Below are 288358 nucleotides of genomic sequence, written 5' to 3'. Positions count from 1 at the left end.
AGCCCTCCAAATATTGCTGTAAGTTAGGCTAGGTTGAATGGGTCGCCCACCAAAGGTGAGTTCACTCGAAGGCCAGTTTGGCCCATTGTGGTACCCTAGATAGGGAAATGGAAGAAAAAGGAAAATGTGAGACCTCGTACTAGAGGCTAAACAAGAATAAAAAGAAAAAGACAAAAGACAGTAGGAGTGGAGAAAATCCGAGCTGGAGGTGGCGAACCACCTTTCGCTACGCAAGCACGGAGCCACCTACACCGGAGCCTCTGTCACCCCCACTTCGGAACCATCCTGTGCCCTCAACAAATCTCAGGATAGATACCAGAGGTACGCCTGCAAGTTCAGCCAAATAACAGAAGAAATGGCTCTCCAGAAAGGAAAACCTACGTATCTGTAGACCCGGACAAGAACAAAGCAAGTGCTCAATAGTCTCCTCCTCATCCTCATCGAGTTAACTCCTACAGAAATCATTGTGCGGTATCCCCATGGGCTCCGCCATGCGGCCTATGGCACAGCATCTGGTTATGACCCTTGTCAACGTACTCATCGACCTATTATCGAACGCCAACAATTCCCTTGTCCTCCTCCGGCCGATGACCGGCCATAGCGCCTTCGCAGTCCGACAACCATCCACCGTGTTCCACCTCGCCACCGACGCCGCCCTGGCCATTCCCTCTACTGTGTTCAGTAGCTTGACAAATGACACATAGGCAAAACCGATGACTGGTCCGACCGGCGCAGACGAACTCCTACTGGCGCATTCGTCCGCCGTATCATTCCCTGGAATCCCCTCATGCCCAGGAACCCATGTCAGCGTCACTTCGTGGGCCCGGAGCCTATCCAGGGATTCCAAACAGTCCGCCATGCATCTCGACCTCACCATCCTCGACCTCACCATTCTCGACCTCATCATCCTCGACCTCACCATCCTCGATCTCACCATCCTCGACCTCACCATCCTCGACCTCACCATCCTAGACCTCACCATCCTCGACCTCACCATCCTCGACCTCACCATCCTCGACCTCACCATCCTCGACCTCACCATCCTCGACCTCACCATCGACCCAAAGGGCTTGAACGCCGCCATGCTGTCCACATAAATTCTAAGTTTCGAGGGCGGTAGGCTCCTTACCAGAATATCTCTTGCAGCTACTGCAATGACACAGACCTCTGCCTGAAAGACCGTACTCTCGTCCGGCAGTCTCAGAGACATACTGATATTGAGTGCATCAGAGTAGACCCCCTATCCAGTCCCTGACTCCATCTTGAAGCTATCTGTGTAGATCGGGGTCTCATCCTCCACAAGTACACCATCCGCCCTCAATACGTCCCTTTCAGAAAAACGAATCGCGAATGCCCTCATTCCAGTCGGCACTGGTGCCAGGTAGTCGGAGATCCTCTTTAGTGTACCCTCCGTATCCATAACACCCATAATCGAACTGTGGCCGCAACCATCCTCCTTCAGCATGGCGAGCACTCTCAGCCTAAGCGCGACCCTGGCGAGATTATATCTTGCGGCTACTGCAATGGCACAGACCTCTGTCTGAAAGACCGAACACTCGTCCGGCAATCTCAAAGACATACTGATATTGAGTGCATCAGAGTAGACCCCACATCCAGTCCCTGACTCCATCTTGGAGCCATCTGTGTAGATCGGGGTCTCATCCTCCTCAAGTACACCATCCGCCCTCCATTCGTGCCTCTCATGAAAACGAATCGCGAATGCTCACTACCGTCGGCACTGGTGCCAGGTAGTCGGAGATCCTCCTCAGTCTACCCTCCATATCCATTAAACCCAGAATCGAACAGCGGCCACAACCATCCTCCTTCATTATGGCGAGATCTCTCAGCCTAAAGGTGACCCTGGCGTCGTAGTTCTGAATAGAGGCCCCAATGGGCTGCATATCCAGCATCGCCTCCAGGCCTGCATGCAATGCGAATCTCAATGCCCCTGTGATCCCGATGCAGTTCAGTCTCTTGACCTTCTCGAACTCCTTCGAACGCGTCCTCTTCCATATGGCGTCCCACTATACCAGTGCTCCATAGGCCAGTACTGGTCTCACGATGTCCGTATACATCCAATAAATCATCTTGGCAGTCACCCCCCACTTTCTACCGAACATCCTCCTGCAGGAGTAAAAAGCACACAGTGCCTTAGGGCTTCTTTCCTCGGTGTTCCTGTTCCAGGACAGTTTCGAATCGAGAATTATGCCTAGGTACTACGCCTCCTTCGACAGCCGCAGGGTGACCCCGTCCAAGGGCGAGAGTCTGAACTCCGGTATCTTATATCTACGCGTAAAGAGCACCAGCTCCGTCTTCCCTGAGTTGGTCCTCAACCCATTTCTGGTAGCCCATCGCAACAACCTCCTCAGTGACACTTCCATGATCTCGCTGATCGTTGACAGAAACTTGCCTCGGACCAGCAGCGTGACGTCGTCCGCATAAGCGATAATCCTCCTGCCGTCCCCACCGAAATCCATCAGGGTGTCATTAATCTCTAGGTTCCACATCATCGGCGAGAACATCCCACCATGGGGCGTTCCTCTGGTCACTCGCCTTCTGACCACACAATCTCACAAGTTTGCGTTAATAATCCTGTCATAAAGCATATTATTTTTCCATTGGGAGATTAAGGGGTGAATCCCCTTGCGGTCCAGTGCGGCGACTATCGCCCCAATCTCCTTATTATTGAAAGCCCCCTCAATATCCAAGAAGGCCGCCAAAGTGTAATCCTTTTGTCGGAGAGACGTCTCGACCTCCTGTACCACTTCGTGGAGGGCCGTCTCCACCGACCTGCCTTTGAGGTATGCGTTTTGTGCCCCACTGAAGTTCTCCGGCGGCCCCCCTCCAGCTTCAGGTCAATAAGTTTTTTCAGAGTTTTCAGCAAAACCGATGACAGACTAATAGGCCTATAATCCTTCGTCATACTGTGGTTTATTCTTCCCGCCTTGGGGATAAATACCACCATGACCACCTTCCCTTCATGCCCTAGGTATGCAGGACCATGCCAGGCTTGCCCTGAAAATACGCTCAAGCCATGGCAGGGTGACTCCAAGGGACTTCTGCATCAGTGCCGGGATAATTCCGTCAGGACCGGCCGACCGCCCACGCTATCTTCTCCTTGTCTACGATGTCCATGATGAGATCATCCGTTAAGGCCACATGTGTAAGCCTTGCGATGTCCTGATCGCCGACCTCTTCCTGGCCGCCTGGGAAATGAGCCTCCATCAGGGGTTCACCGTCTCCTGCCCACTCTCAATGTAAGTCCCGTCCTCCTTCCTATTATATTGCTGTAAGCCATCATAGATTTTCTAGGTCAATCCAGCGATAATTCGTTCGCTTGGAGAAAGCACCTTAATCCAAAAATCGGAAAAATTCCTTGACGCATGTTAGTTTCCATAGAGCCGTTCTTTTGATTGGAATCATGAGATCCTTTAGGGGCCATTTTGTTTCCAATTTTTGAAACTTGGGTGCTGTAATGTTTTACAACATCTTTGCCGTTGACTCAATACTCTCCCATTGCTCCCAAATGCGCCAATTTTTTTCTTCCTGAGCACCAGAACACGAAATCATCTACGAAACTAGTCACACAAAATTTTCGTTCTCCATTTTCTTTAATTGCTTCTCTGGCTTATAACATCCCACTGTGCTTCATCTTCCTTTTCTAGTGCCATACTAAAAACAGTTACATTTTGTTGTTGTTTTGAGTTCGCACTCTAGTTCGTTTAATTTTTCATTTTGCAGCATTTGAACTGCAATATAGCAGCAGTGTAACATTGCAAAAAAAAAAATCAAATCAACATAAGAGCATAAGGACCATACACAACATATTTACCTTAAATGTCAATAAAGTCCTTTTTGTTGGGGCTTTAAAAGCCCCAACATTTTCTATTCAATTTTGTCTACTTCCAATCATGAAAATGCAGCTTAGCCATGCTAAGCCTTCAAAAGAGAATCTTCATTCTTGGCCATTAGCCATTAAGATAAGTTTTAGACATGCAGATGTTCTATAATACGGCGGGGTAACAAAGTGAGGCGAGCTGTCTGATTTTGTGCCTCAACATCTCCAAGGGATGTTTAAATACTTTTGATGACTTTTTTCTTCGAACGTTTTCTTTTGCTTCCTGACTTGTGGTGGTCTTTGTGCAATGCACACTTCCTTATGCCTAGGGTTGCTATCATATTCTATTAAAGTTTACCTCTAAGATAGAAAGCGGGGGGAGTAAATATTAGCATAAAAAGGTCAGTAGCACCTTGTTCGACAGCCAGAATTCTTGTTTTTTTTTTTTTTTTTTATTTTTCTGTGGCTTTTTGCCATTCAACCATGTAAATATATTTTCTTCTAAGCGTTTATCAAGTACCACACGGACGAACGCGAGATATGTTCTTGGGTTTGTCTATCTTTAATCTTTTGACGAGAATTTTAAAAATTCTTAAACATCAAGTGTAAGGAGCACTATTTTCTTTTTCATAGGAATTTAAAATCAAGAAAAAGTAGGCAAAAGAGTTAGTAACGAAAGAGAATTTGTTTAAGGCAACTATTTCCTACATCTGCATGTTTGTACATTTTTCTTTGTCGACAAAATTATAATGAAATTGTTTTAGATTTCAAGTTAACAAAACGTCCGCTCCACTCAACGGTTCGGGTGGAGCGGACGTTTTGTTATTTCGCTTAGCAAGAATTTTCCCGTAACTCGTAATAGGTCACTAATTTTGGAAGAAAAAGTTAAGTCACTCAAGTATAGCTACGATAGAGGTATCCATTAGGCGGTTGATGATCTGCGTCTGTTTCCAGTGGAGCGGTAGATCTAGAACCCGGGAGTAGGCTTAGAATGGACTCTAAAGACCCAACAGCTGCGGTGGTGGTATTGGGCTGCAGCATGTTGTCTGCTACTGAAACCTCGACTGGGTGAGCAGCTGCTCCAGGCTCCACTAGCCGACAGACGACAGGTCAGCAGGGACTTTTGACGAAGACACCTGGTTCGAGTCTTATGGACATGGCCGAACCTATTCTTTCTTCACATGCCTATAATTTGCCTAGGCCACCGGCTTTCCCCGGCTAACCCACACTTTCTTTTTCCGTAACTCGTAATAGGTCATTAATTTTGGAAGAAAAATTTAAGTCACTCAAGTATAGCTACGATAGAGGTATCCATTAGGCGGTTGATGATCTGCGTCTGTTTCCAGTGGAGCGGCAGATCTAGAACCCGGGAGTAGGCTTAGAATGGACTCTAAAGCCTACTCTAAAGCCTGGACCCAACAGCTGCGGTTGTGGTATCGGGCTGCAGCATGTTGTCTGCTACTGAAACCTCGACTGGGTGAGCGGCTTCTCCAGGCTCCACTAGCCGACAGACGACTGGTCAGCAGGGACTTTTGACGAAGATACCTGGTTCGAGTCTTAAGGACAAGGCCGAACCTATTCTTTCTTCGCATGCCTATAATTTGCCTAGGCCATCGGCCTTCCCCGGCTAACCCACACGCTCTTTATGAGGTTGAAATAATAGAAGACTCCTCGCTCTCAGGTTTTTTGAGAGGCTTGGTGCGAATGATCCCAAGACTCTCACTAATAGGGAGAGAGACTCCCTAAATTGGGCTCGGAGATTGGCTGCACTGGTTAAACCAAAGACTACTAGTCTAGATTTGGAAACTGCATAGCAGTCAGCCAAAAGGCTGTGGTAAGATGAGTCCAACAACCTTTGCTAATGTCGCTAGGGACAGTATGGTGATGGCAGAAGAACGGAGCAGCATACCTAGGAATAATTGGAGTGGGATAGTCAATGGACTGTCATCAGTATAGTCCGACGTCCTTGCGGAATCTCCAGGGTTTCCTCCAGGTTGTGTCGATGCAGGCTGGTATCGGGGTCGATACAGACTAATTGCCTTCGGAGATCAACGCGCAATTACAATGTTTTTCTGTGGGCTAAAAAAGATTAGTGAGATCTGGCCAGGTGCATCACTAGATTTAGTCAAGAAGGAAGATATTCCCTCTCGACCAATGGCGCATGCTTGGATACCAAGGATTCCCCCAGTTTCTGAAACCATACTTGGAAGACTAAGCGAATGTAATCCCAATCTTTCAAACACCAGAAGATTGGTAAATTGAATGAGGCTGATGGTCAGCGCAGACATGCAGTATTCGTACTAAACTCCGGCTGTCTCGCAGACGTCAGCAAGTCCGAAGAGGTTGTATCCTACGGATTCAACAAGTTGAAACTGAAGGTCTATAGAAGCGATGGGGTTTGGGAATCAGGAGACGACTCACCATTTGTTGCTGAATACTTGCCTAAAGAACTATAGACCACATCGCTAAAGTCTGGCGGATTGCAGGAGACTGAAAATTCCCCTGCCACAATCGAGACAAGACCAATCTTTCAAACACCGGAAGATTGGTAAATTGGATCGGGCTGATGGTGACCGGAGACATGCAATATTCGTACTAAACTCCGGCTGTCTCGCAGACCTCAGCAAGTCCGAAGGGGTTGTATCCTACGGATTCAACAAGTTGAAACTGAAGGTCTATAGAAGCGGTGGGGTTGGGGAATCAGGAGACGACTCAGCATTTGTTGCTGAACAATTGCCTGAGGAACTATAGACCACATCGCTAAAGTCTAGCGGATTGCAGGAAACCGAAAATTCCCCTGCCACAATCGAGACAAGAGGGGAAGGCATCGAAACGGGACCCGACAATCCCTGTGTGGGTGGGTCACAAAGTTGGACTGAGCTCAAGGTGTGCGCCAGCGTTGAAGCACGGAACTCAACAAGTACTGCGACAGCAGCAGTAAGTGAAGCATCTAAGGAGAAATCGTCCACACCGCAAGTGCCTAGTGTCCTGAGGAAGAGTGGTTCCACAGCTTTCTCAACTACCCCTGGACGCGTACGGAAGCTCATTATGACAAGATCTAACGAATCTTGTGAGGATGAACACCTGGTAGAATCAGAAGACGATGATAACACAACAGTGGTGGAAGTTGTGAATCCTGACTATGGTCCGGTTTTTACAAATAAATTTCCACCATTGTAAGGCCGCTAAAGGTTCTTCTGATGACAGGGGGATTTGACGTAGTTCTTATCCAGGAACCATGGGTGTGTGGAGGAATGGTTCGCGGGCTAACAATTTCGGGATATAAACTACTCAAGAGTATGGGGAATGGGAAACATAGGACCTGTATTATTGCAAAGAGTAGTCCAAATGTTTTTCTTCTTCTGTCGCTAAGCACTGAAGAATCAGTAACCAACCTTGAAATAAATAAGTCTCATTACTGGTATGCTTCCCTAAATATAGCACACGATTCACAGATGCCGCTTTTGTAGGGAAGAAGAGCCTCATTGTGGGTAGTGATGCTAATGCACATCCCCAGATATGGGGAAATTCAGATGACAACGAAAGGGGTGAGCTGCTTATCGTATTTATTATAAGTCTGACGATTTGTAATAATGGGGATAAACCGGAATTTATTATCAGGAACAGGCAGGATGTACTAGATGTTACCTTTGTATAGGAAGATATAAGCGCAAGAATATGCGACTTCGAAGTGTTGGACGACCATAGCTTCTCTGATCATCGTTATCTTAGTCTCAGCCTTTAAGAAAATACAGTAAAGGCGGTTTGGGATAATTTTCGGCACAAATTCTGCATATCTATCCCTTCTAGACCAGAAAAGGAAGTGGAAACTACGGTTGATATAGATATAGTGGTCAAGCGGATCACGAAGGTCCTGAATGAATCACTTGTGTCAGCATGTCCTAGTGCCAAGTCAAGGGGCAAACAGCGACCGCCCTAGAACTGATTGCTGTAAGGAAGGACTGCAGAAAACTCTTCAATAGAGCGAAAGCCACAAAAGCACCACACAACTGGGACGTCTCAAGGGCTGAGCTTGGAAAATATAAGGCGAACTGAGAAAGGCTCAGAACAAATCTTGGGTTGAATTCTGTAGATCGGTGGAGGATACATATAAGGCCTCTAGGCTGAGGAAGGTTTTGTCCTCGATATATAACAATGTCTAGTGAGTAAACACTAAAACTAATCGTTGATACACATTTGCCGGGAAACTCTCCAACGGACAACGTGACGCCAGAAGTTGTCACTGATATACATTCGTCGGAGGTTATTAGGAAAATTGTGTCTGAGCCGAAAATCCTTTGGGCGATAAAAAGTTTCGACTCTTTAAAGTCGCCAGGCCCTAATGATGTATCACCGGTTAAATTACAAGCTGCGTCTAAAAGACTGGTTCCCTGGCTTAGGGAGATATACTCTGCTTGTATCAAAATGTCATATATACCTGTGGGATGAAGGGACACGAGGGTCATTTTCATTCCGAAAGCAGGAAAACCCTACTACACAAAGGCGAAAGATTTTCGTCCCATTAGCCCGTCATCCTTTACGCTGAAGACTCTTGAGGGGTTGATAGAAAATATCTTAGGGCAAGGATCCCAGGAAACAGCCTGTCTTGCAAACAATATGCATATAGTAAGTATGCATTACCGCTGGCGTGGGATCAAAAGATATAGGTCAGCAGAGGAGCACTCAGAGGAGGTGTACTATCTCCTAAGCTTTGATATATACCCTATATATTGGGTTGCCCAAAAAGTAATTGCGGATTTTTCATATAGTCGGCGTTGACAAATTTTTTCACAGCTTGTGACTCTGTAATTGCATTCTTTCTTCTGTCAGTTATTAGCTGTTACTTTTAGCTTGCGTTAGAAAAAAAGTGTAAAAAAAGTATATTTGATTAAAGTTCATTCTAAGTTTTATTAAAAATGCATTTACTTTCTTTTAAAAAATCCGCAATTACTTTTTGGGCAACCCAATATATATGTCCTTTTTTATAACCAATAGTAAACTGTTTAGTGTGAACATAGGGTATCGACAAGCTCTCTCCGTCGAGTTCTATCGTTGGCTAAAGACTTGGCTTGGTTCCACGATATATGGGTGTTTTCCAAATCCATTTTCGTGCATCGAAGCCATATTTTTTTCGGGCGTTCCCCCTTCGTTGTATTATGTCAGATGCCACTCTATCTCCAAACTTTGTTGAGTTTAAGAAAGGCGCTTCTAACCTTGTTGATTCGTAAGCGTATGTCTGCTTCCGATTCTCCGTCCTTTGTTATTTTGCTGCCAAGATAGATAAAGTTGTCAACATCTTCAATGTCACGGTCGTCTATATTGAGCGGTGTCAGTTTTTATCCCCAGGTTTTGGTAGCATTTTCATTCAATCGTTCTAGTTTCGCCTTTATGTGCTCTAAGCGATGCGCAAAGAGGCATATATCATCCAAGTAGTCGATGTCTTCAAGGACGTCGTTTACGACCCGGCGTATGTCATAGGGTGAATCAGCATTAGCTGCTTCTAATACGGAGTCTAATAAAATTAACAAAGCGTATATACCATCCACCAAGGATCGAAATTGTCGACCGATTTAGAGCATATTTAACACGTATATTTGAGGTTATGAGGGAATCCGTTGCTCAAAGTTTCAGCCAAATCAGATAATAATTGCGACCTCCAGTGGCTCAAAAAGTCAAGATCACAGATCGGTTTATATGGCAGCTATATCAAAACATGGACCGATATGACCCAACTGACTTACACTAATAAGAAGTATTTTTGCACAATTTTAAGCGGCTAGCTTTACTCCTTCGAAAGTTAGCGTGCTTTCGAAAGACAGGCGAGCGGATGGACAGACAGACGGACGGACATGACATGGACCGATATGACCCATTTCCAATCCCAACTGACCTACGCTAGTATGAAGTATTTGTGCAAAATTTCAAGCGGCAAGCTTAACTCCTTCGAAAGTTAGCGTACTTTCGACAGACAGACGAACGGACATGGCTAGATCGACTTATAATGTCATGAGGATTCAAAAAATTTGGAGGAGTTACAAACAGAATGGTGAAGGGTATAAAAATGGTATGACAGTTATATAAAAACTTTTTCCCAAAAAAGGGTGTCGCACTGTGGCATGCCGTTCGGACTCAGCTCTAAAACAAGGTGGCTGCTCGGATCGGATAGCACTCATTCATATGTGAGAAATTTGCCGCTGTTCTTTAATGGAATGTTCATGGGGAAATTTGAAATTTTGTAGCCTTTGAAAGGATCGAAAGGGATTCAGTGAAAATGGGCCAGGCATTAAATGGAAATAAAACAAAAGGATGGTGTTAGCTCCCACAACGTTAAGTTCTGCTGGGCCGAATCTAAGGATGCCACTACCATGGATTCTGAAAGTTTACGGAAAGTATTTGGACTGTACATGCCACGATTGTTGGAAGTCATAATAGAAACCTACATGCAAAATGTCAGGCGCACTTTCTGTCCAATTTAGCCATAATTTGGGACAGTGAGTTGTGTTAGGCTCTTTGACTTCCTTCTTTAATTTAGCCTATATAGCTGCCATATAGACCGATCTCTCGAATTAAGTTTTTGGGCCCATAAATGGCGCATCTAGTGTCCGATTTCGCCGAAGTTTGGGACAGTGAGTTGTGTTAAGCCCTTCGATGTACTTCTTCAATTTAACCCAAGTCGGTCCAGATTTGGATAAAGTTGCCATATAGACCGATCCGCCGATTAAAGGTCCTGCGCCCATAAAAGTCGCACTTATTGTCCTATTTTGCTGAAATTTGGGACAGTGAGTTGTGTTGGGCCCTTCGACATACTTCTTTAATTTGGCTCAGATCGGTTCAGATTTGGATAAAGCTGTCATATAGACCGATCTCTCGATTTAAGGTTTTTGGCCCATAAAAGGCGCATTTATTGTCCGATTTCGCCAAAATTTGGGACAGTGAGTTGCGTTAGACCCCTTGACAAGTTTCTTCAATTTGGCCCAAATCGGTCGAGATGTGAATATAGCTGCTATAAGACCGATCTCTTGATTTAAGGTTTTGGTCCCATAAAAGGCACAATTATTGTCCGATTTCGCTGAAATTTGGGACAGTGAGTTGTGTTAGGGTCTTCGATAACGATATTCTTCTTCAATTTGGCCCAGATCGGTTTAGATTTGGATATAGTTGCTATATAGACCAATCGCTTAATTTAAAGTCTTGGGCCCAAAAAAGACATATTTATAACACGATTTCGCTCAAATTTGACACAGTGACTTATTTTACGCTTTTCGATATCCTTGTCGTATATGGTTCATATCGGTCTATATTTGGATATGGCTACCAAAAAGACCAATATTTTGATCTGCAAAATTGAACTTGCACTTAATTACTCAATATCCGTGTCGAATTTGGTCCAAATCGGACCATATTTCGATAAAGCTGCTATGGGGGCATTTTTCGAAATGCCAAGGTGACCAATTTAAGGGCCTGCCAAGAGGCGCCTGGATAACCAATCGTCTTAAAATTTTGCACACTATCTCGCTAACTGTAACCATTTCAAATTTCAAATAGATATATCTGCCCGTTTTCATATGGCATATTCTTTACTAGTTTTTTTACATTTTTCTCTCACCGTGCAACATCTAATCGTCTTTCTCACATGCCCTACACATGCTATCTATGCTATTCATGCTATACTGACGTCCTGCTTACTTCCTTCCAGTAATAGCCTCGTCTTCCAACGATCCGAATCTCTGCATTGGATTTTCGCTATCCTACCGACCGTTTCGTTATTCCACAGCGTTCGTAGCCCACGTCATTAACTCGGACTGCGTCGTCCCGAAATACTTCGGATTAACCAAGTTTATTGACGGCAGTCCTCTGGCCTCCACTGGCAAATGGTCTGCTTTTTCATTCCCCGCTATGGCCCAAACAATGCGGTTTGTGCCGTCCTCAGACCTAACCTAAATTTTATAGAAAGTTTCTGGAAGTTTTGTTTTTAGAGAAAATTTCATCCAAATCTTGGCCTAAGAAAAATTTTATTGACATGCATTTATTTAAAGAAAATGGAAAAAAATTTTGTTATTAAAAACTTGCCATTTCCACATTTTCCCCCTATTTAATAAACCTTTTGTTGTATTGTGTGAATTGAACAAGTGAGACATTAAGGATGTCAACACATGACATTTATTGCTGTCACCGTTTGACATTTATTAACATTCTTGCTTGTACGTGATTGAGTTTTAATTTCAAGGGTGTCATCACTGTTTTTGCTGTTGTAGCCGTTAAGTGTGGTCGATTTTATCATCGACCACTAAATAGCCAAGAAGACTGCCATTTAGCTTCTAGCTTCCTTGTTACAGGAAGCTCACACCCCTCACTCCCACTCAATGAGAGGACAAACGCCCCAACACCCAACACCCATCACCATACACTAATTTGCGGTCAAATATCAAACGATTAGTGTCAATTGTTTTAACAAATCTATTTATTATGTTGTTGCTGAGTGTGGGTGGTTTTGTGTGGGTGGTTTTGGTTGGGTATGGTATGATTTCGTTGAGCTCTGCTGCTTTATGTTTACCATGTCCGGTATTGGCCGACATGGCTTGAGGACCACGAAGCCTGCTGTCTTCGACCACTGAGTTTAGTTGTTGTTGGCTGCCACAGATATTTGATTTCAGTTACAGAGTCCACTAAATGTTTGATGTTTTGTGGTTACCTTACAATATGCTTGTGTGTGAACAACGTCCTTTATCCTCACTCCCACGACGGTGTACGTTAGTTGCCTCATAATAAGGTGTTTTGCATTTGCCGACATGCCCTATAATGGTGGTTAATTTATGGTGTTTTGTGTGGACACTTCTAATTAGAGTAGAATCAATTTTTTATTTGTTGCGTGGGCAAAAAATATAATATCCCGAGACAATTATAAGGGGTGAACGTGAGAAGAAATGTAAACAATTCTACATGATTTAAATTGCTTACACAACAAGTAAAAAGGCATTAAGTTCGGCCGGGTCGAACTTTGGATACCCACCACCTCGGGTATATGTGTAAACCCCATTTCGTAACAATCCGGTGAAAAATGCATATCTTATGCCCCATAGCAGCTATATCGAAATATGATCCGATTTGGATCAAATACTAATAAGTACAAGTCATTGTTCAATTGTGTATAAAACAAGTAAAAGCGTGCTTTTACCCTCCACCATGGATCGCATTTGTCGAGTTCTTTTCCCGGCTTTTCTTCTTAGGCAAAACAGGATATAAGAAAAGATTTGCTCTGCTATTAGAGCGATATCAAGATATGGTCCGGTTTGGACCACAATTAAATTATATGTTGGAGACCTGTGTAAAATATCAGCCAATTCGAATAATAATTGCGCCCTTTGGGGGCTCAAGAAGTAAAATAGAGAGATCAATTTTTATGGGAGCTGCATCGGGCTATAGACCGATTCAGACCACAATAAACACGTATGTTGATAGTCAAAAGTGAATCCGTACAAAATCGGCAAATCAGGCAAATCGGATAATAATTGCGACCTCTACAGGCTCAAGAAGTCAAGATCCCAGATCGTTTTATATGACAGCTATATCAGGTTACAAACCGATTTGAACCTTATTTGACACAGTAAGAAAGTAAGAATAAAATACGTCATGCAAAATTTCAGCCAAATCGGATAGGAATGGCGTCCCCTAGAAGCTCAAGAAGTCAAGTCCCCATATCTGTTTATATGACAGCTATATCAGGTTATTATCCGATTTGAACCATACTTAGCACAGTTGTTGGATATCATAACAAAACACGTCGTGCAAAACACTACGTGCCAAAATTCATTCAAATCGGATAAGAAATGCGCCCTCTAGAGGCTCAAGAAGTCAAGACCCAAAATCGGTTTATATGACAGCTATATCAGGTTATGGACCGATTTGAACCATACTTGGCACAGTTGTTGGATATCATAACAAAACACGTCGTGCAAAATTTCAGCCAAACCGGATAATAATTGCATCCTCTAATGGCTCAAGAAGTCAAGCCCCCAGATCGGTTTACATAGCAGCTATATCAGGTTATGGACCGATTTCAACCATACTTAGTTCAGTTGTTGGAAGTCATAATAAAACACCTCAAGTAAAATTTCAGCCAAATCGGATAAGAATTGTGCCCTCTAGCGGCTCAATAAAGGTGAAGTTCCTATATCGGTTTATGTGGCAGCTACATCAAAACATGGACCGATCTGGCCCATTTACAATCCCAACCGACCTACACTAATAGTAAATATATGTGCAAAATTTCAAGCGGCTAGCTTTACTTCTTCGAAAGTCGACAGACAGACGGACGGACATGGCTAGTTCGACTTAAAATGCCATGACGTCCAACAAATATATACTTTATGGGGTCTTAGATGAATATTTCGAGGTGTTACAAATTGAATGACGAAATTAGTATACCCCCATCTTATGGTGGAGGGTATAATTCTATTAAAATGAACCAATTTTTCATAAAATTTCACATCATACAGCTCTTAAGACATTTTTATTCGGTTTTAGTTTATGTTGTTGTTATTGATCAAATAAATTTTTTCTTCATTCTATACACTTTGTAAACAATCGTGTAGGATAATTTAAACTCATATCAAATTCATTGTTGGAATAAAATGTTTACAATTTTCATTATAAGTAAATTAAAATGTAAAGGGTGATTTTTTTGAGGTTAGGATTTTCATGCATTAGTATTTGACAGATCACGTGGGATTTCAGACATGATGTCAAAGAGAAAGATGCTCAGTATGCTTTGACATTTCATCATGAATAGACTTACTAACGAGCAACGCTTGCAAATCATTGAATTTTATTACCAAAATCAGTGTTCGGTTCGAAATGTGTTCATTCACCGTAACGTTGCGTCCAACAGCATCTTTGAAAAAATACGGTCCAATGATTCCACCAGCGTACAAACCACACCAAACAGTGCATTTTTCGGGATGCATGGGCAGTTCTTGAACGGCTTCTGGTTGCTCTTCACTCCAAATGCGGCAATTTTGCTTATTTACGTAGCCATTCAACCAGAAATGAGCCTCATCGCTGAACAAAATTTGTCAAAATTTGAACACATTTCGAACCGAACACTGATTTTGGTAATAAAATTCAATGATTTGCAAGCGTTGCTCGTTAGTAAGTCTATTCATGATGAAATATCAAAGCATACTGAGCATCTTTCTCTTTGACACCATGTCTGAAATCCCACGTGATCTGTCAAATACTAATGCATGAAAATCCTAACCTCAAAAAAATCACCCTTTATAACTTTTTACTTTATCACCAGAAATTTTACACTATTTTCAAGATATAACAATTTTAATTATTACCATTTATTTTCAGTTGAGTACAAACTTACCGACAAAACAGGTGTATGTTTGACTTTTAATACTATCGGGACTTTCAATAAGAGCGCTACAAAAGTTTTTTTTTGAATAGAACAAAAACGGTTTCTAATATCAATGAAATTCTTTATTTATGTGAAATTGAATACGATGTCATTATATATGGAACTCGATTTCGTTTGCCTGGACATCACGGGCACGCTTGCCGAAGTCCTGCTCCTGGTGTTTTCAAGCATAAATCGGCCGATACTCCTTCAATTTCGCGTTCGATATTCGTAAGATGTTCATCAATCGTCACCGAATTGTTGGTATAGACCATAGACTTGACGTAGCCCTTCAGGAAATAGTCTAACGGTGTCCAATCACACGACCGAGGCTGCCAATCGACTGGACCATTTCGTGAGATAACACGTTGTCCAAACTTGGTTGCTAATAAATTTACTGTGACATTCGCTGTGTGGTTTGTGGCGCCGTACTGTTGGAACCACATATCCTTCAAGTCCATATTACCCAATTAGGGCCAAAAATGTTCTGTTATCATTGAACGGTAGCGATTCCTATTTGCAGTAAAGGGAAGGTCTTAATCATCACGGAAGAAGTATGGCCCAAAGACGCCGCCGGCTCATAAACAACACCAAACCGTACTATTTTCGAGATGCAATGATGACCCATGGAGTAGCTGTTGATTGCTATCTGACCAATAACGCATATTTTGTTTATTGACGAAGTCATTCAGTCAGAAATGAGCCTCAACGCTGAAAATGATATTTCGATTAAAATCCGAATCATTTTCAAGTTTCAAGCAAATCTTACTGAAGAGAAAGGTCGAAAGAGTGTTTGCTGTCCTTATCGGTCTACTTTTGTAGCGTCTCGGAAATAACCCTGTAGTAGAAAATCCATTGGGCAAGCATCAGAATTCTATCAGTACAGTAAATATCATTTCCCACTTGTTTTTATACTCACCACCAAAAGATAAGGGTATATTCATTTTGTCATTCCGTTTACAACACATCGAAATATCAATTTTCGACCCTATAAAGTACATATATTTCGGATCGTCGCAAAATTCTAAGACGATCTAGCCATGTCCGTCCGTCTGTCCTTCTGTCTGTTGAAATTACGCTACAGTCTTTAAAAATAAAGATATTAAGTTGAAATAGAGATATTAAGCTGAGACATTAGGCTGAAATCCTTTCTTTGTCCATAAGCAGTTTAAGTTCGAAGATGGGCTATATCGGACTATATCTTGATTTAGACCCCATATATACCGATCCGCCGATTTAGGGTCTTAGGCCTATAAAAGGCGTACTTATTGTCCGATTTTGCCAAAATTTGGGACAGTGAGTTGTGTTAGGCCCTTCGACTTTCTTTTTCAATTTGGCCCAGATGGGTCCAGATTTTGGTATAGCTCCCATATAGACCGATCCGCCGATTTAGGGTCTTAGGCCTATAAAAGGTGCATTTATTGTCCGATTTTGCCAAAATTTGTGACAGTGAGTTGTGTTTGGCCCTTTGACACCCTTCTTCAATTTGGCCGAGATCGGTTCAGATTTGGATATCGCTGCCATATAGACCGATCTCTCGTTTTAATGTTTTGGGTCCATAAAAGGCGCATTTATTTTCGGATTTCGCCGAAATTTGGGACAGTGAGTTGTGTTCGGCTCTTCGACATTTATCTGCAACTTGGTTCAAATCGGTGCAAATTTGGATATAGCTGCCACATAGAGCGATATCTCGATTTAAAGTCTTGGCCCAATAAAAGGCGCATTTATAATCCGATTTCACTGAAATTTGACATAGTGACGTATGTTAAGCTTTTCGACATCCGTGTCGTATATGGTTCAGATCGGTTTATTTTTAGATATAGCTAAAGGGTGATTTTTTTGAGGTTAGGATTTTCATGCATTAGTATTTGACAGATCACGTGGGATTTCAGACATGGTGTCAAGGAGAAAGATGCTCAGTATGCTTTGACATTTCATCATGAATAGACTTACTAACGAGCAACGCTTCCAAATCATTGAATTTTATTACCAAAATCAGTGTTCGGTTCGAAATGTGTTCATTCACCGTAACGTTGTGTCCAACAGCATCTTTGAAAAAATACGGTCCAATGATTCCACCAGCGTACAAACCACACCAAACAGTGCATTTTTCGGGATGCATGGGCAGTTCTTGAACGGCTTCTGGTTGCTCTTCACTCCAAATGCGGCAATTTTGCTTATTTACGTAGCCATTCAACCAGAAATGAGCCTCATCGCTGAACAAAATTTGTCAAAATTTGAACACATTTCGAACCGAACACTGATTTTGGTAATAAAATTCAATGATTTGCAAGCGTTGCTCGTTAGTAAGTCTATTCATGATGAAATGTCAAAGCATACTGAGCATCTTTCTCTTTGACACCATGTCTGAAATCCCACGTGATCTGTCAAATACTAATGCATGAAAATCCTAACCTCAAAAAAATCACCCTTTACTAAAAAGATCAAAATTTTGTTTTGGTCCAAATCGGATCATATTTCCATATAGCTGCTGTGGGGCATAAGGTATGCATTTTTCCCCGGGTTTTGACGAAAGGTGGTTTATATATTGGGTGGTTTATAATTGCGGATTTTTTAAAAGAAAGTAAATGCATTTTTAATAAAACTTAGAATGAATTTTAATCAAATATATAATTGCCATTTTGTTCGATAACCTTTTGCCATCTTCCTGGCAAATTTAGTATTCCACGCTCATAGAACTTCTGGCCTTTATCTGCATAAAACTGAACCAAGTGCGATTTTATAGCCTCATCATTGCCGAAAGTTTTACCATTTAAGGAGTTCTGCAAAGATCGAAATTAATGGTAGTCTGATGGTGCAAGGTCAGGGCTATATGGTGGATGCATCAAAAGTTCCCAGCCAAGCTCACTCAGTTTTTGGCGAGTGAATAAAGATGTGTGCGGTCGTAGCGTTGACACCTTTACGATTGACCAATTCTGGTCGCTTCTCCTTGATGGCTGTATTCAATTTGTCCAATTGTTGACAGTAAACATCCGAATTAATCGTTTGGTTCCTTGGAAGCAGCTCAAAATATACCACACCCTTCCAATCCCACCAAACAGACAGCATAACCTTCTTTTGGTGGATATCAGCCTTTGAAGTGGTTTGAGCTGGTTCACCATGCTTGGACCATGACCGCTTTCGACTAACGTTGTTGTAAACAATCCATTTTGCAACTCCAGTTATGATTCGTTTTAAAAACGGATCGAATTCATTGCGTATAAGGTGCATATTGTAAGCGTTGATTCGGTTTGTTAAATGAATTTCTTTGAATACATGTGGTACCCAAATATTAAGCTTTTTCACCAGTCCAAGACTTGTTATGTGATAATTAACGGTTGATTTTGGTATATTTAACTTCTCTCCTATCTCACGCTCAGTTACATGACGATCCAATTCGATTAATGCTTAAAATTTGTCAACGCCGACTATATGAAAAATCAGTAATTAAAATTCGGCAACCCAATATACATACCCGAGGTGGTGGGTATCCAAAGTTCGGCCCGGCCGAACTTAACGCCTTTTTATTTGTTTTGCCAACCGCAAATTTTTGTTATGGAACGTTGGTTTTGTGGTTAACGTCTTGTTTATGTTATTGTTATCATTATTCTTGCTTACCCTCGGATTTTTCTCTGACTCTCTCTATGTATTTATTACCATGTAAAACAATTTTATTTGTCTGTTTGCGCTCTTTTATTTTGATCTTTTCGTGATGTTTCGAACATCTTCCAGCTCGAAATCATTATTCAATACTTTCTACTCAAAGAATAGCAAAGCAAAGAAATTATCAAAATTGATAAAGTGTGTGTTGCTTTTCAAAACCCTTTGACTGGTTTGTATATCACGATTTCGGTTACGCCATGTAACTTCATCAGCACTTTTGTCAAATTGAGTACACCAATTGCAGCTTTAGTGAGCTGATACCCCCACCTAGAGGCTTAAGTTCACCTTAAGTATGATAGGTGCCGAGAGGAAATTCCAGGACATCATTAACGCAGTATCCGCTCGCGTTATACCAGTAGTTAGAATACCCAAGTGCGGCACAATTTCCCGGCGCAGGCAGTGGTACTCGCAGACTAGCGATATAGCTTCGTGGCACTGGGGTTCGTTACACAGACCCCACTACCCCAGAATCAGCGAGCGGAATCTGGAAATTAACACAGTAGTCAACGAACATAAGCGGAATTTATGGCTGAAACACTTGGAGCAATGTAACCTAGGTACCTGTTTAGCCAAGTTGTAGTCTACTGTTAAGTCACCCTCGAATCCCGGCAGAAGATATGGCAGGACCTCAGTTAATTTTGGCGACGTAACTGTGACTGATCCGAAGAGACACGCCAGGTTGTTCAACCGTCAATTTATTGACCATTCTGAGAGTGACAAAGCTAAGGGGAGAGACATTCGTCGTATCCGTGGTCTCCGAGCCGCTAAACAGCCATCACAATTTACCGTGGATGAAGTTATGAATATCATCCGTGGCACCAAGTGAACCAAGGCGTAGGCCCCGATGGAATCTCTACACTGATGCTGAAGAATCTGATTCTTTCTACCATACAACTGTCCTTAACCTGTCTTTGGACATCTTATAGTACCCGATGTCTGGAAGATGGGCAGAGTGATGCCGCATACCGAAGACTGGAAAGGACCTAAGTCAGGTGGAGTCGTACAGACCGATCACCTTTCTCTCACCAGTAATCCAAGACGCTTGAGGGACTACTCCTCTCGAACCTCTTTATAGAATTTTCATGCGCCGAGCACCAGCATGGATTTCGAAGACTGAATTGCCCAAGAACTGCTTTGCATGCCATCACCGTACACATTTGCCCTGGCTTCAATCAGCCCAGGCCCTGTGATGGGACGTTCTTCGTGACACTGGAACTTCCAAATGCATTCAACACACGTTTGCAAACACGTCCCTCCAGCAAGGCCAACTCTTGGTCAACTCTGGTTCAACTCTGGGTCACAAACTCTGGATCACAAATTATCTGTGTGGTCACCAGTCATTTGTGGAATTAAGGGATAAAAAGTAGAAACACCATAGTGTGAAACAAGGAGTTCCCCAAGGCGGGGTGATATCTCAGGCACTGTTTAATTTCCATCTACGTTCCACTCACCCCCTCCAGAAGGCATAGATATCCTATCATATGAAGACGTTTGTAAGATATTGGCATCAGGTAACATCTGCGATAGGTTAAACGTCTACCTCAACAAACTTGCTGCTTATTTTGCTGCAAGAGATTTGAATAAATTTGCCACCAAATCTTCAGCCACATTGTTCTCTACATATACGAATGAGTAGGGCAATTTGACAGCTATTACACATTCTCCCCAAATGACAGCAATTTGCGATAAGGTTAAAAGTGTAAACAAAGTCCTCAAGTAACTTGCCGGCAGCACTTGGGGTGCTGACAAAGAAACCTTGTTGACCACGTACAAAGCAATTGGCTGGTCTGTGATAAGTTATGCATGGTCATAGTGGTATCTGACACGCAGTGGAACAACATTTATATCTGTCAGAATGCCGCTGTTCGAACTGCGACGGGCTTTCTCCTCAGTTCTCATGTGGACCACCTCCATTAGGAGACAAAGATCCTGCCTATGATGAGATACATGCTGTCTAAGCAATACTAAAGGGTGATTTTTTTGAGGTTAGGATTTTCATGCATTAGTATTTGACAGATCACGTGGGATTTCAGACATGGTGTCAAAGAGAAAGATGCTCAGTATGCTTTGACATTTCATCATGAATAGACTTACTAACGAGCAACGCTTGCAAATCATTGAATTTTATTACCAAAATCAGTGTTCGGTTCGAAATGTGTTCATTCACCGTAACGTTGCGTCCAACAGCATCTTTGAAAAAATACGGTCCAATGATTCCACCAGCGTACAAACCACACCAAACAGTGCATTTTTCGGGATGCATGGGCAGTTCTTGAACGGCTTCTGGTTGCTCTTCACTCCAAATGCGGCAATTTTGCTTATTTACGTAGCCATTTAACCAGAAATGAGCCTCATCGCTGAACAAAATTTGTCAAAATTTGAACACATTTCGAACCGAACACTGATTTTGGTAATAAAATTCAATGATTTGCAAGCGTTGCTCGTTAGTAAGTCTATTCATGATGAAATGTCAAAGCATACTGAGCATCTTTCTCTTTGACACCATGTCTGAAATCCCACGTGATCTGTCAAATACTAATGCATGAAAATCCTAACCTCAAAAAAATCACCCTTTACAAATTTTGCCCATGAAAATTCCATTAAGGAACAGGGGCAAACTTTTCACATATCAATGAGTGCAGTCCGATTCAAGTTTTAAGCTCAATGATAAGGGACCTCCTTTTTATAGCCGAGTCCGAACTGCGTGCCACATTGCGACACCTCTTTGAAGAGAAGTTTTACATGGCATAGTACCTCACAAATGTTGCCAGCATTAGGAGGGGAAAACCACCGCTGAAAATTTTTTCTGATGGTCCCACCTGGATTCGAACCCAGGCGTTCAGCGTCATAGGCGGACATGTAAACCTCTGCGCTACGGTGGCCTCCTAAGCAATACTTTCAGGGTTTTCATTGCATGGACCATTCGAAAAATGAAGTTTTTGAAAGGTATTCACCGCCCAGAAGTCTTAAGGTGGATCTAAATAATCTAGAGCGAGAGATTTAGAGCTACTAGAGAGAACTTCTAGATCAAGCGGCATATCATCCGGGTCTAGGCAACATTCATGCAGATATGGTAGCAGATGCGGTGAATAGCTACCGGATGTATGTGATCCATGAAAAACGACCGTCTCCCATTGCACCTGAAGAAATCGTTCTCTCCCCCGTCAAACCAGAGTAGTTCTGGCTCAAATACAATCCGGCAAATGCAGCCGACTCAACTCCTACAGAGCAAGGATTGATGCCAACATGTAGGATGTGTGTCCCGATTGTGACTTGGATCACACTACGTACGTCTCCTGTTTAACTCCCCAATCACACCCAGTCGACTCAGACCCATATCCCTCTGGACTCACCCCACCTTTGTCGCAGAGTTCCTGGATCTAGATATCCAACAAAACCAAGCAAACGAAAGATAGAATAGAACACACTGCTACAACAACAACAACCCTGTACAACAGTAGTGGTGTTGGGTGTAATAATCGGATGCAATTTGCGGTCATGCTTTCTACACAAGTTAAAGAGTCAGAAAATGATTGTAAGTCGATCCGTTTACTTATCAATGGGTCTTTCTTTCTTTCTGTTTTTGTTACAAAAAACTGGACTAAGTTATATACTGTAAAAATTCATGTTCACGTTTACGTTGCAAAATAAATCCATTAAGGTTCTATAGAAACCATAAGGATAAGCTTTATGAACTTCTCGTTGACTTTTACACACATTTTCACAAAATCAAATTGTCTTTGAAAAAAGTTGTTGACATTGTTTGCAAAAAACACAAACAAACGCATAAATGGAATCATAAAATTTACTTGATTTTTATTATCCTTCCCACACTTAGCCAAAAATGAAAGGGGATTAGCAAATGTTTTTAATATTTGGCCCGCCACCAATGAAAAATGCTACAAAACCCATGATTTTTTTTTTTTTTTTTTTGGTACTGAGCTGGGAAAAGTACTTTTTGGACGAAAACATAAAGATTATGCAAATAAAACAAATTCCACGAGTGTTTCCTGTTTTCAAAAGTGAAGTGTTATAACTGCCATTGGGACATATGAACCCTGTGGATTTACATATGCATTTATGATGAATGCATAACCAAATGTATTATTGCCTTAATCCCATGATGGAGTGAACGCACTGCACAAAAAACTCACAACACAAAAAAGGCCCACTTTGTGTGTTGAGTGCAATCTGTTCACGCCTAGTGAAACAAATCACTTGCATATAGCTGGTGAAGTTTTAATCGCTTCCATTTCTTTTTGGCTTTCGTTTGTTTGTTTTGCTCAAAGTATTATGGGTTCAAAGTTTAACGAGTACTTTCAGCCTTTCGAGGAAGATTTGGCCAAGAGTTCATTTAGGCGTGGAAATGACTTTTTTGGTTTTTATCTTCAAGGGGTAAGTTAGTGTTAAGAAATGTGTAGAAAACACATTGGAATGTTAGGAAACCAATAAAACAAAATTTACAAGTAACCAAGGAAGGGCAAAAGTCGGGCGGTGCCGACTGTGCCTTACAACTACCCTATAAGTACAATGTGGGAGCTATTACCAATTCTGAACCAATTTTGATGGACCTCGGCGATCAAATATATGTCAAACAGTAAAAACAACGGTTGACAAATGGCAGCATTTTTGCAATTGACCCAAAATCTGACGAACATATATATGGGAGCTATATCTAATTCTGAACCGATTTCAAGCAAACTTCTCAGATAATGTAATATTCGTCGAGGAAAGCGTGGTGCAAAATTTTGGCAAGATTGGTCAATAAATGCACTTGCAGCGGCTCTTGGGGTGAAAATCTGGCGATATACATATATGACAGCTATATCTAAATCTAAGTCGATTTCTATGAAATTCGCCGGTACTATCGAGAGTCATAGCAAAATGCTTCCTGCCGAATGTCGAGAGAATCGGTTAACAAATGACCATTTTATTGGAGTATTACTGCAAATCCGACCTGCATTAATATGAAGTATCTTTGCAAATTTTCAAGCGAATAACTTTATGCGTTCGACCCCTATCGTAATTTCGTCAGACGGACGGGCGGTCATTGCTAGATCAACTCAGAGCGTCGAGACGATCAAGCATCTTTATGCTTTATAGGGACTTAAAAGAATATTTCGAGGTGTCACAAAGGGAATGACTAGATTAGTATACTTCCATCTTATGGTGGAATAAAGGTATCCAAAAATCAGATAATACAAAAGGTTAGCTGATAGTGGCAATTCGTGATACCACAGTAAGGGCAGAAAAAATTCCCTGGTGGGAATCGAACCCTGCAGTTTTAATTCCTCTTGAAAGTATTGGGAAATGTAAGTTGAAGAAGAGGGCATACTACATATATGCCAGCAATTTGTTTTTTTGGCCGCCCTATATAGAGTGTCCTAAAAAGCCAAAAGTTTTTGAAACGCAAATCCTCCATTTTTTATACCCACCACCGAAGGATGATTCCGTTTGCAACACATCGCATTATCCATTTCCGACCCTATAAAGTATAGATATTTTTGATCAGCGAAAAAATCTAAGACGATCTGGCCATGCCCATCCGTCTGTCCGTCTGTCTGTCCTTCAGTCTGTCTGTCTGTTGAAATCACGCTACAATCTTTAAAAATAGAGATATTGAGCTGAAACTTTGCACAGTTTCTTTTTTTGTTCATAAACAGGTGAAGTTCGAATATGGACTATATCTGGATATAGCCCCCATATTGACCGATCCGCCGGTTTGGGGTCTTAGGCCCATAAAAGCCACATTTATTATCCGATTTTGCTAAAATTTAGGACAGGGAGTTGTGTTAGGCCCTTTGACATCTTTCTTCAATTTTGCCCCGATTGGTCCAAATTTGGGTAAAGCTGCCATATAGACCGATCTTTTCATTTAAGGTTTTGGGCCAATAAAAGACTCATGTATTGTCCGATTGATATCCTTCTTTAATTTAGCCCAGATCGGTCCAGATTTGGATGTAGCTGCCATATCGACGGATCTCTCGATTTAATGTATTGGGCCCATAAAAGGCGCGTTTATTGTCCGATGTCGCCGGAATTTGGGAGTTAAATTAAGCCCCTCGACATACATCTGCAATATAAAACTGATCGGTTCAGATTTGGATATAGCTGCCATATAGACCAATCTCATCATGAAAGGCACATTTATTTTCCGATTTGGCCGAAATTTGGGACAGTGAGTTGTATTGGGCTCTTCGACAACTCACTGAAATTTGATACAGTGACTTATGTTAGGCTTTTCAACATCCGTGTCGTTTATGGTTCAGATCGGTCTATACTTCGATATAGCTACCAAAAAAACCAATATTTTGTTCTACAGAATTGAATAAGGACTTGTGCTTATTAGACCACTCAATGCCCGTGCCGAATTTGGTCCAAATCGGACCATGTTTCGATATAGCTGCTATGGGGGCATAAATTATACATATTTTACCGGATTATGACGAAAGGTGGTTAACATATATACCCGAGGTGATGAATATCCAGTGTTCGGTCCGGCCGAACTTAACGATAGATGGCGCAATTCCTATCCAATTTAGCTGAAATTTTGCATAAGGTGTTTTGTTATGATTTCCAACAACTTTGCTAAATATGGTTTATATATAAAACGGTCTGGGGTCTTGACTTCTTGAGCCTCTAGAGGGCGCTATTCTTATCCGATTTGGCTGAAATTTTGCATGACGTGTTTTGTTATGACTTTCAACAACTGTGCCAAGTATGGTTTGAATCGGTCTATAACCTGATATAGCTGCCATATAAACTGATCTGGGATCTTGACTTCTTGCGCCTCTAGAGGGCGCATTTCTTATCCGATTTGGCTGAAATTTTGTACAACGGCTTCTTTCATGATACGTGTCAAATATGGTCTGAATCGGTCTTTAGCCTGATACATCTTCCCTATAAACCGATCCCCTTATTTAACTTCTTGAGCTCCTAAAAGGCCCAATTCTTATTCGATTTGGGTGAAATTTTACACATACTTCTACTGTGGTCTCCAAAATTAAATTAGCAAAGCAATTTTTTTCTTTCATCCTTGGTTTATCTAAAAAGAGATACCGGGAAAGAACTCGACAAATGCGATTCATGGTGGAGAATATATAAGATTCGGCCCGGCCGAACTTAGCACGATTTTACTTGTTTTGTCTTTTAATATTACTGGTGAATTTCTTAGAAATCTGTTCAGATTTACATATATTGGGTTGCCCAAAAAGTAATTGCGGATTTTTCATATAGCCGGCGTTGACAAATTTTTTCATAGCTTGTGACTCTGTAATTGCATTCTTTCATAAGTCAGTTATCAGCTGTTACTTTTAGCTTGCTTTAGAAAAAAAGTGTAAAAAAGTACATTTGATTAAAGTTCATTCTAAGCTTTATTAAAAATGCATTTACTTTCTTTTAAAAAATCCGCAATTACTTTTTGGGCAACCCAATAGATGCCATATATGTATTTCGCCCTATTTTCACTTCTAGGGTCTCTCTGCAAGCGCATTATTGACAAATTTTGCCAAAATTGTGCACAACTCTTTCCTCGATGCCTACCACAATATCTAAGAAGTTTTGTCAAAATCGGTTGAGATTTGAATGTAGCTCCTATATAGAAATGTTGGTCAGATTTAGGCTAATTTGCTACAATGTTGTCATTTGTCAACCGTATTTATAACAGTTTGAGCATATCTGCTCGAAATTTGTTACGGATTGTTTACTAACCTATCTGAAAACATTCGCCGAGGTCCATTAAAATTTGTTCAGAATTAGATATAGCTTCCTCGTTGTACCTATTGTGTAGTTGTAGGGTATTATAAGGTCGGCACCGCCCGACTTTTGCCTTTCTGGCCTACTGGTTTTCTATACTTTTTCCCAACATCTAAACTGGAAGCACCCCTCATTTCACTATTTGCCTTAAGAATATTAAACTCCTTTCTTCGCTAGTACTTAAACGGATTTTTTATCATTCTTCTTTCGTTTGTATTCGATTCGTTTGTTGGTTTGTCACTTTAGAAAGTTCGCAATGGTTTCTCTTTTTCCTTCATTTTGGCCCTAGTGCTTGTACTCCTACCAAATCTTCTTTCATTCTCTTTGAGTGAGTGTTAAGTTAATCTCAAATGGCGTATGGCAAATGGTGGGGGCTTGAACCGACCAAAGTTTATGTACTTTGTGTACTTAAGGAAACCACTTATGAAGTCCTTAAATAATCAATGAGTTTCCCAACAAAGAGATGCTATGGAAATGAAAACTATGTTAAGAAGTTTGCGACCAATAAAACCAAGTGAACAAACAAAAAGCTAAGATTCTACTATTTTGAAAAGACTTTAGTGGTTCTTAGTCATGCATATTTATATGAAAAGGAATTACAACTTTAGCTGTTTTTACTTATGGAGTGTTGGAGAGGTTTGACTATTAATTTGATACTGGTGTAGGCAAGAGATTTTAATGACAACGTTGAAGTAATACTGAAAAAATATAACTCATTTGAGGATTAGTAACACTAATGCGCATAGAAGTTTATAATGACGATTTTTTGTTTGAAATATGCGGAAATTATATAATATTCAATGTTTGCCCTTCGTTTGCTACTAATTTTTCCCATCTTTCTGTTAGCATAGGGATTTCAGGGTAAAAGAACTTTGCCCTAAAGAACTTTTAGCACAACATACGATGCTACGTACAACATTCGATATGACATCCATGTTAATTGCTTTTAAGACTCCTAATCATATTCTGGCTGTCGACACTGGTCTTAATTTTAAAACAATCAACATAAATTTTATCTGATTTTTCTACTCTTGCTAACATTTTATCCTTTGTGGTTCCACTTTTTCTCTCCTTTTCGAATCAAAAATGAGATTTTTACTGTGACACATAAATACCATCCTCATCATGCGTCGTGTATGCACCAACACACAAGAGATTCAACCAAAGTAAGTAAGAAAAAAAAACTTTACACAGGAATGTTGAAATAAACCTCGCTGAAAACAGAAAAAGTCAATTCCTGTAAGAGTTTTGTTTAACAATAACAATGATGATGCTAAACAAAACGTTTTTCTATCGCTTCATTTGCCATACAATTGTGTGGCACAAGGAGCCTTACACGAAATGACAAGTGCCACACGACATGCAGCCATGGTGACAGGAGCTAGTCGAGTGGTTGGCATAGTGTTACAACTTCTAGATCAAAAAAAGCAGGGAAAATGAAATTTATAATAGTACTGGCTGGTCAAGGCCCGCTCCGCTGCGCCTTCTTTTACATAATATGGAACAAAAGTTTCCTTGGAGTATTTCTTTTCGACAATTAAAGATCTTTTAGTGAAATATCATGCTAACTTGACTAACAGTTTAACAATATAAGTGCCTTTATATGAATCCCCTATGATATTTATTGGTAAACGAATTTAAGTTTGGATGTAAGGTGTACTCCATTCATAAAATACTTCATTGGAGCCCGCTATTCTCATGATGCCTGATTTAGGTGTGTTTTCGGGGGAGAGGTGGTCCCCCAGATACTTGGCCTGAAAAAATATCAGCATCGTGCTCTTCTCTCAAATACCATTTATTCCAACCCCATATTGTCATTGTTTTATGGGGAGTTTACACAATGAACCGTCCCCCAAACACATGGCTACAAAATAGGTTATCAAATTCGTTTTCTAATCTCAAATACCTTTTATTTGAGCCACATATTGGCATGGTCGAAAAATGTTTACCCTTTGGGGGGTGTTTTGGGGAAGGGGTGATGCCCTAAATACATGGTCCTACATACTTTTATTGCGATGGTCAGTAAAAAATTGATGTTTGCGGGGTATTTTGGGAAAAGGGTAGACCCCCAGAGAATTGGTCCCAAAAATGGGTATTAATTCTTGCTATACCCCCCAAGACCTTGTATTTAAGATCCACATTGACATGGTTGGTAAATATGCCTGATTTAGGGGTGTTTTACAGATTGGGGTGGTCCCCCACATTGCAAATGCAAATGTTGCCCATGAACATTCCTCTAAGGAACAGGGGCAAACTTCTTACATATCAATGAGTGCAGTCTGATTCAAGCTTTAAAACTCAATGATAAGGGGTCTCCTTTTTGTAGCCGAGTACGAACCGCGTGCCGCAGTGCGATACCTCTTGGAAGAGAAGTTTTAGATGGCATAGTACCTAACAAATGTTGTCAGCATAAGGAGGGGAAAACCACCGTTGATAATTTTTTCTGATGGCCTCGCCGCCAGGATTCGAACCCAGGCGTTCAGCGTCATAGGCGAACATGCTAAACTCTGCGTTACGGTGGTCTCCAACATTATCCAACATGGTACCCCAACATTAAGCCCTGAAAATATATTGTATCAACAACATGGTCTATTCTCATATATCTATATATCATTTATTTGAACCATATTGCCATTGGCCTCAAAATTGGATACCAAAACCTCTAAAAACCCTCTTATTGGAGCCTCATATTGTAATAGTCAAAAAATATCCGAATATAGATATCAAATTCGTGCTTTACTCCCAAAGACCTTTCATTTGAGCCCCATATTGCTATGGTGGTAAATTTGTCCCCTTTGGTGGATATTTTTGATGAGAAGCGGCCCCCAAACACTTGGTCACCCATTTGGATATCAGATTCGAATTCTACACCCAAATACCTTTTATTTAAGCCCCATATTCACATGGTCAGTAAATAAGTCCTTTTTGGGGGGTGTTTTGGGAAAGGGGTCGGGCCGAATCTTATATACCCTCCACCATGGAGCGCATTTGTCGAGTTCTTTTCCCGACATCTCTTCTTAGGCAAAAAATGATATAAGAAAAGATTTGCTCTGCTATTAGAGCGATATCAAGATATGGTCCGGCTTGGACCACAATTAAATTATATGTTGGAGACCTGTATAAAATAGAATGTCAGCCAATTCGAATAAGAATTGCGCCCTTTGGGGGCTCAAGAAATAAAATAGAGAGATCGATTTATATGGGAGCTGTATCGGGCTATAGACCGATTCAGACCATAATAAACATGTATGTTGATGGTCATTAGACGATCCGTTGTACAAAATTTCATTCCAATCGGATAAGAATTGCGACCTTTAGAGGCTCAAGAAGCCCAGACCCAAGATCGGTTTATATGGCAGCTATATCAGGTTATGAACCGATTTAAACCATACTTGGCACAATTATTGGATATCATAACAAAACACGTCATGCAAAATTTCATTCCAATCGGATAAGAATTGCGCACTCTAGAGGCTCAAGAAGTCAAGACCCGAGATCGGTTTATATGGCAGCTGTATCAGGTTATGGACTGATTTGATCCAGACTTGGCACAGTTGTTGGATATCATAACAAAACACGTCGTGCAAAATTGCATTCTAATCGGATAAGAATTGCACACTCTAGAGGCTCAAGAAGTCAAGACCCATGATCGGTTTATATGGCAGCTATTGGGTTGCCCAAAAAGATTTTTCATATAGTCGGCGTTGACAAATTTTTTCACAGCTTGTGACTCTGTAATTGCATTCTTTCTTCTTCCAGTTATCAGCAGTAACTTTTAGCTTGCTTTAGAAAAAAAGTGTAAAAAAAGTATATTTGATTTAAGTTCATTCTAAGATTTATTAAAAATGCATTTACTTTCTTTAAAAAAATCCGCAATTATTTTTGGGCAACCCAATATATCAATACATGGACCGATATGGCCCATTTACAATACAAACCGACCTACAATAATAAAAAGTATTTGTGCAAAATTTCAAGCAGCTAGCTTTACTCCTTCGGAAGTTAGCGTGCTTTCGACAGACAGACGGACGGACATGGCTAGATCGACTTAAAATTTCACGACGATCAAGAATATATATACTTTATGGGGTCTCAAACGAATATTTCGATTAGTTATTGTACAAACAGAATGACGAAATTAGTATACCCCCCATCCTATGGTGGAGGGTATAAAAACTTTTAATTAATATCGAATTAAGAGGGAATTTTCTATGAAAATAAATTTTTATTATACCAGCTGGACAGGGCCCGCTTCGCTGCGCCTTCTATCATTTTCTTATTTTATCTGAGCCCTATATTGTCACGTCAGGAAAAAAGTCCTGTTTAGGGGTGCTGATACGGACTTTTAGATATTTCGCGCCAATGTGGATATTATATTGGTGTTCTACTCCCAAATACCTTTCATTTGAGACTTATATTGCTATGGTTGGTAAATACGCCGGTATGGGGGTGCTTTTTGGAAGTGGGGCGGATTCCCATATATCAGATTCATGCTCTAGTCTCAAATACCCTTCATTTGAGCCCCATATTGGCATTATTGGTTTATATTTCCATTTGGCTGGTCTTGGAGGTAGGCGGCTCCCTAGATATCCCACGCTAAGTAAGGATACCAATTGTTGTTCTTGAGATACCAAGGAATACTTTTTTATATCAGATTCTTACTCTACTTTTAAATACATTTCATTTGACATCCCTATTATCCCAATCGGTAAATATGCCCTGCTGGGGGTTTTTGAGGTTGGAGAGGCCCCGTAGATACCTTGGACCGAATTCTTATAACAGATGTGTACTCAAATTTCAAACACATTTAATTTGATGCCTATATTGCCCCAATCGGTAAATATATCCTTTTGAGGGTGGGTGGGCACCTCAGACTCCAAGGAATAAATTTTTTTTATCAGATTCTTACTCTACTTTTTATTCATTTAATTTGACTTACGTATTGTCCCAATCGGTAAATATATCCTGCTGGGGGTTTTGAGGGTTGGATAGGCCCCCCGGACACCAAGGAATAACTTTGAATGTCAGATTTGTACTATAATTTTAAATACCTTTCATTTTATACCCTTATTGCCCTTATTGGGGGACCTCCTGACACGTAGGCTGACATTTTTATGCCAAGTTCGCACTATACTTTTAAATACCTTTCATTTGCAAGCAAGCAAGAAAATCGGTAGGCATATCCGTTAGGGAGGGTTTTGGGATGGGGCGTCTCCCCAGGTTATTTGACCCCAAAATTGTATACCAATTACGTGTATTTGAGGTACTATAAGGTGACATACAAAATTTCGCTTAAATCGGTGCACCCACCTCCGAGATCTGGCGTTTTGGAAAATTGGGGTAAGGGGGAGGGTCCGCCCCCTCCCTCCTTCGGGTATCAAAAAACGTAGTGCCGTTATATCACCGGGAGCACAAACTACCATCTGTGAAAATTTCATGAAAATAAGTTCAGCCGTTTTTGAGTCTATACGGAACAGACAAACAAATTAGCAAACAAACAAACAAAGTGCAACAATGAAATGTTTTAATGTAGATCACACAGTTCCACCTAAAGTCTTCTGCGCTGTGGATACCTATCCATGTGTTGATGATTTGGATGGACTCTGCTAAAACAGCCACGAAGGTATTGCCTAGACAGCATGTGTCTTCGCACCGATAGAGTCTTTGTTTCCCAATGAAGGTGTTCCAAGTGAAAACTAAGGAGACGGCCCGTCGCAGTTCGAAGGGCGGGATTCTGACAGGTCTTGCTTTGCACGTTAGGTTAAGTTGTAAAGAGAATGCAAATATTAATCTGCCCCATGCCACTACAGACATGCACCTAAGCCAGTAATCGGCTTCTTGTGCACTCTTAAAACTAAACTAAACTTTGGATAGCCACCACACTGGGTATATATGTAAACCACCTTTCGTCATAATCCGGAGAAAATGCATAATTTAAGGTCCCATAGCAGCTATATCGAAATATGGTCCAATTTGGACCAAATTGAAGAAGGATGTCTAGTGGCCTATCTCAACTCATTAGCCCATTTTCCAACTTAACTTGCTTATATACAAAAAAGTATCTTTGCAAAGTTTCAGCTAAATATCTCTATTTTTAAAACTGTCGCGTAGCGATTTCAACTGACAGATGGACATGGCTAGATCATCTTCGATTTTTACGACGATCAAGAATTTATACACTTTGTAGGGTCGGAAATGGATATTCCGATGTGTAGCAAACGGAATTACAAAATGAATATACCCCCAACCTTCGATGGTGGGTATAAAATGTAACCTCGAGAAAGAAAATCTAAGTTAGGAATTTCGTGTATCGTTTATGTCCATACCTAAGTGCCGGTACCGTTTAAACGCGAAATCCGGGCAAAGGCAAAGGAAATTCTCCAACGTCTCATCATCTTTTCCGCATGCCATACACATGCTGAACCGATTTTGCATACATGGGCTCGTAGTCCTATGTGTCCCGTTATGATACCAATAGCTATACTGACCTCCTTCTTGCTTCCTTTCAGTAATAGCCTGATGTTCTCACGATCTGGATCCCCCCATAGGATTTTCGCCGTCCTACCAATCGTGTCGCTGTTCTACAGTGTTGTAAGCGTATTCGTAGCCCACGACCTTAACTCGGACTGAGTCGACCCGAAAGGCTTCGGGTTAACCATGTTTATTGACAACAGTCCTCTGGCTTTCACTGCCAAATCGTCTGCTTTCTCATTCCCCCTTAATCCGCTATGACCCGGCACCCAAACGATGCGAATCGTGCCATCCTCACGTAAGGCGTCCTTTTTACACTGCAGGACTATTCGTGACCTTACCGTCCTGATTTCTCTTACCCTTATGTCATGTTTACTGTCCTTAAAGGTGTTCATACTCAACGTCCTTGCGTTAACACCACACCATCTCAGCCTGCAGGACCGTATTATGGTCAGGCAGTCTAAAACAGATCTCAGTCCCTGGGTTTTCAATGTAGACCCCCAGGCCTACTCTGACCTCTAGCTTTGATCCATCCATATAAAATGATTTTCCAGTTGGCAATACTATTGTTTCGTTAATCTCATCTATCCGATCGGAAACCTCTTCCATTCCTTCCTGGTTTCCTTTCGTCGCCTCGATTATACCGCGATGGTATGACCTGCTTCTATACTCTATCCATTCTCTCATCGCCTTAAGTCGCATAGTCGCAATAGCTGCCACACACTTAATCTGTATGTCTATGGTCGGATATCTAGAATGGTCTCCATTGCCCTAGTAGGAGTGGTTCTCATCGCTCCGCCTATGACAAGATACCATCTCTTTGAACCTGTTGTATAATCCTAATGTTTCACTTTTTCTCCATCACAGTCTGCCAAGTATGTAAGTATTGGTCTAATCACGCTTCTGTAGAGCTAGTGGACTATTCTCGGCTTCAAGCCTCATTTCGAGCCTACGGCCCGTCTACATGGTGATCAAGTTCTGGGAGCCTTCTCGATACGATCTTGAATTTGACACTTTCAATTCAGTTTTCTATCCAAGATCACACCTAAGTATTAAACCTTGTCAGATATCGAAATCATCTTATTAAGGAAAAGTTGTGCCTTAAGTTGGCCCACCTTCGTCCTTCTCATGAACAGGCATATTTCAGTCTTTTGAGAGACCCCTGAGTCTAGCCCAGTCATGTGCCATATGCAAGACAGTTTCGGCCCTTCTGCATAGCTGGCTCGGATCTTTACCCCTTAGAAGTAGTATAACATCGCCTGCGTAGCAGATAACATCGTCTGCGTAGCAGATAACATCGTCTGTGTATAACATGGTCTGCTACGCAAACGAGTTCAATTACCTCCTCAGTTAGCATCCGTAATAGGTAATTTTTGGTGGTCACCCATAGATATGGGAATTTTCTATCCCTGCTGCTAAAAGCCCTACTAGCTACATTTCTGTCTTAAGCTCTCATCCACCATTATTCAATTTCATTGGTGTTTGCTTTCTTTTCACTTTTTTCGTTTGATCCCACTGTGCAGCCCCATAACAATTGCAAAATGAGTTTAGTACGAAACAATTGCCAATGTAAAAAGTATTAACAGCAACTTCAGTAAACTTCACTTGACTAGAAATATTTTTCATACTTTACGTGATTTTAGAGAAACCAACTGAGCCCCTGAGCTCTCTCAGCCATGATTTGATTGCAAATTGCAAATCAGCGCTGACATTGTGGTCCATACCATCAGCGCTTGGACGAAGAAGCAAACAACTGACCACTAGTCAAATGACGACTGGATGTATGAATGAATGCATAAATGTTTATGTCACGTATCCTTTATTATTCTTCCATTTCATTTTAACATTTTTTTCTCTTTAGTTTTTAAATGCCATGACATCAAATGATTGTGGTTTTAGTTGAAAAGACAGTTAATAAAATTTCCTTTTTTTTCCATCGTTGTATCCTCCCTTTCTGGTTTAGATGTCAAACAAAATCACGTCACAGAGTGTAATTGCCACAAACAAAGGGATTAAAGGTTATTGACAAACAATTCCTAGGGGAGATATTAAAATTGTTGAAAAATCAACAAACAAAAATCGGGGAAAAATAATAAAAAAAATCATAAACGCTTAATCCTATCTCATATAAAAAAGCACGTTTGGAAAGAAATGGAGATGAAACATAAAGGCATAAAAAATACAGACCATAATAAATGTCTGACCATTTGCCAATAAGGTAGTCAAACTCCATATGTGGCTAGAAATAATTCAGGCTGACCAAGAGATTTATGATCTTTTCAGTTATCGATGGGCCATTGAGTTGTTGAGCCGCCATTAAAATTTAATTAAATCCAACTGGAAAAAATGTTAATTAAATTGATATGTTGAGAAGTGGTTATCAAAAGCAAGACATGGCAAAAAACGTATTATAATATTTTTACCTACCGCAAACCCCGAAATTTGTTCTAATGGATTGCATAACAGAAAAAAATGTTTGTCTCCTTCAAAAATGTTTGTTATCTTTATACGAGCCAAAGAAATCTACGATATTTTTATATTAAATTGACAATAGAATCAAAAATTCGTTAAGTTGAGCCTGGCCGTACTTTGGATAAACCATATGCTAAGGCACCGATGGATAACTTGTGTGTCTCATGGCAGAAATACAAGGGAGAAAGTGGCACAGGGCACGCCACAGGGGGGGCATTTTATCGCCACTCTTATGGGTAACCACCATAAATGACCTATTACGGATGCTAACTGAGGAGGGATTTTAACCTGTCGATATTATAATACTTCTAAGTGGTAAGGATTCGAACGAGCTATTCAGAAGGGCCGAAAGGGTCTTGCATATGGCATATGATTGAGCTAGACCCAGAGATCTCAATGTTAACCCAGAGAAGACTGAAATATGCCTATTCACGATTAAGACGAAGGTGGGTCAATTTAACGCACCACGTTTCCTCAATAAGACGATTTCGACAGCTGACAAGGTGAAATACTTGGGTGTGATCTTGGGCAGGAAACTGAATTGGAAGTGTCACATTCAAAGCGTACTGAGAAGGCTCACAGATGTTGGGCACTATCTAGAAGGGCCGTTTGCCTGATATGGGCCTGAATCCGAGGATGGTTTACTGGCTCTACATGAGCATGATTAGCCCAATACTTACTTACGCCTCATAAGTTTGGTGGACTGTTATGGAGAAAAAGTGCAACATAAAGACCATACAACAGGTTCAGAGAACATGTTGTGTTTTCATAGGCGGAGCGATGAGGGTCACGCCCACTAGGGCACTGGAGACTATTGTAGATATCCGATCCATTGACATACAGATTAAGTGTGAGGCAGTAACTACGGCTATGAGACTTAAGGCGATGGGAGAATGGATTGAGGATGGGAACAGCTCATACTATCGCGGTATAATCGAGGCGACGATAGGAAAACTGAAAGGAAGTGGAGAGGTTTCCGATCGGAAACCTGAGATGAACCTTGAAGTCGAGTGCGACGCACTGCTGCCATCAGCACAGTCATGGATTGACGGAACCCTAATATTGCCATCAATATTGTCATCTGGAAGATCATGTTGCACGGATGGATCAAAGCTAGAGGACAGAGTGGGCCTGGGGGTTTACATTGAAAACCCAGGGACTGACATCTGTTGTAGACTGCCTGACCATAATACAGTCCTGCAGGTGGAGATCCGGGCGATCACGGAATGGGTAAAGTGGTGTGGTGTTAACGCGAGGACGTCGAGTGTGAACATCTTTACCGACAGTAAAATTACCATAAGAACAATACCAGCCAGGACGGTAAGGTCACGAACAGTCTTGCAGTGTAAGAAGGAGATTAACGCCTTCTCTGAGGATGGGAAAATTCGCATCGAGTAAGGGGAAATGAAAGGACCGACGATTTGACGGTGAAGGCCAGAGGACTGTAGTCAATAAACTTGGTTAACCCGAAGCCTTTTGGCTCGACGCAGTCCGAGTTAAGGGAGTGGGCGACGAATGCGCATGCAACATTGAGGAACAGCGAAACGGTCGGTAGGACGGCGAAAATCTTATGGGGGATCTAGATCGTGAGAAGACGAGGCTATTACTGAAAGGAAGCAAGAAGGTAAAATTTTCTTTTTATACCCACCACCGAAGGATGGGGGTATATACATTTTGCCATTTCGTTTGCAACACATCGAAATATCCATTTCCGACACTATAAAGTATATATATTCTTGATCAGCGTAAAAATCTAAGATGATCTAGACATGTCCGTCCGTCTTTCTGTCTGTTGAAATCACGCTACAGTCTTCAAAAAAAAAGACATTGAGCTGAAACTTTGCACAGATTCTTTTTTTGTCCATAAGCAGGTTAAGTTCGAAGATATCGGACTATATCTTGATATAGCCCCCATATAGACCGATCCGCCGATTTAGGGTCTTAGGCCCATAAAAGCCACATTTATTATCCGATTTCGCTGAATTTGGTGACAGTGAGTTGTATGAGGCCCCTCTACATCCTTCGTTAGTTTGGCGCAGATCGGTTCAGATTTGGATTTAGCTGCCATATAGATCGATCCTTCGATTTAGGGTCTTAGGCCCATAAAAGCCACATTTACTATCCGATTTTGCTGAAATTTGGGACAGTGAGTTGTGTTAGGCCCCTCGACATGCTTCGTTTGTTTGGCCCATATCGGTGTAGATTTGGATATAGCTGCCATATAGACCGATCCTCCGATTTAGGGTAAATCGGTCCAGATGTGGATATAGCTGTCATATAGACGGATCCTCCGATTTAGGGTCTTAAGCCCATTAAAGCCACATTTATTATCCGATTTTGCTGAATTTTGGGACAGTGAGTTGTGTTAGACCCCTCGACATGCTTCGTTAGTTTGGCCCATATCGGTCCAGATTTGGATATAGCTGCCATATAGACCGATCCTCCGATTTAGGGTTTTAGGGGTCATAATAGGCGCATTTATTTCCCGATTTTGCGGAAATTTGAGACAGTGAGTTGCGTTAGGCTCTTCGACGTCCTTCGTCAATTTGGCTCAAATCGGTCCAGATTTGAATATAGCTGCCATATAGACCGATCTCTCGATTTAAAGTTTTGGCCCCATAAAAGGCGCATTTATAATCCGATTTCGCCGAGATTTGGGACAGTTCGTTGTGTTAGGCTTCTCGACATCCGCGTTGCGGATTGACCAATGACTTGTACCGATTACTGCTATGGGACATAAGGTATGCAACTTACGGATTTTGATGAAAGGTGGTTTACATATATACCCGAGGTGGTGGGTATCCAAAGTTCGGCCCGGCCGAACTTAACGCCTTTTTACTTGTTAGAGGTTGCTTTTTAGTTTTGAGAGCGCACAACAAGCCGATTACTGGCTTAGGTGTATTTCCATAGTGGCATGGGGCGGATTAATATTTGCACCCTCTTTTAAACCTAACCTAAATGTCTGTCAACATTTTTAGATTCGTAATTATCGATTTATTGGCAGAAAAGGGCTATAAATTTTAAATTCATTTGGATAACTTATTGCACCATATTTGCTAGTGCGATTAAGGAGGAGGGTTTCAATCTCTATTTTTCATCTAGACTTTAAAATTTACAAAATTTACAAATTTGGCTACAACAATTCATTTCATTCCCCTTGGCATATATTCTGAAGCTTATATTTAAGTTGTAAATATGAACTAAGACTACCCCTATTACTCAACAATCTATGAAAATACCCTTTTGGAAAAGTTAATTTCCATTGTCTGCTCCAACAAATGATATTCTGCATGTTTTCTCACCTTTAACTATAAATTAAAAATGCATAAAAGCCAAGTCATAAACTTATAAACCCTCGAACTAGAATCCCATCTGAAGACAAGCACAGAACAAATACCCAACTGCACCCGTACCCGGTTTTGGGCTGACTGACAAAGAATACTCGCGTTCGGGGAACAATTGCAATGTTTTATGAATGAGGTTAAAAGTTAGAGCGTCACCTCCCCACTCATGTCAGCTGTCGCAACACACATATGTGCTCTGCAGATGAGGTCTGCTTTACAAGGATTTATCCCATACAAAAGTGCGCGTTCAAATCCACATCCCATATATGCCAACGACAATAGAAGGAGTGCACCGTCAGTTGCTCCTTCTGCTGTGCTGCTGTCTTTGCAGTTCATTTTCATTATGCTTTTTATGAAAAACAAAACAGACAATGGCATGAAGGTGGAGCTGCTGTGCATGTGTGTGAAGCGGAGGCGGATGTTATTATTGTGCAAGGTCTTGCCACTTTTTTTTAGTCATACTTGTAATGTCCTCTTGCCTAAGTAAAGCATAGATCTTCAGCTTTGCTATTGTGGTGGTATAACGTATTATTTTTTTTTTTATATAAGGCTAGCACAATTAACAAAAGTTTCAAGTAACCAAGCGAAATTGCTTGGTGTGCAATACCCTAAAATGGCGAATGATTAAAGACGTTCTTGGCTGGTGCGGGATAGTAACTTTGAACAAATCATAACATTTTTTAGCAAAATATTGCTCAAAGTGCGTTCTTGAGATCGGTCTACAATATATGGCAGCTATATCCATATAGTCTGATCTGGATCATATTTGTTTACACCAATACCTACTAACGCCTTAGTAGTTTGGAGAAAAAGTGAAACATAAAGACCATACAACAGGTTCAGAGAATATGTTGTCTTGGCATAAGCGGAGCAATAAGGACCACGCACACTAGGGTACTGGAGACTATTCTAGATATCCTAAGTTGACAAACAGACTAAGTGTGAGGCAGCCACAATGGCTATGAGACTTAAGGCGATGGGAGAATGGATTGAGGATGGGAGCAGCTCATAGCATAGCAGTATAATCGAAGCGACGATAGAAAACCCGGAAGGAAAGGAAAACGTTTACGATCGGTTACCTGAGGCGACACTTGACGTCGACTGCGACGGTGGCAGCAATGCCAGTTTTGGACTGACTCAACCCTCTTATTGCTCTTATTGCCTTCTGGAAGATCATGTTACACGGTTGAATCAAAGCTAAAGGAGAGAGTGTGTCTGGGGGTCTACATTGAGAACCCAAGGACTGAGATCTGTTTCAGTCTGTCTAACCATAATACGGTCCTGCAGGCGGAGATCCGGGCGATCACAGAATTAGTGAGGTGGTGTGGTGCTAACACGAGGACGTCGAGTGTATGCATCTTTAATGTGGCCATAAGGGGAATAAAAACCAGGACGGTAAGGTCAAGAACAGTCTTGGAGGGTACAAAGGAGATTAACGCCTCTGAGGATGGCATACTCCCCATCGTTTGATGCCGGCCCATAACGGAGAAAGGGGGAATAATTGGGCAGACGATTTGGCAGTGAAGGCCAGAGGACTGCCGTCAAAAATCTTGGGTAACCCGAAACCTTTCGGGTCGACGCAGGGCGTGGGGGCCGAACAATGTAACACTGTGAAACACCGAATCGGTTGGTAGGGTGGCGAAAATCCTATAGGGTGATCCGGTTTGTGAGAGAACAAGGCTATTACTGAAAGGAAGTAAGAAGGAGGTCAATATAGCATTTTGTATCATAATGGGACACATAGGACTATGAGCTCTCGTAGCACAGAATTCCTAACTTTAAATTTTCTTTTTATACCCTCCACCATAGGATGGGGGGTATACTATTGGGTTGCCCAAAAAGTAATTGCTGATTTTTTAAAAGAAAGTAAATGCATTTTTAATAAAACTTAGAATGAACTTTAATAAAATATACTTTTTTTACTATTTTTTTCTAAAGCAAGCTAAAAGTCACAGCTGATAACTGACAGAAGAAAGAATGCAATTACAGAGTCACAAGCTGTGAAAAAATTTGTCAACGCCGACTATATGAAAAATCCGCAATTACTTTTTTGACAACCCAATAATTTCGCCATTCTGTTTGTAACTACTCGAAATATTCGTCTGAGACCCTATAAAGTATGAATATTCTTGATCGTTGAGACATTTTATTTCGATCTAGCTATGTCCGTCCATCTGTCCGACCGTCCGTCGGTCTGTCTGTCGAATGCACGCTAACTTCCGCAGGAGTAAAGCTAGCCGCTTGAAATTTTGCACAAATACTTCTTATTAGTGTAGGTCAGTTGGTGTTGTAAATGGGCCATATCGGTCCATGGTTTGATATAGCTGCCATATAAACCGATCTTGGGTCTTGAATTCTTGAGCCTCTGGAGTGCGCAATTTTTATCCAATTAGAATGAAATTTTTCCCGACATATTTTGTTATGACATCCAACAACTGTGCCAAGTGTGGTTCAAATCGGTCCATAACCTGATATAGCTGTCATATAAACCAATCTTGGGTCTTGACTTCTTGAGCCTCTAGAGGGCGCAATTCTTATCCGATTTGAATGAATTTTGCACGAAGTATTTTAAACATTAAAAAGATCTGGGGACTTGACTTCTTGAGCTTCTAGAGGTCGCAATTGTTATCCGATTTGTCTGAAATTTTGTACGATGGATCCTCTCATGACCATCAACATATAAATCAATCTCTCTATTTTACTTCTCTTCTCGAATTGGCTGACATTTTACACAGGTCTCCAACATATAATTTAATTGTGGTCCAAACCGGACCATATCTTGATATCGTTCTAATAGCAGAGCAAATCTTTTCCTATATCCTTTTTTTGCCTAAGAAGAGATGTCGGGAAATGAACTCGACAAATGCGATCCATGGTGGAGGGTATATAAGATTACAAATTTCAGCGAATAAATGCGGTTTTAATGGGTTTAGACCCTAAATCGACAGATCGGACTATATATAGTCCGATCTGAGCTTTATTTGGGTCGGATGTCGACCTGTTCAAGAACTGCTTGCAACGAAAAGACGTACCTGTTCCAAATTTCAGATCAATATCTCACTTTTTGAAAACTATAGATAGATTACAACAGCCGGACAGAAAGACACAAGGACATCGTAAAATCGCCTTAGAATTTTACGACGAGCCGAAATATATGTACTTTGTAGGATCGGAAATGGGTATTTCGACGATTGCAAACGGGATGACGAAATGAATAAACGACCTATCCTATGGAGGTGGGCATAAAAAAAGTCTAATTGGGTGTAATAAGAATCTCACCGGGTTGAAAACATTTCACTATTTCGGATGTTTACTAATTTTTTCCAACATTTTGTGAAATTGTAAATTTTTTCCACAGATTTTCCTACATACCGCTTAAGGAATTCATTATTCGCACAATTGTTCTAAATGGTGATTCTTTAAGAGCTATAGGAAAGTTTTTTAAAAAAACAAAAAAAAATAAAATTGAGAAAATTGCATGAAATTTTTATTTGAATCGATAGTACGGTCCATATAATTTAATGTTTAAAGATTATTTCATGAAAATATTGACGGTGACTGCGCCTTAAATGGTCCATCCGCTTAGTCCAATTTTGGCATACTCTTTTCAATATTTTGGCCGGTTTCTCACAAATAAGTGCTTCAATGTTGTCTTCCAATGCGTCAATTGAAGCGGGCTTGTCTCTTTAGACATTAACTTTAACATAGCCCCACAATAAACAGTCTTAAGGCGCTAAATCGCACGATCTAGGCGGCCAATTGACCGGTCCCGAACGTGAAATAAAACGTTCACCGAACTCCCCTCTCTAAAATTTCATTGTTACGCGAGCTGTGTGTGGAAACTACATGTCATGTTAGTCAAGCTCTTGCATTTGGGGCAAAAAAAGTTGGATATCATCTCACGGTATCGCTCACCATTCACAGTTACGTTACGATTCGCATCATCTTTGAAGAAGTACGGTCCAATGATGCAGCCAGCCCATAAACCGCATCAAACAGTGTCTTTTTATACCCTCTACCATAGGATGGGGGTATACTAATTTCGTCCTTCTGTTTGTAACTCCTCGAAATATTCATCTTAGACCCCACAAAGTATTTATGTTCTTGATTGTCATGACATTTTAAGTCGATCTAGCCATGTCTGTCCACCCATCCGTCTGTCTGTTGAAAGCACGCTTACTTTCGAAGGAGTAAAGTTAGCCGCTTGAAATTTTGCGTAAATACTTCGTATTAGTGTAGGTCGGTTGGGAGTGTAAATGGGCTATATCGGTCCATGTTTTCATATAGCTGCCATATAAACCGATCTGGGATCTTGACTTCTGGAGCCTCTAGAATGCACATTTCTTCTCCGATTTGGCTGAAATTTTGCGCGATGTGTTATTCTATGATTTCCAACAACTGCTAAGTATTGTTTAAATCGGTCTATAACCTGATGTAGCTGCCATATAAATCAATCTTGAATCTTGACTTCTTGACCCTCCAGAGGGCGTAATTATTATCCGATTTATCTGAAATTTTGTACAACGGCTTTTCCCATAACCTTAAACATACTTGTCAAATAAATAAAGCTGATAAAGCTCCCATATAAACCGATCTTTCTATTTTATTTCTTGACCCCCTAAAGAGCCCCTTAAGAATTAGCATGAATTATTTTTGTGGTGTATGGTATCAAAAAGTTTACTTGTTACATTAAAATAATTTTTTCTTGGACATTTGATATTTGTGAACCGACTGTGTTTGCTGGGTTTAAGAACTTTTTATATAACTTTGCCAAAGAATGTTAGGTTGTGTGGTAATATTAACTTTTGTTAAAGACTTTCAAATGCTTTTAATTTATAAACACGAGCTCATATGCACTGTGCCTAGTTAAGACGTACCACTTTGTGGATAAATGAATGGCGCCAAGATTTTTTGTTCCAAAGCTATAGGTGGGGCACAGTGGAAAGATATTATGATTTCTACTTTGAACTTTAAAATTATTAAAATTCCCATACAATGTTAGGGAATTTATTGCTTATTTTTTGGTTAGATTGCCATTTCTCATCATCGAGTACTTGTAGAGTGCTATTAGTCTGGGGATGTCAACTAAATTGTTTACTCACAAAATTTGGTGCTTTTTAGGTTAGGTTAGGTTGAAAAGAGGGTCCGGATATTTATCCGCCCCAAGCCACTATAGACATACACCTAAGCCGATAATCGGCTTGTTGTGCGCTCTAAATACTAACAAGTAAAAGCGTGCTGAGTTTGGCTGGGCCGAATCTTATATACTTTCCACCATCGATCGCATTTGTCAAGTTCTTTGAATGTCTTTTTCATATATATATGAGCTACATCAAGTCAGTGGTAGGAAAATACCAACTCCAAAATTTTAAGCAAATCGATTAAAAATTTCGCCCTTCAGTGGCTCAGTGTGGAGATCGGTATATATGGCAGCTATATCAGGTTTTCAACTCATTAAGACAATATTTTGGTTGTTGGAACTCATACAAAAACGACATATGTAAAATTTCAACCAAATTGAAAAAAAATTGCTCCCTCTAGAAACTCTAGAAGACTAATCGGGCGATTGGTTTATACGGCCAAGTGTTTTTTTTTTTTGTTTTTTGAGCCCCATATTAAAGATTTTTGTTAAATATTTCGGGTTTAAGAGGTATTTCGGGGATGGTTACTTGGCCATCAAAGTAAATATAAGATTCGTGCTCTACTTTCAGAAACATTTCGTATGGGTCCCATAATGTCATGACCGGTAAATAAGTTGTGTTTGAAGGTGGGGTGGACGCCAGAGTCTTTGCCCCGAAAATGAATATAAATTTCCCGAAAATCAATAAATATCCACCCCAAATACCTTTCATTATAGGGAGGTATTTTGGGGTGGGGCGTCTCCCCAAACACATGGCTCTATATTGTCGTGATTGGTCGATATATCCATTTGGCGGGTTTTGGGCTGTCCCCAAAAATAGAAACCATGTTTTTTTTTGGAGTGCAAAAAATTTCGAACTAATCGCATTACCAATCTCCGAAATCTGGTATTTTTGAAATAAGGGTAATGAGAAGTGCTTTTTAGGGGAGACATTTCGACTCAAATTCGTGTCCACTCCCAAATCCCTTTACGTTGAACCCCATTTTGTCATGATCGGTAAGTTTGGAGGGTGTTTTGGGGCTGGGGAGGTATTTGGGGGAGAGATGACCTTGGACCTTATTTTTTATGACATATTTGTAATCTATTACCGTATACTTTTCATTTATGTCCCATATTGATAGGAACGTCGAATATTTCTGTTTAGAGGAGTTTTTGGGTTGGGGCGGCCCGCTGGGTACTTGGACTCAAAATTTAATGTGATTTTCATTTTATGTTCTCCAATACCTTTCATTTGATATCCATATTGTGCTTATCAGTCCTCTTTTGATTTTGGGTGGGGTTTTTGGTGTAAGGGGGAGGGTCAGCCATTATCCGATATCTAAAAATTATATAGCCTATGTTTCCTTTTGTTGATTCTACAGAACAAACAAACAAACCGAGTCCCATAGAGTCATGATGGGTCATATGTCCATTTGGGGAGTTTATGGGAGGTGGGGTGACCTCCTACACTTCGATTTGATTTTGTATGCCAGATTCGTAATCTACTCACGAATACCTTTCATTTAAGCCCCATACTGATATGGACGACCAATTTGTCTGTTTTTAGACATTTTTGGGTTAGGGCAACTTCCTGGGTACTTGGACCCAATTTGTAATACCATATTCGTATTTTACTCTTCAATACCTTTCATTTGATATCCATATTGTCTTTATCGGTCTACTTGTGATTTTGGGTGGTATTTTTGGGGTAACGGGGAGGGTCCGCCCCCTTCCGATATCAACAAACTATAAAGCATATTTCTTCTTCCTGACCATATTCGTAATCTACTCCCGATACATTTCATTTGAGTCCCACATTGTCGTGATCGTAATATATACCTATTTTAAGGGTTTTAGGGCTGGGGCGGCCCCCAGGTACTTGAACCCAACTTTTATTATGAAATTCGTACTCCACTTTTGAATATCTTTCATTTGAATTCCATATTGTCCCGATCGGTCCACTTTTATTTTTGGGTAATACTTTTGGGATAAGGGGAGTTTCCGCCCCCCTCCCGATATCAAAAATTTATATAGCCTATGTTTCCTTCCAGATCAACCCACATAATCTGTGAAAATTTCAAGGTAATCGGTTCAGCCGTTTTTGAGTCTATACGTAACAAACAAACAAACACAAATTCAATTTTATATATAAGATGGGGTCTTAGACGCATATTTCGAAGTGATACAAACGGAATGACGAAATTAGTATACCTCCATCCTATAGTGGAGGCTATAAAAAGTAACTCCATCCTATGGTGGAGGCTATAAAAAGTAACTTTAAGCCAGAAGTTAGTTCTGTGCTACTCACAAAATCCCCAATTGTTTACCATATCGCGCCCCTAAGTGAAAGACGGGCAATGACATAGGAAATGCTCTAACATCTCATCATGTTATGCCCTACACATGCTTTTTTCAAACGATTTTGCATAAGGGAGCTCGTAGTCCCATGTGTCCCATACTAAACTGACCTTCTTGTAACTTTGTTTCAGTAATAGCCTCGCCCTCTCATGATCCGGATGTCCCCATAGGATTTTCGTCTACCGTTTCGCTGTTCCACAGTGTTACATGCCCGTTCGTCGCCAACGCTTTAACTCGCACTGCGTCGACCCGAAAGGATTGGGATTAACCAAGTTTTTAGAGAGCAATCCTCTGGCACTCACTGCCAAATCGAATGCTCTCTCATTCCCCCTTACTCCGTTATGGCTCGGCAACCCAAAAAATGTGGATTGTGTCATCTTTTTTACACTCCAAGACCGTTCGTGACTTTACCGTCCTGTTTGTTATTGCCTTGATGGTCAGTTCACTGTCCATAAAGATGTTCACACTCAACGTCCACGCGTTAGCACCACACGACCTTACGCATTCCGCGATCGCCCGGATATCGTGACCTTACCGTCCTGGTTGTTATTGTCCTTATGACAATTTTACTGTCGGTGAAGATGTTCACACTCGACGTCCTCGCGATAGCACCACACCACTTCACACATTCCCTGATCGGCCGGATCTCTGTCTGCAGGACCGTATTATGGTCAGGCAGTTTAAAACAGATCTCAGTCCCTGGGTTTTCAATGTAAACCCCCAGGCCCACTCTGTCCTCTAGCTTTGATCCATCCGTGTAACATGATCTTCCACATGGCAAACCTAGGGTTCCGTCAATCCAAGACTGCGCCGATGGCAGCAGTGCGTCGCACTCAACTTCAAAGTTCATCTCAGGTATCCGATCGGAAACCTTTCTTCTTCCTTGCAGTTTCCTTGCATACCATCGCCTCGGTTATACCGCGATGGTATGAGCTGCTCCCATCCTCAATCCATTCTCCCATCGCCTTAAGTCTCATAGCCGCAGTGGCTTCCTCCCACTTAATCTGTATGTCAATGGGTCGCATATCTGGAATAGTCTCCAGTGCCCTAGTGGGCGTGGTCCTCATCGTTCCGCCTTTGCCAAGACAACATGTTCTATGAACCTGTTGTATGGTCCTTATGTTGAACTTTTCCTCCATAGCAGTCCATCAAACTACTGAGTCGTAAGTAAGTATTGGTCTTATCACGCTACTGTAGAACCAGTGGAATATCCTCGGATTCAGGCCCCATTTCGAGCCTATGGCCCTTCTACATAGTGCCCAACAGTACGCTCCTGAATGTGATACTTACAATTCAGTTTCCTATCCAAGATCACACCTATGTATTTGACCTTGTCAGATATCGCAATCGTTTTATTGAGGAAACGTGGTGCCTTAAAATCGCCCACCTTCGTCTTCCTCGTGAACAGCCATATTTCAGCCTTTTCTGGGTTAACATTGAGACCTCTGGGTATAGCCCAGTCATATGTCATATGCAAGACCCTTGCGGCCCTTATGCATAGCTCGTTCGGATCCTTACCCCTTAGAAGTATATAACATCGTCTGCGTAGCAGACGGGTTCAAAACCCTCCTCAGTCAGCATCCGTAATAGGTCATTTATGGTGGTCACCCATAGGAGTGGCGATAAAATGCCCCCTGTGGCGAGCCCTGTGCCACTTTCTCCCTTATATTTCTGCCATTGGACACACATTTTATCCACCTGTTCCTTAGCATATGGTTAATCCAGTCTCTAAGGATCGGGTCCACCCGGTACTGATCTAAGGATTGGATCAGTGTGTCGCTCCGCACATTGTCAAAAGCCCCCTCAGTGTCAATGCATACCGCACACACTGGACATTTTGGCATCGAAGGATTCTTCTATTTTATGCACAACCTCGTACAGGGCAGTTTCCAACGACCTTCCCTTGACATAGGCATGCTGTTTGTATTTGAGCAGTTCACTAGATGTCATACTCTTTATCATGGTGTTCACAATACGTTCCATGGGTTTGAGTATAAAGGACGTAAGGCATATGGGTCTGTAGGCCTTTGGTGTCGCTTAACTTGCCTTGCCTGACTTAGGTATAAACACCACCCTTGCCTCCTTCCAGGCTTTCGGATTGTATGCAAGTCCTACGCACGCTGTGAAAATTTTGGCCAGACGAAGCGCCAGATAGTCTGCCTCTTTCTGTAGTAATGCCGGAAATATCCCATCAGGCCCGGGTAACTTAAATGGTTTGAAGCTTAACAAGGATTTCTACACCATAAATTCCGAAATTATAAATTATCGATCAACATCATTATTCCAAGATTCCGGTGTCTCCGTGAGTCCCGTCGTATCCTTTGGAAAATGGGTTTTCATCAAAAGCCTTGAAAATCTTGGCGGCGTCATTAACGCTATCGACCTGTTTGCAGAAAAGCTTCCAGGAGGCACGTTTTGCCGCTCTGGTAGTCTTATTGTATTCCTTGAGTCGTGTGTAATACACATCCCAATAAACTTCGGCTTTTTTACGACTTGCTCTGTTAAAAAGTCTGCGGACCTCTTTCCCAATATTGCGAATCTCCCCGGTCATCCAGGGTTTTTTTTGGGCTGATTTCCTTTACCGAAGAGGACAACTATCCCACCAGTGCAGTCGTAATCCTGTTGACATTTTCGTCAATCTCTTCGGTGCTTGGACAATCTAAATTATCTTCACCAAGTCTTCTTCTGAGTAGCCTTCCGAATTTTGTCCAGTTGGTTTTCAACTTATTCCGGAAGCTTTTCGGATTCGGCGCTGGCCGTGCTATACTAAACCTAATGTAGGGATGGTCAGAGAAAGAGTGTTCCATGGAGACCCTCCAATCCCGAATCTCATCGATGAGATTTTCGGAACATATCATCACATCTAATACCACCTCCCTAAACCTATTAACAAAAGTAGCTGTGTTACCAATATTAAGTGTTATTAGGTCGTTAGTATTCAAGAACTCTGCCCGGGCTTGGTCCCGCTTATTAGTGTTGGTGCTACCCTACGAAATGTGGAGAGAGTTCGCATCGCACCCTATTAGTACCTCGTGTCCTGTCTGTTTTGCTTTCCTCACCAGCCGTTGCAGCTCCGACGTGGCTGGCGGTGTCGGAGAGTCGAAGGCAGATAAAGTGATACCAGGTATGCTCCACCGTCTCCCTGTCTCACCACTGTAGCGTCCTATTCAGTGATACAGATTTATCGTTTTTTGAGGAATTAAATGTAGATACATCCCCTCTACCCATTGGTTACTTTATTTACGTAAAACTCCAAGACCTACACCATTTTATCAAAATCAAATCAAAATTTTTAGCAAACAATCCCTCCATATGAATTTTGGCAAAATCATCCAAATTTGACAAATAAAAATCAGTTAAGGGCTAAGGTCTAACCCTTATCTGATTTCTCTGTTGCCTTCTTAAATTTTACAGCAACCTCATGGACTTTAATCTCACTGTGCTATTGTAATGCACAAATTCCCCTTTTAACCCAAAGTACAAGGATTCGTAAAACATTGCAGTTGGTCCATGTTCATATGAAGACGTCAATGAATAATTTATAATTCATGCCAAACTTTAATCAGAAATTCTATTTATTCTTTTCTAAGGTGCTAAGAAAAGCATTCGCAAAAAATTGGAAAAACATAGAACCCATACCGAACCCAAACAACTGTGTTAAAGACAAGTATTTTTGGGATCCATTTACGTGGTTGAACCTAAAGAAGATATATGATGCACCATAGCCTTATATATGTTATAATAAGAAAAAGTTTCTTTTGTAATCAAAATACACGTAATAAACGTTAAATATGTGAAATGCATTGTTTTTCATAGGATATTCAAATAATTTGTTATTGGCATGACGATGAGAAAAGTAACTATGGGATTAACTTTATACTGTGAGCTTTGAGCATGGTGCAACGTAATGTAACAAAACTTTAGATTACCGTAAGACTTAAACAAAATGATGCAAATACTCGAACTATGGCCACAATACATGTAAGCTATGACTAAATCATTACCAAAATCAGTACATATCATGGGATTCAAACGATTCATATTGGAAATAGTTGTGTCGAATCAGACACAAACACCACAGTAATGTTGGTATAAAAATATTAACAATTTGCCCCTTTTTTTCACCCACGATTATGGGGTAGGGGGTATATTCATTTAATCATTCCGTTTGTAACACATCGAAATATCCATTTCCGACCCGACAAAGTAAATTTATTTCGGTTCGTCGAAGAAATCGAAGGCGATTTAATGATGTCCGTATGTCCGTCAGTTGTAATCACGCTACAGTCTTTAAAACTTGAGATATTGAGTTGGGACTTTGCACTGATTCGAATTTCTTCTATACGCAGGTTTATGTGGCCAAATAGGATTATATTTAGATACTAGCCGAACCGGGCCCCCTTCGCTGCGCCTTCTTTAACTTTCTAATATTTTTTTAGGGTGGAGACACTTCGCCCTGGATGAGTATATCGAATTCGTGCCACTGTAGCCTATGTCCTCCTATAACGCTGAACGCCTGCGTTCAAATCCAGGCGATAACATCGGACAAAATTTAAAGCGGTGGTGATCCCCTCTTAATGCTAGCGACATTTGTCATGCATGGTCATGTAAAAATTCTCCCTAAAGAGGTGTCACACTGCAGTACGCCATTCGGACTCAGCTATAAACAAGTAAGGAAGGGCAAAAGCCTGCCCTATAAGTACAAAAATATGCTCAAACTGTAATAACTACGGTTGACAAATGACGACATTATAGAGAATTTATCAAAATCTGGCGCACATATATATGGGAGCTTTAACTAATGCTGAACCGATTTCCATGAAATTCATTAGTAATGTCGACAGTCATTAGAAAATCCTTCCTGCCAAATTTCGGGAGAATCGGGTAACAAATGACCATTTAATTGCTGTATTACTGCAAATCGAGCGAACATATATATGGGAGCTATATCCAAATCTGAACCGATTTCTATGAAATTCATCTATAATATCGGGAGTCATAAAAAACAAATTTCGAGAAAATCGGTTTACAAATGACCATTTAATTGCTGTATTACTGAAAATCGAGCGAACATATATATGGGAGCTATATCCAAATCTGAACCGATTTTTTCCAATTTTAATTGGCTTTGTCTCAAGGTCGAAAAACACGCCCACACCAAATTTTGAGAAAATCGGTTTACAAATGACCATTTTATTGCGGTATGACTGCAAATCGGACGAACATATGTATGGGAGCTATATCCAAATCTGAACCGATTTTTTTCAATTTCAATAGGCTTCGTCTCTAGGCCGTTAAACATACCCATACCAAATTTGAAGACGATCGGATGAAAATTGCGACCTGTAGTTTGTACACAAATTAATATGGACAGACGGATAGACAGACAGACAGACGGACAGACAGACAAATATATTTGACGGGTTCTGGACAGATGTTTTGTTTTGACTGTGAGAGTGCAAAATGATTTCGAACGAATCGCATTACCAATCTCCGAGATCTGGTGTTTTTGAAAATTAGGGTAATGAGAAGTGCTTTCATTTTAGGAGAGGGATGGCACTCAGACATTTCGACTCATATATGCATATCAGATTCGTGCTGCACTTCCAAATCCATTTAATATCTGTCCCATAGCGCCGGTAAATATGAACTTTTTGGAGAGTGTTTTGGGGCTGGGGCGGCCACCGGCCTTCGCACTGAAAATAGATATCAAATTTCGTTCGTTCGTTCGTTGCTCCCAAATACCGTTGATCGGAAATTAAGTTCAGTTTAGGAGGTGCTTTAGGGCGTACCCCCAAACACTTTCCTCTAAAATTGAATATCAAATTCGCTTTCTACTCTCAAATACCTTTCATTTGAGTCCCATTTTGTCACAATGGGTCAATCAACCTATTTGACTTATTTTAGGAAGGATAAGCGCCACCTAGACTTGAACACAATTTTTAATATCATATTCGTAATGTACTCACAAATACCTGTCATTTGAGTCACATATAGACATGGTCGGCTAATATGACTATTTGGGGGTACTTAGGGTTGGGCGACCTCCCATTACTTGGATTTAATTTTTTATGCCATATTTGTAATCTACTGCCGAATAATTTTCATTTGAGGCCCATATTAATATGAACGTCGAATATATCAGTTTAGAGAAATTTTTGGGGGAGGCCCACTGGGTACTTGGACCCAAATTTTAATACGATATTCCTTTTCTAGTCTCAAATACCTTTCATTTAATACCCATATTGTGCCTATCGGTCCAATTTTGGTTTTGGATGTCGTAGTTGGGGTAAGGGAGAGGGATGGGGATCCGATATGTAAAAATTATATAGCCTATGTTTCCTTCCAGACAAACTTACACAATGTTTTTTTTTTTTTGGATTCTACGGAACAAACAAAAAAAACCGAGTCCCATATAGTCATGATGGGTCATATGCCCAGTTAAGGTGTTTTTGGGGAGTAGGGTGACCTCCTATACTTCGATCTGATTTTGTATGCCAGATTCGTAATCTATTCCCGAATACCTTTCATTTGAGGGCCATATTGACATGAACGTCCAATATGTCTGTTTGGTCCAAGTTTGGGGTTGGGGCAGCCCGATGGGAACCTATGCCCATATTCGTATTCTATTTTCCAATACCTTTCATTTGATACCCATATTGTCCCGATCGGCCCACTTTTGATTTTGGGTGATGTTTTTGGCTAACGGGGGATGGTCCGCCCCTTTACGAAATCAACAAATTATAAAGCCTTCCTGACCATATTCGCAATCTACTCCCGAATACCTTTCATTTGAGTCCCATATTCTCATGATGGTCCAAATAACCTATTTTATGTGATTTTGGGGTTGGAGTGGCTCCCCAGTTACTTGGACCCACCTTTTAATATGAATACTCCTGAATACCTGAATACTACTCCTGAATACCTTTGAGTCCCATATTGTCCCAATCGGTCCACTTTTATTTTTGGTTGGTACTTTTGGGGTAACGGAAACTGAAACACCTTGTCTTCAGTTTTACTCCGGTGGATGAACTATTTAAGACCGGAGGCAACACGCTGATAAGGCGTATGGATCAGCTCATCTGCGCAATCTGGCTAGAAGAACGCATACCCGATGATTGGAACCTCAGCATACTATGTCCCGTACACAAGAAAGGAGACAAGACGGAATGTGCCAACTACAGAGGAATAAGTCTCCTCCTCATCGCATATAAGATACCCTCGAGCGTACTGTGTGAAAGATTTAAACCTAAAGTCAATGAGATAATTGGGCCCTTGATAGGGCCCTTGATGAACTGAAATATTACACAATGACTTCTACAATGTTGAGCATTCACTTATATTCCGAATCGGACTATAACTTGATATAGCTCCAATAGCATAACAGTTCTTATTCAATATTCTTTATTTGCCTTAAAGGAGATACCGTGCATAGAACTCAACAAATGCGATCCATGGTGGAGGCGTATATAAGATTCGGCCCTGCCGAACTTATCACGCTCGTTCTTGTTTACTATCTCTTATTGTTGCCTCGAAAACCAAGGCTTCTATTATTTCTTCGATGAAATTTGCCTAACAATAAGAGTAATTTATCTGGCCACCTTTTTTATTTCAGATGCACGTGTTTGCACCAAAATCACCCTCACGAAGCAAAACAATAACAAACTGTTGATGGGGGTAGAAAATGCCACGTGTTAGACCACAATGCCAACAGCCAGTAGTAATGGGGCAAAAACAAACAGACATCGAATACAAAAAATGTAAACAAAACACTCGTAAGAGAGAGAGAGAGAGAGAGAATACGCACGAGAGAAAATGAGAATCAGATTAACGATGTGTCGCCTCAAACACTCAAAAGGCGCCAATAGCCGAAGTCAAAAAGCTTTCCTTACTTATGCAGAGACGAGGGCAATTAAAAGTGAAGAAGGCTAAGCTGCAAAGAGAAGCGAGGAGATACGAGTACAAACTTGAGTGAAAATAAGCGATATGTTGTAGTCGTTCGTGCGGAAGAAAAACTGAAGAAAATTTTGGCAAATGCCAAATGACGAAGCCTTTAGTATTGAATGAAACGTGTGCGTGTACGGTTGATTTTTCGTTTATTTGCTTCGACTTATGGTCAATTTCAAGTGAACGGACAAAGCGACAGTCCGCAGACTGATCGTTAAGTTTATCTATTAAAGCAAAACAAAAAACGTTTTTCTTTTTTTTGTTTTTGGAATGGAATCCAAATTCGTTGAAATAACTTTGTATGACTACCAATTTTGCTTTGAAAACTTGTGAATTCATTTTAAATTCTGTGGAATAAAATTGCTTTGCTGGATTATGATCGGACAAGAGAGGATTTTAAGAAAAGTGTAGCCTTTGAAAAAATAGTGATATCACCCTCATCACACCACATCAATGCTTTGCATACCAATTGACCATTTGCCTCTAAAATTCCATTGTCATCTTCGTGTATTTTAAGTGGTGAAAGCCCATCAGTTAGGCTAAAATTTGCACCATGACAATAGTGATAGTGCCGCATGAATTTGTCCCAGCTAAATGATTACATGCTACATACCACTACCAATGTATGAATGAATGCCTGGTTGTATGAATGAACAGAACTGGACTGAACGAATTCTGGCAAATGGAAGTTTTTTTTTTTAAATTTTTGTGAATATATGCGAAATATCTTAATGCAGTGATTGTTGGCTGCATTAAAAGAAGCCCAACAGAACAGAATAAACAGATGCCACAAGGCTGCATCATCCTCTGATATTCATTGTTATGTGGCTCAAATTTATTACCACAACAGGCCACAGACTCTGGTAGCCTTTCATGGGCATATTTTCCAAAAGTGCAATTGATTGGAAAATCGCTTAATTTGATGGCACACAAAAATTACAAAGAATGCGCGCACAATTGAATGAACGAAAGCTCTGATAAAGCGAATCAAATCAATTCAGCCAAAAAAGGGGAGAGGAAATCCCATTTTGCCAAGTCCCACTCTTGCAAAATTATAAGGCAATATAATTACATTACTTTTATTTTATCAATTGTGATCGTATTGATGATGAGCAGTTCACAGTGGTGTTAAAAATAGTCTTTTTCCTTACCAACACAAGAAGCTTCCCAGATCAGTTAAATAAATGAAAACTTTTTTAATGTCTATTGACACTAAACTCATGCCATGTTGAATGATATCTCCGGCGATTCCTCAAGCAATTTCAATTTTCATTTATCATCATCTTTGTCACAAAACAAATTGAAATCTTTGCTAAATTCAAAATCGAATGACAGTGCGAATGATTCTCAGCCTTTAACATCAGTGCGTGAGTGTGGTGATGATAAGTGTTTAGATTCCAAAAGTCTGTTAATCTCCGTTTCAACCAATGGTGCTGATAATCTAAGCTGGAAATTTTTCGAACACGTTGATACGCTCGATCATCAGTTGAGGAATGATGAGGTGAGTTTTTGTGGAAATATTTTTATTTTATTAAATTGCGAAAATTCCAAGTTCAAGCAACTTCTTGAATGCGAAAAATTTCAAATTGATAATAAACTTAAAATTAAGGATTAAAGAAGCAGTATCTGTATATAGATCGCGCTCTATTCGTTTAAGAAGAACATAAGACAAGTATTATGAGCTGTTAAAAGTGACAGCTCATAGGACATGTTTTTTCTGATAAAAGAAGCTTAAATTCCATTGGGCCGAACCTTTTTATATCCACCACTGTAGGATAGGGGGTATATTCATTTAGTCATTCCGTTTGCAACACATCGAAATATCCATTTCCGACCTTACAAAGTATATATATTTCGGATCGTCGTAAAATTCTAAAACGATTTAACGATGTCCGTGTGTCTGTCCGTCCGTCTGTTGTAATCACTCTACAGGCTTAAAAAAATTGAGATATTGAGCTGAAAGTTGGCACAGATACGTCTTTTTGATGCACGCTGGTTAAGTTCTTGCACGGCCCAAATCGGACCATATTTGGATATAGCTACTATATAGACTGATTTTCCGATAAAGGGTCTAATGCCCATAAAAACTTTATTTTTCATCCGATTTTAGTGAAATTTGAAACAATGAGTAGTTTAAGGCTTTCCGACATCTGACCCAAATGTGGTTGGGATCGTCCTATATTTAGATATACAGGGTGGCTGATGAAAGCCGCTACCAAAAAAAAATGTAATAACTTTTTTTCTATTTAATAATAATAATTTAATAATTAATTTAATTAATTAATTAATTAATTTAATTAATAATAATTTAATAATTAATTTAATAATTTAATTTAACATGAATAAAAGAAAAATGTATTCCATACACCGAAAAAAAAATGTAGCAATATTCATCATTGTAGCAATATTCATCAGCCACCCTGTAGTTGCCATATAGACCGATCTGCCGATGAAGGGTCTAAGCCCATAAAAGCTTTATTTATTGCCCAATTTCATTGAAACTAGACACAGTGGGTTTTTTTAAGCCTCCCGACATCTGACCTAAGTATGGTTCAGATCAAACTATATTTAGATATAGCTGCCATATAGACCGATCTCCCGGCTATGGGTCTGAAGCCCATAAAAGCTTTATTTTTTATCCGATTTCGCTGAAATTTGAAACAGTGAATAGTTTTTGGCCTCTTAACATTGGACCCAAATATGGTTCAGGTGGAACTATATTTAGATATACCTGCCCTATAGACCGATCTCCCGATTAAGGGTCTAAAGCCCATAAAAGATTTATTTTTTATCCGATTTCGCTGAAATTTGGAATAGTGCGCAGTTTTAAGTCTCCCGACATCTGACCTAAGTATGGTTCAGATCGGACTATATTTAGATATAGCTGCCATATAAAACGATCTGCCGATGAAGGGTCTGAAGCCCATAAAAACTTTATTTATTGCCCAATTTCGTTGAAGCTAGACACAGTGGGTTATTTTAAGCCTCCCGACATCTGTCCTAAGTATGGTTCAGATCGGACTATATTTAGATATAGCTGCCATATGGACCGATCTTCCCATAAAGGGTCTGAAGCCCATTAAAGCTTTATTTTTTATCTGATTTGTTGAAATTTGAAGTAGTGAGTAGTTTCAGAACTCTCAACATCCGACCCAAATGTGGTACAGATCGGACCATATTTAGATATAGCTGTCATATAGACTGATCTTCAGATAAAGGGTCTGAAGCCCATAAAAGTTTTATTTTTTAACCGATTTCGCTGAAATTTGAAACAGTGGGTAGTTTTACGACTAACAAAATAGGACTCAAATATGGTTCAGATCGGACTATATTCAGATATAGCTGCGACATTGACCGATCTGCTGATAAAGGGTCTGAAGCCCATAAAAGCTCTATTTATTACCCGATTTCGTTGAAATTTGAAACAGTGGGTAGTTTTAGGTCTCCCGCGGTCCGTCCCGAATATGGATTGTATCGGACTATATTTAGATATAGCTTCCATACAGAGCGATCTGCCGATGAAGGGTCTGAAGCCCGTAAAAGCTTTATATTTTATCCGATTTCGCTGAAATTTGAAATACTAAATTTAACAGTGACCACTAGACCACTTAGACCACTCAATGTCCGTATCGAATTTGGGCGCATAAATTATCCAATATTCACCAGATTGTGGCGAAAGATGGCTTACATATACACCCGATGTGGTGGGTATCCAAAGTTCGGCCCGGACTTAATGCCTGTTTACATGTTAGGCAATCAAAGAATAATGAATTAGAACTGTTATACTATTGGAGCTATATCAAGTTGTAGACCGATTCGGACCATAAATGAACTGAATATTGGAGGCCATAGTGAAAGTTATTGTGTATAATTTCAACCAATTCGAGTAAGAATTGCGCCCTTTAGAGGCTCAAGAAGCAAAATTTGATTATATGGGGGCTGTATGAAGCTAAAGATCGATTCAGACCATATTGCACATGTATGTTGGAGGTAATAGAGGAAGCCGTTGTACAGAATTTCAGCTACATTGGACAATAACTGCGCTATCTAGAGACTCAAGAAGTCAAGATCCCAATTCAGTTTATATGGCAGCTATATCAGGCCATGTACCGATTTGCGCCATACTTGGCACAGTTATTGAAAGACATAACAAAACAAATCGGATGGGAATTGCTCCCTCCAGATGCTCAAGAAGTCATGTTCCAAGATCGGTTTATATGGCAGTTATACCAGGTTATGAACCGATTTGAATCATATCTAGCACAGTTGTTGATAATGGTACCAAAACACCATGTGGAAATTTCAGTCGAATCGCCTTATAGAGGCTCAAGAAGTCAAGACCTACGATCGGTTTATATGCCAGCTATATCAAACCATGAACCGATTTGGCCCATTTACAATCCCAACCGACCTACACTAATAAAAAGCATTCGTGCAAAATTTCAACCGGCTAGCTTTACTCCTTCGAAAGTTATCGTGCTTTTGACAGGCAGACGGACGGACGGACATTGCTAGTTCGACTTAAAATGTCATGACGATCAAGAATATATGGGGTCTTAGACGAATATTTCGAGGAGTAACAAACAGAATGATGAAATTAGTACACCCCTACATCCTATGGCGGAGGGTATAAAAAGAAGTTATAAATGTTGTTAAAAAAGTTTACAAACATGTTTAGTGTTGCTTGTGTATTGTTTGTTTTGCCTTTTGTGTTTTGTTATACCCACTACCGTAGGATGGGGGTATACTTATCTAGACATTCCGTTTGTAACACCTCGAAATATTCCTCTTCGACCCCATAAGTATATATACTCTTGATCGTCTCGGTGTTCTGAATTGATCTAACCATTTCCTTCCGTCTGTCGATATCACGATATAGGTCGAACGCGTTAAGCTAGCCGGTTGAATTTTTACAGATACTTAGCATCGATATAAGTCATTGGGGATTGCAAATGGGCCCTATCGGTTCAGATTTAGATGTAGCTCCCATATAAACCGATCTCCCGATTTGACTTCTTGAGCCCCTGGAAGCCGCAATTTTTGTCCGATTTGAGGATAGTGTTTTATTATTACTTTCAACAACTGTGCCAAGTTCGGTCCAAATCAGTCTATAACCTGATATAGTTTTCCAGATTAGACTTCTTGAGCTCACAAAAGCCGAAACTTATATCCGATTTGGGTGAAATTTTGCATATGGTGTTTTGCTATCTCTTCCAACAACTGTGCTAAGAACGCCCAATATCAGTCTCTAACCAGATAAAGCTCCCATGTAAATCGGTCTCTCTATCATCCTTGCTCGGTTCCTAGAAGTTTGACAGAAGTTTGGAATATTGAATAAAATTATGCCGTACAACAAAATTTATTTTGTATACATTTTTAGCAGAATCCATAGTGGTGGGTTCCCAAGATTCGGCACGGCCGAACTTAGCACGCTTTTATTTCTTATACTAACCACCGAAGGATGGAGGTATAATCATTTTGTCATTCCGTTTGCTACACATCGAAATATCCATTTCCGACCCTATAAAGTGCATATATTCGTGATCAGTGTAAAAATCTAGCCATGTCGGCCCGTACGTCTGTCTGTCCGCCTGTCTGTTGAAATCACGCTACAGTCTTTAAAAATAGATATATTGAGCTGAAATTTTGCACAGATTCTTTTTTATACCCTCCACCATGGGGTATACTAATTTCGTCATTCTGTTTGTAACACCTCGAAATATGCGTCTGAGACCACATAATGATATAATCGTCATATCATTTTAAGTCGGTGTAGCCATGTCCGTCCGTCCGTCTGTCTGTCGAAAGCATGCTAACTTTCGAAGGAGTAAAACTAGCCGCTTGAAATTTTGGACGAATACTTTTTATTAGTGTAGGTCAGTTGGGATTGTAAATCGGTTCATGGTTTGATATAGCTGCCATATAAACCGATCGTGGGTCTTGACTTCTTGAGCCTCTAGAAAGCGCAATTCTTGTCTGATTTGATTGAAATTTTGCACGTGGTGTTTTGGAATCATTTCCAACAACTGCGCTAATTATGGTTCAAATTGGTACATGTTTTGATATACCTGCCATATAAACCGATATTGAGTCTTGACTTCTTGAGCCTCTGGAGGGCACAATTCTTGTCCTATTTGACTGAAATTTTGCACGTAGAATTTTGGTATCACTTCCAATAATTGTGTTAAGGATGATTTAAATTGGTTCATAATCTGGTATAGCTGCCATATAAACCGATCTGGGATATTGACTTTTTGAGCCAATAGAGAGCGCAATTCTCATCCGCCTTGGCTGAAATTTTGCTTGAGGTTATGACTTCAAATAACTATGCTAAGAGTGGCGCAAATCGGTACATAACCCGATATAGCTGCCATATAAACCGATCTGGGATCTTGACTTCTTGAGCCTCTGCAGGGCGCAATTCTCATCCGATTTGGCAGAAATTTTGTTCTACCGCTTCCCTCATGACCTTCAACATACTTGTCTAATATGGTCTGAATCGATCAATAGCTTGATACAGCTACCATATAAACCTATCTCCTGATTTTGCTTTTTGAGCCCCTACATGGCTCAATTAATATCCGAATGAACTGAAATATTACACGATGACTTATACAATGTTCAGCATCCATTTACCGCCCGAATCGGACTTAAACTTGATATAGCTCCAATTGCATAACAGTTATTATTCAATATTATTTGTTTGCCTAAAAAGAGATCTTGGCCCCATGAAAGGCGCATTTATAATCCGATTTCACTGAAATTTAACACAGTGACTTTTGTTAGGCTTTTCGAAATCGTCGTATATGGTTCAGATCGTTTTATTCTTAAATATAAGACTATTTAAAAGGCCAATATTCTGTTAAACACAATTGAACAATGACTTGTACTTATTAGTATTTGGTCCAAATCGGAACATATTTCGATATAGCTGCTATGGGGCATAAGGTATGACTTTGTCACCAGATTTTGCGAAAGGCGGTTTACATATATACCCGGGGTGGTGGGTATCCAAAGTTCGGCCCGGCCGAACTTAACGCGTTTTTACTTGTTTTGATAATACAATAGTTTCAGGGCGAGTAAGGATATCGGCCTATATGATTTGGTTTTATTTGGATTCTTCACTGGTTTCTGCAACATAATTAGCTCCGCAACTATCCAGCAGTTGGGAACATGTTTGAATGTCAAAACGGAGTTCACAATTTTCTGTAATATTGCAATGCCTTGGTATGGAAGTTGGTTAAGAACGTCGGCTGTTATTAAATAGATATAACCGCCTTACAGGAAGTGCGATGGACTGGGAATGGCGTCACTACAACACCAAACGGTGACGAACTATACTATAGCTGCCATAACACGAGGCATGAATTTGGCTGCGGGTTTGTGGTTAGTCGAAGACTGAAACACCTTGTCTCCAGCTTTACTCCGGTTGATGAGGCTGGGGTTTTTTTTACAGTCAAGATATATTGTTGCATGCCACATTTCATTAAAAGATATAATTTCAAACTCTACTGCTGTATTAATATCGGGAATGTTGAATTGTCAGTCGTTTGTGCTAGCCATTAACTTACTTTGAGAATAAGATAGTATTTGTCTTAAGTATGCAGCGAAAGTATTTGTCTTTTTTGTATTGCTTTTTGCCCATTGGCCGTTTTCTTGTAGGATAGGCGCTTTTTGAAGAATAGTTTTGTTGTTATGTTTGGTTGCTTTCCAAAGTGAGTGGTTTGTTTCACCATCGTATGTAAAATTAGAAAAGAAACGGCGAAGATTCTACTGGTCAAACTTTTTGATTTTTTCTACAATTTCCATCATTGACTTACTAGCTCCCTTATATGATTCGGGTATGTAGGATTGGTCGGTGGTAGTTTTAGTGGAAGCGTGCTATTCATCAACATCCTCTGTGGTCACTATTGATGTGTATGTTATTGATTACATGGTTAAAGTTATCCCAATCAGTTCCCTTGTGGGTTAATCTTGCTTGGGGATAAAGCAAGGCAGGCTGATTTTTATATTTTAAGTAAATAGGGTAGTGATCAGAACTAAGTCCATATCCATAGTCCATATCTGCGTTAAGATATCCACTTTCCGTCCTTATGCAACAATCGTTGGCCAAAATGAGATTCTTCCATATTGGTCTGGTGGACAGATAAATAAATTGTGTCGTGTTATACCTGGTTGCAGGCGGGGCACACATCCTGGGGTGACTCAATCGATCGTATCATTCTTAGGCAGAAATATTTTAGTGAGTAGTATAAAGTTTTGCTTCTACTTCGTCGTTATGAATGCTGTGGTGGTCTGCCTGATTTACTTTTTTTTAAAAGCCTACTTTTACGGAGCTAAAACTTGAAGCGGCGGTCGCTTTTCGTGGTGGTTGGGGCGGCTGCTGGACATAGTGCTGCCCAAAAGCGTCTTTTGGACTTATTCCTAATTCTCCGGAGTAAATGTTGCCAAATGGGACAACAAGTTTTTTTTTTTAATATTTGATGGTCTGAAGTGCAATGTTACAAAAATGCCCACAAACATTCCAATAAGGAATTGGCAGAAGACTTCTTGCATATCAATGAGTGCGGCCCAATTCTACTTTTTACAATTTTTCCAAGTTCCATGGTCCTCCCTTTTATTTCGATTCAGAATACCTACCTTTTTCCTTGCGAGATATTTCTATTTTTCAAAGTTTGTTTAGAATAAAAGAAAAGGGAGTAGGGAAGAACTCTCAGGAAATTATTATTCAGAATAAGAAATAAACTCCCAGGGGTGTTATTCAGATGTTATTCAGAATAGGGCTGATATTGCAGTGTATGTAGAAAGATGTCGAGGGGCCTAACAGAACTCATTGTATACGAATAATAAATGTGAATTTCATGGGTCTGAGACCCTAAATCGGCGACTCGGTCTGTATGGGGGCTATATCAAGATGTAATCCGATAGCCCCCATTTTCGAACAAACAAGTAAAAAGGCAACAAGCCAACAAATTTCAGCTCAATATGAGATATTGTATTGGACAATATTTAGATATAGTTTTCATACAGAGCGATATGCCGAAAAAGGGTCTGAAGCCCATAAGAGCTTTATTTTTTATCCGATTTCGCTGAAATTATTAGACCACTCAATGTCCGTGCCGAATTTGGGTGCAAGTTATCCAATTTTCATCAGATTGTGCGATAGGGGGGTTTTCCATATGTACCCGAGGTAGTGGGTATCCAAAGTTCGGCCCGGCCGAACTTGTTGCCTTTTTACTTGTTTGTTCCAAGATGGGCTCTATCGGATTATATCTTGATATACCCCCATACAGACCGATCAGCCGATTTAGGGTCTCAGTCCCATAAAAGCCACATTTATTATTCGTATACAATGAGTTCCGTTGGGCCTACTCACCGTTTCAAATTTCAGAAGGCTCTAGAGTGATAACAACAACCGGACGGACAGACACACGGACATAGTAAAATCGTCTTAGAATTTTACGACGATCCGACATATATATACTTTGTAGGGTCGGAAATTGATATTTCGATGTGTTGCAAACGGAATGACTAAATGAATATACCCCCTATACTACGGTGGTGGGTATAATAAAGCTTTTATGGGCTTCAGACCCTCTATCGGGAGATCGTTCTATGTGGCAGCTATATCTAAATATAGTCCGATCTGAACCATATTAAGGTCAGATGTCGGGAGGCTTAAAATAACTCACTACTTTCATTTTCAGCGAAATCGAGTAATAAATAAAGTTTTTATGGGCTTCAGGCCCTTTATCGGGAGATTGGTCTATATGACAGCTATATCTAAATATGGACCTATCTAATCCATATTTAGGTCAGATATTGGAAGGCTTAAAATAACCCACCGTTGCAAATTTCTGCGAGATCGGATAATAAATAAGGCTTTTTTGGTCTTCAGACCCTTTGTCGGGAGATCGGTCTATATGGTACCTATATCTAAATTTAGTCCGATATAACCATATTTAGTTCAGTCGTCGGGAATCTTTAAACTACTCACTGTTTCAAATTTCAACAAAATCGGACGAAAAATAAAGTTTTTATGGGCATAAGACCCTTTATCAGAAAATCGGTTTATATAGCAGCTATATCCAAATATGGTCCGATTTGGTCCGTTCACGAACTTAACCAGCGTGCATCAAAAAGACGTATCCTTGCCAAATTTCAGGTCAATATCTCAATTTTTTAAGGCTCTAGAGTGATTACAAAAGACGGACGGACAGACGGAAAGACGGACAGACCCACGGGCATCGTTAAATCGTCTTAGAATTTTACTACGATTCGAAATATATATACTTTGCAGGGTCGGAAATTGATATTTCGATCTATTGCAAACGAAATGACTAAATGAATATACACCCTGGTGGGTATAAAAATTTGCTCAAAATGCCGAAATAAAAATTTTAAAATCCTTTTTTGTGTGAGGTTTTTTATCGAATCACCTCAAACATAAGATTTTATGGGAAATTTGCTGTAGCTGCTCCTATATAGGCTCTATCTGATTCCTAGATTATCGAAAAGTCCTTAAAGGCAATAGGAGGCCACCGTAGCGCAGAGGTTATCATATCCGCCTATGACGCTGAACGCCTGGGTTCGAATCCTGATAAGGATATCAGAATATTGCCTTATGCTGGCAACATTTGTGAGGTACTATGGCATGTAAAGCTTCTCTCCAAAGAGGTGTCACACTGCGGCACGCCGTTCGGATTCGGCTATAAAAGAAGGCCCCTTATCATTGAGCTTAAACTTGAATCGGATATATGAGAAGTTTGCCCCTGTTCCTTAGTGGAATGTTCATGGGCAAAAATTTGAAAAATTTTAAAGGCAATTCGAAGTTGAAAGCTTTTGTATCTTCTCCCTTCGTCTATGTTCATTTTCCACTATTTCCTGTGTGTCGGAGCCCATTCATTTTCATTTTTATATAGTCGGCACTACATAATCGTACCTTAGTTCTTTGTCAATACTGTAATGGCTTTGCCAAAGACCAATTCCATTGTACAAGTTTCAATTCTCAACCAAAAAAAAAAAAAAAAATTCCCATATTACCACTCCGAAAGTTAAAATTCCCGGTATAAAATTAATCCAATTGTTCTTGAGCAAAATGTCGAAAGCATTCAACTTTAAGGCCAAAATCACTGTTCAAATTTCCGCCTGTTGACTTTATTGTTCTACGCTTCAGAAATTAAATTAAGCAACAACAAATAAGTGAATTAAATTTCATTCCGATATGCATGTTGGTGGATATTAGAGTGTCCAAGTGCAAGTAAAAAGCAAAAGTGTGATGTTGTAAAGGCATTTGTTATGCCTCATAGATAGCGATTCATGGAATGCTCATTTATTCTCACCAAATGGACTATTATTTTATTTTTTATTATTATTTATTAATAGATTGGACTATAGTTCTCCACATATCTGCGATAAATCTATAGAATGTGGAGTATAGTTTTAAGTTTGAAATATTGATTCTGAAGTTCTACTTCTCTTCTGTAAAGGCAAATCAGCAAAAGCACGCAAACTGCAAAACCTATTCTCTTGTATACGGCAATTATCGAATACCACAGCAAGTTTATTAAGTTACGCGTTAAACCACTTAAACCTAATGTAACCTAACCTACGTGTTATATCTTAGAACTCAAAGCCGCATTTATAATGAATTAAAAGCTTCGCGCGCAATAATAGTCCATATAAAACCCATTTCGTTACTTTAAATGAATAATTTATAAGTTCTTTGAATAGAAAGCATTGAATATGATCTCTAGCTAGATGTTCGAAAAATCACGAATTAATATTTTACCAGCATTTTGTTTAATTTTCCTCCTTTTCGAAATCTCAGACCTTTATTTACATTTTATAAAGTTTTTTCAACTCTGATCTTACTTTACATCAATTGGCTATGACAGAATATTTGTTCCACTAGCCGAACGTAGGCTGGCGTTCCAAGCCCCCCGATCTTCTGCGCTCATTTTAAAATCTCTGACACCAAGTTTCAAGTTGTCTCCCACAACTTAATCTTTCCATCGGGCTTTTGGTCTTCCCGTTTTGGGTGTACCACCGTGTTTGCCTTCAACAGACTTCTTTGCTGGAGCTTCTTCATCCATTCTGACAACATGACCTAGCCAACGCAGCCGTTGTATTTTGATGCGTTTAACTATGCTATCGTCGTTATACAGCTTATGGTTCATACGTCGCCTATATTCTCCATTAACGCAAACTGGTCCATACTGGTCAAATACTCCAAGAACTACCTCATCTGCTTTCACAAGTACCCATGTTTCAGAACCATATAACAGCACGGGTAGTATCAGTGTCCCGTGTAGTGTAATCTTCGTCTGTCGAGAGGTGGCTTTGTTGTATCCTCCACCATAGGATGAGGGTATACTAATTTCGTCATTCTGTTTGTTACTTCTCGAAATGTTGGTCTGAGACCCTAAAAGGTATATATATTCTTGATCGTCATGATATTTTACGTCGATCAAGCCATGTCCGTCCGTCTCTCCGTCCGTTCGTCCGTATGTCTGTCGAAAGCACACTAACTTTCGATGGAGTAAAGCTAGACGCTTGAAATTTTGCTCAAATACTTCTTATTAATGTAGGTTGGTTGGGATTGTAAATGGGCCATATCGGTCTATGTTTTGATACAGCTGCCATATTAACCGATCTTGGGTCTTGACTTCTTGAGCCTCTAGATGGCCCAATTCTCATCCGATTGGAATGAAATTTTGCACGACGTGTTTAGCTATAACTTCCAAAATTTGTGCTTAGTTAGGTTCAAATTGGTCAATAACCTAATATACAGCGCACAGTGGGCCAAATGGCAAAAAAATTGGAAATAAGTCTACAACTTTTTATCTGTTGATTTTAGCCATACAAAATGTTCTAGACATTTGTAGAGGAGGACATAGGCTTTCAGAAAAGTGCTGTTGTTGGTCCATATCTTTAATACAGGGTGAGCTACAGGGTGTGAAAGTTGACCACTTTTGACTTCTCCAAGCTTCTGGGGGCCATAACTTTTGATCTACTCAACCGATTTACATGATTTAGGACTCTAGAGAAAGAGCTTGACAAGATCTAAAAAACTTATGCATAAAGTACCATGCCATCGTGTACTGTTAAGGAGTTATGAATTGTTTAATTTTAAAATATGAAAATTTGGCCTTGGTTTTTTTCAGTGTTTTTTAAATAACTCCGTCAATTTTAAAGCTATAAACTTCATACTTCACACAAATTATGCCAGCATATGTGTGCATAAAATACAAAAGGAATCACGTGAATATCTTTGGCGGTTTAAAAATGGCATCGTTTTCAATATGAAAAATATTTTTTTTGTCAAAAAATTGCAAAATTTTTCAAAAAAGATACTCCCATTTCCTTTAAGTTTTCGCAAACTTTGGCCATCAAAGCATTATCATTTCTTTCCATTTTCACAAAGTCGAGGTATTAAGAAAAGTTTTAAGTGCTAATTTGGCTAATTTCGATATCAAACAACACCGTTATCTTAAGACCAAAATGGCCAATTTTTTTACTAAACTTCAAAAGTTTCTCACTGGAAAAAAAGTTCCACGGGGATTTTTTTCGCTTTTTTTGAACTTAAATGAAAGCTTAAAATGTTCCCAACATTTTAAGGTATGTCTCGCCATATCCTAGCCATAAATGAGATCGTAGCGATCAAAATACTGAAAAAAGTCAATTTTCAAGTAGTGCTATATTCATTGCTAAAAAACAAGTATTACGTCACATTTTATTGCAAAGATGTTAAATAAACTTTTATTTGGTAACACTTCTTCTACAAAACACAAAAAGAATCATGGAAATATCTCTATTCTATTCCATTTTATGGAACCGGCAATAAAAAAGTCAATTTTTCAAAAAAGTCGAATTTCCCAAATTTTGTTTTTGTTGTCCTAATTGCACATGACACACTATAGCCATATTTACGCAACATACCTTATCGTAAAGGAAATTTTCATACCTTTCCAACGATGTATAAAACATTTCTCAACTCGGATTCTATCTACTCTAAAATTCATTTACACTTCATTAAACTCTATATAAAAATGTCTATTTGTGAAATGGAACCTTATATGGGGCCTACACTAAAACATTGATAGATTTGCCCAGGGTTTACAATACAAATGTGTTAGAATAAAAAAAGGTCTCCTGCCAAAGTTTAAAAAAATTGGAATAAAAATATGTGTTTTAGAGCGAAAACACTTCGCATCGGCGTGCGTTTATATGTATATTAGCTACTCCCAAAATAAAAAAGCATTTTAGTTTTGTATTATTTGATTTTATTCTCTACCAAATAATCTAAGGTATCAAAATTTAAAAGCTCTTTAATTTGAATGGCATCGGGATCGTCCTTATCTATATCGTCACATATTTTTGGTAGCCATTTAGTTCTGATGCTGTATAGTACCGGATCAGACGATAACAATAAATATTGAAGTAAATCATAATTTTGGTTAAATTTGGTGCTCTTTCGGGTATTGAAAAGCCGGAACTGTTTAACATCTCTATTACTATTACTACTATCTATTACTATTACTACTATCTATTATTATTATCCAGATGATCCATCACAACCCCATTTGCTGATCAAAACCACTTCGGAATTATTACATGTGTTCAACTGTTCTTCAGTAAAATTAGAAATAATTCTAACAGCTGTATTTTCAACAAGATCAGCAAGTTTCACTCTTGCTTTTAATTCGTCCACGTATATATTTGATGGCACCATTTTCGTCCTGGTGTTGTACAATTTATGTTTTGAGGGTAAACAACCCCATCCTTTTTCACGAAGAGCCTTCCTCATTGTTGAGTATTTGTTTCTTGAGAGGCCTAGGTTCAAAATCAGGGCCAGTGCATCTTCCTCCGTGAATTCTGTAGTCGATTTTGGAGTTGGAATACTTTCTACCATTCTCTTTACCCTTTTCGGAGATGCTAATGGTAAAACATCGACAATTCGTCCAACATTTTTTGGTTGTGTTTTTAACAATGCTGTTTTGAACGTATCTTTTATTAAATTTGGCGGATGTGCCGCCAATAGTTCCTCTTGTTTTTTCTTTTTGGTTTTCTCCGTAACTTCGTCGTATGCTTTGCTAGGCCGGCCGGGAATCAGCGGTTTAATTTCAATAAGTAGATCCGATTTCAGCCACTTCTCATACATTTTGAAAAACTTGATTTTTGCGAATGAACATTCTGGCAACCTTCTCTCAAATGATTTGTAGAATTTTTCAAGTTTGTCTAAAGCGTCTTTATTTAGCCTTATTCCATATATGTGGTCCAAAGTGTAAACAAGTTCCTTAAATGACTCCGTGTATGATTTGGAATCATTTTTGATGTCCCATACAATTTTCGAAAGAGTGGAATACTTCAGTATGACTTCCATAACTTATAAATGTCCTTTACGCCTCTACAAAATATAATGAAGAAAATTTGGATTTTGTTCAAATATTTATGCAATATATTCACAATTAATGACCCATTTCAGGTATCAGACGCAATCGTAAAAAGGGGTCCAAAGTGCCTCTTTTTACTTACTCTTCTATAATTATTTACCTGGACTCGAATTTGGTTAAAAAAAATGACAATGAATTTTTTATGGGTAGGTTTTTTCACATTCATTGATACGGTGGATTTCCTGGGAATTCGACATAGCGAAACAGGTAACATTTGTCTGCATCAAATCTTAACACAAATATATATATATATGCAGGTATATTTCTAGGTTACTTTTTATTCAAAAATCATCAGCTTACATTAAAAATAGATGTAGGTACTATACAAACGCACGCCGATGCGAAGTGTTTTCGCTCTAAAACACATATTTTTATTCCAATTTTTTTAAACTTTGGCAGGAGACCTTTTTTTATTCTAACACATTTGTATTGTAAACCCTGGGCAAATCTATCAATGTTTTAGTGTAGGCCCCATATAAGGTTCCATTTCACAAATAGACATTTTTATATAGAGTTTAATGAAGTGTAAATGAATTTTAGAGTAGATAGAATCCGAGTTGAGAAATGTTTTATACATCGTTGGAAAGGTATGAAAATTTCCTTTACGATAAGGTATGTTGCGTAAATATGGCTATAGTGTGTCATGTGCAATTAGGACAACAAAAACAAAATTTGGGAAATTCGACTTTTTTGAAAAATTGACTTTTTTATTGCCGGTTCCATAAAATGGAATAGAATAGAGATATTTCCATGATTCTTTTTGTGTTTTGTAGAAGAAGTGTTACCAAATAAAAGTTTATTTAACATCTTTGCAATAAAATGTGACGTAATACTTGTTTTTTAGCAATGAATATAGCACTACTTGAAAATTGACTTTTTTCAGTATTTTGATCGCTACGATCTCATTTATGGCTAGGATATGGCGAGACATACCTTAAAATGTTGGGAACATTTTAAGCTTTCATTTAAGTTCAAAAAAAGCGAAAAAATCCCCGTGGAACTTTTTTTCCAGTGAGAAACTTTTGAAGTTTAGTAAAAAAATTGGCCATTTTGGTCTTAAGATAACGGTGTTGTTTGATATCGAAATTAGCCAAATTAGCACTTAAAACTTTTCTTAATACCTCGACTTTGTGAAAATGGAAAGAAATGATAATGCTTTGATGGCCAAAGTTTGCGAAAACTTAAAGGAAATGGGAGTATCTTTTTTGAAAAATTTTGCAATTTTTTGACAAAAAAAATATTTTTCATATTGAAAACGATGCCATTTTTAAACCGCCAAAGATATTCACGTGATTCCTTTTGTATTTTATGCACACATATGCTGGCATAATTTGTGTGAAGTATGAAGTTTATAGCTTTAAAATTGACGGAGTTATTTAAAAAACACTGAAAAAAACCAAGGCCAAATTTTCATATTTTAAAATTAAACAATTCATAACTCCTTAACAGTACACGATGGCATGGTACTTTATGCATAAGTTTTTTAGATCTTGTCAAGCTCTTTCTCTAGAGTCCTAAATCATGTAAATCGGTTGAGTAGATCAAAAGTTATGGCCCCCAGAAGCTTGGAGAAGTCAAAAGTGGTCAACTTTCACACCCTGTAGCTCACCCTGTATTAAAGATATGGACCAACAACAGCACTTTTCTGAAAGCCTATGTCCTCCTCTACAAATGTCTAGAACATTTTGTATGGCTAAAATCAACAGATAAAAAGTTGTAGACTTATTTCCAATTTTTTTGCCATTTGGCCCACTGTGCAGCGGTCAAAAAAAGTATTCATCATTAGCAAAATTGATAATAAATTCACTTATTTTGGGTAATTGAAGAAAATTTAAAGTAAACAAATAATGCAGTTTTATGCAATAGTTTATTTTTCGTAATATGTTTTAAAATAAATTCAAAAAATAAATTTAATTAGCGCAAAAAATGCAATTTTATATAATAACACCAAAAACAGAACAAAAAAAGTATTCATCATTGATGTGCTATCATCAAAGTCAAATTCAAATATTATTTGGGAATCCCCCTTTTCTGTTTTATTTAGTAAAGGAGGCTTTGCCCTTGACAGCAAATATTTAATTTCATTGAAAATATAGTTTTTGTCAAAATGGGTCGTAAGCAAAACGAGGTTTCTGATGAGGTAAAAGTTTTGATAATAAAACACCACAGGAATGGTTTAACTCAAAAAACTATCAGTGAAATATTAAATAGACCACGATCTACTATACGATCCATCATCAGAAAGTGGACAGAAACGAAAACTGTTGACAATAAACCAAGATCTGGTCGACCAAAAGCACTTTCAGTTGGAGATGTGCGTTGGCTAGTGCGGCAAGTTGAGAAAACTCCGAAGACAAATGCGACCATTCTTCGTAAAAACACTATGGAATATTTAGGGAAGGAAGTTACTACACAAACAATTCGAAATACACTCAAAAGGCATAGTTACAGAGGAAGAACTGCACGTAAGAAGCCCTTTATAAATAAAATAAACCGAGTGAAAAGGCTAAACTTCGCAAAAATGTATGTAAAACAGCCCGAATCATTTTGGAAAACAGTCATTTTTGCAGACGAGAGCAAGTTTAATCTTTTTGGGTGCGATGGAAAGGTCATAGTGTACAGAAAACCAAATACAGAGCTTGAAGAACGAAACACAGTTGCTACTGTAAAACATGGTGGAGGTGGTTTAATGGTTTGGGGGTGTATGGCGGCTTCAGGAGCGGGAAATCCTGAAATTATTAATGGAGTAATGGATCATAAGTATTACATTGACATTTTAAAGAGGAATTTAAAAGATAGTGCTGTAAAACTTGGGCTTGGTAATAACTTTCAATATTATCAAGATAATGACCCCAAACATTCTGCTTTAAATACCAAGATGTGGATGCTGTATAACTGCCCCAAAGTCATTAAAACTCCTCCTCAAAGTCCCGACTTGAACCCAATTGAACATCTTTGGGAACATCTCGAACGCAAATTGAGAACGCGCAATTTTTCGAGCAAGAGTCAAATGCAACAGGTGATAATGGAGGAATGGACTAATATAGACCAAAATATAACCGCTAAATTAGTCCAATCGATGTCAAACCGTTTAAAAGAAGTTATAAGGCGCGGTGGTCGAATAACAAAGTATTAATTTTTTTAAATTATGTTATTTATTTTTTTGTTTTTTTGCAATGATGAATACTTTTTTTGTTTAATTTTTTGTGTTCAGCTGTAAAATGGCCCTTTTTGTTCCAATAAATACTATTTTTTTCTTTAAAAACAATGAAATTGTGTATATATATATCACACAAGCACTACTGCATCATTAGTTTAATATGTTTTTATTCCAATTGTCTTTTGTAGACTTATTAAAAAAAAAACATTGAATGATGAATACTTTTTTTGACCGCTGTAGCTACCATATTAACCGATCGTGGGTCTTGACTTCTTATCCCTCTAGAGGGCGCACTTCTTATCCGATTGGAATGAAATTTTGCACGACGTGTTTTGATATAACTTCCAACAACTGCACTAAATAAGGTTGAAATCGGTCAATAACCTAATATAGCTCCCATATAAACCGATCTTGAATCTTGACTTCTTGAGCCAGTTATTATCTGATTTGAATGAATTTTCGCATGATGTATTTTTCTATGATATCCAATAACTGTGCTAAAAAGGGTTCAAATTGGGCTATAACCTAATATAGCTACCATATAAACCGATCTTGTGTCTTGACTTCTTTAGCCTCTAGAGGGCGCAATTATTATCCGATTTGAATGAAATTTTGCATGAAGTATTTTGTTATGATATTCAATAACTGTGCCAAGTGTGGCTCAAATCGGTCTATAACCTAATATAGCTACCATATAAACCGATCTTGGGTCTTGACTTCTTGAGCCTCTAGAGGGCGCAATTATTATCCGATTTGAATGAAATTTTGCACGTAGAGTTTCGTTATCATATCCAACAACTGTGCCAAGTATGATTCAAATCGTTCCATAATCTGATACAGCTGCCATATAAACCGATCTTGGGTCTTGACTTCTTTAGCCTCTAGAGGGCGCAATTATTATCCGATTTGAATGAAATTTTGCATGAAGTATTTTGTTATTATATTCAATAACTGTGCCAAGTGTGGCTCAAATCGGTCCATAACCTGATATAGCTGCCATATCAACTGATCTTGGGTCTTGACTTCTTGAGCCTCTAGAGGTCGCAATTATTATCCGATTTGGCTGAAATTTTGTACGACGGATCCTCTCATGACCATCAATATACGTGTTTATTATGGTCTTAATCGGTCTATAGCCTGATACAGCTCCCATATAAATCGATCTCTCTATTTTACTTCTTGAGCACCCAAAGGGCGCAATTCTTATTCGAAATGACTGGCATTTTACACAGGTCTCCAACATATAATTATTTAATTGTGGTCCGAATCGGACAATGTTTTGACATCGCTCCAATAGCAGAACAAATCTTTTCTTGTATCCTTTTTTTGCCTAAGAATAGTACCGGGAAAAGAACTCGACAACTGCAATCCATGGTGAAGGGTATATAAGATTCGGCCCGGCCGAACTTAGCTTGCTTTTATTTATTTCTAAACTGCTTACCTAGTCCAAAGTAGCATCTGTTTGCCAATATTATCATTCGCTTAATCTCCAAACTGGTGCCATTCGTTTCGGTTACGGCGGTGCCGAGGTGGATAAATTTACTGACTATCTCAAAGTCGTGGTACCCAACTTTCTCCATTTTCTTTATCTGCTCGGTTGTACACTGACTCTCTTTCGCTGCTTTCAAAAGCTGCAGTTACTACTTCCGGTGACCGATCAATGATATCGATGTCATCGGCATAGGCGAGTAGCATGTGTTCTCTTGTGATGAGTGTGCCATATCTATTCACATCTGCATCTCGTATAATCTTCTATTATATTAGAGAGATCACACGATAGGTTGATATTAGAGAGATCACACGATAGGTTGTCTCCTTGTCTGAAACCTCGTTTGGTATTAAATGGTTGGAAGACATTCTTTCCTATTCTTACTGAGGAACGTGTATCAGCCAGCGTCATCCTGCAGAAACTTATTAATTTTGCAGGCATACCAAACTCGGACATGTCTTGAAATACCTTTGAACGTAAAGGAGTATCGAAGGCGGCTTTGTAGTCAACAAAGAGATGGTAGGTATTGATTTTCCCTTCTCGAGTTTTTTCCAGAACTTGGCGCAGTGTAAATATTTGGTCCAGGGTGAATTTAGCAGGTCTAAAGCCGCATTCATAGGGCCCAATTATCTCATTGACTTTAGGTTTTAATCTTTCACATAGTACGCTCGAGAGTATCTTGTATGCGATGGGGAGGAGACTTATTCCTCTGTAGTTGGCATATTCCGTCTTGTCTCCTTTCTTGTGTACGAGACATAGTATGCTGAGGTTCCAATCATCGGGTATGCGTTCTTCTAGCCAGATTACGCCTTATTAGCGTATCGCCTCCGGTCTTAAATAGTTCAGAGGGTAACCCGTCGGCTCCTGCTGCCTTGTTGTTCTTTAGTCGGGTCACTGCTATTTGGACCTCATTCAACAACATCAACTCTGATGATCCTCATATACAAAAATGCACAGTGAATTTCAACTTAACTCCAGTTTTGACTTTATCCTTACGTTTGAGTCATAGCGCAAAAGGAAATATACATAAAATGTCACTTTATGACTTCCACACCAGCATAGCCCCAAACACAGACACAGTTTTTTTACAATACTCCAAAAATTAAAGTTAGTCGAAAATTGGAGAAACAAAATTTTAATACACTTATCAACACTACTGTAGTCACTTTGTTGTTCAGATTTCCACATAACTCGAATAGAAAGTGCATTTTCCCCGTTTAACATTGTCTGTGGTTGTAGATCTGTGCTGTGCATTGTACTTCACTTCAAGGTTTGCTTATGTGGATATGGAGCTTATTCAAATGAAAGCGTTGAATATGTTCTTAAATAAAAAATATTTACACAGCATTTAAGGATTAAATGGATTATATTAAATCAAGGAAGCAAAGACAACAACAAAAAAGCTTTACATAGATTCAATGTAAAGGTAAATGTAGTGGTAATAAATACAATCAAGCGTTAAACCGCATAAAAGTTGTGAATTTTCAAGCAAGGCGGGATATGTGAGTTGTTGATGTTGGCATGGTGGGGAAAATCATTACGAGCAGTGATTATCCTTGATACAATACCAGTTAAGGGAAGTTTAAATAATCACCCATGTTGATGTCGCATCATCAATGGTGTGTTTCATTCATATGAAACTAGTGGTGATTTAATATTTAATTGAACGAAACAACAGAGATCTCCTTAAAGTTTCCTATCAGAAAATGACGAACACAAACGACAGAATAGCGGTAGACCTCCACAACTTTTGATTCTTTCACAAAACTTTTTTTGTGATTGTATCCCACACTTTCAGGGCAAATCTCGAGAATTTGCTTAGAACTTAAGGTATACTCTTCTGATATGGATTTAACCAGCCGATAAATGTTTAGATTTATTGAAAATTCAAAATAAATTGTAAGAATTGTATTCATATACTCAACTGGTCGCATGACTCTAACTTTTTATACCCACCACCGAAAGATGGGGGTATATTCATTTTGTCATTCCGTTTGCAACACATCGAAATATCCATTTCCGACTATATAAAGTATATATATTCTTGATCAGCGTAAAAATCTAAGGCGATCTATGTCCGTCCTTCCATATATAGTCTTTAACAAGTAAAAGCGTGCTAAGTTCGTCCGGGCCGAATCTTATATAACCTCCACCATGGATCGCATTTGTCGAGCTCTTGCCACGGTATCTCCTTTTAGGCAAACAAAGGACAAAACAAAAGAATTGCTATGTTATTGGAACAATATCAAGTAATGGTTCATTTCGAACCATAACTGAACCGAATATTGGAGATCATAGTAGAAGTCATTGTGTAAAATTTCAGCCACATCTAGTAAGAATTGCGCACTTTAGGGTCTGAAAATAGGGAGATCGGTTAATAGAGGGAGCTGTATTAGGCTATAAACCCTTTCACGCCATATTCGACACGTATGTTATGAGAGAAGCCGTTGTACAAAATTTCAGCCAAATATGGTAATACTTGCACCATTTAGAGGCTCAAGAAGTAAAGACCCCAGATCGGTTTATATGGCAGCTATATCAGGTTATGGACCGATTTGAACCATTTTTAATACAGTTGTTGGAAATTGTAACAAAACACGTCGTGCAAAATTTTAGCAAAATCGGTTAAAAATTCCTCCTTGTAGAAGCTCCAGAAGTCAAGACCCCAGATCGGTTTATATAACAGCTATATCAGGTTATGTTCCGATTTGAACTATTCTTATCACAGTTGTTGAAAGTCGTAACAAAACACGTCGTTCAAAATTTCAGCAAAATCGGCTAAGAATTTCTCCCTGTAGAGGCTTATATGGCAGCTACATCAGGTTATGAACCGATTTGAACTATTCTTAGCATAGTTGTTGAAAGTCATAACAAAACACCTCATGCAAAATTTCTGGCAAATCAGATATTAATTGCTTCCTCTGGTGGCTCAAGAAGTCAAGACCCCAGATCGGTTTATATGGCAGCTATATCAAGTTATAGACCGATTTGAACTATTCTTAACACAGTTGTTGAAAGTCGTAACAAAACACGTCGTGCAAAATTTCAGCCATAACGGACAAGAATTTCTCCCTGTAGAGGCTCAAGAAGTCATGACCCCAGATAGGTTTGTATGACAGCTTTATCAGGTTATGACCGATTTCAATCGGATAAGAATTGTGTCCTCTTGCGGCTCAAGAAGTCAAGACCCCAGATCGGTTTATATGGCAGCTTTATCAAAACGTGGACCGATTTAGCCCATTTACAATCCCAACCGACCTAAACTAATTAGAAATATATTTGCAAAATTTCAAGCGGCGAGCTTTACCCTTCGAAAGTTAGCGTGCTTTCGACAGACAGAGGGAAGGACGGATAGACGGACGGACATGGCTAGTTCGACTTTAAATGTCATGGTGATCAAGAGTATATATACTTTATGGGGTCTTAAACGAATATTTCTAGGAGTAACAAACAGAATGACGAAATTAGTATACCCCCATCCAATGGTGGAGGGTATAAAAATGGAAATATTCAGCTGAAACTTTGCACAGATTTTTTTTTTGTCCACAAGCAGGTTAAGTTCGAAGATAGGCTATATCAGACTATATCTTCACATAGCCCCCATTTAGACCGATCCGCCGAATTACGGTCATAAGCCCATAAAAGCCACATTTATTACCCGATTTTGCTGAAATTTGGGACAGTGAGTTGTGTTAGGCCCTTCGACATCTTTCGTTAATTTGGCCCGGATCGGTTCAGATTTAGATATAGCTGCCATATAGACGGACCCTCTGATTTTAGGTCTTAGGTCCATGAAAGTCACATTTATCATCCGATTTTGCTGAAATTTGGGACAGTGAGTTGTGCAAGGCCTTTCGACATTTTTCTTCTCTAATTTGGCCCAGATCGGTCTAGATTTGGATATAGCTGCCATATAGACCGATCCTACGATTTAGGGTATTAGGCCCATAAAAGGCGCATTTATTGTCCGATGTCGCCGAGATTTGGGAGAGTTAGTTGTGTTAGGCTCTTCGACATCCTTCTTCAATTTCACTCAGATCGGTCCAGATTTGGATATAGCTGCCATATATACAGATCCTCCGATTTAGGGTCTTAGGCCCATAAAAGCCACAATTATTATCTGATTTTGCTGAAATTTGGGAAAGTGAGTTGTGTTAGGCCTTTCGATATCCTTCTTCAATTTGGCTCAGATCGTTCTAGATTTGGATATAGCTGCCATATAGACCGACCCTCTGATTTAGGGTCTTTGGTCCATAAAAGCCACATTTATTATCCAATTGTTGAAATTTAGGACAGTGAGTTGTTCTAGACCCTTCGACATCCTTCGTTAATTTGGCCCGGATCGGTTTAGATTTGGTTATAGCTGCCACATAGACCGATCTTCCGATTTAGGGTCTTAGGCCCATAAACGCCACATATATTTTCTGATTTTGCTGAAATTTGGGACAGTGAGTTGTGTTAGGCCTATCGAAATTCTTCTTCAATTTGGCCCACATCGGTCTAGATTTGGATATAGCTGCCATATAGACCGATCCCTCGATCAAAGGCGCATTTATTGTCCGATTTTGCCGAAATTTGGGACAGTGAGTTGTAATAGGCTAGTCGATATTCCTCTTCAATTTTGCCTATATCGGTCCAGATTTGATTATAGCTGCCATATAGAACGATCTCTCGATTTAAGGTTTTTGGTCCTTAAAGGCGTATTTATTGTCCGCTTTTGCCGAAATTTGGGACAGTGAGTTGTGTTAGACCCCTCGACATCCCTCTTCAATTTGGCCCAGATCGGTTCAGATTGGGATATAGCTGCCATATAGACCAATCTCCCGATTTAAATTCTTGGCCCCATAAAAGTCACATATATAATCCGATTTCGCTGAAATTTGACACAGTGGCTTGTGTTAGGCTTTTCGACATCCGTGTCGTATATGCTTCACGTCGGTCTATATTTGGATATGGCTACCAAAAAGCCCAATATTTTTATCTACAAAATTGAACAATGACTGGTACTTATAAGACCACTCCATATCCGTGTCGAATTTGGTCCAAATCGGACCATATTTCGATAAAGCTGCTATGGGGCATAAATTATTCATTTTTTCCCGGATTATGAAAAATGCTGGTTTACATATATACACGAGGTGGTGGGTATCCAAAGTTCGGCCCGGCCGAACTTAATGCCCTTTTACTTGTTTTAATGTTCTTTAGTGCTACACTAGAATCGCACCAATGCCAATACCCATTCCACTGCCAACAATTTTTTACATCTGCTAATTTAGTTACTCTATCTAGGACATATAAAGACATGCATGCAAATTAATATGTATTTGTTGTCACATTCTCCTCACTTCTTAGCGTCCTATGCTCTGAGACACGTTGCAACTATTAAAGGATAATATTAACCATTCACCTTCATTGGAGTGTAGCAAAGAGCTATAGCTTTAAGTAACTGTTGAAAATTCATTCGGAATAACAAGAATCCTGCATGGCTTTTGGTATTCCATACGAATTCAACAAAACTTCGCACCGTAATGTTTTACATATTGTCTGTGGATGTTGGAACTACCTGTACAAAGTGTGTTGGTGGGTGTTGGTTGGTAGGTAGTGGCGCTGTAAAATATGTTACGAAATATTTTTAAAAGCATGCAACGGCTATGTTTGGCATGTGGCAAAATGACTGAAACATACATACGGCACCCGGTTCATGGCACCACCCGGAATCCATCCAACCCATAGACAGATAAAATATAAGTGTCATACAGCAATTGCTGATGCCGACACGGTACACTGAGAAAATTTGTAAAAATGATTTAAGAAACTGAATTTTTTCGTAATTATCACAACAAACTTGGGTAAATTTGTAGCTCTTAAAAAAAATGGCCGCATCCGATGAGCTTCCAAAATTCGGAAGACTACTCAGAGGAAGACTTGGGCAAGAACTTTAGACTGTCCAAACATTAAAGACATTGGCTACAATGTCAATAGGATAACGACTGCATTGGTGGAGTCATTAGAAGGCAGTTGTCCGTTTCGAGAAAGGAAATAAGCCGATGACCGGGGATATTCGCAGCGAGGTAAAAGAGAAGCAGTTTATTGGAATGTGTATTACATACGGCTCAATTAAAGTTTTGTTTTTAAGACACTTTTATATACGATAAAATGGCTCCCTATGGCTTGCCATATGCTCCTTTCTCCCTTATATTTATGTCATGGGACCCGCAATTTATCCGCCTGTTCCTTAGCATATCCCGTTTATCCCGTATCTAAGGACCCGGTCCCGATCTCTCAAAAATCCATGTCCAAACTGAAACGTTAGTAAACGATATGCCAGTGAGAGCAGAGACAACGGAGGACATGTTGAGGCTTTTGATGACAATGCATTTTTCATCGGATATGTCGGGACACACGAAGACAAGGGAATCTAGTAACAATGAAGTTGATTGAACGCTCCTCATTACGGAGCGTTGAGGAGCATCAAACCATTTAAGTAACTCAGACTTGATGGATTATTACCGACATTACCACAGAAGGAGGAGGGAAAGTGGCTAATCATTCGGCACCTATATTCACAGAGCGACTAGGACTAGCACACACTACGAAAGCCTGTCAGGAAGCACGTGTGATGATGCGAAATCAAAGACCTACAGACCTATAAGCCTTGCGTTCTTTTTACTCAACACCATGGAACGTATTGTGGATACCACGAAAAGGAGTAGGACACCCAGCCAACTGCTCAATTACAAATAGCATGCCTATATCAAGGGAAGGTCGATGGAGACTGCCCTGCACAAGGTTGTGCATAAAATAGAAAAATCCTTCCATGCCGAAACTTTGACATTGGCGGTATGCATTAAGATCGAGGGGGCTTTTAACAATTTGATGATCGACAAATTGTGGAGAGAAATTGAAACAGGTCTCGCCACAGGGAGGAATTTTATCTCGATGATGCAAATGCAAAATTTCTCATGAACATCCCATTAAAGAACTGGGACAAACTTCTTACATATAAATGAGTGATGTTCGAAACAAGCTCAATGATAATGGGCCTCCTTTTTACAGCCGAGTCAGAACGGCATGCCGCAGTGCGTCAGGTTTTTCATGGCACAGTAGCTGCCATATGTCGCCATCATTAGGAGAGGATAACCACCGCTGACAATTTTTTCTGATGTTAATGCTGGGATTCGAGCACAGGCGTTGAGCGTCACATACGGATATGCTAACCTCCGGGCTACGGTGGCCTTCTATGGGTGAAATTCATTGTTAGAATACTAAGAAATTTAAGGGCGGAAATTGTACTGATAGCGATCCTAATTAGCTATGCAGAAAGGCCGAAAGGGTCTTGTGATGGCATACGACTGGGATCTAAATGAAAACTCAGTGAAGAGAAGATCTGCTTGTTTATGAGGAAGACGAAGCTGGGCTAATTTGCAATTTCGCTTTCGATAGTCGTTCGATGTTCATCAAACGTCACTGGTTTATTGGCATAGACAATAGACTTGACGTAGCCCCACAGGAAGTAGTCTAAAGGCGTCAAATCACACGACCGAGGCGGCCAATCGACTGGACTATTTCGTGATATAATACGTTCTCCAAACTTGGTTTCCAATACACTGATTTTGACATTTGCTGAGTGGATTGTGGCGCCTTCTTGTTGAAACCACATGTCCTCCAAATCCATATCATCCACCCTGTACATATATGTTTGTCCAATTTGAACTAATAATGCAATAACATCTTCATTTGTTAACCGATTATCACGAAATTTTTAACGAGGCATTCTCTATGATTATCGATATTGATGGTAAATTTTATAGAAATCGTTTCCGATTTAGATATAAAATATTGCACACAGATTTCCTATCGAATTTCCTGTCGAAATCTGCTCAGATTTGGATATAGCTCCCATAGTTCGTCCGATTCGGATTAATATTGCAATAAAGCGGTCAGTCGGGCACAAAGGATTCTCTTATGAGTTCTGGCGCTGCTGTTGAGTTTCATTCATTGGTTCAGTTTTTGGTACAGCTGTCATGTATAGGTATCACACGATTTTTATATTTAGAAAAACGCTGACAATTCCTTAACAGTTTCTCTCAAAATTTTAGCCCTACACCCAAAGGTTTTTTTTGCTTATGGCTGACATAAAGGTCGATCTGCCGATTTCGGGTCTGAAGGCCGTAAAAGCCGTAAGTATTATCGAAAATAAGTCTATCACTACAAAGAAAATTCATGAGCTGTTATTGTGGTGCTTACATCAGTACGACCTAGCAATGTATGGCCCTTGAAGCCTTCACACCCAGTATGGCCGATTAGTTAATCTAACCAAATAACGAAACGCGTTCCCTAGTGGTTGGTGTGTGTTGTGATCTCTGGCTTTTCTTCCCCCTTGCAAAAATTTCCGATCAGTGAGAGAAACAAACGAAAAATTACAAATTTTTACTGAAACTTGAAACAACTCACTGTTTTCAAGCCTCTTGTCATCCCAACTCAATTTAGTTTACATCGGACCATATATATATATATATATATATATATATATATATATATATATATATATATAGCTACCAGATAGACCGATCTGTCGTCTAAATCCCGTACAGGATGCATTTTGCTGGAATTTGACGCAGTGACTTGTGTGAAGCCTTCCGTCATTCGACAAGCTAGCTGAACCGGGCCCGCTCCGCTGCGCCTTCTTCTCTCTAATATCTTTTCAGAGTGAGGAATGTATCTTTTCAGAGTCCTGAATGCGGATATCGAATTCGTGCCATTGTAGCCTATGACGCTGAACGCTTTCGAATCCAGGCGAGAAAATCGGACAAAGCGGTGTTCATCCCCTCTAAAAATTTTCCCCAAAGAGGTCTCGCACTGCGGGACGCCGTTCGGACTCGGCTATAAGAAAAGGACCCTTATCATTGAGTTTAAACTTGAATCGGAAAGCACTCAATGTAATGTTCTTCCTTAGGATAATGTTTCCATTAGGGCAGTCATTTCGACTCAAAAATGGATATCAAATTTGTGCAGCACTTCCAAATCCCTTTACTTTTTTAGCCCCATGGCTGGTAAATATGAACCGTTTGGAAGGTGTTTTGGGGATGGGCCGGCCACCGGCACTTTGCACTGAAAATAGATATCAAATTCGTTCTTTATTCCCAACGGAAATGAAGTTCAGTTTAGAGGGTACTTTAGGGCGTACCCCATAACACTTGGCTCCAAAATTGGACATCAAATTCGTTTTCCACTCTCAAATATCTTTCATTTGAGTCCCATATTGTCATAATGGGTCAAATATTTAAAGTATCTTTAGAAGGAAAAGCTCCACCTAGACTTGAACGCAAATTGTAATATCATATTCGTAATCTACTTCTTCATACCTTTCATTTGAGTCCCATATAGCCATGGTCGGCTAATATGCCCATTTGGGGGTATTTGGGGCTGGGAGACCTCCCATTAGTTTGGCCTAATGTTTTATTTAATATTTGCAATCTACTGCATGCACCTCGAGTATATTGTTTAAAGAAGTTTTGGGGTTGGGGTCCCGCTGGGTACTTGATATCTAAAAAGTATATAGCCTATGTTTCCTTCTAGACAAACGTACACAATCTGTGAACATTTTAAGAAAATTGGTTCAGCCAGTCATAATGGGTCTAATAGCGTTTTTGAGGGATGGCGTGACCCCCCTGTACTTCGATCTGAATTTGTATGCCAGATTCGAAATCTACTCCCGAATACTTTTCATTTGAGCCCCATATTGAAATGAACGTCCAATATGTCTGTTTGGGGGAGTTTTGGGGTTGGGGCGGCCCGATGGGTACTTAGACTCGAATTTTGATACCATATTCGGATTCTATTCTACAATGCCTTTCATTTTATATCTATATTGCCGCTATCGGTCCATTTTGATTTTGGGCTGTGTTTTTGGCATAAGGGGGAGGGTCCGTCCCCCGTCCGATACGGAAAAAGTATATAGCCTACGTTTCCTTCCAGACCAACCTTCACAATGTGCTAAAATTTCGAGAAAATCGGTTCCGTCGTTTTTCAGTCTATATGGAACAAACAAACCGAATCCCATATATCCGTGATTGGCTAATGTACCCATTTTGGGCGTTTTTGTGGGGGTGGGGTGACCTCCTATACTTCGACATGTATTTGTATGCCAGATTCGTTATCTACTCCCGCATACTTTTCATTTTATGCCCATATTGTCCTTATCGGTCCACTTTAGATTTTGGGTGATGTTTTTGGGGTAACGGTGGAGGGGCGGACCCTCCACTTCAGTTATCAATAGATAATAAAGTCTATTCCTACTTCCTGCCCATATTCGTAATCTACTCCCGAATACCATTCATTTGAGTGCCATATTGTCATGATAGTCAAATAAACCTATTTTAAGGGGTTTTGTGGCTGGGGTGACCGCCCAGGTACTTGGACCCAACTTTACTCTTGAATACCTTTCATTTGAATCCAATATTGTACCGATCGGTCCACTTTAATTTTTTGGTAGTACTATGCCTATGTTTCCTTCCAGACCAACCTACACAATCCGTGAAAATTTCAAGGTAATCGATTCAGCCGTTTTTAAGTCTATACGGAACAAACAAACACAAATTGAATTTTATATAAAAGATGGGTGGCAAGCAGACCGATCTGCCAATCTAGAGTCTTTATCCCGTAAAAACGGATTTTTTGCCCGATTTTTCTAAAACTGTGACTTGTATAAGAGTTCTCTGGACCTGAATTAAAAATGATCCAGACCAGGCCTTACTTGGATTTAACTATGGATATGGTAGTGGAATTATAATAAAATAAGATTATTAATATATCCATGGTGGTGGGTGTCCAAAGTTCGGCACGACTGAACGGTTCAGACGAATCCCCGAATCGGTTCAGGCGAATCCCCCTTTTTTCAACCTTTAATCAAACGAGCTTCTCAAATTTTTGCACAATAATTCCCTTTATGACTACTGCAATATTTTAAAATTTGAATAAATTTTAATTCCGACGACTTAGCCTGCATACCCAATTTGGTGTAGGGTATTAACTAAAGGTCGGCTTTGCCCAACTTCAGGCCATTTTTAATTGTTTTTCTATAGGAAATTTCTGCGACTATTTTCGTCCAACTTTTCTTCCATAGAAAATCAGTTTCTATAGAAAATTTGGTCGATTTTATTTCTATAGAAAACTTGCTCCAAACTTTAGTTTTGTGAAAATTTTTTCCAAATTTTTATTGAAAATTTAATTCTGTAAAGCATTACATGGAACATTTGTCTTAAAAATTCTTTTGCACTGTGTGCTACTTTTGCCTGATCTTAAAAGGTAGAAATGAAAACATTTACAGTTGTGCCAACATTCAAGGATATTGCAGTACGTCTGCATTGCAGCATCAGCAGAGAAGGATGCGAGGCAGCAAAGTTTGGGAATACTTTTGTGTATAAATCCCCACCCCTCCCCACCAAAAAAAAAAATTATTGTACTTACGTGTTGGAGAAGGATGTTCGTTTTTTCAACATACTATAGAAAATTGCGTTTCCTTTCTTTTTGGAAAAAAAAAAGAAAATGCGAACCATAATCCGGTGAGGTATGTTCTTGTAGTCATGATGCTCTTCTCACAACAACCATGAATGTGAAAATATTTTAATATTGTTGTAGACCTTATGCGACAGCAGCTTATAATAGCAAAGGCAACAAAGAGAACAACAACAACCACTTCGTTACAATGACTATGAGACACCATTTGTCCATTGACAAGGATATCCACAAACACAAACGAGAGTGCTGCTCTGGATGGGGCAAATAGTACAAAATGCGTAAACGCGTTGCATATGCTGGCTCGTATGTGCCCCTCCCATGCCACACTTGTAATGTAATGAAATGAATGCAAATACGTTTAAGTTGATTTACAATCTGTAGACAAAACCATTGACGTCCGTTCATTTACCACACCACCATTCCATTAACCTTTGCATTGCCATTTTTCCTCTTAGTTTTCCTTTTTTTCATCCACTCGAAAATCAAATAGGGAATGCTGTTCATGGTGTCCAAATGCATGCCGAGAGAGGGTTTGTTCACGAAGGCTTAATCAACTTTTTTTTATCGACTAAATGGAAACTACTTAATGTTGTTTTAACTCATTAAAGAGAATTCAAAGGGAAGCCTCAAAGGAGGGGCATGGAATTGATGTTAAAATTCTGATTTTCTCGCCCTTGTATACAAGAATACAATTAAAGACTTTTAAATAAACTATAAACCGAATCTTATATACCCTCCACCATGGATCACATATGTCGAGCTCTTGCCTCGGTATCTCTTTTTAGGCAAACAAAGGATAAAAGAAAAGAGTTGCTATGTTTTGGGAACAATATCAAGTTATGGTTCATTTCGGACCATAATTGTACTGAATATTGGAGACCATAGTAGAAGTGATTGTGTAAAATTTTTGCCAAATCTAGTAAGAATTGCGCACTTTGGGGGCTGAGGAAGTAAAATAGGGAGATCGGTTTATAAGGAAGCTGCATTAGGCTGTAAACCGATTCATGCCATTTTCGACACGTATTTTGAAGGTCATGAGAGAAGTCGTTGAACAAAATTTCAGCTAAATCGGATAATATCGGATAATTGCGCCCTCTAGATGCTCAAGAAGTCAATACCCCAGATTGGTTTATATGGCAGCTATATCAGGTTAAGGACCGATTTGAAGTATTCTTAGCACAGTTGTTGAAGCCATAATAAAACACCTCATGCAAAATTTCATCCAAATCGAATAATAATTGCGTCATCTAGTGGCTCAAGAAGTCAAGATCCCAGATCGATTTATATGGCAGCTATATCAAAACGTGGACCGATATAGCCCATTTACAATCCCAAACGACATACACTACTAAGAAGTATTTGTGCAAAATGTCAAGCGGCTAGTTGTATTCCTTCGAAAGTTTACGTGCTTTCGACAGACGGATCGACCGACGGACGGACAAACGGACGGACATGGCTAATTCGACTTATAATGTCATGACGATCACAAATATATATTTTTTATGCGGTCTTAGACTAATATTTCAAAGAGTTACAAACAGAATAACGAAATTAGTATACCTCCATCCTAGTTACATAACTAATATACCCCATAATAGTTACAAAGGAAAAAAACGACAAGTAAAAAGGCGTTAAGTTCGGACATGCCGAACTTTGGATACCCACCACCTCGGGTATATATGTAAACCACGTTTCGTCAAAATCCGGTGAAAAATGAATACATTATGCCCCATAGCAGCTATATCGAAATATGTTCCGATATGGAACAAATACTAATAATTACAAGTCATTGTTCAATTGTGTATAACAAAATATTGGTCTCTTTAGCAGCTATGTATAAAAATAAACCTATATGAACCATAAACGATACGGATGGCGAAAAGCCTAACCTAAGTCCCTGTGTAAAATTTAAGTGAAATCGGATTATAAATGCGCCTTTTATGGGGCCAAAACTTTAAATCGAGAGATCGGTCTATATGGCAGTTATATTCAAATTTGGACCTATCTAAGCCAAATTGAAGAAGGACGTCGGAGATCCTAACAAAACTCGCTGCCCTAAATTTCGACGATATCGGACAATAAATGCGCCTTTTATGGGCCCAAAACCTTAAATCGAGAGATCGGTCTATATGGCAGCTATATTCAAATTTGGACCTATCTAAGCTAAATTGAAGAAGGATGTCGAAGGGCTTAACACAACTCACTGTCCCAAATTTTGGCATAATCGGACAATCAATGCGCCTTTTATGGGCTCAAAACCTTAAATCGAGAGATCGGTCTATATTGCAGCTATATTCAAATTTGAATCTATCGAAGCCAAATTGAAGAAGGACGTCGAAGGTCCTAGCAAAACTCACAGCCCTAAATTTCGGCGATATCGGACAATAAATGTGCCTTTAATGGGCTCAAAACCTATAATCGAGAGATCGATCTATATGACAGCTATATCCAAATCAGGACCGATCTGAGCCAAATTGAAGAAGGATGTCGAAGGGCCCTACACAACTCACTGTCCCAAATTTTGGCAAAATCGGACAATAAATGCGCCTTTTATGGGCTCAAAACCTTAAATCGAGAGATCGGTCTATATGGCAGCTATATCCAAATCTTGACTGATCTGAGGCAAATTGAAGAAGGATGTCGAAGGGCCCTACACAACTCACTATGCCAAATTTTGGCAAAATCGGACAATATATGCGCCTTTTGCGGGCGCAAGGCCTTAAATTGAGAGATGGGTCTATATTGCAGCTATATTCAAATTTGAATCTATCGAAGCCAAATTGAAGAAGGACGTCGAAGGTCCTAGCAAAACTCACAGCCCTAAATTTCGGCGATATCGGACAATAAATGTGCCTTTAATGGGCTCAAAACCTATAATCGAGAGATCGGTCTATATGACAGCTATATCCAAATCAGGACCGATCTGAGCCAAATTGAAGAAGGATGTCGAAGGGCCGTACACAACTCACTGTCCCAAATTTTGGCAAAATCGGACAATAAATGCGCCTTTTATGGGCTCAAAACCTTAAATCGAGAGATCGGTCTATATGACAGCTATATTCAAGTCAGGACTGATCTGAGCCAAATTGAAGGAGGATGTCGAAGCGATGTAAAAGCGTGCTAAGTTCGGCCGGGCTGAATCTTAAGAACCCACCATGGATTCTGCTAAAATATGGGAGCTATATCTAGTTATAGACTGATTTGGACCGTACATGGTACATTTGTTGGAAGTCACAACGAAATCGGACACAAATTGTGGCTTCCAGGGGCTCAATAAGTCAAATCGGGATATCGGTTTATATAGGAGCTATATCAGGTTTTTGGCTGATTTGTACCGTCATAACAGAACACTATATGCAAAATTTCAGCTAAATCGGATAAAAATCACTGCTTTTAAGGGCTCAAGAAGACAAATCGGGAGATCGGTTTAAATGGGACCTATATCATATTCTACACCGATTTAGGCCGCACTTGGCAAAGTTCTTGGAAGTCATATTAGAAAACCGCATGCAAAATTTCAGCCAAATCCGACAAAAATTGAGTCTTCTATGGACTCAAGAAGTCAAATCGAGAGATCGGTTTATATATGAACTATATCAAGTTATATACCGATTTGGACTTTACGTGCAAAATTTCAGCCATATCGGACAAAAATTGCGGCTTCCACGGGCTCAAGAAGTCAAATCGGGGTATCGGTGTAAATGAGAGCTATAGGGGTTATAGACCGATTTCAACCGTACTGAGCACAGTTGTTGAAAGTCATAACAAAATACAAATTGCATCTTGTAAGGGCTTAGGAAGTTAAATCGGGAGAACGGTTTATGGAGCTATATCAATTTATACACCGATTCAAACCGGAATTGGCACAGTTGTCGCAACATGTCAGCCAAATCGGACAAAAATCATGGCTTTCAGGGGATCAAAAAATCAAATCAGGATTGCGGTTTATATGGGTGCTTTATCTAAATCTGAAGCGTTGTGGCCCATTTATAATCCCCATTGACTTGCATCAATATTAAGTATCTGTGCAAAATTTCAAGCTGCTAGCTTTACATGTGCGACCGCTATCCTAATTTCGACAGACGGACGGACATAGCAAAAATTTTAGCTTTCAGGAACTCAAAAAGTCATACCGGGAGAACGGTTTATATGGAGGCTATGTCTTAATCTGAAGTGAATCCCTAACGACTTACCTCAATATTAAGTATCTGTGAAAAAAATTTCGAGTGGCTAGCTCAACGCGTTCGACAGCTATCGTGATTTCGACTTTATGGGGTCTTAGATGGATATTTCGAGATGTTACAAACAGAATGACTCCTATGGTGTTGGGTATAAAAACATAAAATAAAACATAATAAAATAAAATAGAATTGAATTAAATAGATTAATAGAGACTCGATTGATTTTTCACTGAATATTTTATTGACATTTTAATATGGTTATAAAATTTTGCAAAATTTGATTTATTGACAATTTTTAAAAATGGATTTAAATATAATTTATTGAGTTTGCCATTCCTTACATAAAAAGAAAAACATTTTGGAAAAATCTTTTCCATCACTCTTTTGTTTCCAAGCAGCTGTTTTTGTGCCAAAGTATTGCCCAAAATTACTTGCCTCATTCGTATATTAAGCCATCAGGCCAAATGTTGCCACTCAGCGAGCGAGAGTCTAGGTCAATTTGCATGGGCATAAAACAAGAATATGCTGAGTATTTTACTTTTCCCCCTTGTTATGTGTTCCTGAGTGCATGTGTGTGCGTGTGTAAGCAAATTCACCCAACCATCTAAAAGAGAAAGGACACTTTAAAATAAATGTTCTGTGTAAGTTGTTTTTTCGGCAGTGTCATTGCAATAGCAACAACATATGTTTCAGACAGTAGACATTGTGTTGTACGAATTGCATGTGTAGGCTTGCAGCAAATATTCATACATACTCGTGCAATGGCAGTCTAGATAGAGAGGTCAAAATAGTCGAAGTAGACTCTAAAATACCAAAACATTACAGAGTAGCCGGTTTTTTTTTTAAGAAATATTCCCAGATTTCGAAGATGTCAAAGAGTCCAATAAAAGGTATTCAATACTCTTTTTATATACCAAAAATGCAAATTTTGCCCATGAACATTCCACTAAGAAACAAGGGCAAACATCTCACATATCAATGAGTGCTGTCCGATTCAAGTTTAAGCTTAATGATAAGGGGCCTCCTTTTTACAGGTGAGTCCGAACGGCGTGCCGCAGTGCGATACCTCTTTGGAGAGAAGTTTTACATGTCATAGTACCTCACAAATGTTGCCAGCATTAGGAGGGGAAAACCACCGCTGAAGATTTTTCTGATGGTCTCGCCAGGATTCGAACCCAGGCGTTCAGCGTCATAGGCGGACATGCTAACCTCTGCGCTACGGTGGCCTCCATTTTATATGCCTAAAACCTTAAATCGAGAAAAAAGGTCTATACGGCAAATATTCTCCGATTAAGACAAGTATTGGGTTGCCCAAAAAGTAATTGCGGATTTTTCGCAATTAATATATTCGCAAAGTAATATAGTCGGCGTTGACAAATTTTTTCACAGCTTGTTACACTGTAATTGCATTCTTTCTTCTGTCAGTTATCAGCTGTTACTTTTAGCTTGCTTTAGAAAAAAAGTGTAAAAAAAGTTTATTTGATTAAAGTTCATTCTAAATTTTATTAAAAATGCATTTACTTTCTTTTAAAAAATCCGCATTTACTTTTTGGGCAACCCAATATATTGCGTGGCTAAATTAACTTAATGATAACATTTCCCCGGACTCAAATGATCGGCAGATCTAAACCATTCACTCGTAATCGGGCAATAAATGCGCCTGTTATGGGTTCATGACTTTAAACCGGCATACCGGTCTATTTGACTGCAATAGCGAAATATAATCCTTTTTGTGCTGTTCAAGAAATCAATAAGCGTATGGAAAAAGAGTTAAGACAGCAAATATCACCGACATAATTACTATGATAATTTTTTAAGGTTTTCCTGCCAAAAAATTTTGAATATCGTAAACGACATACAGTTGTATAAAACGTATATGAAGTAGAAACGTCATGTACCTCGAGAATGCTTTGCTACCTGCTTACTTTCGATGGCACATTATTTTTATACCCTCCCATCATAGTATGCTCCCATTACTAATTTCGTCATTCTGTTTGTAACACCTCGAAATATGCGTCTGAGACTCCATAAAGTATATATATTCTTCATCGTCGTGACATTTTATGTCGATCTAGCCATGTCCGTCCGTCTGTCTGTCGAATACACGCTAACTTTTGAAGGAGTAAAGCTAGCCCCTTGAAATTTGGCACGAATACTTTATATTAATGCAGTTCGGTTGGAATTGCAAATGGGCTATATCGGTGCATGTTTTGATATAGCTGCCATATAAATCGATCTTGGGTCCTGACTTCTTGAGCCTCTAGAGGGCGCAATTCTTATCCGATTGGAATGAAATTTTCCACGACGTGTTTTGCTAGGACTTCCAACAACTGTGCTGAATTAGGTTCAAATCGGTTAATATACTGATATGGCTGCCATATAAACCGGTCTTGAATATAGACTTTTTGAGCCACTAGAGGGCGCAATTCTCATCCGATTTGAATGAAAATTTGGGCGAAGTATTTCGTTGTGATACCCAACAACTTGGCCAAGTATGGTTCAAATCGGCTTATAACCTGATATAGCTATTATATAAACCGATCAGGGGACCATACTTCTTTAGCTTGTAGAGGGCGCAATTCCTATCCGGTTTGGCTGAAACTTTCCGTGACGTATTTTATTATGACTTTCAACAACTGTGCCAAATGAGGTTCAAATCGGTTCATAACCTGATAGCTGCCATATAAACCGATCTGGGATCTTGACTTCTTGAGCCTCTATAGGTCGCAATTATTAACAGATTTTCCTCAAATTTTTATGTCGATCTAGACATGTCCGTCCGTCTGTCCGTCCGTCTGTCTGTCGAAAGCACGCTGACTTTCGAAGGAGTAAAGCTAGCCGCTTGAAATTTTGCACAAATACTTCTTATTAGTGTAGGTCGGTTGGGATGGTAAATGGGCTATATTGGTCCATGTTTTGATATAGCTGCCATGTTTTGCTATCACTTCCAACAACTGTGCTGAATTAGGTTAAAATCGGTAAATATACTGATATAGCTGCCTTATAAACCGATCTTGGGTTTTGACTTCTTGAGCCTCTGGAGGGCGCAATGCTCGTCCGATTTGACTAAAATTTTGCACGTAGGGTTTGGGTATCACTTTCAACAACTGTGCTATGTATGGTTCAAATCGCTTTATGTTTTGATATAACTGCCATATAAACCGATCTTGGGTCTTGACTCCTTGAGCCTCTAGAGGGCGCAATTCTCCTCCGAGTTGACTGAAATTTTGCAAGTGGTGTTTTGGTGTCATTTCCAATACCTGTGCTAAGTATGATTTAAATCAGTTCATAATCTGGTATATCTGTCATATAAATCGATCTTGGATCTTGACCTCTGGAGCCTCTAGAGGGCGCACTTCTCGTCCGATGTGACTGAAATTGTGCACGTAGGGTTTGAGTATTACTTTCAACAACTGTGCTAAGTATGGTTCAAATCGGTCAATGTTTTGATATGTCATATAAACCGATCTTAGATTTTGACTGCAATTCTCATCCGATTTGGCAGAAATTTTGTACAACGGCTCCACCCATGACTATCAACATACGTTTCTTATATGGTCTGAATCGACCTATAGCTTGATACCGCTCCTATATAAATCGATCTCTCTATTTTATTTCTTCAGAACCCAAAGGGCGCAATTCTTATTCGAATTGGCTGACATTTTTCACAGGTCTCCAACATATAATTTAATTGTGGTCCTAACCGGACCATATCTTGATATCGCTCTAATAGCAGAGCAAATCTTGTCTTTTATCCTTTTTTTTGCCAAAAAAAGAGACACCGCGCATAGAACTCGAAGAATGCGATCCATGGTGGAGGGTATATAAGATTCGGCCCGGCCGAACTTAGCACGCTCTTACTTTTTTTTTTTCATTATACCCTACACGACCACTGTGATACAAGGTATTATAAGTTTGTGCATTTATTTGCAACGCTAAGGAGAAGAGCTAGACCCATTGATAAGTCTACCGATCGACTCAGAATCACCTTCTGATTCGATTTAGCCATGTCCGTCTGTCCGTTTGTGAGTCCATGTATTCTTGAAATCAAAGTGCAGGTTGTATTTGATGTCCAATCATCACGGAATTTTGCACATATCACTTTTTGGCCCACGGACGGACGCTATTGATTTTGGTAAAAATCGGTTCTAAATTTAGATATAGCTCCTATAGATATGTATCGCCCGGTTTGCACTTAAATTGCCGTAGAAGCTACTATTTTCAACCGATCTCCACAAAATTTAGCATGAATTGTTTTGCTGCTGATCTTAACACATCTGCGAGATTTCATCAAAATCGGTTCAAATTTGGATGAAGCACCGATACATATTTATCGCCGGATATGCATTTTTATGGCCGTAGCAACAACAATTTACAAACGATCTGTTTAAAAGTCGGTTCAGATTTAGATATAGCTCTTATGTACATATATATTTATATATTGCCCGCATTTACAATTGTAGGGTAAGTATAGGGTATTATATAGTCGGCTCCGCCCGACTTTTGCCTTTATTTACTGATTTACCATGTGTTTTCCAACGAAATTTCGCTTGATGTGCTTACTAGCCCTCAAAAATAAATTTTCTTTATGGAAATCTGGCATCCCTTCTAAATAGCCAAAGGAGGATAAAAGAAAACATCCAGCCGAGTACTGTGGCATACACACAAAGAATGTTAAATGGTAATTTAATGTTGCCATTCTCTCGTAATTTTACCTCTTATTTGAATGTTTAACTACACTTATGGCATTGTATGGCCCGGCATATGCTACTTGCCATGATGACAGCAATAACATAGCAACAGAAAAGGCTATAACAGCAGCAGTAGTAGCAGCAACAACAACAACAACCCCTCCACTTTACAACTGTAGAGTATGAATGTGTGGTGAAGAATTGGGAAGGAGGCAGATCAGCACCAAACAGAGAAGTAAAGAAATTAGAATGTGTTACCCGACCCTGAGAGTCAATAAGAGCCTGCGTGGAGGTGTGTGTGTGTGTGCATGTGAATATGAAAGGAGATAAAGAAGTATGCCTATGTAGATTGGGTATTATTATTGCTGTTGTTGTTGTTGTTTGAGTTGCTGCTAATATTTAAATTTTTATTCAAATCATGCGTAAGTGTGTGTGCTTAATAATGTACTATGTCTGTACTCGCAACATACTGCCATAAGGTCTACTCCCAAATTGATGACAACTTATGCCCCCACTGTGACTAGTCGTTTCCCCTTAAGAATCGAGTTAGGCAGCAGTAGCCAATATAAGTATAGTGCTACCGAATGTCTTTTTGGGTAACAACTTCATAATCACCAATACCGGCCGGACGGACAGACAAACAAGACTTCGTCATTATTATTATCAGCAACATCATTTATTTATAGAATGTTGATTCCCAACATTATTGCTGCTGATGTTGTTGTTTAGTCTTGTTGTTGCCTTTGCTGCTGCCTCTGCCGTCTGTCTGTTATTATTTTAAGGTAGGCTACAACAAGAGTCATATTGCCCTTCATTGCTGGTGTGGCGTGGTGTGGTTGTTCCTTATCTTTATCTGGCTGGTTATAATACAAGCTTGTGAACATCTGTGCATGTTGATGTGTGTTTCTGTGTGCGTAGATGTTTTCGTGTCACTTGTAAATATTTGAATTTGTTGCTCTTAAATGGCACTAATTCGGTAAAGATATTAAATTCTGTTTACAAAATTTTTGTTTGTTGCTGTACGCCAGTGCGTGTCTGTGTGCATAATTTATGGGATTAATAATTAATTTGCATAAAGGCTTTAAATGGAGCAATAATGTCTCCACTTTGTTTTTTTTTTTTTGCTAGATTAATTTTTGATTGCCTAGCCTTTGTAGGGGCTATGAACGAAATCGATTTGAAATAAATTTTGAATACATATTGACTGTGATTTTGATGTAGGCAGGAAATAACTTAATTATGTTTCAAATTTAGCACTTCACTTTAATGGAGTTTACAATATGTTTCAGGGTAAAATCTAACCAAATAGTAAATATTATCATTTTCACCAAACAAAAGTCTTTAACAGTTTATCAATTATTTGATAATTTTCTAAGAAACCAGTAATATTAAAAAATATTTAAATATATAAGAACTTTATTTCTAAGAAACATTTAAGGTTTATTTAAAAATATTTTTTTATACCTCCACCATAGGATGGGGGTATACTAATCTAGTCATTTCGTTTGTATCACCTCGAAATATTCGTCTAAAATCCCACAAAGTATGTTCATTCATGTCGTCTAGACGTTCTGAGTCTATCTAGCCGTGTCCGTCTGTCCGTCAGTCGAAATCACGGTAGGGGTCGAACGCGTAAAGCTAGTCGCTTGAAATTCTGCACAGATACTTAATATCGATGTAGGTCGTTGGGGATTGCAAATGGGCCAATTCGGTCCAGTTTTAGGCATAGCTGTCATATCAACGGATTTCCCGATTTGAGTTTTGAGCCCCTAGAAGCCTCACTTTTTGTCCGATTTGGCTGAAATTTTGCAAGTAGTGTTTCATTACGATTTCCAACAACTGTATTAAGTACGGTCCAAATCGGTCTATAACCAGATATAGCTCCCATACAAACCGATCTTCCGATTTGACCTCTCTAGCCCTTGGAAGCCGCAATTTTTGTTTGATTTGACCGAAATTTTGCATGTAGTATTCTTTTTGATTTCCCATAACTGTAACAAGTACGGTCCAAAGAGGTCTATAACCTGATGTAGCCCCCATATAAACCGATCGCCCGATTTGACTTCTTGAGTCCTTACAAGCCGCAATTTTTGACCGATTTGACTGAAATTTTGCATGTGGTGTTCTGTTATGGCTTCCAAAAATTATGCCTAGTACTGTTCAATTAGGTCTATAGCCTGCTATAGCTCCCATAAAAACCGATCTGCCGATTTGGCTTCTTGAGTACTTTCAAACCGCAATTTTTGTCCGATTTGGTTGAAATTTTGCATGTAGTGTTTCGTTATGACTTCCAAGAACTGTGCCAAATAAGGTCCAAATCAGTCTTTAACCTGACATATTTCCCATGTAAGATGGCCCTCCACCATCCTATTTCGGTTTCTAGAAGCTTTAATTTTTGCTGGTTTGACAAAAGTTTGGTATGTAGAATAAAATTATGTCCTACAAGAAAATAAATTTTGTATAAATTTTTAGCAGAATCCATGGTGGTGGGTTCCCAAGATGCAGCCCGGCCGAAATTATCAAGCTTTTACTTATTTTGTTTTTATAATTTTAAATAGCCTGCTCCGCTGCACCTTCTTTCACACTCTTATATTATCTAAACCTTATACAGGCACGACCTGGAAATAAGTTCCGTTTGGGGGTGCTGGTACGGGTTTTCAGATATTTCGCCTTATTTTAGATCCCAAACACCTTTCATTTGAGCCTAATATTGCTATGGTCGGTAAATATGTCCTGTATGGGGGTATTTTTTGGGGTGAGGCGGACCCCGATATATCAGCTTCGTGGTAGTCTGAAATATCTTTCATTTGAGCCCCATATTGTCATTATTGGTCAAAATTTCCATGTGGGGGGCTTAGGAGGTGGGGCAGCCCCCCAGATATCCTCCTTAAATACGGATACCAAATTTCTGGTTTTCAGTTATTATAAACAAACTAAATTTCGCGTAAATCGCCTAACCCATTTCTAAGATCTGTCATTTTGGAAAATTGGGTAAAGGGAAAGTCCGATCATTGAAGTTTGGATGTTAGATGTGAGTTTCGTTAGGCCCTTCGACATCCTTCGTTAATTTTGCCCGGATCGGTCCAGAGAGATAGTAGGACAGATAGTTAAGTTAAGACCCTTGACATAGTTCTGCAATATGGCACAGATCAGTCCAGATTTGGATATAGCTGCCATATAGACCGATCTCTCGGTTTTAGGTTTTAGGACCATAAAAGGCGCATTATTGCCCGATGTCGCCGAAATTTTGGCGACATATATCCAGATTTGGATATAACTGCCATATAGATAAAAGGCGCATTTATTGTCCAATGTCGCCGAAATTTGGGACAGTGAGTTAGGTTGTGCCCCTTGACATACTTCTGCATTATGGCACAGATTGGTCCAGATTTGGATATAGCTGTCATATAGACCGATCTCTCGGTTTTAGGTTTTGGAGCCATTAAAAGCGCATTTATTGTCCGATGTTGCCGCAATTTGGGACAGTGAGTTGTGTTAGGCCCTTCGACAACCTCTACAATTTCACTCAGATCGGTCCCGATTTGGATTTAGCTGCCATACCAATCTCTCGATTTAATGTTTTGGGCCCATAAGAGACGCATTTATTTTCCGATGTTGCAGAAATTTGGGACAGAGAGTTAAGTTAAGCCCCTCTACATCTTTCTGCAATTTGGTCTAGATCGATCAAGATTTACATATAGCTGCCATATAGTCTTGGCCCCAAAAAATGCGCATTTATAATAATGCATATCGTTCAGATCGGTTTATTTTTAGATATGGCTACTTAAAGAAAACAATATTTCGTTATACACAAGTGAACAGTGACTTATACTTATTTGCATTTGGTCCAAATCGGATCATATTTCGATATAACGGCTATGGGACATAAGTTATGCAATTTTCACCGGATTTTGGTGAAAGGTGGTTTACATATATACCCGAGGTGGTGGGTATCCAAAGTTCGGCCCGGCCGAACTTAACGCCTTTTTACTTGTTACATATCAAATGTTTTGTATTCAAAACAAAACATTAGCATTAGCAATTCTCTTTGTAAGTAGTCACTATGGTGCCGCAGAGCGTATGATCAATTCATACTACGTATACGCATGGAAGTCAAGTAGATAACAAGAAACCACTTGTACCATAGGTTACAAATCCAATATCCAAAACAAAAACATACTTTGCGAAAAACAGAATGGTGAATGAATGGCAAAATAAGAAAGCACCCCTTTTTCTAGCGCTTTTACGAGGAAAAAATCAATTTTATGACTTTCCATACCTTCACTAAAGTTTTTCTTGGACGGGTGCGTAAAACTGAGGAATGCACCTTGTTTTTGCCCAGCAAAAAACACTAGTGTGAAAAATGCTATATTTGCATCCGCAGTGAGGGAAAAAATTTAATATACGTACATATGTCAACATATGCATGACTTGTACTGGGTAGTGCAATTTCAAAGACCATGCTTGTACAACATAACCATCAATGAAGAATCACATGCAATGTTGGTCTGATTTTGTTCAAAGATAAAATATGTTTTGTTAAGGTATTTCGTTAAGGTAGGAGTTTATGTAGCGGCACCATCATCACATTGAGCTTCTATTGAAAATTTTTAAAGTTATGTCATAAAAGAAAGCTGCATGCAATAATATGGCTGATAAGTAATTGCAACCAAATTACGAAACGCGTCCCATAGTGGTTAGTGTGTGTTGCAATCTCTGGCTTTCCCATTCCGCACAAGCGGAATTTTGGTCAAATCGTGATAAAAAAGTTGACATTTCTTTTCCTTAAGATTTAATGCACATGACTTTTATATAACTATGAATAAATATATTGATTTTTCTTTTTCAAACAATAACACAGCTGTTCAAATATTGAAGTTATATCGAAATCTTAAACGATTTCTATGAAACTCACTAGCAATGTCAATATTCATAAGATTATCCTTAGTACCAAATTGCGTGAGGATAGGTTCGGACAAGTAACCACTGTATTGAAATTTTAGTCCAAATTGGACGAACATATTAATGGGAGCTATATCTGAATTCGAAGAAAAAAACGCATTCCACCCATGTTGACGGCCTCCGCAAACGTTTTAAGAACCATGATTTGCATATCTGCCTGGAATGTCCGCACTCTTTATAGAGAGGGTGCAGTGTACACGGTGACGGACGTATTGAAGAAGAAAAAGGCAGACATTACTGCCAAACAGGAAGCGCTATGGACCGGGAAGGGTTCCACGACCACACCTAGTGGTGACGCCCATGTAGCTGCCATAAGACGAGGCATGCATTTGGCTGGGGATTTGTGGTTAGTCTAAGAATGAAACATCTTGTCTTCAGGTTTACTACGGTGGATGAAAGCTAGCCACAATTCGCATAAAGGCCGAATTCTTACACATCAGCCTTATTTGTGCCCATGCTCCGACGGAAAACAAAGACGAGTTGATCAAGGATATATTCTACGAACGCATAGAAAGGGAAAATGACCGCTCTCCCGCACATGACATTAAAATCGTTCCGGGAGATTTAAATGCAAAAATAGAGAAGGAAAATATCCTTGGCCAAACAGTCGGAAAATTTAATCTAGGAAGAAAATTCCGTTAATGGATTGAGGCTTATAGATTTCGCTGCGGAAAAGAACATTGTAGTTAGCAGCACCAGATTCCAAGATCGAAGAATTCACATGGCCACATGACTGTCACCCGATCAAAACACGAGAAACCATATAGATAATGTGATAGAAGGAACGCTTTCAACCAGCATGTTAGATGTACGATCGATCTGACGGGTGAACATCGATTCGCAGCATTCGATACCTTGTTGCAGTTAAGGTTCGTACCCGTTTTAGTGGGGCGAGAAACGAAAGCTATAGTATTCCGTTGCCATCCGTTGCAAACACACACCTGCATAATACACTTGACTGACCCAACTGTTTTATGAAAACACTCCTACTTCAGATAATATAACGGCGCAGTGACAATCCATTGCCCACTCCATGGAAAATGCCGCGAAATCCGTACTTGGGTAGCGGATGCCTCCTAAAGAACCCATGATACGACCTGCAATCAGTAGCAACGTGCCAGATGAAGGAGAGGTATCGGGAGAAGAGGAGAGTGGAGAAACTTCTATTCCACAGAAAGAAAAAGCAAATGGAAAGATGTGAGTGTCAGCGAATTGAGATGTACAGGTGTCAGAATGAAGTCCAGAAATTCTACCAAAGAATTAAACGTCAATCCGATGGATTTAGTACTGGCACATCCTTCTACAGAGACAAAGAAGGAAATCTGGCAACTGACACAGATAGTGTGCTGGGGATATGGATAACACTTTTACCTAACTGCTGATGGAGGATACGAGGATACCGCAGAACCAATCTCTGATGATGGTATAGAATGTTTATCTCCTAGTCAGAATGAAATCCAGGTATCTGTGACCCGACTGAGGAAGGCAGCAGGAACAGACGGGTTACACGCTGAACCGGAAACGACACGATGATAAGTCGTTTGCATCAGCTTGCCTGCACGATCTGGCTAAAATACAAGAAAGGAGACAAGACGGATGTGCCTATTTCAACTACTCTCCTCCCCATCGCATACAATATACTCTCTAGTGTATTGTGTGAAACATTTAAACTTAAAGGTAATGAGATAACTGGGCCCTATAAAATTCCTCTATCAAATTTTGAGCAAAGCAAATATGTTCAAAATGTAATAACTACGGTTGACAAATGAGAACAAATTACCCAAAATCTGACGAACATATTCATGGGAACTATATCTAAATCAGAATCGATTTCGACCAAACTTTATGGATATTGTGGAGTTCGCCGAGGAAAGCGTTGTACAAAATTTTTGGAAGATTGGTCAACATATGCGCTTGCAGTGGGTCTAGGAGTGAAAATCGGGCCATATTTATATATATTTGAGAGCTATATCTAAATCTGAAACGATTTTTATGAAATTAACTAGTAACATCGAGAGTTATAAGACAATCCTTCCTGCCAAAATTCGAGAGAATCGGTTCACAAATGACCATTTTATTGCTGTATTACTGCAAATCGGACGAACATATATGAAGGCTACATCCAAATCTGATCCGATTTCTATGAAATTCACCAGTTATATCGGAAGTCATAAGAAAATCAATTCTGCCAAATTTCGAGAGAATCGGCCTGCCAATGACCATTTTATTGCTGTATTACTGGAAATCGGACGAACATATATATTGGAGCTATTTCCAAACCTGAACCGATTTCTATAAAATTTAACAGTAATATCGAGACTCATAAGAAAATCTTTCCTCCCTAATTTCAAGAGAATCGGACAACGATTAACCATTTTATTGCTGTATTACTGCAAATCGGACGAACATATATATGGAAGCTATATCCAAATCTAAACCGATTTTTTCCAATTTAAATAGACTTCATCTCTAGGCCGAAACCCATACCAAATTTGAAGATAATCGGATGAAAATTGTTGCCCGTAGTTTATACACAAATTAACATGGACAGACGGGCAGACAGGCGCACATAGCTAAATCGAATCAGAAAGTGATTCTGAGTCAATCGGTATACTTATCAATGGGTATTTCTCTCTTACTTATGGGTGTTATAAACAAATGCACTAAGTTATAATACCCGGTACCACAGTAGTGGTGTAGGGTAAAATAAGTATATGCGGAAAATTTCAAGCGGCTTATTTTATGCGTTCGACCGCTACAGTGATTTCGACAGATGGACGAAATTGGCTAAATCGAATCAGAAAAGCGAGACGATCCAGAATATATATACTTTATGGGGTCACAGATCAATATTTCGAGTTGTTACAAACGGAATGACTTGGTTAGTATACCCCCATCCTATGGTAGTGGGTATAAAAAGCAGTGCTATATTCTGTCTTAAACATTTCCAAATATAATTTCTTCAATTATAAATTGTTGGGGTTTTTCTTTATATTTCCTGGAATTAATTGCAAATTTTCCTTTTAAAATGCTAAACTACTAAATTTGTATACCCTCCACCATTGGATGGGGGTATACTAACTTCGTCATTCTGTTTGTAACACCTCGAAATATACGTCTGAGACCCCATAAAGTATATATATTCTTGATCGTCATTCATTTAAGTCGATCTAGCCATGTCCGTCCGTTTGTTCGTCCGTCCGTGCATAAATACTTTTTATTAATGTAGTTCAGTTGTGGTTGTAAATGGGCCATATCGGTCCATGTATTGATATAGCTGCCATAAAAACCGATCTTGGGTCTTGACTTCTTGAGCCTCTGGAGGGCCCAATTCTAACAACTGTGTTTAGTATGATTCAAATCGGTTCATAATTTGGTATAGCTGTCATATAAACCGATCTGGGATCTTGACTTCTTGAGCCTCTAGAGGGCTCAATTCCCATCCGATTTGGCTGAAATTTTGTGCAACGGCTTCACTCATGACCTGCAACATACGTGGTTTGAATCGATCAATAGCTTGATACAGCTCCCATATAAACCTATCTCCCGATTTTGCTGTTTGAGCCCCTACAAGGCGCAATTCTTACCCGAATGAACTGAAATATTACACAATGGCTTCTACAATGTTCAGCATTCATTTATGATACGAATCGGACTATAGCTCCATTAGCATAACAGTTCGTATTCAATATTCTTTGTTTGCCTAAAAAAAGATACCGCGTATAGCACTCCCTCCACCATGCGGTCCATGGTGGAGGGTATATAAGTTTCGGCCCGGCCGAACTTTGCACGCTCTTAAGTATTATTAAGAATGTAGACGCGGTGGTGTAGGGTATTATATAGTCGGCACCATCTGACTTTTGCATTTTCTTACCGGCCAAAATGTACTTTTAAAATTTATACATACGTAGCAAGCATTTATGTACGTGTGAACAGAAATAAATTGCAATCTAATGTCTAAACATTTTTTAAATAAAACAATCCAAAAATCGTAGGTTGTTCTTTTGGAAGACCCCCTTAAACAACCGCAGAAGTTGATGTGTTTTTAAGTTATGCAAAACACCGCGCCAGACAATTGGGGGAAAACTGTGTGGGAATTTTTGTGGAAATTTACGATAATTTCGTACATCTATGTGTATGGCAATCTGTGTGTGAAACGAAGAAATCTTCAAGCAATATGAAATCTAGGTGAGGTGAAACAGAACCTTGAATAGTGGGTTGAAGAATCATTAAATAATATTTCAATGACAGAGCTGAAATGGGGGGAAACAGTGGGCCTGTAGAAACATTTCGTTTACTCGTCTTATTACTCGTCTAATATGAATTAAAAAAATTCATATTATTTGCTATTAAATCATAGTTAAAAACACTTCGATCGCCTCCTTTGAGGTAGTTTTAAATTGGCAAAAATAATACAAATGTTGTTGTGATTAGTGAACATTTCTGACATAATGTATTATGCGAATGTCATATGGTAATGGCGCCTCCCAGAAAACATAAAAGACGAGTTATTTCACATTAACATTTTCAATTGTTGCCAAAACAATGTCACAACACTCTTGTTTGTCTCGTGAGTCAGTTTTCGTAGTGAAGACCAAAAACAAAACTGTGAAGGAAAATCTCAAAAAATTATTTGTGGCCAATGAAATGTGTCAAAAATATCGAACTGCGAATTTGGCATGACAAAAAAAAAAACGCTACACAAAGTCAATTCTATTTAAAGACTCATCATCTTGGATGGAACGTTGGAAACAACAAAATAGTTTATTCAACGTGACAAAGCACATAATTGGTAAAGCGAGTGAATGAATATACACTCGTATTCTTTAGATCACTGAGTGAATTCTTAATCCAGCGTCAGCAATCATTTTTTTTATTTGAATATAAAACTATTGGCTTCGTTGCCAAATTCTTTTAAAGAAAAATTTGTTTGATGATATATCTAAAACAAATTTACCAGACGAAAAAAAAATTGAAAATCTAAAGTAAAACAAGTAAAAAGGCATTAAGTTCGGCCGGGCCGAACTTGGGATACCCACCACCTCGGGTATATATGTGAACCCCCTTTCGTCACAATCTGGTGAAAAATGGATAACTTAAGCATCAAAATTCGGCACGGACATTGAGTGGTCTAATACATATGTCACTATTCAATTTTGTACAACAAAATATTGTTCTCCTTAAAAGATATATCCAATTATAAACCGATTTGAATCATATTAAGGTCGGATATCGTGAGGCTCAGAAAAACTAACTGTTTCAAATTTCAGCGAAATCGGGTATTAAATAAAGCTTTTATGGGCTTTAGTCCTCTTATCGGCAGATCGGTCTATATGGCAGCTATATCTAACTTTTTTCCGATCAGAACAATATTAAGGTCGGGTATCAGGAGGCCAAAAATAACTCACTGTTGCAAATTTCAGCGAAATCGGATAAAAAATAAAGCTTTTATGGGCTTCAGACCCCTTATTGGCAGATTGGTCTATATGGCAGCCATATCTAACCATAGTCCGATTTGATCCATATTTAGGTCGAGTATCAGCAGGTCAAAAATAACTCACTGTTTATAATTTTAGCGAAATCGGTTAAAAAATAAAGCTTTTATGGGCTTCAGACCCTTTATCGGCAGATCGGCCTATATGACAGCTATGCCTAAATATAGTCTGATCTGTATCAAATTTGGGTCGGATGTTGGTAGGCTTTAAGTGGCGCACTATTCCAAATTTCAGAGAAATCGTATAAAAAATAAACCTTTTATGGCCCTCAGACCCTCTATCGGTAGATCGATCTATATGGCAGCTATATCTAAATATAGTTCGATATGAACTATAATTAGATAAGACGTCGGGAGACTTAAAATAACCCACAATTTTAAATTTCAGCGAAATCGGGTAATAAATAAAGCTTTTATGGGCTTCAGACCCTTTATCGGGAGATCGGTCTATACAACAGCTATATCTAAATATAGTCCGATCTAAACCATATTTACGTCAGATATCGGGAGGCCTAAAATAACCCACTGCTTTAAATTTTAGCGATCTTGGGTAATAAATAAAACTTTTATGGCCTTCAGACCCTTTATCGGGAGATCGGTCTATATAACAGCTATATCTAAATATAGTCCGATCTGAACTACATTTACGTCAAATATCAGGAGGCCTAAAATAACCTACTGTTGCAAATTTCAGCGATATCGGGTAATAAATAAAATGTTTATGGTCTTCAGACCCTTTATCAGGAGATCGGTCTATATGACAGCTGTATCTAAATATAGTCCGATTTGAACCATATTTAGGTCAGTTGTCGGGAAGCCTTAAACTACTCACTGTTTTAAATTTCAGCAAAAACGGATGAAAAATAAAGTTTTTATGGGTATTAGACCCTTTATCGGCAGATCGGTCTTTATAGCAGCTATATTCAAATACGATCCGATTTGGCCCGTTCAAGAACTAAACCAGCGTGCATGAAAAAAACGTATCTATGTCAAATTTCTGCTCAATATCTCAATTTTTGAAGGCTCTAGAGTGATTACAACAGACGGACGGACAGAAGGACAGGCACACAGCTTTAATGGGTTTCAGACCCTTTATCGGCCCATCGGTCTATATGGTAGCTATATTTAAATATAGTCCGATTTGACCCATACTTAGGTCAGATGTCGGGAGGCCTAAAATAACCTACTGTTGCAAATTTCAGCGATATCGGGTAATAAATAAAATGTTTATGGTCTTCAGACCCTTTATCGGGAGATCGGTCTATATGGCAGCTGTATCTAAATATAGTCCGATCTGAACCATATTTAGGTGAGTTGTCGGGAAGCCTTAAACTACTCACTGTTTTAAATTTTAGCAAAAACGGATGAAAAATAAAGTTTTTATGGGTATTAGACCCTTTATCGGCAGAGCGGTCCTTATGACAGCTATATTCAAATACGATCCGATTTGGCCCGTTCAAGAACTAAACCAGCGTGCATGAAAAAAACGTATCTATGTCAAATTTCTGCTCAATGTCTCAATTTTTGAAGGCTCTAGAGTGATTACAACAGACGGACGGACAGAAGAATAGGCACACAGCTTTAATGGGTTTCAGACCCTTTATCGGCCCATCGGTCTATATGGTAGCTATATTTAAATATAGTCCGATTTGACCCATATTTAGGTCGGATTTTGGGAGGCCTTAACCTACTCACTGTTTCAAATTTCAGCGAAATCGGTTAAAAAATAAAGCTTTTATTGGCTTCAGAGTCTTGATCTGGAGATCGGTCTATATGTCAGCTATATCCAAATGTAATCCATTCTGAACCATATTGAGGTCAGATGTCGGGAGGCCTCAAACCACTAACTTTTAGCGAAATCGGATTAAAAATAAAGCATTTATGGGCATTAGACCCTTTTTAGTCAGATCGGTGTATATAGCAGCTATATGCAAATATGGTCCGATTTGGCCTGTTCAAGAACTCAGCCAGCGTGCATCAAAAAAATATATCTGTGCCAAATTTCAGCTAAATATCTCAATCTTTGGAGGAGACCGCCGTAGGTCAGAGTTTACCATGTCCGCCTATGACGCTGAAGGCCTGGGTTCTAATCCTGGCAAGGCCATCAGAAAAAAGTTTTTAGCGGTAGTTTTCCCCTCCTAATGCTGGCAACATTTGTGAGGTACTATGCCATGTAAAACTTCTCTCCAAAGAGATGTCTTACTGCGGCACGCCGTTCGGACTCGGCTATAATAAGGAGGCCCCTAATCATTGAGCTTAAACTTGAATCGGACTGCAATCATTGATAGGGGAGAAGTTTGCCCCTGTTCCTTAGTGGAATGTTCATGGGCAGAAATTCCAATTTGCATTTGTAGAGTGATTGCAACAGACGAAAGGACAGACACAATGAAATGGTTAAATCGTCTTACAATTTTACGCCGATCCAAAAATATATATACTTTGTAGGGTTGGAAATGGATATTTCGATGTGTTGCAAACCACCTACGGTGGTGGGTATAAAAAAATCTATAGACATAATTCTTCCCAAAATGTTCACAACAAGTTTATGCTTTACTTCAAGGTCATGTTTTGTTAAATAAAAGTCTTATCTTACCTGACAATGGCCATATTACTTTATTTTTTAACCCACCACCTAAGGATGGGAGTATATTCATTTTATCATTGCATTTGCAACACATCGAAATATCCATTTCCAACCCTATAAACTATGTATATTCTTGACCAGCGTAAAAATCTAAGACGATCTAGCCATGTCCGTCCGTCTGTCTGTTGAAATCAAGCTACAGTCTTTAATGCATGGAGGGACACGAAGGATATTTTCATACCGAAAGCAGGAAAACCCTTCCACACGAAGGCGAAAGTTTTTCGTTCTATTAATCTGTCATCCTTTATGCTGAAGACTCTTTAGAGGTTGATAGAAATACATCTTAGGGCAAAGATCCCTGGAGATCGCCTGTCGTGGAAGCAGAAGGCATATAGTAAAGGCGAATCCACTAACACAGCCCTTCACGACCTGGTCGGCTACATAGAGTTTTCTCTCGCTGTCAAGGAATATACAATGGTGACATTTCTTGACATTGTAGGTGCTTTCAACAATGCAAAACCGACATCAATCATGAAAGAGTAGGAGTTTCTAGGCATCAACTCTACCGTATGAAAGTTTATTACTAACTTACTTACAAAAGATGCATTACGGTGGGCTTGAGATCTAAGGAGATGGGGCAACAGAGGAACACCTCACGGCGGTGTACTGTCACCTTAACAATATATTATTGTCTCTGGAAGAAAAAGGTGTAGTTTAGGTTGAAAATAGTGTGCAGATATTAATCCGCCCCATGCCACTATGGACATATACCTAAGCCAGTAATCGGCTTATTGCGCGCTCTAAAAACTATAAAGAAAAAGGTGTAAAAATTGTCCCGTATGCTGATGACGTGACAACTGCGGTTAGGGGAAAGCTTACCAGCACTCTAAGAGATATACTTCAGGAAGCTCTACGTGCAACAGCAAAGTGGGCTCCCGAAAGTGGTCTAGGTATAAATCCATGCAAGACAGAAGTATTATTTTTCAGCAGGAAATACCATTTGCCTACAGTGGAACCTGTCTCCTTGGGTGGAGAGAATGTTCCATTTACAGAAAGCGCAAAATACCTGAGTGTTTTGCTGGAAAGAAAATTGAACTTCAAATCCAACATTTTTGGAAAGGGCAAGAAAGGCTACACTTGCCCTATACACTTGCCCTATACACGTGCAAGAGTGCCACTGGCAAAAGTTGCGGTTTGGATCGCATATCATGCATTGGGTATATACTGCAGTTGTCAGACCCATAATGCAATATGGTGTTGTGGTCTGGTGGGCGGCGCTTCAAAAGTCCACTTACTGCTCAGAACTTAGCCGGATCCAAAGGGTGGCTTGTTTGTACATCACAGCCGCATTGAGAACGACACCGCACTGAGGGCGATACCACTGAATTTAATGTTACATCTTATGCCTCTGGACATTGTGGCTAAACAAATTACAGCGACCACTGCTTTGAGATTAAGGTAGCTTTCTCATTGGTCATGTGGCGGCTACGGACACTGTGTTATCCTCGATACAAAATCCGATGTTCCAGACAGTGTGGATTACATCCTAACAGAGCCGTTTTTTGATAGAAAGTACTGTACCACTATTCCTGATAGAACCGATTGGAACTACGATATCCCTGGTAACAGAAGTTAGATAGACTTCTACACGGATGGTTCCAAACTAAACGACCAGATTGGCATTTGTGTGTTTTCTAAAGATCTAGAACTGGTCATATCGAAAGGTTACGCGACCACTGCAATGTGTATCAAGCAGAGAACCTTGCAATTAAGAAAGTGGTGGAAAAGATAAGATATAATATCTAAACGACGAAGAACAACGAATAATAGATGGTCACAAAGAGGGGCTGTGAGCATTCCAAAGCTTTGTGGCCTAATCTAGATTAGAAGAGGTTTACTGCTTTGCTGTCATCGGCTAGAACAGACGTCTCAGTCATTGTGTCCGTCATGACAGGTCACTGTCTAATCGGAAAACATGCTGACAGACTGAAGGTTGCCAGCAACGACTTTTGCAGAAGCCTGTCCTCACATTGAAGAAGAAGAGACCACAGAACTCCCTCTGTCCAGTGAGTTGTGTTAGGCCCCTCGACTTCTTTCTGCAATTTTGCAGAGATCGGTCCAGATTTGGATAAAGCTGCCATATAGACCGATCCCTCGATTTAACGTCTTGGGATCATAAAAGGCGCATTTATTGTCCTATGTAGCCGAAAGTTGGGACCGTGAGTTGTGTTAAGGTGTGTTGAATATAGCTGCCATAAATACCGATCTCTCGATTTAAGGTCTTAAGCTTATAAAAAGCGCATTTATTATCCGATTTTGATCAAATTTGGAACAGTGAGTTGTACAATATTAAGCCAGTCGACTTCCTTTCGCAACTTGGCTCCGATCGGTCCAGATGTGGATATTGCTGCCATATAGACCGACCTCTCGATTTAAGGTTTTGGGTTCATAGAAGGCACATTTATTGTCCGATCTGAGCCATATCCGAGGCGTATATGGTTCAGATCTATCTATGATATATCTACCAAAAAGATCAATATTTTGTTCTACAAAATTGAACAAAGACTTGTATTTGGTGGTCCACTCAGTGTCGAATTTGGACCAAATCCTACCATATTTCGATATTTTTCACCAGTTTATGACGGAAAGTGTTTCCATATACACCCGAGGTGGTGGGTATCCAAAGTTCGACCCGGCCGAACTTAAGACCTCTTACTTGTTTTGAAAAGTAATGAGAATCTTTCTCAAAGACTCTTTCAACAGCCATGTTAAGCGAAAATATTTCAAGTAATGTTTTTATTTCTGACATCAGGCAAATCAATACAATAAGGTTTGTTTATTTTCTCTAGCGGAATAAAAAAAAATACCGAAAAAAGTATTTATTGAAATTATAAATAAATTGCTTTTAATTGATTATTTACTTTATTTTCTTTTTAAAAACAAAAGAGATTTTTATAGCTCTCGATATTGTGCTTTATTTCCTTGACATCGATTTATTTAAGTTTTTTTGGTGATTGAAAATAAATTTATGGCTTGCGCAATGGCAGGAAATAGTAATAGCTTTAATCGAAAAACAAGTAAAAACATGCAGTAAAAGCCGACTATATAACACCCTACACCACCGAGCTCCGACAAATATGTTGGCGACTACAGCCATCAAAGGCCATATCGGATAAAACAAGTAAGAGCGTGCTAAGTTCGACCGGGCCGAATCTTATGTACCCTCCACCATAGATCGCATTTGTCGAGTTCTATGCGCGGTATCTCTTTTTGGGTAAATAAACAATGTTGAATAAGAACTGTTATGCTATTGGTGCTATATCAAGTTATAGTCCGATTCGGACCATAAATGAATGCTGAACATTGTAGAAGTCATTGTGTAATATTTCAGTTCATTCGGATAAGAATTGCGCCCTCTAGGGGCTCATGAAGCAAAATTGGGAGATCGGTTTATATGGGAGCTGTATCAAGCTATTGATCGATTCAGTCCATATTAGACACGTATGTTTAAGGTCACGAGAGAAGCCATTGTACAAAATTTCTGCCAAATCGGATGAGAATTGCGCCCTATAGAGGGTAAAGAAGTCAAGATCCCAGATCGGTTTATATGGCAGCTATATCAGGTTATGTACCGATACTGCGCCATACATAGCACAGTTATTGGAAGTCATAACGAAGCAAATCATGCTAAATTTCAAACAAATCGGATGAGAATTGTGCCCTCTATTGGCTCAAGAAGTCGAGATCCAAGATCGGTTTATATGACAGCTATACCAGATTATGAACCGATTTAAATCATACTTAACACAGTTGTTGAAAGTGATACCAAAACACCTCATGAAAAATTTCAGTCAAATCGGACGAGAATTACGCCCTCTAGAGGCTCTAAAAATCAAGACCCAAGGTCGGTTTATATGGCAGCTATATCAGGTTATGGACCGATTTGAACCTTATTTGACGTAGTTGTTTAAAGTTATAATAAAATACGTCTTGCAAAATTTCAGCCATATCGGATAGGAATTGCGCCCTCTAGAAGCTCAAGAAGTGAAGTCCCCAGATCTGTTTATATGACAGCTATATCAGGTTATGGCACGATTTCAACCATACTTAGCACAGTCATTGAAAGTCATAACAAAAACATCATGCAAAATTTTAGCCAAATCGGATGAGAATTGCGCGCTCTATTGGCTCAAAAAGTAAAGATGCAAGATCGGTTTGTATGACAGCTATATCAAAAAATGGACCGATTTAAACCATACTTTGCGCCTTTGTTGGAAGTGATACCAAAACACCACATGCCAAATTTCAGTCAAATCGAACGAGAATTGCGCCCTATAGAGGCTCAAGAAGTCAAGACCCAAGATCGGTTTATATTGCGACCTCTCAAGAAGTCAAGATCCCAGATCGGTTTATATGGTAGCTATATCAGGTTATGAACCGATTTGAACCTTATTTGACACAGTTGTTGGAAGTAAGAAAAAAATACGTCATGCAAAATTTCAGCCATATCGGATAGGAATTGCGCCCTCTAGAAGCTCAAGAAGTCAAGTCCCCAGATCTGTTTATATGACAGCTATATCAGGTTATGAACCGATTTACGTCATACTTAGCACAGTTGTTGAATATCATAACAAAATACTTCGTGCAAAATTTCATTCCAAGCGGATAAGAATTGCGCTCTCTAGAGGCTCAAGAAGTCAAGACCCAAGATCGGTTTATATGGCAGCTATATCAAAACATGGACCGATATGGCCCTTTTACTATCCCAACCGACCTACTTTTATAAGAAGTATTTGTGCAAAATTTCAAGCGGATAGCTTTACTTCCTCGAAAGTTAGCGTGCTTTCGACTGACAGACGGAAGGACGGACGGATAGACGGACGGACAGACGGACATGGCTAGATCGGCATAAAATGTCACGACGATCAAGAATGTAAATACTTTATGGGGTCTCAGGCGAATATTTCGAAAAGTTACAAACAGGATGACGAAATAAGTATACCCCCATCCTATGGTGGAGGGTATAAAAAGAGACTTGTGCAAAAAAATAAATGGGCTTAGGCATCCTTTTAACACTTTCCTCAAATGTTTCATTTATTTGAAAATTTTCGCTGAGATTCACTGCAGAATAAATCATTACACCATTTCTATTTAATTGATTATCTTCCTATGCAAATTTTTTACAAAATTTTGCCCATGAACATTCCACTAAGGAACAGGGGCAAACTGCTCACATATCAATGAGTGAAGTTCGATTCAAATTTAAGCTCAATGATAAGGGGCCTCCTTTTTATAGCCGAGCCCGAATGACGTGCCGCGGTATGACACCTCTTTGGAGAGAAGTTTTACATGGCATAATACCTCACAAATGTTGCCAGCATTAGGAGGGGAAAAGCACCGCTTAAAATTTTTTCTGATGGTCTCGCCAGGATTCGAACCCAGGCGTTCAGCGTAATAGGCGGACATGCTAACATCTCCCTCTTCCTACTGCAGTGATATTGTTCTATAGCGCCATGAAAATGTTGCTTTAAAAATTTTGAAAATTTGCTTCAAATGATGCTGCTTTGAATATGCAACAATCTTCAAACTCAAACTGACTATAGAAAAGTCTATTTATAAAATTTTACGATTGAATTTTCACAACCAGGGTCACTAGAACAATTTATTTGTAATATATACGGCACAACACTCACTTCAACGCCAAGAATAATTCAAAACTTTAACACTTGAAAATTCCATTTATTGGCTATGTGCGTGAACATAAACTACCGCAGGTGGCATGTACTTGAGTCATTTGTTTCCATTAGGTTTATTTCAATTTTATTTTAGAGGGCTATTTCAGCACATTCTCTTATGAGGGAAAAACAAAAATGAAAAAAAAAATATATTAAACTAAAAGAATCTCCATTACCCCCCAACCATGGCAATATCAACCACTCTGTGATGGTGGAGGTAAAAGTTTGTTTAAATTATGAGCAGATGTTTTGATTAAAGCACAACCAGTTGTATAAAATTTTTGATTTTATTTTGTATTGATGGGATATTGTGTGCAATGGTGAACATAAAAATCATTTCTCATTAACCGACAATTAAAATAAACCACATTAAGCAAATTTCGATATTAAGAGAAAACTACGCAGAACACTACTCATCCAATATGAAGTTTTTATTTTAATTACAGTATTATTCGCTGAGAAGGGGCCTGAAAATATTAATCTTTTAACAAAAGCTCTTTTGACATGATATCTGCATAATTTTCTATGAGCAAAACTATCATTGTCTCTGAAGAAAATTTAATTCCAGTTTTGTAGTTAAAACCAGTAAGGAAAGGCAAAAGTCGCCGACTATATTATACCCTACACCACCGAGTATACGTAAGACATTTAATAGATAGCACTTATATCCAAATTTAGTCAGACCTTAGTTTTGCATACCTATTGAAATATCGAATAGAACCTTATACCTTATATGGGAGTTTTATCTAAAACGATTTTGATGAAATTTTGCACACGTATTAGGATGTGAACTAAACCATCTTATGGAAATTTTTTAGAGATCGGACCAAAATTGAGGATTCTACAGCCTTAAAAGGCCATATCAAATGAAATATATATATATATATATATATATATATATATATATATATATATATATATATATATATATATATATATATATATATATATATATATATATATATATATATATATATATATATATATATATATATATATATATATATATATATATATATGGGAGCTATATCTACATCTGGACCGATTGTTATGGAACTTCGCACACATAAGAGGATGTTGAATAAGACGCTCCATGCCAAATTTTATAAAGATCGGACCAAAATTGTGCCTGCTACAGCCTTAATAGGTCAAATCGGACGAAAATTATATAGGGGAGCTATATATAAATCTCATCCGAATATGATGAAATTTTGCACACATATTGGGACATAACAAAAAGCACTTCGTGCCAAATTTTGTAAAGATCTGACCAAAATTGTACTTCTACAGCCTTAATAGGTCAAATCGGACGAAATCGGACGAAAATTATATATGGGAGCTATATCTAAATCTGAACCGATTTAGTAAAAATTCTGCACACATATTGGGACGTCACAAAAAGCACTTCGTGTCAAATTTGGTAGAGATCGCATTAAAATTGTGGCTCCTACAGCTATAAAAGGGCATATCGGATGAAATATATATATGGGAGACATATATAAGTCTGGCCCGATTTCAAAAAAATTTTGCAAGCATTTTGGGTCGTTAAAAAAAACACTTTGTATGAAATTTTATAAGGATCGGATCAAAAATGTGGCTTCTACAGCTTTAAAAGGGCACATCGGATGAAAGATATATATGGCAGCCATATCATAATCTGGACCGATTTTGTTCAAAATCAATAGCGTTCGTCTTTTATCGGACAACAAATGCAACCTGTACCTTGATTACAAGAATTCATGGACAGACAGACAGACAGGGGGACATGGCTAAATCGAATCAGGAAGTAATTCTAAGCCGATCCGTATACTTATCGATGGGTCTAGCTCTCCTCCTTCTTAGCGTTGCAAACAAATGCACAAATCTATAATACCCTGTACCACAGTGGTGGTGAAGGATATAAAAATTCTATTAAAATTTGGTTGTATGAGGATTTTTTCATTCATATTTTTTTCGTCAGTAAACATTTTATGGAATTTTTTTTTCTTGGACAAAACTCCATTAAAAATTTTTTTTATGCAACATTTTCTTGGACAAAGCTCTATAAAAATGTTTTCTTCTTGTAATTATACCATCCACCATAAGATGGGGGGTATACTAATTTCGTCATTCTGATTGTAACTACTCGAAATATTCGTCTGAGACCCCATAAAGTATATATATTTTTGATCGTCGTGAAATTTTATATCGATCTAGCCATGTCCGTCCGTCTGTCCGTCCGTCAGTCTGTCCGTCCGTCCGTCCGTCTGTCCGTCCGTCCGTCCGTCCATCCGTCCGTCTGTCTGTCGAAAGCACGCTAACTTCCGAAGGAGTAAAGCTAGCCGCTTGAAATTTTGCACAAATACTTCTTATTAGTGTAGGTCGGTTGGTATTGTAAATGGGCCATATCGGTCCATGTTTTGACATAGCTGCCATATAAACCGATCTTGGGTCTTGACTTCTTGAGCCTCTAGAGTGCGCAATTCTTATCCGATTGGAATGAAATTTTGCACGACGTGTTTTGTTATGATATCCAATATATGTGCCAAGTATGGTTCAAATCGGTCCATAACCTGATATAGCTGCCATATAAACCGATCTTTGGTCTTGACTTCTTGAGCCTCTAGCGTGCGCAATTCTTATCCGATCAGAATGAAATTGTGCACCACGTGTTTTGTTATGATATCCAACAACTGTGCTAAGTATGGTTCAAATCGGTCCATAACCTGATATAGCTGCCATATAAACCGATCTTGGGTCTTGACTTCTTGAGCCTCTAGAGGGCGCAATTCTTATCCGAATGGAATGGAATTTCGCACGACGTGTTTTGTTATGATACCCAACAACTGTGCCAAGTATGGTTTAAATAGGTCCATAACCTGATATAGCTGCCATATAAATCGATCTTGGGTCTTGACTTCTTGAGCCTCTAGAGGGCACAATTCTTATCCGATTTGAATGAATTTTTTGCACGAAGTCTTTCGTTATGATATCCAACAACTGTGCCAAGTATGGTTGAAATCGGTCAATAACCTGATATAGCTGTCATCTAAACAGATCTGGGGATTTGACTTCTTGAGCTTTTAGAGGGCGCAATTCCTATCCGATTTGGCTGAAATTTTGCATGACGTATTTTATTTTTACTTTCAACAACTCTGTCAAATAAGGTTCAAATCGGTTCATAACCTGATATAGCTGCCATATAAACCGATCTGGGATGTTGACTTCTTGACCCCTAGAGGTCGTAATTATTATCCGATATGTCTGAAATTTTGTACGACGGATCCTCTCATGACCATCAACAAGCGTGTTTATTATGGTCTGAATCGTTCTATAGCCCGATACAGATCCCATATAAATCGTTCTCTCTATTTTACTTCGTGAGCCCCAATGGGCGCAATTCTTATACGAATTGGCTGAAATTTTACACAGGTCTCCAACATATAATTTAATTGTGGTCCGAACCGGACCATATCTTGTTTTTTTTTAATTTTATCCTTAGCACTTTGCCTACGATGCGCTTAACATCGTTGTTCGTTTCTTGTGTTGTTGACTACTTTGTATGAGAATTCCGCTGCTGATGAAGGGTGTGGTAGCCCGGAAACTTTAGTCCACCGAACGATTTTTTGAAAACATTTTGATTTAGAACCAAATGGTGATTTTATTTTTTAATAAAATCAACATTTGGTATACTTTTAGATGATTTTTTACCCACCAGTGTAGGATAGGGGATATTTTTATTTAGTCATTCCGTTTGCAACACATCGAAATATCAATTTGCGACCGTACAAGATGTATATATTTCGGATCGTTGTAAAATTCTAAGACGATTTAACGATGTCCGTGTGTCTGTCCATCTGTCCGTCCGTCTGTTGTAAACACTCTAGAGCCTTCAAAAATTGAGATATTGAGATTAAATTTGGCACAGATACGTCTTTTTGATGCACGCTGGTGAGGTTCTTGAACGGGGCAGATCGGACCATATTTGGATATAGCAGCTATATAGACCGATTTTCCGATAAAGGGTCTAATGCCCATGAAAACTTTATTTTACATCCGATTTTGCTGAAATTTGAAACAGTGAATAGTTTAAGGTCTCCCGACATCTGACCTCAATATAGTTTAGATCAGACTATATTTAGATACAGTTGTCATATAGACCGATCTGCCGATAAGGGGTCTGAAGACCATAAAAGCTTTATTTTTATCCGATTTCGCTGAAATTTGGAATAGTGCGCAGTTTTAAGCCTCTTAACATCCGACCCAAATATGGTACATATCGGACTATATTTAGATATAGCTGCCGTATAGACCGATCTGCCGATAAAGGGTCTAAAGCCCATAAAAGCTTTATTTTTTAACCGATTTCGCTAAAATTTGAAACAGTGAGTTATTTTTAGCCTCCTGATACCCGACCTAAGTATGGTTCAGATCGGACAATATTTAGATATAGCTGCTATATAGACCAATCTGCCGATAAGGGGACTGAAACCCATAAAACATTTATTTATTACCCGATTTCGCTGAAATTTGAATCAGTGAGTAGGTTAAAACCTCCCAACATTCGACCTTAATATAGTTCAGATCGGTTTATAATTGGATATATCTGCAAAAAAGACCAATATTTTGTTTTCTACAAAATTGAATAGTGACGTATATTCCGAATTTGGGTGCTTAAGTTTTACCGGATTGTGACGAAATGGGGTTTACATATATACCCGGGGTGGTGGGTATTCAAAGTTCGGCCCGGCCGAACTTAATGCCTTTTTACTTGTTTTCATTCATATACTTTTTGTCAGTAAAAATTTTATCAATTTTTTTTTTTTGGACAAAACGCCATTAAAATTTTTTCTTTGGCAAAAATTTAAAGGATTTGTTTTTTTGTTGTAAATTTTTTAAATTTTATCCTTAGTTGTTCGCCTGCGCTGCGCTTAAATCGTTGTTCATTTCTTGTTTTGTTGGGTACATTGTCTGGGTATTTTGTCGAAATCCGCCGCTGAAGAAAGTAGGGTATGATAGCCCAGAAACTCCAGCGAACTATTCGACCATTTTTACACCCTCTACCATAGGATGGGGAAATAATAATTTCGTCATTCTGTTTGTAACATCTCGAAATATGCGTCAAAGACCCCATAAAGTATATATATTCTTCATCGTCATGACATTTTAAGTCAATCTAGCCATGTTCGTCTGTACGTCCGTCCATCTGTCTGTCGAAAGCACGCTAACTTCCGAAGGAGTAAAGCTAGCCGCTTGAAATTTTGCATAAATACTTTTTATTAGTATAGGCCGGTTGGGATTGTAAATGGGCCAAATAGGTCCATGTTTTGATATAGTTGCCATATAAACCGTTCTTGGGTGTTGATTTTTTGAGCCTCTAGAGGGCGCAATTCTTCTCAGAATTGATCGAATTTTAGTATTGTCAAAATCGGTGCATAACCTGATAAACCGATCATGGGTCTTGACTTCATCAGTTTTAGAGGGTGCAATTCTTATCCGATTTGGTTGTAATTTTGCCCGATGTGTTTTGTTATGACTTTAAGCAACTGTGCTAAGAATGGTGTAAATCGGTTCATAACCTGGTATAGCTGCCATTTAAACTGATCTTGGATCTTGAATTCTTGAGCCGCTAAAGGGCGCAACTCTCATCCGAATTGGTTGAAATTTTGCATGAGGTTTTTTGTTATGTTTCCCAAGAACGGTGTTTAGTATGACACAAATCGGTACTTAACCTGTTATAGCTGCCATATAAACCGATCTGGGATCTTGATTTCTTCAGCCTCTAAAAGGCGCAATTCTCATCAGATTTGGCAGAAACTATGCACGACGACTTCTTCCATGATCTTCAATATACGTATGCAAAATGGTATGAATAGATCAATAGCTTGATACAGCTCCCATATAAACCTATCTCCCGATTTTGCTTCTTGACCCCCTTAAAGGCGCAATTCTTATCCGAATGAACTGAAATATTACACAATGACTTCTACAATGTCCAGCATTCATTTATGGTCCGAATCGGACTGTAACTTGATATAGCTCCAATAGCATAACAGTTCTTATTCAATATTCTTTGTTTGCCTAAAAAGATATACTGCGCATAGAACTCGACAAATTCGACACATGGCGGAGGGTATATGAGATTCGGTCCTGCCGAACTTAGCACTCTCTTACTTGTTTTCTGTAATCCATTGTTGGCCTGAAAGGAGATACCAGGAAAAGAAGTCGAGAAATGAGATCCACGGTGGAGGGTATATAAGATTCGGCCCGGCCGAACTTAGCACTCTTTTACTTGTTTGAAAAAAGTTTAGTTTTAAACCAAATGGTGGTTTTATTTATTAATAAAATCACTTTGGTTCACTTTTAAGTGTTTTTATACCCTATACCACTACTGTGGTACAGGGTATTATAAGTTAGTGAATTTGTTTGTAACACCCAAAGAGAAGAGTGATAGACCCATTGATAAGTATACCGATCGACTTCAGAATCACTTTCTAATTCGATTTAGCTATGACCGTCTATCTGCCGGTCAGTCCATATTAATTTGCTAACAAAGTACATGTTGCAGTTTTCATCCGATGGTCTTTAAATGTAGTACGGGCATGTTTTTCGGTCTAGAGACGAAGCCTATTGAAATTGGAAAAAATCGGTGCAGATTTGGATATAGCTCCCATATATTTGTTCGTCCGATTTTCAGTAATAATGCAATAAACTGTTTATTTGCTAACCGATTTTCTCGAAATTTGGCAGGGAGGACGTTTTTATGACTCTCGATGAATTTCATGGAAATAGGATCAGATTTAGATATAGCTCTCATATATATATTTATATCGCCCGATTTTCCCTCTAGAGCCACTGCAAGAGCATTTACTGACCAATCTTCCCAAAACTTGGTACAACGATTTCCTCGATGACTTCCACAATGTCTATAAAGTTTGTTTGAAATCGGTTCAGATCTGGATATGGCTCCCATATATATGTTCGTCCGATTTGCATTAACATTGCAATAAAATGGTCTTTTATTAATCGATTTTCTCGAAATATGGCAGGAAGGATTTTCTCTTGACTCTCGACATTACTGGTGAATTTCATGGAAATCGGTTCAGATTTAGATATTGCTCTCATATATATATATCGCCTGATTTTAACTTCTAAAGTCACAGCAAGCGCATTTATAGACCCACCCTGCCAACATTTTGCAAAACGTTTTTCTCGACGACTGCCACAGTATCTGAGAAGTTTGCTTGAAATCGGTTCAGATTTAGGTATAGCTCCCATATATATATGTTCGTCCGATTTTGCGAAATATTGCAAGAAAGTGTTCATTTTTTAACCAATTCTCCCGAAATTTTGCAGGAAGGATTTTCTCTTGACTCTCGATATTACTGGTGAATTTTATAGAAATCGGTTGAGATTTAGATATAGCTCTCATATATATATATATCGCCAGATTTTCACCCCAAGAGCCACTGCAAGCGCATTGTTCGAATCTTGTCAAAATTTTGCAAAACACTTTCCTCTATAACTGCCACATTATCTGAGAAGTTTGCTCGAAATTGGTTAAGATTTAGATATAGCTCCCATATATATGTTCGTCAGATTTTGGGTAATTTGCCATAATGTTGTCGTTTGTCAAGCGCAGTTTTTATAGTTTGAACATATTTGCTAGCCGAGGTCTATCAAAATTGGTTCAGAATTGGATATAGCTCCCACATGGTATTTATAGGGTAGGTGTTTATAATACTCTATATACAGTCGCCCGACTTTTGCCCTTCCTTACTGGTTCATTGTTTAAAATGCTTGTCAATTTCATATTCATTTCATTGTTAAATTACATCTGCAGTATTTCCATTTCTTCTATTCTATTAGTCATGGAAAACTCACTCATAAATTCTAATTATTTTCTTTATTATTATTAACAGCTATAAAATAACAAATTGAATAATAAAGTGTTTGGCCAAATAAACGCTTCTAAATCAACAAAACTGCACAAACTGCAGGGGAATATGAAATCTCACAAACATCTGACACAGGTCACAACAAACTAGAAATTGTAATTTTTGGACATTAAATTCCCACAACAATCCATCCATCTGTTCAACGTCATTAATTTCATATTCAAATTCATACAAAATGGCTTTACCTTGAATACGGAAATCTAAAAACAAATAACCAAATACATACACCTAAAATAAAAACGAATCCAAAATGCTCTAAAAAAGAGAATTAGCAGAGATTCACTTATGGCCACAAAATTCAACATATATGTATGTGTACATACAGTGGCAATCATAAATATGTATGCAAATGCCAATTTTGTTAAAACTAAATTTTATTATAGACCTATCCAAGCCGTAGTTCGAGCTGGCGTTGGGGTTTATAGTTATCCAGCTCATCAGAGATTTCTAGAGGCTCAAAAAGTCCAAATGTTATAAAGAAAATAGTTTTGAAAATATATGTGCATATAAATGCTCCCCACTGCACCAAACATAGCCACTAATACACCTACAATGGAGAAGCAGACAGATTTATATTTTATTTATTCTTACTCTATGGATGAAATGTATTTAAATTTGGCTCTTGTCCATGGATCATTTGATGGTGTTGTTGTCCAACTGTCTGTTCATGCCCCACTCACAGTTGTGTGGAACTTGTGCGAGCGAATGATGGGCAGGCATCTGAACATCATGTCTTTCCCCATACACTTTCATTAGTTTTGTTTTAAGTCTCATGTACCAAATGACTATTTGTTTATCATCAACATGAATATGTTTGAATGGATATGTTAACAAAAAAACACAACAAAATCGACATAAGCTGCCACATACTTTGCCATGCAAGTTCAACAACAACAAAAACAAAAACATGAATAAGAAAAAACTATGAAAATAATTATTTCTATAATTGAGTGTGAACAAATAATCGGAAGTGTCACTAGAATGTCGAGGATAACAGAGTATCTCGACATTTACCATCTGCTAAAAAAATGGAAATGCTATGGCACAAAAAAATTTCAATACCTACAAAAACTCCTGCGTACATACAACTCAGGTGTGAGTTCAAAACTAGCTTTCCAATTTTATTTAAAATACAAAACGCAATTAATCTACTGGTCCAATTAGTTGAGCTTATCACCATATGAAGTTTGTAAGAGTTTTCTTTCAGTGATCTTAATTGCCCCTTAATTGGTATAAATCGGTTAATCTCTCCAAAGTGGCCTTTCACTGAGATATGTATATTCATTGTTAAGGTTTTTGGTGGAAAAACTTTGAAAGTTGAAAGCTATTGTCTTTGAATGCATTATTTTGGAACAAGTAAGAGCGTGCTAAGTTCGGCCGGGACGAATCTTATATACCCTCCACCATGGTCGCTTTTGTCCAGTTCTTTGCGCAGTATAAATTCTTAGGCAAAAAGGGATACGGAGGAGGAATTATATCAAGTTATAGTCCGATTCGGGGCTTAAGATGCAAAATCGGCAGATCGGTTTATATGGGAAATGTTTCAAGCTATAGATCGATTCTGACCATATTGCACACCTATGGTGAAGGCCATGGGAGGATCCGTTGTACAACATTTGTGCCAAATCGGAAGAGAATTGCGCCCTCTAGAGGCTCAAGAAATCAAGATCCCAGATGGGTTCATATGGCAGCTATATCAGGTTAAGAACCGATATGAACCATACTATTCACAGTTGTTGGAAGTGATATCAAACCACTATGTGAAAAATTTCAGTCAAATCGGATAAGAATTGCGCCTTCTAAAAGCTCAAGAAGTCAAGACCCAAGATAGGTTTATATAGCAGCTATATCAGTTTATGAACCGCTTTGAACCATACTAAGCACAGTTGTTGGAAGTGATATCAGAACATTATGTGCAAAATTTAAGTCAAATCGGACGAGAATTGCCCCCTGTAGAGGCTCAAGAATTCAAGACCCAAAATCGGTTTATATGGCAGCTATATTAAAACATGGACCGATTTGGCCCATTTACAATGCCAACCGACCAAAACTAATAACAAGTATTTGTGCAAAATTTCAAGCGTCTGGCTTTACTATTTCAAAAGATAGCGGACTTTCGACAGACAGACGGACGGACTGACGAACGGACGGACGGGCGGACGCACGGATATGGTATGGATATGGCTAGTTCGACTTAAAATTTCACCACGATCAAGAAAATATATAGTTAATGGGGTCTTAGACCCATATTTCGAGGTGTTACAAACAGATTGACGAACTTAGTACACCCCCGTCCTAGGGTGGAGGGTATAAAAACGTTTTTTTTGTTTGCCCACCACTGAAGGATGGGGGTATATTCATTTTGTCATTCCGTTTGCAACACATCGAAATATTAATTTCCGACCTTATAAAGTACAAATATTCTTGATCAGCGATCGACGATCTAGCCATGGCCGTCCGTCTGTCTGTTGAAATCATGCTACAGTCCTTAAAAATAGAGATGTTGAGCTGCAACTTTGCACAGATTTTTTTTCCGTAAGCAAATTAAGTTCGAATATGGGCTATATCTCGTTATAGTCCCATATAGACCGATCCGCCGATTTAGACCGGTCTTAGACCCATAAAAGCCACATTTATTATCCGATTTTGCTGAAATTTGGAATAGTGAGTTATGTTAGGCCTTTTGACATCCTTCTTCAATTTGGCCCAGATCGTTCCAGATTTAAATATAGCTGTCATATAGACCCATCCACCGATTTAAGGTTTTGGGCCCATAAAAGCCACATTTATTATCCGATTTTGCTGAAATTTAGGACGGTGAGTTGCGTTATGCCACTCGATATCTTTCTTTAATTTGGCCCAAAGCGGTCCATATTTGGAAATAGCTGCCATATAGACCCATCTCTCGATTTAAGGTTATTTTCCCATAAATGGCGCATTTGTAGTCCGATAACACCGAAATTTGGGATATAGTCCGATTTAAAGTTTCGAGCCCATAAAAGTCGCATTTATTGTCCGATGTCGCCGAAATTTGGGACACCGGGTTGTTTTAGGACCTTTACCTTCATTCGTCAATTTGGTCCAGATCGATGCAGATTTGAACATAGCTGCCATATAGACCAACCTCTCGATTTAAAAGGCGCATTTATTGTCCGATGTCGCCGAAATTTGGGACAGTGAGTTAAGATAAGCCCCTCGATATGTATCTGCAATTTGGCCTAGATCGATCGAGATTTGCATATAGCTGTCATATAGACCGATCTCTTGATTTAAGGTTTTGGGCCCATAAAAAGCACATTTATTGTCCGATGTTGCCGAAATTTGGGACAGTGAGTATTGGGCTCTTCGACATTTTTCTGCAACTCAGCCCAAATCGGTCCAGATTTGCATAAAGCTGCCATATAGACCGATATCTCAATTTAAAGTCTTTATCCCATAAAAAACGCATTTATAATTCGATTTCACTGAAATTCGACACGGTGACTTATATTGGGCTTTTCGACATCCGTGTCGTATATGGTTCAGATCGGTTTATTTTTAGACATAGCTACTAAAAAGAACAATAATTTGTTATTCACAATTGAACAATGACTTGTACTTAATAGTATTTGGTCCATATCGGAACATATTTCGATATAGCTTCTATGGGGCATAAGGTATGCAATGTTCACCGGATTTTGATGAAAGGTGGTTTACATATATACCCGAGGTGGTGGGTATCCAAAGTTCGGCCTGGCTGAACCTAATGCCTTTTTTGTTCTTATTAAAATATTTACCGTTTCGGGACAGGAGAGGAAGCAGTACGAAGTGCTGAATGCAATGCAGTAATCGGAGTTACGAAGAGGAATATTAACTGCATACTTTTCATGGTGTTAAGTTAAGAAAAGGTTAACAGTATTAATGTGGTGCCCTTGGAGACAAGCAATATGTGTCAGTTCGTTCACTTGCTGCGCCAAGCCATTGGGCGCAGCGTAATCCTCAATGCATTGACCCTCAGTAGTCGTATGGCTCAAATGGGGGAGGAGTTGTGCACATTGAAATCCCAAGCGATTTCACTGTCCGGAAGATCCTCCATAACATTTATGATGGGATCAGAAAGGGCGTTAAAGCCATTCATGGAAATCTCCCTTTCCGAGTTTTGGACTTCTATATAGAAATACGAAGTGCAGTAAATGTGGTCGATTCCCTGCAGTTCAGTAAATGCAGGGATCGATCAATTCTTTAAAAAAAAACCTGTGCACAATACATTGGCAGAATGTGAACGCCTGTGGACTTTTAATTCACAAAAAATTTTGCTGATTTATGAACATTTGTGTTTGGTCACATAACGCCTGTGTGTTGATTCACTGTTATGAGCAAATGTGCTCAATTTGTCAACACCCTCCTTTGTTTCTATGGGTGTTGTCTTGCAGATAGTATAAGCTTTCAATTGTGTACCCACCACTTCTTTAAGGTATATATATTTGTGGTCGTCATAAAATTCTAGCCATGTTCATCCAACCGTTGGTCTAGTAGAATCATCCACCCGTCGTTTTAGTTAATCAAATTTAGATAACAAAGCACTTATACACGTGAAAGTTTCATATATATTTCGATTTTGCTGAAGTTTGTTACAGTAAGCTGTGTTTCATCCCATGACACACATGCCGTATTCGGACCAGAAGATATCATATTTGGATACACCGATTTCCCGATGGAGGATCTTTCGCCAATAAATGTTCCTTTTATTAACCCATTTGGCTGTCATTTGGTGCATTGGACTGTATTTGAGCATATCATCCCATAAATACTGCATTCCATTAAGGAACAGGGGCAAACTTCTCACATATCAATGAGTGCTGCCAATTCATTATTTAAGCTCAATGCTAAGTGGCCTGTTTTATATAGCCAAGTCCGAACGGGGTGCCGCAGTGCAATACCTCTTTGGGGAGTTTTCTCATGGCATGGTACTTCACCAATGTCGCCAGCATTTTCTGATGTTCTCACTAGGTTTCGAACACAAACGTCCAGCTTCATAGGCAAACATGCTAACCTTAGCGTTTCGATGGTTAGGATTTGATTTTCACAAAATTTGGATTTTATATATTCGAGGGGAGGGGTAGTCAAAATTTCGGCCCGGCTAAACTGTTATATCATGTTGTTATACCCTTCACCATAGGATGGGGGTATACTAATTTCGTCATTCTGTTTGTAACACCTCGAAATATGCGTCTAGGACCCCATCAAGTATATATATTCTTGATCGTATGTTATTTTAAGTCGATCTACCCATGTCCGTCTGTCCATCCGTCCGTCCGTCTGTCTGTCGAAAGCACGCTAACTTCCGAAGGAGTAAAGCTAGCCGCTTGAAATTTTGCACAAATACTTCTTATTAGTGTAGGTCGTTTGGGATTGTAAATGGGCCATATCGGTCCATGTTTTGATATAGCTGGCATATAAACCGATCTTGGGTCTTGACTTCTTGAGCCTCTAGAGGGCGCATTTCTCATCCGATTTATCTGAAATTTTGCACGTAGTGTTTTAGTATCACTGCCAACTACTGTGCTAAGTATGGCGTAAATCAGTATAGAACCTGATGTAGCTGCCATATAAACCGATCTGGGATTTTGACTTCTTGAGCCTCTAGAGGGCGGAATTCTCACTCGATTTGGCAGTACAACGGCTTCTCTCATGACTTTCAACATACTTGTCTAATATGGTCGGAATTAATCACTAGCTTGATACAGCTCCCATATAAACCGATCTCTCGATTTTGCTTCTTGAGCCCCTACAAGGCGCAAATCTTATCCGAATGAACTGAAATATTGCACAATGACTTCTACAATGTTCAGCATTCATTTATGGTCCGAATCGGACTATAACTTGATATAGCTCCAATAGCATAGCAGTTCTTATTCAATCTTCTTTGTTTGCCAAAAAACAGACACCGCGCATAGAACTCGACAAATGCGATCAATGGTGAAGGGTATATAAGATTCGGCCCGGCCGAACTTAGCACGCTCTTACTTGTTTTTCTCCTGCAAAAAATTACTTCAATTTTGTTAACAATTTGCCATTATTTAGTGCTCATATTAAACCTTGATCGGTTACATTTCTTTCCGCAACACATGCAACAAAGAATTTATAATATTTCATTATTTCAATGCATTAAATTACGCTCATCAATTTATGGTAATTTAATGACTTGTTTGTACTCCGATGTCAGTGCGCTAAGTGTTGCAGCTGCCCAATTACATTGTCCCAGACCACGATATACGAAGGAATATTTGTTTGAAGAGCAGGAAAGCCTCTTAAATGAGATTGATGCGGTTGGAGCAACAGCCACATCATGCCAACGAACAAGACTGTACTGCCTGTAAACACACTCGACATTCGACATCTTATAGATGTTGCTGGAATTGGCGTATATGTATCAAGTGATGGACGGACAAAACCCAATCACTTGTCAGCTCTTGACTGATGTCAGTTAAACGAATTCTCATTTTGTGTTATGTTTTATTGGCGTCTTTTTTTTTTGACGTGGAAAAAAGTGCGAAGCGATAAAGAAATAATTCTTCTTTCCTCAGAACACACGAATGCGTGTTCTTGAAAAGCCATAATAATAATTGTTGGACCACGTCCAGTATTTTAATTGGTTAAGAATTTATATGTGCTGGCCAAAAGAAGAAAAAAGCGGATGCAGTTTTTTTTTATTTTGCTCAATTTACATAAGTATGTGTAAATTATATTTAAATAAAATGTCTCCTTTCTTGCTTCTCTTCTCCTTTTTCAGTCATCTCCACCAGCGGCACTTTTGAATGGCACAGCATTATCATCGTCCAATGCCACATCTTCGTCATCATCAACATCGGTGCAGCCTGCAGTAGAGACCAATGACGTCGGCAAGTCTGTCAATACGACAATGAGTAGTGCACTAGGTATGCAAGTCAGCCATAATTATAATTCCTCAATTCCACCACCAACTCAGCCCCCATTGCCACATGGCAATAATCGGTAAGTCGTTGTCTGCTTTTCCAAACAGAAATGAATTAATTTTTCTTATATGGGGTAGAGTTTTTTGTTTTGTATTCTTGCATTTACTAACTTTTCGTTTCAATTCACTTAAACCCAAGACAGAAAATTACATGACCCAGTAGCATATTTGGTGATAAAAAAAACTTTTGCAAAGACTGATAAAATCCTCATCAATAGAGATCATTAGATTTGTGAAGATTATTTCGGCACAATTTTCGTTGATACCACAGGAACAGGAGAAGAAAGAAGGCTTCTAGTTTCTACCGTTGATCTATCCAGATCGCCTTGTAAAGCCTGCGTCAGCTACTTGAAACAAGTCCTCAAACAAATGAGAACCTAGAGTGGAGCTCATCTGTTTGCCAGTGCAGGACACACATAAAGCAGATGAAGGATAGTCTGTAAAACCTCCTCAAAATCTCCCAATCTACCTTTGAAAGTAAAAAGGCATTAAGTTCGGCCGGGCCAAACTTTGGATACCCACCACCTCGGATATATCTCCTTCTTATATATAAAATTCAATTTGTGTTTGTTTGTTTGTTTGTTCCGTATAGACTCAAAAACGGCTGAACCGATTACCTTGAAATTTTCACAGATTGTGTACGTTGGTCCGGAATCATAGGCTATATAATTCTTTGATAATGGGAGGGGAGCGGACCCTCCCCCTTACCCCAAAAGTACTACCCAAAAATAAAAGTGGGCCGATCGGGACAATATGGAGTTCAAATGAAAGGTATTCAAGAGTAGATTACTAATTTCATAATAAAAGTTGGATCCAAGTACCTGGGGGGCCGCCCCAGCCCCAAAACCCCTTAAAATTAGGTGTGTTTGACAATAATGACAATATAGGACTCAAATGAAAGATATTCGGGAGTAGATTACGAAAATGATCAGGAAGTAGGAATAGGCTTTATTATTTATTGAAAACGAAAGGGGCGGACCGTTACCCCAAAACACCACCCAAAATCCACAGTGGACCGATAAGGACAATATGGATATCAAATGAAAAATATGCGGTAGTAGATAACGAATCTGGCATGCAAATTCGTGTCGAAGTATAGGGGGTCACCCCACCCCCACAAAAACGCCCGAAATGGACACATTAGCCTACCACGGATATATGGGACTGGGTTTTTTTGTTCCGTATAGACTGAAAAAAGACAGAACCGATTTTCTCGAAATTTTCGTATATTGTGTAGGTTCGACTGGAAGTAAACATAGGCTATATAATTTTTCGGTATCGGAAGGGGAACGGACCCTCTCCCTTATGTTAAAAACACAACCCAAAATCAAAAGTGGACCGATCGGGACAATATAGGTATTAAATGAAAGGTTATGAAGAGTAAAATACGAATATTGTATTAAAATTTGAGTTTAAGTACCCATCGGGCCGCCCTAACCCCAAAACTCCCTTAAAAAACATATTGGACGCTCACTTCATTATAAGGATTAAAATGGGAGGTATTCGAGAGTAGATTTCCAAACTGGCATACAAAATCAGATCGAAATGTATGGAATTACGCCACCCCTCAAAAACGCCTTTAGACCCATTATGACTATATGATACTTGGATGAACCGATTTTCTTAATATTTTCATAGATTGTGTACGTTTGTCTGGAAGGAAACATAGGCTATATAATTTTTAGAAATCGGGTGGAGGCGGACCCTCCTCCTTACCCCAAAATCGCCACCCATATTCCAAAGTGATCCGAAAGGCACAATAAGGGTATCAACTGAAAGGTATTGGAGACCAGAAAACGAATATGATATTAAAATGTTGGTCCAAGTACCCAGCGTGCACCGAAGAGCCTAACTGCACTCATGGAAATCGGTTAAAAAATTCACTTTTTATAGGCCTAAACCCTTGAGACGTGAGATCGGTATATATGCCAGTTTTTTCCAAATCTGAACCGATATAAAATTTTAGCGAAATCGGACAATAAATACGCCTGTTATGGGCCCAAGACCTTTAATTGGGAGATTGATCTATATGACAGTTATATTCAAATAAAGCCTGATCTTGACCATATTCGGTACGAATGTCGAAGGGCCTAACGGAACTCATTGTGCTTAATTTCAGCTAAATCCGTTAATATATTCACTTTTTATGGGAATAAAACCTTAAATCGGGAGATCGGTATATATGTCACCTATATCAAAATCTGGATCGATCTAAGCCGAATTGAAAAGAGATGCCGGGGATCCTAGCACAACTCGCTGCGAAGTCGGACAATAAATGGGAATTTTATGGACCCAAGGCCTGAAATCATGAGAACGGTATTTTTGGCAGCTATTTCCAAATATGAACCGATCTGGAAATTGAGGGCAGAACATAATCTACAGTCGCCAACTGCAGCGGAATCGGACAGTAAATGTGCCTTTTATGCGTCCAAGAAATTAAATCGAGTGCTCGGTCTATGTGACAGATATATTGAACAAGGATGTCGAAAGCTCTAGCACAACTTACTTCATAATAAATGTGGATTTAATGGGCTTAAGACCTTAAGTCGATAGATCGGTCGATATGGGTGCTTTATCAAGATATAGTCCAATATAGCCCATCTTCGCCCTGTAGAGGTTTAAGATGTCAAGATCCCAGATCAGTTTATATGGCAGCTATATCAAGTTATGTACCTATTGCGTCAGTCATATCAAAACACCTCATACAAAATTTTAGCCAAATTGGATGCGCCCTCTAGCGGCTCAATAAGTTAAAATCCAAGATCGGTCTATATGACACCTATACCAGGTTATGGACCGATTTGAACCATGCTTCGCATAGTTGTCTGAAGTGATATCAAAACACTACGTGCAAATTTTAGACAAATTGGACGAGAATTGCGCCCTCTAGAGGCTCAAGAAGTCAAGACCCAAGATCGGTTTATATGGCAGGTATATCACAATCCCAACCGAGCTACACTAATAAGAAGTAATTGTGCAAAATTTCAAGCGGCTAACTTTACTCCTTCGAAAGTTAGCGTGCTTTCGATAGACGGACGGACATGGCTAGTTTGACTTAAAATGTCACGACGATCGAGATGTTACAAATAGAATGACTAAATGAATATACCCCCTATCCTACGGTTGTGGGTATAACAAGTAAAAGGGTGCTAAGTTCGGCCAGGCCGAATCTTATATATCCTCCACCATTTCTCGCATATGTCAAGTTCTTTGGCCGACATCCCTATAGACAAACAAAGGAAATGGATAAAAATTGTTATGCTATATCCGGTATACCATGTTATGAACAGATTGGGGCCTTACTAGGTTTGGCTGTTGGAGACCAAAGTGGAATTCATTGTGCAAAATCAATCGGATAAGAACTTCGACCGATAGTGGCTTAAAAATATAAAATTGGAAGACCTTTTTATATAGGAGCTATATCAGTTATGTACTGGTTTATCAAGGTTTATATTGGAGCTACAATATATCAGGCTGTGAACCGATTTGGGCCATAGTTGGCGCAGCTGTTGATGGTCAAACCAAAACACATCATGCAAAAATTTCAGCTAATTAGGATAATAATTGCGCCCTCTACATGCTCAAGAAGTCAAGATCCAATATCGGGTTACAGGATAGCTATACCAAAACGTGGACCGATTTGGCCTATTTACCCCTATCATATGGTGGAGGGTATAAAAAACGACAGCACTGAAAGAATGAAAAGGGACTCCGGAGTCGAGCTACACATTTTATCGCAGTTGTAGTAGTGGTGCAGGGTACAGTTTGTGGTTTTGTAATAATTTCCACATAAATGTGTACTTAATTTACTAATTTCATGCTAGGACCGTAAATACTCAACTGGATTGCTTAGAAAGAACTACATCCATTTTTGGATATCGTGGCGGCACGGGTTATTGTTAACGAATCGTCATAATATTTCGTATTTTGCTTATTGTGGCCAAAAGGAAAAAATATAGAGGGCATGTGTTGTAAAATTTTTTTGTTTGTTTTTTAGGACACTTTAACGTACAAACTTGTTTTGTTCATCGTCTGATATTTATCACAAGCATGTATATTTTGTATTGCTTATCAAAAGTTTTCCTGGGATATATTAATGTTGATTGACATGCATTTATTGCTTAATGTCATAATTAAATACAGACATTTCATTATATAGCACTACAACTGTCCTTTATTACGAAATATCATAGCAAGGTTTAATTTATTGATTAACTGAATTATATGGACCGCAATGAGTACTCCGGTCTATTGTGTGGGAAAAAGATAATTTAAACATTTGTTACACGCAAAAAAAATAATTCGTTCCACATAAAACAAATTTTCGCCAGGTTAAGTTCTTTTCTGAAAAATGTTGGATTTTTTTATGATAAAAGTACACGTGTAAAAAGTTTTTTTTACCCATTACCATAGGGTGGGGGTATATTAATTTAGTCATTCCGTTTGTAACACCTCGAAATATGCGTTTATGACCTCATAAAGTATATATATGGTCATGATGATCACCATGACAGTTTAAGTCGATCTAGCAATGTCCGTCCATCTGTCCATCTGTCCGTGCGTCCGTCTGTCTGCCGAAAGCACACTAACTTTCGACGGAGTAAAGCTTGTAATTTTGCACAAATACTTCTTAATAGCGAAGGTCGGTTGGGATTGTTAATGGGCCAAATAGGTGCATGTACTAATATAGCTGTCATATAAACTGATCCTGGATTTTGACTTCTTGAACTTCTAGAGGGCGCAATTCTTATCCGATTTGTCTGATATTTTTATACCCTCCACCATAGGATGGTGGTATACTAATTTCGTCATTATGTTTGTAACTCCTCGAAATTTCGTCTAGGACCCCATAAAGTATATATACTCTTGATCGTCCTGACATTTTTTGTCGAACTAGCCATGGCCGTCCGTCTGTCCGTCCGTACGTCTGTCTGTCGAAAACACGCTAACTTTCGAAAGAGTAAAGCTAGCGGCTTGAAATTTTGCACAAATACTTCTTATTAGTGTAGGTCGGTTGGGATTGTAAATGGGCTATATCGGTCCACGTTTCGATATAGCTGTCATATAAACCGATCTGGGATCTTGATTTCTTAAACCAGCTAGAGGGCATAATTATTATCCGATTTGGCTGAAATTTTGCATGTGGTGTTTTATTATGACTTCCAAAAACTGTGCTGAGTATGGTTGAAATCGGTCCATAACCTGATATAGCTGCCATTTAAACCGATCTGGGGTCTTGACTTCTTGAGCCACTAGAGGACGCAATTATTATCCGATTTGGCTGAAATTTTGCATGAGGTGTTTTGTTATGACATTCAACAACTGTGCTAAGAAAAGCTCAAATAGATCCATAACCTGATATATAAACCGATCTGAGGTCTTGAGTTCTTGAGCCTCTACAGGGAGCAATTCCTATCCGATTTGGCTGAAATTTGCACGACGTGTTTTGTTACGACTTCCAATAACTATATTAAAAAATGGTTCAAATCGGTCCATAACCTGATATAGCTGCCATATAAACCGATCTGGGGTCTTGACTTCTTGAGCCACTAGAGGGCGCAATTATTATCCGATTTGGCTGAAATTTTGCATGAGGTGTTGTGTTATGACATTCAACAACTGTGCTAAGAATAGTTCAAATCGGTCCTTAACCTGATATAGCTGCCATATAAACCGATGTGGGATCTTGTTCACGATATGTTTTGGTGCTCAGTATGGCTAAAATCTTTTGAATAGCAATAAAATTAGCTAATTTTGGCGAAAACTATGAAATTATTAAAATTCTGAGGAAGACTAAAACTTTTCTGGGGAGTGCTTAGCCCACTCCCAGTGGCTTTTCAACACTTAAGACTAGCATATATACCGATCTGTAATATTAACCGATTCGCAGAATTTTTGATACACTTAGTTTTATAATAACCCTACACATCCTCAATGTGATACAGATCGCCTCGGCCGACCGAACTTAATGCGTTCTTACTTCTTTTTACTTGAGATTGCTAGAGGCCCATTCATTCATTCAAAGTCTTCTTTCCCGTAGTAATTCGAAGTAGTTTGATTTTAAATTTCGTCTAAATTTTAAAATGCAAGAAAATTTTTCAAAACCCAAAAATATCTCCTTTTTGGGAAAAGTAACGTAAATATTGATATTTTGTTAGTTTTTTCAATATTTTATATTTGAAGTAGGGGTTTTAGCAGAGAAATTACAGATAATTTAAAAAACAGGAAACCTATTTTTATACCCACCACCGTAGGATAGGGGGTATATTCATTTAGTCATTCCGTTTGCAACACATCGAAATATCAATTTCCGACCCTACAAAGTATATATGTTTCGGATCGTCGTAAAATTCTAAGACGATTATGCGATGTCCGTATGTCTTTCCGTCTGTTGTAATCACTCTACAGCCATCAAGAATTGAGATATTGAGCTGGTATCAAATCCAAATCGGATCATAATTGGATATAGCTGCTATAGCTGATAGTCTGCCATCAGACTCACTAAGACGTTTTCGTCCATTGTAATACCACAGGAATAGAAGAAGGAAGTTGCCTTCTAGTGCCTACCGTTGAACCATCCAGATGTTCATATCTTCTAAATCAGACATATTCTCAAAGAAATGAGAACCCAAAGTGGAACTCCTTCTGACTGCTAGTGCGGGGCACATACACAGAAGGTATTCTATAGTCTCTTCTACTTCGATGTACTCACAGCTTCTGCAAAGTCGTTGCTGGCAATTACAGTCTGCAAGCATGTTTTCCGATTACGCAGTGACCTGTCATGACGGACAGAATGACTGAGACGTCTGTTCTAGCCAGTGACAGCAAAGCGGTTGAATAAGCTACATAGTTTTGGAATGTTCACAGCCCCCTTATTGTGAACATCTATCAAATGTTGTCTTTGGGCCTGCTCCTGAAAACTTAGTTTAAATATCCTACTTTCGCTTTACAATTCCCTGCGATATATCTGTGGCTCGGCACCCGGAACAGGTGAATTTTGAACTGTTCCTCCATCTCATTGAGAGATCTGCGACAGCCGAGTACAGTTTTTGCGTTCAGAAATACATTACCCAGTGATTAAATGGCTGCCTGGCTATCTAAGAAGATATTAATGCCAATCGTCGTTATGACATTATAACTTAGCCATTCCACCACTTCGTTAATTGCAAGAATCTCCGCTTGATACACACTGCAGTAGTCGGGTAAACTTTTCGATATGACCAGTTCTAGATCTTTAAAGTATAGCCCAAAGCCCACCTGCTCGTATAGTTTGGAATCATCCATATAGAAGTCTATGTAACTTCTAAAACCAGGGATATCTTAGTTCCAATCGGTTCTATCTGGAATAGTGGTACAATACTTTTTATCAAAAAGCGGCTCAGATAGGGTGTAATCCACACTGCCTGTAACTTCGGACATGACATGACTAAAGAAAAAGCTCCCTTAACCTCACGGCAGTGATCGCAACAATTTGTCTAGACACAATGTCCAGAGGCACTAGATGTAGCATAAAGTTCAGTGAATCAGATGGTGTCGTCCTCAATGCGGCTGTGATGCACAAACAAGCCATCCTTTGGATCCGGTTAAGTATTGAGCAGTAAGTGGACTTTTGAAGCGCCGTCCACCAGATTACAACACCATATTATTCTGACAACTGCAGTATATACCCAATGCATGATACGCGGCCTAAACTCCCAACTTTTGCCTATGGCTCTCTTGCAGGTGTATAGGGCAAGAGTCTCCTTTCTTGCCCTTTCCAAAACATACTGCAGTGGTCAGGTAACCTTTTCCATATGACTAGTTCTAGATCTTTACAGCACACCCCAAAACCCACCTGGTCGTTTAGTTTGGAACCATCGGTATAGAAGTCTATGTATCTTCTATTACCAGGGATATCGTAGTTCCAATCGGTTCGACCCGGAATAGTGGTACAGTACTTTTTATCCAAAAGCGTCTCACGTAGGGTGTAATCCACACTGCCTGAAACATCGGACATTGTGTCAAGGATAATACATTGTCCGTAGCCGCCACATGACCAAAGAAAAAGCTCCCTTAAACTCACGGCAGTGGTCGCAGCAATATGTCTAGCCACAAAGGTCCGAAGCACATAAAAGCTTTATTTATTTCCCTATTTCTCTGAAATGTGAAAAAAATTAATTGTTTTAAGCTTCAGGACCCAAAAATCGGTTCAGATCTATATTTAGATACAGCTGCTGTATAGACCAATCTCTCGGTTAAGGGTCTGTAGCCCATTAAAGCGGCATATCTAATACGATTTCGCTGAATTTAAAAATCAAATCAATATTTTTATAACCTCCACCATAGGATGGGGGTATACTAATTTCGTCATTCTGTTTGTAACATCTTGAAATATGCGTCTGAGACCCCATAAAGTACTGTATATACATTCTTGATCAGCATTAAAATCTAAGACGATCTAGCCATGTCCGTCCGTGTGTCCGTCTGTCTGTTGAAATCACGCTACAGTCTTTAAAACTAGAGATATTGAACTGAAACTTTGCACAGATCTTTTTTTTGTCCATAAGCAGGTAAAGTTCGAAGATGGGCTATGTCGGACTATATCTTGATATAGCCCCAATACAGACCGATTCGCCGATTTAGGGTCTTAGGCCAATACAAGCCACATTTATTATCCGATATTGCTAAAATTTTTAACAGTGAGTTGTGTTAGGCCCTCCGACATCCTTAGTCAATTTGGCGCAGATCGGTTCAGATTTAGATATAGCTGCCATATAAACCGATCCTCCGATTTAAGGTCTTAGGCCCATAAAAGATACATTTATTATTCGATTTTGCTAAAATTTGGGACAGTGAGTGGTCTTAGGTCCTTTGGCATCTTTCTTCAATTTGGCCCTGATAAGTCCAGATTTGGATATAGCTGCCAAATAGACCGATCTCTCGATTTAAAGCTTTGGGCCCATAGAGGCGCATTTATTATCCGATTTTGCTGAAATTTAGAATAGTGAGTTGTGTTAGGCCCTCCGACATCCTTGGTCAATTTGGCTCGGATCGGTTCAGATTTGGATATAGTTGCCATATAAACCGATCCTCCGATTTAGGGTATTAGTCCCATAAAAGCCACATTTGTTATCCGATTTTGCTGAAATTTGGGACAAAGAGTTGGCTTAGGACCTTTGAAATCTTTCTTCAGTTTGGCTCTTATCGGTCCAGATTTGGATATAGCTGCCATATAGACCGATCTCGCGATTCAGGTGTTGCGCCCATAAATGGCGCACTTATTGTCCCATGTCGCCGAAATTTGGGAAAGTGAGTTAAGTTAAGGGTCTTAACATACTTCTGCAAAATGGCACAGATCGGTCCAGATTTGGCTATAGCTGCTATAGAGACCGATCTCTCGGTTTTAGGTTTTGAGGTCATGAAAGGCGCATTTATTGTCCGATGTCTCTGAAATTTGAGACAGTGAGTCGTGTTAGGCCCTTCGACGTCCTTCTTCAATTTGGCCCAGATCAGTCCAGATTTGAATACGGCTGCCATATAGACCGATCTCTCGATTTAAGGTTTTGGGGCCATGAAAGACGTATTTATTGTCCGATGTCTCTGAAATTTGAGACAATGAGTTGTGTTCGGCAATTCGACGTCCTTCTTCAATTTGGCCCAGATCGGTACAGATGTGAATACAGCTGCCATATAGACCGATCTCTCGATTTAAGGTTTTGGGCCCATTAAAGGCGCATTTATTGTCCGATTTCGCCGAAATTTGGGAAAGTGAGTTAAGTTGAGGCACTTGACTTATTTCTGTAATGTGGCACAAATCGGTCCAGATTTGGCTATAGCTGCCATATAGACCGATCCCTCGGTTTTAGGTTTTGGGCTATGAAAGGCGCATTTATTGTCCGATGTCGCTGAAATTTGGTACAGTGAGTTGTGTCCTTCGACGTCCTTCTTCAATTTGGCCCAGATTGGTCCAGATGTGAATACAGCTGCCATATAGACCGATCTCTCGATTTAAGGTTTTGGGCCCATTAAAGGGTCATTTATTGTCCGATTTCGCCGAAATTGGGTACAGTACTTGGTTTTAGGCTCTTCGACATTTTTTTATGGTAGGCTTGTCGACATCCGTGTCGTATATAGCTACTAAAAAGACCAATATTGTGTTATACACAATTGAACAATGACTTGTACTAATTAGTAGTTGGTCCAAATCGGAACATATTTCGATATAACTGCTATGGGACATAAGGTATGTAATTTTCACCGGATTTTGATGAAAGGTGGTTTACATGTATACCCGAGGTGGTGGGTATCCAAAATTCGGCCCGGCCGAACTTAACGCCTTTTTACTTGTGTTTTTTTTTTTCAAGCTTCCCCAAATCCGACTCAAATATAACCGATCTTCAAGCTTTTTGACATCGCACTCAAATATGGTTTAGATCGAACTATAGTTAGATATTGCTGACATATAGACCGATCTGCCGATTAAGAGTCTGTATACCATAAAAACCTTATTTTGTTATCCGATTTTGATGAAATTAGAAATGGTGTGTTAGTTTAATCCTCCCAACATCCGACCAAAATATGGATCAGATCGCATGATATTTAGTTGTAACTGCCATGTAGACCGACCTGTCGCAATAGTGTCTAAATGTCCTTAAAGATGCATTTATTATATGATTTCGCTGGAATTTGACACATTGGCTTGTATTAGGCCTTCCGTTGTCCGACCAGAATTGGATCCAGATCGCACAATATTTGATTATAGCTGCCATATAGACCGATCTTTCAAATTTAGGATCTTAATCAAATAAAAAGACTTCGCTGACACCGTGATTTATAATAGAGCTCTCGGGACCTGAATCAAATGTGATCCAGACCAGCCCATGTTAAGATATAAATTGGGTTATTAATATATCCATGGTGGTGGGAGACCCAAGATCGCCACGGCCTAACTTGAAACGTTTTTACTTGCTTTTAACAATATATCTATGGAGTTGCAAAGCCATTCCTTGTTTATTTTGCATGCTATACTTTGTTCTCTGTAGTAACCCCATATATATGTATATTTAAAATGTTCCAATGTTAACCCAGTTAATGATATATTCATATTTTTGTTATTTGCATATAACCTCAACTCGTTTCTAACCCTCCTCCATGCATTAAAAAAAACATTTGCATCATGCCACAACCACCAACCAACCACCACAACCAAACAATCAAAAATAATAATAATAAAAAAAATCGATTAATATCCCCATCATATTACCAACAATAACCACCACTATCAACTTACCTCCATCTAAACTCGTCTTACAAAAAATAATATCCAACAAAAAATAACCAATCCCCGTAGTAAAAGTAATGGTTATGCGATCAATGGCACTTTACTACAACCTCCCGAAATTCTTTCACAGACTTCTAGTGCAACAGCGGTCACAGCTACCACCTCAAACTCTGCTGCGGTATTGGCAAATGATTTGAATAAAACAGAGATACGCGATACGAGAGTTCAAAGCCAACAGCAACACCAACAACAGCCATTACAACATTCCGAAGGAGGCTCAACTTTTGTATTCACCTCACCCACATCGACATTTAAGCGCAAGAAGCAACAACAACTGCTGAAAGAGGAAGAACTGCAAAACAAGAGCCGGCAATACGAGCAGTTGCAGAACAACAACAATAACAATACTCAGGCAAACAATGGCTATGGTCTTAGCTCGGCCACAAAAAGGCCACCATTAGGATCGAATGAAAGTGCAACAACCTTAAGTGAAGATTACAGTAATTCAACGACCAAAGGAAGTCCCAACAACTTGGCCCTCATAAGACACCATTGGGGTCAGCTACAACCGGCACAGCAGCATAATAGCCATTACCAGCATCAGCCTCAGGAGCAGCCAGCACGTCCGTATTATCAGCAACATCGTTCCAACAACGGCACCACCGCCAATGATACAAAGACGGTGATAAACAGCAACACAGGTGTGATTATCACAGACACCTCCATTCTTAACTACGCCTCAACATCGTCCACATCCTCACTAATCGCCAGCGGAAAAGGAACTGCTCCAACGGAAAACGGTAACGGAACGACCGCAAATCGTTCGACACGACGTACACACACCCTGCCTCTGGCGGCTGGCAAAGCAGCTACAGCGGCTGCCATCACAAAACTGCATCAGCCATCTTCCTCCTCATTCATTGCCGATGGGGTGGTGGATTTAGTGCATGACACTAAATGTGCACCATCTGCATCGACATCATCGTCACCGCCTCACCTGAAATCAAATTTTAAAACGAAAAGCTCCACCGCCACAACGTCAACGAAGCGCCACCTCAACACCTCCACAACGGCCACAGTCAATAATTCAAGGCAACAGCATTTGACGGCTAAAATGCAAGCGAGTAGCAGTGGGGGCAGTGGGACCACAACAACGGCCAAGGGTTTTAGCAACACTTCGAGTCTAGTCGATGACATTGAAATGAATTTGGGCCTAATTGGATGGCGCAAGAAGTGCCTATATACCCTGTTGGTACTTCTAATGCTGTTGATAATCATTAATTTGGGTCTGACACTTTGGATACTGAAGGTCATGGAATTCTCAACGGTAGGTAAAGATCATTGTAATGTAGAAAAAAAACGAAATGAATTCATAGCAAAATGTATTTTTGAACAATCAAATAGACAGAAGGGAGAAGAAATTTCATTGGCAATCAATAGCAATGACGTGAGCATCCTCACTCGAATAATTCCACTCCATATGATGGGGTTTGCATTAATAGGGACCCTAAGTCAATGAAAAATTTAGATTGCAAATTGCAAACTTTGCCCATGAATATTCCACTAAGGAACAGGGACAAACTTCTCACCTATCAATGAGTGCAGTCCGATTCAAGTTTAAGCTCTTTTATAGCCGAGTCCGAACGGCGTGCCGCAGTGCAACACCTCTTTGAAGAGAAGTTTGACATGGCATATTACCTCAGCATTAGGAGGGGAAAGCCACCGCTGAAAATTTTTTCTGATGGTCTCGCCAGGATTCGAACCCAGGCGTTCAGCGTCACATGCTTACCTCTTCGCTACGGTGGCCTCCATACTTTAGGTGAGGGTTACGTTGATTTGAAACGACAATGCGGATTCTAATTTGCTCCATGCCACTACGAACAATCACCACAGCCAGTTATCGGCTTATTTTTATACCCACCACCATAGGATAGGGGTATACTAATCTAGTCATTCCGTTTGTAACACCTCCAAAATTTGATCTAGGACTCCATAAAGTATAAATATTATTGATCGTCTCGAAATTCTGCGCCGAGAGAATCATGTCCGTCCGTCCGTCTGTCGAAATCACGATAGTGGTCGAACGCGTAAAGCTACCCGCTTGAAATTTGACACAGATACATAATATCGACGTAGGTCGTTGGGGTTTGCAAATGGGCCATATTGATTCAGATTTGGATATAGCTTCCATATAAACCGATCTCCCAATTTGACTTCTAGAGCCCCTGGAAGCCGCAATTTTCATCCGATTTGGCTGAAATTGAGCACATAGTGTTCTTTTTTGACTTCCAACAACTGTGGCAAGTAGTCGGTCTAAAATATGATATAACTCCCATACAAACCGAACTCCCGATTTGACTTCTTGGACCCCAGGAAGACTCAATTTTCATTCGATCTGGCTGAAATTTTGCAAAATTTAAATTTAAATTTTGTGTTCTCTTATGACTTCTAACAACTGAGCCATGTACGGTCCGAATCTGTCTAGAACCTGATATAGCTCCCATATAAACCGGTCTCTCGATTATTCTTGTTCGGTTCCTAGAGCTAAAATCAGCGTAAAAGTCTAAGTCGATCTAGCCAAGTCCATCCGTCTGAAAACTTTAAACTTTGCACAGATTTTTTTTTTGTCCATAAGCAGGTTAAGTTTCAAGATGGGCTATATCGGACTATATCTTGATATGGACCCCATATAGACCGATCCGCCGATTTAGGGTATTAGGCCCAAAAAGCCACATTTATTATCTGATTTTGTTGAAATTTGGGCCAGCGAGTTGTGTTAGGCCAGTCGACATCCGTCTTATTTGGCCCACATCGGTCCAGATTTGGACGAAGCTGCCATATAGACCGATCCGCCGATTTTGGGTCTTGGGCCCATAAAAGCCCCTTGATATCTTTCCGCAATATCGCTCAGATCGGTTTAGATTTGGATATAACTGCTATATTGACCGATCTCTCAATTTAAGGTTTTGGGCCCACAAAAGGCACATTTATTGTCCAATATCGCCGAAATTTGGGAGATTGAGTTGTGTGGGCCTTTCACCAACCTTCTTTAATTTGGCCCACATCAGTTCAGATTTGGATATAGCTGCCATATAGATTGATCTCTAAATATAAGGTTTTCGGCCCATAAACGGCGTATTTATTGTCCGATGTCGCCGAAATTTGGGACAGTGAGTTATGTTAAGCCCCTCGACATATTTCTGCAATGTGGCATAGATCGATCAAGATTTGCATATAGCTGCTATATAGCGATATCCCGATTTAAGGATTTGGCACAAGCCGATTATTGGCTTATGGTGTGCCAAATGTCCATAGCGGCATGGGGCGGATTAATATCTGCACCCTCTTTTCAACCTAACCTTACCTAACCTAAGGATTTGATCCCATAAAAAGCACATTTATTGTCTGATTTTGCCAAAATTTGGGACGATGGGTTGTATTAGGCTCTTCGATATCCTTCTTTAATTTGGCTCAGATCGGTCCAGATTTGGATACAGCTCTCATATAGACCGATCGCTCGATTTAAGGTTTTCGGCCCATAAAAGGTACAATTATTGTCCGATGTCGCCGAAATTTGGGACAGTGGGTAAAAATAAGCCGCTCGACATCTTTCTGCAATATGGCCCAGATCGGTTAAGATTTGGATATAGCTGCCATAGAGACCGAACTCTCGATTGAGGTCTTTACCCCATAAAAGGCGCACTTGTTGTCTAAAGTCACTTTAATTTGGGACAGTGAGTTAAGTTAGGCATCTTTCTGCAATATGGCACAGATTGATCCAGATTTAAATATACAGCTGCCATATAGACCGATCTCTCGATTTTAGTTTTTCGGCCCATAAAAAGTGCATTTATTGTCCGATGTCGCCAAAATTTGGGACAGTGAGTTAGGTTAAGCCCCTCGACATCTTTCTGCAGTGTGGCACAGATCGGTCCAGATTTGGTTATAACTGCCATATAGGCCGAACTCTCGGTTTGTGGTTGTGGGTCCATAAAAGGAGCATTTATTGTCCAATTTCAACGAAATTTTGGACAGTGAGTTATGTTAGGGGCTTTGATATCCCTCTCCAATTTGGTCCAGATCGGTTCAGATTTAGATTTAGCTGCCACATATCATCATATATCTTGGCCCCATAAAAACCACACTTATAATCTGATTACGCTAAAATTTGATATAGTGACTTATGTTAGGCTTTTCGACATCCGTGTCGTATATGGTTCAGATCGGTCTATATTTGGATATGACTACCAAAATGACTTATCAATAACCGTGTCAAATTTGGTCCAAATCGGAACATATTTGGATATAGCTGCTATGGGGCCATAAATTGTGCACTTTTCACCGGATTATGACGAAAGGTAGTCTACATTAATACCCGAGGCAGTGGGTAAGTAACGCCTTTTTACTTTTTTTATACCCTCCACCATTTCGTCATTCTGTTTGTAACTATTCGAAATATTCGTCTGAGACCCTATAAAGTATATATATTCTTGATCGTCGCGACATTTTATGTCGATCTAGCCATGTTCGTCCGTCCGTCCGTCCGTCTGTCAGTCGAAAGCACGCTAACTTCCGAAGGAGTAAAGCTAGCCGCTTGAAATTTTGCACAAATACTTCTTATTAGTGTAGGTCGTTTGGGATTGTAAATGGGCCATATCGGTCCATGTTTTGATATAGCTGGCATATAAACCGATCTTGGGTCTTGACTTCTTGAGCCTCTAGAGTGCGCAATTCTTATCCGATTGGGATGAAATTTTGCACGCAGTATTTCGCTATGATATCCAATAACTGTGCCGAGTATGGTTCGAATCGGTCCATAACCTGATATAGCTGTCATATAAACCGATCTTGGGCCTTGACTTCTTGAGCCTCTAGAGGGTCCAATTCTTATCCGATTTGAATGAATTTTTGCACGAAGTATTTCGCTATGATATCCAACAACTGTGCAGAGTATGGTTCGAATCGGTCCTTAACCTGATATAGCTGTCATATAAACCGATCTTGAGTCTTGACTTCTCGAGAACTCGACAAATGCGCTCCATGGTAGAGGGTATATAAGATTCGGCCCGGCCGAACTTAGCACGCTTTTACTTGTTTTTGACTACTTCAATATAAGTTATGAATATATGAAATTTCATCCGAATTGGACAAGGGAATCGAGGGTCAAGCGTAATGGTTAAAATTTTGTCATTAGGAATATTAATTGAAAATTGTCTATAGAAAAAATTTTTGGAAAATGCTTTTGATCAACAACAAAATGCTTTTAAAATGTTATCTTTACATAAAAAAAAAATTCGGATCATCGTAAAATTCTAAGACGATTTAACGATGCCCGTGTGTCTGTCAGTCTATCCGTCCGTCTGTTGTAATCACTCTAGAGCCTCAAAAAAATGCACGCTGTTCTTGTTCTTGAACGGGCCAAATCTGACCATATTTAAATATAGCTGCTATATAGACCGATTTTCCGATAAAGGGTCTAATGCCCATAAAAAATTCATAATACATTCGATTTTGGTGAAATTTGAAACAGTGAAAAGTTTAAGGTTTCCCGACAATAAACCCAAATGTGGTTCAGATCGGGCTGTATTTAGATATAGCTACCATATAGACCGATCTCCCGATGAATGGTCTGAAAGCCATAAAAGCGCTATTTATTACCCTATTTCGCTGAAATTTGAAACAGAGGGTTATCTTAGGCCCTCCGAAATTCGTCTCAAATATGGTTCTGATCGGACTATATTTAGATATAGCTGCCATACACCCCGATATCCCGATAAAGCGTCTGAAGCGAATAAAAGCTTTATTCTTTATCCGATATCGCTGAAATTTGAAACATTGAGTAGTTTTACGCCTTCTAACAGAGAACCTAATTGTGGTTCAGATCGGGCTGTATTTAGATATAGCTGCCATATAGACCGATCTGCCGATAAAGAGTCTGAAACCCATAAAAGCGCTATTTATTAGCCTATTTCGATGAAATTTAGAACAGTGGGTAGTCTTAGTTTTCCGAACATCCGTCCCAAAAATGGTTCGGATCGGACTATATTTAGATATAGCTGCTATACAGACCGATATCCCGATAAAGGGTCTGAAGTGAAAAAAAGCTTAATTTTTTATCCGATTTTGCTGAAATTTGAAACCGTGAGTTATTTTAAGCCTCCCGACATCTTACGGAAATGTGGTTCAGATCGGACTATATTTAGATATAGCTGCCATATAGACGATCTTCCGATAAAGGGTCTGCGAATAAAAGCTTTATTTTTTATCCGATTTCGCTGAAATTTGGAACAGTGGGTAAGTTAGGGCCTCTTAACATCCGACCTAAATATAGTTCAGATCGAACTATATATAGATATAGCTGCCATATAAACCGATCTCCCGATAAAGGGTCTGCAGCCCATAAGCCTCCCGACATCTTACGGAAATGTGGTTCAGATCGGACTATATTTAGATATAGCTGCCATATAGACGATCTCCCGATAAAGGGTCTGCGAATAAAAGCTTTATTTTTTATCCGATTTCGCTGAAATTTGGAACAGTGGGTAAGTTAGGGCCTCTTAACATCCGACCTAAATATAGTTCAGATCGAACTATATATAGATATAGCTGCCATATAAACCGATCTCCCGATAAAGGGTCTGCAGCCCATAAAAGCTTCATTTTTTAGCTGATTTCGCTGAAATTTGAAACAGTGAGTAAGTTAAGACCTCCTAACATCCGACCTAAATATGATTTGGTTCGGACTATATTTAGATATAGCTGCCATATAAACCGATCTGCCGATAAGGGGACTGAAGCCTGAAAACAGGCCTCCGAGTTGGCTTATCCAATCCTTTGTATTAAACCTTAATCATCCATACTTACAACAATATTCCAAAGTGTAACGCATAGCAGAAATTATAAAATTTGACATATTTTTTGCCAAAGGCATTTTACTACATGCATTAATCCTAAGCCGCATTCAAGCCATTGTTGCAAAGCATATTTAACATAAATTATGACTATCCTCATTAGCAAAAACTAAAAAAAAATTAACATTTTATCTTTTTCATATTTTTCCATAGGAAGGCATGGGCCCACTTAAAATTGTTCCTGGAGGCATACAACTTTCTGGGCAAGCGTTGATTATGGATATGTTAAGAGCCTCATCAATACGCTCCAGGCACGGTCAGCCAATATCGATAGGTAAGTGGAAATGACAAAACAGGCAACACACTCATCATGACTGTCTTTTTTGCATCTCATTAATTTGTTTGCACAAAAAGGTATGAATAAATCATCCACATTTGTGTTGCCCCTCATTTCGAATATTTTGATAGTTAATCATTGGGTCTTGTGTGCTTAATTAGCATTCAAAATATCCTTTTTACAAGCTGTTGCTACAAGCAGTTCTCCTTGTGCTCTTGCATCCTGCCTAAATGGCAATCAACAACACCCAACCAAGGCATTGGCCAAAGTAAATATTTAATAGTTTATTTATTTATTCATTTTATGTTTATCTATCACACAGATGCTGATTAGTCATTTGCATTGGGGCATTTTTGCATAAATTACACAGCATTTGTTGTCATGTGTGAATGTTGGGAAGTATGCAAAGGGTGGCGTTTTAGAGTGATAGGATACTATGAGCGGGATAGTTAGATATCCCTGGAACATTGAGGCCCATTTTGTGTTGTGTTCATTGCTGTCATGAAAAGCTTAGCTGCGAGCAACCGGGCGCGCTCACAGTTTGCGGATAGTGGAATGCTCCATACGAAGTAGCTGCAACGGCAGTCGCGGACAATCAGCGGTATCGAACGGAGAGTCTCAGTGAGAGGACGGGTGGCACCGGCTCTTGCACAAATACTGAGTGCTTATGATGCTCGCTATGGCAAGGCGAGTTATTGGCGCCTTTAAATAACCAATGACCACCCTGTTCCCGCGGCGATCGGTTCTTTGGATCGGAACGAGCTTGCTCACCTACAGGAGCTTGACGAGGATCGCCACCTCCACATGTAAATGTGACTACAACAACAACTAATATTGCCGATATAGAATGCTTTTACAATGTGCTGCGGACGAATCGCATACGAAGTGGAGCTGGAGTTGACTTTCTTAATGCAACGTTACACCACTTTCGTTTAAAATTCTTTCACTCCAAACAAACACCCGACATTTATGTGGCAGATGAATTGTAAGATAGTTTGTGTATGACACTATCCTAATACCTTATCTCTACATTTCTATTTCCTGTTTATCACTTTGCTGTAAATGTGTGTGCATGTTTAAAAATTCTTAAACAATGCCAGTGTGTCTTGATTTCGGAAATGATGTTTGTTGCCTAGAATCCTTGTGATTTGTTCCAAGGAAATTGTTACAAGTCATTGTTAACACACGATACATTCCGGCCTAAGGCTAAACGTTACTCTATTTTAAACCCCAACTAACTACAGTCTTCAAATGTATTTATGTGGAAGATATTTGAATACCAATGAACCACTGGCCAAAACTGTATTTACCTTTGGATAATAATTTTGTTAAATCATGACATGAGTGTAAGAAATCTTGTTTTATCCCCATTATGGCCAAAATTAATGAACTAAAACTATTGTGTTACAAGCGATGCAATCAAAGATTCAATTCAATATTAAATAGAAATAAAGACGGCAATTTCTATTGCAATAAAATATTTAAATTTGCTAAATAACACATGCCAAATGCTGCATAATCTATTATGAAATCTGAAATGTAAATTGAAAATTGTTGTTGAAATTTGAAATAGATTTACGATTCAGATTCCAGAGAAAGCATTTCCCCTGCCCAAGATGAAAGGTATAACAAACAAAATTTTTTGATTTTCTTTGACGTACATACATCAAATGCAACTGTCTCTAATTGTCATTAGATAAAATTGTTTATTATAAGGGATGCTCGAAAGTTATGAATTGAGAATTATTATCAAAGGGCCTAAGGCAACTCACTGTCCCAAATGTCAGCAAAATCGGATAATAAATGTGGCTTTTATGGCCCTTAGACCCTAATTCGGAGGATAGGTCTATATGGCAGCTATATCCAAATCTGAACCGATTTGGGCCAAATTGGCGAAGAATGTCGAAGGGCCTAGCACAACTCACTGTCCCAAATTTCAGCAAAATTGGATAATAAATGCGGCTTTTATGGGCCTAAGACCCATAATCGAGAGATTGGTTTATATGGCAGCTATATCCAAATCTGAACCGATCTGGGCCGAATTGACGAATATGACGAAGGGCCTAGCACAACTCACTGTCCCAAATTTCAGCAAAATTGGATAATAAATGCGGCTTTTATGGACCTAAGACCCTAAATCGGAGGATCGGTCTATATGACAGCTATATCCAAATCTGAACCGATCTGGGCCAAATTGGCGAAGAATGTCGAAGGGCCTAGCACAACTCACTGTCCCAAATTTCAGCAAAATTGGATAATAAATGCGGCTTTTATGGACCTAAGACCCTAAATCGGAGGATCGGTCTATATGACAGCTATATCCAAATCTGAACCGATCTGGGCCAAATTGGCGAAGAATGTCGAAGGGCCTAGCACAACTCACTGTCCCAAATTTCAGCAAAATTGGATAATAAATGTGGCTTTTATGGGCCTAAGACCCTAAATCGGAGAATCGGTCTATATGGCAACTATCCAAATCTGAACCGTTCTGGGCCAAATTGACGAAGAATATCGAAGGGTCTAACACGACTCACTGTCCCAAATTTTAGCATAATCGGATAATAAATGTGGCTTTTATGGGCCTAAGACCTTAAATCGGAGGATCGGTCTATATGGGGACTATGTCAAGATATAGTCCGATATAGCCCATCTTCGGACTTAACCTGCTTATGGACAAAAAAAGAATCTGTGCAAAGTTTCAGCTCAATATCTCTATTTTTAAAGACTGTAGCGTGATTTCGACAGACAGACGGACAGACGGATGGACATGGCTAGATCGTCTTAGATATTACGCTGATCAAGAATATATTGGGTTGCCCAAAAAATAATTGCGGATTTTTCATATAGTCGGCGTTGACAAATTTTTTCACAGCTTGTGACTCTGTAATTGCATTCTTTCTTCTGTCAGTTATCAGCTGTTACTTTTAGCTTGCTTTAGAAAAAAAGTGTAAAAAATGTATATTTGATTAAAGTTCATTCTAAGTTTTATTAAAAATGCATTTACTTTCTTTTAAAAAATCCGCAATTACTTTTTGGGCAACCCAAACATTCTTTACAGGGTCTGAAATGGATATTTCGATGTGCTGCAAACGGAATGACAAAATAAATAAACCCCCATCCGTCGGTGGTTGGTATAACAAGTAAAAGCGTTCTTTGTTCAGCCTGGCCGACTCTTATATACCCTCCACCATGGGTAGCGTTTGTCAAGTTCTTTGAATCACTTTTTCAAATATATATGAGCTACTAGCCGAACCCGGCCCGCTCCGCTGCGCCTTCTTTGACCCCGGAGTATGAATATCGAATTCGTGCCATTACAGCATATGTCCGCCAATGACGCTGAATTGTCGTGATTGGTCTATATATCCATTTGGCTGGGTTTGGACGGCCCCAGAGCCACCAGACTACAAGAATAGAAACCATGTTTTTTTTTGGTGACAGTAGGTTACGTTAGGTTAGGTTGAAAAGTGGGTCCAAATATTAATCTGCCCCATGCCACTAAAGACATACACCTAAGCCAGTAATCAGCTGGTTCTGCGCTCTAAAAGCTAAAATGTCACCTCGAAGAAGAAAATTTAAATTTTTAGGAAATGCTCCAACGTCTCATCATCTTCCCCACATTCCCTACACATGCTATCACTTGCAGCACCGATTTTGCATAAGTGAGCTCGTAGTCTTATGTGTCCCGTTATGACACCAAAAGCGTCGACCCGAAAGGCCTCGGGTTAACCAAGTTTATCGACGGCAGTCCTTTGGCCTTCACTGCCAAATCGTCTGTTCTTTCTTTTCCCCTTACTCCGTTATGGCACGGCACCCAAACGATGCAGATTGTGTCATCCTCAGAGAAGGCTTTAATCTCCTTTTTACACTCCTTAGTGACTGTAAGAGTGCAAACAAAAAATTCTAACGAATCGCATGACCAATCTCCGGGATCTACAGTTTTTAAAAATTAGGGCAATTAGAAGGGCTTTTTAGGGGAGCGATGGCTGCTTAGACAATCGACTCAAATATGGATATCAAATACGTGCAACACTCCCAAATCCCTTTAATTTGAGCCCCATAATGCCATGGTCAGTAAATATGAACCGTTGGGTGGGTGTTTTGGGGCTGGGCGGCCACCGGTACTTTGCCCTGAAAATAGATTTCAAATTCGTTCTTTACCCCTAAATACCGTTGATTTGAGCGCCAATTTGCCATAGTCGGATATGAAGTTCAGTTTAGGGCACCTCCTAAACTGGACATTATATCGCCCCAAACACTTTGCTCCAAAAATGGATATCGAATTTGTTTTCTACTCTCAAATACCATACGTTTGAGTCCCATATTGTCATAATGGGTCAAATAACCCATTTGATGTATCTTTAGGAGGAAAAGCACCACCTAGACTTGAATGCAAATATTAATGTCACATTCGTTATCTACTCCCAAATACCTTGCATTTGAGTCTCATAAAGCCATGGTCGGCTAATATCCCCATTTGGGGGTATTTGGGGTTGGGGCAACCTCCCATTACTTGGATCTAATTTTTTATACCCTTTTTGTAATCTACCGAATCTATGTTTGCTCCTTGGATCGATCGTACATCTAACACGCTGGATGAATGCTTTCCATCTACCATATCGTGATCAAATTGGTTTTTTATCAGCAGTAACATTTTGATTTTTTACATATAAATTTTAAATGATTTGATTACCACCTAAGGCAAGACTTTGGCAAGGCTTAACCATTTAATAAAATCCACAAAGAATTGAAGATATTATTATGAAAATAATTTAAAACCTTTTAATTTGGATATAAAAAGACTTCAACAAAATCAAATTGCCATAAACAAATGTTCCACATCACTCATCAACTCCAACACTCCTGCAATCATAGCAACCACTTCACACTCACTTCGGGTAATAAATCACTGCAGAAAAATATAGCGCATCCATCCACCTTATTCACCGATTTGCGTGGCCATGAACCACAATTTCCACTGAATACGAATCCGAATCACATGCTGGGGGAGATGAGATTGGGAAGTGTGAAAGATGGAAAAGTGTGAGTGTGTGCTAGATGCACAATTTCAGATAAAGTTCAATGATAGATGAAATTCGTACATGAGAGTTTTCCGAGTGAAAATGACACCGGAATGGAAACGAGAAAAAGTGGAGAGGATAAAGAAAAACACATACACCACCACATAGATAAGATGACAAAACCACAAAACAGAAACCAGACTATGGCACATAAATAAGTCGGTGAATAAGGTGGAGAAGGACACGCTTTAATATAGACAACAACGGAAAGTCCAAATGGGGAGTGGGGGGAGGGAGGACGTTAGACGTCGCATTATATGCAATGATGTATAGGACAGCAAATTCTATTTCCGTTGTTAACGCTCTTATCAAAAATTACTAATCTTAAATTATTACCCTACGGGCAATGTCTAGAAAGGCAACAGCAGCAGCATGGGGTATGTCTAAGATAGGGCGAAGACAATTCATGGTGTAGCCACGTACAACGAGAACTAAATAGCGGGCACAACCACAGGTGACATGACATCCTTGAACAAGTGCAAATACCCTTTTGAATGAAATTCAAAATGAACTATGTGAGAAAGTTGACACAGCTCACATAATTTTCTAAGGATACATCGGGAGATCGGTTTATATGGAAGCTACATCAGGTTTTAGACCCAGTTGGACCGTACTAGGCACAGTTATTTTAAGTCATAACAGAACACCACATGCTAAATTTCAGCCAAATCGGACAAAAATTGGGGCTTATAAGGGCTCATGAAGTCAAATCGGGAAATCTGTTTATATGGGAGCTATATCAGATTATAGACCGATTCGGACCGTACTAAGCACAGTTATCGGAAGCTGTAACAGAACACTATGTGTACAGAACACATTTCAACACATTCGGGTAAAAATTGCGGCTTGTAAGGGCTCAATAAGTCAAATCGGGAGATCGGCTGATATGGGAGCTATATCAGGTTTAGACCGATTTGAACCGTACTTAGGACATTTGTTGAAAGTCATAACAGAACACAAAGTGAAAATTTTCAGCCAAATCGGACAAAAATTGTGGCTTCCAGGGGCTCAAGAAGTCAAATCGGGAGACCGGTTTATATGGGAGCTATATCAGGATATAGAGAGATTTGAACCGTACTTGGCATATTTGATGGAAGTCAAAATAGAACGCAACGTGAAAAATTTCAGCAAAATTGCGGCTTCCAGGGGCTCAAGAAGTCAAATGTGAAGATCGGTTTTTGTGTGAGCTATATCTAAATCTCAACCGATATGGCCCCCATTTGCAATCCCCAACGACGTACATCAATATTAAGTATCTGTGGAAATTTTCAAGCGGCTAGCTTTACGCGTTCGACCGCTATCGTGATTTCTAATGACGGACGGACGGATGGACGAACGTACATGGCTAGATCGACCCAGGACGTCGAGACAATCAAGAATATACATACTTTATTGGGTCTTAGACGAACATTTCGAGGAGTTACAAACGGAATGACTAGATTAGTGTACCCCCATCCTATGGTGGTGGGTATAAAAAGTAACCTCGAAAAAGAAATTCGAAGCCTGAAATTACTACTTACAAAATCATTAATTGTTCTCCATACCACGCCCCTTAGTTGGTTTAAGCCTTGCATTGGGTCCCCACCTATGTGCCGATGTCTGTTATCCGCGAAAGCCAGCCAAATAACATAGGAAATGGTCTAACATCTCACCACATGCCCTTTACATGCTATCACTTGCCGCACCGATTTGCCTAAGCGAGTTCGTTGTCCTCAAGCATACTACATGGCATGGCATGGCATCCAAAGATGTGGATCGTGCCATCCTCAGAGAAGGCGTTAGTCTCCCTCTTACCCTTCAAGACTGTTCATGACTATCGATCTGGTTGTTATTGCCCTGATTTTATAGATGTTCACACTCGACGTCCTCGCGTTAACACCACACCGCCTCACGCATTTCGTGATCGCCCGGTTCTCTGCGTGTAGTACCACATTATGGTCAGGCAGTCAAAAACAGATCTCAGTCAATGTAGACCACCAGGCCCTCCCCGTCCACTAGCTTTGATCCATCTGTGTAGTATGAACTTCCAGATGGTTGAGTTCTGTCAATGCAAGATTTTGCCGCTGGTAGTAGTGCTTTGCACTAACGCTCAGGCGTCGTCTCAGATCCGATCAGAAACCTCTTCAATTTCTTCCAGCGTTACTATCGTCACCTTGACTATAATGCGATGATGTGACTTGCTCCTATACTCTATCCATTCTCCCATCGCCTTAAGTCTTATCTCAGCACTGGGTGATTCACATTTAATCTGTTTGTCTATGGGTCGGTAATCTAGAATAGTCTTCAGTACTCTAGTGGGCGTGATCCTCATCGTTCCGCCCATTTCAAGACAACATGTTCTCTGAACCTGTTGTATTATCTTTACGTTCCACCTTCTCTTCATCGCATTCCAACAAACTACCGAGGCGTAAGTAAGTATTGGTCTGATCAGCTCGTGTAGAGCCAGTGGACTTTCAACGAATTCAGGCCCCAAACCGAACCGACGACCTGCCACATAGTGCCTTCTTGGTACGCTCCTGAATGTGATACTTTAAATTCCCTCCAATTTCGACCACATAAATTATATATATTCTTGATCCTAGTAAAATTCTAAAACCATCTAGCCATGACCGTCCATCTAAGTTCGACGGGGCCGAATATTGGAAACACACCACAATGGATTCTGCTAAAAATTTTATACAAAATAAATTTAGTAGAAGGGCATAATTTTATTCTACATACCAAACCATCAAAAAATAAAGCTCTAGGAACCAAACAAGGATGATCGAGAGACCGGTTTACATGGGAGCTATATCAGGTTATAGACTGATTTGGACCGTATTTGGCGCAGGTGTTGGAAGTTGCACGCAAACTTTCATCCAAATCGAACAAAAATTGCCGCTCGTAAGAACTCAAGGAGTCAAATCGGGAGATCGGTTTCTATGGGAGCCGTATCAGGTTATGGACCGATTTGGTCCGTACTTGACACAGTTGTTGAAAGTAATAACAAATTTCAGCCAAATCGGACAAAAATTGAGGCTTGTAAGGACTGAAGAAGTCAAATCGGAAGATCGGTTTATATTGTTTATCAAAATCCATGGTGGTGGGTTCCCAAGTTTCGCCCGGTCGAATTTAGCATGGTTTTATATAGGAAGACGGATCTTCCAATCCAGGGTCTTGAGCCCATAAAAAGCGTATTCATCACCAGATTTTTCTGAAGCTTAGAACGAGGACATTTTTGTTGAGTATGGTCCAAATCGGCCCACATTTGGGTATAGCTGCAATATATACCGATTTCCCGGCTTAGCGTCTTGGTTCACAAAAACTCGCATTTGTTAACGGATTTCGCTGTAATTTGATACAAAACTTTACGTTTAAGAAAATTTTTCTCTAAAGACAAAATTTCCTCGAAATTCACTGTTAAGACCAGATTTCTCTATGAAGACAAAATTTTTTCCTTAGAAATGTTTTTTAAACGAAAAAAAAAGCAAAAGCCTCAAGAGCACTACACGATTGGGACATCTATAAGGCTGAGCTAAGAAAATATAAGGGCGAGCTGAGAAAGGCTCAGAACAAATCCTGGGTAGGATTCTGTAGTTTCGTGGAGGATACATCTGAGGCCTCTAGGCTAAGGGAAATTCTGTCCTCGAGACCTATTGCGGTGGGGTACATCCAGAATTCAGACAATATGGACAATGTCTAGTGAGAAAACACTAGTACTACTCGTTGATACACATTTCCCGGGAAATTCTCCAGTGGACAACGTGGCGCCAGAAGAGGTTGTCATTCATATGCACTCTTCGGAGGCCGTTAAGGAAATTGTGTCTGAGCCGAAAATCCTTTGGGCGATAAGAAGTTTCCACTTATTTAAGTCGCCAGACCCCGATGATATATCACCTGGTTCCCTGCCTTAGGGAGATATACTCTGCTTGTATCAGAATGTCATATATACCTGTGGGATGGAGGGACACGAAGTTCATTTTCATTCCGAAAGCAGGAAAACCCTACCACACAAAGGGGAACGATTTTCGTCCTATTAGTCTTTCATCCTTTATGCTGAAGACTCTTGAGGGGTTAATAGAAACATATCTTTGGGCAAAGATCCCTGGAGATCGTTTGTCGTGTTGCCTACAGTGGAACCTGTCTCCTTGGGTGAAGAGAATGTTCCATTTACAGAAAGCGCAAAATACCTGGGTGTTTTGCTGGACAGGAAACTGAACTTCAAACCCAACATTTTGGAAAGCTTAAGAAAGGCTACTCTTGCCATATACACCTGCAAGAGAACCATTGGCAAATTTTGGGGATTCAGACCGCGTGTCATGCATTGGGTATATACTGCCGTTGTCAGACCTATTATGCTCTATGGTGTTGTAGGCTGGTGGACGATGGAGCGAAATATCGAAATAAATAAAGCTTTTATGAGCTTCGGAGCTTTAATCGACACATCGGTCCATATGGGAGCTATGGATTTGAACTTCAAATCCAACATTTTGGAAAGGGCAAGACAGGCACCTCTTGCCCTATACATTTGCAAGGAATCCATTGGCAAAATTTGGGGGTTTAGACCGCGTGTCATGCATTGGGTATATACTGCAGTTGTCAGACCAATAATGCTATATGGTGTTGTGGTCTGGTGGACGGCGCTTCAAAAGTCCACTTACTGCACAAAACTCAACCGAATTCAAAGAATGGCTTGTGCAACACAGCCGCATTGAGGACGACACCATCTGATTCACTAAATTTAAAGCTACATCTAGTGCCTCTGGACAATGTGGCTAGACAAATTACTGCGACCACTACCGTGAGGTTAAGGGAGCTTTTTCTTTGGTCATGGGGCGGTTACGGGCACTAAATTAACCTTGATACAATGTCCGATGTCCCGATTATACCCTATCTGAGCCGCTTTTTGATAAAAAGTGGCGTACCACTATTCCGGATAAAACCGATTGGAACTACGATATCCCTGGTAACAGAAGTTAAATAGACTTCTTAAACGACCAGGTGGGCTTTGGGGTGTACTCTAAAGATCTAGAACTGGTCATATCGAAAAGGTTACTCGACCACTGCAGAATGTTTTGGAAAATGTTAAGAAAGGAGACTCTTACCCTATACACCTGCAAGAGGGCCATTGGCAAAAGTTGGGAGTTTAAATCCCTGAAGAACGTATTTCTGAACACAAAAAGCGCCATCGACTGTAGCAGATCTCTCAATGAGATGGCTGAACAGTTCAAAATTCACCTGTTCTGGGTGCCGGGCCACAGAGATATTCCAGGGAATTCTAAAGCAGGTGAGCTTGCGAGACTAGGAACTACTCTACACATTCCAGAGCTACTGGAATCCGTGGGTATGCCTCTAGCGACATGTAAGCTAAGTTTTCAGGACCAGTCCCGAAGGGCAACGAATGATAGATGGTCACAAAGAGGGGGCTGTGAGCATTCCAAAACTATGTGGCGTCATCTAGACTGGAAGAGGCCAACTGCTTTGCTGTAATCGGCTAGAAGAGACATCTTAGTCATTGTGTCTGTCATGACAGGTCACTGTCTAACCGGAAAACATGCTGACAGACTGAAGGTTGCCAGCAACGACTTTGCAGAGGCTGTGAGGGCATCGAAGAAGAAGAGACTATAGAAAACCTTCTGTTTGTATGTCGCGCTCTAGCAGTTAGAAAGAGTTCCACTTTAGGTTCTCATTTTTTTGAGAACATGTCTAATTTAGCGGATGTGAACATTCGGAGGCCACAGGCAAAATTTTCTCAAAACTTTCCTGAAGATAAAATGTTCACAAAATTTTCTCTAAAGAATTTTCACAACTGAAAAAATTTCTAAGAATCCCTTCGATATATGTCGTTTTGCACTCTATCAAGACCACCAAAAATTTCCCACTGAATATCCAAATGCCTTAGGAATATACACAACTTTTATTTGCTGGTATTTATTTTAGTGTTAACTTGACTTTGAATATTCTCAAAATTCCACGTCTTTTTATGTAATTTTCATAGTATTTTTGTTGTTCTTATCTTTTGTCCGTCTTTTTTTGCTTATCCGCAGAATCATCACGTAATTTTTCAATCAATACACGTGGCCCGGATGGTCTGCTGGAAAATCATTTATTTCTGGGCCACGATAAGCTCGAATGCTTGGCGACATCATTTCGCATCAATGATACAAACGGAAGGAATTTATTTTCCGTAAATCGAGATGAAGTCACCATTGGTGCTCACGCTTTGCGTGTAGAAGGCGAAGGTGGTGCCATATTTCGTGAGTCCATACAGACACCGCATGTACGTGCTGAGCCAGGACGCGAATTAAGGTAAGTCAATACCAATACCATGGTGTTTATGTGTTTCATTCAATTTGGGTCTTTCTTATTTTTATTTGGTCTTCTTTAAAAAGAACGAAAAAAAAGAAGAGAATACGGTTTTCGGACATTTAAGGTCAGGGTTTGAAATAGAACAATGTCCTGGGAACTAATTCATGAAAAAAGCAAGTAAAATCGTGCTAAATTCGGCCGGACCTAACTGTGGGTACCAACCACAATAGATTCTACGAACAATTTCTTCTAAACCAGCCAAAAATTATAGATTCTTAGGGCCGTAGAAGACTAATCGGGAAATCGGTATATATGTGAGTATATCAAGATATTAAAGTAACCGTTGAGTGAAGCGAACGTGTTTGTGAAAAAATAAATATCCGTATCTCGGAAGAGGTATCTATAACGAAAAATTTTAAAGCAGGAGTGGTGGCATCAGACCTTAGTATATTGTACACCCATTAGTATGCTGGAAGGGATATAACTGACATTCCAGGCACTTTTACGAAAACTGGAAAGGAAAATTAGATCTCCCGAAATCGATAACACTGGTAAAACGCTGAAGAAGCAAAAATAACAACCCGCTTTCTGATGGAGAAAATCTACAAGGGCAAGATTCATATTGTCTTTATTCAGGAGCCATGCATGACCCAGAACAAAGATTCTTGACTGAACCATGTCAACTACCATCTATTCTATGCTAACACTGGTACATTTGTGAGGTACTATGCCATGTAAAACTTCTTTCCAAAGAGGTGTCGCACGCCGTTCGGACTCGGCTATAAAAAGGAGGCCCCTTATCATTGAGCTTAAAAACTTGAATCCGACTGCACTCATTGATATGTGAGAAGTATGCCCCTGTTCCTCAGTAGAATGTTCATGGGGAAAATTTACAATTTGCAACACTGGTACTCGGCCGAGGACCTGAGTTATTTCTCATAAAAATTAAAATTATACTCGTTTATTTTCCTCAGAGTTGCCAACGTCAGATGCAACAGTAGTCAGACAAGGAGACGGTGGAGCATATCTGCTATCACTGCCGATCGACTCTTCGACACCGCAACCCACGTCGGAGCTGAGACGGACGTCCATTCGTCCGTCCGTCCTTCTGTCTATCGAAAGCACGTTAACTTTTGAAGGAGTAAAGCTAGCTGCTTGACATTTTGCACAAATTCTTCTTATAAGTATAGGTCGATAGGGATTGTAAATGGGCAATATCGGTCCATGTTTTGATATAGCTGCCATATAAACCGATCTTGGGTCTTGACTTCTTGAACCTCTAGAGGGCGCAATTCTTATCCGATTTTGCACAACGTGTTTCGCTATGACTTCCAACAACTGTGCTAAGTATGGTTCGAATCGGTCCATAACCTGATATAGCTGCCATATAAACCGATCTTGGGTCTTGACTTCTTGAGCCACTAGAGGGCGCAATTCTTATCCGATTTAGCTGAAATTTTGGACGACGTGTTTCGCTATGACTTAAAACAACTGTGCTAAGTATGGTTCAAATCGGTTCATAACCCGATATAGCTGCCACGTAAGCCAATCTGGGGACTGGATTTCTTGAGCTTCTAGAGGGCGCAATTTCCATCCGATTTGGCTAAAATTTAGCATGACGTATTTTATTCTTACTTTCAACTACTGTGTCAAATAAGGTTCAAATCGGTTCATAATCTGATATAGCTGCCATATAAACCGATCTGGGATCTAGACTTCTCGAGCCTCAAGAGGTCGCAATTATTATCCGATTTACCTGAAATTTTGTACGACGGATTCTCTCATGACCATCAACATACGTGTTTATTATGGTCTGAATCGGTCTATAGCCCAATACAACTCCCATATAAATCGATCTCTCTATTTTACTTCTTGAGCCCCCAAAGGGCGCAATTCTTATTCGAATTGGCTGACATTTTACACAGGTCTCCAATTAAATTGTGGTCCAAACCGGACCATATCTTGATAACGCTCTAATAGCAGAGCAAATATTTTCTTATATCCTGTTTTGTCTAAGAAGAGATGCCGGGAAAAGAACTCGACAAATGCGATCAATGGTGGAGGGTATATAAGATGCGGCCCGGCCGAACTTAGCACGCTTTTACTTGTTACTTGTTAATATTAATTATTTTCCAAAGTTTAATTTCAATAAAAATTTCATATTTCAAAGTAAAATGTCGCTGAAAATGTCAAACATTTTGTGAGACCAAATGTTGAAAATTATTGTATGCTATAGTCATCCTACTACACTTCCAATAAAATTCATAATGTTTGCATTTCCGTACCCTGACGAAATTCTACAGTTTGTTCATCTGTACCACAACAAGCAACAGCCAGCTACAACGAGCAATATGCATTAAATAAACACTTATTAATTCATGTTGTGAGAATTGTGTTTATGGTACATATATGGAGTAAGCGACGAATGGCAACAAACAAATCTGGCTGCAAGCATGTCTACCTACCATCTCTAATGGACTTTCTCAGAACAAGCCTTCCTCCCCCTGACGCTGCTGCTGCTGCTTCAATACAGATCTATACCCCACTTCACATTCAGTTTCCTTTCCGACCGGCAGGTTGTTAGTGTGTCTATAAGTCAGACATTTCTGATGTTTGTTTTGGTTTACAGCAGTTACACAGTCACTCAGGCAGGCAGGCATCGAGGCCTGCATTGTGAGTGTGTGTTTGGTTATGTGTCTGTCAACCAACAGCATACGGCTGACTTGGATATTAATGGCCTTTCAATAGGACTCTTACATATAAACAAGAGAGAACCATATCAATCTGTGTGTGAGCGGGTGTGTGTGTAAGCATGTGTGAGAGCATGAAATATAGAGTTTATTAAAAAATGCTCAAAGGGTTTAAGTGACAAATATGGATTGTATTTGTTTACATGTTCATCTCAACGAACGAGACCACACAGCACAATGACTTCTCCCCACCTTTACCACCCCTCTGTGACACATTCTATGGCATTCTTCCGCAGTTCCACTACTGAATGAATGAACTTTTCAAAAATGCATATGTGTATGTATTTGAATGAGTTTGATAAAAAGTGACAAACATCTGCCAATCGTGTTGGAGGATGCAGCTACATTTTTCGGGCTATACAAAGGAAGAGTGAAAAGTTTCCTTTCTATTGAAAAATAACTTTAACTGAAAATATACCCGAAATTTTATTTTTATAAAAAAAGAAAACTTTTTTTACATTTTTGAACCCTCCACCATAGGATAAGGGTATACTAATTTCATCATTCTGTTTGTAACTCTTCGAAATATTGGTCTAAAATCCCATAAAGCATATATACTCGATCGTTATGACATTCTAAGTCGATCTAGCCATGTCCGTCCGTTTGTCCGTCCGTCCGTCCATCCCACATTCGTCCGTCTGTCTGTCGAAAGCACGCCAACTTTCGAAGGAGTATAGCTAGCCGCTTAAAATTTTGCAAAAATACTTCTTATTAGTGTAGGTCGGTTGGGTTTGTAAATGGGCAATATCGATCCACGTTTTGATATAGCTGCCATATAAACCGATCTGGGATCTTGACTTCTTGAGCCGCTAGAGGCCACAATTCTTATCCGATTTGGCTGAAATTTTGCATGAGGTGTTTTATTTTAACTTCCAACAACTGTGCTCAGTATGGTTCAAATCAGTCCATAACCTCATATAGCTGCCATATAAACCGATCTGGGGTCTTGACTTCTTGAGCGTCTAGAGTGCGAAATTACTATCCGATTTGTCTGAAATTAAGCACGATGTGTTTTGTGACGACTTCCAACAACTGTGCTAAGTATGGTTCAAATCGGTCCATAACCTGATATAGCTGCCACATAAATCGATCTGGGGCCTTGACTTCTTGAGTCACTAGAGTGCGAAATTATTATCCGATCGGTTTATATTTCAGCTATATCAGGTTATGAAACGATTTGAACCTTATTTGGCACAGTTGTTAGGTATCCTAAAAAAACACTCCGTGCAAAATTTCATTCCAATCGGATAAGAATTGCGCCCTCTAGAGGCTCAAGAAGTCAAGACTCAAGATCGGTTTACATGACAGCTATATCAGGTTATTAACCGATTTGAACCATACTTGGCACAGTTATTGGATATCATAAGAAAACACGTCGTGCAAAATTTCATTCCAATCGGATAAGAATTCCGCACTCTAGAGGCTCAAGAAGTCAAGACCCAAGATCGGTTTATATGGCAGCTATATCAGGTTATGGACCGATTTTAACCATGCCTTGCACAGCTGTTGGATATCATAACAAAACACATTGCTGAAAATTTCATTCTAATCGGATAACAATTGCGCCCTCTAGACCCTCAAGACCCAAGATCGGTTTACTTGGCAGCTATATCAAAACATGGACCAATATGGCCCATTTACAATCCCAACCGACCTACACTAATAAGAAGTATTCGTGCAAAATTTCAAAAGGCTAGCTTTACTTCTTCGAAAGTTAGCGTGCTTTCGACAGACAGACGGACGGACATACGGACGGCCGGAAATGGCTAGATCGACATAAAATGTCGCGACGATCAAGAATATATATACTTTATGGGGTCTCAGACGAATATTTCGAGTAGTTACAAACAGAATGACGAAATTAGTATACCCTCATCCTATGGTGGAGGGTATAAAAAATTTTAAATTGGAATTTGCAAACTCGAGCAAATTCAAGATTCCCCATTTAGGATGAGGTTATACTAATTCTGCGTTCCGTTTGTAACACATCGAAATATTGGTCTCCACATTGTAAGTCGACCTAGACATGTCTGTCGTCCGTCCGTCTACCCGTCTGTCAAAATCGCGATAGCGGTCAAACGCATAGAACTAACTAGCCGTTTGAAATTTTGCGCAGATACTTAATATTGACGTTGGTCTCTGTGAATTGCAAATGGGCCATAACGGTTCAGATTTTGATATAGCTCCCATATTAACCGATCTCCCGTTTTGGCTTGTTGAGCCCTTAGCCGATTTGACTGAAATTTTTCCAACAACTGTGCCAAGTACCATCTGAAACGGTCTATAAGCTGATAAGCCTATCTCCCGATTTTACATCTTTAGCCCCTGGAAGTCGCAATTTTTGTCCGATTCGAATGAAATTTTGCATTTAGTGTTCTGTTATGACTTCCAATAACTGAGTCTGGTACGGTCCAAATCGGTCTATAATCTGATATAGCTCCTTTATAAACCGATATCCCAATGTGACTTCTTGAACCTTGTATTAGTATTCTTACCATTGATTTAAAACTTCGACATTTAACAAAATAATTTCTTTACACTAAGGCCAAATTTGCTTACCCTGCCTAGTGGCGCAATACATGTGTGTTATATAACCTAAATTTAGAATTTAGACAAGATGTTTTTGACATAAACTTAAAATTTTTAAAATTTATATTATACAACGTTTTTGTGATTTCATTCCACAACTTTTCGAGTTCTTTTTTTATTCACAAGGCAAACTAACCAATTTTTGTTTGTTTCTGGTTTTGTCTTTAATAGGCTAGAATCGCCCACACGTCAATTGGAAATGAAAGCTGCACAGGAAATAAATCTACAATCACGTGCTGGAGGCATTGAAATAACAGCACTGGAGGATATTAAACTGACAACGCTGGAAGGCAGTGTAAGTACGATGATGTCGTTGACATCTATGGTAGACGAATTTATTAGTTTGAATGATGAATAGCTTTGCAAGCCGAATTGATTTCTCTGAAATGAAAAGGTTTTGTAGGTTCTAAAGATAACAAAGAAAAAAATGAGATTTAAGTCAATTTTGATAAATTTAGAATTGTGTTCCTTATTTTGTTAGAATTAAATTTTTACAAAAACTGGAAAAGTTCGACGAAGAAAATTATGTGAGAATTTTTAATGGAATTTTATGTTCCTACTATTGTAAAATTCCCATGAACATTATATAAAGGATCTGAGGAAACTTCTTTTACTCGCAAATATTTCTAAATTTTATTTTTGTTCTTAAGAACAGAGCTGTTTGGTCTAAGAAAGGCCAACAAAACGTTAGCCACAAGGACATAGAACTGGAAAAACCCCAACGGCCCTATTCATAAAAAAAAATTTATTATGGGTTCAAGATGTCTTTTAACTATTAGACACTTTTTGCTTAATAAACTGCATTTAAAACTTGGTATGCGGATTTTAACCCGTCTTATGCCACTATGGACATATATCTAAGCCACTCATCGGCTTGCTGTTCGCTCTAAATCATGAAAACACAACATATACAAGGACTTCCCTCGTCGTATTCCTATTTATGCCCTAAGTGGATTTCAAAACACGTCTCCCACGCCCATTAATCTTGATAGCTTTGAAAAGCTTCACAAAATTACTGAAAGCAGTCCTCTGACTCCTACAGTCAAAACGTCTACCCTTTCGTTCCCATTTACTCCGCTATTGCCCGGCACCAAATCGATGACGATTTCGTTACGCTCAGGGAAGCCGAGACCTCCAAGGCAGTGCGTGACTTCATCATCTTGGTTGTTAGTTCACTATTGGACAACTTTCTGTCCATAAAGATGTTCACCCTCGATGTGCTTGCGTTTATACTGCACCATCTCAAGTTATTGGTGCTGGTCTGTAAGACTTTTTAAAATATTACGATAATGTCATGTTCAGAGAAGACAATGATTGTCTCCTTACACTCGAAGACCTACTGCCTTGGTTTTTATCGCCCTAAAAGCCGTTTACTATCTGAGAAGATGTTCATACCCGACCATTTCGCATTAAAACTATACCACCTGGGGCAGTCCATCTATGGTCAGCAAGAAGAAACCGAATCCGGCTTTCGGGATTATAGGCGCCTACACCAGTTCTCTCTCCTAGCTTTGATCCGCCCGAGTAGCATGAACTATTAGATTTCCGTCAATAGAAGAAGTGTTTAGCATTCTATCCCGGATGTTGTCGTTGTTGTAGCTACATTTGTTTCTGGTCCTTGTCAAGCTTCGTAGGTAAACAAGCTTGTACGACCTATCGTCGCGAGAACGTTATATCCTCTGGTTATTTAAAGCGCCAATAACTAGCCTTGTCATACCGAGTATCACTGAGAGTCAGTATTTAAGCATGAACCGGTGTCGGCCGGCCTTTCACTGAGAATCTCCACCTGATACCGTTGTCTGTCCGCGACTGCAGTTGCAAATATCACAAATCGGAGCTCAGAGTTCTAAACCGTTTGTTGTTAAAAGCCACCCCGTCGAGCTGAATCGCCTCGCCTAGCCAAGATAACACATTCTCTGAACCTGTGTAATCTTCCTGCTCGAGAGGTGATGTCATCATTATTTCATTTTTAGCATCACAAGCCAAATTTAATTTAAATTGATAGTCCGGGCTCAAAAATGGGTCGCGAATTTGAGCCTGAGTGAGTTATCATTTTGAAAATTGGCGATTGAGCTGAAATCTGAAAGGCATTGTACACTTCAGCTCTTACACGACCACATCAAGCATTGTACAGATATAACACAAACAAGTAAGAAGGCGTTAAGTTCGGCCGGGCCGAACTTTGGATACCCACCACCTCGGGTATATATGTGAACCACATTTCGTCAAAATCCAGTGAAAAATGCATACCTTAAGCCCCATAGCAGCTCTATAGATATCAACCGATTTAGACCAAATGCTTATAAGTACAAGTCATTGTTCAACCGAGAGATCGGTCTATATGGCAGCTATATCCAAATCTGGAACGATCTGAGCCAAATTGAAGACAAATATCGAAGGGCCCAACACAAGTCATTGTCCCAAATTTCGGCGACATCGGACAATAAATGCGCTTTTTATGAGCCCAAAACTTTAAATCGAGAGATCGGTCTATATGGCAGCTATATCCAAATCTGAACCGATCAGGGCCAAATGGAAGAAAAATATCGAAGGGCCTAAGGCAAATCACTGTCCCAAATTTCAGCAAAATCGGATAATAAATGTGGCTTTTATGGGCCTAAGACCATAAATCAGAGGATCGGTCTATATGGCAGCTATAAACAAATTTAGAACGATCTGGGCCAAATTGACGAAGGATGTCGAAGGGCTCAACGCAACTCACTGTCCCAAATTTCAGCAAAATCGGATAATAAATGTGGCTTTTATGGGCCTAAGACCATAAATCGGAGGATCGGTCTATATGGCAGCTATATCCAAATTAGGACCGATATGGACCAAATTGACGAAGGATGTCGAAAGGCTCAACGCAACTCACTGTCCCAAATTTCAGCAAAATCGGATAATAAATGTGGCTTTTATGGGCCTAAGACCATAAATCGGAGGATCGGTCTATATGGCAGCTATATCCAAATCTGGACCGATCTGGGCCAAATTGACGAAGAATGTTGAAGGGCCTAACACAACTCACCGTGCCAAATTTCAGCAAAATCGGATAATAAATGTGGCTTTTATGGGCCTAAGACCCTAAATCGGAGGATCGGTCTATATGGCAGCTATATCCAAATTTGGACCGATATGGACCAAATTGACGAAGGATGTCGAAGGGCTCAACGCAACTCACTGTCCCAAATTTCAGCAAAATCGGATAATAAATGTGGCTTTTATGGGCCTAAGACCATAAATCGGAGGATCGGTCTATATGGCAGCTATATCCAAATCTGGACCGATCTGGGCCAAATTGACGAAGAATGTTGAAGGGCCTAACACAACTCACCGTGCCAAATTTCAGCAAAATCGGATAATAAATGTGGCTTTTATGGGCCTAAGACCCTAAATCGGCGGATCGGTCTATATGGGGGCTATATCAAGATATAGTCCGATATAGCCCATCTTCGAACTTAACCTGCTTATGGACAAAAAAAGAATCTGTGGAAAATTTCAGCTCCATATCTCAATTTTTAAAGACTGTAGCGTGATTTCAACAGACAGACGGACAGACGGACGGACATGTCTAGATCGTCTTAGATTTTCACGCTGATCAAGAATATATATACTTTATAGGGTCGGAAATGGATATTTCGGTGGTGGGTATAAAAAAAAGCGCTTTGCCTTTTTGATTAGAAGCCGATTTTGTGGAAATGGCACCTAAATAGATCCAACAACTAAACGCGTGCTAAGTTCGATCGTCCGAATCTTCTATACCCTCCACCATGGATTGCATTTTTACAGTTCTTTGAATGACAAATCGCAATTGAAAGTCACCAAAATTAATGCACAAAATTTCAACCAAAATGGAGAAGAATTGAGTCTCTAGACACTCAAAAAGTCGAATCGGGATATCGGTTTATATGGCACCTATTTCAGATTATATACTCATTTGAACCACAATTGGAAAATACGTGCCAAATTTCAGCCAAATCGGATAAGATTTGTGCCCACTAGAAGCTCAAAAAGTCAAGACCTAAGATCGATTTATATGGCAGCGATATCTAAACATAGACATAGATTTGGGCTGTTTACAATCCTTACCGATCTACACTAACAAGAGGTATTTGGGGAAAATTTCAATTACCTAGCTTTACTACTTCGAAACTAAGCGTGTTTTCGACAGACAAATGTCATGATGGTCAAGAATATTTATATTTGATTGAGTCTTAGACGAATATTTAAAGTTGCTACAAACGAAGGACGAAATTAGTTTACCCCCATCGTATGGTGGAGGCTATAAAAATAAAAAAAACAGTTGTCATATATACCGATCTCCCAAACTTAAGCTCTTCAATTAAAAACAAGTAAAAGAGTGCTAAGTTCGGCCGGGCTGAATCTTATATACCCTCCACCATGGATCGCATTTGTCGAGCTCTTGCCACAGTATCTCTTTTTATGACAAAAAAGGATACAAGAAAAGAGCAAAATATGGAGCAATATATCAGGTTATGGTTCATTTCGGACCATAATTGAACTGAATATTGGAGATCATAGTAGAAGTCATTGTGTAAAATTTCTGCCAAATCTAGTAAGAATTGCGCACTTTAGGGGCTGAAGAAGTAAAACAGATAGGGGAGCTGTATTAGGCTATAAACCGATTCATGTCATATTCGACACGTTTCCTAATTCCTAATTCAGTTGTTGTAAGTCATAACAAAACACGTCATGCAATATTTCTGCCAAATCGGTTAGGAATTGCTCCCTGTAGAGGCTCAAGAAGTCAAGACCCCAGATCGGTTTATATGGCAGCTATATCAGGTTATGGACCGATTTAAACTATTCTTAACACAGTTGTTAGAAGTCATAACAAAACTCGTCGTGCAAAATTTCAGCCAAATTGGATAGGAATTGCGCACTCTAGACGCTGAAGAAATCAAGACCCCAGATAGGTTTATATGGCAGCTTTATCAGGTTATGGACTGATTTGAACTATTCTTAGCACAGTTGTTGAAAGTCATAACAAAATACCTCATGCAAAATTTCAGCCAAATCAGATTAGAATTGTGCCCCTAGCGGCTCAAGAAGTCAAGATCCCAGATCGGTTTATAAGGCAGCTATATCAAAACGTGGACCGATATAGCCCATTCGCAATCCCAACCGACCTACACTTATAAGAAGTATTTGTGCAAAATGTCAATGTATCTACTATAACCTCCAATATTCGTGCCAAGTTTGGTTTGAATCGGTCTATAATTTGATATAGCTCCCATATAAACCGATCTCCGGAATGTACCTCTTGATCGCCTAGAATGCCAAATTCTTTCCCAATTTGTTTGAAATTTTGCATGTATGTAAATAAACAGAATTGTCGATTTCGGAGTGAAGATCAGTCAAACGCATTGCAATAGCTACCAATTCATCCAGAAAAACTCACAGTTTGATGCGGTTTTTGGGCTGGTGGCATCACTGGACCGTACTTCTTCAAAGATGATGCGAATCGTAACGTAACTGTGAATGGTGAACGGTATTGTGAGATGATATCCAAAATTTTTTTTCCACAATGTGCAAGAGTATGACTTGCCACATGCCACACAGTACGCGTACCAATGGACTTATTGTGATGCAAATGCGGCGAACACCTATTTTCCTTTCGGGACCGGTCAATTGGCCGCCTAGATCGTGCGATTCAACGCATTTAGACAATTTTTTTTTTGGACTATGTTAAAGGTCATGTCTATACAGACGAGCCCGCTTCAATTGACGCATTGGAAGACAACATTGAAGAGTTTATTAGTGAGATACTAGTCCAAATTTTGGAAAGAGTATGCCAAAATTGGACTTAGCGGGTGGACCATTTGAGCCGCAGTCACGATCAACATTTGTATGAAATAATCTTCACACAGCAAATAATATTGACCGCACTATCGATGCAATTAAAGTAAAGATTTCATTAATTTTTCTTAATTTTATTTTGTATTTTTGGTAAAAAAAACCATATATAGCTCTTAAAAATCACCCTTAATTTCTCGACTTGACTTCTTGAGCCTCTTCGGAAAATAAGTATTATCTATTTATTGGGTAACTACCTATTGAGATAAGTCGTGCAAAAAACTTGCCAATGTGATCCATTGAAGGCGACATATAAAATATGGCCCTGCCGAATTTAGACGGTTTTACGTGTTAACCGATTTTGCTTTGCTAAAATTGCAAATTTTGCTCATAAACATTCCACTAAGGATCAGGGGCAAACTTCTCCCCAATCAATGAGTGCAGTCCGATTTAAGTTAAGCTCAATGAAAATGACCTGTATATTCATGTCGGTATATTCATTTTGGGATTCCGTTTGGAACGCATAGAAATATCCTTTCCGACCCCATAAAGTATATATTTTTTTCGTTGTAAATATCTAAAACGATCTAACCATGTCCGTCCGCCCGTTTGTCTTTTGAAATCTCGCTACAATCTTTAAAAATAGAGATATAGAGCTGAACCGTTGATCAGTTTTTTTTTTGTCCTTAGACAGGTTAACTTCAAAGAGGGTTCGAAGATGGGCTATATCGGACTAGGTCTTGATATAGCCTCCATATAGACCGATACGCCGATTTAGGGCCTTAGGCCCGCATAAGCCACATTTATTATCCGATTTTGATGAAATTTGGGACAATGAGTTATGTTAAGCCACTCGACATCCTTCTTCAATTTGTCCCAGATCGGTCTAGATTTGGATATAGCTGCAATATAGACCGGTCCGCCGATTTAGGGTCTTAGGCCTATAAAAGCCATATGTATTACCCGATTTTGCTGACATTTAGGACAGTGAGTTATGTTAAGCCACTCGACATCTTTCTTCAATTTGGCCCAGATCGGTCTAGAGTTGGATATAGCTGCCATATAGACCGATCCGCCGATTTAGGGTCTTAGGCCTATAAAAGCCCATGTATTACCCGATTTTGCTGAAATTTAGACAGTGAGCAGCGTTAGGCCCTTCGACATCTTTCTTCAATTTGGCCCAGATCAGTTCAGATTGGGATATAGCTGTCATATAGATCAACCTCTCGACTTAAGGTTTAGGGTCAATAAAAGTCGCATTTATTGTCCGATGTCGTCAAAATTTAGGACAGTGGGTTAAGTTAGGCCCTTCGCCAAACTTCTTCAATTTGGCTCAGATCGGTCTAGACTTAGATATAGTTGCCATATAGACGGATCTCTCGATTTAGGGTTTTGGGTCCATAAAAGGCGCAGTTATTGTCCAATGTCGCCGAAATTTGAGACAGTGATTTATGTTAGGCCCTTCGACATCCTTCTTCAATTTGGTCTAGATCGGTTCAGATTTGAATAAAACTGTCATAAAGCTCGATCTCTCGATTAAAATTTTGGGCCATATAAAGCTCATTTATTGTCCGATGTCGCCAAAATTTGGGAAAGTGAGTTGTATTAGGCTCTTCGCCAAACTTCTTCAATTTGGCTCAGATCGGGCCAGTTTTGGATATAACTGTCATATAGCCTGATCTCTCGATTTAAGGTTTTGGTCCCATAAAAGGCGCATTTATTGTCCGATTTTGCTGAAATTTAGGATAGTGAGTTAAGTTGGGCCTTTCGCTATATTTCTTCAATTTGGCTCAGATCGGTCCACATTTGGACATAGCTGCCATATAGACCGATCTCCCTTTTAAGGTTTTGGGGCCATTAAAGGCGCATTTATCGTCCGATGTCGCCAAAATTTGGGACAGTGATTTATGTTAGGCCCTTCGACATCCTTCTTCAATTTGGTCAAGATCGGTTCAGATTTGGATATAGCTGCCATATAGCCTGATCTCTCGATTTAAGGTTTTTGGGCCATTAATGGCGCATTTATTGTCCGATGTCCAAACATTATGCATTTTTCACCGGATTTTGACGAAAGATGGTTTACATATATGCCCGAGGTGGTGGATATCCCAAGTTTGGCCCGGCCGAACTTACTTACTTTTTAACTTATTTTTTGAATATTGTGGTAACATTTTTTTCTAATCCTCATTAAACTGTATATTTTTCCTTTTTAATTTTTTTTCAGTTACGCTTTGAATCATCGAAAATATTCATGCCCAACCTAAGAACCGTACCCCCCATACAGGGAGCACCACAAAAGGACCACACACATCGTGTATTTCAATTGTGTGCCTGTTCCAATGGCAAATTGTTTTTGGCCAGCTCACATTCGTCGTGTGCCGGTGATGATAGTACCGTCTGCAGATGATTGAAATCGGATAATGCAAAGGACAATAACTCAAAGAACTATTGAATAAAAAGCAAATCTCAAACAAAAACACACAAATGAATCATAAGAACTGACAATGCGCCTGATGCAGGGGTTTTAGGTAAATAATTCATTTATAAGAACCAAAAACAAGAAAAACCACACAAGCAAACAGAATACTAAAATTAGCAAAAACAAAAAAAAAACTCTGTAGTTTTTCTAAGAAAATCAAAATAAAAAAAAAATAGTAATTATAGTTGAATAGGTACAATTAATAGTATTAAAGCAAAAACTAATAAAAATCGTAACGATAATTATAAGTTTATAAATGAAGTAAAAGCCACATAATATTTTTTTGTTGTGTTACCAGTGAGAGAGACATAATCCAATTAATATTTGATAGGGTATTCATGTGAAATTAAAGATACAATACATGCATATCGACAAAAATTAATATCAATTCAGAAGGAAATGAAGTCATTGATATACTAAATTATAACAACGAAATTCTAGAGTTTCTACTTTTTTACGCAATATTTTAGTAATTTAATAAAATTGATTTTAAGCAGTCAGAACTATTTTTTTAATATACCATACCAATTCATATATTCTTTTGCTACACGCAGAAAAATAACTCGTTTCACATAAAGATAATTTTCGACAAGTAAAGTTCTTTTATGAAAAAAACGTTGGAATTTGATAAAAATTTTTCCATTTTGATAAAATTTTTAAAAACGCCAGATCTCAATTTAAGCGAAATTGTATGCCATCTTATGGTACCCCAAAAACACGAAATTGGTACAACACCTGGGGGACGCCCCATCCCAAAACCCACCCGAACGGACATGTGTATCGATTGGGACAATATGGGTATTAAAGGTACTTAAGAGTATTTTTTTTAATTCATTTTTATTAATGCTTTCTATCTTAGTATAGATATTTACATTATTATCGACATTATTTTGTATATTATAATTACTAATGGTGCCAACCCAGTGGTTGGCCCACGTATAAAATTTATTTATGCATCATTAAAGTGGAGTTAAAAATTTACAGTAGGTCTTGCGGTGCTTTTCTTTTGAGCCGCTTAAATGTTTCAGTGTTCCTCATCAGGTTTGTTGCTAGTGGGTTTGGATGTTGTTGAATTCTCAATTTATAATTTTGGAGTTGTGACAATACTTCTTCCTGGACAGTTTTTATATTTAATTCCTCGTGTAGTCGCTTATTAGTTATGTAGTATGGTGCACCTGCAATTTTGCGTAATGTTTTTGATTGTAGTTGCTGTAGTAGTTTGATTGTTGTATGTGAAGCGGTTCCCCATAGCTGGATACCGTATGTCCAGATTGGTTTTATAATGCATTTGTATATAAGTATCTTATTTTCTAAGGATAACTTGGAATTTGGTCCAATCAGAAAATTCATTTTTTGTAGTTGTATATCACAAGCTTTTCTTTTTATTTTTATGTGCGTTTTCCAAGTTAGTTTCTTGTCCAAGTATAGTCCCAGATATTTCGCCTCATTCGCCTGCGGGAGTTGGACTTCATTCATTTGAACTGGAGGGCAGTTTCCGTGGTTAAGTGTGAATGTTACGTGTATAGACTTAGTTTCATTTGGTTTTATACGCCAGTGTTTCAGCCACTCGCACAAAGTATTTAGGTAGGTTTGAAGCATATTGCTTGCTATTTGTGGATTTTTATTAACAGCTAGCACAGCGGTGTCATCAGCGAATGTACCCACCACTGCGTTCTCTGTCTGTGGTAGATCAGATGTGAACAAGATATATAAGATTGGGCCCATCACACTCCCCTGTGGTACCCCAGCTCTGACAGATTTTAAATCACTCATTTCATCGGCCTCTTGGACGAAGAACATTCTTTTTTGAATATATGATTTAATTAATAGATAGTAATTTATTGGAAGAAGTTTCCTTGCCTTGTAGAGAAGACCCTCATGCCATACCTTGTCAAAGGCTTGCGAGATGTCTAAAAATGCGGAAGTACAGTACTGCTTTGATTCAAATGCAGAATTTATGGTTTCCACTAATCTGTGGATTTGTTCAGTAGTCCCGTGATTCTTTCTAAATCCGAATTGATGATTTGGTATCAAGTTATTTTCCTCAATTATTGGCATTAATCTCTTAAGAAATAGAGATTCGAATACCTTTGAAATTATTGGCAGTAGGCTTATTGGTCGATATGATTTGACTTGATCGGATGGTTTTCCAGGTTTCTGGATCATTGTGACTTGGGCAACTTTCCATTGGGGCGGAATGAAGCAGCGCTTTAAACAGGCATTGAATATGAACGTAATGAAGTCAGTACCTTCTTTAGGGAGTTCTTTGAGTATTTTAGGGGTTATTAAGTCATAGCCAGGAGCCTTACCAGGTTTTAGAATCTTTATTGCATGTGAGACTTCGGCTTTTGAAATTTTCTTTATTGGCAGGTCAAGCTGATGAGGTTCATTTAAGAAAGTTTCCAAGCATTTGGGCGGTTCTTCCGAGCTATTTGGGGTGAAAACATCGTATAAATGATTGGCAAATGTGTAGGCTTTTTCTAAGTTGCTTTTTGTCCACGAGTTACCAGACTTTCGAATTGGGTAATTGATTTTTGGCTCATTTTTGAGTTTTTTCGTGATTTTCCATAGAGAATAGTCTGTTGACTTTGTTGGCCCAAGATTTTGGATTTCTTGTTCAATATGGTTATTATCTACGCATTTTAATAACTTTTGCAAATCTGCAGTTGCTTTATTAAGTTTTCGTTTGTTCTCTGGTGATTTTGTTTTTTGCCAACGTTTTTTCGCCTTGCGCTTTTCTTTAACTTTTCTCTGTATAAAGGCAGGGTATTTGTATGATTCTATGAAACTTTTCTTGGGTGTAGAGTTCCATGAAGCGCTCTGTATAGTTTGCACTAGGTGGTCTACGGCGTAAGAAATGTCTTGATCTGATTTTAAAGGTAAATTTTGATGTAATGTTTTGCTGACTAGGTAACGAAAATAATGCCAGTTAGTCTTATTATTGTGAAGTTTACATTTTTGATCTTGGGGTATATGCTGTGCGTGCAATGATAGAAAGACTGGTGTGTGATCAGAAGACAGATCGTGGCTTGAAAAACATTTTTCGGAGCCAGCCGAAATCCCTTTGGAAACGCAGAAATCTATAAGATCTGGGGTTTTATTCAGATCTGACGGCCAATATGTTGGAGAATATGGTGAAATAACCCGAAGATTAAGTTCTTTTATAGCCCAGTATAACTGTCGGCCTTTCGGCGTATTAAGACGTGATCCCCATATTGTGTGCTTGGCATTGTAGTCTCCACAAGCTATGAATTTGCTTCCTAATGTCTTAAAGAAATTAATATAATTTTCTTTTTTGATGGTATGTTTTGGTGGACTATAGATTGATGACACTGTTAAAGGTCCTTGCATGCTTTCTACTATGATGTTTGTTGCCTGAATTATATCGGAGCTGTAGTGGGTTCCTTGGTGATGCTTAATGGATTGCTTTATCAAGATTCCTGAACCACCACGTGCCATTCCAGATGGGTGCATAACGTGGTAAAAATCGTATTGGGGGATACAAAAGTGATGCTTGCTGGTAAAATGTGTCTCTGACACAAGAAGTATGTCTATTTGATTAGAAGACAAAAAGTTTTTCACTTCTAAGGTATGTTGTGCCAGACCGTTGGCATTCCAGAACACTATATTAAGAAAGTTCATTATTAGATTTGTGTTAATTTTGAAGTTAGACTCATAAGAAGGCTTGTCATCTGCTGCATAAGTGTTCCTAAATTGCTTAACATTTCATGTATTTCGGATACTTGCGGACTTCGATCCGTTTGAAGATTTTGTGGCTGAATTTGGGTGTTTTGTTGTGAGGTTTGCGGAAAATCTGTTCTTCTAGCAGCGCTTGAATATGTGGGGTTCGTCGTCAAAGTTCGGGTTTCAGGCTGTTGACTCTCTCTCGTGTTTCTAAGAGAGGGGTAATGTTGGGAGTAAATTTGCTTATAAATTGAACATCCTTTATAATTTGCTGGGTGATTACCATTACATAAGGCGCACTTTACCTCGTCTGCCCAGTTTTTGCGTTCGCATGATTTTGATTCATGGTGTCCAGCACACTTAATGCAGACTGATTTTTTCTTGCAATATGACTTTGTATGGCCGTATTGTTGACAGTTTGAGCATTGAGGGACTATTTTCTTAGGACGCGGAGGCTCAAATCTAATAACGCATGACATAAGTTTTGTTACGGAATATATATCTTTATTGTTGGGCTTGGTGCTCAATTCGACCTCAAACAGAGGAAGCGGAACCTTTGTATAACGACTTCTTATATTCCATATATTTTTGACTTCATGTCCAAGTTGGGAGAGCTCGTTTTTCAAGTCGTCTATATTTGCTGTTGAGTGCATATTTCGCAAGATTACTTTAAATCCCCTTTCAGATTTTGGTTTGTAAGTAAAGAACTCAGTGTTTTTCTTTTCTAGTTCACCAATAATTTTTTTATAAGTTTCGTGGTCTTTTGGCATTATCTTGACCTGTTCATTTCGCAGGGTTTTTATTTCAAATTGGTTTGGAACAGTTTGTTTTAGCATGGATATTAAAGGTTGTATGTTAGCAACCTTCTCAACAAATATAGGCGGAGGTTTGTAAAGAATTTGAGGCGGATTAGAGTTGGGTTGAGACCCGTCGTCATTATCCAGATCCGCATATTGGTTGGCAGTTTGAGGAGTCTTACTCAACCAATATTTTTGGGTAGTGGCTTGTTTTTTGGTGTTATTATTAATAACATGCTCTGGGCTTTCGTTTGCTCGCTTGTTTCGTCTGACTGTTTGCCATTCGCAGGGCGATGCTACTGCACTGTTGCAGTTTTCGGAAGAATTTGGAGGTTGAGAATCAAAACGACCTATTTCTTGTTGGAGCTCTTCTTCATCTGTCTCAAATGATTCAGTTTGCTTGTTGAGTTTGAACTTTAAAGATTCAACATCTCTTTGGAGTTGACCACAAAGCCTTTCATATCTTTCATTCCTTTCAGACAGTTCGGCGTTTATCTTTTCTAGTTCTTGTAATTTGTTCAAGCGGAAAGAGCCAATGCTGTTGCGGGGGGTTAGTGACCCTGTATTCATAGTGTATTTGATCTAACACCGGGTGACTCACGTCGATAATTCAGTACTAGTGTATAGCAAGGACACACACCATTTATACTACATTATCCAACCGATATAGATCTCGACAACTACTTTCAGATGCAACCCTGTTAAATAAGGTGTTGGGTAAATGCAACTCGTAGCCAGTATTTGGGTAGAAGAGAACAGCTGATACCGTCAAATTTATTGACAAAGTATACTGCTGACAGACCGTGATATTTGTCTCTGTTGTTCCTTCCAGTGGATTTTATATTAATTTATTGCCTTTGGGCTTAATTTAAAACGAAGTTAATTTGTAAATTGCGTGTCACTCACCGCCGTTTACGTCTATAATTGAGTGAAGGGGTGTTCCTGAGGAATCCAGCTCCAATACAACAACCATCCACTTACAACAAAACGCCTCCAACAGTGATGTATGTTTGTTTTTGTCGCAGCAACCAGAAACACGTCCGTCCAGTAAGAAAGGATAAATAGAGCAGTAGAGTACAAATTTGGTATATAAATTTCACTCTTAATTTCCGGGGGGGTCCCCAACGTCCAAAAAAGCCCCAAGAGGACACTTTCACCGCTTTGGGCAATATGGGTAGCAAATGAAAGGTATTTGCGAGTAGAGTACGAACTGGGCATTAAAATGTTATCCAAAGTGTCGGGAGGCCACCACCCCCCAACGAACCTCTCCTCTCAATAACCTCTCCTCTCAATAAATTCAACGCCAAACTGTTGTGTAGGATGACCGAGAATATATTGTTTTCAAATGAAAGGGACGTGTCAGAGGGCAACCCTCCCCCTATCTTACCCAAAAAAGGAATTAAGAATATTATATGAAGATCGATCAGGATTGAATATGACAGAAATAAAAGGTCTTTGGTAGTAGAGTACACTTTTTACCCTCAAATTAGGATGGACACAGGAGCACATGCGGATCTTAAAGAATGTATTGTAGTATCCCAAGAAGTCGCTTTGAACTATGATTTTGAATGTAGATAACCAGTACAAAAAAAAAAAAAAAATAATTACTGTAAATCTGAACGAGACCTCCTAGCCCTGAATATCTTGATAGCCTCCTTCAAAATGCTTGACATTATGGGAGTCAAACATAATAGTGCTCTAGCACGATGCTGATATTTCTTGTGGGTTCGCCTCTAAACTCCCTTGAAACTGGTCATTATTGGCTACTATGGCGATAAGTAATAGGTATTTGATAGTAGAAACGAATTTGATATCGAAGTTTGAGACCAAATGTGTGGGGGTTGTGCCAACCCATAAACTCCCCCTAAACCAATGGCCATTGGGACTCAAATTAAAGAAATTTGAGAGTAGAGCACGATATTTTTGCTGGGCTAAGTACGGGTTAATGCTGGCAACATTTGTTAGATACTATGCCACGTAAAACTTCTCTCCAAAAAAGTGTCGCAATGCGGCACGCCGTTTGGACTCGGCTATAAACAGGAGGCCCCTTATCATTGAGCTTAAAACTTGAATTCGACTGCACTCATTGATATGTGAGAAATTTAACCTTTTCCTTAGTGGAATGTTCATAGGCAAAATTTGTTGATTGTTTTTAAGTACATGGGTGGCCGCCCCAACCTGCATTCCCCTCAAACTTGACATATATGTGGATAATGGTAAAAAGAGGCTCAAATCTGTATCTGCTTCATGGCCAAGTGTTTCAGGGACGCCTCACTTCATAAACTCCCCTTAAACCACTCATATATACCGACTATGCCAATATGTAGCTCCAATGTGATTTTCGGGAGTGGAAGTTAATCTGATATCCACTTTTGGGACAAAGAGTTTGGCTACTCCAGCCCACCAGCAATTCCAAGAGAATGAAGTAGATTTGACATCCAAACTTTAATGGGCGGACCTTCCCCCTACCCCATTTCCAAAAACGCCAGATCTAGGAGATGGTTGGCATATCTATGGGGTCGACTCACCTCCAAAGCCACCAGCCAAATGGAATATAAACCAAAAATGACAATATGGGACTCAAATGAAAGGTATTTGAGACCAGAGCACTAATCTGATATATGGGGATCCGCCTCACCCCAAAAACACCCATATACCGGACATATTTACCGACCATAGCAATATAAGGTTCCAATTAAAGGTATTTATTTGGGGGAAGAGCAAGTTGAAAATTGAAAATTCTTACCTTCATTTCGCTTAGTTTAGATGTTGTGAAACACAATTATATCAAAAGTCTTGAATTTTCGCTCAACTCGATTTTGGTACTATATAATGATCTGCAGTATTCGTCATTCTATAAATACAACCAGTGATTACTTATGGTAGTTGTTGTTTTTGCACATTTAAGATGGATATTCCGGTGTCGCGTAAATATTATCAAACATTCATACTTCGCACTTTAGGAGTTTCTTGTTATGTTTTCTTGTACCTGGCAGCCATTTGTTTATTGCTTTAATGATCTTTGCAATACTCCATATATGTACCTAAAGAAAAACTTTAATTTTTGTTTGTTTCTCTTTCGAGACGAGCTCAATGATCGGAGATTGCAAATGGAAAAGGAAAGCCAAAGATAGCAACACATATCAACCACTATGGGATGCGTTTCGTCTTTGGTTAGAAGACTTTTTAACCATATTAAGTGTGATGGCTTCAAGGGCCGTGCGTTGGTATGTTGTATTTGTCTGCCATAACAGACACGACAAATGTTACCATCTAAGAACATTCATAGTAAAGGCCTGCACAAGACCATTCAATGGTGATTGCTTTTGCTGAATTCGTTAACGCTGAACCCACATGTATTTCAAGTCTATTGAAGATCGAGACATTGAAGACAGAGGAATCCGCACAAGTAGCTATGCGTTTTGAAAAACAACCCCCATTCAGTGCTTGATAATATTTTTATACACACCACCATAGGATAGGGGTATACTAGTGTAGTCATTCCGTTTGTATCACCTCGAAATATTGATCTAGGACCTTATAAAGTATACATATACTTGATCTTCTCGTCGTTCTGAGTCGAACTAGCCATGTCCGTCCGTCTGTCGAATTCACGATAGAGATCGAACGCGTAAGGCTAGCCGCTTCTAATTTTGCACAGTTATTAAGTATTGATGTTAGTCATTGAAAATTGCAAATGGGCCATATCGGTTCAGATTTAGATATAGACCGATCTTTCGATAAAAGATCTTGCGCCCATAAAAGGCGCATTTATTATCTGATGTCGCCGAAATTTTGGAAAATGAGTTAAGTTAAACGCTTCGACATACTCCTGCAATAAGGCACAGATCGGTTTAGATTTGAATATAGCTGCCATATAGACCGATCTCTCGATTTAAGGTTTTGGGCCCATAAAAGGTGCATTTATTGTCCGATGTCGCCGAAATTCGGGGCAGTGAGTTGTATTAGGCCCTTCGACATCCTTCTTCAATTTGGCCCAGATCGGTTTAGATTTGAATATAGTTGCCATATAGACCGATCCTCCGACTTAGGGTCTTAGGCCCATAAAAGGCGAATTTATTATCCAATTTTGCTGAAATTTGGGACTGTGAGTTTTCTTAGGCACTTCGACATCCTTCGTCAATTTGGCTCAGATCGGTCCAAATTTGAATATAGCTGCCATATAGACCGATCCTCCGACTTAGGTTCTTAGGCCCATAAAAGGCGCATTTATTGTCCGATGTCGCCGAAATTTAGGACAGTGAGTTAAGTTAAGCCTCTTGACATTCTTCTACATTGTGGCCCAGATCGGTTTAGATTTGAATATAGGTGCCATATAGACCGATCTCTCGATTTAAGGTTTTGGGGCCATAAAAAAGCGCATTTATGGTCCGATGTCGCCGCAATTTGGTACAGTGAGTTGTGTTAGTCCCTTCGAGATCCTTCTTCAATTTCACTCAGATCGGTCCAGATTTGGATATAGCTACCATATAGACCGATCCCTCGATTTAATGTTTTAGGCCCATAAAAGGCGCATTTATTGTCCGATATTGTCGAAATTTGGGAAAAAGAGTTAAGTTAACCCCTCCAAGTAATTTGCCCTTGATTGATCAAGATTTGCATATAGCTACCATATAGACCGATATCTCGATTTAAAGTCTTGGCCGCAAAAAAGGCGCATTTATAATCCGATTTAACTGAAATTTGACTCATTGACTTATGTTAGGCTTTTCGACATTCATGTTGTATATGGTTCCTATTGGTTTATTTTTAGATATAGCTACTAAAAAGACCAATATTTTGTTATACACAATTGAACAATGACTTGTACTTATTAGTACTTGGTCCAAATCGGATCAAATTTCGATATAACTGTTGTGGGACATAAGGTAGGCAATTTTCACTGGATTTTGATGAAAGGTGGTTTACACATATATCCAAGGTGGTGGGTATCCAAAGTTCGGCCAAGCCGAACTTAACGCCTTTTTACTTGTTTTTATCTCGACTTCATCGCCGCTACAGTGATATGAAAAATAACTCGCTGCACACTGAGTCATATGAAAGCGCCTCACTGTCATTTTCAACTGTGAACTGATCACACAAATCGCTGTTGTGTCTGTTTTATATAAAAAACTACGATTGTGTGTTTACCCACGCTTTTGTCAAATTAACAACGTTGCCTTCGTACTATGAAAGCAGACGACAAGACGTATGTGAGTTCATGTATTCTGGTAATCAAGGTACAGGTCGTAGTTGTTGACCTATCGTCAGTAATTTTTACACATGCCACTTATTTTGCCCAAGGACGAATGCTATTTATTTTGGTAAAAATCGGTTGTAATTTAGATATTCCTGCCATATATATCGCCCGATTTGGACTTTAGTGGCTGTAGTAACTACAATTTTCCACCAATCTGCACAAAATTTGCCATGGATTGTTTTGTTACTGATCTTAATATATCTTCAAGATTTAACCAAAATCGCTTTAGATTTAGGTATAGCTCCTATATATGTGTATAGCCCGATTTGCACTTAAATGACCGTAGTAATTACAATTTTCAACCGATCTGCACAACATTCGGCTTGGATTGTTTTTTTACTGATCTTAACATATCTTCAAAATTTAATCAATATCGGCTCAGACTTGGATATAGCTCCTATATATATTTATCGCCGGATTTGCACTTATGTGGCCGTAGAAACAATAATTTTCAAACGATCTTCACAATATTTGGCAATGATTGTTGTGCAAGATTTCATCGCTTCAGATTTAGATATAGCTCCCATATATATGTGTCGCCCGATTTCTACTTTAGTGGCCGTAGAAACTACAAATTTAAACCGATCTGCACAAAATTTGGAATGGATGGTTTTGTTACTGATCTTAACATTTCTTCAAGATTTCATCAATATCGGCTCAGATTTGTATATAGCTCCCATATATATTTATCACCAGATTGGAACTTATATGGCCGTAGAAACAACAATTTTCAAACGATCTGCTCGAAAAAAGTCGGTTCAGATTTAGATATAGCTCTCATATACATATATTTATTGCCCTAGTTTATAATTGTAGGGTAGGTGCAGAGTAGAATATAGTCGGTCTTCGCCCGACTGTTGCCTTTCCTTAATGGTCATGAAGTTGTGTAGTGTCACAAGGATTTTTAATACATCTAAACTGATGGGAAGGCAACCCATAGTTTTGTAATTACTTTACTTACTTTCATTGGCTATGATAGAATATTTGTTCCATTAGCCGAACGTAGAATAGCGTTCCAAGCGCCTCGATCTTCTGCGCTCGTTCTTAAATCTCTGACACCAAGTTTCGAGGTGTCTCCCACCACTTGATTTTTCATCGGGCTTTAGGTCTTCCCGGTTTATGTGTACCACCGTGTTTGCCTTCAAAAGACTTCTTTGCTGGAGCTTCTTCATCCATTCTGACAACAAAGCCTAGCCAACGCAGCCGTTGTATTTTGATGCGTGTAACTATGCTATCGTCGTCATACAGCTCGTGGTTCATACGTCGCCTATATTCTCCATTAACGCAAACTGGTCCATATATTTTACGAAGAATCTTTCTCTCAAATACTCCAAGCACTGCCTCATCTGCTTTCACAAGTACCCATGGTTCAGAACCATATAACAGCACGGGTTGTATCAGTGTCTTGTATAGTGTAATCTTCGTCTGTCGAGAGGTGACCTTGTTTCTAAACTGCTTGCTTAGTCCAAAGTAGCATCTGTTTGCCAGTATTATTCTTCGCTTAATCTCAAAACTGGTGTCATTCGTTTCGGTTACGGCAGTGCCGTGGTAGATAAACTGTAGACTGTCCCAAAGTTGTGTGTTCCCAACTTTCTCCATTTGCTTTATCTGCTCGGTTGTGCAAGGCTTTTTGGGAGTAGAAATCATCCATTTCGCCTTATCTCCATTTACTGCCAGACCCATTTTCACTGACTCTCTTTCGATTCTTTAAAACGCTGCAGTTACTACTTCCGGTGACCGACCTATGATATCGATGTCGTCGGCAGGTAGCATGTGCTCTCTTGTGATTTGTGTGCCATATCTATTCACATCTGCATCTCGTATATTCTTCTACAGCAGGATATTAAAGAGATCACAGGATAGGCTATCTCCTTGTCTGAAACCTCATTTGGTATTAAATGGTTCGGAGAGATTCTTTCCTAGTCTTACTGAGGAACGCGTATCAGCAAGTGTCATCCAGCAAAGTCTTATTAATTTTGCAGGCATACCAAACTCAGACATGGCTTGAAATACGTTTTGAACGTAAAGAAGTATCGAAGGCGGCTTTGTAGTCAACAAAGAGATGGTAGGTGTTAATTTGTCCTTCACGGGTCTTTTCCAGGATTTGGCGCAGTGTGAATATCTGGTCTAGGTTGGATTTACCAGGTCTAAAGCCGCACTGATAGGGCCCAATTATCTCATTGACTTTAGGTTTTAATCTTTCACACAGTACGCTCGAGAGTATGTTGTTTGTGATGGGGAGGAGACCTTTTCCTCTGTAGTTGGCTCATTCCGTCTTGTGTACGGGACATGGTATGCTGAAGTTCAAATCATCGTTCTTCTAGCCAGATTACGCAGATAAGCTGATTTGTACCCCTTATCAGCGTGTCGCCTCTGGTTTTAAATAGTTTAGCGGTTAACCGGCTCCTGCTGCCTTGTTGTTCTTTAGTCGGGTCACTGCTACTTGGACCTCATTCTGACTAGGAGGTTAACATTCTATACCATCATCAGGGATTGGTTCTGCGGTATCCTCTTCCCGCCAACATCGGACACTAGCAGTTGGGTAAAATGTTCTTTCCATATCTTCGGCATGTTATCTGTTACCAGTTACCAGATTTCCTTCTCTGTCTCTGCAGGAGGATGTGCCTGCACCAAAGTCATCGGTTTCTTTGGTAGAATTTTTGTAATTTCTGGTGTTTATTCACAAGCTTCTTTTCTATTGCACACCAATACATATGCAACAAAACATGTTTAGCTGTTGCTGTTTTTCTGATTTGTTCTTTTTCTTGTAACATTTTAAAAAATAATTATTAAATAGTTCTGACTTAAAATTAATTATAATTCCAAAAAAAAAAGAAAGAAAAACAACACATTTGTTGATTCAGATTGGGATGGGAAACTTCAAATCAATTAACTATATTTTTGTTAACAATAAAAAAAAAAAATAAATAAAACCGTCAATGTGAACGCATAAAATACATCAAATGTATGTAAATATTATTGCAAGTTATATAAATATAATTAGTTGTTGATTTAGCAAACAATTAACCCCACAGAAAATAATTATAACATTAATAATAACAAAACTGGTAAAAACAATATTCACTATACAAGGAAATGGCAATTTATATCAAAATATTACCAAAGTAATGGTTGGTGTACGTGTCTATTATAACAAAATGGCCAACAAGGGTCACAGCCATTTTATAAAAAAAAAAAATGGGAATATATAACTGATTAATCAAGAACACAAACTGAATAAACAATCGATAATCATATGGTGAATGAATGATGAATACAATACCCAAACAACCAATCAATGATGGTATGTATGGCAATGAAAGCAATGGCATTGACGAAAGTGGTCATGCTGATGATGACGATGACGATGATGATGATAAATGTATACTCATGTAAATGATATTTATAGCAGAGATAATGCAAAATTACACTTAACCCATACAAAGTATATACACACATAGAATTGTAGTTGATATGCAAATACTTCTACATACATATAGGCAATACAAATTACAGATATACATATGACATATATTATAAATAGTTGAATATATAAATCGTAATGTTGTAAATCATAGTTATTATGTATAAACAGAGGCCTATTATATAGTCGTTAAGCTTTAAGATGATTACAATTTAAGCACACACACACACACACAAAATCATTGAGTCACAAAATTACAGTGTTGCTGTTGTTGTGATTGTTATCGTGGATAGGATTTTGTAAATAGTAAAGTTTTTTTTTTACAGCAAAAGTGAAATTTAATATTCGTTATATGCAATCAAACTGGCATAAATGAAAAGTTGATTCAGCTCTCCTATTTGCAGAGACGGGAACCAGTCTGTTACCATAAATTGGAGGAGAAGACAAAAATATTCATCTGCATGTAGTTTTGAATCCCATAGGTGGCTTAGCCTTTTTATACTCTCCACCATAGGATGGGGGTATACTAATTTGGTCATTCCGTTTGAAACACATCGAAATATACATCAAAGACCCCTTAAAAGTATACATATTCTTGATCGTCATGACATTTTAAGTCGATCTAGCCATGTACATCCGTCTCTCTGTAGAAAGCACGCTAATAGCATGTTTACATTGAAATTTTAATGATCTGGATTTAACTAAATCCAAAAACAAATCCTGTCCGTTTACACTGCGTTTCTATTAAGATTTAAGTGGCATACACAAGAGTACATGCGTATACATGAATGTTCTTATCACACACATCTATACATAATTTTTGAAAGTAGTTGCATTTTTATACCCTGCACCATGGCATGGGGTATACAAATTTCGTCATTCTGTTTGTAACTTTTCGAAATATGCGTCTGAGACCCCATAAAGTGATCGTCACGTCATTTTAGGTCGATCTATCTCTGTCTGTCCGGCCGTCTGTCTGTCGAAAGCATGTTAAATGTAGAAGAAGTAAAGCTAGGCGCAAATATATCTTATTAGTGTAGGTCAGTTGGGATTGTAAATATCTGCCATATAAACCGATTTGGGGTCTAGACTTCTTGAGCCTCTAGAGGGCGTAATTCTCGTCCGATGTGATAGACATTTTGCACGTGGTGTTTTGGTATCACTTCCAACAACTGCGCTAAGTATGGTTCCAATCAGTCCATGGTTTGGGTCTTGACTTCTTGAGCATCTAGAGGGCGCAGTTCTCGTCCGATTTGAATGAAATTTTGCACATGGTGTTTTATTATCACTTTTAACAACTGTGCTAAGTATGGTGCAAATCGGTACATAACCTGATATAGCTGCCATATCAACCGATCTGGGAGCTTGACTTCTTGAGCCAATAGAGCGCGCAATTCTGGGATCTTGACTTCTTGAGCCCCTAGGGACCGTAATTCTCGTCCGATTTGACTGAAATTTTGCGTGTAATGTTTTGGCATCACTTCTAACAACTGTGCTAAGTATGATTCAAGTCGGTATATATTCTGGCATAGCTGTCATATAAACCGATCTTGGATCTTCACTTCTTGAGCCAATAGAAGGCGTAATTCTCATCCGATTTGGCAGAAATGTTGTACTACGGTTTCTTCCATGACCTCTAACATACATTTCAAATACGGTCTGAATCGGTCTTTAGCCAGCTCCCATATAAACCGATCTCTCTATTTTACTTCTTGATCCCCTAAAAGGTAAAATTCTTATTCGATTTGGATGAAATTTTACACTTAGACTTCTACTGTGGTCTACAAAATTCAATTCAATTAGCACAATTCGTTTCTAGTATTCTTTGTTTGTCTAAAAATAGATACCGGGAAAGAACTCGACAAATGCGATCCATGGTGGAGGGTTTATAAGATTCGGCCCGGCCGAACTTAGCACGCTTTTACTTGTTGAAAATAGTTGCATTTTTTTTTTTGGAAATTTTATCGATTTTCAGCCAATTAAATCGGGTTTATTTGGGATTTAAAACTAAAACCTAGAAAAATTGGATTTAGTTTTGTATGGAAAAGGTCATATTAATTCGCCCCCTTATAATATTGACATACACTTAAAGGCTCTATTACGCGGCATGCAGTTGTCTTATGACATGTCAATTTAGCACATGTTAAGTTGTGATAAAAACGCAACTAAAACATACGAAAATCATCTATAAAATAGCACATGTATTTATACCCTACACCACAACTGTGGTACAGGGTATTATAACTTAGTTTATTTGTTTGTAACACTCAAAGGAAGGGAGATAGACCCATTGATGAGAATACCGATTGACTCAGAATCACTTTCTGATTCGATTTAGCTATGTCTGTCTGTCCGTCCGTCTGTCCATGTTAATTTGTGTACAAACTACAGGTCGCAATTAAATTTCAAGGAAATCGGTTCTGATTTAGATATAGCTACCTTGTATATGTTCGTCAGATTTTTGATAATTTGTTGTCATTTGTCAACCGTAGTTATAATATAATCTAATAATAACCCACCTGAATACATCTGCTGAGGTTCATTAAAATTGGTTCAGAATTAGATATAGCCCCCTTTGGTATTTGTAGGTTAGGTTTAGGGTATAATAAAGTCGGCGCCGCCCGCCTTTTGCTTTTCCTTACTGGTTTTTTTCTATTAGAGCGTGCTCTATTACTTCTGATATAATATAAAGAAATCAGCTAAAAATTTTAACTAAGGAATTTCGTGCTATTTACAAAATCTTTAATTGTGTTCCATGCCACAACCTTAAGTTGGTTCATATCTAGTATGGTGTCCCCACCTGAGTGCCGGTATCTGTTAGCCGCGAAAGCCGGGCAATGACAAAGGAAATGTTCCAACGTCTCATCATCTTCCCCAGAGGCCCTATGCAAGCTATTACTTGTCGCATCGATTTTGCATAAGTGAGTTCGTAGTCCTATGTGTGCCGTTAGGACACCAAAAGCTATACTGACCTCAAGTCTTACTTCGTTTCAGTAATAGCCTCGTCCTCTCACGATTCGAATCACTCCATAAGATTTTCGCCATACTACTGCGTCAACCCGAAAGGCTTTGGGTTAACCAAGTTTATCGACGGCAGTCCTCTGGTCTTCACTGCCAAATCGTCTGCCCTTTCTTTTCCTCTTACTCCGTTATGGCCCGGCACCCAAACGATGCAGATTGTGCCATCCTCAGAGAAGGCTTTAATCTCCTTCTTACACTGCAAGACTGTTCGTGACCTTACCGTCCTGGTTGTTATTGCCCTTATAGCAATTTTACTGTCGGTAAAGATGTTCACACTCGACGTTCTCGCCTTAGCACCATACCACCTCACGCATTCTGTGAGCACCCGGATCTCCGCCTGCAGGACCGTACTAGGGTCAGGCAGTCTAAAATAGATCTCAGTCCCTGGGTTCTCAATGTAGACACCCAGGCCCGCGCTGTCCTCTAGCGTTGATTCATCCATGTAACACGATCTTCCAGATGGCAATACTAGGGTATCGTTAGTCCGAGACTTTGGCGCTGGCAGCAGTGCCGCGCACTCAACCTCAAGTGTCGTCTCATGTATCCGATCGAAAACCCCTTCCCTTCCTTCAAGGTTTCCTATCATCGCTTTAATTATACAGCTGCTCCCATCCTCAATCCATTCTCCATCGCTTTAAGTCTCATAGCCGCAGTGACTGCCTCACATTTAATCTGCGTCTCAATGCGTTGGATATCTAGAATAGTCTCTAGTGCCCGAGTGGGCGTGGTCCTCATCGTCTATGCCAAGACAACATGTTCTCTGAACCTGTTGTATGGTCCTTATGGTGCACTTTTTTTCCATAGCAGTCTACCAATCTACTGAGGCGTATGTAAGTATAAGTCTTATCATGCTCCTGTAGAGCCAGTGGACTACTCTCGGATTCTGACCCTATTTCGAGTCTAAGGCCTGTCTACATTATGTAAAACATCTGTGAGTAAGTATTGATATAATCACGCTTCCCTAGAGCCAGTGGACTATCCTCGGATTCAGGCCCCATTTCGAGCCCACGGGCCGTCTACATAGTGCCCAACATCTGCGAGCCACTACACTCCTGAATATGACACTTCCAATTAATTTTCCTATTCAAGATCACACCAAAGTATTTGATCTTATGAGATATCGAAATCGTCTTATTGAGGAAATGTGGTGCGATAAATTGGCCCAGCTTCGTCTTCCTCGTCAACAGGTATATTTCAGTCTTCTCTGGGTCTAGTCCAGTCATGTCCAGGATTTTTACCCCTAAGAAGTATTAAACATCGTCTGCGTAGTAGACGGGTTCTAATCCCTCCTCAGTCAGCATCCGTTTATTATTATTTTATGGTGGTCACCCAAAGTAGTGGCGATAAAATACCATCCTTCGGCAGGCCCTGTGCTAATTTCTCCCTTATTTTTATGTCCAAATCTTGAGTAAATGGGATTCTTGGGAGTAGGTCACGGTCTCATCGTCTGCTCCCTGTGCGTTAGGAGTCATTGATTTCTCTGTCACTTCACAGCCTGATATTTCAGCATAAGGATCTTCATTCATCCTAGTCTTGCTAATTTCTAGAAAGTCGTTGATGGTTCCGTTGTGGGGTCCCTGTTCGTTAGGCTGTGTCTCTCGCCTTTTTGCTGCCTGATGTTTTAGTATTAAGATCTTTGCTTATCCTTGTCTTCCCAATATTGAGAGAGTCGGTGATTGTTTCGTCGTCGGCCTTCTTTCCGTGAAGCCTTATCGAGTGTCCCACTACTGCACCGCTTGATGGCTCATAATGAGGATATTTGCCTATCCTAGTCTTCTCAATCTTAAAAAAGATGGCCATAGCCAGTAGTACGGCATGCCTTTAGTCTTAGCCAAGCTTACCACGGATACTTGAGCAATTCCCATCACAAGGAGAGTTCCTTCCTCCTTCTCCTTCCTATGGAAAACCTAACATTTCTTCACGACCAAATCTTGAGTTTGCTTGTTTGAGACTTCTATCATGAGTTCCGTCACGATTTCGCCGCCCACATCCTTGATGAAGACCGTCGCCTTTGTGAGATGTGGGATGTTCATCTTTCTCACAAAGTCGACCTTTGCCCCCCAGGAGTGTGGGGAGAACAAGGAAGGAGAGTTCCTTCCTCCTTCTTCTCCCTGTGGAAAACCTACAATTTCCTCACGACCAAATCTTGATTTTGCTTGTTTGAGACTTCTATCATGCGTTCCGTCACGATTTCGCTGCCCACATCCTAGATGAAGACCATCGCCTTTGTGAGCTGTGGGATGTTCATCTTTCCCACTACGTCGCCCTCCCAGGGAACGAGAATGCCTCCAACGAAATGTTTGACAGTATCAATACATTCCGCCGACGGAAAACGCAGCGTAAGACTCGCTGCTCATTATTAGTATGGGACCCTCTACAGATATCCACAAATGTTCGAAAATCCGCTCTTTAACCAGATCCTCAACTTGGGACCGTTGATCTGTTGGAATCCTACCGAATGCACTGTGCTTCCTTGCCACTCTGGCGCAAGAGGGCGGCTCCTTACCTTTCTCAGCGACCATCTTTCTCTTCCGTGATGGCTGTGGCACTCTATTGAAAGCCACAGTCCTCCATGAAGAATCATTAGCAGTGCGCGCTTCCTTCGTTCCTGTTCCGACTTTGTCTATCTCCGCAGGACCCTGCCTGGAGTCTCCATTGCGGGAGGGCTGGCTTGGTTTTTCCCAGAGTACTTGAAAGGAGGCCACTGTAGCGCAGAAATTAACATGTCCGCCTGTGACGCTGAACGCCTGGGTTTGAATCCTGACGAGACCATCAGAAAAATTTTTCAGCTGTGGATTTCCACTCCTAATAAAGAGAGCGGCTCCTTACCTTTCTCAGCGACCATCCTTCTCTTCCGTGATGGCTGTGGCACTCTATTGAAAGTCACAGTCCTTCATGAAGACTAATTAGCAGTGCGCGCTTCCTTCGTTCCTGTTCCGACTTTGTCTATCTCCGCAGGACCCTGTCTGGAGTCTCCATTGCGGGAGGGCTGGCTTGGTTTTTCCCAGAGTACTTGAAAGCGGGATTTTTTTCCCAGAGTACTTGAAAGGAGGCCACTGTAGCGCAGAGGTTAGCATTTCCGCCTATGTCGCTGAACGCCTGGGTTCGAATTCTGACGAGACCATCAGAAAAAATTTTCAGCTGTGGTTTTCCCCCCTTAATGCTGGCAACATTTGTGAGGTACTATGCCATGTAAAACTTCTCTTCAAGGAGGTGTCGCACTGAGATACGCCGTTCGGACTCGGCTATAAAAGGGAGGCCCCTTATCATTGAGCTCAAATTCGAATCCCACTGCACTCATTGATATGTGAGAAGTTTGCCCCTGTTCCTTTGTGGAATGTTCATGGGCAAAATTTGCATTTTTACTTGAAATCAGGGAGCTCTTTTTCTTCTTCAGCATTTTAGCAGTGTTATGCTCTTCGGGAGATCTGATTCTTTTTCCAGCTTCCGTAGAAGTGCTGGGAATGTCAGTTCTATCCCTTCGAGCAACCTGCGCTTTCGCCCGATTGCGCTGCCGGCACTTACTTCTCTGTCTCCTTCGCCTTGCCCCGTAATATCGAGCCTCGAAAATTGCTTCAATTTCAATTAGTTTTCATAGATCATTTATAAAGAATCAAACACGTTTAAGTCTCCCTTCATTGATTAGTTACAACCACCACCAGCAACATTGAAAATTTGTTGAAAAATACCAAAGAGAATCAATTAAATATATATAAATAAATATATATATACAACTATACATATTAACCGATTGTAGGAAAAAATGTTATTTGAATTTAATTATTTATTTTGCCCGGCGAGAAGAAAACAAAAAATAAACAAAACATATTAAACCAAACCAAATAAAAACCATACAGAAGTTATGGGAAAAATTGTAATAGTAACACACAACACACACCAAAATCAAGAGCTTCTTTTATTAGCAAATTAACCGAAGGACGAGAATAGAAAAACTCATATAAGAGAAACAAAAACTAAACTCCAAAAAAACAATCTATTGCATAATTTAATTTAAAGCATAATTAAATAAATCAACACTCAATACGTTGAGGCATGGTACTGCTGTTCACAAACACACAAAAACAATTAACCTCTACAAAAAAACGCGTCTAAATGTTAATGTGTACATTTTGGCGAAAGAAATGCATAACAAAAAAATAATTTATTTTTAGAAAATTTAAATGATTTTAGTTGAAAACTGTTATACGTAATTTGTTTGTTTATTATTAGGTTTTATTTTATACAGTTTATTTAAATTATTAAAATTTTTTTAGTTATGATAACTAAATAATAATATATATATATATATATATTAAAATAAAACAAAATAATTTAATATGTAGCCCATAAAAATGAGTTTGCTAAATAATTTGTCAACTTGTGGAAGCATGGTAAACCATTAAATTTGAAATGCAGGTAAGATTTTTTTTTTTTGTGAAATTAAATTCCACAAGCCAAAGCAATGCACTTCAAGCATTGAAGACATAGCTTGCGTATTGCTTTACTTTACTTTATTTGGTTATGGCAGAATATTTGTTCCACTAGCCGAACGTAGAATAGCGTTCCAAGCGCCTCGATCTTCTGCGCTCATTCTAAAATCTCTGACACCAAGTTTCGAGGTGTCTCCCACCACTTGATCTTTCCATCGGGCTTTTTGTGTTCCCGGTTTGCATGTACCACCGTGTTTGCCTTCAAAAGACTTCTTTGCTGGAGCTTCTTCGTCCATTCTGACAACATGATTTAGCCAACGCAGCCGTTGTATTTTGATGCGTGAAACTATGCTATCGTCGTCATACAGCTCATGGTTCATACGTCGCCTATATTATCCGTTAACGCAAACTGGTCCATATATTTTACGAAGAATCTTTCTCTCAAATACTCCAAGCACTCTCTCTGCTTTCACAAGTACCCATGCTTCAGAACCATTTAACAGCACGGGTTGTATCAGTGCCTTGTATAGTGTAATCTTCGTCTGTCGAGAGGTGGCTTTGTTTATAAACTACTTACTTAAGCCAAAGTAGCATCTGACCCATTTTCCCTGACTCTCTTTCGATTCTTTCAAGGGCTGCAGTTACTACTTCCGGTGACCGACCTATGATATCGATGTCGTCGACTTAGGCGAGTAGTATGTGTTTTCTTGTGATTAGTGTGCCATATCTATTCAGATCTGCATCTCGTATAATCTTCTCCAGCAGGATATTAAAGAGATCACACGATAGGATGTCTCCTTGTCTGAAACCTCGTTTGGTATTAAATGGTTCGGAGGGATGCTTTCCTATTTTTACTGAGGAAGGTGTATCAGCAAGTGTCATCCTGCAAGTCTTATTAATTTTGCAGGGATACCAAACTCAGACATGGCTTGAAATACCTTTGAAAGAGATGGTTGGTGTTAATTTTTCCTTCTCGGGTCTTTTCCAGGATTTGGCGCATTGTGAATATCTGGTCTAAGGTTGATGTACCAGGTCTAAAGCCGCATTGATAGGGCCAAATTATCTCATTGACTTTAGGTTTTAATCTTTCACACAGTACGCTCGAGAGTATCTTGTATGCGATAGTTGGCACATTTCGTCTTGTCTCCTTTCTTGTATACGGGACATAGTATGCTGAGGTTCCAATCATCGGGTATGCGTTCTTCTAGCCAGATTGCGCAGATAAGCTGATGCATACGCCTTATCAGCGTGTCGCCTCCGGTCTTAAATAGATCAGCGGGTAACCCGTCGGCTCCTGCTGCCTTGTTGTTCTTTAGTCGTGTTACTGCTACTTGGACCTCATCACGTCTTTTCATTTCCTTGTTCTTTCTGCGGAAGAGACGTTTCTCCTCTCTCCTTTTCTACCGATACCTATCCTTCATCTGGCGCGTTGCTACTGATAGCAGGGTTGCTCTATATGCCGCATTCTTGGCTTCAGTAGCATCTCGACACTCTTGGTCGTACCATGGGTTTTTTTGGAGGAGGCTTCCGGTACCCAAGTACGGATTTCGCGGCATTTTCCATGGAGTGGGCAATAGTTTGCCACCGCGCCATTATATCATCGGAACAAGGAGTGCTTTCATGAAGCAGTTGGGTCAGTCGAGTGGAGTATGCCGCTGCCATTTGTTGTGTTTGTAGCTTTTCAATGTCCAGCTTCCGTGCAGTGTCAGATCGTACTTTCCTCGCCATGTTCAAAGGGGTGCGAACCTTTGCTGTCCGATTTGGCCCGTTGATAAGCTTAACCAGCGTGCATCAAAAAGACGTACCTTTACCAAATTTCAGCTCAATATCCCAATTTTTGAAGACTCTAGAGTGATTACAATAGACGGACGGACAGACACACGGATATCGTTAAATCGTTTTAGAGTTTTACGAGGTTCCGAAATATATATATATATACTTTACGGGGTCGGAAATTGATATTTCGATGTGTGGCAAACGGAATGACTAAATGATACCCACCACCTCGGGTATTAATGTAAACTTCCTTTCATCATAATCCGTTAAGAAAAATGCGTAATTTATGCCCACATAGCAGCTATATCGAAACATGGTCCGATTTTAACGAAATTCGGCACGAAAATTGAGTGTTCTAATAAGTACAAGTTCATTATTTCGTTCAATTTGTTGAACAAAGTATTGGTCGTTCTGGTAGGTATATCTATATATAGACCTATCTGAACCGTATACGAGACGGATGTCGAAAAGCTTCAAAATGTCACGGTGTCAAATTTCAGCGAAATCGGATTATTAATGCACCTTTTATGGGCCCAAGACTTTAAATAGAGAATTCGGTCTATATGGCATCTATATCCAAATCTGGACCGATATGGGCCAAATTGAAGACGGATTTCGAAGGTCTAACACAACTCACTGTCCCAAATTTCGGCGACATCGAACAATAAACGCCAAAGGGCCCAAGATTTTATATCAAGAGATCGGTCTATATGGCAGCTATATCCAAATGTGAACTGATCTGAGCTAAATTGAACAAGTAAAAGCGTGCTAAGTTCGGCCGGGCCGAATCTTATATACCCTCCACCATGAATCGCATTTGTCGAGTTCCTTTCCCGGCATCTCTTCTTAGGCAAAAAAGGATATTAGAAAAGATTTGATCTGCTATTAGAGCGATATCAAGATATGGTCCGGTTTGGACCACAATTAAATTATATGTTGGAGACCTGTGTAAAATGTCAGCCAATTCAAATAAGAATTGCGCCCTTTGGGGGTTCAAGAAGTAAAATAGAGAGATAGATTTATATGGAAGCTATATCGGGCTATAGACCGATTCAGACCATAATAAATACGTTTGTTGATGGTCATGAGAGGATCCGTCGTACAAAATTTCAGGCAAGTCGGATAATAATTGCGACCTCTAGAGGCTCAAAATCCCAGATCGGTTAATATGGCAGCTATATCAGGTTATTAACCGATTTCAACCATACTAGGCACAGTTGTTGGGTATTATAACAAAATACTACGTGCACAAATTCATTCAAATCGGATAAGAATTGCGCACTCTAGAGGCTCAAGAAATCAAGACCACAGATCGGTTTATATGGCAGCTATATCAAAACATGGACCGATATAGCTCATTTACAATACCAACCGACCTACACTAATAAGAAGTATTTGTGCAAAATTTCAAGCGGCTAGCTAACACAGCTCACTGTCCCAAATTTCTACAAAATCGGATAATAAAGGGTGATTTTTTTGAGGTTAGGATTTTCATGCATTAGTATTTGACAGATCACGTGGGATTTCAGACATGGTGTCAAAGAGAAAGATGCTCAGTATGCTTTGACATTTCATCATGAATAGACTTACTAACGAGCAACGCTTGCAAATCATTGAATTTTATTACCAAAATCAGTGTTCGGTTCGAAATGTGTTCAAATTTTGACAAATTTTGTTCAGCGATGAGGCTCATTTCTGGTTGAATGGCTACGTAAATAAGCAAAATTGCCGCATTTGGAGTGAAGAGCAACCAGAAGCCGTTCAAGAACTGCCCATGCATCCCGAAAAATGCACTGTTTGGTGTGGTTTGTACGCTGGTGGAATCATTGGACCGTATTTTTTCAAAGATGCTGTTGGACGCAACGTTACGGTGAATGAACACATTTCGAACCGAACACTGATTTTGGTAATAAAATTCAATGATTTGCAAGCGTTGCTCGTTAGTAAGTCTATTCATGATGAAATGTCAAAGCATACTGAGCATCTTTCTCTTTGACACCATGTCTGAAATCCCACGTGATCTGTCAAATACTAATGCATGAAAATCCTAACCTCAAAAAAATCACCCTTTATATATGACTTTTATGTATCTAAGACTTTAAATCGCGGATCGGTGGGCTATATCAAGATATAGTCCGAACAGCGCAAAAATCTACGACGATCTAGCAATGTCCGTTCGTCTGTCTGTACTGAGAAGGCTCACAGATGTTTGGCACTATGTAGGCGGACCGTAGGCTCGAAATGGGGCCTGAATCCGAGGATAGTCCACTGGCTTCACTGGAGCGTGATTAGATCAATATTGAGGATGGAAGCAGTTCAAATCATCGCGGTATAATCGAGGCGACAATGGGAAACCTGGAAGGAATGGAAGAAGTTTCCGATTGGATACCTGAGATGAACCTTGAAGTCTGGTGCGAGACACTGCTGCCATCGACACAGTCTTGGATTGATGGAACCCTAGTTTTGCCATCTGGAAGAACATGTTAAACGGATGGATCAAAGCTAGAGGACAGAGTGGACGTTGGGGTTTACATTGAGAACCCAGGGACTGAGATCTGTTTTAGACTGCCTGACCATAATACGGTCTTGCAGGCGGACATCCGGGCGATCACGGAATGCGTGATGTGGCGTGGTGCAAACGCGAGGACGTCGAGTGTGAACATCTTTACCGACAGTTAAATGGCCATAAGGGCAATAACAACCAGGTCGGTAAGGTCATGAACAGTCTTGCAGTGTAAGAAGATGATTAACGCCTTCTCTGAGAATGGCAAAATCCGCATCGTTTGGGTGCCGAGCCATAACGGAGTAAGGGGAAATGAAAGGGCAGACGATTTGGCGGTGAAGGCCAGAGGACTGCCGTCAATATACTTGGTTAACCCGAAACCTTTCGGGTCGCCGCAGTCCGAGTTAAGGGAATGGGCGATGATTGTTCATGCAACCCTTTGGAACAGCGAAACTGTCGTTAGGACGGAGAAAATCCTATGGGGGGATCCAGATCGTGAGAGACAAGGATATTACTGAAGGGAAGTTAGAAGGGGGTCAGTATAGCTATTGGTATCATAACGGGACACATAGGACCACGAGCTCACTTATGTTAAATCGGTGTGGCAAGTGATAGCATGTGCAGGGCATGCGGGGAAGATGATGAGACTTTGGAGCATTTCCTTTGTCATTGTCCGGCTTTGGTTTCCAACAGATACCGGCACTTAGGTGGAGACACAATACCAGACATCAACCAACTTAGGGGAGTGGTATTGAAAACAATTAGGGATTTTTAAAGTGGCACGGAATTCCTAACTTAAAAGTTTCTTTTAAGAGGTTACTTTATAGCCGATTACTGGCTTAGGTGTATGTCCATAGTGGCATGGGGTGGATTAATATCTGCACCCTCTTTTCAACCCAACCTATAGATACTTCGATTTCTATTATCAGTAGACCGCATTTCATCCTTAAAGCATAAATAAAACATTTTAACCAAACTTATTCTTGGAAAAATACCACACTATTTGAATAATTTTTTGGAATTGAAAAATCTTGATTTTGCGCATTTTGCCAAACTTTTTTATCCTTTTTCCTTCTTATGTGATGAGACAGCAGACGGAAACCCCTCTAAATTATAGCCCATAGAAAAACAAAACCAAAACCACTTAACATTATTATGGTTACGGTTCGCCTTGCTCTCCTCCACCTCCACCCTAGACATAAGTGGTGGGTGCGTCTTCACAGATGGGTGTATCTGGGAACCTACAGTTTATGCTGGTTGTCTACGAATGAGTGAGTATGGCTTCATTTCATAAAAGGATAGTACTACTGGAGCTTAACTAGAGAGCATTTGGGGTTATGTTTGTCATGAACATAAGAATGCATTGCTGCCTCAGTGCCATGGAGAAACATGAATTGAGTTATTTTCTCACTCATTTTATAGGAATTTTTTTCTCGCCTGTGTTTGTTTTTTGTTTCTTTGAGCTAAAGCTTTAATGAAACTTTTACTCATTGTCTGAGTTTATGCAGTGATAGTGGTTCGGTCTGCAATGCAGACAACAGTTTAACAAAGAGTTATGGCATTACAATGGTCCAAGAGTTCATGGGTTTTAAAAACTTTGTCTTTTGGAAAAATTGTTGAAGTGAAGTTCTTAATAAATCATAAGTTAATGCACTGCCACCATCTGATGATGCCTACTTTGTGGAGATGGGAAAAAGCAGACAATTGGAAAACTTGTGATTACTTTTCGGCTGATAGGGAAAATGTTGTTGCAGACTACAGTCTATGTAATTATTCGAACCGAACAAAAATTTAAAACTTAAGGTTTGGAAAATTTAAAACCCAAAAGCTAAGTAACTAATATTGGCTCCTGGATTATTTTATGATTACTACTGTATGGTACAATTTATTCGAGTAGTCTTCAAGGCAAATGCCACTGTCGGTTAGAGCTGGTAAACTATCGATGGTACTAGTTTAATTTTTTTTTTTTAAATTTTCGATAGTTTCGAATCAATACCATCTGTAATATTAAATTTTCTGTTGGTATGTGCCCTTTTTCATCTTCACCAATTGTGTGAAATCTAGTTTATTATCTGGCTGTACAACTTGGAGCTTGACACAAGCGACTTCCCGCAAATGCCAAATCTTCCCAAATCGCTGTCTACGACAAATACTTCGTATATTCTGGCCAAACTGTATTTCAAATGAAGAACTCCAAATAAGAACAAACACTCCCCCTGTGGATGTAGAAATTCGGAAAAGAAAATGAACTTCATTGGGTCATATCCTACGCCGACCGCGCAATGATATATTAAAAAATGTCCTACATTGGAACTCGCAAGGGCAGCGAAGGAGGGGACGCCCAAGAAAAACATGGGTCCGCTGTACGAAAAGAGTTCGAGTTCTTTTCCCGGCATCTCCTCTTAGGCAAAAAAAGGACAAAAGAACAGATTTGCTTTGCAATTAGAGCGATATCAAGGTATGGTCCGGTTCGGACCACAATTAAATTATATGTTGGAGATCTGTGTAAAATGTCAGCCGATTCGAATAAGAATTGCGCCCTTTAGGGGCACAAGAAGTAAATAGAGAATCGATTTATATGGGAGCTGTATCAGTCTATAGACCGTTTCAGACCATATTGATGGTCATGAGAGGATCCGTCGTACAAAACTTCAGGCAAATCGGATAATAATTGCGACCTCTAGAGGCTCAAAAAATCAAGATCCCAGATCGGTTTATATGGCAGCTATATCAGGTTATGAACCGATTTGAATGTAATTTAGCAGAGTTCTTGGAAGTCAAAGCAAAACACGTCGTTCAAAATTTCATTTCAATCTGATATGAATTTCGCCCTCTAGAGGCTCAAGAAGTCAAGACCCAAGATCGGTTTATATGGCAGCTACATGAGGTTATGGACCGATTTAATCCATACTTGGCACAGTTGTTGGATATCACAACAAAATACGTCGCGCAAAATTTCATTTCAATCGGAATGAAATACGTCGCCGCTTGAAATTGTGCACAAATACTTCTTATTAGTATAGGTCAGTTGAGATTGTAAATGGGCTAAATCGGTTCATGTTTTGATATGGCTTCCATATAAACCGATCTTGGGTCTTGACTTCTTGAACCTCTAGAGGGCGCAATTCGCATCCGATTTGACTGAAATTTTGCACGTAGTGTCTTGGTATCACTTCCAACGACTGCGCTAAGTAAGATTCCAATCGGTCCATGTTTTGATATAGCTGCCATATAAACCGATCTTGGGTCTTGACTTCTTAAACCTCTAGAGGGCGCAATTCTCATCCGATTTGACTGAAATTTTGCACATAGTGTTTTGGTATCACTTTCAACAACTGTGTTTAGTATGATTCAATTCGTTTCATAATTTGGTATAGCTGCCATATAAACCGATCTTGGATCTTGATTTCTGGAGCCTCTAGAGGGCGCAATTCTCATCCGATTTGGCATAAATTTTGCAACCACTCCCCTCAGTGGAAAAATGTATCTGGCATCATGCCCCAAATATTTTTTCGAATTCGTGGAGTTAAAAGGGTTCCTGAGAATCTAGACGTAAATAAATCCCCGGGCCCGGATGGCTTATCTACACTTGTCTTACGCAAGAGTTCTTCGACGCTCGCTCTTCCATTACGTAACCTTTTCAACCATGCCTACCGTGCGGGAGTCTTTACCGCGCGATGGAAGGTTGCGAACGTTCAGCCAATACCCAAGAAGGGTGAGGCAAACAACCCTGCGAATTGTCGGCCAATTGAGATATGATCCGCTCTCTCCAAGGTAATGGAGAATATGGTTAATCACCATCTTGTGAGGTAACGACCAACAGTATGGGTTCCGCAGAAATGGCTCTGCGGGCGACCTCATGGCACTTCTCTCGGAACGTTGGAGTCGTCCAATCCACCAGTTTGGTGAGAATAAGGTTGTGGCTCTGGATATCTCCAAGCCATTTGACAGGGTCTGGCACGGTGCACCACTATCAAAGCTTGTCGCATTTGGTGTCGGTAATGGATTCGTTCGATTTATTTCGAGCTTTCTCAGAGATCGCACTATTCGAGTCGTTTTAGATGAGTTCTCACCCAATGAGCACAAATTGACCGCAGGTGTACCCCAGGGCTCGGTTCTTTCTCCTTTTATTTTTCTAAATTGACCGCAGGTGTACCCCAGGGCTCTGTTCTTTCTCCTTCTCTTTTTCTAATTTTCATCGACGATCGGTTGGGTCAGGCATCGAATCCGATCTACTCATTTGCGGATGACAGTAATCTCTGTCATTCGTACTCATTCGACCATAGCCCAAGTCTTCGAGAGATTGAGGACAAGAGGCGGGTTATGGACCATACACTCTGCCAGGATTTGCTGGCCATTTCTGAGTGGGGTCGAATGAATCGAGTAGATTTTAAAGCGCGGATGACTCAGTGCTGCTTGTTGTCACACAAACGATTCGCTGACCCATTACGATCATCTTTGTCTATCAACGGTGTGGATGTTGAGCAATCAGAAGCTCTTGATGTTCTGGGCATGAAAATATAAAGTGCTGTCCGTTGTCCTAAACATATATTCGAAGTGTCAAAAAAACCATTCAAGTGTTTAGGCTTCCTTAAACTGTGTAAGAATTACCTCACTCGGTCTGATCTTCTTAACATCTACACCACTTTCATGAGGCCGAAAATGGAGCTTTAAAATCATCCCTGGAGCTACTGGACCGTGTACAGAGGAGAGCGATGGCGTTGATTGGGGACAGTGGGGTATCCAACTCTATTGTGGGTTGTTTGGCGCTGTTTTATCGGTACATTCATGGTGTGTGTTTGTCTGATATTCGTCTTCTTATTCCTGATGTAAGGAGGTATGTCAGTGATACTAGACATTCCAGGAACTCACACCCGTTTGTAATTGATTAGCCAGCCATGCATTATAGAGAGAATTCTTATTTCGCCCGAACCGTTCGTATGTGGAATTGACTTCCGGCTAATGTTTTTCCCACCCACTTTGGCATCCAAAGATTTAAGACAAATGTCAATAAGCACTACATCCTTTTCCCCCCTTCCAATTCCTAATTTCCTCTCGCTGACAGAAAATAAAACAAGTAAAAGCGGGCCAAGTTCGGCCGGGCCGAATCTTATATACCCTCCACCATGGATCGCATTTGTCGAGTTCTTTTCCCGGCAAAAGAGGATATAAGAAAAGATTTGCTCTGCTATTAGAGCGATATCAAGATATGGTCGGGTTTGGACCACAATTGAATAATATGTTGGAGACCTGTGTAAAATGTCAGACAATTCGAATAAGAATTGCGCCCTTTGGGGACTCAAGAAGTAAAATAGAAAGATCGATTTATATGGAAGCTGTATCGGGCTATAGACCGATTCAGACCATAATAAACACGTATATTGACGGTCATGAGAGAATCCGTCGTACAAAATTTCAGGCAAATCGCATAATAATTGCGACCTATAGAGGCTCAAGAAGTCAAAAACCCAGATCTGTTTATATGGCGGCTAAATCAGGTTATGAATCGATTATAACCTTTTTTTTGACACAGTTGTTGAAAGTAAGAATGAAATACGTCATGCAAAAATTTCTGCCAAATCGAATAGAAATTGCGCCCTCCAGAAGCTCAAGAAATCAAGTCTCCAGATCGGTTTATATGACAGCTATATCAGGTAATGAACCGATTTGATCCACACTAGACACAGTTGTTGGGTATCATAACAAAATATTACGTGCAAAAATTCATTCAAATCGGATAAGAATTGCGCCCTCTAGAGACTCAAGAAGTCAAGATCCCAGATCGGTTTATATGGCAGCTATATCAGGTTATAGACCGATTTGAACCATACTTGGCAAAGTTGTTGGTTATCATAACAAAACACATCGTGCAAAATTTCATTCTAATCGGATAAGAATTACGCACTCTAGAGGCTCAAGAAATCAAGACCCAAGATCGGTTTATATAACAGCAATATCAGGTTATGAACCGATTGGAACCATACTTGGCACGGTTGTTGGATATCATAACAAAACATGTCGTGCAAAATTTCATTCAAATCGGATAAGAATTGGACCCTCTAGAGGATCAATAAGTCAAGACCCAAGATCGGTTTATATGGCAGCTATATTAAAACATGGACCGATATGGCCCATTTACAATACAAACCGACCTACACTAATAAGAAGTATTTGTGCAAAATTTCAAGCGGCTAGCTTTACTCCTTCGGAAGTTAGCGTGCTTTCGACAGACAGAGGGATAGACGGACAGACGGACGGACATGGCTAGATCGACATAAAATGTCACGACGATCAAGAATATATATACCTTATGGGGTCTCAGACGAATATTTCGAGTAGTTACAAACAGAATGACGAAATTACTATACCCCCCATCCTATGGTGGAGGGTATAAAAATCGGTCCATAACCTGATATAGCTGCCATATAAACCCATCTAGGATCTGGACTTCTTGAGCCTCTAGGGGGCCCAATTCTCATACTATTTGGAAGAAAATTTGTACAACGTCTTCTCTCATGACTTTCAACATACGTGTCTAATATGGTCTGAATCGATCAATAGCTTGGTACAGCTCCCATATAAACCGAACTCTCGATTTTGCTTCTTGAGCTCCTACAAGGCTCAATTCTTATCCGAATGAACTAAAATATTACACAATGACTTCTACAATGTTCAGCATTCATTTTTGATCCGAATCGGACTATAACTTGATATAGCTCCAATAGCATAACAGTTCTTATTCAATATTTTTTGTTTGCCTAAAGAGTGATACTGCGCATAGAACTTTAAAAATGCGATCCATGGTGGAGGGTATATAAGATTCGGCCCGGCCGAACTTAGCGCGCTCTTACTCTTACGTTTTGTTATAAAAGCATAGTGGATAGAAAAAAAGATTATTTTAAACATTTTTTTTTTTTTTTGAAAACTTCAGTGCTCCGAGTCCCGTCAAAGTTGCTCGACTCCGCAGCCCCTGGTATTTACCCAATTAACCGAGAAAATACCTTTTGGGTATTTACCCATAGCTTGGCTATTTATTCCTTAATTTAAGTTTTTAAATTGTTTTATCATTTGATTTTGTGTGATGAAATTTCCATCGTTTTCATCTGGTTATCTGGTTAAATTGTCACACAACATATAAATATTTGAATAGTTAACTTTTCGAATGCAATCTACTTAATTTTCCTTAAAATATTTATTCGCCATATCAGTTGCAATTTGTTTAAAAGTTTAAATTTTGTATAGAATAAATTTATTTAAAAAATTCATATTCAATTGCATCTTTCACTTTCCGCTCGAAAAGAGAGCAACAATTTAACCAATGACATGTAGCCAATATGCGAAACAGTTGTACCACAATTTACCGAGTCCTTGAGGATATCGCTTTCATGTGAACATATGTTCACACCGATATGCCAAAGGACCTTACATGTCTGGCAAAGAGACACGAACAAAATGAGTGGTGGCAGCAGTGACGGCAAGAACCGAGCCAGCCAAACACTGACATCAACTGTTTCGGTAAAAGTTAACAAGTTTCATTAAGTGTTATTAATACTTTAATTAATTATTTTGCATACAAAGTACTCGTTAAATAACCAATGCCGTCGTCATCGTCGGTGTTGCTATCCGTGTTGGAGCTGTATTGTTGCTGACATGTACACATGTAGTTGTTGCTGTTGTTGTAGTCCCCACTCAGGAAAATGGAAAACAACAACAACCACATATGAAAGACAACGGAAAAGGATACCATTTTAATTCACAATGTCTTGCATATGCATACGAGTGTCCATGTGTTTGTTGGCGAAAGCCATCTCACACAGACACTGACATTAAAGTTTCAAAAGCCTTTTTTACGGTCTTCGTGTAACTTATGATGAGCCTATTATAAAATCTTTTACATGCACCATTCATTACCAGGACTTTCTACCGTACTCGGTGTATGTATGTAAGTGTTTAAGAATGTGAGTGTGTGTGAGCGAGTTTACATTTCAGACCCATACATTTGTGAGTAGTGACATACGTTGTACTTACAAGTAGTTTCGCTGTAATTAGGAAATTTTATGACGCTCTCAACATTCATTGCCATTTTGGAAATGCGTCTGGTGAAGGTTTTCCAGCGCTACGGTTGAAAGTACCGAAAATTTTCAAATAACTATTGCAAAGGGAATACGATGAGAATGATTAAAATTAGTGTAGATAAGAGAGAACTAGTTGGCTGACACGAAGTGCTAGTGCAGGTTTACACTGGTATATCAGCCAAACCAGAAATGACAGTTGCATGATAAGCATTTACTTCTGAGTTTTTTTAATGAAAGTAATTGGTGATGTAGTTCATGCGTTATACTTTAATAGCATTTTATTTAGCTGAAAATCGCAACCGGCTTTTGTTGATAAACTCAAAGTCAATAAAATGTTTGCCAAATGCTACACAGTATTGCCAAATCAAAATATCTTTCAAATAGTTCTGGAACTTTTGAATTATTAGAGATATGGACACGAAACTTTACATAGTCAATGATGTTTAGCAATTAGTATGCACATTTTGAGGACCCTAGTGGGTCCAGATGATGATCCATGGGACTTAAAAGTTGGTCACCTCGAGCATGTCATTTAAAGGCCTATCAACTTCATTCTTACTTGTAAAGTTGGAATTTGTAAAACCCTATAAAAACCTTATCCCTAACGGCTTATGAGATATTGGACTTACAAGATTGCAGTTATTTTTTTAATGGTGTGACTATTTGTAAACAAATTTGAATATACCATTCAAAAGGTTACGAAGTTCTACGAGTGTTAAAAAAAAACATATTGGTACAGATTGTCCCAAACAAAAGTTCTACATAACCATTTCCGAAAAAAAAAATGGTAAAAGCGTGCTAAGTTCGGCCGGGCCGAATCTTATATACCCTCCACCATGCATCGCATTTGTCGAGTTCTTTTCCCGGTGTCTTTTTTTAGGCAAACAAAGTAAAGGAAGGGATAAAAGAAAATAATTGCCATGCTATTGGAGCTATATCAAGTTATGGTCAGATTCGGAACATAATGAAATGAATGTTGGAGACCACAGTAGAAGTCATTGTGTAAAATGTCACCCCAATTGGATAAGAATTGCGCCCTTTGGGGGCTCAAAAAGTATAATAGGGAGTTCGTTTTATAGGGGAGCTGTATTAGGCTATAGACAGATTCAGACCATATTTGACACGTATATTGAATGTCATGTTGTACAAATTTCATCCAAATCAGATAATAATTGCTCCCTAACGAAACACGTCATGCAAAATTTCAGCGAAATCGGATAGAATTTGCGCCCTCTAAAGGCTTAAGAAGGCAAGACCCCAGATCGGATTTTATGACAGCTATATCAGGTTATGCTCCTATTTCACCTATACTTGGCACAGTTGTTGAAAGTCATAACAAAACATCTCGTGCAAAATGTCAGCCAAATCGGATAAAAATTGCGTCCTCTAGTGGTTCAAGAAATCAAGATCGGTCTATATTAATTATGGATCGATTTCCACCATACTTGGCACAGTTGTTGGAAGTTGTGACGAAACACGTCGCGCAAAATTTTAGCCAATTCGGATAAGGATTGCTAGAGGCTCAAGAAGCCAAAACCCCAGATCGGTATATATGACAGCTATATTAGGTTATAGGCCGATTTGAACCATACTTGGCATAGTTATTGGAAGGGATACCAGAATACCACGTGCAAAATTTCAAATCGGACTAAAATTGCGCTCTCTATATCAAAATATGGACCGATATGGCCCATTTACAATCCCAACCGACCTACACCTATATATAGAAGTTAGCGTGCTTTCGACAGCCAGACGGACGGACGGACAGACGGACGGACGAACATGGCTTGATCGACATAAAATGGCGATCAACGATCTAGAATATATATACTTTATGGGGTCTGAGACGAATATTTCGAGTTACAAACAGAATGACGAAGTTAGTATACCTCATACCATAGACCATAGTATGCTATGGTCTAGAGTAAAAAATCGAGCGAAAAATGCGTTCGTAAATTTGTAAAATACGAACCAATCTCAGCCAAGATTTTAAAAATTAAAATTAAAACTCGTATATACCCATATATATTTTAGGGAGTTCTAAGTACTATACAGTAACAAAAGAATTTAGAAAATCGGACCAAAATGAAGATTTGACCACCCGAACAATTTTTCGAAATACCGAGTCACCACCTAGAAGTCTCTTGCACTCCTCATCGAATATGTAGATGTAACCATCATTCTACAAGTCATTCCCGTGGGACCCACGGGCTCCGAATTCAACGCAGACCTTAAAGTACTCATCATATTCGCAAAGGTCGTGACCGAAGTGCCCGGCCTTATAGGAGGTAGAGGAGGGGGAACCGCCACTGGTACTCTAGTTTCCAAACGAACTGCCGTCTGTCTGTTCCCAATCTTCTTCAATAACTCAATCCTCTTCGGACAATCTCTTGAACTCGCCACATGTCCTTCAGCCTTGTAATTGGCGCAGTAGGCAGGCCATCCAACCCTGCACACCATCTGCCCAGTCACGGGATATGTTGTGATGTTCTCTTCGGTATTTGCCTCCTTGTTCGGCACTTTGCATTTCGCGAATCCGTGGGCAAGTCCGCATTGCAATGCCAATTTTGCCCATAAACATACCACTAAGGAACAGGGGCAAACTTCTCACCCATCAATGATTGCAGGCGCCTCCTTTTTATAGCCGAGTCCGAACGGCGTGCCTCAGCGCGACTCCTCTTTGGAGAGAAGTTTTACATGGCATAGTTTCTCACAAATGTTGCCAGCATTAAAAGGAAAAAACCACCGCTGAAAATTTTTTCTGATGGTCTCGCCAGGTTTCAAACCAAGGAGTTCAGCGTTATAGGCGGACATGCTAACCTCTGGGCTACGGTGGTCTGATTATTACACACACCTAATTCTCGCACCAAAAATCGATTCAACATGGCAATACCGTCGCCAGTTACGGCACTGCCCTTATCCTAGAGCTGGCAAACTATCGATTATCGCAACATTCGATAGTTTTAATTATAAATTTCGATAGTATCGATGCTATCGCTAATTTCCCATCACCTTTATTTCAAACGAAAATGAGAAGTAAAAATCAGGAGATCGATTTATATAGAAGCAAATATGAATGCACAGACCAAATAAAACCAAGGTTAATAAAGTCAGTTGGAAATCATGAGGGAAATCATTTTACAAAATGTGAGCCTATATCTTAAGGGATACATTCTGTGTCTGATTGTTTATTTTTGTTTAGATTTATAACAAAATTTAAATTTTGCGATAGTATCCAGCGGAAAATTATCAATCGATATTCAGTCAAACATTAATAATCGATAGTGCCATCGATATTTTGCCAGCTCTAGCTATCCCCTCTCGCTTATACCTCGCTATCCTCACCCTATCGCATCCTGAAAAACCCCTTGGTGTCTGACATCTATCACCCTGCAGTTTAACCATACCCATCACATTCAATGACAAACCACATTTGCTATTAGTCCCTTTGTTGTTGTCATCTTTATTAGCAACTTGTTGCAATGGGATCTGCTGATGTTGTCGTTTTTGCTGCTGTTGATCCGGCTGTTGATGTAGCGGTTGTTGTTGTTTTTCTCTATAGCCCCTGTGCTGCTTGGTAATATCACCGGCGATGCGACGTCTTCCATCATTTAATCCGCAATAGAGTTGACCTCTTTGAATCAGTCGGCGTTTGGCCTGGCTGTCGCATCAACCAATCTTGCCGCAAGTTATTTCTTCTCTTCTTCCAGCTTCTCAATTGTACTCATGAGTTGGCCTAGCTTAAGGTTCAATTTCATTAGCTCGTATTGAGACTCTCCTTCGGAGCAACCACGGACTATCTTGCTCTTTCTTTTCCTCAACTTCTTGCTAGTCACTAGTTGAAAATCATCCGCAGAATCGTCGTTTTCAACAGTCTCCACATTTGCATATTGGCTTCCACTTCATCTCTCTTTTCTGATAGCAACTAGCATTTATCGGTTTTCAATGTCACTAATGATATCTTCACGTCCACCTACAGCTCCATCTACTGGCATCTGCGTCTTGCCACATTCCTTACTCGAGGCCATGTTTGTTGGCATTTATTGCTGTTTTTCAATTTTGTCATAGTAGTTGCCACTGGAAGCAATCTTCGAGGCAATAGTCACGATCATGCTCAAATTTGCGCAAACGGAGCCTTATTTGCGATTCTCATGTCCCAGGGGGACCTTCTGGGAATTAAAGTAAATTTATTTAAGAACCCACTGCCATAGGAGGTCATGCCATCGCTATCGCATTAAGTATCTCGGCATTGTCTTCCAGAAGAGGTTCACCTTTGTCAGACACATTGGTTATCTACTCGACAAACTCAAAAGGGTCTTCTTCTCCTACCTGAGGGTCTTTAGGAGAAGAAGATCTGGGAGAGGAGGATTTTCGTCTCTTGCCTGGGTATTTATATTCTTGATCAGCGTAAAAATCTAAGATGATCTAGACATGTCCGTCTGTCTGTCTGTTGAAATCACGCTGTAAATTTGCAAATTTTGCCCATGAACATTCCACTAAGGAACAGGGGCAAACTTCTCACATATCAATGAGTGCAGTCCGATTCAAGTTTAAGCTCAATGATAAGGGGCCTCCTTTTTATAGCCGAGTCCGAACGGCGTGCCGCAGTGCGACACTTCTTTGGAGAGAAGTTTTATATGGCATAGTACCTCAAATGTTGCCAGCATTAGGAGGGGAAAACCACCGCTGAAATTTTTTTTCTGCTGGTCTCGCCAGGATTCGAACCCAGGCGTTCAGCGTCATAGGCGGACATGCTAAACTCTGCGCTACGGTGGCCTCACGCTGCAGTCTTCAAAAATAGAGATATTGGACTGAAACTATGCACAGAATCTTTTTTTGTCTATAAGCAGGTTAAGTTCGAAGATGAGCTATATCGGACTATATCTCCGATGCTCCGATTTAGAGTCTTAGGCTCATAAAACCCACATTTATTATCCGATTTTGCTGAAATTTGAGACAGTGAGTTCTGTTAGCTCCCTCAACATCCTTCTTTAATTTGGCCAAGATCGGTCTAGATTTGGATACAGCTGCCATATAGACCGATCCTCCGATTTTGGGTCTTAGCCGCAAAAAAGGCGCATTTATTGTCCGATGTTGCCGAAATTTGGGACAGTGAGTTAAGTTAAGTTAAGTCCATTGACATAATTCTGCATTATTGTACAGATCGGTCCATATTTGGATATAGCTGCCATATAGATCGATATCTGGATTTTAGGGTTTGGGGCCATAAAAGGCGCATTTATTGTCTGATGTCGCCGCAATTTGGGACAGTAAGTTGTGTTAGGCCCTTCGACATCTTTCTTCAATTTCACTCAGATCGGTTCAGATTTGGATATAGCCGCCATATAGACCGATCTGTCGAGTTAATATTTTGGACCATAAAAGGCGCATTTATTGTCCGATGTAGCCAAAATTTGGGACAGAGAGTTATGTGAAGCCCCTACACATACTGAAACCAATTCCATGCCGTGTCAGCGAATGAAAATCTCCATCGCGAAAAAAAAAACAAGTAAACATGCTAAGTTCGGTCGGGCCGACTCTTATATACTCTTCGCAATAGACCATATGTTTGAAGTTCTTGCACGAGTTTGTAACAGAAAGTAAAAAATTCTAATGAGAGGTCAAACAGAAATTCCACTAATTTTCTTTTATATATTTGGATGCCAACTGCTTGCTCGGATCATACTTAGCGTGGTGATAAGGGCTTCCTTTTTATAGCCGAGTCCGAACGTTGGGCCATAGAGCGACACCTCTTTGTTGAGAAGTTTAAACACGGCTACCATACCAAATTGAACGGCAACTGACAAATGTCGCCTGCATAAGAAGGGGACAACCACCGTTGAAAAATTTTCTCTAATATTCTTGCAAGGATTCGAACCCAGGAGGTCAGCGTTTCAAGCGAATTGCATTACTTGTTTGGACGCTATCATGATTTCTACAGATGGACAGATAGGAAGACGAACGGACATGGGTACATCGATTTAAAAAGACATGACGATCAAAAGTATACTAACTTTATGGGGTCACAGATAACTATTTCGAGATGTTACAAAAGGGATGACTAGATAAGAATACCCTCTCCTATAGTGGACCGTATAAAAATACTTCAAACAAAATGTATGTAGTTAGACCTTTGTGAATATTAATTGAATTGTAAATATTTTACTAAATGTGTCAAAACATCAGACAAACTCACATACACATATGTATGTATGCGAGTATAGTGAAAAGTTTTTGTATAGATGTCAGAATGTTTAACGCACAATGTTGCCAGCTAACAACAAAAAGGGATTAATTTTCAGGCCTACAATTTAAGGGGTGTGAAAGACAGGCGTTCAGCTGAAAACAACGCAAATGAATTGATGCCATTGTGATATATTTTCATATCCGCTAAGGGCTTTTAAATGGCAGACCTTTTTCATCTAGAATTCATGGCGGGGGACAAATACTAATTTCAAAATTGTATAAAATTCTTTTTAAAAGGAATTTATGGCTGGAACTACAGAGGAATTGGTTAGTATATTTTGTTCAAATGGTCATGTATTATGGCATATTAAGGAGAAGAGAAATGTCTGCCAAATCAATGATAAAATATAAAAAACCAGTAAGGAAAGGCAAAAGTCGGGCGGTGCCGACTTTATAATACCCTACACCTACCCTATAGGTACAAAGTGGGAGCTATGTCTAATTCTGAAACAATTTTGATGGACCTCGCCTCATGTTTTCAGATGGGTTATTAAACTTACTTATTAAATTACCCAAAATTTGACTTACATAAATATATAAGGTAGCTATATTTAATTCTTAACCGATTTCGAGCAAATTTCTCAGATAATGTGGTACTCGTCGAGAAAAGCGTTGTGTAAAATTTTTGTCAAGATTGATCCAAAAATGCGCTTGCAGTGGCTCTAGAAGTAAAAATCGGACGATATACATATATGACAGCTATATCTAAATCTGAACCGATTTCTACGAAATTCACGAGTAATGTCGAGAATCAAAAGAAAATCCTTTATGCCGAAATTCGAGAGAATCGGTTAACAAATGACAATTTTATTGCATTATTGCTGCATATCGGACGAACATATATATGGGAGCAATATCCAAATCTGAACCGATTTCTATAAAATTCATCTGTAATATCAGGAGTCATAAAAAAATCCTTCCTGCCAAATTTCAAGACAATCGGTTAGGTTAGGATAGGTTGAACAAGTAAAAAGGCGTTAAGTTCGGCCGGGCCGAACTTTGGATACCCACCACCTCGGATATATATGTGAACCACCTTTCCTCAAAATCTGGTCGAAAATTCATAATCGGTTTTTATGGCAGCTATATGCAAATCTTGATCGATACAGACTAAATTGCAGAAATATGTGGAGGGGCTTAACAAATTAACGAAGGATGTCGAAGGGCCTTACACAACTCACTGTCCCAAATGTAAGCAAAATCGGGAAATAAATGTAGCTTTTATGGGCCTATGATCCTAAATCGGAGGATCGGTCTATATGGCAGCTATATCCAAATCTGGACCGATCCGAGCCAAATTGACGAAGGAAGTCGAAGGACCTAACACAACTCACTGTCCCGAATTTCAGCAATATCGGATAATAAATGTGGCTTTTATGGGCCTAATACCCTAAATCGGAGGATCGGTCTATAAGGCAGCTATATCCAAATCTGAAACGATCTGAGCCATATTGACGGAAGATGTCGAAGGGCCTAAGACAACTCACTGTCCCGAATTTCAGCAATATCGGATAATAAATGTGGCTTTTATGGGCCTAAGACCCTAAATCGGAGGATCGGTCTATATGGCAGCTATATCCAAATCTAAACCGATCTGGGCCAAATTGACGAAGGATGTCGAAAGGCCTAACACAACTCACTGTCCCGAATTTCAGCAAAATCGGATAATAAATGTGACTTTTATTGGCCTAAGACCCTAAATCGAAGGATCGGTCTATATGGCAGCTATATCCAAATCTGAAACGATCTGAGCCATATTGACGGAAGATGTCGAAGGGCCTAAGACAACTCACTGTCCCGAATTTCAGCAATATCGGATAATAAATGTGGCTTTTATGGGCCTAATACCCTAAATCGGAGGATCGGTCTATAAGGCAGCTATATCCAAATCTGAAACGATCTGAGCCATATTGACGGAAGATGTCGAAAGGCCTAACACAACTCACTGTCCCGAATTTCAGCAATATCGGATAATAAATGTGGCTTTTATGGGCCTAATACCCTAAATCGGAGGATCGGTCTATAAGGCAGCTATATCCAAATCTGAAACGATCTGAGCCATATTGACGGAAGATGTCGAAGGGCCTAAGACAACTCACTGTCCCGAATTTCAGCAATATCGGATAATAAATGTGGCTTTTATGGGCCTAATACCCTAAATCGGAGGATCGGTCTATAAGGCAGCTATATCCAAATCTGAAACGATCTGAGCCATATTGACGGAAGATGTCGAAGGGCCTAAGACAACTCACTGTCCCGAATTTCAGCAATATCGGATAATAAATGTGGCTTTTATGGGCCTAAGACCCTAAATCGGAGGATCGGTCTATATGGCAGCTATATCCAAATCTGGACCGATCTGGGCGAAATTGACGGAGAATGTCGAACGGCCTAACACAACTCACTGTCCTAAATTTCAGCAAAATCGGATAATAAATGTGGCTTTTATTCGGCTAAAACCCTAAATCGGCGGATCGGTCTATATGGGGGCTATATCAAGATATAGTCCGATATAGCCCATCTTCAAACCTTACCTGCTTATGGACAAAAATAGACTCTGTGCCAAGTTTCAGCTCAATACCTCCATTTTTAAAGACTGTAGTGTGATTTCAACAGACAGACGGACAGACGGACGGACATGTCTAGATCGTCTTAGATTTTTATGCTGATCAAGAATATATATACTTTATAGGGTCGGAAATGGATATTTCGATGTGTTGCAAACGGAATGACAAAATGAATATACCCCCATCCGTCGGTGGTGGGTATAAAAAGAGTGCAGATATTAATCCGCCCCATCAAACTATGGGCATACACCTATGCCAGTAATCGGCTTGTTGTGCGCTCTAAAAACTATAATGTAACCTCTAAATAGAAATTTTTAAGTTAGGAGTTCCGTGCTACTTACAAAATCCTTAATTGTTTTCAATGCCACTCCCCTAAGTTGGTTCATGTCTGATATTGTGTCTCCACCTAAGTACCGGTATCTGTTGGAAGCGAAAGCCGGGCAATGACAAAGGAAATGCTCTAACGTCTCATCATCTTCCTCGCATGCCCTACACATGCTACCACTTGCCACATCGATTTTTCATAAGTGAGCTCGTAGTCCTCTGTGTCCCGTTATGATACCAATAGCTATACTGACCTCCTTCTTGCTTCATTTCAGTAATAGCCTCGTCTTCTCACGATCTGGATCCCCCCATAGGATTTTCGCCGTCCTACCGACCGTTTCGCTGCTCTACAATGTTGCATGTGCATTTGTCGCCCACTTCCTTAACTCGGACTGCGTCGACCCGAAGGTTTCGGGTTAACCAAGATTATTGAAGGCCCACCTTCGTCTTCCTCGAAGGTGGGCCTTCGGCATATTTCAGTCTTCTCTGAGTTAACATTGATACCTCTGGGTCTAGCCCAGCCATATGCCATATGCAAGACCCTTTCGGCCTTTCTGCATAGCTCATTCGGATCCTTACCTCTTGGAAGTATTATAACATCGTCTGTGTAGCAGACTGGTTCAAATCCCTCCTCAGTCAACATCCGTAATAAGTTATTTATGGTGGTCACTCATAGGAGTGGCGATAATATGCCCCACTGTGGAGTGCCCTGTGTCACTTTCTCCCTTATATTTATGCCATTGGACACACAATTTATCCACCTGTTCCTTAGCGTATGGTTTATCTAGTCTCTAAGGACCGGGTCCACTGGTCTAAGGATTGCATCAGTTTGTCGGTCCGCACATTGTTAAAAGCCCTCTCGATGTCAATTCATACCGCCAGTGTGTACGTATTGGTCTCCACCGTCCTTCCCTTGACATTGGCATGCTGTTTGTATTTGAGCAGTTAGCTGGATGTTATACTCTTTATCATGGTGTCCACAATACGTTCCATAGTTTTGAGTAGAAAGGACGTAAGGCTTATGGGTCTGAAGGCCTTTGGTGTCGCATAACTTGCCTTGCCGGGCTTACACATGCCAGGCTTTCGGAATATATAAAAGTCCTAGGCACGCTGTGAAATTTTTGGCCAGACGAGGCGCCAGATAGTCTGCCTCTTTCTGTAGTAACGCATGAAATATCCGATCAGGTCCGGGTGACTTAAATGGTTTTAAGCTCCTCAAGGATTCCTTCACCATAAATTCCGTTATTATAAACCTTCGATCAAAGTCATTCCGGTGTCTCCGTGAGTCCCGCAGTATCCTGTGGAAAACGGGTTTTCATCAAAGGCCTCAACATGTCCTCCACATGTCTGCTCTCACTCCCATATCGTCTACTAAAGATTAACGCTATCGACCTGTTCGCAGAAAAGCTTCCTGGAGGCACGATTTGCAGCTCTGGTAATCTTATTGTATTCCTTGAGCCATGTGTAATACACATCCCAATCCCGAAGAGGACAACTATCTTCGAAGGATCCCACCAGTGCAGTCGTAATCTTGTTAACATTCTCGTCAATCTCTTCTATGCTTGTACAATCTAAATTATCTTGCCCAAGTCTGAGGACCAGTTGGTCCTCAACTTCTTCCGGAAGTTTATCGGATTCGGCGCTGGCCGTGCTATTCTAAACCTAATGTAGCGATGGTCGGATAAAGAGTGTTCCATGGAGACCCAATCTCCAATCCTGAACCTCATCGATCTGATTTTCGGAACATATAGTAGCAAAGGTAGCGGTGTTTCCAATATTAAGTGTTATTAGGTCGTTAGTATTCAAGAACTCTGCCAGGGCTTGGCCCCGCTTATTAATGTTAGTGCTACCCCACGAAATGTGGTGAGAGTTCGCATCGCACCCTATTAGCACCTCGTTTCCTGTCTGTTTTGCTTTCCTCACCAGCCGTTGCAGCTCTGACGTTGGTGGCGGTGTCGGAGAGTCGAAAGGGTTCCTGTTTGTTAGGCTGTATTGGGTCTCTCGGCACTGCACTGCCTGATATTTTAGTATTAGGATCATTGCTTCTCCTAGTCTTTCCAATATTGACGATGCCGTGATTGTCTCGTTGTAGGCCCCTGTTTGTTGGGCGGTGTTGAGTCACCTGCCACTGCATAGCCTGGTGTCGCAGAATAAAAATTTCCGCCTATCCTAGTCTTCCCAATCTTGAAAAAGATAGCTTTGCTCCCGTAGTGCGCCATCCCATTAGTCTTAGCCAAACTCGACACGGAGACTCGATCAATGTCAACCACAAAGAGAATTTCTTCCTCCTTCTCCTCCCTGTGGTAGACCTCCCACTTCTCTGCGACCAAACCTTGGTTTTGCTTGCCCAAGAATCCCAACATGCGTTCCATCGCAAATTTACTGCCCCATCCCTTGATGAAGACCGTAGCCTTTGTGAGCTGGGGGATATCCACCGAAAGGTCGAGCTTTGCGCCCTCCCAAGGAGCGTGAATACCTCTGACGAGCTGTTTGACGGTATCAATACATTCCGCCGATGCAAAACGCAGCGTAAAGATGTCGCCTCTAAACACGCAGCTCATCATTTGTATGGGTGGTCCCTCTACAGAGTTCCACACATTTTCAAAAATCCGATCGTTAACCAGATCCTCCACTTGGGACCGATGATCTGGTGGAATCCTACCGGATGCACAGCCGATATTGATGACTGCATAAGTCAGCTCATCTCTGTTGTGCTTCCTTGCTATTCTGGCGTAAGAGGGCGGCTCCTTACCATTCTCAGCGATCATCCCCTTCCGTGATGGCGGTGGCCTTTTGGAAGTCACAGTCCTTCATGAAGACTCTGGGGCCGTGCGCGCTTCCTTCATTCCTGTTCTAACTTTGTCCACCTCTGCAAGACACGGTCTGGAGTCTCCATTGGCTTGGTTTTCCCAGAGTACTTGAAAGCGGGGAGCTCTTTTTCTTCTTCAGTATTTTAGCAGCTTCCGTAGAAGTGCCTGGAATGTCAGTTCTATCCCTTCCAGCATCCTGCACTTTTGCCCGACTATGCTGCCGGTACATACTCCTCTGTCACCTTCGTCGTGCACCGGATCGCTTTCTAGGTCTGCTTGTGAGCTTAGCAAAACCATCGCTCATTTCTGCTGTCATCCCGATGCCCTCATCTCTCGATTCGGCTGCGATGACTGTTTCATTGGCACAGTCGCTGTCTGAAACCGAGTCAGAAACTCCACCTTTACTTAAAGGCTGGGGACGAACTGTACATCCCTCTGGTTTATCCGTCTCTTCCTCATTTATTAGTCTGACTACTAGTTGTGTGCTTGAAGCATTACTCTCGACTACAGGTGCCAAGGCACCTACACCTATAGGAGGGGAGGACAACATGCTGCGGTCTGACGCCACCACCGCAGACGTTGAGTCTTTGGAGTCCATTTCTAGCCTACTCCAAAAGGCTTTAACATTTTTTCGTAATAGGTAGTACCTATTCCGAGATACGAATATATATATATATTTTTTTTTTTGAGGAGCGAAATAAAAGCACGTCCGCTTCATTCAACGGCTACAATACATTGACTCGGTTAACAAATGACCACTCTATTGTAGTATTATTGCAAATCGGTCGAACATATATATGGGAGCTATATCCAAATCTGAACCGATTTTTTTTTCAATTTCAATAGGCTCCGTCTCTATGCCGAAAAACATACCCATACCAAATTTGAAGACGATCGGAAAAAAATTGCGACCTGTGGTTTGTGCACAAATTAACATGGGCAGACGACAGACAGAGAGACAGACGGACAGACAGACGGACATAGCTAAATCGAATCAGAAAGTTATTCTGAGTCGATCGGTATACTTATCAATGGGTCTATCTCTCTTCCTTTTGGGTGTTACAAACTAATTCACTAAGTTATAATACCCTGTACCACTCACAGTAGTGGTGTAGGGTATAAAACAACATAAAAGTGAACAAGTAAAAGCGCTTTTAGTTTGCTCAGACCGTATCTTATATTCCCTACACCATGGATTGGTTTGACACGTTCTTTGAGTGACTTTTGTATCCACCACCATATGATGGGGGTATACTCTTCTAGTCATTCCGTTTGTAACACCTCGAAATATTCGGCTATGACCCCAAAATTTTGATCGTCTCGACGTTCTGAGTCAATCTATCCATGTCCGTCCCTTCGTCTGTCGAAATATCATACCCATAGCGGTCGAACTCGTGAAGCGTGAAATTTTGCACCGATACTTACTATTGATGTAGATCGTTGGGGATTGCAAATGGGCAATATGGCTCCCATATAAACCGATCTCCCGATATGACTTTCAGCCCCTGGATGACACAATGTCCGATTTGGCTGAAATTTTGCAGAAAATGTTCTATTTCGACTACCAAAAACTGTGCCATGTACGGTCTAAATCGATTTATAACCTGATATAACTCCCTTATAAACCGATCTCCCGATTTGACTTCTTGAGCCCTTACAAGCCGCAAATTTTGCCCGATTTGGCTGAAATTTTGCATGTGGTGTTCTGTGTCGACTTACAACAACTTTACTATGTACGGTCTAAATCGGCTTATTACCTGATCTATCACCCATATAAACTGATCTCCCGATTTGACTTTTTGAGCCGCAGGAAGACCCATTGTTTGTCCAATTTGGCTGAAATTTTGCATGCGGTGTTCTGTTACAGCTTTCAACAACTGTGCCAAGTATGGTCAAATTAAGTCTTTAGCCTGATTACCTTTTTTAACTGATGCTGGATGACAGAAGTTTGGTACATAGTATGAAATTATGACCTTCAACGAAATTTATTTTGCAAACATTTTTAGCAGAATACATGGTGGTGAGTTCCCAAGATTCAGCCGGCCGAACTTAGAACGATTTTACTTGTTTAAATAAAGGGTGATTTTTTTGAGGTTAGGATTTTCATGCATTAGTATTTGACAGATCACGTGGGATTTCAGACATGGTGTCAAAGAGAAAGATGCTCAGTATGCTTTGACATTTCATCATGAATAGACTTACTAACGAGCAACGCTTGCAAATCATTGAATTTTATTACCAAAATCAGTGTTCGGTTCGAAATGTGTTCAAATTTTGACAAATTTTGTTCAGCGATGAGGCTCATTTCTGGTTGAATGGCTACGTAAATAAGCAAAATTGCCGCATTTGGAGTGAAGAGCAACCAGAAGCCGTTCAAGAACTGCCCATGCATCCCGAAAAATGCACTGTTTGGTGTGGTTTGTACGCTGGTGGAATCATTGGACCGTATTTTTTCAAAGATGCTGTTGGAAGCAACGTTACGGTGAATGAACACATTTCGAACCGAACACTGATTTTGGTAATAAAATTCAATGATTTGCAAGCGTTGCTCGTTAGTAAGTATATTCATGATGAAATGTCAAAGCATACTGAGCATCTTTCTCTTTGACACCATGTCTGAAATCCCACGTGATCTGTCAAATACTAATGCATGAAAATCCTAACCTCAAAAAAATCACCCTTTATATATAGCAGAAACATGCACAGATGCAGATGGACTATGCTAGTCATGAACATAAGAAATCGTGAAAAATACCACGTTTAAAATTGAAGCCAACTAATTGCTTCCCCAGAGGCTCAAAACGGGAGGTGGACTTATTTGAGAGCAATATGAGGTTATTAATCTATAGGACCATACTTGACACACCTGTTGAAAGTGATTACAAAATATTCACTCCAAGCTTCGGAGGTTCAAGAAGTCAAATCTAAAAATCGTTTTTTTTTTTTGCAGCTTAATCAGGTTATAAACCGAATTCAACACAGTTATTAGAAATAACAAGTAAAAGCGTGCTAAGTTCGGCCGGGCCGAATCTTATATACCCTCCACCATAGATAGCATTTGTCGAGTTTTTTTTCCCGGCATCTCTTCTTAGGCAAAAAGAGGATATAAGAAAAGATTTGCTCTGTTATTAGAACGATATCAATATATGGTCCGGTTTGGACCACAATTAAATTATATGTTGGAGACCTGTGTAAAATGTCAGCCAATTTGAATAACTATTGCGCCCTTTGGGGGCTCAAAAATTAAAATAGAGAGAGTAATTTAGAGATCATCAGAGGATCTGTTGTACAAAATTTCAGGCAAATCGGATAATAATTGGGACCTTTAGAGGCTCAAGAAGTCAAGACCCAAGATCGGTTTATATGGCAGCTATATCAGGTTAAGGACCGATTTGAATCATACTTGGCACAGTACTTGGATATCATAACAAAACACGTCGTGCAAAATTTCATTCCAATCGGATAAGAATTGCGCACTCTAGAGGCTCAAGAAGTCAAGATCCAAGATCGGTTTATATGGCAGCTATATCAGGTTATAGACCGATTTGACCCGTACTCGGCACAGTTGTTGGATATCATAACAGAACACGTCATGCAAAATTTCATCTTAATCGGATAAAAACTGCGCACTCTAGAGGCCCAAGAAGTCAAGACCCTAGATCGGTTTAAATGGCAGCTATATCAAAACATGGACCGATATGACCCATTTACAATACCAACCGACCCACACTAATAAGAAGTATTTGTGCAAAATTTGAAGCGGCTAGCTTTACTCCTTCGGAAGTTAGCGTGCTTTCGACAGCCATGGGGACGCTGGTTTAAACAGCTCACTCACGTTTCATGTTTTGTTTCACCGTTAAACATCTTCAGTTTGATTTCTAATTTAACCATAACAAACAACGCTTGCACATTTTTGAACTTTATTATCAAAATGCGTGCTCTTTAAAGAAAATTTTTGGCCCAATGGGTACGTAAATAATCAAAATTGTCGATTTTGGAGTAAAGATCAGCCAGAAGCATTGCAAGAGCTAGCAATGTATCCAGTATAAACCACAGTTTAGAGAGGCTTATGGCATCATTGGACCGTACTACTTCTAAAATGATGCGAATCGTAAAGTAACTTTGAAAGGTGAGCGCTACCGTGGGATGATATCCAACTTTTTTATAGTCCAAAATGCAATAGCTTGACTTGCATGACATGTGGTTTCAACAAGGCGGTGCAACATACCTCGCAACAAGCGTAACAATGGACGGCACAAGTCAATTGGCCGCTTAGATGGTACAAATTAACGTCTTTAGACTTTTTTTTGGGGGCTGTGCTAAAGGTCATGTCTATTCAGATAAGCCCGCTTCAATGGCACATTGAAAGACAACATTGAAGCATTCATTTTAAAGTTGTAGTTACTACTGCCTTATAAGTGCAAATCGGGCGATACATATATATGGGAGCTACATCTAAATCTGAACCGATTTTGATGATATTTTGCATTAATGTTCAAATTGGTAACAAAATAAGCAAAAAGGCGTTAAGTTCGGCCGGGCCGAACTTTGGATACCCAACACCCCGGTTATATATGTAAACCATGTAAACCATATAAGTATTATTTATGCCCCCATAGCAGTTTAACGAAATATGGTCCGATTTGGACAAAATTCGACACGGATATTGAGTAGTCTATTAAGTAGAAGTCATTGTTCAATTTTGTAGAACGATATATTGGTCTTTTTTGTAGCCATATTCAAATATTGAACTATCTGAACACTATATGATACGGATGTCGAAAGCCTAACATAAATCACTGAGTCAAATTTCAGCGAAATCGGATTACAAATGTGCCTTTTACGGGACCAAGACTTCGAATCGAGAGATCGGATTATATGGCACCTACATCCAAATCTGAACCGATCTGGGCCAAATTGTCGCCCAAATATCGCCGACATCGGACAATAAATGCGTCTTTTATGGTCCCAAAACTTTAAATCGAGACATCGGTCTATATAGCAGCTATATCCAATTCTGGACCGATCTGTGCCATATTGCAGAACGATGTCGAGGGAACTAACACAGCTCATTGTCCCTAATTTCGGCGAAATCGGAGAATAAATGCGCCTTTTATGGGCCTAAGACCCTAAATCGGGGGATCGGTCTATATGGCAGCTATATCCAAATCATGACTGATCTGGCCCAAATTAAAGAAGGATGTCGAAGGATCTTATACAACTCACTGTCCCAAATTTCATCAAAATCGGAAAATAAATTTGGTTTTTAAGGGCCCAAACAAATGCCCAAAGTTATAACACCCTGTACTACAGTGATGGTGCCGGGTATAAAGAAAAAATCAAGAAATAGCATTCAATCGATACCGCTGTTTATGTAGCTTAAATATTTTAAATATTGCCTTATTTGATTGAATTTTGATAATTAATTATCTCCTGCATATGAGTCCAATCGATATTGACATGCCACAAGTAATCAGTAGACTACATGTCGTTAATTTCACAACAAGTTGACATGCACCCAATCTTGTGCTAAGGACATATAAATTTCAAGGCGAGGGGAGAGTTAATGAAATACTTGTGCTAAGGACATATAAATTTCAAGGCGAGGGGAGAGTTAATGAAATACTCACTATGCATTTGCATACTCTAACTATGTACGAACATTGTTAAACACAATCGTTAACATACTAACAAAGTGTCATTTATTAACAATTTAAGTGTATGAATGTTCATAAACAAATAAACATATCTAGATGTCGCACATATATAGTTATGAGTGTAATAGAGTGGGCTAAAATCAAACAGGTAATATAGTATCCTTGTATAAAAAGAAAAATTGTGATAATGCAACACAAGTATGAAGGATTACTAAGACACTCTGAAACTCAAGGTGACACATTATGCAATGACCCATTAACACCCACCATTTTTATTATACCTACCACCGAAGGATGGGGGTATATTCATTTTGTCATTCCGTTTGCAACACATCGAAATATCCATTTCCAACCCTATCAGCGTAAAAATCTAAGACGATCTAGCCATAACCCTCCGTCTGTCTGTTGAAATCACTCTACAGCTGAGCTGAAACTTTGCATAGATCCTTTTTTTTTGTCCATAAGCAGGTTAAATTCAAAGAATTGAAGAAGGATGTCGACTGCCCTAACACAACTCACTGTCTCAAATTTCAGCTAAATCGGATAATAAATGTAGCTTTTATGGGCCTAAGACCCTAAATCGACGGATCGGTCTATATGAGGGCTATATCAAGATATAGTCCGGTATAGCCCTCATATAGACCGATCCGTCGATTTAGGGTCTTAGGCCCATAAAAGCTACATTTATTATCCGATTTAGCTGAAATTTGAGGCAGTGAGTTGTGTTGGGGCAGTCGACATCCTTCTTCAATTTGGCCCAGATCGGCTCAGATTTGGATATAGCTGCCATATAGACCGATCTCTCGATTTCAGGTTTTGGGCCCATAAAAGGCGCATTTATTGTCCTATGTCGCCGAAACTTAGGACAGTGAGTTGTGTTGCGCCCTTCGTAAACCTTCTGTAATTTGTCCCAGATCGGTGCATATTTGGATATAGCTGTCATGTAGACCGATCTCTCGATTTCATGTTTTGGGGTCATAAAAGGCGCATTTAATGTCCGATGGCGCAGAAATTTGGGACAGTGAGTTGTGTTAGGACCTTCGTTAGCAATCTTCAATTTGGCTCAGATCGGTCCAGATGTGGATATAGCTGTCATATGGGCCGATCTCTCGATATAAGGTTTAGGGCCCATAAAAGGCTCATTTATTGTCCGATTTTGCCGAAATTTGGGACTGTGAGTTGCGTTGGGTTCTTCGACAATTTTCTGCAATTTGTCCCAGATCGGTCCAGATGTGGATATACCTGCCATATAGACCAATTTCTCGATTTAGTGTTTTGGACCCATATAAGGCACATTTATTGTCCGATTTCGCCGAAATGTGGGACAGTGAGTTGTGTTAGGCCCTTCGTAAGCCATCTTCAATTTGGCCCAGAACGGTTCGAATTTTGATATAGCTGCCTTATAGACCAATTCTTCTAGTTTTGGGCCTATGAAAGGCGCATTTATTGTCGGATTTCACCGAAATAAGGCACATCGACTTATGTTAAGCTTTTTGACGTCCGTGTCATTTATGGTTCAGATCGGTTTATATATAGATATGGTTACCAAAAAGACCAATATTTTGTTTAGCAAAATTGAAAAATGACTTGTGTTTATTATTGAGCGGTCTACAATATCCGAGACGAATTTAGTCCATATCCGACCATATTTCAATAAAGCTGCTATGGGGGCATAAATTATGAATTTTTCACCGGAAAGGTGGTTTACATATACACCCGAGAACGCCTTTTTACTTGTTTCCTTGTATAACTCTTTTAATCAATTTTTTCGAACATATTTTTTTAGCAGGAGTCACAAACTAACCCGCAAATTTTACTTGGTGATATAAAAACCAAACTATCGGCAATAGTGTCGATGGACACTATCCATAGTGTCTTGGCCGCTATCAATAGTAGCGATATTGCCCAACCATCGTTGGTGCTATCGATAATTCTCCACCTCTATGCCAAATCATCCAAAAATAAAATTTTTGAGGCAGTGAAAACTAATTGGATATCGGTTTACATGAGAGCTACATCAGGTTATTGACCGATTTGGACCATACTTGTTTGAAGTCAGGCCACTGTAGCGCAGTGGTTAGCATGTCCGCCTATGACGCTGAACGCCTGGGTTCGAATCCTGGCGAGACCATCAGAAAAAAACATAAAAAATTCAGAGGTGGTTTCCCCTCCTAATGTTGGCAACATTTGTGAGGTGCTATGCCATGTAAAAACTTCTCTCCAAAGAGGTGTCGCACTGCGGCACGCCGTTCGGACTCGGCTATAAAAAGGAGGCCCCTTATCATTGAGCTTAAACTTGAATCGGACTGCACTCATTGATATGTGGAATGTTCATGGGCAAAATTTGCATTTTTTTGTTGTAAGTTACAACCGAACACTATGTGCAATTAAATCTCTGAGAAAAATATTTTTGAATTCAAAAAATGCCTTCGACTGGTGCAGATCTCTCAACGAGATGGCTGAACAGTTCAAAATTTACCTATTCTGGGTGACGAACCACTGAGATATCCCAAGGAATTGTAGAACAGACGAGCTTGCAAATCTAGGTACTAACTCATTCCAGGAGAACTGGAATCTCTGGTTGTGCCTCTAGCGACATGTAATTCAAGTCTTCAGGGTCAGGCCCGAAGGGTGACGAATGACAGATGGTCACAAAGTAGGGGTTGCGAACATTCCAAAATTATATGGCCTAATTTAGACTTGAAGAGGTCTACTGCTTTATCTCGCTGGATAGAACAAATGCCTCAGTTATTGTGTCCGTCATAGCAGGTCTGATCGGTAAACATGCTGACAGATTGAAGGTTGCAAGTAACGATTTCTGCAGGAGATTTGAGGAAGTCGAAAAAGAAGAGACTATAGAACATCTGCTTTGTGTGTGTCCTGCACTTGCAGTCAGAAGAAATTTTGAAGTTTGACCTCTTCTATCATTTGAGTCCTATATTGTCATTATCGGGCAACATCTCCACTTGAGGATGGGCGGACTCCCAGTCACTCGACTTCATGTTTCAATGTCAGGTTTGTATACTACTCCTCAAACTTTTTCATTTGAGTTCCCCTTTTTATACCCTCCACCATAGTACGGGGGTATACTAGTTTCGTCATTATGTTTGTAACTACTCGAAATATTCGTCTGAGACCCCATAAAGTATATATATTCTTGATCTTCGTGACATTTTATGTCTATAAGCTTGAAATTTTGCACAAATACTTCTTATTAGTGTAATTCGGTTGGGATTGTAAAAGGGCCATATCGGTGCATGTTTTGATATAGCTGCCATATAAACCGATCTTGGGTCTTGACTTCTTGAACCTCTCTAGAATGCGAAATTCTTATCCGATTGGAATGAAATTTTGCACGACGTGTTTTTCTATGACTTCTAACAACTGTATCAAATTAGGTTTAAATCGGTCAATAACCTGATATACAATAGCAGCCATATAAACCGATTTGGGTCTTGACTTCTTTAACCTCTAGATGGCACAATTCTTATCCGTTTGGAATGAAATTTTGCACGACGTGTTTTGTTATAATATCCAACAACTGTGCTAAGTATGGCTCAAATCGGTTCATAACCTGATATAGCTGCCATATAACCTGATCTGGGATCTTGACTTCTTGAGCCTCTATGGGTCACACTTCTTATCCGATTGGAATGAAATTTTGCACGACGTGTTTTGTTGTGACTTCTAACAACTGTACTAAATTAGGTTTAAATCGGTCAATAAGCTGATATACAATAGTAGCCATATAAACCGATTTGGGTCTTGACTTCTTTAACTTCTAGATGGCGCAATTCTTATCCGTTTGGAATGAAATTTTGCACGACGTGTTTTGTTATAATATCCAACAACTGTGCTAAGTACGGTTCAAATTGGTTCATAACCTGATATAGCTGCCATATAAACTGATCTGGGATCTTGACTTCTTGAGCCTCTAGAGGTCACACTTCTTATCCGATTGAAATGAAATTTTGCACGACGTGTTTTGTTGTGACTTCTAACAACTGTACTAAATTAGGTTTAAATCGGTCAATAAACTGATATACAATAGTAGCCATATAAACCGATTTGGGTCTTGACTTCTTTAACTTCTAGATGGCGCAATTCTTATCCGTTTGGAATGAAATTTTACACGATGTGTTTTGTTATAATATCCAACAACTGTGCTAAGTATGGTTCAAATCGGTTCATAACCTGATATAGCTGGCATATAAACTGATCTGGGATCTTGACTTCTTGAGCCTCTAGAGGTCACACTTCTTATCCGATTGGAATGAAATTTTGCACGACGTGTTTTGTTGTGACTTCCAACAACTGTGCTAAATTAGTTTAAAATCGGTCAATAACCTGATATAGCTGCCATATAAACCGATCTTGGGTCTTGACTTCTTGAGCCTCTAGAGGTCGCAATTATTATCCGATTTGCCTGAAATTTTGTACGGCGGATCCTCTCATGACCATCAACATACGTGTTTCTTTTCTTTCTTCCTTTTTTGCTTTTCTCCTTTTTTGCCTAAGAAGAGATGCCGGGAAAAGAACTCAACAAATGCGATCCATGGTGGAGGGTATATAAGATTCGGCCCGGCCGAACTTAGCACGCTTTTACTTGTTCATTATTATTCTACATGCCGTATTGGGAACAATTGACAGAGTGGTGTGTTCTTCAAGACACTTGGCCCAAAATTAAAACATTAAATTAGTTCTAAACTCCCAAATGCCTTCAATTTGAGCCCCATGTTGTCGTAATTAGGTTACACGACCGTTGTAGAATTTTTGGGATAAGATCGGCCCTTATAAACTGGACTCCATATTCCAATGAGATTCGAATTCTAGGAGGCATTGGCAGAAGTTTAAACCTCGCGTTATGCACTGATATATGCTGCAGTTGTGAGACCTATCACACTATATGGTATTGTGGTCTGGTGGACGGCGCTTCAAGAGTCCACCTACAGTTCAACTGTTCAATACTCAGCCAGATCCAAAGGATGGCTTGTTTGTGCATCATAGCCGCATTAAGGACGACACTATCTGATGTACTGAATTTAGTGCTATACCTATGCCTCTGGACATTGTGGCTAGACAAATTGCTGCATCCACTGTTGTGGGGTCTAAGGGAGCTTTCTCTTCGATCATGCGGCGGATACTGTTTTCACCTTGATACAATGCCCGATGTTCCAGGCAGTGTGGATTAAACCCTACCTGAGCCGCTTTTTGATAAAAAGTATTGTACCCACTTGAGGATAAGGCAGACTCCCAGGCACTCGACTACATATTTCAATTTCAGGTTCGTATACTTCTCCTCAAACTTTTTCATTTGAGTTCTACTTTTTCATTATAATTCTACATGCCATATTGGTGACAATTGACAGAGTTTTGGATCTCAAGACACTTGGTCCAAAATTAGAACATTAAATTATTTCTAAACTCCCAAATACCTTTAATATGAGCCCCATGTTGTCGTAATTAGGTTACACGACACTTCTAGAGTTTTTGAGATAAGATCGGCCCTCATAAACTGGACTCCATATTTCAAAGTAGATTCGAACTCTACTTCCAAAATCCTCTCAACTGTGTATCACATCGCCATGATCTCCGATTCGATTTTTGCGAAAATGCTTCTTAAAATTTGACTTCCCCAGAATATTGTATGGAGATTTAATATTTCTGAAAAGTTTTTCGAAGTTTAGACAAATGGAGAGTCGTAATTCTAATGCCTTTCCAAGTTATATTACAGTCCACTTTAATATTCATATCTCACGAATTTCAAGCATCGCTGCCATCGGAGTGACTGTTAAATACAACTGTGTATATATTTAGACGTTGAGTTCTCAACTACCTATTCACATACATAGCCATCCCCATCCCCATCCCCATTCGCCATCGTATGAATGCCCGCGTCGTTAATTGCCCACTTAAAAGCCAAGTTTATAAACATGCGAGAATACTTGTTCACTCTACCATTTTTGCTGATGTTGGAACGTGGGTCTTAAATAACTCACTTTACGAAACTTGCATGTGGAAGTAAAGCAGTTAATGGGGAAAGAGTGAGCGAATTCCTAGACCAGTACACAAATAACGGGCGCAAATAGTTGTGAGGTAAATGGTGATAGCTGCAGTCATATTTTAGTGATAATTTTTATACCCTCCACCATAGGATGGGGGGTATACTTATTTCGTCATTCTGTTTGTAACTACTCGAAATATTCGTCCGTGAACCCATAAAGTATATATATTCTTGATCGTCGCGACATTTTATGTCGATCTAGCCATGTCCGTCCGTCCGTCTGTCCGTCCGTCCGTCCGTCTGTCTGTCCGTCTGTCCGTCCGTCCGTCCGTCCGTCTGTCTTTCGAAAACACACTAACTTCCGAAGGAGTAAAGCTAGCCGCTTGAAATTTGCACAAATACTTCTTATTAGTGTAGGTCGGTTGGTACTGTAAATGGGCCATATCGGTCCATGTTTTGATATAGCTGGCATATAAACCGATCTTGGGTCTTGACTTCTTGAGCCCCTAGAGGTCGGAATAATAATCCGATTTGCCTGAAATTTTGTATGGATCCTCTCATGACCTTCAACAGACGTGTTTATTATGGTCTGAATCGGTCTATAGCCCAATACAGCTTCCATAGAAATCGATCTACCTATTTTACTTCTTGAGCCCCCAAATGGCGCTATTCTTATTCGAATTGGCTGACATTTTACACACGTCTACAACATATAATATAATTGTGGTCCAAACCGTATCATAACTTGATATGGGTCTAATAGCAGAGCAAATTTTTTCTTATATCCTTTTTTGCCTAAGAAGAGATGCCGGGAAAAGAATTCGACAAATGCGCTCCATGGTGGAGGGAATATAAGATTCGGCCCGGCCAAACTTAGCACGCTTTTACTTGGTCATTATTATTCTACATGCCGTATTGGAGACGATTGACAGAGTGGTGGTCCTCAAGATGCTTGGCCCAAAATTAAAACATTAAATTAGTTCTAAACTGCCAAATGCCTTTAATTTGAGCCCCATATTGCCGTAAGTGGGTTACACGACAGTTGTAGAATTTTTGGGATAAGATCGGTCCTCATTAACTGTATCCCATATTCCAATGTAGATTCGAACTCTAGGAGGCATTGGCAAAAGTTTAAACCGCGCGTTATGCGCTGGGTATATGCTGCAGTTGTGAGACCTATCACGCTATATGGAATTGTGGTCTGGTGGACGGCGCTTCAAGAGTCCACCTACAGTTCAACTGTTCGATACTGCGCCAGATCCAAAGGATGGCTTGTTTGTGCATCATAGCTGCATTGAGGACGACGCTATCTGATGTACTGAATTTAGTGCTATACCTAATGCCTCTGGACATTGTGGCTAGACAAATTGCTGCATCCACTGTTGTGGGGTCTAAGGGAGCTTTCTCTTCGATCATGCGGCGGATACTGTTTTCACCTTGATACAATGCCCGATGTTCCAGGCAGTGTGGATTAAACCCTACCTGAGCCGCTTTTTGATAAAAAGTATTGTACCCACTTGGGGATGAGGCAGACTCCCAGGCACTCGACTACATGTTTCAATGTCAGGTTCGTATACTTCTCCTCAAACTTTTTCATTTGAGTTCTACTTTTTCATTATAATTCTACATGCCATATTGGTGACGATTGAAAGAGTTTTGGATCTCAAGACACTTGGTCCAAAATTAGAACATTAAATTAGTTGTAAACTCCCAAATGCCATTAATTTGAGCCTCATGTTGTTGTAATTAGGTTATACGACCCTTCTAGAGTTTTTGAGATAAGATCGTCCCTCATAAACTGGACTCCATATTCCAAAGTAGATTCGTACTCTACTTCCAAAATTCAAAAACTTTGTATCACATCGTCATGATCTTCTATTCGATTTTTACGAAAATGATTCTTAAAATTTGACTTCCACAGAATATTGTATGGAGATTTAATATTTATGACAAGCTTGACGAAGTTAACACAGATGGAGAGTCGTATTTCTTATGCTTTTCCAAGTTATATTGCAGTCCACTTTAATATTCATATCTCACGAATTTCAAGCATCGCTGCCATCGGAGTGACTGTTAAATGCAACTGTGTATATATTTAGATGTTGAGTTCTCAACGACCTATTCACATACATAGAATAGCATGATATAGCCATCCCCATCCTCATTTACCATCATATGAATGCCCGCGTCGTTAATTGCCCACTTAAAAGCCAAGTTTATAAACATGCGAGAATACTTGTTCACTCTACCATTTTTGCTGATGTTGGAACGTGGGTCTTAAATAACTCACTTTACGAAACTTGCATGTGGAAGTAAAGCAGTGAATGGGGAAAGAGTGAGCGAATTCCTAGACCAGTACACAAATAACGGGCGCAAATAGTTGTGAGGTAAATGGTGATAGCTGCAGTCATATTTTAGTGATAATTTTTCAATATAATTGAAGAAATCATAGTAAGATATTCGAACAAATTCAAAAATAAGCAACCGACAGATTGGACGATATGTCTATAGCAACTTTATCCAAATATGGTCCAATCCCAACCGCATTCGCAATAAAATTGCCACCTATGAAAAATGTTCTGATATTTTCGCCATTGCTTGAATCAGGCGTTCAGTGTCATAGGCGGACTTGCCTAGGTATGTGTCTAGGTGCTAGGCATCTATAATGTTATGAAAGTGTTACAACATTCACAACCCATGAATGCCGTCATGGCCGTTTTGTCATATTATGGTACAAAAAGCATGGCATAATTTTATTAGGGAATCGTTGAAGCTGCTTGTTGCGGATGTTTTCATTTACATAGCCAAGCAAAACAATAGCATTGAGTATGTGTAAACAAGCATGTCCTTGACAGGATACTTCATGGCGTGCTCAAAAGCACGTAAATCATGGAAACTGTGTGCATTGTTGCTGCAGCAGCCATCGTGCCGCAATCGTCTGTCTGGCTATGGTGTTTGTTCAGCTCCGCAAATTGAAGTGAAGCCGATGTGCATTTTTGTCACCATTTTGTTGAGGTATTTTGTCGCAAATAACGGCTGTGGCTGATATGAATTAAGTTGGCTGTTCTCAGCTTGCTGCTGAATTAATCTCAGTTTCAAAAATATTGTTGCTATTGTTGTTATTTACACAATTTAGGTATTCATACAATTTTGCAAAAATTTGCAATAGTAGATGAGTCCAGTTTAACACTTTAATGAAAACATGTGTTTTATGATATGAACATGCAATTGTATGAAGGAAAAGTGAAAAACAATGGGTAAAATATAATTAAAACGGACTTTTGCTGAAAAAGAGATACTCCTTTCGACGTCTTGGGACCGCTTCGACGTTTTGGGACCGAATCGACGTCTTGGGACCGAATCGACGTCTTGGACCGCTTTATACCGCAAACGTGTCGAATGAAATTTCATTTCGTATCTACGTATTTACTACTTCATGCGGGAACTTGCCCAAGTGCCCAGGTTTCGCAGGATTTTGAACAAGAAATATAAACACACAAATGTTCTTAAGGTTTATATTTGCAATTGTATACAACTTAACAATTGATTGAAAAGAAGAGAAAAGATGCCTTCTAGTTCCTACCGTTGAATCCAGATCGTTTTAAAAAGCCCAATAACTTGCGAATGTTTACATCCGCTAAATCTGACAGGTTCTCAAAGAAATGAGAACCTAAAGTGGAACTCCTTCTGGCTACTAGTGCGAGGACACACACACAGAAGGTGTTCTATAGTCTCTTCTTCTTCGATGTCCTCACAGCTTCTGCAAAAGTCGTTGCTGGCAACCTTCAGTGTGTCAGCATGTTTTCCGATTAGATAGTGATCTGTCCTAACGGACACAATGACTGAGCAGTCTGTTCTAGCCAATGACAGCAAAGCGGTAGACCCCTTCAAATCTAGATTAGGCCACATAGTTTTGGAGTGCTCACAGTCCCTTCTTTGTGACCATCTATCATTCGTTGTCCTTTGGGCCTGATCCTGAAAACATAGCTTGCACGTGGCAAGATGCATACCCACAGACTCCAATATCCCTGGAATGTGTAGGGTAGTTCCTAGTTTCGCAGGCTTGTACGCTTTACAATTCCCTGGGATATCTCTGTGGCCCGGCACGCAGAACAGGTGAATATTGAACTATTCAGCCATTTTGTTGAAAGATCTGCGACAGTCGAGGGCGGGAAATACGTTCTCCTGGAATTTAATGGCTGTCTCAGAAAATATTTATGCCAATCGTCGCAATGACATTATATCTTAGCCATTCCACCACTTCCTTAATTGCAAGGATCTCCGCTTGATACACACTGCAGTGGGCGGATAACCTTTTCGATATGACCTGTTCTAGATCTTTAGAGTACACCCAAAAGCCTACCTGGTCGTCTATTTTGAACCATCAGTATAGAAGTCTATATAACTTCTGTTACCAAGGATATCGTAGTTCCAATCGGTTCTATAAGGAATAGTGGTATAATAATTTTTATAAAAAAGCGGCTCAGGTAGGAAGTAATCCACACTGCCTGGAACATCGGATATTGTACCAAGGATGGGTTGCCCGCAGCCGCCGCATGATCGAAGAGAAAGCTCCCTTAACCCCACTGCAATTTGGGTAGCCATAATGTCCAGAAGATGTAGCATTAAATTCAGTGCTTCATATGGTGTCGTCCTCAATGAGGTTGAACATTAGGTGGACTCTTGAAGTACCGTCCAACAGACTACAACACCATATAGGATTATAGATTTTACAACATCAGTATATGCCCAATGCATGACACGTGGTCTATATCCCCAACTTTTGCCAATGGCTCTCTTTCAGGTGTATCGGGCAAGAGTGGCCTTTCTTGCCCTTTCCAAAATGTTGGATTTGAAGTTCAATTTCATGTATTTTGCGCTTTCTGTAATTAAAACGATATCTCCTCTCAAGGAGACAGGTGCAACTGTAGGTAACTTGTATCTCCTGCTGAAAGGAACTACTTTTGCTATATACAGATTGACGCCTACACCACTTTCGGTAGCCCACTTCGCTCCTGCGCGTTGATCTACAAATCGCAAGCCTACCGTAATACATCTTTTGCTAAGTAAGTAATTGCGGTAATGTGAATGCCTAGAAACTCCGCCTCTCTCCTGTTTACCCGAGGGACCACTTCTGTAGTATTTTCTCCAAGGCTGAAACTAATATAACGATGAGAAGCTGTGGTCATCCAACAATCCCCACGCACCATTTCCCCACACACCCATGGCTCTTGAATAAGAACCACGTCAAATACTCGTGCCATGAGAAGAACCTTTAGTGCCGCCGAGCGGCCTTACAATGGCAGAGATTTATCTGCAGAAACCGGGCCATAGTCTGGATTCAGAATTTCCACCATTGTTGGGTTGAACTCGTCTTCTGATTCCGCCAGTTGTTCATCCTCACAAGATTCGTTCTATCTTGACAGAATGAGTTTCCTTACGCATCTACGGGCAGTTAATAAAGCTGTGGAACCACTTTTCCTCAAAACACCGGACTTTTGCGGTGTGAACGATTCCTCCGTAGATGTTTCATTAGCTGCTGCTATCGAAGTACCTTTTTATACCCTCCACCATAAGATGGGGGGTATACTAATTTCGTCATTCTGTTTGTAACTACTCGAAATATTCGTCTGAGGCCCCATAAAGTATATATATTCTTGATCGTCGCGACATTTTATGTCGATCTAGCCATGTCCGTCCGTCTGTCCGTCCGTCCGTCTGTCTGTCGAAAGCACGCTAACTTTCGAAGGAGTAGAGCTAGCCGCTTGAAATTTTGCACAAATACTTCTTATAAGTGAAGGTCGGTTGGTATTGTAAATGGGCCATATCGGTCCATGTTTTGATATAGCTGCCATATAAACCGATCCTGGGTCTTGACTTCTTGAGCCTCTAGAGTGCGCAATTCTTTTCCAATTGGAATGAAATTTTGCACGACGTGTTTTTTTATGATATCCAACAATTTTGCCAAGTATGGTTCAAATCGGCCCATAACCTGATATAGCTGCCATATCAACCGATCTTGGGTCTTGACTTCTTGAGCCTCTAGAGTGCGCAATTCTTATTGGAATGAAATTTTGCACGACGTAGTTTGTTATGATATACAACAACTGTGCCAAGTATGGTTCAAATCGGTCCATAACCTGATATAGCTGCCATATAAACCGATCTTGGGTCTTGACTTCTTGAGCCTCTAGAGTGTGCAATTCTTGTCCGATTGGAATGAACTTTTGCACGACGTGCTTTGTTATGATATCCAACAACTGTGCCAAGAATGGTTCAAATCGGTCCATAACCTGATATAGCTGCCATGTAAACCGATCTTGGGTCTTGACTTCTTGAGCCTCCAGAGGGCGCAAATCTTATCCGATTTGAATGAATTTTGGCACGACGTGTTTTGTTATGATATCCAACAACTGCGCCAAGTATTTCATATAAACCGACCATCAACATACGTGTTTATTATGGTCTGACATTTTACGCAGGTCTCCAACATGTTATAATATAATAATGACAGAGCAAATCTTTTCTTATATCCTGTTTTGCCTAAGAAGAGATGCCGGGAAAAGAACTCGGCAAATGCGATCCATGGTGGAGGGTATATAAGATTCGGCCCGGCCGAACTTAGCACGCTTTTACTTGTTATTTCTGTCCTTCCCCGCTGGCGCACACCTTGAGCCCCATCCAACCGCTTGACCCACCCACACATGGCGGGTCCCGTTTCGAACCCTTCCCTTTCTGTCTCGATCGTGGCAGGGCGACTTCCAGTTTCCTGGAATCCTGCAGACTTTAGAGATGTGATTCGTTGTTCCTCAGACAAGTGTTCAGTAGTAACTGCTGAGTCGTCTCCTAATTCCCCAACCCCACAGCTTATATAGACCTTCAGCTTCAACTTGTTGCATCCATAAAACACAACATCATCAAACTTTTTGAGGTCTGCAGGACAGGAGTTTAGTACGAATACTGCATGTTTCTTGGTCATCAGCCTCATCCAATCTATCAATCTTCCAGTCGTTGGTTGAAACATTGTGATTACAGTTCTTTAGTCTCCCAACTATGGATTCAGGATCTGAGAGAATCCTTGGTATCAAATCGTTTGCCATTGGTCGAGAAGGAATATCTTCCATCTTGACTAAATACAGTGTTGCGCCTGGCCAGATCTCGCCAATCTTTTTTAGTGCGCAACGCCAATCTTCTTTAGGACTCAATTGAGCGTTGATCCTTGAACCCAATTAGTTTGTATCGGCCCCGATACCAACCTGCATCGTAGCAGACTGGTGGAGGCCCAAGTAATTCCGCAAGATCATCGGAGTTTGCAGATGACAGTCAATTGACTTTCCCACTCCAATTTTTGCTAGGTATGCAGCCCTGTTCTTCTCATTTGTCGAAAACTACTATCCACCAATCACCAAGCTGTCCTTAAGGTCATTAGCAAATGTGCTTGGACCCATATTACTATTGTTCTCCTTAGTTCTTTTGGGCATGGGATGCCCCCTGGTGACCTCATCCTTTTGGCTGACTGCAGTGACGTTTCCAAATCTAGCCGTGTAGCCTTTCGTGTAGGCCGTTCTTATCGGTGAGAGTGTTAGGATCATTCGCGCAAAGCCTCTCAATAAACCTGAAAGCGATGCGCCTTCTATTATTCAAACCTCTTAAAGAGCGTATTGATTTGCCAAAAGAAGCCGATGGCCTAGGCAAATTATAGGCACGCGAAGATAAAATAGTTTCGGTATAGTCCTTAAGACTCAAACCGGGTGTCTTCATCAAAAGCCCCTGCTGACCAGTCACATGTCGACTAGTGGAGTCTGGCGCAACCGTTCCACCAGTCGAGGTGGAGCGGTTGCTATCGCCTGATACCACCACCGCAGCTGTTGGGTATTTGGAGTTCATTTTAAGCCTACTCCGGGGCCCTAGATTTGCTTTCGTAGCTATTCATAAGTGACCCAAAAATTTCTCCGATAATAACTACCTTTTACGGGACAATAACTTCCTTTTACGAACAGATAGCCAGAAGGGCAGACGGACATAGCTAAATCGAATCAGAATGTAATTCCAGGCCGATTGGTATGCTTCACAATGGGTCTAGCTCGTCTCCTTTTTAGCGTTGCAAACAAATGCACAAAGTTGTAATACCCTGTTCCACATTTGTGGTGTAAGGTATGATAAATTTAAGAAAATCTAGTTGGACGGTGCGTTCAACCCAAAGTTAACATCTACTTCTTCCTGCCTGGTCCTGGTAATAAAGTTCGGTTTATTTCCTATATTACAAATTGCCAGATAGCAATTTAAAATAAATTCGATAAGCAGCTCAACCTTTCCTTGATATCCGAACTTACCATGTGTGCATGAGCATCTTTTCCGACAATGAGGCTCTTTTTCCCATCAGAAGCAGCTTCCATCATCAACTTTAGGCTTGAAGGCGGCATATCGGAATAGTGTGCCATGCTAACACAAGCGAATCATTCAGGGCCTTCCAGAATCGCTTGACCATTATGTCTAGGGTGATTTTTTAGAGGTTAGGATTTTCATGCATTAGTATTTGACAGATCACGTGGGATTTCAGACATGGTGTCAAAGAGAAAGATGCTCAGTATGCTTTGACATTTCATCATGAATAGACTTACTAACGAGCAACGCTTGCAAATCATTTTCAGTGAATGGGCCCTAGAAACGTTGGCAGAAAATCCGTTTTTTTATCGACAAATCTTGTTCAGCGATGAGGCTCATTTCTGGTTGAATGGCTACGTAAATAAGCAAAATTGCCGCATTTGGAGTGAAGACCAACCAGAAGCCGTTCAAGAACTGCCCATGCATCCCGAAAAATGCACTGTTTGGTGTGGTTTGTACGCTGGTGGAATCATTGGACCGTATTTTTTCAAAGATGCTGTTGGACGCAACGTTACGGTGAATGAACACATTTCGAACCGAACACTGATTTTGGTAATAAAATTCAATGCTTTGCAAGCGTTGCTCGTTAGTAAGTCTATTCATGATGAAATGTCAAAGCATACTGAGCATCTTTCTCTTTGACACCATGTCTGAAATCCCACGTGATCTGTCAAATACTAATGCATGAAAATCCTAACCTCAAAAAAATCACCCTTTATATCCTCCGTAGTTTCCATTTTCTTTTCTGGTCTAAAATATATTCGATAAGCAGCTCACACCTGGAGAAGCGGCTTCAACTATCAACTTAAGGCTTGAAGGCGGCATCTCTGAATCGTGTGCTATATATAGGGAAGCCAGCCAATAGGTAAGGTTGAAAAGAGTAAGTAAGAAAGTTAGTATTGGTATAATCACGCTCCTGTAGAGCCAGTGCACTATCCTCGAATTCAGGCCCTATTTCGAGCCCACGGCCCGTCTACATAATGCCCAACATCTGAGAGCCTTCTCAGTACGCTCCTGAATATGACACTTTCAATTAATATTCCTATCTAAGATCATCCCTAGGTATTTTATTATATTTATATTTAATTGAAGAAACGTGGTGCGTCAATTTGGCCAACCTTCGTCTTCCTCGTGAACAGGTAATTTTCCGTCGTGTCTGGGTTAACACTGAGTCCCCTGGGTCTAGCACAATTATATTCCATATGCAAGACCCTTTCGACCCTCCTGCACAGCCGGTTCGGATCCTTACGCCTAAGAAGTATTATAACATCGTCTGCATAGCAGACGGGTTCAAATACCTCCTGAGTCAGCATCCATAGTAGGTTATTTATGATGGTCACCCAAAGTAGTGGCGATCAAATGCGCCCCTGTGCCACTTCCTTATATTAATGTCATGGGACCCACAATTTATTCACTTGTTCCTTAGCATATGGTTTATCCTGTCCCTGACAGGAACCAGTCCATTCTAAAGATTTGATCAATGTGTCGATCCGCATATAATTAAACGGCCCCTAAACTGATAGGAAAAATATGTTGCAAAATCATGCGCTAACGTTGTCATTATTATACACGGGTATTGTTGGAAACATTGTCAACAAGCGTGGATGATTTTGTTAACACACGTTGTTGATTCATGAACCGACCGTTGTGAACATCATCCCCTCGCAATGTATATGTATACCAACCTTATGTTTAAATGACTCTTAAAAGCTTAGATGTGTATATCCGGTCGCGGTCCAATGTGGTAAGGCGTTTGTAAACACACAATGGGATTAATGGAACACCATCCCCTCGCAATGTTTATGTATACCAACCTTATGTTTAAATGACTCTTAAAAGCTTATATGTGTATATCCGGTCGTGGTGCAATGTGGTAAGGCGTTTGTAAACACACAATGGGATTAATGGAACACAGGTTTAATACTCATCGGACACAAAATCTTTTTGTTATATTAAACTGTGCACTAGAGGTTGTCAGAATGTGAACGGCTGTCGACGTGTTGTTCAACATAACTGTTGTTGGTTTATAAATATTTGTTGTTGATCTAATAACATTTGTGTGTTGATTCACTTTTATGAACGAATGTAGCCACTTCTATGGGTGTAGATGTCAATGCATACCGGCAGTGTGTGATTTGCGTTTTGGTATCGAAGTATTATTCTATTTTATGCACAACCTCGTGCATAGCAGTCTTAACTGACTTTCCGTTCGCATGATTTCCTACTCTTAATAATGGTATCCACAATGCGTTCCATGGTTTTAAATAGAAAGGACGTAAGGCTTATAGGCCTGTAGGCCTTTCGTGTCGCATAACTTGCCGGGCTTGGGTATAAACACCACCTTTGCCTTCTGCCAGACTTTCGGTGTATATGCAAGTCTTAGGCACGCTGTAAAAATAGTGGCCAAATGAGGAGTCGGCCTCATTTTGTAGTAACGCCATCAGGTCAGGTGACTTAAATGGTTTAAAACTCCCCAAGGCTTCCTTGACCATAAATTCCGTTATGATAACCATTCGATCAACCTCATTATTCCAAGATTCCGGTGTCTCCGAGAGTTCCATCGTATCCTGTGGAAAATGCGTTTTCATCAAAAGCCTCAACATGCCCTCCGTTCTTTCTGCTCTCACTACCATGTCGGCTGCTAACGTTTTGTACAGTTTTGAGAGATACTTTTTTGATATTGACGGCGTCATTGACACTATTGATCTGGTCGCATAATAGCTTCCAGGAGGCATGTTTTGCTGCTTTGGTGATCTTATTATATTCCTTGAGCCGTGTGTAATACACGTCCCAATAAACTTCCGCATTTTTACGACGTGATCTGTTAAAAAGTCTGCGGACCTCTTTCCCAATGTTGCGAATCTCCCCGGTCATCCAGGGTTTTCTTTGGGCTGATTTCCTTTCTCGAAGAGGACAACTATCTTCGAAAGACTCCACTAGTGCAGTCGCAATCTTGTTGAGATTGTCGTCAATGTCTTCTATGCTTGGACAATCTAAACAATCGTGCGCAAGTCTTCTTCTGAGTAGTGTTTCGAATTTTGGAGAGTTAGTTTTCAACTAATTACGGAATGTTATCGTCTTATTACGGAAGGTTTTAGACTGCCCACATCAGGTATCGATGGTCTGAGAAGGAGTGCTTCTTGGAGACACTCCAATCCTGAACAACATCTATCAGATTTTCCGAACATATCTAAAACTTCCTCCCTAATCTTATTAACAAAGCTAACGGTGTTACCAATATTAAATGTTATTGGGTTGTTAGTATTCAAGAACTCTGCCATGGCTTGGCCCTGGCTCTTACCCCACGAAATTTGGTGAGAGTTCGTATCGCTCCGGTGGCATCTCTCCGACACCGCCACCTACATCGGAGCCAGCTAGAAAGATGACTTATTAATTTCAAGGCTGGCTACTACATCTTCAGCTACTACTCAATCTTCAGTGGTCACCGATGGAAAATCTTTTAGACTACTCTTTGGAAAAATATAGACTCCCATTCCAAGTACCCTTGCAAATGCAAATTTTGCCCATGAACATTCCACTAAGGAACAGGGGCAAACTTCTGACATACCAATGAGTGAAATCCGATTCAAATTTAAGCTCAATGATAAGGGGTCTCCTTTTTATAGCCGAGTCCGAACGGCGTGCCGCAGTGCGACACCTCTTTGGAGAGAAGTTTTAAATGGCATAGTACCTCACAAATGTTGCCAGCATTAGGAGGGGAAAGACAACGCTGAAAATTTTTTTCTGATGGTCTCGCCAAGATTCGAATCCAGGCGTTCAGCGTCATAGGCGGACATGCTAACCTCTGCACTACGGTGGCTTCCAACCCAGTACCTTTGAGTAATTGAAATCAAGGAATTTCCCCACAGATCTAAGGTCCCTGGATATGAGCAACATCAAATCCTTCTGCCATCAGAAGGGTTTTTAGTGCCGCAGAAGCTTTTTTAAAATGGTGGAGATTTTTTGGAACTGGACCATAGTCAGGATTTAAATTTTCCAAAACTCTTTTGTTAGCCTCGTCTTCTGAGTCCGCCTGGAGTTAATCCTAGCGAGATTCATTCGATCTTGTCATTATGAGTTTCCTTACGCATCCAGGAACAGATGAGAAGGTTGTGAAATCACTCCTCCTCAGAACACTGCACATGATTCCTCCACAGATGCTTCACTTTCTGCTGCTGTCGAAGTGCCTTTTGAGTTCTGTCCTTCTCCGCTGGCGCATACTTAAAGCCCAATCCAACTACACAAACAACCCACACAGGGCTTGTCAGATCCTGTCTCGACGCATTTGCCTGCTATTTTTGATCGTGACAGGCTTTAGAGATGGGGTCGATATATCCTCAGCAACAATTGCTAAGTCGTCTCCTGATTCCCCAACCACACCGCTTCAGTCTCAACTTGTTGTATCCGTAGGATACAACTCCTTCAGACTTGTTGATGTCTTGGGATTTTACAATGGCCAAAAATATGTATTGGGTTGCCCAAAAAGTAATTGCGGATTTTTTATATAGTCGGCGTTGACAAATTTTTCACAGCTTGTGACTCTGTAATTGCATTCTTTCTTCCGTCAGTTATCAGCCGTTACTTTTAGCTTGCTTTAGAAAAAAAGTGTAAAAAAGTATATTTGATTAAAGTTCATTCTAAGTTTTATTAAAAATGCATTTACTTTCTTTTAAAAAATCCGCAACTACTTTTTGGGCAACCCAATATAAATAGGAGTGACAAAATCTTCCTATGCTATGGTGGTTGAGATGGAAACATAATTTCTGTGAAGATACCATATGATCCATTTGTAATGTTAAAACTACGAAATATAAGCTTTTAATTCCTATTTCCCGAAAGACCATGACTAATTTCTTAATTTTCTGCTTAATGTTGATACAAATGAAGCAATGGGGAATCCCCCCCAGTGAAGAACTGTACAGCAAGTAAACAAATTACCTAGCAAGCTATTTGTAAGAAAACGGCCAATGACATGTTTTATCAGCATCAAACGAAACGACATCTATTTTGTTCGCCGATGTTGGATGGTGGACGATGACTGTGCTGATGGTCATGGTGATGAGTTTGGCGATAAGGTTAATAAGTTTTGTATGATACACATGCTAGTGTGAGTTCATAAAAATAAATGAAGGAATAAATGTGTGCATGTGTGTGTGTGTAGTTCCATCAACAACAAAAAAACCAAGGCTATATAATAAGATAGCCAAGAAGGAAGTAAGGCAGCCGGGGCAGCATCGAACTATTCGCCTCCAATGTGATGGCAAAGAAAATTGCGAAATTGTTAAGCGAAGCAAAAATAATGCATAAACATTGTCATAAAACGATATCAAGTTGTCATATAAAATAAATAATATACGTAGTTGCTGTATGCATGTATGTATGTGAGTATAAATATGAAGTATGAAGTCCAATGTCCGATATATGAGGTGGCAATGACTGCATATGTTGGCTTACCCCCCTCTCACGAGAGAAATCACGAGGGCAAATGGTTTGAAGCGAAATGTTGATGATGTTTGCATTTAAGCTTATTAACACATTAAAATTTCACCAAAGTTCTTGGAAGGAGAAAAATACCTACTGACTGAACGTAATTCTTTGCTGTTGTTGTGCAGAGTATGGGGAATGTCACTTCTGCTCAAATTGGCAAGAGATAGCAATGGGAACAGAGAAAATCTCTTAATTATCTTCATGTAATGAAATTTTCTGCAATTAACTCGAACACATTTAAGAAAATTGATAAAATTCATTAAAGCAAAAGCATGACATTAATTGGGATTTTTTCCTAGTCCCTTAATTTTCATTCCTTGCTTTTTTGCTGGTTTTATATTTATGATATTTACGAAATGTTCTCACACAAATTTCAGTTAATTAGCGATGCTTTTTTTGTTGTTTTTGTCAAAAGTGTCCTGCTAATGGCAGTTAAATAAACTTTGTGTCCCATTTCGGGTTCCGTACTCTTCCTTGCATTCACTGCTTAGTTTATGTTTTGTGGTCAATGAAATTTATAAAGACATCTCAGGGTGTGCAAATGATTCGCTAAACAATGCGACAAACATGCAATTTAAGTTGTGCCTGCAATTCCAAAAAAAAATGGCAACAATACACTGAAAATAAGCATACATCTGGAAAAATTCCTTATAGATGCTACGCGATTTACAGTGTTTTGCAGATGTACTTCAAGCATGTAAAAAGGTGGAAGTAGGGAGGAGACGACTATATAATATCCTACACCGCGGAGTATGCCATCTACATCTGATCGTTCCACAGAGGGAGAATTCGAAAAAAACAAGCAAAAGCGTGCTAAGTTCGGCCGGGCCGAATCTTGTATACCCTCGAGTTCTTTTCCCGGCATCTCTTCTTAGGTAAAAAAGGATATAAGAAAAAATTCGCTCTGCTATTAGAGCGATATTGAGATATGGCCTGGTTTGGACCACAATTATGTATAAAATGTCAGCCAATTGGAATAAGAATTGCGCCCTTTGGGGGCTCAAGAAGTAAAATAAAGAGATCGATTTATATGGGAGCTGTATCAGGCTGTAGACCGATTCAGACCATCGTCGTACAAAATTTCAGGCAAATCGGATAATAATTGCGACCTCTAGAGACTCAAGAAGTCAAGATCCCAGATCGGTTTATATTGCAGCTATATCAGGTTATGAACCGATTTGAAACGTACTTGACACAGTTGTTGGATATCATAACCAAATACTTCGTGCAAAAATTCATTTAAATCGGATAAGAATTGCGCCCTCTAGAGGCTCAAGAAGTCGAGACCCAAGATCGGTTTATATGGCAGCTATATCAGGTTATGTACCGATTTGAACCATACTTGGCACAATTGTTGGATATCATAAAAAAATACTTCGTGCAAAATTTCATTCTAATCGGATAAGAATTGCGACCTCTAGAGGCTCAAGAAGCCCAGACCCAAGATCGGTTTATATGGGAGCTACATCAGGTTATGGGCCGATTTATGGCACAATTGTTGGATATCATAAAAAAATACTTCGTGCAAAATTTCATTCTAATCGGATAAGAATTGCGGCCTCTAGAGCCTCAAGAAGTCAAGACCCAAGATCGGTTTATATGACAGCTATATATTTAAACATGGACCGAAATGGCCCTTTTACAATCCCAACCGACCTACACTAATAAGAAGTATTTGTGCAAAATTTGAAGCGGCTAGCTTTACTCCTATTGAAGTTAGCATGCTTTCGACAGACAGACGGACGGACACGGCTAGATCGACATAAAATGTCACGACGATCAAGAGTATATATCCTTTATGGGGTCTTAGACGAGTATTTCGAGTAGTTCCAAACAGAATAACGAAATTAGTGGAGGGTATAAAAAATGTGGCTACCAAAAACTAAAAAGGTCATATCGAATGAAAGATATATATAATGGAGCTACATGTAAATCTGATTCGATTTTGATGCAATTTTGCACCCGTATTAAATTTTATAAAGATCGGACCGAAATTGTGTGGTGTATGGTATATAAATATATCAAAATATAATATATTGGGTTGCCCAAAAAATAATTGCGGATTTTTTAAAAGAAAGTAAATGCATTTTTAATAAAACTTAGAATGAACTTTAATCAAATTTATTTTTTTTACACTTTTTTTCTAAAGCAAGCTAAAAGTAACAGCTGATAACTGACAGAAGAAAAAATGCAATTACAGAATCACAAGCTGTGAAAAAAATTTGTCAACGCCGACTATATGAAAAATCCGCAATTACTTTTTGGGCAACCCAATAATATATGTATAATATATCAAAATTTAATGAAAAATTATATTCATTTTATTTTCGAAAAATGGTATTGAAAACACATTGTGCTCCCTGTTCAGCATAACTTCATTGGAAGGAGTAAACTGCTGCGTAAAATTGTATAGAAAACCATTCATTCTTTACCATTTATTTAAATACGCGTTCCTGTGTTTGCATACTTAAGTCGTTTAGTCCTTTTGTTCAAGCGAAGAATACACAAAAAAATTGCGAAAAACTACAAAATCGCTGAAAAAATACCACTCCACCAAATACAAATGCCTTATTTCAGTGATGTTGATGCCTGAAAAAGTCCCACATTGAGTTTGCCTTTTGGTGACACTATTGTTTGTTGTTGAATACTCGTACTTTGGCCCGTATTTTACTGCCGCTCCCAAACGCTAATGGTAAAGTTGGTGCTACTACCTCCCGCTTATTACTCGGTTTGATTTTCCAGAGTTTCCAACAAATGGGGATGCCATATGCACTTCAGCTACGGCAACAATGCATATAACCCGCCCCCACTTGGCCACACTCACTCATTTCATTGTTTAAACTTTAGCGTCTATTGTGGTCTGTTTTTGTGGCCGGCTCACAGAGTGGCAGCAACGGCAACATCAACAGCTCTCCAAACCACAGCCACAACACAACATCAGCAACAGCAACAGCTTCCACCGCCTTCAAATGCAGGGGCAGCAATAAGAACAGCAGTGATTGCCTGCTGTGGTGGCGGTGCCAGAAATGGGGGCATAGAAATAACATCATTATTTGGAAGACCAAATAAAGGAGCACCAACAGCCACTAACTCGGCAAAAGTTGCAAACAAAAATAGGTATTTTTAAGCAAAACTCCAAAAAAAGGTATAAAAGTAGTATTGAATGCAAACAGCATAACTCATAAAACCCTAAATAACAAAAGGCCTGAATTAAGTCAAAAAATAACAAAAGTCCCCAGCAACTTTTGTTAATCCAAAAATAGAAATAGCTAAACTAAGTTTTTGTGGGATAAGCTGAAATGGTGAAAAAAGTAGAAGGTAATTGAAGGCAATAGTTTTGATTAAAACCAGTAAGGAAAGGCAAAAGTCGGGCGGTGCCGACTTTATAATACCCTACACCTACCCTTTAAAACAAAACGGGGCTACATCTAATTCTGAACCATTTTGATGGACCTCGGCGGATGTATCCAGATAGATTATTATGTAGAATTCCTGCATCAAATTTCGAGCAGAGCAAATATGTTCAAAATGTAATAACTACGGTTGACAAATGACAACAAATTACCCAAAATCTGACGAACATATACATGGGAGCTATATCTAAATCTGAACCGATTTCGACCAAACTTTATGGATATTGTGGAAGTCGAGGAAACCATTGTACAAAATTTTGGGAAGATTGGTCAATAAATGCGACTGCAGTGGATCTAGGAGTGAAAATGAAAATATATGAGACCTATATCTAAATCTGAACCCATTACTATGAAATTCACCAGTAACATCGAAAGTCGTAAGGAAATCCTTCCTGCCAAATTTCGAGAGAATCGGTAAACAAATGACCATTTTATTGCATAATTACTGCAAATCGGACGAACATATATATGGAAGCTATATCCAACTCTGAACTGATTTTTATGAAATTCACCAGTAACATTGAGAGTCGTAAGAAAATCCATCCTGTCGAATTTCGAGAAAATCGGTTAACAGATGACCGTTTTATTAATGTATTGCTGCAAATCGGACGAACATATATATGGGAGCTATATCCAAATCTGAACCGATTTCTATGAAACATCGAGAGTCGTATGGAAATCTATCCTGTCGAATTTCGAGAAAATCGGTTAACAAATGACCATTTTATTGCATTATAACTGCAAATCGGACGATCATATATATGGAAGCTATATTCAAATCTGGACCGATTTTTTCCAATTTCAATAGACTTCGTCTCTGGGCCGAAAAACATGCCCATACCAAATTTGAAGACGATCGGATGAAAATTGCGAACTGTACTTTGTACACAAATTAATATGGACAGACGGACAGACAGACAGACGGACATGGGTAAATCGAATCAGAAAGTGATTCTGAGTCGATCGGTATACATATCAATGGATCTATCTCTCTTCCTTTTGGGTGTTACAAACAAATGCACTAAGTTATAATAGCCCATACCACAGTAGTGGTGTAGGGTATAAATATATTGAACTAGTAATAGCTTAACAAGTTCGGCCGGGACGATTCTTATATACCCTCCACCATGGATAGCATTTGACGAGTTCTTTGCTCGGTATATCTTTTTAGGATCATGATTGAACTGAATGTTGGAATCCACAGTAGAAGTATTTGTAAGAAATTTCAGCTGATTCGGATAGAGATGTGATGTGAGACAAAACAAAACACAAAAGTTCAGCCAAATCGGATAATAATATCTCCCTCTAGAGGCTCAAGAAGTCAAGATCCCAGATCGGTTTATATGGCAGCTATGTCAGGTTATGCACCGATTTGAATCATACTTGGCACAGTTGTTGGATATTATAACAAATCACGTCATGCAAATCGGATAAGAATTGCGCACTCTAGAGGCTCAAGAAGTCAAGACCCAAGATCGTTTTATATGGCAGCTATATCAAAACATGGACTGATATGGCCCATTTACAATACCAACCGACCTTCACTAATAAGAAGTATTTGTACAAAATTTCAAGCGGCTAGCTTTACTCCTTCGAAAGTTGGCGTGCTGAACAGACAGAAATATTCGTCTACGACTCTATAAGGTGTATATATTCTGGATCGTCATGTCATTTTAAATTGATATGGCCATGTCCGTCCGCCCATCTATATGTCGAAAGCGCGCTAACTGTTGCAAATGCTTCTTATTTGTGTCGGTCGGGATTGCAAATGGGCCAAATCGGTCCATGCTTTTATATATCTGCCATATTAGTAGATCTGGGTCTTGATTTCCTGAGCTTCTAGAGCGCGCAAATATTATCCCATTGGGCTCACATTTCCCATATGTCGTTTTGGTATGATTTCAAAAATTCTTCTATATATGATCTTAATCGGTCCATAACCTCATATAGCTGCCATATAAACCGATCTCCCAATTAGGCTTCCCGAGCCACTGGAGGGAGCAATTATTACTCGATTTGCCTGAAATTGGACGAAAGTCATTAAAGAAACGTGATAAATACGATCCTTGGTGGAGGGTATATAAAATTCGGCCTGGCCGAACTTACCACGCTTTTACTTGTTGATCATATATTGTTGATATATTTCAAAGGAGCAGGCATCCAGATAAGCTCTACTAAATGCCGAAAAGGTCTTGGATATGGCATACAACTGGGCTAAACATCGGAGTCTGAACATTAACCCGACGTAAACAGAAATTAACATGTCTATGGGGAATGCAAAGACTAACCAATACTGAACGCCATGTCATCTATAATAACAACAAGTAAAAGCGTGCTTAGTTCGGCCGGCCCGAATCTTATATACCCTCCAACATGGATCGCATTTTTCGAGTTCTATGTGCGATATTTCTTTTCAGGCAAACAAAGAATATAGAATAAGAACTGTTATGCTATTGGAGCTATATCAAGTTATTGTCCGATTCGGACCATAAATGAATGCTGAAGATTGCAGAAGTCATTGTGTAATATTTCAGTTCACTCGTAAAAGATTTGAGCCTTGTAGGGGTTCAAGAAGGAAATTCGGGAGATCGGTTTATATGGGAGCTGTACGAAGCTATTGATCGATACAGACCATAATGGACACGTATGTTGAAGGTCCTGATAGAAGCTGTTGTACAAAATTTCAGCCAAATCGGATGAGAATCGCGCCCTCTAGAAGCTCGAGAAGTCAAGATTCCAGATCGGTTTATATGGCAGCTATATCAGGTTCTATACCGATTTACGCCATTCTTATCATAGTTATTAGAAGTCAAATCAAAACACCTTATGCAAAATTTTAGCCAAATCGGATGAGAATTGCGCCCTCCAGCGGCTCAAGAAGTCAAGATCCAAGGTCGGTTTGTGTGACAGCTATATCAAAACATAGACCGATTTGAGCCATACTCAGCGTAGTTGTTGGAAGTGATACCAAAACACCACGTTCAAAATTTCGAGAAGAACTAGAATTGCGCCCTCTAGAGGCTCAAGAAGTCAAGACCCAAGATCGGTTTATATGTCAGCTATATCAACACAAGGACCGAATCCAACTATACTTAGCGTAGTTATTGGAAGTGTTTCTAAAACATTATGTGCAAAATTTCATTCAAATCGGATAAGAATTGGGCCTTCTAGAAGCTCAAGAAGTCAAGACCCAAGATCGGTTTATATGGCAGCTATATCAAAACATGGACCGATTTGGCCCATTTACAATACCAACCGACCTACACTAATAAAAAGTTTTTATGCAAAATTTTAAGCGGCTAGCTTTTCTCTTTCGAAAGTTAGCTCCAATATTCGACAGACGGACGGACGGGCAGACGGACGGACGGACAGACGGACGGACATGGCTAGATCGACTTAAAATGACATGACGATCAAGAATATACAATATATACTTTATGGGGTTTCAGACGCATATTTTGAGGTGTTACAAACGTTATGACGAAATTAGTATACCCCCATCCTATGGTGGAGTGTATAAAAATTATGTTGATGTTAAAAATTGTCCAAATTGGTTTTAATTATAAATTATTCCACATCTGGTTATCATAAAAATTGGAAATGAAATTTTATTGTCATAAAACCTAGCTAAAATTTGAGCTCTGATACAAAATGTTTTGTTAAAATTTGACTTTCATAGAAATCAGAGTTAATATTTGTTTGCTTGCTTGTCAAAATTTAACTGTCAATCAAAATATTGGCATTCTTTATAAACATGAAAAGGAAACTTTACTCAAATTTCCACTTTTAGAAGAATTTCTAAATATTTAGCGCTAGTCCAAGTTTCATCCGTCTAGTAAGGCCACAGATATGCCAAGTATACAAAACTTTATCACTTAGCTAACAAAAGTAGAAAATAAGCTATTATAAAGTTTCTATCCACAACTTCTTTTGGTCCTTTGCAATGCAACATTGAAGCAGATACGAGACACAATCGACAAAAATTCCTTAAGTTGTATTGCAATCAATACAGCAAGCGAAGAGGATTGAAAAAATTGAAAAGGACGATGAGAATAACAAACGAAAATCAATAAATAATTTATAACACTTCAGCAAGCGACTTAAAGCGTATTAAGAAGTAAAAAAGTCCGTCCAAAAGGCGAGCAGACAATAATGCTCAAAAGCCAGCATAAAAGAAAACAACAAAAAACTTTTAAAAAAAGATTCAACAATCATTTGTGTGGTGGTGAAGAGAAGCGGTGTTTTTTTATTTATTTCTGATCAATAGGACATTGGCCACAATCCAGGCTATTTGTATTAATTTGCCTTTATTCCCAACCGCATGTTTTGGTTGATTGGGAACATTTTTTTTGCGATTCTTTTGAACTAAAAGTTTTCGACTTTTGTTGAAACGAGGAGATACGTAGCAATGGGCAAAAGTATTGTTTAATTTGTGAAGAAACCCCTTCACATAAAGTAGAGAGAAAAATTCGAAGAAATATTCGACAACATTTTCTGGGAAATTTGATCCAGCTTACATAGTAGCATAAAGTTCAACATAGAAGAAACAAGTGCTAAGTTCGGACAGGCCGAATCTTATATACCCTCCACCATGGATCGCATGCGATATCTCTTTTTAGACAAACAAAGAACATTGAATAACAACTGTTATGCTATTGGAGCTATATCAAGTTATAGTCCAATTTGGACCATATTATTGTTGAATATTGTAGAAGTCATTGTGAAATATTTTATTGGGTTGCCCAAAAAGAAATTGCTGATTTTTCATATAGTCGGCGTTGACAAAATTTAAGCATTAATCGAATTGGATCGTCATGTAACTGAGCGTGAGATAGGAGAGAAGTTAAATATACCAACATCAACCGTTCATTATCACATAAAAAGGCTTGGACTGGTGAAAAAGCTTGATATTTGGGTACCACATGTATTCAAAGAAATTAATTTAACAAACCGAATCAACGCTTGTGATATGCACCTTAAACGCAATGAATTCGATCCGTTTTTAAAACGAATCATAACTGGAGATGAAAAATTGATTATTTACAATAACGTTAGTCGAAAACGATCATGGTCCAGAACCAGCTCAAACCACTTCAAAGGCTGATATCCACCAAAAGAAGGTTATGCTGTCTGTTTGGTGGGATTGGAAGGATGTGGTATATTTTGAGCTACTTCCAAGGAACCAAACGATTAATTCGGATGTTTACTGTCAACAATTGGACAAATTGAATACAGCCATCAAGGAGAAGCGACCAGAATTGGTCAATCGTAAAGGTGTCATATTCCACCAGGACAACGCTAGACCGCACACATCTTTGGTCACTCGCCAAAAACTGAGTGAGCTTGGCTGGGAACTTTTGATGCATCCACCATATAGCCCTGACCTTGCACCATCAGACTGCCATTTATTTCGATCTTTGCAGAACTCCTTAAATGGTAAAACTTTCGGCAATGATGAGGCTATAAAATCGCACTTGGTTCAGTTTTTTGCAGATAAATGCCAAAAGTTCTATGAGAGTGGAATACTAAATTTGCCAAAAAGATGGCAAAAGATTATCGAACAAAATGGCAATTATATATTTGATTAAAGTTCATTCAAAGTTTTATTAAAAATGCATTTACTTTCTTTTAAAAAATCCGCAATTACTTTTTAGGCAACCCAATAGCTGCCGTATAGCTGGCCCTATAAAAGTCTCATTTATACTCCGATTTCACTGAAATATCAGACAGTGACTTATGGTAGGCTTTTCGACATATCCGTCGTATATCGGCCGCTCTACTATTCGCTGAGATATCGCTATGGCCCGGCACCCAGATCAGGTGAATTGTGAACTGTTCAGCCATCTCGATGACAGATCTGTACAGTCGAGGGCGATTTTTGATTTCAGAAATCATTTCCCAGGGATTTGATGGCTGTCTGAGAAGATATTTATGCCAATAGTAGTAATGACATTATATCTTAGCATCGCAAAGATTTATGGGCGGGAAACCTTCCCGATATGACCAGTCCAAGTTCTTCAGATTACACCCCAAAGCCCACTTGGTCGTCTGGTTTGGAACCATCCGTATAGAAGTTATCTTCTGTTACCAAGGATATCGTAGTTCCAATCGATTCAATCAGGAAAAGTGGGATATGGGACATTATATCAAGGATAACACAGAGTCCGTATGTGACGCTTGACCAAGGGGAAAGCTCCCTTAGCCTCACAATGGTCGTACCAAATTGTTTAGCATCCGATGGTATCGTCCTCAGTGCGGCTGTGATACACAAACAAGCCATCCTTTGGATCCGGCTGAGACTTAAACAGTAAGGGTGGACTTTGCAGCGCTGTACACAACCGCAACACCATATAGCATTATAATAGGTCTGACAACTCCATTATATACCCAGTGCATGACACACGGTTTAAACCCCCAACTTTGGCCAAATTTGCCTTTCTTTCCCTTTCCAAAATGTTGGATTTGATGTTCAAAATATCCATTTTTTTGAGATTTCAGTTAATGGAACATTCTCTCCTCCCAAGGAGACAGGTGCCGCTGCAGGTTACTTGTATCTCCTTAGAGCAGATTTTCTATGAACGTTTAATTTAGAAACATTTTTAAGAAATTTTTATGTCAAATAAAATTCCTTCGTAATTTTTCATTGAAATCAAATAAGACAAAATCTTCAACGATACCGTTATAAACAATTTGATAAAATTCTTAAAGAATTCAAATGTCTTGGAGATTTTTTTACAGAATGGCTTTTAATTCTAGGCTACTTACTTTAGTACTACATAACGGATATAAAGATTTAAAAACAAACATGGCAAATCTTGATGAGAGTTCCTATTCCCATTGAAATTCTCGCGGGGCTCTTTTATTTAGAGGAATTCTGCAAACACCAAACGCTACAATCCAATTATATTTGATTACAAATTGATTAAGTCCTTTATGGCATTTTATTGTGATTCACTTCGATAATCTCCACTCTCCTATTAACGAGTTTTCAACGCTAAGATAATCAAAGCTCTCAGTTCTCTTTTCCTTGGAATCACTATTTTTGTTGTGAGCTGTTTTAAATAAATTCTGAGAATATTTAATTGTGTTAATACCAGGACCAAATATTATTTTGTTATTTAACTTTAATCTTAATTTTCTGTTGAAAAATTTTTGTTTACAATGATGATAATCGCGCATTTCATGCAGGGCAGCCTATCTGTCCACGAGAAAAAAAAAACAATCGAGGTTGGTCATTGTAGCACAACAATAGCTGACCTCAACAATTTGTTTAATTTAACCATTCATTGGTATTGACCGTTTGCTCCAGGCAAAAATAAATGCAGACATTCTGCGAACTACATGGTGCGTCATTCTTAGTCCTACATTATGTCTGTCATTTACCTACGCTCCCTTTTTATACCCCCCACCATAGGATGGTGGTATACTAATGTCGTCATTCCGTTTGTAACACCTTGAAATATTCGTCGAAGACCCAACAAAGTACATTCCTGTCGCCATGACATTTTAAGTCATTCTATACATATCGGTTCGCCCGACTGTCCATCTGATCCTTTAAATAGCAACAAAATTAGCACATTTTGTCGAAAAAAAATGTTAAATTAAAATTCTGGTGGAGGGGTAAAACTTTTCTCGGGGTGTTTATTTGGAGGTGGTGTTTTTCTATGACTTTTAACAGCCATGACCAGTACGGTCCATGTCGATCAATAACTTGATACAGCTCATTTATATCTGAAAAGGCATTCATAGACTGTACAAATGCGATCCATGCTGGAGGGTATGTAAGATTCGGCCCGGCCGAACTTAGTGCGCTTTTACTTGTTTCCTTTAATAGTTTAAACAGAAAAACAACAAAATCATTAATAATTTAGTAAGCAATAAAAAATATTTGGTGTTAAGTTTAATACCTGAATACTAATGATAAACTTTAAGGTAAATTAATTTTCCAATGAATTTTAATGTTATACAAAACAAGTTAGAGCGTGCTAAGTTCGGCCAGGCCGAATCTTATATACGCTCTATCTTGGATCGCATTTGTTGAATTCTATGCGCGGTATCTCTTTTTAGGCAAACAGAGAATATTGAATAAGAACTTTTGTGCTATTGGAGTTTTATCAAGTTAAAGTCCAATTCGGACCATAAATGAATGCCGAACATTGTAGAAGTCATTGTGTAATATTTCAGTTCATTCGGATAAGAATTGCGCCCTGTAGGGGCTCAAGAAGCAAAATCGGGAGATAGGTTTATATGGGAAACATTTATGTTAAAGGTCATGCGAGTAGCCGTTGTACAAAATTTCTGTCAAATCGAATGAGAGTTGCGCCCTCTATAGGCTCAAAAAGTCAAGATCCAAGATCGGTTTATATGGCAGCTATATAAGCTTATGTACTGATTTGCACCATACTCAGCACAGTTATTGAAAGTCATAACAAAACACCTCGTGCAAAATTTCAGCCAAATCGGGTGAGAATTGCGCGATCTATTGGCGCAAGAAATCAAGATATAAGATCGGTTTAAATGACAGCTATTACAGATTATAAACCGATTTGAATCATACTTAAAACAGGTGCTGGAAGTGATACCAAAACACCATGTGCAAAATTTCAGTTAAATCGGGTAAGAATTGCATCCTCTAGTGGCTCAAGAAATCAAGACCCCAGATCGGTTTATATGGCAGCTATATCAGGCAATGAACCGATTTCCACCATACTTAGCACAAATGTTGGAAGTCATAACAAATCACGTCGTGCGGAATTTCAGCCAAATCGGAAAATAATTCCGCCCTCTAGTGGTTCAAGATGTCAAGACCCCATATGGGTTTATATGACAGCTATATCAGTTTATCAACCGATTTCCCCCATACTTAACACTGATGTTGAAAGTCATAACAAAACACCTGATGAAAAATTTTAGCTGAATCGGATAATAATTGCGCCCTCTAGAGGCTCAAGCAGTCAAGACCCAAGATCGGTTTATATGGCAGCTATATCAATCCATGGACCGATTCAAACCATACTTAGCGCAGTTATTAGAAGTGATACCAAAACACCACGTGCAAACTTTCAGTCAAATCGGACGAGAATTGCACCCCCTAGAGGCTCAAAAAGTCAAGACCCAAGATCGGTTTATATGGCAGCTACATCAAAACATGGACCGATTTGGCCCATTTACAATACCAACCGACCTACACTAATAGAAAGTATTTGTGCAAAATTTCAAGCGGCTAGCTTTACTTCTTCGAAAGTTAGTGTGCTTTCGACAGACGGACGGACGGACGGATGGACTAACGAACATGAGGACGGACATGGCTAAATCGACTTAAAATGTCATGACGATCAAGAATATATATACTTTATGGGGTCTTAGACGCATATTTCGAGGAGTTACAAACAGAATGACGAAATTAATATACCCCCAGTAAGTAAAATTTTTCTGAATTAATGAATGTCAAATTAAAATATTAGTTCTCCTTTCTTCCACTTATAGCTATCTTATTCACATGATTAAATTTCTAGCTAAGTAGACCAATCTATTCTCAAAGTGTTCAATAACATTCAGTTTCATTATATATTGAGTCAATTATTTAAATATTTAAAATGAACGACTACAAATGGGGTTTCATATTAAATTCCTTCAATTCTGCCCTATTATTTTGCTATCATTATCCCTGCATATCCTTAGACGGCTAGAGCTTTAAGCTGATTTTCCGATTTCCACACTTAGGTGTACACATACAAACATAGCACGCAGCAACCGTTGCAAGAGTATGGTGCACCATCATTTGAATAAATTTCTTTAGAACATTTTCGCTGCAACTGCAACAGCCATATTTAACGCTGCACCTTTGACTTGGGGCATTTTTGCTTAGGTTGTTTGTTTTTGTTTGCATATCACCTCAAGAAGTGATAGTGTCTAAGGACGGGGGGGGTAGAAGGAAGCGATGCGGGCTGCTTTGTGTTTTCCTTGCCATCGACAAGATTTTGGCATAAAGCCAAAGTCATAGCCAACATAAAATGGTAAAGCAAGAAGGCGATTGCTCCTTGGTTGCACACGAATTGAGCGATTCTGCCAGAGGAGCACTAATGCTCTGCGTCAAGGTAGGCAAGCAGCCATACATAGACAGACAGACAGACGGACAAACAGTTGTGAAGGACATGGGACGTTGTTGGCGGATTGTCCTGTCCACAGGGCTCGAACGGGGGTGCAAATCTAAAGTTTTATTGTCTTCTGATGTTACCCTGAAGTTACCTGTCTTTGGCCAAGCCATTGTTGGCCATAACCTTAAGTGCATTGGAATTTGTCTGCGATGAAATGAAACTAAGCAAGAATTGCAAAGACTACCTTCTGCTGCTTGATGGTGGCTTGGCTTTGATGGCGTTGAAGTTGATTCAACATTAAGATTCTTCCTGCAAAGGTGAATTGTTCACTTTCAGCTTGAGCTGTCTTCTCTTGCCCTGTTATTTTCTTTTAGAAATTTCCGTTTTGTTTTTGGTATTATTGTTGGCAAGCGGATAAAATATGAACTTGTTGTTTGCGGTAGCTTTAGGAAATTATAGACTTTACCACTCTTAGGCTGCATTTTTGTTTTCAGTTTTTTTTTGTTTCTTCTGAGTTAAACACCCCTTCGCCTTTGTTTGCCTTTTTAATATATGTGTTATTTTATTGTAGGTTCTTGGCTTCAGCATTATTTGGGGTAAACATTTTGGCATGCAAATCACTATACTAAATCTTAAACGAAAGAAATCTTGTAATGTCTGCTTTGTTTCGAAAGTACTTGGCATCCGAGATATTTCAAAAGAGGGCGTAAAATTTAAATTTCTTGTAAATTTAGTTATTATTTTCAATTTGAAAGAAAAGTTTGCCATTTTTGAGAGTAATTTCTGATCTTATATTCGAGAGAGAGATAATAAGTAAAAGCGTGCTAAGTACTGCCGGACCGAATCTTGGGAACCCACCACCATGGATTCAGCTTAAGACTTTTAAAAAACAAGTAAATAGGCGTTAAGTTCGACCGGGCCGAACTTTGGATACCCACCACCTCGGGTATATATGTAAACCACCTTTCATCAAGTCATTGTTCATCCAAAGAAAATTGGACACCATATGTCCCATAGCAGTTACATCGAAATATGATCCTATTTGGACCAAATAATAATAATACAAGTCAATGTTCAATTATGTATAACAAAATATTGGTCCTTTTAGTAGCTATATCTTAAAATAATCCAATCTGAACAATATACAAATGTCGAAAAGCCTAACATAAGTCAATGTGTCAATTTTCAATTAAATCGGATTATAAATGCCCCTTTTTTGGGGCCAAGACTTTAAATCGAGATATCGGTCTATATGGCAGCTATATGCAAATCTTGATCGATCTAGACCAAATTGCAGAAATATGTGGGGGGGGGCTTAACTTAACTCTTTGTCCCAAATTTCGGCATCATCGGACAATAAATGCGCCTTTTATGGGCCCAAAATATTAAATCAAGCGATCGGTCTATACGGCAGCTATATCCAAATCTGGACCGATCTGAGTGAAATTGAAGAAGGATGTCGAAGGGCCCAACACAACTCACTGTCCCAAATTGCTGCGACATCGGACAATAAATGCGCTTTTTCTGGCCCCAAAACCCAAAACCGAGAGATCTGTCTATATGGCAGCTATATGCAAATCTTCACCGATCTGTGCCATAATGCAGAACAATGTCAAGAGGTTTAACTTAACTCAGTGTCCCAAATTTCGGCAACATCGGACAATAAATGCGCCTTTTATGGGCCTAAGACCTTTAATCGAAGTATCGGTCTATATGACAGCTATGTCCAAATCTGTACCGAACTGAGCCAAATTGACGAAGGATGTCGAAGGGCCAAACACAACTTACTGTCCCAAATTTCGGCAAAATCGGATAATAAATGTGGCTTTTATGGGCCTAAGACCTTAAATTGGAGGATCGGTCTATATGGCAGCTATATCCAAATCAGAACCGATCTAGGTCACATTGACGAAGGCTGTCGAGGGGCCTAGCACAACTCACTGTCCCAAATTTCAACAAAATCGGATAATATATGTGGCTTTTGTGGGCCTAAGACCCTAAATCGGAGGATCGCTCTATATGGCAGCAATATCCAAATCTGAACCGATCTGGGCCAAATTGACGAAGGATGTCAAAGGGCCTAACACAATTCACTGTTACAAATTTCAGCAAAATCGGATAATAAATGTGGCTTTTATGGGCCTAAGACCCTAAATCGGCTGATCGGTCTATATTGCAGCTATATCCAAATCTGGACCGATCTAGGTCACATTGACAAAGGCTGTCGAGGGGCCTAGCGTAACTCACTGTCCCAAATTTCAGCAAAATCGGATAATATATGTGGCTTTTGTGGGCCTAAGACCTTAAATCGGATGTTCGGTCTATATGGCAGCTATATCAAAATCTAAACCGATCTGGACCAAATTGACGAAGGATGTCAAAGGGCCCAACACAACTCACTGTTACAAATTTCAGCAAAATCGGATAATAAATGTGGTTTTTATGGGCTTAAGACCCTAAATCGGCGGATCGGTCTATATGGGGGCTATATCAAGATATAGTCCAATATAGCCCATCTTTGAACTTAACCTACTTATGGACAAAAAAGAATCTGTGCAAAATTTTAGCTCAATATCTCTATTTTTGAAGACTGTAGCGTGATTTCAACAGACAGACGGACAGACGGATGGACATGTCTAGATCGTCTTAGATTTTTACGCTGATCATGAATATATATACTTTATAGGGTCGGAAGTGGATATTTCGATGTGTTGCAAACGGGATGACAAAATGAATATACCCCCATCCTTCGGTGGTGGGTATAACAAATTAAGACAAATAGACGGAGCGATGAGGACCACGCCCACTAGGGCACTGGAGACTATTATGGATATCCAACCCATTGACATACAGATTAAGCGTGAGGCAGCCATTGCGGCTAAGAGACTTAAGGCGATGGGAGAATGGATTGAGGATGGGAGCAGCTCATACCATCGCGGTATAATCGAGGCGACAATAGTTATCCTGGAAGGAAGGGAAGAGATTTCCGATCGGATGCCTGGAAGGAAGGGAAGAGGTTACCGATCGGATACCTGAGATGAACCTTGAAGTTGAGTGGGATGCACTGCTACCATCGGCACAATATTGGATTGACGGAACCCTAGTATTGCCATCTGGAAGATCATGTTACACGGATGGATCAAAGCTATGGGACAGAGTGCGCATGGGGGTTTACATTGAGAACCCAGGGATTGAGATCTGTTTTGGACTGCCTGACCATACTACGGTCCTGTAGGCGGAGATCCGGGCGATCACGGAATGCGTGAAGTGGTGTGGTGCTAACGCGAGGACGTCGAGTGTGAACATCTTTACCGACACTAAAATTGCAATAAGGGCAATAACAACCAGGACAGTAAGGTCACGAACAGTCTTGCAGTGTAAGAAGGAGATTAACGCCTTCTCTGAAGATGGCAAAATTCGCATCGTTTGGGTGCCGGGCCATAACGGAGTAAGGGGAAATGAAAGGGCAGACGATTTGGCGGTGAAGGCCAAAGGACTGCCGTCAATAAACTTGGTTAACCCGAAGCCTTTCGGGTCGACGCAGTCCGAGATAAGGGAGTGGGCGACAAATGCGCATGCAACATTGGGGAACAACGAAACGGTTGGTAGGACGGCGAAAATCCTATGGGAGGATCCAGATCGTGAGAAGACGAGGCTATTACTGAAAGGAAGCAAGAAGGAGGTCAGTATAGCTATTGGTATCATAACGGGACACATGGGACTACGGGCTCAGTTATGTAAAATCGGTGCGGCAAGTGATGGCATGGGTAAGGCATGCGGGGAAGATGATGAGACGTTGGAGCATTTCCTTTCCCATTGCCCGGTTTTCGCGTCTAACATATACCGGCACTTAGGTGGAGACACATTATCAGACATGAACCAACTTAGGGGAGTGGTATTGAAAACAATTAGGGATTTTGTAAGTTGCACGGAATTCCTAACTTAAAATTTTCTTTTTAGAGGTTACTTTATAGTTTTTAGAGCGCACAACAATCCGATTACTGGCTTAGGTGTATGTTCATAGTGGCATGGGGCGGATAAATATCTGCACCCTCTTTTCAACCTAACCTAATCTAACTACTAATGTGGGTCATTGGGGATTGCAAATGGGCCATATGGATTCAGATTTGGATATAGCTCCCATATAAACCGATCTTGCGATTTGACTTCTTGAGCTCCTAGTAGCTGCAATTTTTGTTCGATTTGGCAGAAATTTTGCACATAGTGTTCTGTTATGACTTCCAACAACTGTGCTAACTACGGTCCAAATAGGTCAAAAACATGATATAGCTTCCATGTAAACTGGTCACTCGATCACCCTTGTTCGGTTCCTGGAGCTTTAATTTGTGCTGGTTTGGCAGAAGTTTTGGTATGTAGAATAAAAATATGCTCTTCAACTAAATTTATTTTGTATAAATTTTTAGCGCAATCCATGGCAGTGGGTTCCCAATATTCGGCCCGGCCGAACTTAGCACGCTTCTACTTGTTTTATTTAATCAGTCTCGCCCTCAACTTTTGATTAGGAGCAAGGAAGATCACTTTAGGAGATTTGTACAGGAACACAGAGATGATCCATGGGACAAGGTATACGTCAAGGTGACCTGGGCGGTTTTAGAGTGGGGGACAATGTGTTGACTTCTTGGAGCGAGTGTGCTAGGCTGTTAATGGGAACGTTCTTTCCCGATGCGGAAGAGCACGAAGAGGCTCCCTAAGTGGAGATGATCGTGCCTCCTCCAAGTCTGGAAAGGGTCGAGATAGTGGACAGTGTTTGTCGGCTTAGAAGCGAGAGGTCACCTGGCATGGACGGTATGACTGGACAGATGTGTAAAAGCATCTGGAAGGCTATACCTGACAAAGTCGAGTTGATCCTCACACGATGTGTCGAAGTAGGTTATTTCCCTCGTACGCGGAAATGTGCTCGAGTCGTAGTCCTTCTGAAATCGCCCGATCGATTGTGGAGCAATCCAATATCGTATCGGGGCATCAGTCTCCTCCCCGTGCTTGCAAAAGTATTGAAGAGGATAATGGTGACAAGATTTAGGGAGGGCTACGAGGAGGGTACTTCTCCGTACCAGTTCGGCTTTCGGGAGGAAAAGAGCACTGTGGATGCCTGGATCCACGTGCAGAACGGTGTGAGAGAATCGAGCGCCAAATATGTCCTTGGCATATTTGTCGATTACAAGGGTGCGTTTGATTACCTTTCATGGCGTAGGGTACGCACGAGGTTAGGCGAAATAGGTTGTCGGGAACTTTCTCTCTGGCGTAGTTACTTCTGTGATAGAAGAGCTTGCGTGGTTGGTGCTAGCGATACGGTTTGGAAGGATATCCAGCGTGGCTGCCCTCAGGGCTCCATCTGTGCTCCATATATATGGAACCTCATGATGGATCACCTGCTGGGACGTCTCGCTGAGTCCGTCAAAATCAGCGCATATGCGGATGACCTGCTCATCCTGGTTGAAGGAGATTCCAGACTTGCTCTGGAACCTCGCGGTGAGCTTGCCATGGGCATTGTGCGCGAATGGAGCGATCGTGTTGGTGTTGACGTCGCGGAGAACAAAACCGTGACAATGTTGCTCAAAGGCATCTTGTCGCGTAATCGTCCACCCACGATTCGATCTGGTAGAGCTAGCATCAGGAATGTAGCACTCGTCAAAAATCTGGGAGTGACTGTTTCGGAGAGAATGGGTTTCCTGGTCCATTTGGATCGGGTGAAGGAGAAGATGACTGGAGTGGCCGGTATGGTTAAGCGTGTTCTGAGAAGCGATTGGGGTCTTAGTCGTCGCGCTGTTCGGTCCATATATGGTGGTCTATTTGTTGCTTGCGCAACTTATGGAGCGCCTGTATGGCACGGAATTGCTGCGACTGTCTTAGGACGAAAGAAAATCCTCTCTTGTCAGAGGGTTGCAATGCTGGCTTTCTTGCCTGTGCGCAGGACTGTTTCGACAGATTCACTACAGGTATTGATGGCGCGCCCCCCGCTATTAGGTGGCTCAAGGCACTCTTTTTGGAGCGTCTTGATGATAGGTGGAGGACCAGATGGACGAACAGTGACAATGGTCCGGTGACTTTCGAATTTATTTGTGACGCGACGTTCGTACGAGACCGCCCAGACTTTGGCTTCGCCCTAAGTCTGGGCTTCATACTGACGGGACTTGGTTCCTATAATACATTTTTGCATCAGAGGAATTTGTCCGCGACTGATTTGTGCGACTGTGGGAAACCTGAGAACTGGAGGCATGTATTGACAGAATGCAGACATTAGAGATCTAGGCGCGATGGGGATTATCGAGGTGGTGTGGGATTTTAGTAGGGCTCTTGAGTACGAGTCGACTGTTGCAGGACTGGCCACCTTTTCCCGGGAAGTATTTCTTCGGAAGCGGACAAGACTTAGTGGAGGGATGAATGCACGCTAGTTATCCATAACGAGGTGTTGCTGTGCTGGTGCGACCGAGTGATTTGGTGCTGCGCATGACATGGCCTGGCACCTGCCTTGCCTATGTTGATGCAGCGGCGTTTGCCCATTGTTGGTTCCCTTAGCTGTTGTGGTTGTGTTCGGTCACCCGTGAGGGCTGCCGTGTCCTGTTTGTGTTTGTATATATCGTCCCGTTGTATGCTTGATGCATACTTTTGTATGCTGGCTTGAGGTCGGCTTAGGGCGATTCTTCTCATCCAGATGACCAGTCCGGAACCGTTTGGGGTTCAACTGGTAGTAGTCTTTTAAGGCTACGAAGTCTGACCGGAGACTTTATGTGGTACCACGGGTGTCAGGAGCCCCTGGAATTTTGGTTCCAGCCTAACAATGGTGAGGCCCCAGTGGGGAGCAACGTGGTGACTGTGGTTTGTACCCAAATCGCGGGTAGAGCATAAGCTCGGCGTGGAGTTGCGTTTTCAACCGGGTGCCGTGGCCCATAGATCGGAAGGAGTTTTAGGTAGTGTTCCGTTCCTAACCAAGGAGGTGAACACGTCCAAATACGTGGGATCAAATTGGTACTCAAGTGTGGCTTACCACATGTGGGGGCGTTGGTAGACGCATTGTATTCACCCTTGAGCCTTGGGCCTCGCAGGTTTGGGCCGTTATGGCAGGTATCTGCGTAAAACTCGACATTCTTGTCCACATTTGGAGTGATAGTGCAATAGGACAGCTGGTCCTTGATCGAAATCGTTTCCAGTGCCATCAATACCGCGAAGATATCTGCCTGAAAGAAAATGCATTCATGCAGATGAACGGAATAAAAACTTATTCCCTGGTTCAAAGTCCAACCAACGGTATATTCAGGTTAAGGAAGCGTATACGTGTATGTGTGGTGGCTACATCTATTATGAGCGGTATTTCGTGTGTGTGTTAGTGGAATGCAAACCAGTTAATCTGCTTATACAGCTGGTATTGGTGGCCATAATTGTACTTCACATTAAGAATTTTAGCCGAATCAGGTAAAAGTTGTGACTTCTCAAGGCTCAATAAGTCAGAACGAGGATTCGGAGTATAGGCCTATAAAGAAATTATTACCAAACCGATTTGGCCCATTTACTTTCCTCTATGACCTATATCAATAAAGAGCGTATTTGCACATTTGTAAGTGGTTTGCTTTAACCCTATTGTATGGATTGACAGACAGACATGACTAGAACAAATTTGAAAAATCTAAATAACGTAACAAATCGATATTTTTCCGACATAATGACTAGATCCCTTTCACTTGATGAAAGGTATAAAAATCAAAAATCAAGTTACAAACTTCTTTTATAATTCTCTGTTAATATCTTCTATGTATTTTTCTTAAAAAACACCATTTAATATTCTCACTTTTAGAAGTAAACATTTTCAACAACTTATTTGTGACTGACCTACTTAATTTGCTTAAAGAGATGAAGTGATACGTCAAACATTAAATCAACTTTGAAGAAAATTTTGTGAACATTGTCCAAAATTATCATGAAAATTTATTCATCTTTGTCTTTTCAATGCCACTAAAAATCTTTAAATATTTACATATACAATCAGTCGAAATATCAGCTTTATATTGCAGACTTTATGTAGTGCGAAAAACAAGTAATAAACAATCAAACATGGGCTGTAAAACGCAGAGATATTCAAGCATTAGTGTTAAACAGGCAAATGCACAGAAGTGGCATCGTATTACAACATTGGCACTGAATGCATCAACACCATGCCGTGGCAACAGACATAACCACATCCTTGTGTATCCCATCGTATCCAGATAAGTATTTTCGCTTCTTTATGGTGTATTCGTTTCATATATATACACACATAAGTACATATATGACTGAAAGTACCTTAATACTGCTTTACGATGATATTCATACACAACGAAATCCACATCTCATTTCGTTTTAATGTCTTTACCATATGAAAAATATGGAGAAGTATACGACAAAACTAGCATAGCAGACACATTGGTTCTCTATGGGAAAAATTACATTATAAGCTCAGAAAAGTTTTTATTTTGGAATATATCGCAGCCAATATTAATTTGCGATAACTCAAAACTACTTTAGATAACTTACGGAAAATATCTTTTATATAATCTTATATATAAAATTCAATTTGTGTTTGTTTGTTTGTCGGTTTGTTTGTTTGTTCCGTATAGACTCAAAAACGGCTAAACCGATTACCTTGAAATTTTCACAGATTTTATGGTCTGGAAGGAAACATAGGCAATATAATTTTCTGATATCGGAAGGGGGCGGACTCTCCCCTTACCCCAAAAGAACTACCCAAAAATAAAAGTGGACCGATCGGGACGATATCGGGACGGGATTCAAATGAAAGGTATTTAAGAGTAGAGTACGAATTTCTTAATAAAAGTTGGGTTCGTGTACCTGGGGGCTGTCCCATCCCCAAAACCCCTTAAAATAGGTTTATTTGACAGTCATGACAATATGGGACTCAAATGGGAGTAGGTTCCGAATATGTTCAGTAATTAGAAATAGGCTTTATAATTTATTGATAACGGAAGTTGGTGGACCCTCCACCATTATTCCAAAAACACCACCCAAAAACAAAAGTGGACCGATAAGGACAATATGGGTATCAAATGAAAAGTATGCGGGAGTAGATCACGAATCTACATACAAATTCATATCGAATTATAGGGGGTCACAAAAACGCCCAAAATGGGCACATTAGCCAATCACGGATATATGGGACTCGATTTGTTTGTTCCGCACAGACTGAAAAAACGTAGAACCGATTTTCTCGAAATTTTCGCATATTGTGTAGGTATTGGAAGGGGGACTTACCCTCCCCCTTATGACAAAAACACAACCCCATTATAGGTATCAAATGAAAGGTATTGGAGAGTAGAATACGAATATGGTATTATTGGGTTGCCCAAAAAGTAATGGCGGATTTTTAAATAGTCGGCGTTGAAAAAACTTGTGACTCTGTAATTACATTCTTTCTTCTGTCAGTTATCAGCTGTTACTTTTAACTTGCTTTAGAAAAAAAGTGTAAAAAAAGTATATTTGATTAAAGTTCATTCTAAGTTTTATTAAAAATGCATTTACATTCGTTTAAAAAATCCGCAATTACTTTTTGGGCAACCCAATAAAATTTGAGTCTAAGCACCCATCGGGCCGCCCCAACCCCAAAGACTCCCTCCAAACAGACATATTGGACGTTCATTTCAACGTGGGGCTCAAATGAAAGGTTTTCGGAAGTAGATTTCGAATCTGGCATACAAAATCAGATCGAAGTAAAGGGTGATTTTTTTGAGGTTAGGATTTTCATGCATTAGTATTTGACAGATCACGTGGGATTTCAGACATGGTGTCAAAGAGAAAGATGCTCAGTATGCTTTGACATTTCATCATGAATAGACTTACTAACGAGCAACGCTTGCAAATCATTGAATTTTATTACCAAAATATAAGAGACTTCCTTTTTATAACGAACGGCGTACGACACCTCTTTGTGGAGAACTTTTTACATGGCATAGTACTTCACAAATGTTGCCATGATTCGAACCCTCCCACTATGGATGAAATAACCAATCTAGCGCCTCCAAACTCAATTTTAAATTTGTTTAAAATTGGCAAAATGGTATCTCAATGGATCACAAACATTCTACAGATCTTAGAAATCGATTCTACATTGAATCGGTCATGTTGAACAGCTGTAAGCTGTCAAACCCAAACCCATGTCCGTCCGTCTGTCTATTGAAATCACGCTACAGTCTTCAAAAATAGAGATATTGAACTGAAACTTTGCACAGATTCTTTTTTTGTTCATAATCAGGTTAAGTTCAAAGATGGGCTATAGAGGACTATATCTTTATATAGGCCCCATATAGACCGATCGGCGCATTTACGATCTTAAGCCCATAAAAGCCACATTTATTATCCGATTTTGCGAAAAAATTTTAACAGTGAATTGTGTAAAACACTCAGTATTCTTCTTCAATTTAGCCCTGATCGGTCCAGATTTGAATATAGATGCCATATAGACCGATCTCTCGATTTTTGGGCCCATAAAGGGCGCTTTTATTGTCCGATTTTGGCAAAATTTGGGACAATGAGTTGGGTAAGGTTCTTCGTAAGGCACATTTTTTGTTCGATTTCGCCAAAATTTAGGACAGTGAGTTGTGTTAGGGCCTTTAACGGATAAGTTTTGGGGATTTCAATATTTTCACAGATAGATCAACAATGGAGATTGGAAATGGTAGAACTTCGCTTACAACCGAACCTAATCTAATCTAATAGAATACCTCAAATATGTTTATCGAAAAGAATGACAACTTTATTTGCTTATGTCCACCTTTGAGGAGGCAGTGTGTATCTGATCTGTAAGAAGATCTAACTGTATCTTCTAATAGTCTTCACAAATATATGCATCAGCGGAGCGGGAAAATTCGAATATGGTACAAGTCAAAATCGTTCACACATTGTAAGCGGACACGTATTTAGTGCAATTTCTAACTTCCCTTATCGGGTAGTTTTTGTCTATAATTTAGAGATATATCCCATATTTCCCCCATACTTCCATCCCTTTAACTAAATAATCAATATGGGCTAAAACTATTATCTATGCAGAACATAGAGTTCTACAGCATTCGTTGTGCATCTATCTAAATTCACACAAATCTTTGCCCTATCTCATTTTCTGCAAAGACCATCCTTTAAGATGTTCTCTTGTTCAATAGCGAACGTAAAGATGGCCCACAACTATTCAAATCTGAGTGTGTTGTTTTGCCCATATTTGCTTCTTCACTGTTTTGTTTATGCACTTGCGATTACATGTAAAGTAGTTGTTATCCTTTCATCCTCTTTCTTCTACTCCCGGAGTTATTCTTCGTATTCTGTATCGTCTCATGAATGAATGATATCCCTTTGCATAAAATGGGTAATAAATGTGTTTATTATGTGTTTGTTTGTGCGTATACGCTCGCTGTAAGCATGAAGGAATAAACGAGCCAGCGAACATTCGTACGATAATGCGGATATGATTTTTGGGTATGAATAATATTCAATATAGTTGAATTTATAGACTGAGAACTCTATTTCCTTGCTTCGTGTTGAAGTAGTAGTTTTATTTTCTGGAATAAGGTTAACGAACGATTTGGAAATGCTTTATAGACGCGCCACTTACTTTCGATGATATTTGGCAGGAATAGTAAATGATACGATGTGTTCAACATAAATCTTGTTGGATGAACATTACATGTATTGAGTAATGTTTGGGGAAACTTTGTTACTCTAATATTGTTGGAAGTTATTAAAAATATTTTAAAAAGGGGGGGAGCTGGTATGATTTTTTGTTTAAGTTTATCAACTAAATGTAGGTTGTGAGGACAGTAAATGGTAGCAATGCAATATATTCCATAGTTTAGAGTCAGAAGCAAATTATTTATTGATTTGGCTTAATCCATATTTCTCCTCTTCTCAAGAAAGGCTACTTGCGATATGGTTTAAAAACATTTTGCTCATTTACTACATAACGATTGAGGAACTAATGGAATGGAACTGAAAGTGATACAACCCCATTATTCCTGTTCATTCGTGAGCCAGAAAGCCGAACCCGAATTTCAATTTAAACATTGATATTCTATTTCAATTGCATTGGAGGTCATCGTTGCGTAGAGTTTAGTCCGATGTCCGTCTATGACGCTGAATGCTTGGGCGCGAACCCTGGCGAGAACAAAAAAAAAATTCAGCTTTGGTTTTCCCACCTGATGATGGCGACACTTGTAAGGTAATACACTAAAAAAATGAACCTCAACACTAGTTAAAATGAACTAAATTTGGGAAATATGGCGTTAAAGAGTTCAATAATTTCATAATAGCTACGAAATTGTTTTACAAAGTATTACTTCATTTTAAACTTCCCACAGGTAATATATGAACTAACGAGAATTGAAACTGAGAGATAAAATTGTTTAGAACAAGTAAGAGAGTGCTAAGTTCGGCCGGGCCGAATCTTATATACCCTCCACCATGAATCGCATTTGTCGAGTTCTATGAGCGGTATCTCTTTTTAGGCAAACAAAAAATATTGCAGAAGAACTGTTATGCTATTGAAGTTATATCAAGTTATAGTCCGATTCTGACCATAAACGAATTGAATGATGAACATTGTAGAAGTCATTGTGCGATATTTCAGTTCATTCGGATAAGAATTGCGCCTTGTGGGGGTTCAAGAAGCTAAATCGGGAGATAGGTCTATAAAGGAGCTGTATCACGCTATCGATCGATTCAGACCATATTAGACACGCATATTGAAGGTCATTAGAGAAGCCGTTGTACAAAATTTCAGCCAAATCGGATGAGAATTGCGCCCTCTAGAGGCTGAAGAAGTTAAGATTCCAGATCGGTTTATATGGCAGCTATATCAGGTTCCATACCGATTTACGTCATACTTAGCACAGTTATTGAAAGTCATAACAAAACATCTTATGCAAAATTTCAGCCAAATCGAATGAGAATTGCGCGCTTTATATGAGAGCTATACCAGATTATGAACCGATTTGAATTGTGCTTAGCACAGTTGTTTGAAGTGATACCAAAACACTACGTGCAAAATTTCAGTTAAATCGGACGAGAAATGCGCCCTCTGGAGGCTCAAGAAGTCAAGATCCAAGATCGGATTATATTGCAGCTATATCAAAATATGGACTGATTTGAACCATGTTTGGCGCAGTTATTAGAAGTGATACCAAAACACTACCTGCAATATTTCAGTCAAATCAATTGAAAATTGCGCCCTCTAGAGGCTCAAGAAGTGAAAACCCAAGATCGGTTTATATGGCAGCTATATATCAAAACTATACTTTGCCCAGTTGTTGGAAGTTATACCAAACACCACGTGCAAAATTTCAATCAAATCGAACGCGAATTGCGCCCTCTATAGTCTCAAGAAATCAAGACCCGAGATCGGCTTATATGGCAGCTATATCACAACATGGACCGTTTGGCCCATTTACAATTCCAACCGACCTAGACTAATAAAAAGTATTTGTGTGAAATTTCAAGCGGATAGGTTTACTCCTTTGAAAGTTAGCGTGATTTCGACAGACAGACGGACGGACATGCCTAGATCGACTTAAAAAGACATGAAGATCAGGAATATATATACTTTATGGGGTCTTAGATGCATATTTCGAGGTGTTACAAACAGAACGATGAAATTAGTATACCCCCATCCTTTGGTGGAGGGTATAACAATCGGTATTTCCGATCTCCACCATGCATTCAGCTGAAGATTGGCGGACATATCTTAATCACATATAATAATCACCACACCATCAATTGTTCAGCTGTTTTGAGGAAGGGAAATTTAGTATGAAACATTGGAATTATAAATTAAATAAAACTTTACATTTTGTAAATGGGCCATATCGGTCAATGTTTTGATATAGCTGCCATATAAACCAATCTCAAGATTAGACTTCTTGAGCCACTACAGGGTGCCATTCTTATCCGATTTGGCTGAAATTTTGCATGACTTGTTTTGTTATAACTTTCAACAATTGTGCTACGTATGGTTCAAATCGGTCTATAACATGGTACAGCTGTCAGATAAACCCATCTCATATAACCGATCTTGACTTCTTGGGCCTCCATAGAGTGCAATACATATATAATTTGGCTGAAGTTCGGCATGACGTGTTTCGTTATGGCTTCCACCAACTGTGCTGAGTATGGTTCAAATCGGTCTATAACCTGATAGAGCTGCCATATGAACCGATCTGGGATCTTGACTTCTTGAGTCAATAGAATTGGCTGCAATTTTGCATAACGTGTTTGGTTATGACTTTCAACATGTGGTTCAAATCGGTCCATAACCTGATAGAGCTGCCATATAAACCGATCTGGGATCTTGACTTCTTGAGCCTCTAGAGAGCGCAATTATTATCCGATTTGTCTGAAATTCGGCATGACATTTTTCGTTCAAATAACTGTGTGGTAACTAAGTATGGTTAAAATTGGTACATAACCTGATATTGGAACATAACTGATCTTGAATCTTGATTTCTTGAGTCACTAGAGGACGCAATTCTTATCCGATTTGGCTGAAGTTTTGTACAACGGCCCTCCGTATGACACCTTCAAGGTCATGGGAGAACCCTGAAGGTGTCATACGCCAAATATGGTCTAAATCGTTCTATAGTCTGATAGAGCTCCAATACAAACCGATCTCCCTATTTTAATTCTTGAGCCCCTGTTGTACTCGATTCTTATTAAAATTGGCTAAAATTTTACACAATGACTTCTACTATGGTCTTCCACATTCTATTATGGTTCGAATCGGATCATAACTTGATATTGCTCCAATACCATCGCAATTCTTTTCTTCTATTCTTTGCTTGACCAAAATGAGTTACCAGGAAAAGAACTCGATAAATGCGATCCATGGTGGAGGGTATAAAAATTTCGGCCCGGTCAAACTTAGCACGCTTTTGCTTTTGCGCGTTTCTGGGGAGCCAAAGAAATATTGGGTTGTCCAAAAAGTAATTGCGGATTTTTTAAAAGAAAGTAAATGCATTTTTAATAAAACTTAGAATGAACTTTAATCAAATATACTTTTTTGACAGAACTGACAGAAGAAAGAATGCAATTACAGAGTCACAAGCCGTTGAAAAAATTTGTCAACGCCAACTATATGACAAATCCGCAATTACTTTTTGGGCAACCCAATAATAAAATATATTTTTGGAGTTGACAATGCCACAGTCAGCAACTTCAATTTTAGTTCAACACTAACTAACAGTTGTTAAATTATGCTTACTTCTAAGCATGTTTTTGTGAACTCAAGAAATACAAATTGGTAACATTCAAGTTACATATGTTGAACTAAAATTCCAAATTGTTTTAAGTAGTTCATTCAGTTATAAATTTCAGAAGAGGTATCGCCGACGATGATATGCTGGTACCCATGTTTGGTTAAGTCTTCCTTATTCCAAAGAAATTAGTTTAAGTAAAATTACTAACAACACCAGTGTTATTAGTTGTTTTATCTATACTCATCAGAAGTTAGTTTTATTTGTACCAAGTTAATTTTTTAATTCCTTACGAATTTTCAATTAAACGTGAGTAAAGATCATGAACTAACGTGTATTATATAGTCAACCCAGAATTACGATAAGCATTTTTCTGAGTGTATGCCGTGCATAGAAGCCATGTAAAAACTTTTCAACAAAGAGGAGCCGCACTGCGGCATGCCGTTCGGACTCGGCTATAAAAGGGACGCCCCTTTTCATTGATGCTTGAAAAGTTGAATCGGACATCACTCATTGATATGTGAGAAGTTTGCCTAGGTTTCTTTAGAGAATGTTCATGGGCAAATTTGAATTTTACTTCAATATTTATCCTTAACCACTGGGGTTAAGGCTTGAATGTTAAAAAAATTTCACTTTAATTTCACTTTTATTTAATACGATTGTTAAATGTTCTCAAGATAATTATGTACTATGTCAGCATTTTTAACTTTCTCAACAATCCCACTACAGAATGATAAAAACTGGAGCTCTATGATACTTGTCTATCAAATTGGCAAATACATGTGTCTTCATTACCTCTTTATACATTTTTGCCCAAATTTAAGGATAACATGTACATATCAAAATATAAGGAAGTGTAAGTATCAACTGTACAACTAGCAGGAAGAACTACTGAGTGAAAACCACTTTTAAGAAGAAAAGAGAGAAACAAGGATATGAAAAAATAAATTGAATTTCCCTCATTGCCAGCAACGAGAAGTAATAAAGTAATATGGCATCATATCATAACGCAACATTATTTCATCTACAAGGATGGTTTTTTTTATAACTTAATAACGACACATACGGTCAGCTTTTGGTAAAATCCAGGACTTGACCACAAATTAATTTTCTTATTTTCACTCGACAGTCATTTATTGTAGAGTTGTCCAACTTTTGTCAACTGAAAGGTAAATGGTTTATATTACATTCCCAATAATCATATGTTTCATTGATGAGTTATAATTGTAAGGATTTTGTTGGATCATAAAAGAACGAAATATTCTACTTCAACCTTAACTCACGGTGGGATGGCTTCGCAGGTTTTACCTTATGGTTGGGAACCTTTTGTTCAATACAGGGTTAGAACAGTGGTAATATGGGTAACAAGTAAAAATATGCTTAGTTCGGCAGGGCCGAATCTGAGGAATGCACACCCAGTGCACAGTTGAAACAGAACACTACGTGCAAATTTATAACTCAATTGTATAGCAATGGCGGCTTATAGGGGCTTAAGAAATCACATCGGTATATCGGTTTTTATGGGAGTTATATCGGGTTATGGACCGATTTGGAGCTAACTAACAACTTATGTTGGAAGTTATAAAATACATTCTGTACAAAATTTCAGCCAAATCGGATAACAATTGCAGATTATAGAGCTTCAAAAAGTCACATTGGGCGATCGGTTTATATGGGAGTAATATCCAAAAATTTAACAGTGACCAATTTCGTGCTACCATTTTTCAAAATTTTCGGAGTAAATTATCACGACATTGCATGAAGTGTTTTGTTATAACTTCCAATAACTGTGCTGAGTAATACGATTTGGAATCATGATATTGAAACGCTAGATAGCGCAATTATTATTCGATTTGGCTGAAATTTTTCTTGAAGTGTTTTGGCAGAGGTCCTAGTCGATCAGTCCGAATCCTATATACCCTCCACTATGTATCGCATTTGTCGAGTTCTTTACCCAGTATCCATTTTTTCGGCAAACAAAGGATAATGGATAAGAATTGCTATGCTATTAGAGACCTCAGTAATGTTGGACAGTATAGTACGAGGCTTGTCTTTTATGTTTCGGGATTGGACAACCCTTGTTTTGCAATCTGCCAACTGACAGCTCTATTGAAAAGCTTGTCATTTTTGAGGTTATACGTCCTCAGAACGTTTTGACATACGAGCGCTATTTGTGTTGTTAACAGAAACTTAGAAGATTCATATCGCCCAAAAAAATGGAATTAAATCGTGAACCTTTTTTGTGTGCGAATACTTTTTGCAACTTTCGATGTGGGTTAACTCAACAAAAGTCCATCGATGAACTTAATTAAATTTTTGGTGAATAAGCTCCATCAATGACCAGTGTATCGATGGTATGGTGAATTCAACCGAGTTTGTAGTTCACTCCAAGACGAATTTCGTGCAGATCGTCCAAAATCAGTTGTTGTTCCAAAAACCATTTACGCTGAGCGCCAACTGATATTGCAAGATCGTCATGTGACCTATCGTAAGATTGAGACAACCTTAGGTATTAGTGGGACCAGCATACATTCAATATTGCATGAACATTGGATCGTCAACAAAATTTTTTTGCGTTGGATCCCACGCAAGTAGTCGAAAAAAATGCTCCAAAAATACGATCGCGGTGCTTCGAAACAAGTCTATAATGTCGTGAAAGGTGATGAATCGTCGATTTACGCATATGAGATCGAAAGTAAACAGCAGTGACTGTAAAGGTGTTTCAAGTTGAACCAAATCCAATAAATGTTACTCGCGCACGAAGCACTTCCAAACAAATGATCGCCTATTTCTGGACATGTCGCAATCGTACCACTAGAACAACGCAGAGCAGTCAATTCTGAGTGGTACACAACCATTTGTTTGTCAGTTGTCTTGCAAGAAGTCAGAAAAACCAACCGCTGACTCACTCTTCACCACGATAATGCGAGCTCTCACACGTCGGCTCAAACAACTGCATTTTGGAGCACTCAAAACATCGATTTGATGAGTCACCCGCCGTCCTGACTTGGAACCGAATAACTTCTTTTAATTCCCGTACGTAAAAAATAAAATGAGAGGTCTACGTTTTTCGGCACCTGAAAAATTGGGGCTTCCAGAGGCTCAAGAAGTCTAGTCGGGAGATCGGCTTATGTGGAATCAATATTAGGCCGATTTCACCAGATTTGGCATAGTTGTAGGAAGACATAACAGAACATTACATGCAAAATTTCAGCCAAATCGGACTTAAATTGTAACTTTAATGGGATCAAGAAGTCAAATCGGGAGATCGGCTTATATGAGAGCTATATCAGGTTATAAACAGATTTGGACCATACTTGGCACAGTTACTGCCAAATCGGACAAAAAATTGCGGCTTTCAGGGGCTCAAGAATGAGAGCTATCTCTAAATAAACTTGCAATTCCCAGCGACCTACATCAATATTAAGTATCTGTGCAAAACTAAGTTAAGGTTAAGTTTAATTGGCAGTCTGCCATTAGACTCACTTAGACGTTTTCGTCCATTGTGATACCACAGAAACTGAAGAAGGAAGATGCCTTCTAGTTCCAAACGTTGAATAATCCAGATTGCTTTAAAATAATCCAATATCGTGCGTATGTTCACATCCGCTAAATCAGACAAGTTATCAAAGAAATGAGCAACTAAAGTGGAACTCCTTCTGACTGCTAGTGCAGAACACACACATAGGTGTTCTATAGTCTCTTCTTCCTCGATGTCCTCACAGCTTCTGCAAAAGTCGTTGCTGGGAACCTTCAGTCTGTCAGCATGTTTTCCTATTAGACAGTTACCTGTCACGACGGACACAATGACTGAGACATCTGCTCTAGCTAATGACAGCAAAGCAGTAGACCTCTTCAAGTCTAGATGAGACCACATAGTTTTGGAATACTTTGTGAACATCTATCGTTGTCCTTTGGGCTTTGTCCTGAAAACTTAGCTTACATGTCGCTAGAGTCATACACAGATTCCAGTGTCCCTGGAGTGTGTAAGGTAGTTCCTAGTCTCGCAAGCTCGTCCGCTTTTCAATCCTCTGGGATATCTCTGTGGCCTAGCACCCAAAACAGGTGAATTTTGAACTCTTCAGCCATCTCGTTGAGAGATCTGCGACAGTCGAGGGCGGTTTTTGTGTTCAGAAATACGTTCTCCAGGGATTTAATGGCTGCTTGGATGTCTGAGAAGATATAAGATGCAGCTTTAAATTCAGTGCATCAGATGGTGTCGTCCTCTTGCGGCTGTGATGCACAAACAGGCCATCATTTGGATCCGGTTAAGTATTGAGCAGTAGGTGGATTTTTGAAGTGCCGCCCATCAGACTACAACACCACATAGCATAATAGGTCTGACAACTGGAGTATATACCCAATGCATGACACGCGGTCTAAATCCCCAACTTTTGCCAATGGCTCTCTTGCAGTTGTATAGGGCAAGAGTGGCCTCTCTTGCCCTTTCCAAAATGTTGGATTTGATGTTCAATTCAATGTTCAATGTTCAATGTCCACACCCAGATATTTTGCGCTTTCGGTAAATGGAACATTCTCTACACCCAAAGAGACAGGTTCCACTGTAGGCAACTTGTATCTCCTGCTGAACAGAACTACTTCTGTCTTGCACGGATTTATACCCAGCCCACTTTCGGTAGCCCACTTTCCTGTTGTACGTAGAGCTTCCTGAAATATATCTCTTAGAGTGCTGGGAAAGTTTCCCCCAACCGCAATTGCCACGTCATGAGAATCGCGACCACTTTTTCGCCTTTTCTTCCAAGAACAATAATATATTGTTAATGTCTCCAAAGTAGAGGAGACAGTACACCTCCTGGAGGTGTTCCTCTGCTGACCCATCTTTTTATATCCCCAGATCCCTAGCCTACTGTAATGCATATTTTAGTAAGAAAGTTATTAATAAACATTCTTACGGTAGAGTTGATGCCCAGAAACTTCAACTCCTTCATGATTGACGGCGGTTTTGCATTATTGAAACCACCTTCAATGTCAAGAAATGCTACCATTGTATATTCCTTGACAGCGAGAGAACCCTCTATGTAGCCGACTAGGACGTGAAGGGACAGACGTAACAGACTAATTGGACGAAAATCTTTAGCCTTCGTGTGGTAGGATTTTCCTGCTTTCGGAATGAAAACGACCTTCGTGTCACTCCATTCCACAGGTATATATGATATTCTGATACAAGCAGAGTATATCTCCCTAAGCCAGGGAACCAGTCTATTAGACACAGCTTGTAATTCAACCGGTGATACATAATCAGGACTTGGCGACTTAAAGGAGTCGAAACTTCTTATAGCCCAAAGGATTTTCGGCTCAGACACAATTTCCCTAATGGCCTCCGACGAATGCTTATCAGTGACAACCTCTTCTGGCGCCACGTTGTCCGTTGGAGAATTTCTCGGGAAATGTGTAGCAACAAGTAGTTCTAGTGTTTCCTCACTAGACATTGTCCATACATTCTCTGACTTCTGGATATACCCCACCGTAATAGGTCTCGAAAACAGAATCTTCCTTAGCCTTGAGGCCTCCGATGTAACCTCCACGGAGCTGCAAAATTCTACCCAGGATTTGTTCTGAGCCTTTCTAAGAACGCCCTTATATTTTCTTAGCTCAGCCTTATAGATGTCCCAATCGTGTGATGCTCTTGTGGCTTTTGCTCTATTGAAGAGATTTCTGCAGTCCTGCCTTAGACCAACCAGCTCTGGGGTCCACAATGGCGGTCGCTGTTTGCCCCTTGGCTTGGCACTAGGGCATGCTGACACAAGCGAGTCATTCAAGGCCTTCGTGATCCAATTCACCACTATTTCTATATCCTCCGTAGTTTCCACTTCCTTTTCTAGTCTAGAAGGGATAGTGGTGCTGAATTTGTGGCGAAAATTATAGCAATCCGCCTTTGTTCCGAGAACAACTACCTCAGTATTTTCTCCAAGGCCAAAACTAATATAAAGATGATCAGAGAAGCTGTGGTCATCCAACACTTCCCACTCGCATATTCTTCCGATACAAAGGTAATATTTAGTTTCTCCTGCCTGTTCCTGGTAATAAATGTCGGTTTATCCCCTTTATTACAAATCGCCAGATTGCAACTTTTAATATATTTAATAAGCAGCTCACCCCTTTCGTTGACATCCGAACTTCCCCATATCCGGTGATGTGTATTAGCATCACTTCGTACAATAAGGCTCTCTTCCCTACAGAAGCGGCTTCAACCAGCGACTTGAGGTTTGAAGGCGGCATCTCTTTATCGTGTGCCATTTATGGGAAAGCCAGTCAGTAATGAGACTTCTTTATTTCAAGACTGGTTACTACTAAATCTTCAGTGCTTAGCGACGGAAGGAGAAAAACATTTAGACTGCCATTTGCAAGAATACAGGCTCTGTGTCTCCCATTCCTCGTACCCTTGAGAAGTTTAAATCCCGGAATTCTTAGTCCACGTACCATTCCTCCACATACCCACGGTTCCTGGATAAGAACCACATCAAATCCCCCAGCCTGATCTGATACTAAGCAGTGTGTTAAAATTATATCCATAGTGTAAGTTTGCAAACTGAGAGACATGATCGGATCTTTTCAATCCATGCACATATCAAATAATGTTTTGACATTCTTGCAATTACGATCTACATTAGACCGTATTTAAACAAAGCCGCGTTAAAAACCGTTCTTCCAATTTGAGGTCTTATTCCCATAAAAAGTGCATTTATTGCCCAATTGCGTTGAAACATGTCTTCTCGGCGGCTAAGTCAAATATGACCCAGATCAGCCATTATTTCGATATACCGATATATTACGATTTTACTTGTTGCATTTCTTTCAAGCACTACTCTTCTTTCTTATTTCTAAATTAAAACTCAAATATGCATGCAATTTAATAAAATGGATATAAGGCTAAGCCTCTTCTGTGAAATATAATTATCACCAAAGTAAACTCATGTAAATGTTAACTTTTAATAAAGAATTCTATTTTTTGTTATTATACTTCAGATTTATTGTGGCCTACGGCTCATGTACCACCACATAATTTTTACTCCTTTCAAAACTTTTTCTTTCCACTGTATTTTGTTACATTTATTGTTGACTAAAGTCATAATTTTTCCATTAAGGTGAGACTTTGCCAATTCTCATATTGGAGTTTCGCTTCCCATACTGGGTTTCTTCGATTCCCTGCCAACCTGAATGGGGTGCTATCAATGGTACTGGTATAAAAGGGCTTTGCAAAATTGATTTTCATTTTTCCTTTACCCTATGCTGCTGTGACGAATGCCACGGTTCATTGATTCAGAAGTTTTCCCATTTAACTTAAGCCTCTTTAATGGCAACAACAGTAAGAATAACCAACCAGCAATAACTAAACTAAGGACTCAACAACAAAAACAGTTACAAGGACAATATTAGCAATAACAACAACGAAATTCTAATCACAAAATTTTATTGAATTCACATTGCTGTCGTTTTTGCTGTTATTGCAGTCAATGGGGGCAAATGGTTTGTCAAACTAAAAGCTAGGAATGAGCTGTAGGAGTGAGAGATTCTTTCACCTGTGAATGTTAAGTGGATTTTAAGAGTCTCCATAATCGATATGCGAATGCACACACATACACATACATCTTTATAAGTGCTTAGTTAGAAGGCAAAGTGACTAACAATATTTTATTATATCCAACACCAAAGGATGGGGGTACATTCATGTTGTCCTTCCATTTGCAACATATCGAAAAATTTATTTCCGACAATAAGAAGTTTATGCATATATTCTTGGTCCTCGTAAAAATTTAAGACGATCTGGCTACGTCTGTTCGTAGAAATCCCACTATAGTCTTACGTAAATATATTGAGCTGAAACTTTACACAGATATTTTTGTAGTCCATATGCAGGTAAAGTATTACGATGGAGTATATCGGGCTTCATCTTGATATAGTCCTTACATAGATCGATCTTCCGATTTAGGATTTTAAGCTGTATTTGTTGTTCGATTTGGCTGAAATTAAGCACACAATATATTTGTGTCTGTATCTTAATACAACCCCACATAGACCGATCTCCCTTTTTAGGGTCTTAGGCTTATAAAAGTTGTATTTATTTTCTGATTTAGCTGTAAATTAACATAGTAAGCTATCTTCTGCCGTACGCATCGAGTAGGGTTTAGATCGGATAATTTTTGCGTATAGCCCCCATGTGGACCGCCCTGCCGATTGAAGGTATTTAAACCATAACCGCATTTTTCTTCCTCGGTTCAATTCGGACCATAATCGAATTGAATGTTGGAGACACCTTAATAGAAGTTTCGAGTAAAAATTGCGTCCTTTAGGGCCCATTTACAATACCAACCGACCTACACTAATAAGAAGTATTTGTGGAAAATTTCAAGCAGCTAGCTTTACTCCTTCGGAAGTTAGCGTGCTTTCGACAGACAGACGGACGGCGGACAGACATGACTAGATCGACATAAAATGACAAGACGATCAAGAATATATATACTTTTTATGGGGTCTCAGACGAATATTTCGAGTAGTTACAAACAGAATGACGAAATTAATATACCCCCATCCTATGGTGGAGGGTATAAAAAAGGAAGATCGGTTTATACGGGAGCTGTATCAGGCTATAGACGGATTCATGCCATATTTGACTCATATGTTAAAGGTATAGGAGAAGCCGTTGTACAAAATTTCAGCCAAATCGGACGATAATTGCGCCCTCTAAAGGCTCAAGATGTCAAGATCCCAGATCGGTTTATATGGCTGCTGCGTCAGGTTAGACACCGATTTGAACCATACCTAGCACAGATGTTGGAAGTCATAACAAAACGCTTCATGCAAAAAGTCAGCCAAATCGGATAAGAGTTGCGCCCTCTAGAGGCTCAAGAAGTCAGGATCCTAGATAGAAGTATTGACATACTTCTGAAATATGGCGCAGATCGGTTCAGATTTGGATATAACTGTAATATAAACCGATTTCTCGATTTAAAGTTTTGGGCCCATAAAAGGCGCATTTATTGTCCGATGTCGCCGAAATTTGGGACAATGAGTCAGGTTAAGCCCCTTGACATACTTCTTTAATTTGGCCCAGTTCGGTCCAGAATTGAATATAGCTGCCATATAGACCGATCACTCGATTGAAGGTTTTTGGGTCCATAAAAGGCGCATTTATTGTCCGATTTCGCCGAAGTTTGGGACAGTGCTTTGTGTTAGGCTCTTCGACGACATTTTTTTGCAACTTGGCCCGAATCGGTCTATATTTGGATATAGTTGCCATGAAGACCGATATCCGGATTTAAAGTCTTGGCCCTATAAAAAGCGCATTTATAATCCGATTTCAATGAAATTTGACACAGTGACTTACGTTAGGCTTTTCGACATCCGTGTTGTATATGGTACCGATCGGTTTATTTTTAGATATACCTACTGTTCTTATTATTATTTTGTCCAAATCGGAACATATTTCGATATAACTGCTATGGGACATAAAGTATGCAATTTTCACCGGATTTTGATGAAAGGTGGTTTACATATATACCCGAGGTCGTGAGTATCCCGGCCGAACTTAATGCCTTTTTACTTGTTGAATATTGAATACCTATTGTTATCAGTTGTACATGTAAGCGTATGAGTGATGTAATAGTCGTTTAGGTCTAATTTGCCATAACGTATACGCAGTAAAGGCCTGAGTAATCAAGGGACTTGTTATGCGTTGTTACAAGCAGAGATGTTGGGAACTAAGTAACGATACATTTTTATACCCACCACCGAAGGACGGGGTTATATTCATTTTGTCATTCCGTTTGCAACACATCGAAATATCCATTTCCGACCCTATAAAGTATATATATTCTTGATCAGCGTAGAAATCTTAGGCGATCTAGCCATGTCCGTCCGTCTGTCTTTTGGAATCACGCTAGAGTCTTTAAAAATAGAGATATTGAGCTGAAATTTTGCATAGATTCTTTTTTTTCATCCATAAGCAGGTTAAGTTCGAAGATGGGCTATATCGGACTATATCTTCATATAGCCCCCATATAGACCGATCCGCCGATTTAGGCTCTCAGGCCCATAAAAGCCACATTTATCATCCGATTTTGTTGAAATTTGGGACAGTGAGTTGTGTTAGGCCTTTCAACATCCTTCTTCAATTTGACCCAAATCGGTCCATATTTGGATATAGCTGCCATATAGACCGATCCTCCGATTTAGGGTCTTATGCCCATAATAGCCACATTTATTATCCGATTTTGTTGAAATTTGTTACAGTAAGTTTTGTTAGGCCCTTCGACATCTTTCCTCAATTTGGACGAGATCGGTCCAGATTTGGATATAGCTGCCAAATAGACCGATTTCTCGATTTAAGGTCTTGCGACCATAAAAGGCGCATTTATTGTCCGATTTCGCCGAAATTCGGGACAGTGAGTTGTGTTATGCCCCTCGACATTCTTCTGCAATGTGGCACAGATCGGTCCAGATTTGGATATAGCTGCCATATAGACCGATTTAAAGTCTTGGCCCTACAAAAGGCTCACTTACAATCCAATTGCACTGAAATTTGACACATTGACTTATGTTAGGCTTTCGACATCCGTGTCGTATATGGTTTAGATCAGTTTATTTTTAGATATAGCTAGTAAAAAGATCAATAGTTTGTTATACACAATTGAACAATGGCTTGTACTTAATAGGATTTGGACATATTTCCATATAGCTGCTACGGGACATAAGGTATGCATTTTTCACAGGATTTTGACGAAAAGTTGTTTACATATGAACCCGAGGTGGTGTTTATCCAAAGTTCAGCCCTGCCTAACTTAACGCCTTTTTCCTTGTTTTTATCTTGAATTCATCGCCGCTGCAGTAAGATATGAGAAATTACTCCCTGCACACTGAGTCCTATGAGAGCGTTTGCAAACTGTTTGCTTTCTCATGTAAAATACCTACGCATGTGTGTGTGTTTATACATGCTTTCATTAAATCAACCGCGTTGCTTTCGTGTGTTTGGAGGCCACCGTAGCGCAAAGGTTAGCATGTCTGCCTATGACACTGAACGCCTGGGTTCGAATCCAGGAGAGACCATCAGAAAAAATTTTCAGCGGTGGGTTTTCCCCTCCTAATGCTGGCAACATTTGTGAGGTACTATGCCATGTGAAACTTCTCTCCAAAGAGATGTCGCACTGCGGCACGCCGTTCGGACTCGGCTATATAAAGGAGGCCCCTCATCATTGAGCTTAAACTTGAATCGGAATGCACTCATTGATATGTGGGAAATTTGCCCCTGTCCTTAGTGGAATGTTCATGGGCAACATTTGCATTTGCGTTGCTTTCGTACGAATTTAGTACTACGAAAGCAGATGACAAGGAAAATAATTTATCTAAAACAAAATATACCCGAATACAAGCATTGAACAACGTACAATCACTGTTTTTTGAAGGGTTCTTTTTTACACCCACCACCATAGAATGGGGCTTTTCTAATCTATTCGTTCCGTTTGTAACAAATTGAAATATTCTTCTAAGATCCCATAAAGGATATATGTTCTTAATCGTCTCGACGTTTTGAGTCGATCTTGCCAAGTCCGACCGTCCGTCCGCCTCACAGATTCTTACTATTGATCTAGGTTGGGAATTGCTAATAGGCCATATTTTCTCAGATTGACATATAGCTCCTACATAAACCGACCCCCAGATTTGATTTCTTGAGCCCCCGGTAGCCGCCATTGTCTTCCGATTTGGTTAAAATTTTGCATGTAATGTTCTGTTATCACTGCCAACAATTGTGCCAAGTATGGTCAAAATCGGTCTACAACCTGATATACTGCCCATATATACCGATTTCCCGATTTGACTTCTTGAGCCCTTACAAGCCGCAATTTTTCTCCGATTTGGCTGAAATTTTCCAAGTAGTGTTTTGTTATGACTTTCAACAACTTTGTCTAATACTATCCGAATCGGTCTACAACCTGATATAGCTCCCATATAAACCGATTTCCCGATTTGACTTCTTGAGTCCTTACAAAGCGCAATTTTTGTCCGATTTGGCTGAAATTTTACATGCGTTATTCTGTTACGATTTCCAACAACTGTGCCAATTACGGTCAAAGTCAGTATATAACCTGATATAGCTTCCATATAAACCAGTCTCTCGATTATCCTTCTTCGGTTCCTAGAAGCTTTAACTTTTGCTGGTTTTACAGAAGTTTGGTGGTGGGTTGCCTAGATTCGGCTTGGCCGAACTTAGCACGCTTTTACTTGTTTGGCATTCACTTATTTCTTTGTGATGGTGTCTTTTTATCTGTTTTACTCAGTTCTCAATTGCCTCATACAATGTTGTATTTTTAAACGAAGAGTTCAGTTTTTGTAGGTGTGTCTTGAAAGCAGAAGTGAATGGTCTTGTCCAGGCCTTTGATATATATATCTGAGGTGATAGCTTTCCAATGTTCGGCCCAGCCGAACTAAATGCCATTTTGCTTGTTATACCCTCTACCATAGGATGGGGTTATAAGTCGATCTATTACCTGATATAGGTCCCTTATAAACCGATCTCCTGATTTTACTTCTTGAACCCTATTGCGCGAAATTCTTATCGATTTTGACTAATATTTTGCACAGTGATCTTTACTTTGGTCTCTAATATCCAAACCAAGTATGGTTCGAGTCAGTTCATAACCTGAAATAGCTTCAATATCAAAGAAATCCCTATCTATTATCCTTTGTTTGTCTGTAAAGAAATGTCGGACAAAGAACTTGAGAAATGCCTTCTATGGTGGAGGGTATATATGATTCGGCCCGGCCGAAATTAGTACGTTATTATTTGTTTTTAAATTAAATAGTAAATAAAGGGTGTCCCTTAAATTCATTCACATGGTTGTAGTTTTCAATCCAGCTACTCTTATCCGCTTAAATTGGTTTGGACATACGACCCCAAGTGCAGAAAAAATTGTAGAAAATGGCCTCTCGCATTTTTCGAAACATTATGCCAACTCACTATTTTTTGTATAAAGCTAAAACTTTGGCCATAACATTTAATTACATCCGTTTTTGTTCTACTTAAAGCACCGTTCATACATTTTGCTCATAAAAAATTTCAGATCATTAAGATGTCTAACAAAATTAAACCAAAATGACACCTTCCACTTAAGCAAATATCCTTCTTGACTATATCGAAAAAATGTCAATTGCTTGTCAATACAATATTATTATGTTATTTATCTCTTTTCGAACTTTAGCCATGGCTATGTTGTGAATACCTATATTCAACCTTCATAGCCAACTCATAGACATAATCATGTAGCACTTAAATACCAAAATGTGTGTTTATAATTGAATTATGAAGCATTGCTTTGTATTTGCGACAAGATTATAGATGCCAATATATATTAAAGGATTTTCCATAGTACTCATGAAAAGCCTTTTCAAGAAGTCAATAAATGAACGAATCTAGCTTAAATGCTTCTCAACTACGTAGACTCATATTATGGTATGCCTTAACATTAATTAAATAGAGAATGCTTAAGAAGTAACATCGATGAAACTTTTCTAGAAATAAAATTGTGAATACCTAGTGGGAACTTGAATAGGCTTGCCCCTGATCCTTAAATTCATGCTCATGGGCAAATTTGCATTTGATATTGAACAACTGACTAAACTGAAAGTACCATATTCAGGAACATGTGAAGAAGGCTCAAATGTTGGTCACAATCCACATAATGGGGAAAAATACTGAGCTGTTCACTAGCTGTACGAGAATTTGGAGGCCATTTCTGATGTGGGTGTGAAGGAACGGTTCATGGTATAAGAAATCTTGGATTTAAATTATTTAAGGGTACGGGAATCCCACCTTTGATATATATCATATGCCAGTTTGTGTACGGACCGGGCCCGCTCCGCTGCGCCTTCTCTTACTTTATATGGAACAAAATTTTCCTTGGAATATTTATTTGCGACGATAAAAAAGCTTTTAGTGAAATACCATACTATGAAAATAAATAGTATATCGCTTGACAAACAGGTTGTTAATATAAGTGCCTTTATCTGAATCCCAGATGATCTTTATTGGTCTACGAATTTAAGTTTGGATGTAAGGTGTACTCCATTCTAAAAATACTTTATTTCAGCCCGATATTCTCATGATGTCTGATTTAGGGGTGTTTTCGGGGGTGAGGTGGTCCCTCAGACACTTGGCCCTGAAAATATATCAGCATTGTATTCTTCTCTCAAATACCTTTAATTTAAACCCCATATTGTCATTGATTTAAGGGGAGTTTACACGATGAGGCGTCCCCCAAACACATGGCCCTAAAATTGGTTATCAAATTCGTTCTCTAATCTCAAATACCTTTCATTTGAGCCACATATTGGTATGGTCGAAATATTTTTTTCCCTTTGGTGGTGTTTTGGGGAAGGGGTGATGCCCTAAATACATGGTCCTACATTTGGATATCAAATTCGTATTCTACTCCCAAATATCTTTATTTGAGCCCCATATTGCGATGGTCAGTAAAAAATTGCTGTTTGTATGGTATAATGGGGAAGGGGTTGACCCCCAGAAAAATGGTCCCGAAAATACGTATAAATTCTTGCTCTACCCCCCAATACCTTTCATTTAACCTCCTTATTTATATGGTCGGTAAATAAGCCCGATTGAGGGGTGTTTTGAGGATTGGGGTGGTCCCCCAAACACTAAGCCCGGAAAACATATCAACAACGTGCTCTATTCTCATATATCTATATATCATTTATTTGAACCCCATATTGCCGTTGGCCTCAAAATTGGATATCAAATTCGTTTTCAAATCCCATTTAAACTCCTTATTGCAAAAGTCAGCAAATATGTCCGGTTTGGGGTATTGGCACTAAAAACTATGAATATTTAGTTCCACTCTCCTTAAGACCCAAATTATCTTGGTGAGCAAATACGTCCTATTTGGGGGTTGTAATGGTGGTGGGACGTCCGATAGACAGTTGACCTCCTAATGTTGATATCAGATTCATGGTCTACTCCCAAATACCCTTCATTTGAGCTCTATTTTTCCATAGTGGGCAAACATGTCCAGTTTGGTGGGTGTTTTGGGAGATGGAGCGGCCACTCAGTGACTTAGCTTTGAAAATATATATCAGATTCGTGTTCTGCTCTAAAATATCTCTTATTTGAGCCTCATATTACAACGGTCAGCAAACTTTCTATTTGGGTGGTGTTATGGGGGTGGGGTGACCCCATAGACACTTTTCCCGAATATTGATATCAGATTCTTGCTTTACTTCCAAAGACCTTTAATTTGAGCCCCATATTACTATGGTAGTAAATTTGTCTTCTTTGGGGAATGTTTTCGGGGATGGGCCGCCCCCCGAACACTTGTTGCCACATCTGGATAATAGATTTGTATTTTACACTCAAATAGCTTTCATTAAAGCCCCATATTGCCAATGTCAGTAAATAACTCCTGTTTGGGGTTGTTTTGGGGAAGGGGTGGACCCTCAGAAACTTTGTCCCAAATTTGTGTATCAGATTCGTATTTTACTTTCATTTGAGTCTCATATTGCCATGATCGTTAAATATGTCCGATTAAGGGGTGTTTTGGGGCTTGGGGTATTTCCCCAAAACACTTGGTCCGACAATTAGATATCAGATACGTTTTCTAATCTTAAATACCTTTTATTTGAGTGTTTGTAGGTTACTATAAGAGAGCATTAAATTTCGCTTAAATCACATCTCCGAGATCTGACGTTTCTGAAAATTGGGGTAAGGGGGCGGGTCAGCTCCCCCTTCAGATATCAAAAAATTTAGTACCCTATTTCCACGACGGGATCAGTATGCACCATCTGTGAAAATTTCAAGAAAATCGGTTCAGCCGTTTCTGAGTCTATAAGGATCACACAAACAAACAAACACAAATTGATTTTTATATATAAGATGGAGCCTCAGACGCATATTTCGAGGTGTTACAAACAGAATGACGAAATTTGTATACCCCCATCCTATGGTGGAGGGTATAAAAATCAAAAATTGAGGTTTCTGTGATCTCAAGTTTTTTATACCCTCCACTATAGGAAGGGAGTATACTTATTTCGTCATTCTGTTTGTAGCTCGTCGAAATATTCGTCTCAGACCCCATAAAGCCATGTCCGTCCGTCTGTCTGTCGAAACCACGCTAACTTTCGAAGGAGAAAAGCTAGCAGCTTGAAATTATGCACAAATACTTTTTATTAGTGTAGGTCGGTTGGGATTGCAAATGGAACATATCCGTCCAAGTTATAGCAGCCATATAAACCGATCTTGGATTTGACTTCTTGAGCCACTACAGTGAGCAATTTTTATCCGATTTGGCTGAAATTTTGCATTAGGTTTTTTATGATTTTCAACAACTGTGCTAAGTATGGTTCAAATCGGTCCATAACCTGATATAGCTGCCATATAAACCGATCTGGGTCTTGACGTCTTGAGCCTCTAGAGTGCGCAATTCTTATCCGATTGGAATGAAATTTTGTACGACGGATTCTTTCATGACCATCATCGGGCCATGGTCCGATTCAGACCATAACTGAATCGGTCCATAGCCCGATACAGCTCCCATATAAATCGATCTCTCTATTTTACTTCTTGAGCCCACAAAGGGCGCAATTCTTATTCGAATTGGCTGACATTTTACACAGGTCTCCAACATATAATTTAATTGTGGTCCAAACTGGACCCTATCTTGATATCGCTCTAATAGCAGTGCAAATCTTTTCTTATATCCTTTTTTTGCCTAAGAAGAGATGCCAGGAAAAGAACTCGACAAATGCGATCCATGGTGGAGGGTATATAAGATTCGGCCCGGCCGAACTTAGCACGCTTTTGCTTGTTTGTTTTCATTTCAAGCTTTTTTCCTGTTAGAGCGAAAATCATTAAATTTCACAATTTTTGTTTGATTCTCTTTCGAGACGAGCACAATTATCGGAGATTTTCTTTGTAAATAAAATGGGAAAGCCAGAGATCGCAAAACACACACCAACCACTGTGGGACGCGTTTCGTCTTTGGTTAGAAAACTTTTCAACCATATTAGGTGTGATGGCTTCAAGGGCCGTACGTTGATATGTTGCTTTTGAATACCATTTATTGTGAAAATGCCTCTATGATACAACTACCCCATTAACCACGCTCGACAACCCTGTCTATTAGCTGTACTTTTCCCAGTG

At 39.6% G+C, this 288358-nt stretch overlaps 1 protein-coding gene and 2 long non-coding RNA genes across 3 annotated transcripts; 2 read left to right on the top strand and 1 right to left on the bottom strand.

Annotated features, from left to right (window-relative positions):
• Nucleotides 1-34958: 34958 nt before the first annotated feature.
• Nucleotides 34959-35622, bottom strand: LOC131997255 (uncharacterized). Its single transcript, XR_009398152.1, has 3 exons — nt 35556-35622; nt 35316-35465; nt 34959-35164 (listed from the first exon to the last, which is right to left on the bottom strand). It is a non-coding gene; the product is annotated as an uncharacterized LOC131997255 (long non-coding RNA).
• LOC131997256 (uncharacterized) lies at nt 35100-35691 on the top strand. The gene is made up of 2 exons (XR_009398153.1): nt 35100-35346; nt 35412-35691. It is a non-coding gene; the product is annotated as an uncharacterized LOC131997256 (long non-coding RNA).
• An 18475-nt stretch (nt 35692-54166) lies between these two features.
• LOC106083517 (putative uncharacterized protein DDB_G0285119) lies at nt 54167-172447 on the top strand. Its single transcript, XM_059367196.1, has 7 exons — nt 54167-55869; nt 128349-128569; nt 139879-141136; nt 146874-146994; nt 158102-158363; nt 163874-163997; nt 171744-172447. The coding sequence occupies exons 1-7, from the start codon at nt 55594-55596 to the stop codon at nt 171924-171926; spliced, it is 2445 nt and encodes an 814-aa protein (XP_059223179.1). The 5' UTR covers nt 54167-55593; the 3' UTR covers nt 171927-172447.
• Nucleotides 172448-288358: the final 115911 nt, after the last annotated feature.

Source organism: Stomoxys calcitrans, chromosome 4 (genome assembly GCF_963082655.1).
Source record: "Stomoxys calcitrans chromosome 4, idStoCalc2.1, whole genome shotgun sequence".
In the NCBI taxonomy this organism is placed as follows: domain Eukaryota; kingdom Metazoa; phylum Arthropoda; class Insecta; order Diptera; family Muscidae; genus Stomoxys; species Stomoxys calcitrans.
Note: the sequence above shows the minus strand (reverse complement) of the source record. Positions and strands in the feature narration are given on the sequence as shown.

Bases quoted from the DNA above. Each gene is read 5' to 3' on its own strand.
- LOC106083517 (XM_059367196.1), top strand. From the start codon at position 55,594: ATGTTGAATGATATCTCCGGCGATTCCTCAAGCAATTTCAATTTTCAT. The intron at 128,570-139,878 runs GTAAGTCGTTGT...CAATCCCCGTAG, and splicing joins TTGCCACATGGCAATAATCG to TAAAAGTAATGGTTATGCGA. The intron at 158,364-163,873 runs GTAAGTCAATAC...TGTCTTTAATAG, and splicing joins GAGCCAGGACGCGAATTAAG to GCTAGAATCGCCCACACGTC.